The 288,358-nt window shown below is 39.9% G+C and overlaps 4 protein-coding genes across 5 annotated transcripts; 1 reads left to right on the plus strand and 3 right to left on the minus strand.

The window, feature by feature from the left end:
* The first annotated feature begins 16,843 nt into the window (after positions 1-16,843).
* Positions 16,844-59,631, plus strand: LOC124595712 (mitochondrial chaperone BCS1). Its single transcript, XM_047134577.1, has 6 exons — positions 16,844-17,285; positions 17,641-17,780; positions 26,762-26,956; positions 40,852-41,085; positions 59,019-59,136; positions 59,282-59,631. The coding sequence occupies exons 1-6, from the start codon at positions 16,963-16,965 to the stop codon at positions 59,541-59,543; spliced, it is 1,272 nt and encodes a 423-aa protein (XP_046990533.1). The 5' UTR covers positions 16,844-16,962; the 3' UTR covers positions 59,544-59,631.
* Positions 59,632-64,070: 4,439 nt separating this feature from the next.
* Positions 64,071-218,435, minus strand: LOC124595317 (dynein regulatory complex protein 9). Of its 2 annotated transcripts, none has more exons than XM_047134018.1 (6): positions 218,050-218,435; positions 83,894-83,998; positions 75,099-75,339; positions 74,797-75,003; positions 73,399-73,530; positions 64,071-65,194 (listed from the first exon to the last, which is right to left on the minus strand). In XM_047134018.1, exons 2-6 carry the CDS (start codon positions 83,920-83,922, stop codon positions 64,982-64,984), a joined length of 822 nt encoding a protein of 273 aa, XP_046989974.1. In that variant the 5' UTR covers positions 83,923-83,998; positions 218,050-218,435; the 3' UTR covers positions 64,071-64,981. The 2 variants fall into 2 exon arrangements, with proteins under 2 accessions (XP_046989974.1, XP_046989973.1); XM_047134017.1 differs by lacking the exon at positions 218,050-218,435 and adding an exon at positions 89,464-89,614.
* On the minus strand, positions 211,612-212,184 carry LOC124594100 (protein mono-ADP-ribosyltransferase TIPARP-like). The gene has a single exon (XM_047132451.1). The coding sequence runs from the start codon at positions 212,182-212,184 to the stop codon at positions 211,612-211,614; it is 573 nt and encodes a 190-aa protein (XP_046988407.1).
* A 17,768-nt stretch (positions 218,436-236,203) lies between the features above and the next one.
* Positions 236,204-236,761, minus strand: LOC124594101 (protein mono-ADP-ribosyltransferase PARP12-like). The gene has a single exon (XM_047132452.1). It carries the CDS (start codon positions 236,759-236,761, stop codon positions 236,204-236,206), a length of 558 nt encoding a protein of 185 aa, XP_046988408.1.
* Positions 236,762-288,358: the final 51,597 nt, after the last annotated feature.

A 288,358-nucleotide genomic window follows, 5' to 3' on the forward strand; every position in this document is an offset into this window, starting at 1 on the left:
ATCCCTTCTTCTAGTCAAGTTGTGCCACAAACTTCTCTTCTCCCCAATCCTATTCAATACCTCCTCATTAGTTATGTGATCTACCCATCTAATCTTCAGCATGTTATTGTCCATGTTTCACTTCCATACATGGCTACACTCCATACAAATACTTTCAGAAACGACTTCCTCACACTTAAATCTATACTCGATGTTAACAAATTTCTCTTCTTCAGAAACGCTTTCCTTGCCATTGCCAGTCTACATTTTATATCCTCTCTACTTCGACCATCATCAGTTATTTTACTCCCTAAATAGCAAAACTCCTTTACTACTTTAAGTGTCTCATTTCCTAATCTAATTCCCTCAGCATCACCCGATTTAATTTGACTACATTCCATTATCCTCGTTTTGCTTTTGTTGATGTTCATCTTATATCCTCCTTTCAAGATACTGTCCATTCCGTTCAACTGCTCTTCCAAGTCCTTTGCTGTGTCTGACAGAATTACAATGTCATCGGCGAACCTCAAAGTTTTTACTTCTTCTCCATGAATTTTAATACCTACGCCGAATTTTTCTTTTGTTTCCTTTACTGCTTGCTCAATATACAGATTGAATAACATCGGGGAGAGGCTACAACCCTGTCTCACTCCTTTCCCAACCACTGCTTCCCTTTCATGTCCCTCGACTCTTATAACTGCCATCTGGTTTCTGTACAAATTGTAAATAGCCTTTCGCTCCCTGTATTTTACCCCTGCCACCTTTAGAATGTGAAAGAGAGTATTCCAGTCAATATTGTCAAAAGCTTTCTCTAAGTCTACAAATGCTAGAAACGTAGGTTTGCCTTTTCTTAATCTTTCTTCTAAGATAAGTCGTAAGGTTAGTATTGCCTCACGTGTTCCAACATTTCTACAGAATCCAAACTGATCTTCCCCGAAGTCCGCTTCTACCAGTTTTTCCATTCGTCTGTAAAGAATTCGCGTTAGTATTTTGCAACTGTGACTTATTAAACTGATAGTTCGGTAATTTTCACATCTGTCAACACCTGCTTTCTTTGGGATTGGAATTATTATATTCTTCTTGAAGTCTGAGGGTATTTCGCCTGTCTCATACATCTTGCTCACCAGATGGTAGAGTTTTGTCAGGACTGGCTCTCCCAAGGCCGTCAGTAGTTCTAATGGAATGTTGTCTACTCCCGGGGCCTTGTTTAGACTCAGGTCTTTCAGTGCTCTGTCAAACTCTTCACGCAGTATGGTATCTTCCATTTCATCTTCATCTACATCCTCTTCCATTTCCATAATATTGTCCTCGAGTACATCGCCCTTGTATAAACCCTCTATATACTCCTTCCACCTTTCTGCCTTCCCTTCTTTGCTTAGAACTGGGTTGCCATCTGAGCTCTTGATATTCATACAAGTGGTTCTCTTCTCTCCAAAGGTCTCTTTAGTTTTCCTGTAGGCAGTATCTATCTTACCCCTAGTGAGACAAGCCTCTACATCCTTACATTTGTCCTCTAGCCATCCCTACTTAGCCATTTTGCACTTCCTGTCGATCTCATTTTTGAGACGTTTGTATTCCTTTTTGCCTGCTTCATTTACTGCATTTTTATATTTTCTCCTTTCATCAATTAAATTCAATATTTCTTCTGTTACCCAAGGATTTCTATTAGCCCTCATCTTTTTACCTACTTGATCGTCTGCTGCTTTCACTACTTCATCCCTCAGAGCTACCCATTCTTCTTCTACTGTATTTCTTTCCCCCATTCCTGTCAATTGTTCCCTTATGCTCTCCCTGAAACTCTCTACAACCTCTCGTTCTTTCAGTTTATCCAGGTCCCATCTCCTTAAATTCCTACCTTTTTGCAGTTTCTTCAACATCAATCTGCAGTTCATAACCAAGAGATTGTGGTCAGAATCCATATCTGCCCCTGGAAATGTCTTACAATTTAAAACCTGGTTCCTAAATCTCTGTCTTACCATTATATAATCTATCTGATACCTTTTAGTATCTCCAGGATTCTTCCAGGTATACAACCTTCTTTTATGATTCTTGAACCAAGTGTTAGCTATGATTAAGTTATGCTCTGTGCAAAATTCTACAAGGCGGCTTCCTCATTCGTTTCTTCCCCCCCAATCCATATTCACCTACTATGTTTCCTTCTCTCCCTTTTCCTACTGACGAATTCCAGTCACCCATGACTATTAAATTTTCGTCTCCCTTCACTACCTGAATAATTTCTTTTATCTCGTCATACATTTCATCAATTTCTTCATCATCTGCAGAGCTAGTTGGCATATAAACTTGTACTACTGTAGTAGGCATGGGCTTTGTGTCTATCTTGGCCACAATAATGCGTTCACTATGCTGTTTGTAGTAGCTAACCCGCACTCCTATTTTTTTATTCATTATTAAACCTACCCCTGCATTACCTCTATTTGATTTTGTATTTATAACCCTGTAATCACCTGACCAAAAGTCTTGTTCCTCCTGCCACCGAACTTCACTAATTCCCACTATATCTAACTTTAACCTATCCATTTCCCTTTTTAAATTTTCTAACCTACCTGCCCGATTAAGGGATCTGACATTCCACGCTCCAATCCATAGAACGCCAGTTTTCTTTCTCCTGATAACGACGTCGTCTTGAGTAGTCCCCGCCTGGAGATCTGAATGGGGGACTATTTTACCTCCGGAATATTTTACCCAAGAGGACGCCATCATCATTTAATCATACAGTAAAGCTGCATGTCCTCGGGAAAAATTACGGCTGTAGTTTCCCCTTGCTTTCAGCCGTTCACAGTACCAGCACAGCAAGGCCATTTTGGTTAATGTTACAAGGCCAGATCAGTCAATCATCCAGACTGTTGCCCCTGCAACTACTAAAAAGGCTGCTGCCCCTCTTCAGGAACCACATGTTTGTCTGGCCTCTCAACAGTCTTTGTTATGATAACAGAATCTTTTAATTACCTCTCTTTGACATTGGCAGATGAACATGGCTATCCCTTATGGTGCTGTCTAGAGCAGAACCACTGCGTTTTTCAGTTTGAGAATATTGCGTGAACAGTTAGTATATCCATAAAGCGTTTCACCATTCATTCAGAGTTGAGTCCCCCATGAGGATACGTCAATATGAAAAGAACGGGTTCAGCAATATCAGCAGTCATAAGGCCCACTGCAAGTTCTTCATAAAACCCAAACTCACCACCTTGCCCACTTTGCTGTGTTGTCTGAAAGTAGTTACCTAAGAGTTAGTTCACAGCAGTGATACAAGAGACAACAGTAGACTGATCTTCAAGTTTCACCTGTAGAACACTGATGTCCGATCCCTAGTCAATCAAATAAATTCGTGCACCACAGGTGTCTTGGACATACAATCGGGGTGGTGTACGAAAACAGTGAAGAATGGAATGTCAGTGAGACATGGCTGGTAATACAAGGGAGAAACTCACCATCTTAGACTCAGGTGTACAAAGCTGATGTCAGCCCATGTGAAGCAGAAATTCTTGTACGGGTGTTGTGTAGGCACTTTACATCAGAGCAATCACCTATACCTATTCCCAGCCACTGTTCTTGTTTGGTAGTTACACAGAGTATGCATTTTCTAGCCATTTGTCCAAATCAGGCTTGACACCAAGACTGTCTGCGGCACTTGCTGACGTCACGGAGAGTGCTGCGTCGTTTGGCAGACCGAAGACTGCTGGGAGCCGCTGGAGCTTGGCGCAATTGCCATTGGACAGCACTAAAGTATAGCATGCTAACTATTTCTGCTGGCAGAAGCTGCTCCTCTACAACAGTGTCGCCTGTAATTGTACTCATGACACCATGTCCAGTTTGTAGGACCCTACTTCCGATATTGTATTACAAAAATTATATAGTTGATCAGCAACGAGTAACTTTGAGTATAAATTTGAGGTGTTGCTGGCAACCACAATGCTTTTGCCCGCAAAAGGCAACCGATTGCCTCTGGAAACTAGTGGTCAGAGATGACGCCAGAATGCAGAATGCGATTTGCTACCAATAAACTTATTTTGAAAGACTTGTTGGATGCGATAATCTGTTGTCTTGTGCACTCGATGAAGCACATTGTCCTTAAGGTGTGTGTATCTGCACGCCTGCGCCATGTTATGCACTATGTTGGGCAATAACAACATGGTCTGAGAGTCTAATGTTCCTAGTGTCAGAACGAATTGCAGGGTGTCATCAGTGATGCCGTAGCTGGTAAATGAAAGTTGTAGAAGCCGGAACCATAGACCTCGTTGTTACAATATGTACATCGGAACAATGAATTTTCCACATGGCACGGCAGACACGATGCACCATATTGGCGAAATGTTTGCGAACTGCATGTCATGAGAAGTGTCCAGCACTTGTCCGAAATTTATCGCCGCTTCTGGAACGGTAATCATTCTCTCAGAGGCACGTAACTATCCTGTGAGAGAGCGCATCCAGAGTGGCTGGCAGAATATCCTCACTTTTGATGTGAGTGTCACCTGTTATGGTGCTCGTCGGACACACCACTTGTCGTAACGTCGATCCACAGTTAAGTGCGATGAGTATGAGCAGTACACACTTTATTAACTTACCAAAAACACATATGCGACACACAATGGAGGATAAACGTTGTGCAACATGAACACAAAGAGAAAGGTGGCAAAAGAAAGCAACTCAAAGAGCTGGTCAGTCAATAACTAAACAAAGATATTCCACGCTTTCTGTCTTGATCTTATTGTTTGATCATTTGAGTCACCACGTATATCAAAAACACGTATTTTGTGAGTTAACTGAAAGGGACAAAAAATTCTCGTGACTCTTGGGCAGTCGAGAATTTGACCACATGTTGTTGTTGTGGTCTTCAGTCCTGAGACTGGTTTGATGCAGCTCTCCATGCTACTCTATCCTGTGCAAGCTTCTTCATCTCCCAGTACCTACTGCAACCTACATCCTTCCGAATCTGCTTAGTGTATTCATCTCTTGGTCTCCCCCTATGATTTTTACCTTCCACGCTGCCCTCCAATACTAAATTGGTGATCCCTTGATGCCTCAGAACATGTCCTACCAACCGATCCCTTCTTCTGGTCAAGTTGTGCCACAAACTTCTCTTCTCCACAATCCTATTCAATACTTCCTCATTAGTTATGTGATCTACCCATCTAATCTTCAGCATTCTTCTGTAGCACCACATTTCAAAAGCTTCTATTCTCTTCTTGTCCAAACTATTTACCGTCCATGTTTCACTTCCATACATGGCTATACTCCATACAAATACTTTCAGAAATAACTTCCTGACACTTAAATCTATACTCGATGTTAACAAATTTCTCTTCTTCAGAAACGCTTTCCTTGCCATTGCCAGTCTACATTTTATATCCTCTCTACTTCGTCCATCATCAGTTATTTTGCTCCCCAAATAGCAAAACTCCTTTACTACTTTAAGTGTCTCATTTCCTAATCTAATACCCTCAGCATCACCCGACTTAACTCGACTACATTCCATTATCCTCGTTTTGCTTTTGTTGATGTTCATCTTATATCCTCCCTTCAAGACACCATCCATTCCGTTCAACTGCTCTTCCAAGTCCTTTGCTGTCTCTGACAGATTTACAATGTCATCGGCGAACCTCAAAGTTTTTATTTCTTCTCCATGGATTTTAATACCTACTCCAAATTTTTCTTTTGTTTCCTTTACTGCTTGCTCAATATACGTAGAAAATTAACAAGGATGTACAGGATGAGAAGTGGGACAGGGCTTAAACAAAAAATGGGTAGAGTTCGGCACAGAATAGGACTGGAAAGTTCGAAGTTCATCCAGTATGACTCCACCCTTTAGGGCAGGTTGAAGAATCCACATCCATGTTCATTACAGAACCAACAAAGTCTTTGAACCAGATCCTCTACTCGGCTCCAGACCAGAGGATCCTGGTCAGCTGGAAATAGACAGTTATGCTTCCGAATGAGGCTCCCACAAGTTTTTGGAAAAATTTAAGATTGGTCTCAGATCCCTGGTGACAGATGTAGTTGGCGCAGACATGAGCAGTGGATGGTATCTTCCACCCAGTATGATACTATTTTTGTAAGAGGAACCATCACTCACTTAACATTCGAGTGACCTCCAACTAACAGACCCTTCTTTTACCTCTGTAGTTTTCCAGGTGTTGACAAAGGAGAGACTGCAGCTTGAGCAAGAGAGACAAGACTATCAGGACCATTTCTGTTATTAGTGAGAAACAATACCTTAAGTCTATTCATTAGCAGTATCAGGTTAGCTTTTTAGCCATTTGCCACATACAGCCTTCCCTGTGAAACAGCTACAAATCTGAACATGCGCCACACACCACTTGACGGTTATTTCTTAGTGATGGATTCAAGTTCTCTGCAGACCATGTTTGCAATAGAAATAACTGCTAAGTTTTGCGGTGCATTCATAGGAACAGGAAACTGCCCTGTTAAAGCCAATTCACACTTGTCTGATGACAAATCAGGTCACGTTATGTCAAAACATTTCAAAATTTATTTCAAGTGGCGACATTCACGCAGACCATCAACGGACTAACATGTTACTTCACGTCATGTTACGTCGCCATCAAGTTTATCGGGAAGAATGTAGACGAGATGTGGCTCAAATTCAAAGATATAGTAGCAACAGCAATTGAGAGATTCATACCTCATAAATTGGTAAGAGATGGAACTGATCCCCCATGGTACACAAAACAGGTCCGAACGCTGTTGCAGAGGCAACGGAAAAAGCATGCGAAGTTCAGAAGAACGCGAAATCCCGAAGATTGGCTAAAATTTACAGACGCGCGAAATTTGGCACGGACTTCAATGCGAGATGCCTTTAATAGGTTCCACAACGAAACATTGTCTCGAAATTTGGTAGAAAATCTGAAGAAATTCTGGTCGTATGTAAAGCACACAAGCGGCAAGACGCAGTCAATACCTTCGTTGCACAGTGTCGATGGTACTGTTACCGACGACTGTGCCGCTAAAGCGGAGTTACTGAACGCAGTTTTCCGAAATTCCTTCACCAGGGAAGACGAATGGAATATTCCAGAATTTGAAACACTAACAGCTGCTAGCATGAGTTTCTTAGAAGTAGATACCTTAGGGGTTGCGAAGCAACTCAAATCACTTGATACAAGCAAGCCTTCAGGTCCAGATTATATACCGATTAGGTTCCTGTCAGATTACGCTGATACAATAGCTCCCTACTTAGCAATCATATACAACCGCTCGCTCACCGATAGATCTGTACCTACAGATTGGAAATTTGCGCAAGTCGCACCAGTGTTTAAGAAGGGTAGTAGGAGTAATCCATCGAACTACAGATCTATGTCATTGACGTCGGTTTGCAGTAGGGTTTTGGAGCATATACTGTATTCAAACATTATGAATCACCTCGAAGGGAACGATCTATTGATACATAATCAGTATGGTTTCAGAAAAAAATCGTTCTTGTGCAACGCAGCTAGCTCTTTATTTGCACAAAGTAATGGCCACTATCGACAGGGGATCTCAAGTTGATTCCGTATTTCTGGATTTCCGGAAAGCTTTTGACACCGTTCCTCACAAGCGACTTCTAATCAAGCTGCGGGCCTATGGGGTATCGTCTCAGTTGTACGACTGGATTCGTGATTTCCTGTCAGGAAGGTCGCAGTTCGTATTAATAGACGGCAAATCATCGAGTAAAACTGAAGTGATATCAGGTGTTCATCAGGGAAGCGTCCTGGGACCTCTGCTGTTCCTGATCTATATAAATGACGTGGGTGACAATCTGAGCAGTTCTCTTAGGTTGTTACCATCTAGTAAGGTCATCCGAAGACCAGTATCAGCTGCAAAGCCCTTTAGATAAGATTGCTGTATGGTGTGGCAGGTGGCAGTTGACACTAAATAACGAAAAGTGTGAGATGATCCATATGAGTTCCAAAAGAAATCCGTTGGAATTCGATTACTCGATATATAGTACAATACTCAAGGCTGTCAATTCAACTAAGTACCTGGGTGTAAAAATTACGAACAACTTCAGTTTGAAAGACCACACAGATAATATTGTGGGGCAGGCGAGCCAAAGGTTGCGTTTCGTTGGCAGGACACTTACAAGATGCAACAAGTCCACTAAAGAGACAGCTTACACAATACTCGTTCGTCCTTTGTTAGAATATTGCTGTGCAGTGTGGGATCCTTACCAGGTGGGATTGACAGAGGACATCGAAACGGCGGAAAAAAGGGCAGCTCGTTTTGTATTATCACGTAATAGGGGAGAGGGTGTGACAGATATGATACGCCAGCTGGGATGGAAGTCATTAAAACAAAGACGTTTTTCGTCGTGGCGAGATCTATTTACGAAATTTCATCAACAACTTTCTCTTTCGAATGCGAAAATATTTTGTTGAGCCCAACCTACATAGGTAGGAATATCATCAAAATAAAATAAGGGAAATCAGAGCTCGAACAGAAAGGTTTAGGTGTTCGTTTTTCCCGCACGCTGTTCATGAGTGGAATGGTAGGGAGATAGTATGATTGTGGTTCGATGAACCCTCTGCCAAGCACTTAAATGTGAATTGCAGAGTAATCATGTAGATGTAGATGAAGATGTAGAAGAAAGTTTTGATGGGGCTGTCGTCTGCTAACATATAAAGTTAATCTATTCTCGCCACACACATTCAACTTATAGTAGTAGATAGAGTGGTTTTGTGCCTTCTTAATCTTTATTGTACCATTTGTCTTGTTTTCGTGGCCAATTTCAAATGTTCCATGATGACTTCGATATTTTTTCCATTGAGTGTTCTTCCATAAGCGAGATCAGATATCTACAAGCGAAAAATGATTTAGCTGTTAGAGTAACAGAATAGAGCTGATGCCTACTCTGTGTCTACATAATAACTAAGTTGATGAAGCAGTTATCATTAAATACAGGGAGCAAAAGGCTATTTACAATTTGTACAGAAACCAGATGGCAGTTATAAGAGTTGAGGGACATGAAAGGGAAGCAGTGGTTGGGAAGGGAGTGAGACAGGGTTGTAGCCTCCCCCCAGTGTTATTCAATCTGTATACTGAGCAAGCAGTAAAGGAAACAAAAGAAAAGTTCGGAGTAGGTATTAAAATCCAGGGAGAAGAAATAAAAACTTTGAGGTTCGCCGATGACATTGTAATTCTGTCAGAGACAGCAAAGGACTTGCAAGAGCAGTTGAACGGAATGGACAGTGTCTTGAAAGGAGGATATAAGATGAACATCAACAAAAGCAAAACGAGGATAATGGAATGTAGTCAAATTAAGTCGGGTGATGCTGAGGGAATTAGATCAGGAAATGAGACACTTAAAGTAGTAAAGGAGTTTTGCTATTTGGGAAGCAAAATAACTGATGGCCGAAGTAGAGAGGATATAAAATGTAGACGGCAATGGCTAGGAAAGCGTTTCTGAAGAAGAGAAATTTGTTAACATCGAGTATAGATTTAAGTGTGAGGAAGTCGTTTCTGAAAGTATTTGTATGGAGTGTAGCCATGTATGGAAGTGAAACATGGACAATAAATAGTTTGGACAAGAAGAGAATAGAAGCTTTTGAAATGTGGTGCTACAGAAGAATGTTGAAGATTAGGTGGGTAGATCACGTAACTAATGAGGAGGTATTGAATAGGATTGGGGAGAAGAGGAGTTTGTGGCACAACTTGACTAGAAGAGGGGATCGGTTGGTAGGACATGTCCTGAGGCATCAAGGGATCACAAATTTAGCATTGGAGGGCAGTGTGGAGGGTAAAAATCGTAGAGGGAGACAAAGAGACGAATACACTAAGCAGATTCAGGATGATGTAGGTTGCAGTAGGTACTGGGAGATGAAGGAGCTTGCACAGGATAGGTTAGCATGGAGAGCTGCATCAAACCAGTCTCAGGACTGAAGGCCACAACAACAACAACAACAACAACATTTTTAAGTGAAAAACTCAGTTTTAATGGAGGAGAAAAATACGTTTGTTCAATTTGGTATTCGTTATATAAGGAAAAAACCCAATACATCAGGTAAACACGCTCTATTTATTCTGTTATAAATATTGTTTGGTGTGTTTGTATGTATATATTTCCGCTGTCTGATAAATTTCGAAGTTTTCAAATGTTATTCCAGTTCTTAACACTTTACCACTCAAAATTGATCATGAACATACGTTACGAAATTTGCTTTTGGCATTAATAAATTTTATCATTTCTAGTTCCTCATTTCTGACACTATAATCGGATTTATTGTGCAATGGATTATATGTTGTAACTTCTCTTTGACCATTCAGTACTGGGTTTAAGCAAATTGATGTGAAATGATGTGACATCAAGTGTGAATACACCCTGACATGATGCTCACATGATGGTAAGGTGACATGACATGATGTGGTGGTACATTGATGCCTAACATGAATCGATCTTTACTCCACCACTGGCTCAATTCTCAATGGCCATATGAAGTTGGTCGATGGTTATCAACATACCTTTTAGTAATCTGTGAACAGCATGAAACACTTCAATCAAGACCCTGCAATCAACCCATTCTTGAGCCATAACTACTCATGAAAGCTACATGTGAACATATTGCTAGCAACGATAATAACAAACAAAAAATTAAAGCATAAAATTCAAGTAAAAACAAATTGTTGCTTCCTTCCAAACAAAAGTATATAAAAACTAAGGTGTGTGAAATGCACAGAGCTTGTGCTGCAACTGAAGCTGCTGGTAAATAATCACGATTCCCTGGGATGTGCAGAACTCAAACGTTTGTTAATTTAATCTCTTCTACAAGAGATCTTTGCAATATAGACAAAGGATTGAGAGACATCAAGGAATGTGTGAGCATCAAGGAATGTGAGATGAGAACCAAGTTCTAGCATTGATGGTTTCTGGGGAAACTCAACCATTCTCCTCCAATTAGCATGAAAATCAGTCTTGATGCCTCATCACAAACTAAGAGAGTGCCAAACCGAAAAGAAAAAGAGCTGAAATACTGTGAAGAAGGTGTATATTTCTTATTATTCTTATTTTTCGTCATCTTACCATTTTATCTCTGCTACTATTACTCATGGTGTTGTTACTCCATTTCTGCAATCTGACTGGTGTTGTTAGTCTCCCAAATCATGAGCAGATGTCTTGATTAAACGCAAGATGACTTAGCTTCAGATGTCTGCAACCATTTATCTACAAAGTTTGCAGATTCGCAGTACTTACAATTTCCTTCGGCTGTCATAGACGTCACAGAAAAAGCGGTGAGTGATGTGTGTCAACATCAGAGCATGATCACTTGTTATCTTTCAGGTCACACAGTCACGATAAAGCAGTAAGCTCTCTACCTGAGTCATAGATGACTTAAGTGGATTAGGTCGATCAACTATTTACAAATGCATCCAAACAAAGGACATATATGTATCTGTTGAATCTCATATCCCTAGGCCAAACCCTACTTTTATTTTACGATTTTCGAAACATGACTTACTTAGATTTATATACATTTGAGTAAATGAATTTCACATAATACTTCGCTTTGCAATAAATAGGAAGCTCAGATTCAATTCGGCTTTAATTTCAGATACTTTCACACATTTAAATGTTCTGTTATTCATCAGTTTAAGTTATTGATCACCATTACAGTATTAATCCTGTTAAAAGCAAGCGACAGAACAAATTGTTAAGAAAGAGTTTCAAAGAATTATTAAGTGGTTCTTTCAGAATGGACTCTCTCTTAATTAGAAAAACACCATATTCAGCTCTGTGCAACAAATATTGTACACCAACAATTAATGTAGCACATGAACAGGTGTCAGTAAGTAAGGTAGAACGTTAAAAATTTTGCATGTACATACTGATGATGAAACCTTCAGCTGGAAGAAACATATTACTAAGATGCTCAATCAACTAGGTTCAGAAAGTTTCGCTCTTCATTAAGTCACTACTTTTGGAAACAAGCAAACTAATATCCACTTATTAATGCATTATGGTATACTTTTATGCATATCCTATCATTTCAAAAGACAATATTAATTGAACACAAGTGAGCAGTAAGAATAGTATGTTATGTTCACTTACAATTATCATGGAGATGCTTTTTCAGGGAGATAGACATTTTAATTGCTCATACATAATATGTACATTTCTTGATGAAATTCACTGTACATAATTCGTAAGTACTTGAGGAGAGTAGTGGTGTACATAGCTACATGACCAGAATGAAAAATTATCATTATTACACTATTCGTTATTAAAGCTGACAGTGACTCGGAAAAGGATCCAATATGTGGCCACAAAAATCATTTGTCAGTTTATAAATAAAATAAAATATCTAACAGGTACAAAAAGGGATTTCAAATCTAGACTAAAATAATATATTTCTAGTAATTGCTATTCCATATTATAATTTCATGTACAGAGTGATCAGAAACAGCCCGAAAAATTTGTGAGGGTGTTCTTGGGGGGCTGTGCTGAGGAATAATTGTTAAGAACAAAAGTCGATATGTTGCACCATTTCAGTGTTATTTAGAATTGAAGGTAGCCAATCAGGGCACCCTCAAATTCAGGCACCTGCATGCTTTAAAATTCAATAATGTACAGACATCTGTGGATCTGTCAGTTACCACTTGGTCAAATGCTCATTACCAGTTAAAATGTGCATTTTAGTGGTAAATTTAAGCTAGATGAGCAAAGCTGTATTTGTTCAGTTTGAAAAAACCAAATGAAGAACAAATTTGGCAACACTTTCTCTGGAATTTGTGTGCACTACAACCTGATTGGCTAATTTCGATGCTAAATAACTCAGTTATGGCGAAACATATCTAATTTTTTCCTCAACATTTATTTCTCAATACAATCTCCCCTACAACAATCTTACAAGCTTTTCAGACTGTTTCTAACCACCCTGTAGTTAGAGGTTGGACCATTTTAATCCCTAATAGAGGATAATTTGGGATATAGATGAGATACAGGAAAATGTTTTAGATAAAAGTTGTGGGTGGCAAAGAGGGTCACATATTGCTATTAATGGCCCTGACTTCTAACATTATTTTCAAGGTGATGTGGGGGTTAAAGTAATTTTCTTGAATAGGAACCCTAATATTTGATTTAAGATTTGAAACTAGCAATAAATTTTATGTAAAAACTCATACATTATTCAAGGCCATTGCAAGGTCAAATAAGCAAATATGTTTTTAGTTCTAGTAGGGATTAACTCAGAATAGAGGAGAGATACAGCAAGATACAGTGTTAGATACAAACTGGAAGGGGCATAAGGGGTCACATATCATTACCAATAACTATGATCTCAGAGACAATTAGTGAAGATCATTCAAAAGTTTTGTTTCATGGGAACCCCTATTTGTCGTGTCAGACTGGGAAAGAGCAAAGACAGATCTGAATTTTAAGTTTAATTAAAATGTCTGTTGGCAAAAAAGACTACACCGCAATTTATAAATGTTATTTTGACACTTGTGAGACAGAACAAACATTAATATAACGCAGATCATTGACTTAAAAGTCGTAAAGTGGGTCCACTTTGCTCTCATTCCTCGAGATGCCTCCTTCGAATTTGTATCTAACACAGTATTTTGCTGTACCCCTCCTCTATTCCGAGTTAATCCCTACTAGGACTAAAAACATATCTTCTTATTTGACCTTTACTGAACCTTGCCATGGTCTTGATTAATGTATCATTTTATATGTCAAATTTATTGCTCTTTTCAAATCTGAAATCAGATATTAGAGTTACCATTTTAAAAAATCAGAAATGGCTCTGAGCACTATGGGACTTAACTACTGAGGTCATCAGTCCCCTAGAACTTAGAACTACTTAAACCTAACTAACCTAAGGACATCACACACATCCATGCCCGAGGCAGGACTCGAACCTGCGACCGTAGCGGTCACGCGGTTCCAAACTGACGCGCTTAGAACCGCACGGCCACACCGGCCGGCTAAAAAATCACTTTAACCTCCACATGATCTTGAAACTTACGTTCCAGGTCGCAGCCATTAGTAACAGTGCATGATTCTCTATGCCACCCACAAATTTTATCTAAACCAATTTGCTGTATCTCATCTTTATCCCAAGTTATCCCCTTTTATATATATTGCAAGTTATCCCCCATAATGGATATATATATATATATATATATATATATATATATATATATATATATATATATATGCAGTATTGTAATTATATGAGAAAGGAGAAAGTGTCATGCTGGATGTGTCAGCGAAGTTTTTAATGGTGATTTAGTCTGTATGTGTCTAGATTAAAAGCTGCAAAGGTTAATAAATAAATCAATGATTAGTTGGACTCCAGGGTACAAGATAACTCACTTAGTTAAGTATTCTACAGATCATTTGTGTGACATTTATCGATATATATATATATATATATATATATATATATATATATATATATTTATATTTATATTTATATTTATATATATACGATTAATATCAAACAAATTATTTATGAAATGTTTAACTAAGTGATTAACAGGGTATAATTATTGATTTATTTGTTAACCTTCACTGCTTTTAATCAAGACATATACAAATTAAATCACCATTAAAAACTTCACTCACTCATCCAATGTGACACTTTATAGTATAATTACAATACTGCATAAAATGAATAGTAATGGTCCCATCACACTTCACTGGGGCATATGAGCTACTGCCATGTAGTTGTAGTTGGCTTCATTATACATTCTGCATTCTGCCATCAAGAAATTTTCAACTCAATCACAATCATCGTTAGATGTTCCTTACTGGGTACTTGTGATGTATTAAATTAAAAGCTCACCAAAGCCTAGGGAGACTACATTTACCTAGTTACCTATATCAATGTTGCTGAAGATATCATCTGCAAGAAATGTGACTTGGGTTCACATAATTAATTCTTACATAATCCATTTTTGGTTGCCATGTGACAAGTTAGTTTATTCCAGATACTTAGCATGAAACTCAGAACGGAGATGAGCAATACTGGGTAGTAATTAGATAGATCTGCCACATTTTCTTTCCAGTCAGAAGAAATAAATTTCTCCTCAAGTGACATTTGATAAACTACACTCAAGAAAGGAATTTAATGACTAACAAATTACGTATAGAACCTGACAAGGATCATGTAGGGCACTGGGGACGAGTTGAGCTTTCATAATTTCAGCTGTTTTTCAACACCATTAGTACTGAAATGAAATGATTTTATGGCATTGTTGGCTGGGAGGCCCCAAGCGGAGGATTTCGGCCGCTGTACTGCAAATCCTCTTTAGTTGACGCCACTTTGGCGACTTGCGGGTCAATGATGATGAAGGACACACGACACCCAGTCTCGTGGTGGGAATCTAACCCAGGCCCCTTGCGTAGTAGGCGGAAACGCTACGGCTACGCTACAGAGGCGGACATCATTAGTACTGAATACTATGCTGTTCATCTCAGCAACGCTATAAGAATTTAATAAAGGAGCACTTCTTGATTTCAAACAAGGAATTCAGTATGTCGTGTTATTTTCTGCAAGTATTTATATCGATCAGTCATTCCTCAACAAAAGTCCGGGCATTAATTTTTGTACCAGGTTAGGCGATGAAACTGTTACAGCTCTGCACTTGCAAAAGGCAATCCAAATGCCCGTTGCACCAACCAGATTAAGTTTTTTTGTGGTTTTCCTAAATCTATAAAGGTGATTGCAAAGCTGTACGTTTGTCTAGGATGAATTTCACGTGTACACGTGATTGCTTTCCTTCTCTGTCCTTGTCCAGTTCGAGGCAATTTTGTGCCTCTGATGACCTAGTCGACGTTAAACCGTCATTTGCTTTACTTCCATTTCTAGGCTATCAATTTTTCCTCCACTGGCAGATCTCACGTACAACCAATACCTCTTACGTGTTTTGAAAAGACCCCGCGACGTTTACTGCTTTATTATTTATTGAAGACTTCACACATTGTCCTTTCAGCAATGAAGAGTGTTTCAAATAACGTCCGTGGATGTGTGCTTTGTTGTGTACCAATTGTGCAGTGAGCGTTGTTCATTAAGAAACTCCTGATACTGTTTTTGTACCAACAGCTTCTCTGCCATCTTTAATTATTGTATTAGAATATATTTTGCTAGAGCATCATCAACTGTTCCCTTCAATATGACACATAGTTCCTCTATACGATCTTTGGCCAAATTAAATGACTTCTCCATTTAACTGGGAGTATGTTTTAGTTTTTTGGTTGTTTTGTAGCTCTTTACTTATTGGTGACACCAAGTGAGCTAGCCTGTCACTGCAGAAGACGACGTTACAAATAACCAGTATACCCAGCCAGGCTTACGTTTTCCGTGGGTTTCCTAAATTGCTTGAGGCAAAGGCGGGATGGTTCCACTGAAAAGGGCACGCATAGTTGACTTACTTCCCCGCTTCGAGTTCCACCCAAATGATCTCATCGTCGACAGAACGTCAAATTTTCCTTTTATCTTGGCGATCATTGTTGCTGCAACTACATTATAGTCACTGGCCTAAATTTCTAAGAGAACATCCACAATGTGATCAGTTCTTTTTCTGTCTGTTTCCACGATGGGTAGCTCTCCGAAACATCAGTTGTAGATAATTTTTAGAGAAATGTTTTATTACACTTTGTATCGTCCGTGACTTATGAATTTGTATTTTCCCGTTCTGTGATGTTTAAAATCTGCGCTCAGTTTCTACTTGCATGTAATAGTCTCAATGTTGTCTTCAGTCGAGCATATAGTACAAGCAATATATTAAGCCATGATTTATGGTACCAATAGTGAACAGATATAAATTTTGATACTTTTTAACAAAGGGAGTTGTGAAAAATATCAGGAACTCCAGTGGACCGGTAAGGTTTCTAGTGATCGACAATCGACATCGATAGCCGATGCTTGTTTCTAGTGATGAGTGAGGTATAGGTTAAGATTTTGATGCGTGGTGTTTTACTTGTTGAGAACGTGTTTTTGTGAAATATTTGAATCTGAAGAAGTTCTGATCATGACTTTAACAGAGTTGTTGTCAGGGTTATCCGATAATCCATATTTTGGGGCTGGTTTCGGTTTGTTTGGGGTGGGAGCAAGTGCCGCGGTACTAAGGAAGGTGCTTCAGGGAGGTATGATTTTATTTCGGCGTCATTATATGATAACGTTGGAAGTTCCGTGTCGTGATAAAAGTTACCAGTGGCTGCTCCAGTGGATAACAGAAAAAGGCGCTAGACAAACCCAGCATTTAAGTGTGGAAACTAGTTTCGAACAAAAAGATACAGGTCAGGTTAGAACCAAGTACGATTTTATACCCAGTGTTGGAACACACTTATTCAGGTGAGTTCAGAAGCTTGCACCCTAAACTGACTCGTTTAACATCATTAGATGATCAATGGAACATGTAAGTAACTAAATATATCGTCCAAGATCTGCCAGTGGATAGGCAAGTTCAGTAAAGAAACAGGTTAACTTCAGATTCTTACTTTGTATATACCTAATAAATCACCAACAACAGAGGCACTTCCTATGCAGAAATCAGAGCACTGAGATTTTTTTTCATTTGTTGGCAATACCATTACTTATTATTTACATAATGCGAGTTTATTAGGCGTACTTTGATTTTTGTTTTGTTTCGCTGATCTGATGGATACACACAATTCATTGCTTTATTTCCTTGCCTTGTTTCTGTTAGATACCAAGGAAACTGGATCAGAGTAGAAAGAACAAGAGAGCAACAAACTCTTGACCTGCATATGGGCATACCTTGGGAAACAGTTACACTCACAGCATTTGGAAAAAATAAAGGCATGTTCTTCAGTATTCTGGAAGACGGTGAGTCTTAAGGATCCAGTAACAGCTTTTATGTTGAAATTAGTCATATGCTTCAGGTAATACATAGAATCTTTATGTACAGATATATACCTGCTCATGCCTTCATACACTAAATTCATGTATCAAAGTTGTAAGTAAAATAAGGAAACAGATAATTTTTACAATTGTATTAAAGTAAATATTAACTTTTAAATAATAAATTTCAGCTATCAATCGTCCTTTGGAATATTTATTGGCAGATCTAGATTTCGGCTAGCAACTAGCCATTCTCAATGCACTATCCTTTTTATTTTTTTGGTCAATGCATGTAATGCCTGTTGGTTGGCTTTGTACACAGTTAATGGAATCACAGTTGAGTATTCCATGAACTGTGTTCAAAGCCAGACAGGCATTACATGCATTGACCAAAAAAATAAAAAGGATAGTGCATTGAGAATGGCTAGTTGCTAGCCGAAATTTAGATCTGCCAATAAAGATTCCAAAGGACGACTGATAGCTGAAATCTATTATTTACAAATCAAAATAACGGTCACTGCATGCAACAGCCTCTGAATGGAGGGTAACCTGATGAATATTAACTGCATAAGTTTCATTATATTGACATAGGCCTATGCAATACATTTTCCAACTCATCAGTAAAAATGCATGTTTTCTTTCTTGATCCATTTCTGTGTTAAAATTAGAAAAAAACCTTGTAATTGTTATATTGTTTATAGCTCTGGTGATATTCTTTCTGTGGTTCCCTAATCCTAGTATTAGAGCAAAAGCATTCACTGGTGTATCACCTAATGTAGGAACCCATATTAGTTTAACCTATCATATTGCGTATATAAAGTTAGGTTCTTAATTTTAAAAAATATGCAATTTGTTTTGCAGTAGTGAATTGTAATAATTACAGTACTAAAATCCTCTATGATTAGTTTCTGCTTGATAGTACATCTCTCTCCAGCCCCACTATAGTTTCACACCGCATTGCCTGTAGCGTTTGTCCTTAGTTGTTGTTCATGTCTTATTTCGAACAATGGAAAATCCGGGATGGAGCGTAACAATATTTTGAAAATGAAAATGGTCGACAGAAGTGTCCGATACCACGCGTCAGCTTTGACCCGTGACGTAAGGGTGTTGTGGTGTGTGATGTCATGACGGCGCGGAGTTTGGTTTGTGAGTGTGGCGTGTTTGTAGATGTCATCGTGTTGTGGTTTGTTGTTCCCTCTGGTGGTATGTTCAGGGTTTTCGTTTCTATGGTGTAATGGGCTCAGTTTGCTGTTGCTCATTATCCAGTATTGTTAGAGTGTGTTTGTAGTGGAATTCGTTTCAGTGAGTTAACGATTTTGTGGTTTTGTGTGAAGGTTAATTTAGTGTTGTTCGCTGTACGTTGTGTGGTATTTTTATTAAATTTAATCAGTTTGCAGCTTTTCGGTTTAATTGCCGAGGTTGTCAAATGCTGTATTTGTGGCGAAGAAATGAAGTTGGCTAAAGTTCCGGCCTCTCAGACCAGGGACTGTTATATGTGACGCTGTTGGAAAGACGACATTTGGCGTTCCATACGGCGCGGTACTTGGTTCGAGAAGTCTAGGTTGGGCATGTGGTCTAGGTTGGGCATGTGCGAGAGTGTACTAGTGACTTATTACTTTTGTTATAGATCCCCACACTGTTTTTGTGTGCATGAGACTGGTGTGAGTGAGAGGAGTGTGCTTGATTGGTTTTCTTTTTGCCGTGAAGTGTGTTCAGAGTTCATTAAGTACAGGGGTAAGCTGTGGGGGGGGGGGGGCATGGGGTTGTTGTGGAGGTGGATGAGTCACAGTTTGGGAAAAGGAAGTATGGGAGGGGTAAGTCTGTGGTTGGTCTCTGAGTGTGGGGGGGCTGTTGTTCCGGGGGGTGGGTGTTCTGATTGTGTTTTTAGGGTTGTGGAAGGGAGGTCTAAGGCCGAATTAGTGGGGTTAATTGAGGAGTACATAGAACCGGGGTCTACAGTAGTTTCAGATGCATTTTCTTCGTATAGGGGGTTGGGTGAGAGGGGATTCCATCATTTAGTAGTTAACCATATCTTAGAGTTCAAAAATTAAGAGACGGGGGCTTGCACCAATACAATAGAAGGGATGTGGGGGGCTGTTAAGTCAGTTCTTGGGAGGGGGACGAGGCGCTCTTCCAGCCTTGAATCTCATTTAGATGAGTACTGTTGGCAGAAGAGTGTCCCTGAGGGCTATTGTGTTTTTTGGGTTTTCTTAACGGCTGTCAGTAAAACGTATAGGCCGAAAGTGATTGGTTAGGGTGGTCTGGGTAGGTGGGTGGGTGGCTGCGGCTCAGGGTGGGGTGGGTGGTTTATTTCGTGTTAAGTGTTTGTGAAGGGGAGTGTGTTGGTTTGTGTTTAGTTGTGGACGATATATTTTTTTGAAGTTTTTGTTGAGTTGTAGAGTGTGATTGAGATATTTTTATGTTGCATTTGGTTTTTGTTTGTGGGTTTTTTATTTTGGGGGGAGGTTGGGTTGATTGGGGGAGGGGGGTTGAGGTGTGGGTGGGTCGGGTCTTTCTTTTGGTTGAGTATTTTGTGTCTAAATTTGTTTATATTTATATAATAGAGGGAAATATTCCACGCGGGAAAATTATATCTAAAAACAAAGATGATGTAACTTACCAAACGAAAGCGTTGGTATGTTGATAGAGACACAAACACACACACAAAATTCAAGCTTTCGCAACCCACAGTTGCTTCATCAGGAAAGAGGGAAGGAGAGGGAAAGACGAAAGGATGTGGGTTTTAAGGGAGAGGGTAAGGAGTCATTCCAATCCCGGGAGCGGAAAGCATGTCTGCTTGTGTCTGTATATGTGCGGATGGATATGTGTGTGTGTGCGCGCGAGTGTATACCTGTCCTTTTTTTCCCCCTAAGGTTAGTCTTTCCGCTGCCGGGATTGGAATGACTCCTTACCCTTAAAACCCACATCCTTTCGTCTTTCCCTCTCCTTCCCTCTTTCCTGATGAAGCAACTATGGGTTGCAAAAGCTTGAATTTTGTGTGTGTGTTTGTGTTTGTTTGTGTCTCTATCAACATACCAATGCTTTCGTTTGGTAATTTATATTATCTTTGTTTTTAGATTTATTTGTTTATATTTAGTTTGTCCCCACGCAACCCTCCCCCCCCCCCCCCCCCCATTTCCCACGCTTGTCCCGTTAGTGTCATTAGGCTTTTTGTGGAAAGTGTGTGTGTGTGTGTGTGTGTGTGTGTGTGTGTGTGTTTGTTTGTTTTTCGATGTATTTTTGTCCTCTTAGTGTGTACGTAATGACTTTATTTGCACCATATTGGAATCGTGGTTTATGGTCGTTTCCACCATATTTGTGACATCATGGGTCAAAGCAGACGAGCGGGATCGGATGCTTCCGTATTTCCATGAAAATTGCCACTCACCATATAGTGGAGATGCTGAGTCGCAGATAGGCACAACAAAAAGGCTGTCACAAATATAGCAGTCTCAGACCTCAGTTGCTTCAGACTGCAGTCGCGCGCGCGTGTGTGTGTGTGTGTGTGTGTGTGTGTGTGTGTGTGTGTGTGTGTGTGTGTTTTTGGCGAAGACATTTCTGGCCGAAAGCTATATCTGTGACAGTCTTTTTGTTGTGCCTTCTGCGACTCGGCATCTTCGCTATATGGTAAGTAACAACTTTCCTTTTCACAATAGTGTTACACGCCATATTTCACTTCACATATTCATTTTAGGTGTGTATAGCAAAATGTGTTCTCAGTAGTCATCAACCACAAAAACAATAATATCCTAAACATGGAAACCTATTATGACATATGATTGGTATCATTATTTGCACTTGGTCTATACGTAGAAGAATAATTTCACAATAGCAGCCAAACATGAATCAGCAACATTCAAAACATAGCAAGTGAATTGAGACATAAGACTGATATCATTATATTTGCTTACTCTATGTGTTTGAAATACATGCCGCAGTACCCACCAGCTATTGGAAGGGAAACTAGGGTCATTGGAAGCATTCAATTCCACCTGTCTGCTTTGACCTGTGATGTAATGGTGTTGTAGTGTGAGATGTCACTGTGGCACTTCTTGAATTTGTTCGTGTTTGTGGATCTCATGCTGTTGTATTTGATGGCGCCCTCTGGTGGTAGATGTTGATGTGGTCTTGGGTTCATTTGAATCTTGGTTATCACTATGGTAACATGGGTTTATTGTGTGTGTTGGCCAACCTAGGTGATTTTGTTGCAGGCTTTTGTTGGTAAGTAATTTTGGTTTTGATTTTATTCTATAGTAATTTAGTAATTGTGATGCTTTGTCTGTTTTATGTTTATGATATTTGTTTTTTGTTTTGATTGATCTCAAGAATATGGGGGTTTTGGATTTTGGAGCTGTTTTGTGAGTTACGTAGGTTTGTGACGTTTGTAGTTTTTTTTTTTTTTTTTTTTTTGCTAGTAGGTTTTGATCTATAGAAGTCACTGATTCTACTTTCTGGAGTTACAAATGGTGGTTTTTTGGTATCCTGGGCTGTAGTATGAATATTGTTTTGGGATGGTGCAGTGTTTTGTATAGTTTAGTTTGTCCCTGCCATAAACCCCATTTCCTGCAGTTGTCCTCTGAGTTTCATTTTATTGTTAGGGTGAGGCATTCTTGTGTCATTTTTATTTTTGTTCATGTTTGGTGGCATGTGTATGTAGTGCTACATCATTGCCATTTTGTATATGCTGAAAGTAGGCACTTCCGCCATGTGGATGACATCGTGGGTCAAAGCAGATGGGTGGAAGCAGACACTTCCATAATGCCAGAAACAATATTCTCAAAGAAACCAAATAACGTGCCAATATGATTATATCTTTAACTTCAGTTTACCTATTTAAATGAAGTTAAATCCATTACATTCACTAAACATACATCAATATATTTATAACAAAAATCCAAAAACACATCCTCACAGGATACTTTTCTGTAAATAAAAATGTAGTGCAAAAAATCTAGACTATTGGGAAAGACAGTTAATAAAAACACTATTCAGTATACAAAGTAAACAATAGCAAAAATGAATACAACGAAAAAATATACCTAACCATGACTTTCTCTCAAACAGCAACCCTTACTAACCCTGTTGCCCCCCACCACCACCACGACCATTCAGACCTGCATCCCGCCATCCTGATTTAGATTTTCCATGATTTCCTTAAATTGCTTCCGACAAATGCCGGTATGGTTCCTTTGAAAGATCATGGCCAACTTCCTTCCCCATCCTTCCATAATCTGATTGTACCGATAACCTCGCTGTTTGATCTCCTCCCCTGAACCAACCAACCTACCACCACTAGAACCACCGTCACCACCACTGCTGCCGCAGCCAAATAATAGCCCTTCCAACAACCATACCTACCTTCCTACAACAGAAGAAACTAAAATTATGTTAAGAGAATAAAAAATACTCATTTCAAAATAAACACTAAAAAAAAGGAAACAGGTAAAAATATAGCACTTCCCTTCTCACCATCCCAACCAGTCGATAACTGGATCATCACCAACACCTGTTTTGTGGGTACAAAACCACATGAATGAGAAATATCAAAAATAACAAGCTAAATAAACATTATCGTCGATCGTCAGCCTACACATTTTGGCCAGGTTCACAAATTTTCTTTATAATAGCACTACATAAAAACTTTGCTGCTATGAAAAGGAGCTATTTTATTAATTTTGATAGGTTTTCCTCATCATTTGCTTCCAATATGTCCCACCAACACAGTCTAACACTGAAGTGAAGTTATGGTACTCAGCATGTCATCTCCTCCATCGACATATGGCTGTTAACTACAATGTCAGGTCCATCAAACAAACAACATACACAACAACCTTTTACAGATAACGCCACATCCAACAACTTTTTCTGATATCAAAATTTACAAGAGTGTGCTCCAAAATATCCTCTTCTCACATGTCGACTTTCAGGTACTTGTCACACACCAATACGTCTTTATGTTAGTGGTAAAAACCACTATATAACAAACACTTAAGTTCACCCAAATACACATAAATGCTACAATTTCCAGTGGACTCTATGAGAACAGGTAGCCTGGCAAGGAGATACCATATCTCCAAAGTTTTTATCAGAGAAAATTTCCAGGTTCTGAAACTGTGCAACCAAAAGGATACATCTTAATGCAACATCGCTGAACAACATGCAATACGCTCATGGCAGTGTATTTGCTTGTAGTGCAGATAAATTTCACAGGAACTTAATAGAACAAATTTGAAAGTAGGCTTGAAAGTCAGTTAGGAAAAGATAAAAATAGTGTACTATGATCAAACAAAAAATAGTACAAATTAATAAAAAACATGTTTAACCAGTTACTGAGTTATTTCATTGAGACCAATAATTTGGATGTCAAAAGAAATAAAGCCTAGAGTTGTTTTGGTAAATTTAACAGAGGATTTAAAACTATGCTTCTGAGCTGAAATTAAAGCTTGTAATCAGTGCATATTACCAGTTTTGACCTACTGCAGTGAGATGTTGGGTATTAATGCACAAATCATTTTAAAGTGAGGACTTCTCACTGAGCTTTAGAAGGATTTCTGTTATGTCAAGGGAGACAGGAAAACAGTCAAATTTATCAGGGAGCAGACTGGATTGGAAGATACAGTTAAGACTAACAGAATTAATATTTGTTTAAGTGGAACACTTATCCAGGTGAATAAGTTGAAGGTGGACCAAGGAAGTTAGTTGACAGATTCTTAGAATTTAGAAAAGGTGAAAATGATGTTCTTACGGAAGCTGGATTGACAGCATGCATGGGCAGCATGGCATGTATGTAATGGCATGGAGAAATGAAGAGGGGCACATCATTCAGCAGTTTATTTCAATATCATGTTGATGATTGTGTCATATTTTTGTTACTAACCCTCCTCAAAATTTGATTGTTGTTATATTTTTACTTACAACAGAATACATATCATCCTTTTTTACATAAGGATGTACATCAAAAGTAAAGACACGTATGCATTAATGCCACTTTTGGTGCAGTATATTGTCACTGTACAGTAGAGTCAATGAGAAAAGACCTTTGACAGTTCCATTGCAGTGGGTTTGGTGTGGCCACTTCCCTTGATTTTGATAGACAATCATGAAAAGTGGTTTTGTAGGTCTCTCTACGACCATATCTCAGTGTCATCACAGTTCTGTAGATGACAACTGTTTTCCCCAGCAGCAGTTTATGCTTCACAATTGAAAGCTGACACCAGTATTGCTAGCTGGCCAGGGATCTACTCTCATCCAATGTACTATAGCCATAATGCTCATGTTAAATTTTTACTTTGTACCGAAAACATGCTTTCCATCAAACTTCAGAACGTAAACTTTCTGTTTGTGAGTTAGATGGCATGTTATTCTTAGACTGCAAAACTTTGTAAAATGAAGAAATGGTTCTCAATCCTGTCCCCAAAGGTCACTAAATATGGAGAGCAGGTGCACCAGGACATTCTTTTTCTGTAAACAAGTGTTTTATCTGCTAGTGGCTTTTGATGGATGTATAGACACTCCTATCTTCAAAATAATTTCTTTCATGTTTGGATGGATTTGCCTTAGGAGTGAAAAACCTGTTGCATTGGATTTAAAGTAATTCCCAAATGCTAAAAATCATAGTCTAAGGCCACTTCGAAATTGTGAAAATTATTGAATAAGAATGGTGTCATTTAAATTATGTGGCTGACAGTGATAGATTTCCATGGTTTTTTAAATTATTGATGGAGGGAGAGGGGGGGGGGGGGTCAGTGACATACATGCACAGGCAGAAAGAGAACACTGACAATATATATATATATATATATATATATATATATATATTTTTTTTTTTTTTTTTTTTTTTTTTTTTTTTTTTTTTTTTTTTTTAATGTCTATATTAGATTTTGGAACAGACCAGTTGTTTGTGGTGACTGACTAATCTGTAACGTAGCCTGAGGTCCAAGTTAGGTTGGAAGGTTGCAGTTTGATTGTGAGTTATTGAAGAGTAATGAAATTCTGTAGTGATTCTCAGATGATACCCTGCCATTACTCCCAATAGTCATACATTTTTAAAATTACAAGTATTGATTAGATTATGTGCTGAACTCACATGCCTTTATCAGAAATGTTGCCATGTGGCAGTTGTTGAAAATATTTACAACCCATCAGATTTGCCCTGTAATTGTATCAAGTCACCTAATCAATTATAAAACTAATACAGTTACTGGGACATTGTACAGTCATCCTTATTTTAGCAGAGTATCATGACTTCCGTGGAAATATTGGAACACGAGGTTTTGGGCGAAGACGATCTTGTCATCACTTTCAAAAATATTAATACTGTCAAATTATTGAGACCACATAACACAGAGGGGAGGTGTGGCATTATTAGTGGGTGCATAGCCTGTGTTTTGTACATTACGTAGTTGTGTTTATGTACCCAATAATCACCCCCCCCCCCCCCCCCCCCCCCCGACACACACACACACACACACACACACACACACACACACACACACACACACACACTCTCTCTCTCTCTCTCTCTCTCTCTCTCTCTCTCTCTCTCTCTCTCTCTCTTTTCCCGTAGTGTGTCTAAGAATTTCATATGTATGTGCCATAAATCACTCTATCACCACAAGTTTAATTTTAAAAAGTTAACCAAAGGAGAATGACAGCATTTAAGACTTAAGTTCGACGGTTTCAGTGTAACCAAATTCAGTCATTCTTAAAACTTTTGAGTGGCTATTATAAATATACACCCTTTATTAAAAAGCAAAAGGCAGGAGGAAGGCTGATATTAATAAGCTTATTGATAGCTGATAAATTAGATATTACAGTAAATATACTGTACAGCCAGCATTATTCAGTCTCTGAAAAAGTTTGTATACTATAGTCTGTTGTGTATCCACATCATGGAGTACGTATTTCTTGGTGAGATAACAAATGTTTCATTAATGTGCAATTTCCTTAATCCAGTTTTTGTCCAGCTAGGCAGATGGCTCTCAGACAGCATGAAGGGAAAACTATTATGTACACTGCTATGGGAGCTGAGTGGCGGCAGTTTGGGCATCCACGGAAAAAAAGACCGCTGAGTTCTGTAGTTCTAGATACTGGAATAGCAGAAAGAATACTCAACGATGTGAAAGATTTCATTGGAAATCCATCATGGTATGGAAGCCGAGGTGAGAAGTTGACTGGCATAACCTGTGTATGTGGTTAATTGTTTATAACTTACAGACTTTGCACATGTTCTTTTTGTTTGGTAACTGAGATTTTTGTTCTTAATTATATTTACCACACCAGCAATACCAGAAAAGCAGCATTCTGCAGCCCTCCCCCCAAATATCTATGTCTCTCCCTCTCCCCCTCCCTCAGATCCTCCCCCCTCTCTCACCCCCTCTTTCTCCCGCCACCCCCGTGGCTCTCCCCCTCCCCCCCCCCCCCCCCCTCCACTGACCTCACCCCCTCAGCTTTTTTTAGAATTACAGAATTTAGTTGTGCGCGTATATGCTTAAGTAATTAGTATGTAATTTTACTTTCTCGTATTTTTCTTCTTCATGCTATCCTATTTTCAATGTTCCACATGTGATGATTAGAAATCGAGCAGTTTTTTCTTCTAACAGATGCCCTTCGTGTTACCGTTTCTATACTGTCACTGTAACCATTTACAGATAACGTATGACACCTTGTCAGAATGTATGACACCTTGTCTAATCCAAATTAGCAGTGTAGACACTTCTTTACAGTACAGTGATCGGCCACGTGCATTCCAGTTGTTCAGGCTGTGTGCTAAAGACTGTTTCATGCGTCAGTCCTCAGCATAAGCAGCCAAGGATGGTAAAAGCTGCTGCCTTGTTGCGTTCAGAGGCCCAAAGAGCTGATGTTTTTTAAGCTTGAAAAATTGCAAATATTGAAATCAAGATAACGTTTTTAAAAGTTTCTCTTTACTTTTAAGAATTTACTAAGATTTTATGGTCACATAATATGAATAGGTCATAGCAGGGGAATGCACTCAGCTGTTCAGCAGTTATTCCTCATAGGGTTTTAACAGTTCACCTTCAGGAATAGTTAACAAATTATGATCCAGAAATATACAGAGTCCAGAAGGCACTGGAGTAGGAATGAAATCATCACAGCAGAAAGTTTCTAATCTGCTCTGACTCAGTGCCGTACAACAAATCTTCCCAGTAGAGAAAATGTTATTCAAACCATCCATACAATCCTACATGAGATGCAAAATGAAGGCAAAGAGATGGGGATACTGGGTACTGGGACACCTGGGGATACAGGGAAATGATGCAACAAACGAAGTGGCCAAATAAGGATGTAGAAGTGGTGTAATTCAGTGTGCAGTCCCCCAGCACACTATCACCTCATTGTCTGATAGAAGACACACACATTAGTGGGAGAATAAATGGTTCAAAGTGGTAAACAAACAGTGGTCAATCAGATTAAAACTGTGTGCCGGACCGAGACTCGAACTCGGGACCTTTGCCTTTCACGGGCAAGTGCTCTACAGTCTGAGCTACCCAAGCATGACTCTCGCCCCGTCCTCACAGCCCTGCTTCTGCCAGTACCTCGTCTCCTACCTTCCAAACTTTACAGAAGCTCTCTTGCTAACCTTGCAGAACTAGCACTCCTGGAAGAGAGGATATTGCGGAGACATGGCTTAGCCACAGCCTCGGGGGATGTTTCCAGAATGAGATTTTCACTCTGCAGCGGAGTGTGCACTGATACGAAACTTCCTGGCAGATTAAAACTGTGTGCCGGACCGTCGTGCTTGGGTAGCTCAAATGGTAGAGCACTTACGTGCGAAAGGCAAAGGTCCCAAGTTCGAGTCTCGGTCGAGCACACAGTCTTAATCTGCCAGGAAGTTTCATATCAGCGCACACTCCGCTGCAGAGTGAAAATCTCATTCAGTGGTCAATCAAATTGACCCCCCAGGCATGGCAGACCTAATGCAAACCAGACTGATGGAAGTGATGCTCACCATGTGCAAATAATGGGGACACTGTCCATTGATATAGTTCCCTCCTTCAGCAGGAAGATCTGTCATTGTGTGGTGCTTGTAGTATACCACTTTTGATGCAGTATGTTTTAACTAAATGTGTGTATATGTGGACGTAAGGGCGACCTCGGTTTGGCTGGAGCTCTGTCCCCCATCCACACTGATGAGGACCGTGTAAAAAATTTCAGGATACTATTAAATGTTGGGGAAGAGTAAATCAATGAGCTGTGAGTGGAAAGCTTCACTAGCAGTTTAGCATTTTTATTAATTTTAAGTGTTGTAATTTAGTGCATCATAAATTAAATTCCTACTACTGATAGGTGGATTTTGATATACTTGTATTACAAGTAATTTAGATTCTGAGGACGAGCATTGGCCGCCCCCCCCCCCCCCCCCACACACACACACACACACACACCTTCTCCCTCCCTCACAGTAATCCATCAAGCCCCAGAGCTTTGTTCAGTTTTAACAATTTCAACTGTCTCTCAGCACCACTGACACTAACTCTTTTTCACTCATCATTTTAGTGGTACAGTAATTCTAAGGCAGATTTGAAAACAGAGTTAAGCATTTCAGCTTTTGCTTTGCTACCATATATTTCAATTCCTGTCTCAGTAACTTTGGTGCCACTAACATCCTTTATGTACAACCAGAATTTCTTTGGATTTTGTGAAATATCATTTGACAGTATTGTGCTATGTAGTCATTCAAGGTTTCACTCACTGCTCCCTTGACACCCAAATGTGTTTCATTCTGTCTAGAGTTCTATGGTTTATTTTTCATCTATTATGCAGTAGGCTCTCTTTCTTTACAGTGACTGTCTACCATATAAGGTCCCTTCCATTATGAACTGTTCTTTTATACTTGAGCCACAGTTCCTCTACATGCCTCTGTCTTCTGCTGAAAGTTTTAAGTTCCTCGTTGAGATATGACACTAATGACTTTTTATCTAGTTTACTGAACATATATATCTTTTTGCTTGTTTTATTTACCTATGCACTTCTGTAATCATTGCTGCCACATCACATCAGGGTCGCTGATACCAGTTTCTATGTGAACATCCTCAAAGAGGTCAGGTCTATTTGTTGCCATTAGATCAAATATATTTACATCATGATTGGGGTTCCAAACTGCATGTTCTAGGTAGTTTTCATTGAAGTCATTTAGTTTATGTTTCACAGGATACTTTATCACACCCACCACTAATGAAACAGTAATTTTCCCAGTTCATTGGTGGATGATTAAAATCTCCACACTGATAACCTTGAATTTAATCTCCAAAGTCTCCACCTATGATAACTGTATGATTGGGAACTTCCATACAAGTAAACTGAGGTTTTCTCTAAAGTTTTCAGTAACATCAGGAGATGAGTCTGGTGAGTGATTGGAGGATCCAGTTACCATTTTATGCCCGTCCCTGACACTGAGTCTTGCCCAGTCAAACTCGCATGCAGCTTCAATTTCTATCTCATGTGTAATTGAGTGCCAGATTATGTTTCTGTTCTTAAGTCGAGGCCTGGTGCCCAACCTAGGTGGAATCTTTCTAAATTTTTACCCAACTACTGCACCGCAGGCAACATGCATGCTTATAACATCCCCAGTCATACGTGAAGCCAGCGCTCAGTAGCAGTGACAGTTTCTCTTTCAGATTCCTTAGAACAAAGTGACCCTTTGTATTAACACATTTTCTGGTGACAGGCCTTTCCAGTTGGCTGTTTGTATGACTACTACTTGTAACTCCAATACTGCCTTCCAGCAGTTCCTTTTGGTGTGGCCGCTCTAATAATTATTGATTTCTTACCTGAAGAGCTTCCATTTGTGGTGCTGGACAGTTGTGTATGGTGACGTCCCCTGTCTCGGTCGCTTTCTATAGCCCCATCATTCTGCCAGTGTAAACTCAGTTTATTAGGCAGCATATGCTATCATTGCAGGACAGTTATTTTACTTTGAATTCCCTTTCAATAATGAAATGATAATCTCAATCATCACGTAAGAGAATGTTGTTTGTTTTATATGTAAGAGTGACTAGTACTTTTTGCAACTGGATTAAAATGAACCCTGTTTCACCTAAATATTCATTACATACAGTATTCACTGTACAGATAGGTTTACAAATTGTGTGTGTGTGTGTGTGTTTTTTTTTTTATGAGACAGAGTTGAAAAACCAGGCCCAAATTAGCCTAAATGGGTGTTGGAAACTGCCTTAAAACTGCACCCAGACTGGCCAGTGTATTAAGATAAAGATGTTAATCTGACATTTGAATTGGTTTAATATGGGAATAGTCACACTTGTGTCAAAACCTACTGTGTGTGTGTGTGTGTGTGTGTGTGTGTGTGTGTGTGTGTGTGTGTGTGTGTGTGTGTCCGTCCGTCCGTCCCATTCATAGTTAGTTAACATCAGTTGAAACCCATATGTTAAATTTCAGCCACCAACATGAACTATTGAAACTGCTTGATGTACAACCCTGAATTGTACCACTGTGTGAAGTGGCCCTCTTTTGTCACAGCCTCCATTTGCTTGTCGGCAAACACTGAATTACCGATAGAAAGAAATCATAGAATAATTAAATATTCATAGAGAAATACAACCTACATTTTCTCCATAATGTTTCTTCCACAGTTGTATGGAAAATACACAGATAAGTACAAGGTTTCCAAAATGTCACTCTTAATTTTATTTCTTGTAACTATTGGAAAAAAACTGAAATATTGATGTAATGATCCAAACATATATTTCTGTGTGCCATGAACATACAATTAAGAACATTTGACAGGCCTATGAATTGCAAGCAGACTTAAATGTTTGCATAAAAAATTGGGCCAGAGTTAGGAATGAATCAGGTCTGATATTGATATGTTGTGAGGAATTCCATACACATTTAGTCAGATCGGAAAACAAAGGATAGGTAAACCAATAGTGCATGTGATTGCTACTTGAGAATTGTCTCACAGTGGTAGACTGGGAACCTCAGTAATTTTCCCATTGTAATGTTTTCCCTGTTGATATTATGTAAAATACCTTCCACTGATGGAATAATTTTCTAACAGTTGAAGTTCACTCATCGTTACCTGTGAACTCTGAAGTCTCTCTTCTATAAACGTAAGCTCAAAATTCTACTGATACTAATTCAGAATTTTAATGACCACACCAAGAACCCGGAGAGACTAGATTTGTTTACACAAAATGGAAGAAGATTGAAACACACAAAAAATGTCTTCCTTTCCCATTTATCCAATTTACCACAGGTGTGGATCATGGTTTCCACACTGTAGAAGCCGGTGACATTTACCAGTAAAATTCATGGTGCACAGCTCTCTTAAAATTTTACTGACAGTATCTCCTTTCCTTTTCAATATCTGCTAGTCATCATCATCATACACATTTGTTGTTCTTTCGGTCCATTTTGTGCGTAGCATCTTGTGCCCGCACAAAAGCTCAAACGCATCAATGGGCTGTTTGTCTCTGGCCTTGAGTGTCCATGTTTCGCAACCATAAAAGAAGACAGAAAACACAAGTGTTGCAACTAGCCGGATCTTTGTGCTATTTGTTATTGCTCTGCTCTTCCAGATCTTGATGAATTGCTTCATAACCACTCGCCCTAGTGTGATCCGTCTTCTTATCTCGTCTTCACAACTTCCGGTGCTGCAGGTGGTTGACCCAAGACAGATGAAGGAATGCACGACTCCCAATTCCTTTAATCGACCTGTGAGCTGGATCTGTTCTTCTCAATCAATTATCATGAGTTTGGACTTGCTGAGTTTGATGTCTGATCCATGTGCTGGACTAATGTCCTTTTATTCTTGTTAGTAGCTCAGCAAGTTCATCTTCGCTTTTTGCTAAAAGCTAATATGTAACATCAAAAGCTAACCCCAAGTATGATCTAATAACATAGCATATATAGCTCCTAATGTCATGTTTTCTGACACTTTATTGCATCAAACCTTACTAAAAATGACACTTGTGGAAAGATATTTAACACAGTGTATATTCGCGCAGGCTTAATGTTTTTCATGTTTTTGCATCCGAACTTGAGACTTTCAGTGCTTTATTTATGTGTTTAGTTTGCAGCTTTAACGAGTTTCCACAACTGAACACTGATGTTTAGTGATGTCACAGATCATATGCTGTGATCATTTGACACAAGTGAACCAAGCAGCCCCCATGCTAATTCAAGAATTTGCAGAGCTAACATGCAATATATGTTGTTTTTATATTTATGCTTGTGTATTATGAAAACATGCAGATTAAGCAATACACTGCATTAAAGTTCTCTCCAAAGACGTCATTCTTAGTATAGTGTGTTGTGCTAAAGTCTCAAGAAATGTGATATCGTTTGCTAAATATTGCTACGCAGAAATTATGTATATAACCTTGTCTGGATTTGCACTGTTTTTGTTTGTGATTAATGTTTAGACTGGGTCTGGGCACACACAGTTCCTCACTTTCACCGTAATCTCATATTCCATGTTTTTGCCTAATAAATGTTGTACTGTTTTCAGACTCACTGTGTGCTACAGTTGTTCATATGAAGACTCACTAGAAATCGGACACAATACACTCACAATAAGGACACAATACACTCACAATAAGGAAGTTCTTAATAACAAACTTTATTACCCAAATGTTGCAGCAAGCAAGTAAATTCTTTGCAACTAATAAAATTAAGTGGGCATGTTTTCCACACTTATGTCCTCCAATCATTCGTGAAACTCTTACCAGGCGGCGCCACTTACGTTGCCATGTCTTAGTGCCACTTACGTTACCATGTCTTAGTGCACTCTAGCAAGAATTTACAAACTTAGCATGCACTTCCTACTATGGATAGACTTGCCAATGCCTTAAACAGTTTTCTTCGACTATCAAAACGTTAATAGTAAATTAATGATGCACAACTGCTGAATAGAGATATACAGACTGGGTTCTGCTAGGAAAGATTTAGACCCTCTGTTCATTCCATTTCATTGTAAGCAGTGGAATGAGAAAATCATGAGACTGTTGGTAGGACATCTTTAGGCTGAATGAACACAGCTTTCAGGAGGCCCAAAACAGCTGTACTTCACAGAAACAATTCCCCCAGACCTCTGCTACACAGAGCTACAAGGCATTTGAAGGCACAGTGTTAAGCCTAGCTTCTGCCTGTTCGAAAAACATCACTCAGTATGAACACCTCCAAAAATACTGACCATCAGTGTAAAAATTCTTGTGGGAAGTTTTTGAAATGTGTTCTGATAAATATCAATTTCTATTTGATCAGTAATAAGTACATTGCAATATAGGACCATTCAGTGCCAAGTGGTGTAATTTTGGAAAAAGTTCCTGCATGAACACCATGGATTTTGCTGAAATTTTGTGTGACTGTTCACTAATGTTCCCAACAAACATTGGTATTGTTTTACTTTCGCAGATTTAATACTTGCATAGGTATAGTCATTTGTTTGATTCCATAGCGCAGCTCTCAACAGTGCTCCTGTGTGTTTTCGGTCGCTTAGAGATATAAGATCTCCAGCAATATTTTCTGTAAAGAAATAAAAGTAGGTCATCTTATAAACTTTTATGCTCTCTTAAACAAAATAATGAAGAAGACTTTCTGAACAATTTTTGTATGAATAATTTGAAACAACATCAGACAAAAAAATAGATGCCGGGAATAAATGTGACATTTAACTTTTTATATCTTCGGAAGTAATCCTGGGATAAACCTGAAACATTGCACGTTATAACTTAATAATACAAGGTCTTGGAATACCAAATTTGGTTCTCCTACTGCTTTTTTCCAGTAGTTTACAAACTAAGGGCAAAATTGACAGTTTTTCTAAAAGTGCCAAAAATAGCTATTTTTTGTCCACTTTTACAGAAAAGAGTCTTCTGCAAACTCTTTTAACACTTTGAGGACTGAGCGTGAGTGTGGACGCTCAACCGCCTGGTACTGAGCGATTTCACAGTTTTTCTGAATTTTCTACAGCAGATTCTATACCACAGAAAATAGATTGCCCTTTTGCATTTAAAAACTACGTCCATTCCCTTCAGAGTACTGCAAAGAAATAAACATTTACGTTAGTGACAAGGGTTGTATATTAATTTGAGAGTATGTTGTTTTCACAGTGAAAAATTTTTTTTTTCTTTTAGGACCTCTAAGGGACATAGGATTGAAGTTGTTAGTTTTCAATGAATAACTGTTGAAATATGAACATTTATTTTATTAATAATCACACAGTTACATTGGCTTTCGTATGAAATATTTCGAAACATTTTGGAAAACAAAGCCCTACGTCACAGGTTTCACAATAATATCGCGTGTCTTTCCTTGAAACTTTACCATATCTGGCCTTGTTTGTTTCTGCGCATAATTTGCACCTTCTCTGAGGCCACTTAGACGATTTTGTGGGTGGAATTAATTTTGGAAAATGTCTTCTGCTTAGTTTGTTGATGGGTGAACTATTCTGAGAAGTGCATGAGTCTAAGAGGCCACCTTTGTGAACCAACTTCCCTCTGTAATGTATTCAATCAGATGTTTGCTTGTATTTCGTGACATTTTGTACAAAATGTCTGAATTTACTGTCATGAGCATGAAAATGTGAAAGAAAAGATTTTCCACCACTTTATTTGTTTTCGTTCAAAAAGATAGTACGCCATTAGCTGGTCGCTATGATCCACACCAGCTTTTTTACTATTGTAGTCCAAAACACAGGCTGGCTTCATTTTTTTCACCATTCCAGTTTTAGTTTTTACACAGACATTTGTTGCCGTCATTTTATGCTTTATTGTCAAAAGAAAAATGTCTCTGTTGTCCTTCCATTTTACAAACAGTAAGTGATCTCGCCTTCGAAACGAAAGTTTGTTTTTTCAATTTCTGGCCAACAAGATCCCTTGGTAGTCCTTTTCTATTTTTCTGCACAGTACCAACTGCCTTAGTTCTTTTCCCCCACAAATAATCCAGTAAATCAAGGCTGGTGTAAAATAGGTCCATGTATAATGTGTGACCTTTATTATGAAACAAATGACACAGTCTGTCTACAATGTGTAAAATGCTGTTATCTGCATTAGACTGTTTCCCAGAATAAATTTCACAGTTCAGAACGTACCCACTTTCACATAGCATAAAAAATTTTACGCCATATGTATTAGGCTTATTTTTCATATACACTCTAAAACTCAGTCTACCACGAAAAGGGCAAATTCCTTCATCTATAGTAATATTTTCACCTGGCTTGTAAGCCTTTCCACTTTGGGTCACGCATCTGTCGAATATAGGTCTTACCTTATGAATAGCATCGTGACCTACCTGGTTTTTAGGAATATATGTTGCGTTATCTAGGAGATGCAACATTCGTAGAATTGACAAAAATATATCTCTTGGCAGACACTTTGCCGCAAATGAGGACTGCAACACGGGATTTGTTGACCAGTAGTCAGATAGTTTTGGTCTCTTGACTAGGCACATATGCAAAATAATACAAAAAAATTTATACAGTTCACCGAGTTTCGCTGTTGTCCACTTACACCACACTGACTGAGGCTTCAGTTTTCCTGTAGCACTTAGTGTCTCTATTGTCATTCTAGCATAGCGATTTGTCTCTCGTTTGATCAGTGTCCCCAGTTCTTCATTGAAAAAGTACGTGAAACAATCAAACACTGAAGAATGTTGGTCAATCCCATCTTGAATTCCACAGGATTCAGAAAAAAACAGGAAGCTGGGGAGTGATTGTATCGTCATCTGTCCACTGGCCAGAAGAATATGGCAAATTGGAATGACCAGTTGTGTTTGTTGTGACAACGATGTCAACAGCCTCATCTTCAGGTCTTCCTGATGGTTCACCGTCCAAGCGATCGTTTTCATCTATAAGAAAATTCGTAAAAATTATCTTTTTTCCAACCAGGAATCAAACCACAGAATTACAGAAAATTCGGACAAAAAATAGCTTACCATCACTAATGTCAAAATCTGCAATTTCTCCATCTAATTCTGAAGGACTGTTGTTCAATAAAAACTCTATTTCTTCATCTCGCAAGGCCATGACGAAAATAAAGCGCAAAGCTATCAGCCGACAACAATCTAAAGTTTCGAACTGCCGCGCGCCTGTTGTAAGTCGAGCGTGAGCGTGGCGAAGCAAATGACTCAAAATATACTCCTGTACCACCTCCAACAGTGACATATGCTGCCATCTATAATTTTTTCTTGGTACTAGGATAACCAGAGTGTACTTTTAAACCTACAGAATATGAAAGTCATGTGCTGGGAGTCGTTAACATCGCTGATAATCGGCCGACGTAGTAGCTATGTTGATCGTCTTTTTAGGGTACTGTCAGACCGACGTAGGAGCTACGTCGCTCGTCTCGAAAGTGTTAAACTGTTTTCACTACAAATATGTTCTAAACCACCCAAAGAATATATTTGATTTTGCAATGAGAGCGCATAAGTCCCTTAAAAATTTTGCTGGTACTCATATCTAACATATTTTATTATGTTCTACAATTGTTTAGTACTCTCTGTGGAAGATAGTATCAAAAGTCCTGCTGACTAGGAAATGAGCTTGAGTCAGAAAAACTGCTCTCTCTCTCTCTCTCTCTCTCTCTCTCTCTCTCTCTCCATCTCCATCCCCATCCCGTCCCCCTCCCCTCCCCCCCCCCAATAATTTGAGGCAATTATATTTGTAAATTGTAATTTTTTTTGGTTCTGTCTCATCAAAATTTAATTCTAGATGATCCCATCAGTGATGTCATCTGGCTGCCAGTATAGTTTACCTCATGTCATTCTACAGCAAATTAATGAAACCTGTAGCTTGAAGTAAACATAAGCTTAGGATACTAAAAGAGACCTCTTGTAGCTTGGCTTCTAATGCATACAGAACTGCATCATTAAGCTTGGGATTCTATGTACTGAAAGACTTATCAGGCTTGGGAACTAGGGGTTAAGAATCTCACCCATGGCTGCTCTTCCATAGCTATCAGGCATGGCCCCTGTGGCAGTGGGAATGCTGATTATCTCACCCAGTCATCAAAACTTTTGATATTACCTCCCCAGAGAGTACTTAACAATTGTAGAACATAGTAAAAGATCTCAGATTTGGGTACCAGAGGAATATGGATGCATTTTCAATTCACCTACACCATGTCATTTTTAGAGCTTTATATGCTCGCATTACAAAACCACAACAAGTCCTTTCTAATGAAAATGATTGAAAAGAATTTGCAGAACTCATTTTTTTTATTTTTTATTTTTTATTTTTTTTTTTTTTTTTTTATGCGGCCAAAAATAACCATTTTCGACATTTTCAGAAAAATTGCCAGCTTCACCCTCAATTTCTAAACTATTTGAAAGCAGTAGGAGAACGAAAATTTATATTCTAAGACCTTAGGTGCCAAGTTCCAGGCTTATCCTGTGATTTACTTCTAGAGATATAAAAAAAGGTTGTTTTTTTAGGATGACGTTATTTCTTATTACCTATAAGAAAATGGCCCAGAAAATCTTTTTTGTCATTGTTTTGCTTAAGAGAGCCTAAAACATTGTACCAGATGGTCTAGTTTTGTTTCTTTCAAGAAAATATCACCGGAGATATTCTGTCTCAAAGCTGCTGAAAATTCACAGGTTGCGCTATGGGGTCAAACTAATTACTAAATCTCTGGAAGTATTCAATTTGTGGTCGTGAAGCTGTACCAATGTCTATTGGGAATGTGAGTGAATGTTCATCAAAATCCATGATGGCCAAGCAAGAACTTCTAGACCACTTGGCATGGAATTGATCCTCTGCCTTCAGGTGGCCCTACCTCATACAAAAAATAGATGTGTGGAATAACTACAACCTGTTCATTGTGTACCATAAGAGTGTCTGTGTAAAGCATTGATCTTTTCATACTTGCTCCAGAATTCCCAGTTGATTCCTGAAAACATACATATAGCATAGGTAACAATAGACTATCCATACTGATTACGGGGTCTGTTGTGTGTGAATGTGTGGGTGCAGGCACGAATTAAAGTGGTTGCCTCTATTTTCCCCCCTTTGAGTGAAAGCATCCTTTCAACACACAGTTCTTTTTAAAAATTGGACTGCTCTGCATTGTAAGTGCAAGCTTCACTAAAATTAACAAACTTATGCTTTGTGTTTACAGTATAATTTTAGTTCCTGGCATTTATTTCAGGATAATTAATAACTGAATGTGGCAATGTCACTCAAAGATTCTTCATACGTATAGTTTTTGTCAGTGTATTCTCGCCGGTGAATTCGCAATATCAAGCTTTTCAGTTGTTTGATATAAGATGGTTGTACTATTTAAATGTTAGTCTAACAGTGTATCCAACATTCCATACATCACGTAATCTTTGCCCATATTTTTCAAATGATTGTTTCAGTTGGCGGCATCTGTTTAATCTCCGTAGCAATCGGTAAAACATTCACACAGAGTTCCGTGTTACCTATGAGGTGAAACTAAATGTACAGAATATTTTTGAAATTCGAACTAGTGTTGGAAAGATCTGTAAACACTTTGCAGGGAAAAAAAAAGAGAGAGAGAGCTCCAAAAAATGAATATTAGCTTCCCATTTCAACAAAACTGTGATGTGGTATTCTTCAGTGAACACCGTGGCGATAACACTTATCTCAATCATGTGCATAATAATTGCTGTAACTCCAGCTATTGATATTCAGGGGTAGTTGGAAGTACCAAGCAAGAAACTATCCTTTTAGTGATAGTGCAGCCATTTGACAAGAAACAACTGAAAATTGATAGTGTGAATTCACCGATGCAGAATACACTGACAAAAATTATACACATGAGGAATCTTTGAGTGACATTGCCATACTCAGTTATTAATTATCCTGAGATACATGCCGGGAACTAAAATTATATTATAAACACAAAGTATAAAGTCATTATTTTAGACAAGTACTAGAGAAGACTGAGCACAAGTTGTGATTGGAACTGCAACACTCTTTTCGATGGAGCCTGCCAGTAGATCTTCCTCTGTGATGCTCAGCACATCTTACATTCTCTCCCATCTTTACATATATTCACTTTGTGCCTTTTTCTTTTCTGTGGAAAACAGTCTATAAATATATGCCATTGGTTGATGAAATGTACATCATATGAAAGATTCAGTTGGTGCCATTGTTTTATTATTACTACATTCAGAACAGAAGCACTTGCAGATTACCATTCAGCACCTATTGTAGCAGTGTGTGTTATGAGAGAAAGTGAATACATTTGTCAATTTAGGATATAGTTGCATTAGGTTACACAACCTGGAGGGTCTCCAAGTATACTGATCCAATATTGACCCATATACACACAGTACTCATGAAAATATATGCTGACACCATGTTTTGAAATATCACATTGTAAAGCAACTGACATTGAGTGACAATAGAAAGTCTTCCTTACACACCTATCTATGCAGGTGTACTCACACGTTTCTTATTATTGTTGAAGGCTGATGTCAGCAACTTACTGGTAGACCGATACCACAATACCAAAACAATTATTATTAAGTACATATAAGTGAGGGTACCAGTTACTTGCATTGGCCACAAATGGGGCAATTAAAACAGGGCAGGCACAAATTGGGGAAAACATTGAGTTTCTTTAGCAAAAGAAGAGAAAACTAGAATTGGTTTAAGAAAAAAGTAGCTATATCTGAGAGGAACTATGAGTTCCTGAAGTTTGGTGATTCATCTCAACTGCTTCAGCTGTTCCACTTGTGGCAGTGCTCAAGTAGGTGCTTTGCTTTTGTTAAAGTTCCCTTTAAGTAAATTACTACTGCCGGTTTTCCTACATTCTAGGATTTTCAAACTTTCTAGCTTTATAATTAAATACATTATGAAACAAAACTACTACCAAGTTATAACTTTCAGGTGACAGAATGTGTAGTACTGCCAATCGATACATACAACAGCAAAAGTGACACACTTCCTATTTTAGGAACTAATTGTTCTTCTGTTGGGGATGGAGAGATGGATAGGTTGGAAAGTTTAAAAAGGAAAGAGGAGAGAGACTCACCTGCTATATAAACAGTAAGTTTGTCACACCCTATAATTTGTGATAAAGATTGTGATTCAAATTATATTTTTTAGGAATTCCTTACCGTAGAGGATACCTTCTTTATGGCCCACCCGGCTGTGGGAAATCCTCATTCATTACAGCACTTGCTGGTGAGTTGGAGCACAGCATCTGTGTACTTAACCTAAGTGATAGAGGACTCACTGATGACAGACTCAACCATTTATTGAGCCTTGCTCCTCAGCAGAGTATAATATTACTGGAGGATGTGGATGCAGCATTTGTCAGCCGTGAAGAATCTTCACAAGGTGAGTTATTTTGTGAAATAACTTTTGTGTTCATCCTTTATCACCTGTATAATTCAGTATTCAACCAATTGTGTTGTCTGTTGTTGTAATAATACAGCTTTAACCCTTTTGCACTAGACAAGTTCTCATACAATAAATTTTGGATAACCAACATAGTAGGATAGTCTGCTACAACCTGACATTAACTAGTTTATTACAAAGTCCAGCACAAAAGAAACAAGACTTACATTAAAAATTCATATATTTACCAAATGTGTTTCTATTAGTGATGTTCACCTTCAGCGTAAGATCCACATAACACAGGCCTTATGGTACAATACCTAAAAGTGTGAGTAGCAAATTGCTCATACACTGCCCACTAAGTTAACTGATCCTGATGAAACTCATCATATCATAATGAAATATTTCAAGACCAAAATACAGTTTCTTTTTTAGTCAAGTGGTGTGCAATTAAGAAGTGATTTACTCCAGAGAGAGAGAGAGAGAGAGAGAGAGAGAGAGAGAGAGAGAGAGAGAGAGACTGACTGACTTTGGAGTGTCACTAATGTTCTTTGTATATGTGTTGCAAATAATTTGTGCTTCGTGCTCAGTTCCTTGGCCCAATGCGCTTTCCCATGCACACACCACTTTGGCCCTCTTGTAGAAGGTTACTGGTGCTCTTGTCCTGCCAACATGGCAGTGGGTAGATTTACTTCTGAGGATGGTGGCAGGCACATCTGTGGAAAGCTTGAGAATTTCATTTGAAATTACACTCCATTGAATGCCAAGAAAATTTTTCTTCGGGAAAGCTGCCATGAAAGGTTCAAATAAACACAAAATTCTCAACATTATAGGAATCCATATTGTGATTTTTGATAATGTTACTAGTAATTGTATGGTTCAGAAGCCACCTATGTAGTTTTTTGTTGTGGTCTTCAGTCTAAAGACTGGTTTGATGCAGCTTTCAGTGCTACTCTATCCTGTGCAAACCACCTCCTCTCCGAGTAATTAGTGCAACCTATTCCCTCTGAATCTGTTTAGTGTATTCATCTCTTGGCCGCCCTCTACAATTTTTACCCTCCACTCTTCCCTCCAATACTAAATTGGTTATCCCTTGATGCCTCAGAATGTGTCCTAACAGCTGATTCCTTCTTCTAGTCCAGATGTGCCACAAATTCCTCTTCTCCCCAATTCTGTTCAGTACCTCCTCATTAGTTATGTGATCTACCCATCTATTTTTCAGCATTCTTCTGTAGCACCACATTTTAAAAGCTTCTATTCTCTTCTTGTCTAAATTGTTTATCGTTCACATTTCACCTCCGTACATAGCTACACTCAATACAAATACTTTCAGAAAAGACTTCCTGACACTTTAATCTATACTGGATATTAACAAATTTCTCTTCTTCGGAAACACTTTCCTTGCCATTGCCAGTCTACATTTTATATTCTCCCTACTTCGACCATCATCGGTTATTTTGCTGCACAAATAGCAAAACTCATCTACTACTTTCTCATTTCCTATCTAACTCCCTCAGCATCACCAGATTTAATTCAACTACATTCCATTGTTCTCGTTTTGCTTTTGTTCATGTTAATCTTATATCCTCCCTTCAAGTTACCGTCCATTCTGTTCAACTGTTCCCAAGTGCTTTCCTGTCTCTAATAGAATTGCAGTGTCATCGGCAAACCTCAATGCTTTTATTTCTTCTCCCTGGATTTTAATTCTTATTCCAAATTTTTCTTTGGTTTCCGTTACTGCTTGTTCAGTATCCAGAATGAATAACATCAGGGATAGGCTACAGGCCTCTCTCACTCCTTTCGCAACCACTGCTTCTCTTTCGTGCCCCTGGAATCTTATAACTGACATCTGGTTTCTGTACAAATTGTAAATAGCCTTTCGGTCCCTCTATTTTATCCCTGCCACCTTCAGACTTTGAAAGAGAATATTCCAGTCAACATTGTCAAAAGCTTTCTCTAAGTCAACAAATGCTATAAACAGAGGTTTGTCTTTCCTTAACTTACCTTGAAGACAAGTCGTATGGTCAGTATTGCCTCATGTGTTCCTGCATTTCTACAGAATCCAAACTTATCTTCCCCAAGGTTGGCTTCTACCAGTTTCTCCATTCTACCATAAAGGATTTGTGTTAGTATTTGCAGCCGTAACTTGCTAAACTGATAGATCAGTAATTTTCACACCTGTCAGCACCTGCTTTCTTTGGAATTGAAATTATTATATTCTTCTTGAAGTCTGAGAGTATTTCGCCTGTCTCACACATCTTCTCACCAGATGGAAGAGTTTTGTCAGGACTGGCTCTCCCAAGGCTATCAACAATTCTAACAGAACATTGTCTGCTCCGGAGGCCTTGTTTTGACTTACGTCTTTCAGTGCTCTGTCGAATTCTTCTTGCAGTATCTTATCTCCCATCTCATCTTCATCCACGTCCTCTTCCATTTCCATAATTTGCCCTCAAGTACATCACCCTTGTATAGACCCTCTATATACTCCTTCCACCTTTCTGCTCTTTTCCTTCTTTGCTTAGAACTAGTTTTCCACCAGCTCTTGATATTGATACAAGTGGTTCTCTTTTTTCCAGTGGTCTCTCTAATTTTCCTGTAGCCAGTATCTATCTCACCCCTAGTGATATATGTCTGTACATCCTTACATTTGCTCTCTAGCCATGCCTGCTTAGCCATTTTGCACTTCCTGTTGATCTCATTTTTGAGACGTTCGTATTTCTTTTCGCCTGCATCATTTCCTGCATTTATAATTTCTCCTTTCATCAGCTAAATTCAATAACTCTTGCGTTACCCAAGGATTTCTACCAGCTCTCGTCTTTTTACCTATTTGATCCTCTGCTGCCTTCACTGTTTCATGTCTCAAAGTTACCCACTCTCCTTCTACTGTATGCCTTTCCACTGTCCTTGCCAAATGTACCCTACTGCTCTCTCTGAAACTCTCTACAACTTTTCATTCTTTCAGTTTATCCAGGTCCCATCTCCTTAAATTCTTACCTTTTTGCAGTTTCTTCAGTTTTAATCTACAGTTCATAACCAATAAATTGTGACCAGAGTCCACATCTGCCCCTGGAAATGTCTTACAATTTAAAACCTGATTCTTAAATCTCTGTCTTGCCAATATATAATCTATCTGAAATATATAATCTATTTTCCAGTGTCTCCAGGCCTCTTCCACGTATACAACCTTCTTTCATGATTCTGGAACCAAGTGTTAGTGACAAGTGAGTTATGCTCTGTGCAAAATTCTATGAGACAGCTTCCTCTTGCATTCCTTACTCCCAGTCCAGATTCACCTACTAATTTTCCTTCTCTTCTTTTTCCTACCTATGGTTTGGCTATTGGTATCACTGAGGCACGCAAACCTCCCCACCAATGGCAAGGTCCATGGGTCACAGTTAATTTTGTTAAAGTTTGAAGGAAGTCAGTAAGAGAGAGTTGAATGGTACTTTTTATGGCATGTCTAGTTGGACTAGAAAGTATGTGCATACAGGTGTCAAAGGAGGAATGGTAAATATTCAGCGATACAAAGGAACAATAATTCACACACAAAAAAGTCTAGCCAACATGGACTCTAAACTGCGTACCTTGAGAGCTGTGGGCACTTTTTCAGTAGAAGAGAAGTTTCACAGTAGCAAAGATGTAGTGCTCATAGCTCTTAATTAAGCATTTTAGAGCCCAAGTTTACTAGACTTTTTTGCTTCAAATGATCATACCTGTCATATCCCCGAATACTGACCGTTCCTTCTGGGACACCCTCTAGGAAGAAGTGTAAGGCTTGAATATAGTGCAATTGTTATTGCACAATGTCAGAAGCACTTAATAGCACTAAGATTGTCTTATGCCAAATGTGAGCTTCATGCAAGCATAATATTTCTGTATGTTCAGAAGCAGAGTGAAACAGTTTCCATCATCAGTTGTGTCACGTATGTAGACCAGACACTAGAACAGTCAACGAAGGAAAATAAGGGGAAAAACTTCATCTAGTCGCAAATTTTTGTACAATGGTAAGAGGAAATGTCAGGAACAACATACTAATAATCCTGACCGGTGGACAGTGAGCATTGGGGGGAGAGGTCCCTTTTTGTGATTTTATTGAATAACTCAAACTGCAGCTTCTAGCTAAAATGTTTGCCAGTACAAAATTAAACTATGTTACATTTCTTACAAAAAAAGGTCATATTAATTTTTTTCTCTAGGAATAATAGTTTCTGTGTTAGGCGATGTACAAAAATAACAATATTCGTGATATTCTATCAGCATGAGGGTGATCCGCAATAGTGTGGATTCTGAGGAAACTTTCAAACACCAAGATCACTAGTAAAGCGGGTCAGGGGGTTAGAATAGGCCCGAGGTATTCCTGCCTGTCGTAGGAAGCGACTCAAAGGAGTTTCACACGTTTCGGCCTTTTTGTGATGGTCCCCTGTAGGGTTTGACCTCCATTATTCAAAATTTTCCCAACAAGTGAGCCAATTAGGGAAGGGCGCCTTACAAGGTGCATCGTGTCCATCGTGCATTGAGATCTTTAGCCCCCTTTCTCATCATTGCAGTCCTGCCCATTCTCCATCTCTTGGGCAAGAACACTTTCCTAGGTGCATTTTCCACCATGCACTATGCAGTGTCGATTTCTGCCTCGACGATGACCATGGACTTCTTTGCACCTGATATCCAGTGTGGTAGCCAGTCTGTTGTGGTGAGGCCGCCGTGTACCCTGTTGGCTGTAGCCCCCTGACCACATAGGGATCGTTTTGCCGATGCCTGCACCGTTAACTTGCCACGTATGTCAAGGGATACATGCCCATCCCCCTGGGGCATTGGGACTCCCGGCAGTGGCCTTTGCTGCGACTGGGTGGCGCCCGTGGGGAGGACCCCTGATCGGAGTGGGTGGCATCAGGGCGGATGACACGTGATGAAGCGTAGTCCATCATCTCTTGCTGGTGATGAAACACCAGCAGTCTCTAAGTGATCACGAGCTCAATTCAACGCACAGAAGTACAACCCCCAAATCGTTCCCCTCCCTGGCCACACCATGGGAGAAACATCAGGCTAGGGATGGCAGCGGATCTTATTCGCCCCAGTACCTTGTATGTTTAAGAAGTGATGGGGAATCTTTCATGACAATGAAGCCTCATTTTTTTGTTGAGCATTTAGAGGACACGTTCGGGGAGGTGGAAGGCTTGTCCAAAATCAGATCTGGGTCAGTCTTGATCAAACCAGCATCCTCTGCCCAGGCACGGAAGTTACTCAATTGTGACAGGCTGGGGGATGTTTCTGTAACCATCACGCCCCATAAGAGCTTAAGTATGGTCCAGGGTATCATATTTCACAGAGACCTTCTTTTGCAGTCTGACAATGAGCTGTGCACCAATTTTGAGCGATGAGGTGTACATTTCATTTGGCATGTCCACCGGGGTCTGAAGGATGATCAGGTTGCCACTGGTGCCTTCATCTTGGCCTTTGAGGGTGATAAATTGCCCGAGAAGGTCAAGGTGATAGTCTACCTGTGTGATGTAAAGCCCTATATCCCTCCCCCGATGCGGTGCTTTAAGTGCTGGAAGTTCGGCCATTTGTCTTCCCGGTGTACTTACAGCGTCACATGCCGAGATTGCAGACACTTATATCATCCCAGTACTCCATGTGCCCCGCCTCCCATCTGTGTAAACTGCAGAGAGCACCATTCGTCTTGCTCACCTGACTGCAGGGTTCTCCAGAAAGAAGGGAAAATCATGGAGTACAAGATCCTGGACCGACTGACCTACACTGAGGTTAAGAGAAAATTTGAACGCCTGCATCCTGGGCGTATGACATCGTCTTACGCCACTGCTACAACAGTTCTGGCACCATCAGCTCTGCCAACCCAGTTCACCCCTTGATGGGAGGGGGGTGGCGCATTTCCCTCCCTGTTGCTCCTGCACACCCACCCCCTCCCAACCATTGGGGACGTCCACCCCCACTTCTAAGCTGGACAAGCGTAAGTCTTCTTCGGCTTCTCTTGCTAGGAAGGGGTCCCTTGCATCACTCCCTTCCCAGGTTTCTTCTACATCTACATCTACATTTATACTCCGCAAGCCACCCAACGGTGTGTGGCGGAGGGCACTTTACGTGCCACTGTCATTACCTCCCTTTCCTGTTCCAGTCGCTTATGGTTCGTGGGAAGAAAGACTGTCTGAAAGCCTCCGTGCACGCTCTAATCTCTCTAATTTTACATTCGTGATCTCCTCGGGAGGTATAAGTAGGGGGAAGCAATATATTCGATACCTCATCCAGAAACGCACCCTCTCGAAACCTGGCGAGCAAGCTACACCGCGATGCAGAGCGCCTCTCTTGCAGAGTCTGCCACTTGAGTTTGTTAAACATCTCCGTAACGCTATCACGGTTACCAAATAACCCTGTGACAAAACGCGCCGCTCTTCTTCGGATCTTCTCTATCTCCTCCGTCAACCCGATCTGGTACGGATCCCACACTGATGAGCAATACTCAAGTATAGGTCGAACGAGTGTTTTGTAAGCCACCTCCTTTGTTGATGGACTACATTTTCTAAGGACTCTCCCAATGAATCTCAACCTGGTACCCGCCTTACCAACAGTTAATTTTATATGATCATTCCACTTCAAATCGTTCCGCACACATACTCCCAGATATTTTACAGAAGTAACTGCTACCAGTGTTTGTTCCGCTATCATATAATCATACAATAAAGGATCCTTCTTTCTATGTATTCGCAATACATTACATTTGTCTATGTTAAGGGTCAGTTTCCACTCCCTGCACCAAGTGCCTATCCGCTGCAGATCTTCCTACATTTCGCTACAATTTTCTAATGCTGCAACTTCTCTGTATACTACAGCATCATCCATGAAAAGCCGCATGGAACTTCCAACACTATCTACTAGGTCATTTATATATATTGTGAAAAGCAATGGTCCCATAACACTCCCCTGTGGCACGCCAGAGGTTACTTTAATGTCTGTAGACGTCTCTCCATTGATAACAACATGCTGTGTTCTATTTGCTAAAAACTCTTCAATCCAGCCACACAGCTGGTCTGATATTCTGTAGGCTCTTACTTTGTTTATCAAGCGACAGTGCGGAACTGTATCAATCGCCTTCCGGAAGTCAATAAAAATAGCATCTACCTGGGATCCTGTATCTAATATTTTCTGGGTCTCATGAACAAATAGAGCGAGTTGGGTCTCACACGATCGCTGTTTCCGAAATCCATGTTGATTCCTACATAGTGGGAAAGATGACACCCTCCAGTTGCTGAAGAGCCCAAAAGCAGCTGGTCGTAGGGCTTCACACTCATCCTCAGTCCCAGAGACTGAGCCAGTGAAGTCCTCCCAGCCAGGGAAACCCAAGGAGCGGTGAGAGAAATCCAAAAAGAAAACCAAGTAATTGCGGTGGTACCCACACCATCGCTACCTAAAAGCTCTGAGGCTGGGGATGGGGTGGAAATTTTGGTGTCCGCTGAGGACGTAGATCTCGCCAGACCCTCAGAAACAATGGATATAGATGCTCAGGCAATAAATCGGTGGCAGCAGGTGACTCTGAGGTGTAAACTGCCTCATTGAATGTTCCATGCCTTCCCAGTCTCACGATGTCATCCTCCAGTGGATTTGCGGCAGTTTTTCCACCACCTGGTTGAGCTATGGCAACTGTTTAGCTTTACATCTGCTATCTGCATTTCCGCGGCTATAGGGGATATTACAGGAACCCGTAGCAACTATAATTGAGTGTCAGGTGGAGTTTGCGTTAATGTCCTAAACTCGGTCTGTAGTGAACATGTGCCCCTTCAAACCCCTCTTGAAGCTGTGGATGTCAGAATAAGGACAACACAGCTAAATAACTGTCTGCAATGTATATCTTCCTCCAGATGGTGCAGTACCCCTGAATGTATTAGTTTACGACCTTCCACTAAGGAAGGGATTCTATTTGTGTTTATCTGCTCTGCATAGTAACTAACAGTTCTTGATAAAACTTTACGTAGTTTTCGTGTTAGATTTCTTAGTGTTTTCTTGATCGTTTAGAACAGAAAGCGCCCTAAAACCGTCTTTTGTTTGTTTCGCGGCCGTTAGCCACTAGTCACTTGAATCAGCAGTTGTCTTGTGACAGCCAGAGCGAGAGCACCAGCAGCAGCGAGTACTGTTTGTATAAAGCGTTTATTTTGCATTTTGTTTACGACCATCCACTAAGGAAGGGATTCTATTTGTGTTTATCTGCTCTGCATAGTAACTAACAGTTCTTGATAAAACTTTACGTAGTTTTCGTGTTAGATTTCTTAGTGTTTTCTTGATCGTTTAGAACAGAAAGCGCCCTAAAACCGTCTTTTGTTTGTTTCGCGACCGTTAGCCACTAGTCACTTGAATCAGCAGTTGTCTTGTGACAGCCAGAGCAGAGCGAGAGCACCAGCAGCAGCGAGTACTGTTTGTATAAAGCGTTTTTGTACTTATTTGCTGCGCTTAGCTTTTAAATAGTTTTTCTGGGAAAACCTAGCGTAGTTTTCGCGTCTCGTATTTCAGTGAGTGTTTCTTGATTATCAGAGTAGCTCATCAGAAGATTATCTTGGGAATTTGTCACTGTATAGAGTAGGGTAAACATAGTCATGTGTAGGGACTGTGGTTGTTGTGAGCGGACGCAAGGAGAATTGGCCACTCTTCGGGGGCAGGTGGAGGCTTTGTCTGTTAGGCTCATCGAGCTCGAGGCGCAGGCGTCGGCTCGTAGTGGCGTTGGGGCAACTGTGGTGAGACCTATGCCTACTTCGGTGGCCTTGGAATCACATGGAACCCCTGATGTCGCTGCGTCTTCCGGCAGTGAGCATCTTACCGGTCAGCCATCACTCCAGGGTGAATGGCAGACAGTGGTGGGCTCGCGCGTGCCTGGCCGAAAGGCAAAGGTGGGATCTGGCCGCGTGGCAGCTGCCTTACCCCTTTCCAACAGGTACGGGGTGCTTCCTAGTGGTGATGACATCATTTCCGAGCCACCACAGGATGCCTCGCCTGTTGGGCCAGTGGCCGATTCTCCGGCAAGGTCCCGACAGTCACAGAGGGCGGGCCTATTAGTTATAGGGAGCTCCAACGTTAGGCGGGTTATGGAGCCCCTCAGGAAAATAGCGGGTAGGTCGGGGAAGAATGCCAGTGTGCACTCGGTGTGCTTGCTGGGGGGTCTCGTCCGTAATGTGGAGGAGGCCCTTCTGGCAGCTATTGAACGCACTGGGTGTGACCGGCTGCAGATAGTAGCACATGTCGGAACGAATGACGCCTGCCGCTTGGGTTCTGAGGCCATCCTTGGTTCCTTCCGGCGGCTGGCTGATTTGGTGAAGACAACCAGCATCGCACGCGGAGTGCAAGCTGAGCTTAATATCTGCAGCATAGTGCCCAGAGTCGATCGCGGTCCTCTGGTTTGGAGCCGTGTGGAGGGTCTAAACCAGAGGCTCAGACGACTCTGCAACTATAATGGTTGCAAATTCATCGACCTCCGTTATTGGGTGGAGAACTGTAGGGCCCCCCTAGACAGGTCAGGCGTGCACTACACACCGGAAGCAGCTACTAGGGTAGCAGAGTACGTGTGGCGTGCACACGGGGGTTTTTTAGGTTAGAGGGACCCCCCCCTTGGGCGAAACGATAAAATACCTGACGGCTTACCAGAGAGGACATTATCATCGTTGATAAAGAACGTCCGTCCTCAGAGACCAAAAACAGGAAAAGTTAACGTAGTATTGGTAAACTGCAGGAGTATCCAGGGCAAGGTTCCTGAATTAGTATCTCTTATTGAAGGAAATAGTGCGCATATAGTATTAGGAACGGAAAGTTGGTTAAAACCGGAAGTGAACAGTAACGAAATCCTAGACACAGAATGGAATATATACCGCAAGGATAGGATAAACGCCAATGGTGGAGGAGTATTTATAGCAGTAAAGAATTCAATAATATCCAGTGAAGTTATTAGCGAATGCGAATGTGAAATAATCTGGGTTAAGTTAAGTATCAAAGGTGGGTCAGATATGATAGTCGGATGCTTCTATAGACCACCTGCATCAGCAACCGTAGTAGTTGAGCGCCTCAGAGAGAACCTGCAGAACGTCGTGAAGAAGTTTCGTGATCATACTATTGTAATAGGGGGAGACTTCAATCTACCAGGTATAGAATGGGATAGTCACACAATCAGAACTGGAGCCAGGGACAGAGACTCTTGTGACATTATCCTGACTGCCTTGTCCGAGAATTACTTCGAGCAGATAGTTAGAGAACCAACTCGTGAAGCTAACGTTTTAGACCTCATAGCAACAAATAGACCGGAACTTTTCGACTCCGTGAATGTAGAAGAGGGTATCAGTGATCATAAGTCAGTGGTTGCATCAATGACTACAAGTGTAATAAGAAATGCCAAGAAAGGAAGGAAAATATATTTGCTTAACAAGAGTGATAGGGCACAAATCGCAGAATATCGGAGTGACCACCATCAAACGTTCATTTCTGAGGAAGAGGATGTGGAACAAAAATGGAAAAAATTCAGAAACATCGTCCAGTACGCCTTAGATAAGTTCGTACCGACTAAGGTCCAAAGCGAGGGGAAAGATCCACCGTGGTATCACAATCATGTACGAAAGGTACTACGGAAACAAAGAAAGCTTCATCATAGGTTTAAGAGTAGTCGAATCATAGCTGATAAGGAAAAGCTGAACGAAGCGAAAAAGAGCGTAAAGAGAGCAATGAGAGAAGCATTCAACGAATTCGAACATAAAACATTGGCAAACAATCTAAACAATAACCCTAAAAAGTTTTGGTCATATGTAAAATCGGTAAGCGGATCCAAATCCCCTATTCAGTCACTCGTTGACCACGATGGCACCGAAACGGAGGACGACCGAAGAAAGGCAGAAATACTGAATTCAGTGTTCCGAAACTGTTTCACTGCGGAAAATCGTAACACGGTCCCTGACTTCAGCCGTCGCACGGACGCCAAAATGGAAAATATTGAAATAAACAATATCGGAATTGAAAAACAACTGCTATCACTTAGTAGCGGAAAAGTATCCGGACCAGACGAGATACCCTTAAGATTCTACAGTGATTATGCTAAAGAACTTGCCCCCTTTCTATCAGCAATTTATCGTAGATCGCTGGAAGAACGTAAAGTACCTAGCGACTGGAAGAAAGCGCAGGTCGTTCCCATTTTCAAGAAGGGTCATAAATCAGATGCGAATAATTATAGGCCTATTTCGCTTACGTCAATCTGTTGTAGAATAATGGAACATGTTTTGTGTTCTCGTATTATGACGTTCTTAGATAATACAAATCTCCTTCATCATAACCAACATGGATTCCGCAAACAGAGATCATGTGAAACTCAGCTCGCCCTATTTGCCCAAGAAATTCACAGTGCCGTAGACACTGGCGAGCAGATTGATGCCATATTCCTGGACTTCAGGAAGGCATTTGATACGGTTCCGCACTTACGTTTAGTGAAAAAAATACGAGCTTACGGAACATCGGGCCAGGTTTGTGATTGGATTCAGGATTTCCTAGAAGAAAGAACACAACATGTCATTCTTAACGGTTCCAAATCTGCAGATGTAGAGGTAATTTCGGGAGTACCGCAGGGAAGCGTGATAGGACCTTTATTGTTTACAATATACATAAATGACTTAGTTGACAACATCGGTAGCTCCGTGAGGCTATTTGCAGATGACACGGTTGTCTACAAGAAAGTAGCAACATCAGAAGACTCGTACGTACTCCAGGAGGACCTGCAGAGGATTAATGCATGGTGCGACAGCTGGCAGCTTTCCCTAAACGTAGATAAATGTAATATAATGCGCATACATAGGGGCAGAAATCCATTCCAGTACGATTATGCCATAGGTGGTAAATCATTGGAAGCGGTAACGACCGTAAAATACTTAGGAGTTACTATCCGGAGCGATCTGAAGTGGAATGATCACATAAAACAAATAGTGGGAAAAGCAGGCGCCAGGTTGAGATTCATAGGAAGAATTCTAAGAAAATGTGACTCATCGACGAAAGAAGTAGCTTACAAAACGCTTGTTCATCCGATTCTTGAGTATTGCTCATCAGTATGGGACCCTTACCAGGTTGGATTAATAGAAGAGATAGACATGATCCAGCGAAAAGCAGCGCGATTCGTCATGGGGACATTTAGTCAGCGCGAGAGCGTTACGGAGATGCTGAACAAGCTCCAGTGGCGGACACTTCAAGAAAGGCGTTACGCAATAGGGAGAGGTTTATTATCGAAATTACGAGAGAGCACATTCCGGGAAGAGATGGGCAACATATTACTACCGCCCACATATATCTCGCGTAATGATCACAACGAAAAGATCCGAGAAATTAGAGCAAATACGGAGACTTACAAGCAGTCGTTCTTCCCACGCACAATTCGTGAATGGAACAGGGAAGGGGGGATCAGATAGTGGTACAATAAGTACCCTCCGCCACACACCGTAAGGTGGCTCGCGGAGTATAGATGTAGATGTAGATGCACTGCTTGATCAACTCCCTAAACCTTTCCTACTTCTGGGAGATTTTAATGCCCATAACCCCTTGTGGGGTGGTACCATGCTTACTGGCTGAGGCAGAGATGTCAAAACTTTACTGTCGCCAGAGATGTCGAAACTTTACTGTCACAATTCGACCTCTGCCTCTTAAATACTGAGGCCGCCACACATTTCAATGTGGCTCATAGTAGTTACTCGGCCATTGATTTATCAGTTTGCAGCCCAGGACTTCTCCCATCTATCCACTGGAGAGTACATGATGACCTGTGTGGTAGTGACCACTTCCCCATCTTTGTGTCACTACCCCAGCGTCAGGCACATGGAAGCCTGCCCAGATTGGCTTTGAACCAAGGCAGACTGGGGAACTTTCACCTTTGCTGTCACCGCTGAATCTCCCTCACACAGTAACATCAATGTGATGGTTGAGCAGGTGGTCAGAGACATAAGGCAGTCCCTTGGTCGTCGCTGGAAGTCGCTGAAGCAATTAAGGAGCGTCGGTGAGCTCTACAGTGGCACCCTTCCCTGGAGCACCTCATAGCCTTTGAACAGCTCTGTGCCTGTGTTCGCTACCTTATCAAACAACAGAAGAAGGAGTGTTGGGAGAGATATGTTTTCACCATTGGGTGCCACACGTCACCTTCCCAAGTCTGGACAAAGATCAAACGTCTTTTCGTGTACCAGGCCCCAACAGCTGTCCTCCGTGTTACCATAAATAGTGAGTTACGTACTGACGCAAACGTGATTGCCAAGTAACGTGCTCGAGCCTCTGCACGGAGAATTACCCCACAGCCTTTCGCACACACAAACAGCGGCTGGAAGGGAACACCCTCTCATTCACTACACACTACAGTGAATCCTATAATGCCCCATTTACAGAGTGGGAGCTCCTCAGTGCCCTTGCACATTGCTCCCACAAAGCTCCTGGGCCTGATTGCATCCACAGCCAGATGATTAAACATCTCTCATCTGACTACAAGTGACATCTTCTCGTCATCTTCAACCGTCTGGTGGGATGACGTCTTCCCATCGCAATGGCGGGAGAGCACCATCATTCCGGTGCTCAAACCCAGTAAAAACCCACTTGATGTGGATAGCTATTGGCCCATCAGCCTCACCAACATTCTTTGTAAGCTGCTTGAACGCATGGTATGTTGGCGGTTGGGTTGGGTCCTGGGGTCACGTGCCTTGCTTGCTCCATGTCAGGGCAGCTTCCGCCAGGGTCGCTCTACCACTGATAATCTTGTGTCCATCGCTCTACCACTGATAATCTTGTGTCCATCGAGTCTGCCACCCGAACAGCCTTTTTCAGATGGCAACACCTGATTGCCGTCTTTTTTTACTTGCGTAAAGCATACAACACGACTTGGCGGCATCATAGCCTTGCCACATTGTATGAGTGGTGTCTCCGGGGACCACTCTCGATTTTTATCCAAAACTTCCTGTCGCTCCGTACTTTCCATGTCCAAGTTGGTGACTCCCATAGTTCCATCCATATCCAGGAGAATGGAGTCCCGCAGGGCTCTGTACTGAGTGTCTCTATTTTTAGTGGCCATTAACGGTCTAGCAGCATCTATTGGGCCCTCCGTCTCACCTTCTCTGTATGCATTTCGTAGTGCTGCTCCAGTACTGTTGTTGCCGAACGGCGCCTCCAGGGAGCCATCCACAAGGCGCAGTCATGGACTCTAGACCACGGCTTCCAGTTTTCAGCCGCTGAGTCGTGTGTCATGCACTTATGTTGGTGTCGTACCGTTCATCTGGAACCTGCGCTTTACTTTAATGACGATCCACTCACTGTAGTTGAGACATATCAATTCCTAGGACTGGTTTTTGATGCTCGATTGACTTGGCTCCCTCATCTTCATCGCTTAAGCAGAAGTGCTGGGAGCACCTCAATGCCCTCCGTTGCTTGAGCAACACTAATTGGGGTGCAGATCGCTGTACGCTGCTGCAGCTCTTCAGAGCCCTTGTCTAATCCCGAATTGACTATGAGAGTGTGGTTTATGGTTCGGCAGCGCCTTCAGCATTGCATTTACTTGACCCTCTGCACCACTGTGGGGTTCGATTAGTGACAGGAGCTTTTAGGACGAATCCAGTGACCAGCGTACTGCTGGAGGCTGGTGTCCCTCCACTGCAGATCAGACGTGCGCAACTGCTCGCCAGTTATGCAGCACACATTCATAGTTCCCCTGAGCATCCAAATTATGGTCTCCTTTTCCCGGCAGTTGCATCTCCCGCATCGGAGGCCCAGATCGGGGCTAACAATTGTGGTTCGCGTGCGGTCCCTTCTCTCCAAACTGGAGTCCTGCCCTTTACCACCTCTGCTTGCGGTCCGTTCATGTGCACCTCCTTGGTATACGCCTCGGCCGCAGCTTCGTCTGGATCTTTTGCGTAGCCCTAAGGACTCCGTTAACCCCACCGCTCTCCACTGTCACTTCCTCTCGATTCTTGACATGTTCCGGGGCTCTGAAGCAGTTTGGCTCAATGACTGATGGTCATGTAGGCTTCTCATATGTTCATGGGGGACATATTGAACAGCATTCTTGCCAGGTGGCTGCAGTGTCTTCATTGTAGAGCTGGCAGCCATATCTCGTGCTCTTGAGTACATCCGCTCCTGCCCTGGCGAATCACTTCTCCTGTGTTCTGACTCATTGAGCATCCTACAAGCTATCGACCAGTGCTACCCTTACCACCCTCTTGTAGCATCCATTCAGGAGTCCATCTATGGCCTGGAACAGTCCCGCTGTTCCGTGGTGTTTGTGTGGACCTCATGACACGTCGGAATCCCCAGCAATGGACTTCCCAACAGGCTGGCCAAACAGGCATCTCTGAAGCTGACCTGCGTCTTGTCTTACACCGCGGGGTTTTCCGGCATTGGGAGACAGAATGGCATAACAGCATGCACAACAAACTGCATGTCATTAAGGAGACTATGAATGTGTGGAAGTCTTCTATGCATGCAGGCCTTTCGCAGGGAATCAGTTGTCCTCTGCCGGCTCCACATTGGCCATACGTGGCTAACATGCGGTTACCCACTCTGTCATGAGGACCCACCTCAGTGTCGCTGTGGCTCCCAAATGACAGTCGTCCACCTCTTGCTGGACTTCGACTGCCCCACTTTTAGCTGTTCTGTGGCAGACTTTTAACTTTTCCAGCACCTTGCCTTCGGTGTTGGGCGACAAAGCCTCCACAGCAGCTTTAGTTTTACATTTTATCTGTGAGAGTGGGTTTTATATTTCTATGTTGGTTTTAGTGCATGTCCTTTATCCCTCTGTGTCCTCCACCCTAGTGCTTTTAGGGCGGAGGTTTTAATTTGTTGCAGAGTGGCTGGCTTTCCCTTTGTATTCTCGTGGTTGGCCAGCCACTGTAATCTGCTTTCATGTTTTACTCTCTTCTGTTTCTAGTGCCTCTCTTGTTTTCTTGTCCTCTTTTGTCCCTTTTAGTGTTCGTTGCCTTCCCTTTGTTCTTGTGGCTTTTCTTTCCGTTTTGTGTTATGTTTTGTCCGTTTTATTTTCGCACTTGTGGCATTGTTTTATTAGGAACAAGGGAACAATGACCTCGTAGTTTGGGCCCTTCTCCCGCCTGTAAACCAACCGTTAGGTTCATATAACTGGTTTCCGCAAGACTATGTTGCCACCTTTGAATCTGCAGTAAGGTAGAACCGAAGTTGACAGGAAAAACAGTTAACTAGCATGATATAGCACTGTACACAAGTATTTCCAGTTACCACAATATGTGGAACAACAACATACCTTGTGCCTTATAACATTAGCTCATCTCTTTCATCTGTACTGTAAATGGCACTACATCACATATACATGTGTCAGTGTTATGAAATTCTCTGGAAATCAGCATGTCAAACAGAAAAGAAATACTATGTGCAAGCATGATACTAATGCACTGACTAAGAGTGCCCACATAGCTGACAACCGACTGAGAATCAGGGTAAACATTCTGTTACGTAAGCCCACCAGATGCCACTGTGGTGGTGTGACTCAATAATATCGTCTTCCATTGGACAAAAGCATATTACAGATAACTGTTTTACATTAAACAAAATCCAGTGTTATTACAACCTATATAAGCCATTGCAAGCCACTGGCATTTGAAGCTGACTGCAGAACTTTTCTACTGTCGCCAACATACATTCCGCATAAGGACCACGAAGATGAAAGAAGGGGGGGCCTCACATACGGAGGCATACAGATAGTCATTTTTCCTTTGCTTTTTTTGTGGGTGGAACAAGAAAGAAAATAATTAGTAGGGGTACAGGGTACCTTCTGGTACACTCCGTACAGTGATTGGTGGAGCATGTATGTAGACATCTTATAAAGATTTAGTATGAAATTCTACTTCTACTGCATATGCTTCCAGATGCTCGTCTGAGCAAAATTTAATAACATTACTGGTCTGAAACATATTGCAGTTTTTGATGACTATGGTGATTCCTCATTTGTTCATGTCAGAAAGTAAGAATGTAACTTAAATCACAGCTGATGAGGAATTTTAACACCTGGTCATATTTCAACTGATCTATAACTCTCATAATCACATAGAGTTCAACTTAAAATACATTGAACTCACTGGGGATAGAGATTCTGAAACGTGATTAGGGAAAATGATAGAACAAGCAGTTATACTACTTTCAGGTCCAGTGTCATGGCATTCATAAAAATTTTTTTTTAAAATATCTTGGAAACGTAGCCTGTTCATTGCAGTCTACTGAGTCTAAAATTAATTATCCTGGGTATCTCCCTCTGCATGTTAATTTGAGGCACACGCACATTCATTAAATACTGCTTTACTTGTACACCAAACTTGTAAAGCCATTCCAAGGCTGCACAGACATTGTTACAGAAGAGGCCAGTTCTGCTGGAAACAACTGGAGCTTGAATGCTTGTTTGGCCACAAGGGCCATTCATCAGTCATCAGCTCGCCTGTCACTGGGTGAAAGCAGTGTGTAGAGTGGCTATTCTGATACCACATGGTGTAATGAGTCCAGTATTTTTAATATGTTGATCCTGCTCAGTCAGTGAGCATTCAATCATAATGTATACAAAAGAGCATGAAACTTTTATAAAATAGCAGGAAACAAGTTATGCCTGTTTTTAGCATACTACAATCATGCTATTAAGTTAGAATTGAAAAAAGTATTCATTCACTAACACACCAAAGTATGGTTTCTTTGCTCGCTATAAACGGTACTGCTCAGACAACTTTAACCACTGGTAAATTAACAACCATGTTTGCATTTGCTAAGTCCAGCTGTACTTAGTTTCTCACACACACACACACACACACACACACACACACACACACACTTTATCAATGAAACAAATAAAAATTCAAAGGCTACATTGTACACTACTGAAGGATCATAATTTTAAAAGAATAATAGATGTTTCTTTCCTGGTATCTTTGCAGTAAAAACAGCATTTGAAGGCCTAAATCGTGTAACATTTAGTGGGCTTCTTAACTGCTTGGATGGGGTTGCTTCAACAGAAGCTCGCATTCTTTTCATGACGACAAATTATCTGGAAAGGTAAGGCATGCTGTCACGGCCTTTTTTGTTCTGTTATGATCAGTTACAAAATAGCAAACTCTTGTCAATATTTGAGCATGTGTAAGTATTCAGCTGATTTTTGTGTACCTTCTTACAACCAGGATTCAACCCTGCTTCTTCACAGGTTAGATCCTGCACTAATTCGACCTGGGCGTGTGGACCTTAAGGAATACATTGGATACTGCAGTTATCAGCAGGTTGAACAAATGTTTAGGAGATTCTATTCTGATCAGGCTGTTGGTGAAAGAGCTGCACAGTTTGCAGATGCAGTGATGAAGACCAAGAAACCAGTGAGCCCTGCACAGATACAGGGATATTTCATGTTTTATAAACAGAGTCCCGAAGATGCTATGAAAAATGTTGAACAGATCTGGACTTTAGGCTAGCAGTGTCCATGTAGAATGAATTCTGTAATATAGTATCCCATTTTGTTAAGTCAACTGTATTGTAAATAATATAAAGTTTTATTTTTCACTGATCTTTTATTTCTGTCAATATTTACCATTTGTGGCATTTGCTACTGTGGTATCTTTAATTATCAGCAAGGCAGAGTTTATAAAACAATTATACAGTTAAGTTGCACTAATTATTAAGGAATTTCTATTAGCAGAATAAGTAGAAAATAGTGATCACTACTTGCCAAATAGAAGAGTGCTGCAGAAGTCGTCCTTCAGTGCAAACATATGTACACGCACACAGCCACTGTTCTCCCCCCCCCCCCCCCCCCCCTCTCTCTCTCTCTCTCTCTCTCTCTCTATCTATCTATCTATCTATCTATCTATCTATCTATCTAACACTGCCAGCTCATCTAGGGTGAATAGTGATCTTCACTGTGGTGGAAACAGAGAAGTGGTCTGAGGGGAGGAGCAGTAAGTGAAACATTTAAGAGATATTGTGCCAATGTGGAACATGCTGAGTACAGGAAGAATGACTGTCATCTGCATAGGATGCTCGATAGGAGGTTGCCAAGAGAATGTGTGAGAAAATTTGAGGGATGAGGATAAGGAAAGACAGTAGGAAGGATATTCCTCATTTTAGGGTTAAATGGAAGGTAATGGAGAATGTGTTCCAGTAGTGGACACTATTTGTCTAATGGGGTGAGTGCTTCTTTGTAGCTTATCATTAGGTGTTGAGATAACACAAGAAAACTGTTCCTTAAAGAGATTGAGTGTTAAGTCAGTCTTCACAGGGTACAAAGTTCCTCTCATCACTGTGCAATATTAATAACTCCCAGTTCACATCCTTCTGGCGTGGATTCACTGAGGAATTCTTTTAGAAATGTAGTGAGATGATTTTAATTGTTTTATTTCAAAAATCTTGTTTCTACGAGAGTGAAGTCATCCAGCTTACTTTAACAGGAGAAACATAAAACTGATACATATATTTTGGATTCTAAGAGCGCATTATTGTCACTAATTGTATGTGACTTCTTTTGGATCACATTTGGTGATAAAACATAATGCCTGTTTTAGATATGTAACTTATAACAAGAAATAAAATAGACAGATCCGGTTCGTACATTATAATCTTATCACAGTTACTGTTATTCTTGATATACACTGTAAATCAAACACAGTATAGAAGCATATGTTCACCATGAATGTTTCCAGGATTTCCTGTATTGTTAGAAAGTTCCAATTTTTTAAAGTGGTATTTGAAACTAGATTCCTCATTTGTTTTGATGCCATTAAAGCTAAATTAAATATGTGATGCAAGGCACGTGATAACTACAGACACACTATTAGGAACTGCAGTATAGAAGAAAGATTGGAGGGATGCTATAGTATTGTGATAGTTTGTGTATTTGTGGGACCACACAAATCCACATTTAATTTGATCATACTGTTGTATCTGTATTACCATTACCGTATTGAAATATGTTCCAAGTCGCTGCAGTTTATAATCTACTGCCAATGGCAATACAATTGAAAAGGAGTGAGCAATTGATGAATGTCTAAATTTTATTGTGTACTGTTTTAACTTCCGTTTTCATTTTGATGGCCGACTTCTCTGCATCTCTTACTGTTGGCTTCTGCTGAATATTTTCAATGGGGGAAGTCTACAGTCTTGTTAGTGTGTCAAGTGACTACCATCTTCTGATAGTTGATTTTGTTCTGTGGCACACGCTTTGACCATGAGAGATGCAAACATGCAATTAGAGCATGGATTTCCATTGTAATGGAAATTTCTGAGAAAGGATTATAAAACTCTTCTTGCATAATGGTAATTTACATCTTTGCTTAAATGTTTTTAGATCCAGTGTCCATTTAATCTTGCAAAAATGAAACTTTTTGAGTATATGCAATGTCCAGTTCAGAGCTTTTTTTAAAAAAAAACCTTAGTTAAGATTATACTTTAACATACCCTGTTTCTGTTCTTCCAATCCACTGGAAAGTCGTAGAGAAAGTAGCTGCGAACCAGATCCAAAATTTTATTGTAAAAAATATTAGTATAAGTAATCAGTTTGCATTGCAACATGGAACAAACACTCTGGATGCAGTGAATAACTTTATTGAAGACATATGCAAAGCATTGGATCAGAGGAGTAAAGTTGCAGGTATCTTGTGTGATCTTACAAAAGCCTTTGAGTCTATAAACCATGCCTTGTTTATCTACATATTAGATTACTACGGAATAAAGTGCAATGCTCTGAAATAGCTTAAATTGTATTTTCAGAACAGAAAGCAAAGGTAACTATCACCTCAAATGCAGTGAATTATTATTCTAAATGTAGTCTAGTATTACAAGGTGTGCCTCAAGGTTCCATTTTAGGGCCAATCCTATTCCTATTCTACATAAATGACTTATCTGTGAATATAAATTCCCCATTAGCTCTGGTTGTAGGTGATACTGTTTTAATTGAAAATGGTGACACAGAAAAAATTCTGAGCTCTATTGTGAGCCCACATGGTACTCTAGAAAACTGGTTTCAGTTAAATTGGTTGAAACTGAATACTGCAAAAGTCCATGTGATACATTTCTAAACCAAATGCATGAAACTTAAAATACCAAATAACAATCAACTTGTGGAATACACTTCCTCATTTTCTACCAAATAAACTAAGCATTTTTGCATTTTCAATGCATACTAGTAAATTCTGACATTAGTACATGAAATATAGCATATTGTAGTTATTTTGAATGTGTCATTAGGTACGGTATAATTTTCTGGCGAAGTTCAAATAGTGTATTTTGTATACTGAATCTGCAGAGGAAAATTATCTGATACATGTGTACTGCACAGCAAGAAGAATAATGTCACCCATTATTTTGGAAACTGCAAATCCTAACTGCCCCCTCTATATAAATTTACAAAATTACAATGTTCCTACACAGCAGACAAAATTTGAGGAGAATAATTTTAACCATATATACAACGCAAGAAATAAAAAGCATATTCTACTCTCATACCAGCTGACGTTATGCACAGACTCCAAAGTATATGGAAATGACAATGTATAACAAATTAATGGGCAATAACATATTTAACATGTAGCCAGAGATTCTAAAAATAAGGCTATGGCAAAATCATGTGGGACAGATTCTACTATTTGGTAAAGGAATTCATAGAGGATGAAATTATAATTTGAGCAAGGGGCAGTTTATTGCTAGATTTTTTAATATATGATATATAACAGATTATTATTATTATTATTACAAGATGCTGTTATTAACAGCTGTTCTATGTGTACGATGAAATATTACCACAATTTTGATGTGTCACCTGTACCTGAATCAAATGATTTACATTATGTTTGTTATGAGACTAATAAACCACATTTCACAAAGCTTCTCAAATGAAAAGTCTTTCTGAAGATAACTTTCACAGATATAATTATTTCAAAAGTAAGATTTCCAAGCCAAAGGAAAACACTAGCTGTCAACACATGACACAACATAAGGCAAGCATGAAATCAAATTCCAGTGACACAAACAACTTTCTGGGGATGGTGACCGCAGCTCTGAAACCTTATAAATAACAATAACCATTCAAATTATCATAAGAATTATACCAATCAAAAAGTCAAGAATGATGAGATGTTTCCATAAGCTGCATAGCTGTGTGAAGGTGCTTTATTCATAACTAATGGTTTCACATCAGTATAGGCACATATTCAGGTTTATAATGGTTATATTTCCATAATGTAGATGGCCAACTATGGAGTCTCAGCTTTTGGGAAGAACTCTGTATCACAGTGTTGCTACTGTGAACAGTGAATCATTCAGTTTACAAAAATCTACCATCAAGAATCAATGAACAATGGCAAAAATAAGAAAGAAGCAACAGAGCCAAATGTGACAAAAGTGGGCACTAGTAACGGCACAGTGGTCTTCCACCTTCCAGTGTATTGCTGGTCTCCACGGGCTACTTACACCACATCAGTCTGCTAACAATACAGTGGAAATATGCACATTATATGGGATTTTAAGTTTCACTTCACTGGTTTTCATACAGCCCGTGTCCATCGGATGTTATAATAAATCCTATGGGGTGTTATGCAGCCTGGTTCATTCACCATTCATGCTTCATAGATTTTGACAAGCATCTATGTGTGTACTCAATTTTATTAAGATGACCCATGGTTGAGGTTTGACTCTTAACGTGGGTAACTTTCTGAAAACTGGGACTCTGTAATTGCCCATCTGCTTTATGAAAACATAACAATACGAGAGAAGGAAAGTTGCTACTCACCATATAGCGGAGATGCTGAGTCACGATATACACAATAAAAAGACTCACAATCATAGCTTTCGGCCATTAAGGCTTTGTCAGCAGTAGACACACAGTGTGTGTATGTGTGTCTACTGCTGACAAAGGCCTTAATGGCCGAAAGCTATGATTGTGTGAATCATTTTATTGTGTCTATTGCGACTCAGCATCTCCGCTATATGGTGAGTAGCAACTTTCCTTCTCTCGTATTGTTACATTCCATCCTGGATTTTCCATTGTTTGATTTATGAAAACATAATCATTATAAAACTGAAGATGCATCTATACTGACATGAAACCAGTAGTTGCGAATAAATCACCTTCATAGCCATGCAGCTTTTGGAAACACCTCATCATTCTTGACTTTTTAATTGTTATAATTTTTATGAATATTTGAACAGTTGCCGACTGTTGTTACTGAAATAATTCATGTTCAACTTAAATACGTTCTAAGTGGTTCGCAACAGATGCTTAATGCTTTTTTAATCAATTTGTTGACTGGATGATTCAATGGAAAAGTCAGCGGAAGGATAGGCCATACCATGCCCAGTATAGCACTGTTGTGTTCAAACCGACCTTTGAGTTGAGTGTATCATAATCTTTAGATTCCTTCAGTCAGATATAAGTATAGTTATCCATTTTTATTTGATTATTGTTAAAGTTTTGTTGAAAGATAATTTTTCCTGTTCAATAATATGATTACGCAGTTACTGTGTGTGATCCAAACAAAAAAAGAATCTAGCACTACCATTTGTTATAGGACTCTTCACTATCATTTCAGTTTGCAAAAAATTGTTATCATTATAAATGTGTATTCTTAAAAACTATACAAATGTTTTGTAGTCTTGACACAACGGTTGGCACTGGTTATTTTCCGAAAATTCAAAGGAAAGAACAGGGTTAATTTTGCATGTAATTTTCAAAACAGCATAGCATCTTATTTTGGCATCTCCCTCTCTGTACTGACAGTTTCATTCTCTGTATTACTGAAATAGAAGCGGAAACATATCTATAACTACACTGAGTGGAATCTGAATAATCACATTTATAAACTTGTAGAGATTTTTACTATGTAAGTCATTTGTGAGGCTTCTGACTAGTGAGGCACAATTATTACTTTTTCCCCTTCTTTCCTTTAGCATCCTTCTCCTTTCCTTTGCTCTTTTTCTTTCTATATGGACCTAGACCCCTGCGAACCATTGTGCCCCTCCACCAGGCTTGTATTCTTGTAGCTGTCATATTTATAAAAATTTCTTCAGCTGCCTTTCGTTCTCTTTCAGCTACAAATTCTAGGTAGTCTCTTATTTCTTCTTGGTGTTTCTGATACTGAAATGACAGAAAAATTATTTTAAATACAAAGCTCAGAATTACAGTGCATAATTTTAAAACTGCTGTTACATGTGCACACTATCCATAGTTGCACAGTTTTTCATCAACAAATACAGTACATACTTAATAAAAAGAAAAGATTTTGAAGAAAATATAGTTGCTATTTCCTTCTCATTTTTGTGAACAAAATGCAAGGAGGTTGATAACATTTGGTGAACTAGACATCAAATGTTAAGGTCAATTTACGTAGGAGACCATTCTTAGAATAATGGACAAGAGACTGGCATGTATAGTGCAATTAATGTGGTCTGTTGACAGATACTTTAACTAGTAGTGCTGTAAGAATTTTTTGTAAGTATACAAGGACAAAACTTTTTGTCATCTGAACAAAGAAGTAGAAACGAAGAACTGATTTGCATGTAAACTTTGCACAAGTGTCCAGCAAGGTTGTCTTTTTTGCCATATGACTTGTCAATTAAAAAAAAATGGTTTGAATCCATCAGAGGTACACAGAACATCTAAATCATATCTATACTTTATCAGAATTGACCAAAATGCTTAAGGAAGCATTTCATTCATAAGCAAGAGGAAAATCTCTAGTAAAAAGGAGTCGTATCACTGCTGGTATTGGAACATTGCTCAGTTTTTACAGTGTTACGGCTATTACAAAAAAACTTATTTAAAATTATGAGATATCTGTTTATGCACATTCAGTAATACTTGATAATGGAAAATTCTTTGAGCTGCGCCGGCCGAAGTGGCCGTGCGGTTAAAGGCGCTGCAGTCTGGAACCGCAAGACCGCTACGGTCGCAGGTTCGAATCCTGCCTCGGGCATGGATGTTTGTGATGTCCTTAGGTTAGTTAGGTTTAACTAGTTCTAAGTTCTAGGGGACTAATGACCTCAGCAGTTGAGTCCCATAGTGCTCAGAGCCATTTTCTTTGAGCTGCAGCACAATGACAATTTGCATATCACACAAGTCAGTAGGATACACACTCGGGTACCATTCACAAGTGTTGTCAGAGCCCAATGTTTGAAGATAATATTTGCCATTCCTACCCCACTTATTTCATATTTTCTTAATTAATCCTAAACACCATCTTTACAATGACTTGTATCAAACTAATTCCTCATTTATCTACTATTGTTTCGATGCTACATTCATTTTTGTTATCTCCATTTATGCTTTTTTTCACAACTGCTTATATGTCACACTATATGTTATAATTAACAAGAAAGAAAGGATGAAGATACTAACTATGCTGCAAGTTGCAGCTGATGGAAACAGTTAAATATGTTTTTTATGCTATTCTGGATTAGTTCATTCTAATGACTCCATGAAAAACTGGTTCGTATGTTTATAGTTTATGAAGAGGAAGTTAGTACGTTCAATATTGCATTTTCTTGTTAGAAAATTTATGAGGACAGATTGCATACTGAAATTAATATTTGTCAAAAGTGACATCCTTACGTTATTCATGAAAATTCCTATTATTGCAGAACAAAAAGTTGAGAGAGTGACCTTGATTCCTGCTACTTCAAATTGGTCAATTAGTGAAACTGCAGGTGACACACTGACAGAATGAAAGTTGTGCAACAGTCATTCCAAAGAGATATTTTGTTGACTAGCAAAGAGAGAGTCTGCCAATGATAATATGACCAAGGAAAATGTGTACCTATAAGGTGAGGACAGGGGGGTGTGCATTTTGGACCTACTTGAAATACTCTATTCCCGAACGACATTGTTCCCTATTCTCTTTTATTTCTTCTACAGTGAGGAGAATAACATGGAGCAAAGTTATGTTTTTTGTTTGCCCAGAATATTGGAACAGCTCCATCTCTTCCTCCAAAAGCATAACACATTTTGACTGAGCAGACTACAGGTTGCATGTGGCAAAACAAATACTTCCCAAGGGCCACCTCCTTTACTATACAAAATATAATAAAGTGCAACAGAATTGTTTTGATATATAATTCTTATATTTTCTTCCTACACCAGTAACAGCCAAATGGAAAAAAAAATTACAGCTTACTCACCGTAGTAGAAGGTATTATTAGTTTAATTTTACATTCACAGTTGCTACAGGAGCAGAAGGTATAGAAGTTGAAGAATGTTCGAAGATTCCATTCTGAAAATTATTTAGTTAGATTGTCTGAGTCGATTTTCTGCATATTTAACAGTTCAACAACATGGGAAGGACAGTTTATTACCTCAGAATGGAGTGATGTGGAACAGATTTTCAATAAATTTCCCCATAATTTTACTTCCATGCTTCATGAAACTTTATATAGAGAATCATTCAACAATGTGTTATAATGTCTTTGAACTCATATTTTAAGTATATTTTGTTAAGACCAGTTCTGTGAGTTTAAAAACATTTATTTGTGCTTTAATCTCCCTGTAGTGCACTACGAAGGTGAAGTAAGATGGAGATTTTGCTCTCCCCCCCCCCCACCCCCACCCCCCCTGTGCCTGGCCCCGGAGGGAAATAACGCTACAGACAACAGTAAGTAGAGAACTGTCTGTTTAAGGCTATCACATACAAAGTTTTACTGGTTTATGTTAACAACAGGACAATTTCTGAAAAGAAGTCAATTTTAATGCACTCTAACACGGGGAAAAAAAAAAAAAAATACCACGCAAACATCTGCTTATCAAACTTCCATTATATCAACATGCTTGAACAATGCCAGGAAGAGAGCTCTTCCTCTCCTGACATCTTTACAGACATTAGTTCTCCATACAATATCATTGTACACATCATCTTGGTTGTCAGAAGCTTTAGGAAAATGGAACATAATTTTTTCCCTTCCTTTTGTCTTAGAAAATTTACTGCAATCATCTTATCCTTTGCTGTGGCAATTATCCGTCTTACATTAAGTTTTGTCTGAGTCGCAGATAGGCACAACAAAAGGACTGTCACAAATAAAGCTTTTGGCCCGTAAGGCTTTTGTCAAAAATAAACACACACACACACACACACACACACACACTGGGGGGGGAGGGGGGGGCAGCACACGTGCGCATCATCTATTTTAGACGAAGGCCTTACTGGCCAAAAGCTTTGTTTGTGGCAGTCTTTTTGCTGTGCCTATCTGCAACAGCATCTCCACTGTATGGTGAGTAGCAACTTTTCTTCTCATAATATTGCAATATTGTTACATTCCAGCCTGGATTTTCCATTGTTTGATAAAGTTTTGTCTTGTGGTCTTCATCTGTGAGGAACTTCACCATAATGAAGTCCGTAGCTTATTCCCTAGTTCTAAGTGGAAATTGACATTTTATTTCACAACTGCTGTTCTCATCTGCAGGAGCCTGTATTTTTTCTTCAGTGCCTCCTCCCTCATCAATCAATGTTCAGCCGATCAGACATTAGTGGATGACTGATGTTCAGATATACTGGTGTGAGTGTGAGAAGTTGTAGCAACACAGCCAAAATTGGCTGGAGAAATGTTCATACCTGGTTGAACAGTCAGCTTTCTGCCTCTACTTCTTGGTGAACCACTAGATCTAGCTATGACAAGCTCTTGAAATAGAACATCAGCCCATATATTCTCCGACCCTTAGTGCTGAACTTTCCTTGGCAATTTCTACAGCATTTTTTCATGTTCTAATGGTATTATACCACATGTGCTAGAGCCAGAGGTGACATTCCTCAGCATTCTTTCAACTTTCTCCAATGCTTCATTCAGTTTTCTTGGAAACTGGACATTTGGCAGGTAGCCCTTGTACAATTTTTCCAGTTCATCAGAACAGCCTGCCTTGTTGCTTTAAATGAGTGTGAATACTGCAACGTCCAAGGGCTGAGTAAGATATGTAGAATTTGGAGGCAGCATTATAAAAGCAATACAGTGATCATGACACAGCTTCACCAGTTCCTGGGAGAGATGGTTTGGAAGATTGTCCCCCATAACAGCTTTTCTTCCATCAAATCATCCCAAGTATGGAAGACCTCTTTTCACAAACTATTCGTTGAATAATGGCATATCAAAGCAGCCAATTTGCTTACTGTGTAGTGTGAGCCCTCAACACCACCTTCTGGCCAAGTTGAGTCGAGACTTGTGACCCCACCCTAACAGACAACTAAAGTTGGAAACACCTCTCCACTTCCAGATACAGCAAATATTTACTGCTTGGTTGTTTGCTGAGATCAATAACTCTTTCTCTACATCAAAACCCTCTTCTCACAATGATCTTGAAAGACCCTGGATCACCTGTCAAATTTGTCTCATCATAATTTAGTATCCTCTCTGGAGGAATACCTTTAAATTAGCTTCCAGATCTTTAAAGCAGGCAATTAGATTTCTTCATCTGCAGCAGCCCTTGATTTCTTCACATTTTCAGATAAATGAAATTGTGAAACTGGGATGTTGATGGAAGAGATTCTCAATCCCATCTCTCGCAGGTCTTTTTAAGCCTTGACCTTGTTCACATGATGTCCACACTAATCCAGAAAATTTTTACCATATCACTAAAATCACCATTTTGGGGAGGGGGGGGCACCCCAAGTGCGCAAAGATTTAAATATCTTCTACTATTAATTTTTCACATTCTTCACTTAAAATTTGCTGACCTCCAGGTTTCCTCCTAAATTTTTCATTTACCTTATTTCCCAGTGTTGTTTTTGGAACACCATATTCCCCAGCCATTTTCCTTAAGGTTCTGCACTCTGCAACAGCCTTTTTCTGTGCATTTTCATTATATTTAAAGAGTGCAGAACTCCCAGGAATCTTTTTACACTTTCTGACCATGTCCCACTTCACCCCTGAAAACAGGAATTATTTCAACAAATAAGCTTCATTGATAAATTAATGGCAATAATATTATGAAAATTCGTGTACAACATAACCTGTATGCTAGGTCTGGGATTATTTGTTAGTTTGAGAACTGTATTAATGTCCTTCAAAGCTATGAAAGAGGTTTGTGAAGATTTGGCATAGTTTTCATTTTCCTAACTGAAAGAAAAAATATTCTGTGAATCACTTACTGACAAAATTAGCTTAAAATACAATGTATCAGCTTTATTAAACCTCGACAGATAAAACTAAGAGCGAAGACTAACTTGAGAAAGAGTCTCTAAACGTCAACACCAACAAAACAGCAAAGGTAATATGACGACTCACTTCACCCTACATGTTCTGTTTCACCCCACTCTATGGTATTCTCCATGTTGTTGCTATTCCATCTTGTACTTTCCATTGTTTTATTTAACAGGTCAGTTTTTTCAACATTTCTGTGAAACTTTCTTGTTACCATTCAGGTTGTTTTTTCTTTTAAAAACTTAACATCCCCTTGTTACAAATAAATATGGATACCACATATTTGATCAGTATTTCAGTATGGGCACAAAAGTATTTTGTAAGCACACACCATGTGTTAATCATGTTTCTTGAAAAATGTAACTATTACAAAAGAAAAATTAAACCATAAGAATCTTTGAATCTATCATAATGAATCTGAGCACAGCTACTGTAGATGACAAATCAATACGTCAAATTTTAGTGCAAAAGCTGGTAGAATCAGTGAGGTGTGCAATAGCTAACATATGAGATAAAAAGCCTAACCAGTATAACTTTGATACAGCCACAACACAGGTAACTGTGCAGCACAGGTGGACAATACTGAAGTCATTCTTAAGGTTAATTCACATGCAACAATCTTTCTGTGAACATCACATCTGTACTGATAGATTGTAGTATGTTGACCGGTGAGTTGTGCAGGTAGGACATGCTCACAAACCTGGAAGTTGGAGCAGGAGGCTTGAGAAAAATTGCTCAAATCTGTGGACACACATCATCTATGCAGACAAATCACAGTATGTGGATAGAAAATCACCACAAAGCTGGTACATGAAACAGTTTTAGTCAGCTGTTTGTTAAGTCTAGTGTTTCTCATCTTTGCATACACAGTGAACTCTAGTATAGTTTATATGCGTCAGTTCTTTACGGAATTCATTGCTGAATTAACTGAAATATATAGGAGTCACACATGTTTGTGGAAAGTTGAGACCCAAAAAATTGTACAAAATTACCACTTCTGCCTGCTATATGATTAGAAACCATTCTTACTTTGACCAGAATAAGGGCAGTAGACTTTTTCTAGGTATTATCCTATGCCGTAATACTATTCTATACCACGATCTTTTGTGGCAGTGTAGCTAAAATAAAATATTTATTTGACAGAAGAGTGGAATCAGAATGTTGTGTTACATTGATAAAGGTGTGGTGTCACCTCCAGACACCACACTTGCTAGGTGGTAGCCTTTAAATCGGCGCGGTCCGTTAGTATACGTCGGACCCGTGTCGCCACTATCAGTGATTGCAGACCGAGCGCCGCCACACAGCAGGTCTAGAGAGACTTCCTAGCACTCGCCCCAGTTGTACAGCCGACTTTGCTAGCGATGGTTCACTGACAAAATACGCTCTCATTTGCCAAGACGATAGTTAGCATAGCCTTCAGCTACGTCATTTGCTACGACCTAGCAAGGCGCCATTACCAGTTACTATTGATGCTGTAAAACATGTACCGTCAAGAGCGATGTTCATCATTTATGGATTAAAGTTAAGTATTCCACAGCTACGTCCTTTTTTGCTAGTCTCATTTCCTTGACCTGTTCCAGACCTCACGCCAGCCTGCGTGAGCTAAAATGCGTGCCTTTCGGCTTCCTCTCATAGTGGGTTGGCTCTCTTGCCAATCCACAACAAAAGGAATGTTTTGCAACAGTGTCTTCAGTGACATAGGAATACATATACTTCTGTGTAAATACATTTACTCACAAATGGAATACATGGTTCGTAACAAGAGTGAATTAAAGGTAAACTGTCAGTTCACTACTACAACATTAAAAATGAAAGTTCTCATATAAACTATGAATCCCTACTTACAGTTCAGAATTCTGGTGAAAAGGTGAACAGGTTGTTGATAAGACTTTAGGCAGCACATTAAAAATATCCGTATGCTTAGAACCAAAGTCAAAGATGGTGTGGCCATTCCTGCAATTTGTTAGAACACATGGAGTACAAAACACATGTCCCTGTAACTTGTCACAAATCAAAATTTTACATAATTGAGATATTTTGCTTTTCTTAATGAAATCTTTCTTCACGGCAATTACATAGGTTGCATGTATCATGTACCGTTTCACTCAATGTTTTCTTGGACATTGATGTCAAAAATTTTAAATCTTTGTAATTTCTTCCTGTTGCCAGGAATCATAGTGTTGTGCTATCAGCCATTCATGTGACAAATTTACTCTCCACATAAAAATATTTTGTTGTGTTGTATGCCTCCATGCTCATTTGCAAACAATTTGTCAATCATTGGGTTTGCAAAGTAACTCACAAAATAAAACTGTGAAAACTGCTGTACCTTAAGGAGCCACTACCTTGACTGGTTAGATCATTATTTCTGCCACTGAATCTTTATTAACAATCTTTAAGGCTAGTTGCAAACACAGATCTCACCAGAATTTCCTGTGCCCTGAATTGAAATATTCTTCAAAAGAGGGTGAGTGCTTGCTACTGAAAGTTCTTTCCTAGACTAATAGATAGTGGTCAGCAGCATATTGGAGTTATGTCTGTAAACTGAAGGCAACTTATTGCATGCACATACATTCATGCAGACAGATTGTTGCATGTGCACTGGCCTTCACGTCAGTGAAGTAGTAGGATGAAGTACAAAATTAGTTGTTTCATGCTAATTTTTATCTTGAATGTAGTACAAACACCAGCACCATGAAACTTGTTTATTTTGGACCACTGATTCTCTATACGACGTTTTAACTGGGCAAGGCTGGATCCATTGACACACTGGCAGCTGATGATGGTTCATATGGTAAACTGGAGACCATTTACACCCATTCATTTTGTTTTCATACCCCCAGAAAGGTGATTTTTAGCCAGGATAACCACTTTACTGTACAGTAAAGTACACCTAGAACTGGAGTAATGGACATTCTAGAGAAAGCAACACTGGCCAAGCCATGCATTAAAAAAATGAACATAATAAAACATTTATAACTTAGGATGGAGATGATATACACACTGTACCTCAGTTGGGAGCTACAGAGTCATGGCTCAACATTCATTCATAACTCTCTCATTCACCTGCTGACTGAATGGTACACAAAGATACTGAAGTGTGTTCAGCAATTAGAAGTTCTGCCTTGGTCTTGGGTGTTTTTAATTTTTTTTAAATCTTACCAGAACCGCAAGGTCCTCCAGTTCCTGGAAGTGCTGCTCACGCTGTTCTGTCAGTTTTGAGATATGGAGCTGCCTCTCTTCAAGTTCAGTGATGTATCTATGGTGCCAATCGTCTATTTCTTGCAGAAGTTTCTGAAACATAAACAGAAAAAAAAGCCCTGCTTAATTTATCAAATAGCTGAATGCATACAATTGTTTAGTTTTATGTTTTTTTCTTACAAATTATGCTTCATTATGCAACCAGTTTAGTATGCCTCTAGCTAATCCTTGAATCCTTTCTCTTGTATAATTTGACTATTATAATTACCTGTCTCAGTGCAACTGCTTCTAGCCTGTCTGTGAGATATTGACATTGACATAATGAAATTTTTATAATACAAGGTGCAAAAGACAAGTCCACTGTACTTCACCTGCTGACTGAATGGCAAACAAAGACAGTAAGAGAAAATTCCTGAAATGTGCCTACTGTCATTATTTTGTAAATGTATGACTATATTTATGAATTCAGCTAATGTAAGTGGATGTCTCCTTCCATCTGAATTTTTTTAAGCAAATTGAAAGGAGAAACATTAAATAAAACAGGAAGAAGTAGATTTTAGCACTTGTGATTAGTTTTATAGTGCAAAGCATTTTGTGACACAGGATGCAGGCTGTAACCTCATGAATATACACCCTTCTTTAGCTGCGTAATATTGAAAACAGGTGCACCATTAGCAACACTAAACAAGTGCACTTGAGAACACTAAATGACAAAATATCATGAATCTGCACACACTGAACAGAACATTGTTTTGTTTCCTGATGACTTAGTTTGGAGCCAGACAACTAAAACATTTACATATGGAAAGGGTGTGTAACCAAAGAACTTGATTTTTGTCTTTGAGCTATCATGATATTGTGGACTGCTGGTGTCGGTTGAAATCAGCATAAGTAGTCTCACAAAAATTCATATGACTCAGAATACTTCTGAGATTTTCCAATATCTTATTCTGGAAATTGTTCCCTTTTAAAGCATGAAAATGCACATCTCATGAGCTTCAGTTTTTAGCACTTCCTATTACTTTTCTTCTGATTTCCCTTTGCCTTTCTCCACCTCCACCCATCCCCCTCCCCAATGAGAAAAAGAAGAAAAATCTGGTAGATTATAACACAACAATATCATTACCATTCTTTCTATATCACATTAGGAGCATAACCAGTGGCCATTTCATACTCCATTTTTCATCTATGATTACTGTGTTACACTATGTTTATTATTTTTCAGTGCATTCTGTCACTTAAATAAGGCTACAGAACATTTTTCCATGTGTATGGCACATTACGTTTTAATGCTTACAATCTGTTCTTTGTATAGTGTTTTATTTTACAGAAATGAAATAATGTTCAAAATTTACTTACATTTTGTGATTCATTTATGTATCGTTCAACAGCCTCACCAACTTTGACCTCAGTACTGCTTTGTCCCTCAAGTTCCTCAATAGCTTCAGTAAGATGTCTCTCTTGTAGATTATATTTGAGAAGATTCTGACTTTGCCTTGCCCTTTCCCAGTGATCGACATATCTGAGCTGCATTTCGCTGTCAAACATCACATCTTGCATTTGATCCTAATCAAATTTAAACATCTGCATGAGAATGATGTTCAAATAAATCACAAAGAAAGTGCTTTGTTATTCAGATTATGTGTGAACTTTATGAAAACCTTTAGTTTTGCAATAATTTCATCCCTCTGATAAAGCTTGTCATGAATTTCTTTTGCTTCTTCAACAATCTTTGCCTGCAGATATTTTACTTCCTCTGAATTTCGCTCTTCTTGTTCTATAAGGTCTTTCTCTTCCATTTGGACCAATATCTCTTGGAGAACAGTTCTGCTTAACACGTGGAATGATCCAGTGGCCTTTATTTCTTCCACTGTTGCCTGCAATGTCTTTTCTAAAAATGCACTGAAGTAATAAAAAACTAAATTAGAATTTAAACTTTGACAAATAAACAGATTTAAACCAACATTTTTTCCCTTTGAGAACAACTGATTTCTTTATTGTATTTAGCACTGAAATTGAAAGAACTGACTACATGAAATCAACATTAAAGTTTCACATGTTATATTGCATATAGATCACACCAGTTAGATCTTTGTAACTAATTTAGTAAAGGAACTGAATTTTTATATTATATCTAGCTGAATTCATTGCTAGCTCGTAATTTAGAGAGACAGAAAATCAAAAATTATCTGGAAAGAAAGCAACAAGTAAGGGTGGTTGTGCTGTAGGATAGTGTTTAAAATGCCAGACATCACACTGAGGTGACAAAAAGCATGGGATAGTGATAAGCACATACACAGATAGTAGTAGTATAACATACACAAGGCATAAAAGGGCAGTGCATTGGCAGAGCTGTCATTTGTTCGCAGGTGATTCAAGTGAAAAGGTTTCCAACCTGACTATGGCTGCATGACAGGAATTAACAGACTTTGAACGAGGAATGGTAGTTGGAGCTAGACACATGGAACATTCCATTTTGGAACTGGTAAGAAAATTCATTATTCCAAGGTTGACAGTGTCAAGAGTGTGTTAAGAATACCAAATTTCAGGCATTACCTGTCACCACAGAGCTGCAGCATTTACGTAGAGTTGTTAGTTCAAACAGACAAGCAACACTGGATGAAATAACCACATATATCAATGCGGGATGTACAACAAATGTATCAATTAGGACAGTGCAAAAAAAATTGGCTTTAATGGGCTATGGCAGCAGATGGCCAACTCTAGTGCCTTTGTCAACAGCATGATGTCACCTGTAGTGCCTCTCCTGGAATTGTGACCATATCAGTTGGACCCTAGATGACTGGAAAACCGTGGCCTGGTCAGAAGAGTCCTGATTTCAGTTGGTAAGAACTGATGGTATCGATGTAGACTCTATAAAGCCATGGAACCAAGCTGTCAACAAGCAGCAGCACTCTGTCTTCAGGCCACAAGTGGCCCATCGGGACCATCCAACCACCGTGTCATCCTCAGCTGAGGATGCAGATAGTAGGGGCGCGTGGTCAGCACACCGCTGTCCCGGTCATTATGATGGTTTTCTGTGACCCGAGCCGCTAATATTCGGTCAAGTTGCTCCTCAATTGGCATCACCACTGAGTGCACCCCGAAAAATGGCAACAGCATATGGCGGCCCGGATGGCCACCCATCCGAGTGCCGGCCACGCCTGACAGCGCTTAACTTCGGTGATCTGACAGGAACTGGTGTATCCACTGTGGCAGGGCTGTTGCCCCTAAGCTGTCAACAAGGCACTGTGCAAACTGATGGTGGTTCCATAATGACGTGGGCTGTGTTTGATGGAATGGACTGGGTCCTCTGGTCCAATTGAACTGATCATTAACTGGTAATGGTTATGTCTGGCTACTTGCAGACCATTTGCACCTATTCATGGACATCAGGTTCTCAAGAAATCATGTTCCCTCAATTGTTCGCCATTGGTTTGAAGAACATTCTGCACAACTTCAGCGAATGATTTGACCACCCAGATCACCCAACTCAAATCCCATTGAACATTAATGGGGCATAATTAAGAGGCCAAATCCTGTAGTGGCAACACTTTGGCAATTATGACAGGCTAAGGAGGCAGCATGGCTCAATATTTCTGCAGGGACTTCCAACAACTAGTTGAGTCCATGCAACATTGAGATGCTGCACTACACTGGGCAAAAAGAGGTCTGACATTATATTAGGAGGTAATCATGATTTTTGTCACCTCAGTGTATATTGCAATAATTAGATAAAGCACTGAAAGACCTAAGTCAAAATAAGGCCCCTGGAGTAGATGAAATTCCCACAGAATTATTAAGATGCTCTGTTATTCAAGACATGTGAGACAAGCAAAATACCCTCAGACTTCAAGGAGAGTAGATTAATTCCAGTTCCAGAGAAGGCAGACACTGACAGTTGTTAATATTATTGAATCACCAGTTTAATAAGTTATGTTTGCATACTGCTGACACAAATTATTTAGAAAAAAATAGAGAATGTGGTGGAAGCGAACATCTGGGAAGATCAGAGTTTGGGTTCTGGAGAAATGTAGGAAAACGTGAGGCAATAATGACCCTTAGAAGATAGTTTGAAGACTCCTCTAAATTGTGAAGGTAGTGGGGATGAAATACAGTTGGCAAAAAGTTATCAACAGTTATACAGAAACCAGACTGCAGTTATAAGAATCAAAATACATGAAAGGAAAGCAGTAGTTGGGAAGATAATAAGACAGAGTTGTAGTGTATGTCCAATTTTATTTAGTCCATACGTTGAGAAAAAAGTAAAGGAAACCAAGTAAAAATTTGGAAGGATATTGAAGTTCAAGGAGAAGAAATAAAACTTTTGAAGTTTGCTGATAAGACTGTCATTGTGACAGAGATAGCAAAGGACTTGAAAGAGCAGTTCAACAGAAGGCACAGTGGATTAAAAAGAAGTTATAAGATGAACAGCAACAACAAAAGTAAAACAAGGGTAATGGAGTGTAGCTGAATTAAAACATTTGATGCTGCAGGAATTAAATTAGTAAATAAGACACTAAAAACTGTAGATGAGTTTTGTTACGTGGACAGTGGCAAAAGTGATGTTAGCTGAAATAGAGAGGTATAAACGCAAACTGGCATTTCTGAAAAAGAGAGATTTGTTAACATCTAATACTGTATAAACTTAAATGTTTGGTAGTCTTTTCTGAAAGTACTACGAGGGTAAGCCAATTATTATCTGCAAAGTCATTATAAAATTTTATTGTACTCAAATAGGAAACTTACAAGAACATCATTTTTCGACATAGTCTCCTTGCATTTCAATGCACTTGGTCCATTGTTGTACAAGCTTCCTGATGCCCTAATAAAAGAAGGTTCTCAGTTGAGCTGCGAGCCAGGAATGCACCGCTTCTTTCACTGCTTCATCCGAGGCAAATGCACTGCCCCTTAATGCCTGTTTGAGTGGACCAAACAAGTGATAGTCAGAAGGGGCAAGATCGGGACTATGTGGACGATGATCCAGTACTTCAAATTTGAGTTTCGGAGTGTTTCAGTAGTGTGCGCAGCAGTATGTGGATGGGCATTGTTGTGCAACAACACAACACCTTTTGACAGCAATCCTTGGTGTTTGCTTTGAATTGCAGGCTTTAGCCTGGCAGTAATCATCTCACTGTAATATATGCTGTTTATTGTTGTAGCCCTATCCCCATAATGTTTCATTACTGGACCCTGTGCATCCCAAAAAACCATAAGCATCAGTTTTCCTGCAGACAGAACTTTTTCTTGCACAGCGAATTTGAATGTTTCCATTCCATACTCTGCCATTTACTCTCCAGCTCATAATGATGGATCCATGTTTCATCACCAGTAATGATCCTGTCTAATAAGTTGTCCCCTCTGTTATCATAATGATCCAAATGCTTTTTGCAGATGTCCAAGTGCATTTGCTTATGCAACCGTGTGAGTTGTTTTGGGACACATCTTACACAAACTTTATGAAACCCACGTCTGTTGGGGATGATTTCGTAGGCAGAGCCGTGACTAAATTGCAGACGATGTGGCACTTCATGTCTGTCTAAGATAATCATTTCACATGAACGCTCAATGGTTTCTTCATTTGTGGTAGTAAACAGACGTCTGGCTCCTTCATCGTGCATAACACTTGTGCGGCGACTATTTCGGAGTTTTTTAATCCATTCATAGACAACCCATTGTGGCAAAACACAGTTTCTGCACTGTACCAAAAGTCTTTGATGAATTTTGGTCCCTGATATGCCTTCTGACCACAAAAACAGATCACTGAATGTTGCTCTTCTTTGGTGCAAATAGACACTGGAGCAGACATTATTAACAGCACAGCAGTGACAACGAAACTAACCTAGCAGCTTGAAAATTGCAAAGATATAACAACAAATAAACAAAGCATGCATTATCAACGTAAAACGACACTACTACCAAAATAAACAAAAATATAGCTAAATTGCAGATAATAATTGACTTACCCTCGTATCTGAGTATCCAGTATTGCTCGGGTATGTGTTTATTCCAGTTCTATTAGTCCACCTTCTTCTTCCCCATCTCTGTCCATCTCCTCTGCACTCCTCTCTGGTCATCTCCTACACCCCTTCTCTCCATCCACCCCTCCACTTTCTGTCCATCTCCTTCTGCCCCTCTCTGTCAATCTGCTCTCTCCCACTCTCTCTGTCCATTTGCTCTTTCTCCTCGGTCTTCTCCTCCCCTCAGTATCTATCTTCTCTTGCACCCCTATTTCCCCCTCACCCACTCTATATCCTCCTCGACCCCTCTCTCTATCCTCCTCCTCCTCTCTCTGCCACTGCTCCCCCCTCTCTATGTCCATCTCCTCCTCTCTCTGACCATCTCCTCTTCTTCCATTTCTCTGTCCATTTCTCCCTCCCCTCTCCTTATCCATCTACTCCTCCCATATAACTGTGTCCATGTCCTCCTTTCCCCTCTCTGTCTGTCCACCTCTTCCTCCTCACTTCTCTCTCTCCATTATCACCCACACCCCAGCAGGAGGCTGCTGGTTCTTACCTCCATGGCATTTCTTACAAGACCTTAAGTAATACTTAAGTAATATGTGTACCAAGTTTGCTTGAAATCAATCATGGCACTTAGGAGGAAACTTTTAACCATGGTTTTGGCTACATGAGCACATGTCACATATATTTAATATATTGTGCACATATTTCACCTATATTTCTAGTGAATTTCACCCTGCAGGTTCATTTTCATGCAGCTCAATGTCTATGACACCATGTCTCCTAAACTTTGAGTCATACAACAACATAATTTTGTAGGTATGTTCCAAGTGGCATATGTGAATACTGTCAGCGAAATAAATTGCAAATAGAGTAAATAGTAAAGAAGTAATAAATTAAAACATGATGCCTGATGTGGCAGTTTTATTGCAAGAACAAAAAAAAATGTAAGTAAATGATAATTGTTTTTTTCCTTTTGCTTTTATTCTTTCATCATTTTGCGGTGGTTGTCAGCAAAAAAAAGTTTCTTAAACATTTAAAATTATATGTAAAGTTTGTTGTAAGTCACTAAATGCTCTCATTCTCAAAAACTGGATGAATAAAGTCTGCGTATTCGTGCATTGTGGGTTACACTACTTTTTCAGCTCCATCCCTTCGATGGGTTGGTGATTCTTACCCCAAAATGATTATTTCTAGACAGTAAGTGATATGTGTAACTAATGAGGAGGTACTCACCTGAATACAGAGATTTATGGGATTACTTGACTAAAAGAAGGGATTAATTGATAGGACACATCCTGTGGCATCCAAAAATTATCAGTTTGATAATGGAAGGGAGAGTGGAGGGTAAAGACTGTAGAGTAAAACCAAGGCTCATCTACAGTAAGAAGGTTCCAATGAATGCACGAGGTGGAATCCAAAATTTTCAGAACTGGTGCTGTCATCTGGAAAGTAGGAGTCAGTGTGCACAGTAGCATTCAGCTGGGAGGACTTGTTGCGTGTTCACAGTGATTTCTATAATACTCTGTGTTTGGTCTGTGGTGATTTTACAATGGATCTGTGAACAGAACAGCACGTATGTATCAAATTCTGTGTGAATCTCGGGAAAAGTGCTATGGAGACCCTTGCAATGATTCAACAAGTGTTGGGGGACACAGCATGAGCCATATGCGTGTGTTTGAGTGGCATACTTGGTTCAGGGCCGGCCATACAGATGTCGATGAAGATGCTCACTCTGGAAAGCCCATTAGCTGCACAACGCCATTCATTGTTGCCAAACTTCAACAATTGGTTCGTGCGGATCGACATTGAACCATTCAATACCTTGCAGATGAAGTGTGTATTGGTTACGGGACATGTCAATGAATGTTGACTGATGAATTGGGCAAGCATCGTGTCGCCACAAAATTTGTGCCAAGGGTCTTGACTGCTGATCAGAAGGCACAGCGTGCTGAAGTAAGCACGGACCTTCGTCAGACCACATCTGATGATCCAACCTTCTTGTCACGGGTTATCATCAGTGATGAGAGCTGGATTTATGGTTATGACCCAGAGACAAAGCAACAATCGTCCCAGTGGAAGAGCCTGGGCTCTCCAAGACCCAAAAAAGCGAGACAGGTGAAGAGCAAAGTCAAGAGCATGATCATCATTTTCTTTGATACCAAGGGAATTGTGCACAAAGAATTCGTCCCACCCAACCAAACAGTAAATTCCACGTATTACTGTAACGTTTAGCGACAGCTCCGTGAAAACGTGCACTGACGACGGCCCGAACTTAGGCGTCAAGGGAACTGGCTGCTGCATCACGACAATGTGCCCTGTCTCACATCCTTTCTCACCAGAACCTTTTTGGCAAAAAACAACATGGTAGTTGTACACCACCCACCATACTCGCCAGATTTGGCACCTTGCGACGTCGCACTATTCCCAAAACTGAAACTCAAGTTGAAAGGCCATCGGTTTGACACTCTAGAGAGGATTCAAGAAGCATCACTGGCGGTGACAAACACCCTCAAAGAACAGGGATGGCACCTCGTAGGTTGTGGTAAGCAGAGATGAGGAGGCTTGCATGACAATAGACAACCAATGAGAGCTGCAGAAAACCAGTGTTCAGAATGAAGACCACAACAAGCACAACATACCAGGGAGACAGAATGGCTGACCTTCAGGACACACACATGTGAAAGTGGAAAAGCTCTATATGTATTATCAATATCAATAGATGGCATTAACCAGGTTCTCAGAGAATTTGCGAATCCTTCTGGGCGGATGAAGAGGTCTGGTGTTCCTTCAATAGTCAGTTGTTGCTTGGTACGTGTGTCAAATAAAAACTGAACATCAGAGGTATATCACAGCCCTGATGGTGCCTAACACAATACTAGGTGAAACATCAGGATGATATCTTCTGCTAGACCACAGTCCATCAGCTCATTAAGCTTTTTGTACTGTGTATCTCCTATGAGTCATCAGCCACATATTTTCCAGTGTTTTGGAAGAGATTTGCAATTTTGATTTTGAAATGTGTAGACAGAGTCAGCCAAAAATTCTTCTTGTCACATTTCATGTGACAATCAGTGTCAGTGGAAAATACTGGTTTGGTTCTTGCAAAAATAAATAAATGAGTAGAATTTTGTGTGTCCATTTGAGAGGGTGACCCAAACTTAAGTCTAGTGATATACAACATTATGCCTTTACAGTGCTTCAACAGCAACTGAGCATTACTGTGTCATGATAGTAGCTGGCACACAAGTCAGACCAAAAATGGAAAGGAAGCCATGGTGAATAAATGTCTACACAGGTCATGTGTTCTAGAGGACATTGAAGCCCATTGTTTGTTTCTAATCCCAAAGCACAGTAAAATACATCAAATATTATTGTGTTAGTGTTAAGTAAAATAACGCACCAGGCTGTTCCGCTAAAATGTCTTAAAAATGATACTGTCCAGGTCCTGAGCTGTGCACCACTATGGCTACATAGCTTGTTCTCAATCTGTCTCTTATGCACTCAGTAAGACCAAAGATATAAAAACATTAGTAAACTGTTGTTCACCATGTCTTCTGTGCTCCACTTGTCCAGTCTCATATGCTGGCCTCTGCCACACCGTTAGTCTGCTACCATCATAAAGCACCATTACTAGAGTACTGGTTATTTTTCATGTTTTGTTATCCCAGCTAATACATTTTGTTATACCAAATATTGTGCTAGATTAATTTGGAATTAAGATTGAATGACCACATAAAATTCCACTTCAAAAAATATTTTGTTTGGAACAAGAAACAAACAAGCATTTGTCTGCAACATTGGTGGCATTTGTCTCCAACATTGGTTTTGCATTAAGCATGTGATCAGCAATATTTGCTTCGAGTGATTACACATTCCAAGAATAAAATTTCAAATATCTGCCAAAACTCTAGAGCAAATGTTCCTGACAACTCTCAAGAGAGGTTTGTGGTTCAACAAAAATAATGTTTACAACACAACAGTTGATGTAGGACTTGTTCTGTCACTTATTTCTATTTTCAGATCTGGCAATGATTTGATAATGTGAAAATAGAAATAAGTGACAGAACAAGTCCTACATCAACTGTTGTGTTGTAAACAGTTGTAAACATTTGATGTAGGACTTGTTCTGTCACTTATTTCTATTTTCAAATCTGGCAATGATTTGATTATGTGAAAAATGTCAAATAGTACCATGTTTTGGATTCATTGTTAAACTGTAGGTCTCCCTGTAAAGTGGATGAGTTAGTCAATTCAAATGTCAAGGAAGGCAAGGGCATCCTACCTCCAATAAAACTATGCCCAGTACAACAACAAAGAGCTCAAACTGACCTTCAAGTTGAGAATGGAGCATTTTGCTTAACACGCCAACATAATATTTATTACACATCAAATTCCATCTGTTGTGGGTAAACCACCCATAGCACTTCTCAGTTTTGTAGGACTAACCATTATACAGATACCAATTACATCCCCATGAAGCACTTACATACCGATCCCTTTGCAATTTCTTCAGTTTCATTGAGGCTATAGCCACTTCTCTTAACAGATCAGTTTCTACATCAATGACTCTGTCCTTCTCATCGGGTACACCAAGCCTGTAATGAAATTGTTTCATTGTAAGCAAAAAACAGAAGTGTATATCATATTTGTGTATTAACTTTTAAAGATCAGATGCTTCATTTTTCTCTTGTTTTTACAGTCAATGATGATCAGAAAGAATTTTCTATGAACTGTTCTTAAGGAAAAATTAGTGTTAAGAATGAAGTTACTCCTTTTGCTTAAAATACTATTTAGAAAATATTCCAAAAATTAAGACACATTTTTGTGAACAAGACTAAATGCAAAACTTGTCTAGTACACGAGGTGGAATCCATGGTAAGTAATAAATTTGTTACAATACTGAGAAATGAAAATATTAACATTCGAGGACTGTCTCTTTGAAGGAGATCAACAGGATAGCCAAATGTATACATTCCATTTCACTTCTTTCATATTTCTGTAGTGGAGTCTAATTACAGCAGCAATAACATGGACACTATTAAATGTCTGAATCTCTGGTCCAACAGCTTTGAGGATTTAGAGGGTTATACTTCCTCTCTGTGCAACCTAAATTGCAATGTTGGGGCTTGCTGCAAAAATTAAACAAATATTCCTGTTAGAAGGTATGAAATCATGTAGTACATACCTATGTATATAATATCTAGTGTGTTTTATTTACCAGTCTGTATTGTTGAATTTTACCAAAAAGCAACTCTACAGGAAAACTCGTTAACTGCCTCTCATTTCAGATTATTATGTAATTGGATAGATAAAAAAAATCTACTTATCAAACAGTGATAGGAGAACACGCATATAAAGATATTGAAAATTGTAAGGTTTTGGAGCCAGTGGCCCCTTCCTCTGGCACAAGAGTTGAAGGGGAAGGAAGAGAGTGGAGGAAAAGGACTGGTGTGGTTTAGGAAATGGGGAGAGTTTGAAAAAGTCACTCAGAAGAGTCTTGTCCTTCTCATTCCACCTGGTAAATCCCTTGACCCAGGGTTCTGACAAGGGAACCTCCCTATCGCACCCCCCTCAGATTTAGTTATAAGTTGGCAGAGTGGATAGGCCTTGAAAAACTGAACACAGATCAATCAAGAAAACAGGAAGAAGTTGTGTAGAACTATGAAAAAAATAAGCAAAATATACAAACTGAGTAGTCCATGTGCAAGATAGGCAACATCAAGGAGAGTGTGAGCTCAAGAGCGCCGTGGTCCCGTAGTTAGCATGAGCAGCTGCGGAACGAGAGGTCCTTGGTTCAAGTATTCCTTCGTGCGATAAGTTTACTTTCTTTATTTTCACAAAGTTATGATCTGTCCATTCGTTCATTGACATCTCTGTTCACTGTAATAAGTTTAGTGTCTGTGTTTTGCGACAGCAAAGCAAAACCGTGCGATTAGTAGACAAAAGGACGTGCCTATCCAATGGGAACCGAAAACATTTGATCGCAAGATGATAGGTCAACCGATTCCTCCACAGGAAAATATGTCTGATATATTCTATACGACACTGGTGACGGCATGTGCGTCACATGACAGAAATATGTTGTCGACCCACCTAACTTGTACACTTGGCGAATGGGTAAAAAGGTTCTTCTACCTCGCCCGATTTAGGTTTTCTTGTGGATGTGATAATCACTCGCATCGGACGGACTGATAATAATTGTCTGAAAATAAAAAATTAAACCTTCCTCTCGAGAGAAGACTTGAACCAAGGACCTTTCGTTTTGCAGCTGCCCACCCTAATCACGGGACCACGGCGCTCCTGAGCTCACATTCTCCTTGATGTTGCCTATCTTGCGCATGGACTACTCAGTTTGTATATTTTGCTTATTTTTTTCATAGTTCCTCACAACTTCTTCCTGTTTTCTCGAGTGGTCTGTGTTCAGTTTTTCAAGGCCTATCCACTGTGCCAACTTATATCTAAATCTGAGGGGGGTGCGATGGGGAGGTTCCCTTGTGAGAAACTATTCCAAACTCTCCCCATTTCCTAACCTCACTGGTCCTTTTCCTTCACCTCTCTTCCTTCACTTTCAACGCTACTGCCAGAAGGAGCCACTGCCTCCAAAAGCTTATGGGAATTTCAATGTCTTTATATGTGTGTTCTCCTGTTGACATTCAGTGAGTAGATTTTTTATCTACCCAATTACATTATACTTTCAAAAATTTATTATTTTTGTTGATAAATAATCAGTGTTGACGGAGAAGGGTGCATGTATCACATTGAAATAGAGATCCTGGTTTAGAAATGCTAAAGGCAAAAATGAGAAGACGTCCAAGACAACATATTTTTGTGAGTGATAATTTTATTAACCTGCATAACTTAACAAGGTGCTACATTCAGAACAATTGTACCAAGTGGCATACCATACTCCTACACAAGACAAGATTCAGTTGTACCCCTTCAAGTAACTACACCATTGTTCATACAGAATCACAGGCAGTGAGACTTCTAGTCACAAGATAATCTTCAGTCCCAACACAGGTGCCTCATGCACAAGACTTTTCACATGGTTCAACCAGGAGAAATCAAGTGAGGTAGATCAAGCAAATGAGTGGGCCATGAAGCAAGGCCCCCTATCCAACTTTCAGGCAACATTTATCACAGATGTCACGAGCAAGATGTGCCAAAGAGAGTTGCAATTCATCATGTTAAACCACATATGCCCATGAAGAAAAGGGGAAAACCTTCTGACAATATGGGACTGTCTCTGAAACACAATATAACAGGTGCATTTATTTAAGCAGCAAGCAGATGCTGGTTTATTAACCAGTTACTGATTATACCTGCCCACAAGTTCTCTGTAACTCTATATTGATGGCTGTTCACAATGTTGCGCGGAAGTTCTAAATGACCAACACTTGACTACTACACTACTGAGTATTCTGTATCTTGTGAATCATGTTTAATCTGAGGAAAATACACACACAGGAAAACGAGAACTAACATAAAGCTCCAAAGTACCTACTAACTAAACACAACATACAGTCTGCGGAAAGTATCAACTGACTCAAAATAACCCTAGGTAAAGTCTGCATCTTCGGATAGAGGTGGAGGTGTTGTTGCTGTTCATGTATCACTTTCCAGACAGTACTGAATGCGACACCCATTTCACACGCTAAGGATCAAGGGCTGTCTGAAGGTCCTTCATCCATGAAAGCAAGCACTTCTTCTTTCAATTTGGTAGTCCCTATAGTTTGTTATTCTCCTTGGACACTTTATTGATGTGCCCTGTTTTTTGTTTTTTTTTGTCTTAAAAACATGGTATGCATCAGATGTCTCTTATGTGGGTATTTGCCCAGCACAACCCATCAGCTTTCCTTCATTTTCAGTTTGCTTGTCAACAGTGTCTCAGTGGTTAAGTGCTGGACTACAGACCCACAGGTTTGGTTCCTGGTCATTCTTAGGATTGGTTGGGTACAATCTACAGTGGACACCACAAGGTCCTGAAGAAGATCCCAGCACAGGGGTCAAAACACTGATTATTTGAAGAAAATATGACACAGCCTAACAACCCAGAAGATTTTAATTTTAGTGACAATGGCCACGAAAGCCTGCAGACTTACATGTATAGCTGATTCCTGCTATATGCAAAATAACAAATGTACTTTATACTCTGTGGCTGCATGAGTCAATAATTCACCATACTGTATGTAGAGACTTACTGCTAATTACTCACTTTTTTCATATTAGCTAAGGGCTGAGTATTATAAACACCATTTTCCCAACTTTAGATGGGACAGTAAAAACTGAATAATATTTCTCCAGATCTTCAAACAAGAGCTGATATGTGTTTACAATATGCATATTGGCATATATGAAATACCTGTGAACAAACCTTTTGATACAATAGTTTTAACTGGCTAAAAGAGTAGTAAAATGGTGTTTACAATTTTATTAGAGAACTATGGAATTAATAGCAATATGTGCTTAAGATATTCTGGAGTTTATGACATTTTATGATATCCATGGAGATTATTATCTAGTGCAAAAATATTTTAAATGTCAATTTAATTCAACCATCCAATTAATAATAACAACATTATTAAACCTCGCAATAGTGACTCTGCAGTGAAACAAAAGTACTTAAATACAACTAAAGAACACAAATGTTTGTTACATCTAGCTATAATAATATTACTGCTCTGAACCAAGGAACAATATAATTGGTATGTTAAGTTATAATACAGAGTTGTATTTTTTCTCCTTTCTCCTACACACATGATAATGACAAAGAATTACAAAACAAAACCTTTCTCACCAATATAATAATTAAAAACAATTCAATATACCAAGTAAAACGTATAAGAATTATATTATTTTAACCCTAGAAACGAAATTTATACCTTATCCTGCATTTCTGAAACATCGTCCTCCTCATCTGTTTCTTGTAGAGTAACTTTACTTCACTCTAATATATTTAAAACGTCCAAAAATAAATTCACTTGACTGACCATTTACATAACTGTATTTCACAAAACAATGATTTAGAGATTGTTTGTTCATTGAGGATGGGGCAATCTTTGAAATACACAAAAATGTCCGTGAACGTTCAAATTTCTTCCTTCGCTTGGGCAATAACTTGCCTTTCACTGTTTGAACTGCAGCAGTTTATTCATTAACAGATGTAGCTTCTTCTACAGGAAGAGGTACTGGGTTGATTGGTGTGCCTTTAGATTCTGCTTCAGATGAAGCCCTGTCATCAAGATCAGTGTAAAAGAGGCAGCTGGCCTTATATGGTCTAGGTTCAAGTCTTTTGTGAGAGAGAGAGAGAGAGAGAGAGAGAGAGAGAGAGAGAGAGTGAGTGAGAGAGGATGGGGGGGGGGGCATTATTTACCATTGAGAAGATGCATAAATCATCTACTTAGAGTTAAATCGATCAATTGTAGAGTGAATTAAATCTGCAAGAATATGTATGCTGAACAATGGCATAATTTAGAGTCATTTATTTTATGTCTTGACTTTCACGTCATACATTTGGGGCATCTTTAAGCATAAGACATGTTGACTCAGATTGTTAGGCAATCGGAAGAATGGGCAAATTTAGATTTGGTGGAAATACAGTAACAGGTTTGCCACCTCAACTCGGACGGCAGTGCGCTTACAGTGCGTTTGGTGCATTTGTAGTGGATACGATGCAATAGTCCTGTCGATTGCCATATTCTGCGCCACCCTGAAGATGCATACGACATTTTTATTGGGCAGTTACGATTCTTATCCGACATAATGGTGGATACGATAGTATGAGTTCAAACCAGTAGTAATGGAAAAAATCAAGGTCTAAGCTAATGGAACACTTAACTATCGACGCGCAGCCCCATACTGAGTTTCACACAAAAATTTCACTTGTGACGCCTTGCCTATCCGCGGACGAATTAATGTTTTATATTACTTGGCAATGTAGACAACAAGAAACGAAGGTATTCGTGTATATTCGATGATAATGGCTGTTGACTCATGTATGTACTGGTATACTTTTTCTTTCTTCTTTCAAGGTTTAAAACGATTCTACGGAACAGATTACCTCTCTTCCAGCGTTTTGTAGTCCATATTCGGTTCAATGGGTGGCTTGTCGTTGGTGTAACTCAGTATATTAATTTGATCAATACATGTTTCTAGAACAGATATAATTCCAATCGCTTCAAGTGGAGAAAGTACAATGTGAGTTGTGCTGACAGTTGTCTCTTCTGAAATAGAAATGCTCTCCGTGGACTGCTGTGGTGAGCTCGAATCGGACTGATCTTTGAGCTCCTCACTTTCGGGGCTAGCTGTTCCGGAATCAACACGCGAGGTTTCCGAAACTGGTAAACTATTTTGTTCGCTCTGGATACTCATATTGTTCCGAAGCTTCAGCACAATAAATGGTATTTATACACCTTTTAATGTTCACATAGTAGCTGAATATGTGTCAGCGCAACTACAAAATTAGACCTGATAAACTTCGAGTTGCTAGGCAATGATGTAAATAAAGCCAGACGCCTGTTGTCATGTGCTACCTTCGGTGTAAATTTGTTTATTGTGGTACTGTAATTTACATAAATATGGCCATACATGTACAGCATGCTTGACAAGTACATGTATGCAAGACTGTGTGACCAAACATACATGATGTAGTGTACGATAAATCTGCGCTAGCATCAGGTGTGTACAAGGAGCTTGCTTCATCGAATTTCGATTACACATGCGTATGCAAGCATTCAGGCATGAGCGTGTGTACTAAGAATACGGAGGCTTGAGTAAAGGCCTGTCCGCACGCAACGATCTGTCTGCGCAAATGTCTGCGCACATCACATCTGCGCAGACAGATCGATTTGCACCAATCTGAGGTGTGTGCAAACCTGGAAGTTGGAAGTTTGAGCGAAACCTCTCAAATCTGTGAGTTCAAACCACATCTGCGCAGACAAGTTGGAGCGTGTGGACGGGAGATCGCCGCAAATCTGGCGCGAAACAGCTGTTTGTTCAGTTTAGTGTTTGTATTTGTGCGCACAGGGCATTAAAATGGCTGATACTCGTCAGTGTTCTCGAGAGTTTGTAAGTGAATTAATTGAAATATATAGAAACCACCCATGTTTGTGGAAGATTAAAGTAAAGAATATAGTGACGGAGACAAAAAGACAGTAGCATACAATGCTCTAATTGAAAAATTGGGGTCTAGTGCAGCAGGGGATACAACCCGTCGGCTTTGAACAATGACGTCATTCCTTAGTCATAGATCTTAATGTCTTCACTTCGAGGCATAGATAATAAAGCAGTTCTGTGTTCTAATAAGCTTTTGCTGTATGTTTCAATTTCGTTTTTTTACTGATTGCTTAATAAAGTAGGATCAGTTTATTCTATCTCGTGAGTTTTTTTTTTAAAAGCCAAAAAACACTTATTAGCTACTGAAGGGAGCTACAACACTAAGAAGAATCGCTTCTCGGTTTTTGACAAGATATTGCTTAATAAAGTAGGATCAGTTTATTCTACCTCGTGAGATTTTTTTTTTAAAAGCCAAAAAAACACTATTGCTTAATAAAGTAGGATCAGTTTATTCTATTTCGTGAGATTTTTTTTAAAAAGCCAAAAAAACACTATTACTTAATAAAGTAGGATCAGTTTATTCTATCTCGTGAGATTTTTTTTTTTTTGTAAGCCAAAAAACACTTATTAGGTACTGAAGGGAGCTGCTTAATAAAGTAGAATCAGTTTATTCTATCTCCTGAGATTTTTTTTTTTTTAAAGTCAAAAAACACTTATTACGTACTGAAGGGAGCTAGAACATTAAGAACAATCGCTTCTCGGCTTTTGACAAGATATTGCTTAATAAAGTAGGATCAGTTTATTCTATCTCGTGAGATTTTTTTTTTTAAAAGTCAAAAAACAATTATGCTTTTGACAAGATCAATGTTTATCTCTCTCGCATTCCTTTGTTTCTCAACATTCTCCTCAGCTCTTTCATCTGTGTAATACATGCTCTCTGGCGACTTGTGACATCATTGTTCAAAGCCGACGGGTTGTATCCCCTGCTGCACTAGTCCCAAAAATTGCGGGTATTATTTCACTCAACTCTTGTTTCGATATTGCAGTTGAAAATTCCAAATGCTTGTAGCTCCTTCCTGTTGCTAGGAATCTTAATGTTACCGCCAGCCGTTCATGAGGAGAAATTTCCCTTCTCTATACAAGTATTTTTTCTCATAATATGAGGGGTTACAAGCTTTAAGAGATAATTATAAGTTTCAACATCCATCCGCAAATAATTTCGCCAGTCGTTAGGTTCGACCTGCAACTCTCGCAGTAAATTTACGTGAGAAAACTGCTTTCGCTTTTGCAGCCACTGTCTATACCATTTTGACCGCTTTCTCTGTTTCCTGCGGCTGATCTGAATGTTTTTTGCAACACAAGTTGCGAACACAGACCACAACACAACTTCCTCCATTTCTATATTTCAAAATAACTGAATTAAATTTTTGACGTTTACGGGGAGCGCAGTCGCTTGCTACTGATTTCTTTTCTACGCCGACAGATGGCGGGCGAGTAGTAGATTGGGGTTTCTGTCGTGTGAACACACCACATTTGCAGCGATTTTTTGCATGTACAGACGTCTGCGCCGATGTCTGCGCAGACAGATCGTTGCGTGTGGACCGGGCTTAAGCATTCGTCAGTGAGTTAATGTTTATTTGGTCCTGCTAAATTACGTTCTGTACAGAGTTTGCACTCAAATGTAGGATAAGGCAAAGAATACGCTATTACAAGGAGAACGAAAAGAAAAATAACAATAATGTGAGACAGTTCCCATAGCGTATCTACCGCCAATAGTAAATATGGGATTTATAGTTTCGTTTCTGTGAACACTCTTTACTCCACGTGTCCTCTTTCGAGTTTTTTCGTAATACAAACAAAGAGGGCGCTAAAGCCAGCGCAAGGATGTCTGGGATTTAATTTGCTGGTGAACAAACATTCTCGTACAAGCGTGCTTCAGTTGTGTGTATGTGCGAAGAATGTGTGTGTCTTGTGCAAATATATTTGCTCGTCAATCATGCAGTTACGTGTGTGAACACCATAAAAGATAACATACACGACGAGAAATTTTCCATGAGAGGTAAATGCTTTCTGCAACATGGGATGGAAATAAGAACTCAACAAACGTTGGTCAAACAATTGAACCTTGAACGAATAGTATTCTTAGAAAGAAGAAAGCTGTTAAATATGTGTTAGACAGCCTATTGAGGCAACCTATGTTAGAAAACAGGAGGTACTAAATATCTTAAAACAAATAATGAACCCAAGCCTTTAGCAAGCATGGGCCATGATATGAAAAAGAAAGACATCTTAAGCACTTCCAATTTTGCAGTAATTCCCGTATGTGACGTGAAATTGGCCAAAATAACGATTTACGATTCATGTGCTTACCCTATATCTCTCTGCATGATGTGACTACTTTCGAAAGGTGATCAAATATTTGTTTTCTATTATTTATCAAATTTCAGTAATCGCACTGCTCCTAGTGAGCTCACTATTGTAGAAGAGTTTTGTGTTGATAGTTGATGGAATTCATGTTCAGTACAGCTTAACCAAGGTCGCCTCTATTAAGCCCCCTTTACACCTAAGCGATCACTGGCGAACATGAGCGAAAGCGCATTTGTGTGGGCAATGCACAAGGATTCGCCAGCGTGTACCATCCACACTTGTACCTACGAATAGACATTTACACTGGAGTGAATGGAAGAGGACAACAACATAACGAAACAGCCGATTTCAGTGTTCGCATAGCTAACACACCATATTTGGTGGTTTTCGTATTCACATTTGCTTACTATGAAAACACCGTACGCAATTTTTGTGATACCTTACTCTCCGAAATACCCGATTTTTAGTACGATTTGTTCTGTTAAAGTATCGGGAAATGCACATAAACGTGTGGAGGTAGTGCACATAACATTGAATTGCAGCTCCAGTTTTTCTTATCACTAGCCCAATGCCTTGCACATGTGTAGGTTGGTTGTAGCACTATTTACCGACAATCAACATAACCTGAAGAAAGGCTAGCATTAACACTCTGGTTATCGACAACTGGGGATCTTTCCATAACTAGCAGCGATTGTTTCGCATTTCAGTAGCTTTCAAGACATCAGGCAGTTTCTGATGTCTGCGGTGACATATGTGTAAACGATTTTATTAAAGTACATTTAAGGAAGGTAATGTCAATAAGATACTATTACTGAAATGTGAAATATAGGCCATATATGACTTGTCACATAGGCTACTTGATAAAATACGCTATATAATTTGTTAGAGGGCAAATAGCATAATCTCAGATAAACCATATTTAGTTATCATCAAAAGTCACTAACAGTGATACATCATTACAGATACTACGAATGTAAGCAAAAAAAGATTAGGTCTTTCGCATATTTTTAATTTTTATCAACATAATAGATACAGTTTCGCTCTTATTTACTTTTTCAGAAGTTTATTGTGCATTTCCTTTTTTATAAAAGTATTTATGAAGCTTATGCTTATTCAGTCCGTTTCCGCATGATACTAGAATGTAATGAATTTATCGTCTTTCTCACGTCCCCAATTGGACCTTAGAGTGGTTCAGCAATTATCTATTAATCGTACTTCTTTGCCTTTGGCATTTGCACTGTTATATACAAAAACAACAGAATACTAATGAAAGACAAGGAATAAATGCATGTCAGAGATTATATGATATGGAGTATACATTTTGCGTTTGGCTCACACTTGTCTTACCTTGCATAATCGCTTCAGCGCAGTGGCATCTTGAAGTCTGTATATTACTGAGAGAAATTAGCTTTTTGAAGTTTCTGTATTATTTGTTGGAACCACATCTTAAAAAAGAAACTGATTACAAATTTAGAGTAGCTGTTACACTGTCTGCACTCAGCAAAATGTTAAGTGTTATCTCAGCCTAGCTGGCACACTGGTGTCACAAGCTAACACGTGGTGTATGTGATGAATCTGGACTCTCAAGCTCTCTACAAAGCCCACACGAAAGTGATCATTAGCGAATGTGCAACAGTGAACGAGAATCTCTCTGATGTAAACAGTAGGCAACCATGCACAAATGGCATTTGGCTGTGAGTGGGTCGCATTCACAGGTGTTTGTTTGTGACCCAGTGGTTGTTGGTTTTAGAAGGAACAATCAAAGCATGTTCATGTCCTCTCCACTTCAGCACTAGCAATACAGAAAGCTTTTGTTTGCTATCTTGTCTACTTTTGTTGTTATTGACATGAGTTGCATGAGCTCAGAATTCTGCATCAAAATCTGCAATTCATGAGTAATAAAAGAAACTAGAAGTAGAAGTACTGGCAAATGAAATATGCCCAGACATACTGTGTATAAGCGAACATGACTTAAAAGAAAATGAAATTTGCAGTCTTACTATAAAAAATTATGTTCTTGTAAACTATTTCTGCAGATCAGAATATAGAGGTGAAGGAGTAGCAGTATTTGTCCAAACAGCAGAGAATTATGTTAGTAGTATGAATGATACATACAAAACCTTACCAAAATGCAAATAAAAAGATTTTGAAATTACAGGTATGGTCTACAGTGAGTTAAGAGTATTTTGTGTGTACCAATCATCAAGTGGAAAAATACATCCTTTCTTCAAAAAAATGTCCATTCTACTAGAAAAAAATGATAGTAAAGATTGTGTAATATGTGGTGATTTTAACATTGATATGGGAAGAGAGACACAGAGAAAGCAAAAAATTTGAGGAGCTGCTACAACAATACAACATGAAGACAACTGTTATGGAACGAGCAAGAGTGACTTTGGAAACTGAGTCAATTATTGACAATATTATCACTAATTTAGATAGCAAAGCATATACAACAAAGGTTCTACAAACAGGAATTTCCGATCATTTTTGACAGCTTTGTGAAGTATGTGGAAATCTGAACTCACAAAAGGAAGACAAAAGTGTAGAAAGAGATGTTAGGCTTACCAGCCAACAAAATATCAACATCTTCAAAGTGATGTTAAGAAAAGAACAGTGGACAGACACATTTCAAGCCCAGGGAACAGATGGAAAACACAATGATTTCTAAGACACCATAACACATTACTTCAATTTAGCATTTCCAAAAACCAAGAGGAAAAGAAAAATCTCGAAAATAAGCAGTGGATCGCGAAGGAAATATTAGAACAGAGACCTACCTTAAGAGAAATGAAACAGAGAGAAAATATTGAAACCTACAGACAGCAGCAGAAGAAATATGGGCAGTTGATAAGACAAGAAAAAGTAAAATCAATTAATGAGACTATGTCAAAATCAACAAATAAAATGAGAGCATCTTGGAATATAATTAACTCTGAGAGGGGCAAGAAAAAATACTCACAGAAAACAAGAAGGTACAACAAAATCATCACAGATAAAACAAAAATTGCCAACATCCTGAATAATAACTACACAGATGCAATAGAAAAACTAAATCATGGATATAATAGCCAAGGAACTTACCAAACTATTGTGACAGATAAGCCAAGCCACTCAATGTTCCTGAAACCAGTGTCTGAAAAGGAACTGACAAATGTTATGAAAAAGCTAAAAGCAAAAACGTTTGCTGGACATGATGAAGTGTCAAACTACCTAATCAAGCAGGTGGTAGCAGAAATAATTACGCCACTACTGGATTTTTCCAACTGCTCTTTCCAAGATGGAGTATTTCCAGATAAACTCAAATTGCTTAAAGTAGTACCTGTGTACAATAAGGGAAAGCATGACGACCCTAACAACTACAGGCCAGTATCTTTAGTATCAGGCTTCTCCAAAATATTAGAAATTCTCATGCTAAACAGACTAACCACTTATTTGGAAAAACATAATGTAATAACTCCAGCACAGGACGGATATCAGAAAGGGAAATCAACGGGAACAGCAATTGAATCATTAACCGAATCAATCGTACAGGCCTTGGACAACAAGATGGTAGCGTCTGGAGTTATTCTTGACCTATCCAAGGTGTTTGACACAGTTGATCATACAGTCCTAGTGAAGAAACTAGAGAATACTGGTATTTGTGGACATACAGCAAACTGGATAACATTGTATCTAAGTAACAGTAGGCAATATGTAGCCATTAATAACTTATACAGATCAGAAGTATTAAGTATGGTGTACCTCAAGCATCTGTAATGGGACCTGTTCTCTTCAATTTATTTGCGAATAATAAACAAACATGTGAAAATGAAATCAAAATACTTTATACAGATGATATGACTGTGTTAGATGTTTCCGACAATTTGGAGGCACTTGAGCAAAATACATTCATATCAGTCAGTAGCAGAGCACAATGGCTCTCTGAAAATGAGTTAATTATTAATCTGAAAAAAAATCTGTGTACATGGTCTTCAAAAATAAAAGAAGAAGAATGTATGGGTGTTTTCTTAGATGAAAAAGGACTGGAAGAAGTAGCTTCAGTTAAGTTTTTGGGCATTACAATAGACAGTGGGCTAAATTGGAAACAGCAGATAAATACTGTTTCCAGTAAGCTAAGCTCAGTGATATTTATAATGAAACAACTGGCTCAGTATACTCACTGTGATCTCTTGTGCACTGTCTATCATGGACTTTTTGAACCTCACATTCAATATGCATTCACAGTATGGGGGAACTCAACTATCACAGGAATGAAGAGAATATTCACGTTACAGATGCAAGCCATTTGAATTATATTGGCAAAGAAGCAAAAAGAATCGCACAAAAGTTGTTTCAATGAACTAAACATTCTAATATTTCCATCATTGTATATATTCAAAACTGGAGACTGCTGAAACAAAACAACAAAAACAGAAAACAACTGTGGTGCGTTCCAAATAGACTTAAAAGTTTTGAGAAAGGACCCAAATACTCTGGCATCAAGTTAATAAAAGCAGTTCCAAGGGAATTACAAGACCTCAAAACTGAGAAAACGTTCTCCACAACTCTAAAAAAGTTTCTCATACAAGGAGAATTTTATATTAGCTGTTTTATATACTTTTATATTTCATATTATCTAGATTGTAAGCCTAATGACCTGTCCTGTGTTACAAGTACATATCTGTACAAAAGGTAATTTATGGGACCAATAAAAATCACAATCACAAGCTGAAGAGAATCTATTGCTGCTGACAGATGAACACAGATAATAATATGACTGAATTATGTCATATTATTATGTCAAGTTATAGTTACCATGTTTAATGTTGTGAATAAAGTAAATCTGTTTAAATGGCTGCTTGGGTCGGGTGCTGAGTCACATATTGGTTTGGTTCCTGTTGATTCTCTCAGTAGGTGGGATTATACTAAACATGGCCTACACCTCAACAGGAAAGGAAAGGGTAAACTGGCTGGGCTAATAGCAGGAAATCTAAGGGGGGAGGCACTGCCATGAGTGGTAATATACCAGTGGTCATAGGTGTTGGAGTAGCACTTTTTTTAGGATAGGTAGGACAGAACGAAGTCAAGTTCTGAGAGAAGTAAAGATTGAAACAAACCTTCCATTTGATAAAGAAATCAAACAGCATAATCCTGACACATTGGATCAGCTGTTGGTTAAAAATTTACAGCAATGAGCAGAAATTTTATTTCCACCCAATTTCATCTCGATAAATGTGAAATGTCAACTACCTTTAGTGCATCAAAATATTCGAGGGCTTGGAAGTAAAATTAATGAACTACTTATGTGCATTGATGAATTAGAGTCATTGAACCCAGTTGATATAATCTGCCTCTCTGAACATCATGTGACCACTGGTATAGATATGTTAAACCTTACTGATTTTAAGTTAGCCTCCTACTTCTGTAGACAAAAGATGGAGAAAGGAGGAGTTGCCACATTTGTTAAAAACAGTTTTAAATTTAAGAATATTGACATTAATAAATTTTGCTTAGAGCAGCACTTAGATGCATGTGTAACAGAGATATAATTTCATAATAGGTCCTTTATAATAGTAGCCATATATAGAACAACTTCCGGAAATTTTAATCTGTTTATAAACGGTCTTGAGGATTTACTATCTCATCTAAAATTAAAAAACAAAGAACTAGTGGTCGCTGGTGATTTTAATATAGATGTCCTGAAAAACACTGTCAGTGAACAGTTACTGAAATCAGTTACATCGTCATTCAATTTAATTTCTACTGTAAATTTCCCAACTAGTATATGCAAATGTTCTAAGACTGCCATTAATAATATATTTACAGACAATTCTTGGCAACTAAGCCACATTACAAAACCAGTAGTAAATGGGCTATCTGACCATGACATGCAACACTTAACATTAAATTTTGAAAATTGTCAGTGAAAATCATCTATCAGAACTCAGAACAGAAGGCCAATAAAACAGTCAAAAACTGAAAAAATTTAGGAGATTGCTCAAAGAATTTAATTGGATGCATGTTTACAACATCGAAGACACAAATGGAAAATACAAGACATTCATTAATAAAGTTAGCACCTTATTTGAAAATTGTTTTCCCCTGAAGGTAACTCAAATTAAGCAGAAGTCTAATAAGAAACCATGGAGCACACAAGGGATAGAGATATCATGTGAGACAAAAATGAAACTCTATCTGATACCTAGGGATCCCTTAGATACAAACATTATAGCTCATTACAAAAACTACTGCAAATTATTGAAGAAGGTTATCCAGAAATCTAAACACCTGCATTATGAGAAGAAGATAAATACATCCAGCAATAAAATAAAAACAATATTGGATATAGTTAAGTCAGAGACAGGTAGGACCAGAAATTAGTATTATGAGAAGAAGATAAATACATCCAGCAATAAAATAAAAACAATATTGGATATAGTTAAGTCAGAGACAGGTAGGACCAGAAATTAGTGGGAACAAATAGCACTAAAAATAAATGAAACCATGGTAACAAATGCATGTTGTGTTGCAAACCATATAAACAAGTATCTTGTCTCTGTTACTGATAGCATGGGGTTGCCAGCTTCAGTAAATAATGCAATGGGATATCTGAGACCAGTGCACACAAGCAAGCTCAGTAAAATGGAATTGACATTTACTTCACCGAAAGAAACAGAACCCATCATAAAGTCCTTGAAATCAAAGCATTCTAGTGGTTATGATAACATATCAACAAAGTTTATAAAAGAGTGTTCATGTGAGCTTAGTTATATCTTAAGTTATTTGTCACAGGAACATTTCCAGACTGGCTTAAATGTGCTGAAGTTATACCTTTCCACAAGAAAGGGGACAAAGAAATACCGTCAAATTACTGACCGATCTCACTTTTGCCAGCTTTTTCAAAAATCTTTCAAAAGGTTATTTTCAAGCATCTAGTTAAGCACCTTAGTGAAAATAACATACTGTCAAAGTCACAGTTTGGGTTTCTTAAGGGTTCTGATATTGAGAATGCTATTTACACTTACTGCGAGAATGTCCTTAATTCATTCGAAAACAAATGAGAAGCAACTGGCATATTCTGTGACTTGTCAAAGGCGTTTGACTGTGTGAATCACAGCATTCTTTTAAGTAAATTAAAATATTATGGCGTCACTGGTTGTGTTACAAAGTGGTTTCAGTTGTATCTTACTGATAGAAAACAAAGATTGTCATTATGTAACACTTCAGCAGTAGGCAATCAGACATCATCTGACGGGTGGTGGTGTTCCGCAAGGTTGCATACTAGGTCCACTACTGTTTCTTGTGTATATTAATGACCTGACATCTGTTACATTACCAGATGCCAAGTTTGTCTTACTTGCAGATGACACAAACATTGCAATAAATAGTAAATCAAATGTAAATTTAGAAAGGGCAGACAATCAAATTTTTACTGACATTAATAAGTGGATCATAGCCAATTCACTGTCATTAAACTTTGAAAAGACCCACTATATGCAGTTCAGAATTTCCAAGAGATTTCCTTCTGGTGTGTGTATAAAATATGATGACATGGAAATGGAAGAAGTTGAGAGCGTAAAATTCTTGGGATTACAACTTGATAATAAATTCAGTAGGGAGCAACACACTAACGAACTGCTAAAGCACCTAAACAAGTCTGTGTTTGCAATGGAAATTATGTCAGACATCAGAGATATAAATATAAAAAACTGGCATATTTTTCTTATTTTCACTCCATTATGTCATATGATATCATATTTTGGGGTAACTCCACAAACAGAGAAAAATTTTTTAGAGTACAGAAGCGTATAATAAGAGTAATGAGTAGTGTAAATCCAAGAACATCATGTCGAAACCTATTCAAAGAATTGGGCATACTAACCACGGCTCCTCAGTATATTTATTCCTCAATGAAGTTTGTTGTAAATAATACATCTCTTTTTCCAGCAAACTGCTTAGTACACAGTATCAATACTAGGAATAAGAACAATATACATAAAGATTTAAAATCACTTACTCTTGCTGAGAAAGGAGTCCAGTATTCAGCAACGCATATTTTCAATAAGTTACCAGCAACCATTAAGAGTTTAGTTTCAGACAAGGCACAATTTAAACATAATTTAAAAGAATTTTTGGTGGCCAACTCCTTCTATTCCATCAATAAGTTTCTCAACAAGTGCAGTAGACCATTTTAATGAAAATTTATTATACTTTAATTTTTGACAATACTTGGTTGTAACAGCCAAGTAACTACCTACTGTGTGAATGATGGATGTATGGAAAGCAGATGTAAGTCTTAAGTCTGTAAATAGTGGAAGTTTAATTTGAAATCTTATAGATGATCTGACTGTTCTTAACTGAGGATCACTGAAATGAATAATTTACTTTAATTTTTGACAATACTTGGTTGTAATAGCCAAGAAACTAGCAAATGTCTGAATTATGGATTTAATGAAAGCAGATGTAAGTATTAAACCTGTAAATATTAGAAGTTTAAATTTAATTCATGTACATAATTTTACTGTTTATTGACTGAGGATCATTAAGATAAATGAAACTCAAATTTTTCTAATTACATTTTTGTAATGTGTTTATCTGATATGTTCCACACCCAGGAGGATTCCCTCTTTTATGGCTCTATGGAATGAATAATTAATCTAATCTAAACCTGCAACATTCTGGCGACCATTATATGATATGTGTCATTAGCCAATGCCTCATACCATACCTTGTCACACTCTAAGTATACAACATCCACCTCAAAGTGCCATGCATCTTCTGCATATTTCCCCCATAACTAACAATACGAGACCCATCATCGACTGCAGACCTGCCTCCAGCCACCGGAATCAAGTTATGGTTAAGCTGCCACCATCCTGGCAACAGAATTCACTTTTATGGTTTGAACAACTGGAGAGTTAGTTCACGCTTGCTCATGTAACTAGTGATGACACAAAGTACAGCTACATTGTCACTGCATTAAATGAGGACATGGTTACAGAGGTGCAGGACATTATAGCATCAACACTCAGCGCGGTTCGACACACAATTTCAAGAATGCTTTGTTCACCCACCTGTCGCAGTCTGGGACAAAAAGGTAGCGATATTACTCCATACTGAGGAGCTATGTAATCTCATTCCTTTACAATTACTGCACTGCATATGGATGTGGGCGCTTATGCTGCCACCTCACTGCTTGCTGGTCACCATCATGGGCCGGCAATGATGAATCAAATCCAATGTGTCCCACCAGTTCATTTCACCTGCACCATCGCTGCTCGCCCTGCTGCTCGATACAATCCTCACTGGGCGATGATATCAAGCTGTTTGTTTCACGCTGTGTTTATTGTTGTATATCCTAAAACTTGAGCTATGATTTATTGCTTCAAGGTCACTCCAGCAGTGCCGTGTGTGACGCTTCTAATACTCTGTGCGAAATGTGAACAGCTGCAGGGTAATCACTCCTGGTGGGCTACAGAGTAAATACAACAATGCTACTGGCTACCAGTGATGTGCCATGTGCCAGCTGCAAGGTATCAGCAGCGAGGAAGCAGCGTAAACATAACCCTAACTTCATTAAGGTGGACATATTATGCATTATCTGGTTGTTGCACTTTCCACCTGATACACAGAGGATACTGACGATATGTGCTGTCGATCTCGACACGCTTGCACAATCTGCAGATCGCATTGCAGAAATGTACCCATTCACATGTGTTGCAGCTGTTTGTTCACATTCTCAAGAAGATAATTTGCTGCATTGCAAGCACAGATAGGCAAACTTACTCTAGAAGTCGTAGCTTTACAGGCACAGCGCTCATGTCAGCACTTAGCTCATCAAGGAAGGGGAGCCACTCATCTTTCAATGCAGGAGTATGTTGTTCCTGCAGAATGTTCAGTCCAGAGGCATTGAAATGCAGTCCCCAGTGTGAGGTGGGAGATGCATCCGGGAGTCAGTGATGATGGAGACTGGTTCCCCATATGACAGCTATCAACTGACCATTACTGAACAGAACACTATATGAAGCTGCAGTTCTTAGTGGGCTGATGTGTCAGTATACCCATCTGCCTGGCTACCTCACTGCAGAAGTGATGAGTACTGTTTTTTCGCTGCCATCGGTTTTACCACTCTGACGTTTGGTTGTGTCACATTAGTATTGAATCTAGGTCTCCATCGTAAGTTCGAGTGGCAATTTATCGTGGCAGATGTGGAACACCCTATTACCAGGGCAGACATTCTGTGGTGCCCTCTGTCATAGTCACCTTCTTGACATTACTACCAACTTAGTTACGGATGTGTACACTGTGTAGATGATACCACAGTGTGGATGATTGCAGATGATTCATAGCTTATAGAACTATTGAAGTAGTACCAAAACGTCACTCAGCAATCCTACACTAGCACCGATTTAGCATTCGATGGTACATCATATATTGACCAAACAAGGACCGCCAGTTCACGTTTGAACTCGTCATTTAATACCAGAGAAGTTGAAAGTAGCAAAGTAGGAGTTCTTTACCCTCACACAAGGAATCTGTCATCTGTCGAGCAGTAGTTGTGTATCTCCACTCCATGTAATCTCAAAGAAAAATAACAGATGGAACCCATGCGGGGATTATAGACAGTTCAACGCTAGGACTATTCCTAATCGTTATCCAGTACTGCAAATCAAAGACTTTGCGTTCAGCATTCATGGCAAATGCATCTTCTTCACACTGTTGCTCCAGACGATATAGCTAAGACTGTTGTCTGCACCCTTGGACTCCTTGAATGTACCATAATGCCTTTCAGACTATACAACACTGCACACACCTTTCAATGCTTCATGGACAAAGTCTTGCACAACCTTGATTTTTGCGTTGGTAATGTCTTGGTAATGTAATGTTCAGAGATGGAACTCCAAAGTTTTTACTCACCTCAATTCACATGGATCACTTATCAATCCATCACAGTGCATATCTGGAGCAGCAGAGGTTCAGTTCCTGGGTTACACCATCAACGCTCAACGAATATGGCCACCACAGGAAAAACTAAAGGCCAAAACCAACTTTCCACAGGCTTTGGCTGTTCGAAAATTGCCACGATTTCTCGGTACAACCAACTTGTATCGCCATTTTGGGTTCACTGTGCTCTCTTAACCACTCTACTGACTGCTACAACGTTCATCAAAACCTAATGATAAACTGCAATGGACTAGCTAGGCCGACTTGGCATTTACCAAAGTGAAGACTACCATCACAGAGGCCACTCTGGTAGCACACCCAGTTCTGCCGGCGCCTTTCGCTCTAATGGTCGATGTGTCTGCCACTGGGATTGGTGCCATACTGCAACAACAAGGAGATGAGCACTGGCAGTTCTTGTCGTTTTTCAGACAGAAGTTATCGCCACCACAATAGAGCTGGACAACCTATGATCATGAATTGTATGCACCATACGCCACTATCAAGCAGTTCCACCACATTCTTGAGCGATAGCAGTCATGGACAATAAACCACTGATGTATGCTTTCTGTCAGCGACCAAACAAAACATGAACACCCCAACTGCGCCACCTTGACTTCATAGGACAGATCATACAGATCATGTCCCGCTTTGTACTCTCTCTTGGATAGAAGTGATCATAGTCAGGATAGATTTTGAAGCACTCGCTTTGGCTCAGCAGTCTGATGCCAAGCTGCAAGATTTGCTGACACAGCCATCAGGTCTGCAGCTCCATGGTGTCCAAGTACTGCCATCAAGTGCATCACCAGCAAATGATGTTGGTATGGCGAAACCATCACTGTTTGTGACCAGTGACTTTCATCAACAGACAACAACATCATTACACAATTTCTGTCATCTCGGGATACATTGTGTGATGAACCTAGTGAAACGAGCTATTGTGTGACCAATCATGGACAAAGACTGCAAGAGATTCTTGGGACAGTGTGTGTTGCACTGTAATGGAATAAAATCTGCCACTATGTCAATTCATGCATTGCCACATGTGTCCTACCAAACTGATGCATCAACCATGTACATCTGGACATCGTCAGCCCTCTCCCACCTTCTGAAGGAGATACATACTGCCTAACAGTCACTGATGGTTTCACCCACTGGCCTGAAATGTTCCCCATGGCCGAAATTACAGCTGAAACAGTTACAACCACATTATTCCATTGATGGATTGCCTATTTTGGAGTACCATTATGTATTATAGCCAACCAGGAGAGACAATTAAAGTCATACCTATTCAAAGCATTCGCTGTCCTATTGAGCTTGAAAAGTATTAGGACTAGAGCATACCCTCCAGCAGCCAATGGATTAGTTGAATACATACACTGACAATTAAAAGTATCCCTTTGATGTCATAACTCTTAACAATGGATAGACTCACTCCCAGTCGTCCTCCTGGGCCTCTACACGTCTGTCAAGGAAGATCTAAAAGCCATGGCTGCAGAACTGGTCTATAGTAACCGATCTAGCTGCCCAATGAGTTCCTCACTAACATGCTGAACGACCTTGTTGAGGCATCAGACTTCGTCCATAAGCTGCATCAACAAATTTGGCAGCTATGTCCAATTGCCCTAAGAGATTTCCATACTCACTGACCTTTTTTTTTCAATGGGATGTGGAATTGTAATCAAGTTTTTGTTTGACATGTTGGGGAATGCAAGCCATTGCAGCCGCCATATGATGGACTATATCCAATTATCAGCAGGGAGTAGAAGATGTCTGAGGTGGATGTTATGGGAAAGCAAACCACCATCTCTGTTGACTGACTCAAACCCACCTTCAGTACCTCCTACACTGGTACCAATGCATTATTGATAGACCAGCCACAACAGATGTTGGATGCTCACATTCACAATTCTATGGCAGCCTGCACAGGGCTTCTCATTAGGTGATCTCAATTTAATGTCTGTTTTAAGAAAAGATACCATTAGTAGTAAGGGGGGGGGGATTGGTGATCGTGTAATGTAGTGACAAAAGTGAGCCGAACATGAAGTGTGTACTTCATATCATATAATTATTGTATGTAAATAAATACATTTATTTTTTACTCTTCATTAGTATTTTGTTGTTGTTCATATCCATTTGCTTGGACTAAAAAATGTCAAGTTTCCATTGTGATGTTTAATGTCATAAATAAAATCAATCTGTTTAAACCCACAAAAAACATTGTATTCTTGTTCCTTTGCAATGGTTGCAAACTTTTGTAATAAAGTTTTTAGTAACTCTTAGCTCCTTCATAACAGCATATTATGATATTTATAATCGGGAATTTACCATTATAAGTCAGGAATCACACAGTCTTGTTAGATGCCTATGTACAATATTTTCCACACTTGCAATTATTTCAATCTACTGCTGTTTGAAATGTATAACTACTTTCATTCGTATATAAATTGCATTAAGGGGAGTTAGAACGGAATTTTTTTTTCACATTTTCGGATTTTTACCTCGTTGTAAAGTTCACAATTTTCTGAGTAAAATAATACATATATCACCCACAAACTCACATGGGAAGTATTTTCTTTTATTTTTTTAAAATATAATCTACACCAGCTGAAAAATGTTAAAATTTTTACGTGCTTTACTTCAAGATGTAATAAAATCAGTAATTTTTATATAGAAGGCTTTGGATTGCTATGTTATAAAGGTTAAATTACGTGTTTGTAGCACTGTCAAAAACCGTATCGTATTGTTTCACAGTATAAACACGCGTTGTATATCGAAGTGCTAACGTTTTTCCGAGGAAAAGTGACGAATAGATTGAAAAATTTCTCAATAAGTAAAATATGACGCCAAAGAGAAGTGTTTTTAGGAAACGTAGGTTTCATAGTAATAGATTTTCGAATAAAGGGAAACACTGTTTTCAGCATGTGGCATATGAAGTTACACAAAATGAAGTACAGGCAAACTTGTCAGTATCTAGAGAAACACTCATTAGTACTTCGAAGATTAAAATAAAACGTTATGACACACAGCTTCCTCAAAACGAAAGTGATGTAAATGGTAGGTTAGGTTACATTTTGATAGATTTACACATCCTAAGAAGGCTATTAGGCGAATTTGTGTGTTGTAAAATACGTGGAGGGCCAGTTAGTTTACATAAAGATAGTAAGTTATCAAATGGACTAGCCAGGAGATGTTTCATTAATTGTGCCAGTTGTAAAATATATACTCATTCATTTTGGAACTATGATAAGTGTAAAGACAACTATTTTGAAGTAAATGTTATGTGGTTTTATGGATTGAGAGCTATTGGCAAAGGACACACTGCAGCAGAAACAGTGTGTGCCATGGTGAACATGCCATTCCCACCTTATAAAATCGACAGGTATGCAGGATTTATTGGAGCTGCTGTGGACTCTGTTGCATGTGAGTTAATGAAGGACGCTGCAAACGAATCTGTTGAAATAAATGATGGTATGACTGACATACCAGTAGCTTTTGATGGCACTTGGCAGAAGCATGGCTACAGTTCTAAGAATTCTGTTGCAATGGTGACCAATGTGGATATTGGAAAGGTAATAGATTTCCTGATCTGAATCAAACATCGTTATAAGTTTAAATTATGTCATATCTGTGAGAGAAATTATGAAGAAACAAGTGGTGGTATTGAGGCCTCTGCAGCTATTGAAATTTTTAGTCGATCTGTAAACGAAAGGGGAGTGTTACACTAGGTTCTTAGGTGATGGAGACTCAAAAGCATAAAGCAATGCAGTAGCCACTCAGCTTTATGGTGAGAAGATTATCACAGAACTGGAATGTGTTGGTCATGTCCAGAAGAGGATGGGCGCCAGGTTGAGGAAATTGAAACACAGTTTGAGAGACAACAAACGTTCTGACAATAAAACCACAAGAGGCAGGCTGACAGACAAGATGATTGATGAACTACAGTAGTATTATGGGATGGCCATTAGAAATAATACTGAGGATTTTTTGAAAATGAAGCAGGCAGTATGGGCTACCTTTTTCCACAGACTATCAACTGATGAAGAACCAGTACACCACTTTTGCCCTCCTGGACCTGATTTGTGGTGCAATTACCACAATGACCAGTACTCAAACAGTTCATACAGCCAGAAACATTCCATGCCAGCAGCAGTTATGGATATCATAAAACCTATTTACAGAGACCTGACAAATCCTGAATTACAAATGTTTTTGTTGGAATGAAGACAGCAAAGTAGGGGATCAGTGATGCTGTTATTGCTTTTAATGTTGGCAATGTTGGTGGGTTGAAAGTGCTACAGTATATGGGAATTAATCCTAGAGCAACCTGCATCATAGAACTTAAATGGACAGACAAGGTTCGCATTGATAAAGCAGAGTATGCAGCATAGTCGGCCACTATGGAGTCCAGAAAGAAGAAAAAACTTGGAAGAAGATTAAGGGGATGAGTGACTAAAAATAAAAAGATTAAGCATATATTAAGTGAGTTACAGTCTTTTGAAACTTTAGAAGTCGTTCCTGAAAATTTACATTTTCTGTTGCACTTTTCCCTAAATCTCAGAAACCACTCTGAGTAGAGTATTCAAATTTTCAAGGAGTAATAAGATACATATCCTGAGTCTGTTGAACTAAAAGTAGAACATAATGTTATGTATAATTAAAATTATTTAGGATAACGCATAAAAAATTACACAAAATTTAATTGTGTAATTAAAAAAATGTATTTGCGAAAGCAGTGGCTGAAATGCAATTATTGTAGTTCAGTAGACTCAGAACATACAGTTTAATGTCTTGTAAAGTTTCATATCGATGGCTACAGTGGTTCCTGAAATACAGGGAAGCCAAGTCACTAAATTTAACGTTGTCAGGATAGGGCGTTCCAGCTCCCCTTAAACTAGCATTATAGTCTCCGGGAACCGCAACATTATATTTCTGCAACTTTGTACATGACTGTTCCTCAATATATTGAATTTGATTTTTTTCATCACAAATCATACATATCCGTTTAAATTCTTTTATGCAGCTTTCTGAGATAGATTGATCTGGAGACTTTGGTGTGAGATTTGTATGAGAAGCATGACTAATCTATTATTTTTTAAACTGAAATTTACCCATATTTTATAGATCTCAGAGTTGTCATCTCTAACTTTTATTTATCATAACATGAATGGTTTAGATGACAGATACAAAAAGAAAGTCTCGTCATGGTCTCCAGCAACACAAAAGGCCTACATGAAGATGACACAAATTGTTTTTTTTATACTGTGGTCACTATATAGAAACATTGATTTTACTGTATAAAACAATATCAAACTGTAGAACATGTTGCAAGCACTCCAAAGATTTGTCTGTGGAATATTGTGGAACTAATTACCTTTGACATCTGAGACATAATTAGGAATACTGCTTCGTTGTTGTCGTTGTGTTCTTCAGTCCTGAGACTGATTTGATGCAGCTCTCCATGCTACTCTATCCTGTGCATCTCCCAGTACCTACTGCAACCTACATCCTTCTGAATCTGTTTAGTGTACTCATCCCTTGGACTCCCTCTACGATTTTTACCCTCCATGATGCCCTCCAATACTAAATTGGTGATCCCTTGATACCTCAGAATACGCCCTACCAACCGATCCTTTCTTCTAGTCAAGTTGTGCAACAAATCTCTCTTCTCTCAAGTTCTGTTCAATACCTCCTCATTAGTTATGTGATCTACCCATCTAATCTTCAGCATTCTTCTGTAGCACCACATTTCGAAAGCTTCTATTCTCTTCTTGTCTAAACTATTTATCGTCCATGTTTCACTTCCATACACACTCCATACAAATACTTTCAGAAACGACTTCCTGACATTTAAATCTATACACGATGTTAACAAATTTCTCTTTTTCAGAAACGCTTTCCTTGCCGTTGCCAGTCTACATTTTATATCCTCTCTACTTCGACCATCATCAGTTATTTTGCTCTCCAAATAGCAAAACTCCTTCACTACTTTAAGTGTCTCATTTCCTAATCTAATTCCGGCAGCAACACTCGATTTAATTCGACTACATTCCATTATCCTCGTTTTGCTTTTGTTGATGTTCATCTTATATCCTCCTTTCAAGACACTGTCCATTCTGTTCAACTGCTCTTGCAGATCCTTTGCTGTCTCTGACAGAATTACAATGTCATCGGCGAACCTCAAAGTTTTTATTCCTTCTCCATGGATTTTAATACCTACACCGAATTTTCCTTTTGTTTCCTTTACTGCTTGCTCAATATACAGATTGAATAACATTGGGGATAGGCTACAACCCTGTGTCACTCCCTTCCCAATCACTGCTTCCCTTTCATGTCCTTCGACTCTTATAACTGCCATCTGGTTTCTGTACAAATTGTAAATACCCTTTCGCTCCCTGTATTTTACCCCTGCCACCTTCAGAATTTGAAAGAGAGTATTCCAGTCAACATTGTCAAAAGCTTTCTCTAAGTTTACAAATGCTAGAAACGTAGGTTTGCCTTTCCTTAATCGTTCTTCAAAGATAAGTCGTAGGGTCAGTACTGCCTCACATGTTCCAACATTTCTACGGAATCCAAACTGATCTTCCCCGAGGTCGGCTTCTACCAGTTTTTCCATTCGTCTGTAAAGAATTCATGTTAGTATTTTGCAGCCGTGGCTTATTAAACTGATAGTTTGGTAATTTTCACGTCTGTCAACACCTGATTTCTTTGGGATTGGAATTATTATATTCTTCTTGAAGTCTGAGGGTATTTCGCCTTTCTCATACATCTTGCACACTAAATGGTAGAGTTTTGTTAGGCCTTGCTCTACCAAGGCTATCAGTAGTTCTAACAGAAAGTTATCTACTCCCGGGGCCGTGTTTCATCTCAGGTCTTTCACTGCTCTGTCAAACTCTTTACGCAGTATCGTATCTCCTATTTCATCTTCATCTACATCCTCTTCCATTTCCATAATATTGTCCTCAAGTACATCGCCCTTGTATAGACCCACTATATACTTCTTCCACCTTTCTGCTTTCCCTTCTTTGCTTAGTACTGGGTTTCCATCTGAGCTCTTGATATTCATACAAGTGGTTCTCTTTTCTCCAAAGGTCTCTTTAATTTTCCTGTAGGCAGTATCTATCTTACCCTAAGTGATATGTGCCTCTACATCCTTACATTTGTCCTCTAGCCATCCCTGCTTAGCCATTTTTCACTTCCTGTCGATCTGATTTTTGAGACGTTTGTATTCCTTTTTACCTGCTTCATTTACTGCATTTTTGTATTTTCTCCTTTCATCTATTACATTCAATATCTCTTCTGTTACCCAAGGATTTCTATTAGCCCTCGTCTTTTTACCTACTTGATCCTCTGCTACCTTCACTATTTCATCTCTCAAAGCTACCCATTCTTCTTCCACTGTATTTCTTTCCCCCATTCTTGTCAGTCGTTCCCTAATGCTCTCCCAGAAGCTCTCTACAACCTCTGGTTCTTTCAGTTTATCCACGTCCCATCTCCCCAATTTCACGCCATTTTGCAATTTCTTCATTTTTATTCTACAGTTCATAACCAATAGATTGTGGTCAGAGTCCACATCAGCCCCTGGAAATGTCTTACAATTTAAAACCTGGTTTCTAAATCTCTGTATTGCCAATATATAATCTATCTTCCAGTGTCTCCAGGCCTCTTCCAGGTATACAACCTTCGTTCATGATTCTGGAACGAAGTGTCAGCGACGAGTGAGTTATGCTCTGCGCAAAATTCTATGAGGCAGCTTCCTCTTTCATTCCTTACTCCCAGTCCATATTCACCTACTATTTATCCTTCTCTTCATTTACCTACCACTGAATTCCAGTCGCCATGACTATTAAATTTTCCTCTACTTTAACTGTCTGAATAGTTTCTTTTATCTCATCATACATTTCATCAATCTCTTCGTCATCTGCGGAGCTAGTTGGCATATAAGCTTGTACAATTGTGGTAGGTGTGGGCTTCGTATCTGCCTTGGCCACGATAATGTGTTCACTGTGGTGTCTGTAGTAGCTTATCCGCATTCCTATTTTCCTATTCATTATTACACGTACTTCAGCATTATCCCTATTTGATTTTGTATTTATAACCCTGTATTCACCTGACCAGAAGTCTTACTCCTCCTTCCACCAAACTTCACTAATTCTCACAATATCTAAATTTAACCTATCCATTTCCCTTTTTAAATTTTCTAACCTAGCTGCCCAATTATGGGATCTGACATTCCATGCTCTGATCTGTAGAACGCCAGTTTTCTTTCTCCTGATAACGAAAGAGATCCGACTGTGGGACTATTTTACCTCCAGAATATTTTACCCAAGAGGACGCCATCATTATTTAACCATACAGTAAAGCTGCATGCCCTCGAGAAAAATTACTGCTGTAGTTTCCCCTTGGTTTCAGCCGTTCGCAGTACCAGCACAGCAAGGCCATTTTGATTAGTGGTACAAGGCCAGATTAGTCAATCATCCAGACCGTTGCCCCTGCAACTACTGAAAAGGCTGCTGCCCCTCTTCAGGAATCACAACTATCTGTATCGCTGAGACACGCAAGCCTCCCCACCAACAGCAAGGTCCATGGTTCATGGGGGGGAGGGAATACTGCTTCAATGAAATCGATTTATCAACTGAGTTAGATGTCCTTTTGCCTTAAAAAAGTTGAAACAATAACAGACCAAAACCATATTTCATTCCTTTTTATGTATGCAGCATGATCATATGGATGTTCAAACAGTGCACAGCAAATGTAAGCCACCTGTTCTGTGTTGTGGGCATTCAGGTCTCAGTGGACTAAGTTTGATATTCCAGCACAAAACTGCATTTTGTACTAGCATATTTCTGCTAATCTTCGCTATAGAAAGAAGAGACTATATACAGAGTGGGACAGTTAAAATCTCTTGTGGAAATATCTGGGACACCGAATGAAAAAAGGGTTGTAATAAAAGTTCTTCGTCTCGAAAGGGGACTTCCAATGACACTAAACTCGAACCCCCTGCGCCATCCTGAGGGAATGGGAGGAAGGTCAACTTTTAAACCTTCAGTAGAAGCTCCTTATTTTTATTACAGATTCGGATACTCTGAAAAAAGTAACTTTTACATGGAACAACTTTATCGTTGCGTGATGGATGGCGCTGTAATCGACACAAATCAAAATATGTTACAAACCGTTCAAAAGTTATAGGGGAGTTCGATATGTTAACCATTGTCTGTGATATATTTTGTAACATTCAAATAACTCTCTGTGGTGCACGGATGGTGAACATGCGTTGCAGTCCGTGTTGACACTTTCCCTGTAGCTGCATCACCTCCAGGTGCAAGGATGTAGTTCCATTGTGTCCAACACGACTGTGACTGCACTGCAAACAATGGACAAGGAAACAGCGCCACAAAGCGGTCGCGATTCACTTTACTGCAAACATTCGAGCCACAATCATCTCTTCCTACATGTGCAACGATGTTGACGAGTGCAGAAAGGGTAGATATCATTGCTTCATACTTTGCATCAAAGGGGCACGCAGGAGAAGCTCGTCGACGGTTTGTGAACCTGTTCGTCGAGAGGAATGTTCCTTCTGCAAAGACGTTTCTTAGTATTATCCAACTGTTTACTGCAGCTGGTAGGGTTGAACCCACATAAAGAATCCGAGCACGGTCTGTGACGAACGAAAATGCCTCAGTGGATATTTTAGGTGTAACTGCTGCATATCCTGACATTAGTTTGCTGTAGATCGAGCAAGATGCAGGAATTTTGTGATGAAGTGTTCTGCACATACTGCCTGAACGCAAATACCACCCATACCACTTGTCATTACGTCAAACCCTGTACGGGGGCGACTTTTATAGCGGCTTGAACTTATGCACTTGACTACACTAACAACTAGCAGTCATTTATGATTTTCATTCACAGGTACTTTTCTGTGATAACGTAACGTTTATGAATCGTGGTCATGTTAATCGTCATAATTGCATTATAGGACGTTGGAGAATCCCTGATGGTTAAGATAAGTCGAGCTTCAGTGCCACTGGAGAGTCAATGTTTGGTATGGTGTGTTAGATGCCCAGATAATTGGCCCATACTTCATAGACGATAATGTGAACGCTCGAATGTATACTGATTTTTTTAGATAATATTTTGGCAATACTACTGGAAGATGTCCCACTTCAAACAAGAATGGATATGTGGTTTCAACACAATAGCTATCTAGCGCATTATTCATGGATATCTCGAGAAGTTTTGAATCGACACTATCCTGTTCGATGAATTGGATGAGGAGGTCCTGATGAGTGGCTTGTGCATACACCCCATTTGCTGCCTCCCAATTTTTTACTGTGTGGAACGCTAAAAGATAAACGTTACATGGAGGTACCAACAATCCCAGCAAATATGCGGCAGCGAATTATCACTGAATGTGCAAACATTAGTGAAGAGTCACTTAGTGATGTAGGAATGTCTTTCAGAAATAGAGTTGCAATGTATACTGTAGCAAATGGGCACCATTTAGAACATTTGTGTCAGTAAAACATGAAGATTTGTGAGACGCAAGGAGACACAGTTAAGGCAAGCACCCTGATGGTGAGAGGCAAGGGACTCACCTAAAACAAGCACCCCAATGGTGAGAGGCATTGGGGGTTCACCTAAAACAAGCACCCTAATTGTGAGAGGAGGGGGAATCGTCTAAAACAAGCACCCCAATGGTGAGAGGCAAGGGAACTCACAATAAAAGGCAGCCTAATAGGAACAAAACACTACTAGGTCCACATCATTGTTCCTAGATAACGATAAATGTATTTGTTAATGCACTGATAAACAAACCAATGACCTGTTCCAACTACTTTCCGTTTTGGCGCCATCTGTGAAGATAATTACACCAACAATGTGGACACTGTAATGTGTTATGGTCTGGAGAATCAATTTGGTTTGCTATAAAACTCTGGTTTCATATTACAGAATTTAGAAATATCATCCTTCTCTCCTCCTGGGATCCTAATCTGTTGTGTCATAATGACAAAATCGTATGATACAAAAGTTACGTGGTTTTTCCTGCAAAATTCGAATCCTCAATAAAAATGTGGGGTTCCTATTAAAGAGTTCAAAGTTGACTCCCATCCCACCTCCTGGGAGTGGGGTAGGGAGATCGAGTGTAGTCTCACTGGATGTCTCCCTTTGAGATGAACAACTGTTATTGCAGTTCTCTTTTTAATACAATGTGTTGTTTCCTATATATTTCCCAAAACAGTTATAACTGCCCCACACTGTGTATACACACACTGCTGCAATAATGGTGTTACCATAATTTTCGTATCTCATGACACTGAACAAAGTTAAAAGGAGAGTTTTGTGACATAAGTAAGGAGAAATACGAACACACTCCTCTAATAATGGATTAATACTGAAGCAAACACTTATTTGGTGACAATACATTTGAAATGAGTTTGTTGTTGATTCGAATATTCACTTTGATCTGAGATACATCTTCAGAAAAAATTACAATATAACAGAATTATCACTGAATGTGCAAACATTAGTGAAGAGTCACTTAGTGATGTAGGAATGTCTTTCAGAAATAGAGTTGCAATGTATACTGTAGCAAATGGGCACCATTTAGAACATTTGTGTCAGTAAAACATGAAGATTTGTGAGACGCAAGGAGACACACTTAAGGCAAGCACCCTGATGGTGAGAGGCAAGGGACTCACCTACACTTACACTAGTGTTTCATATTTGACTGTAGTCACGAGTATCGTTACAATTTCATCAGAGTACAGCATACCAAAATGACATTATATAGTGGGATTAAACAGAAGATGCAAAAGTACACAAACAAATTCTTCAATTCACTGCAACTACCATGCGATAGGTTTTTATGTAACGTTTTCACATTTCAGCCCTCTGGCCTCCAATACAAACAGCTGTGGTTTAACACGCAGCTTGTAACGCGAAGAAGTGAGTCTGATCCTGTTGGAATCCATGTGGTGGATAACAGACTCTTTGCACCTGAACAGCCTAATGGCCGATTCACCCTTGATGGAACGAAACATCATCTCACGTCACCGTTGAGGTTTCTCAGTAAAAAAGTTTTGACATTGACGTAGGAGGGGGCAATTGTGTCATCGTCCGATAACATCGGAAGTTATTTAATTTCGCTGTACTCACTCATGCTAGAGTAGTTGATTTTGCGCTTTTGTTTCTTATCTTTATTTTATTATTTTGCTTTGTCTTCGTGACAAATTTCAAATGTTACACCATATCCTGGATATTTTTTCCATTGTTTGTTCTTCTACAAGCAAAGCTAGATATCTGAAACCAAAAAATGATTTAGGTTTTCCAATAACAGAACAGAGCTGATACCTGGGCTATAAATACACAGTCCAGTCACTTTTATGTGACCCTCCCCCCCCCCCTCCCCCCATGGTCAACGTCAACGTGCAATAGTTACTCACAGACGATATGCGGCAGCATTAAAAATGAACGTTGATGTCGAATATAGGTGGTGTTCACATTAATGTGACTGTACCCTATATGACAACTTGTGTCCTGTGAACATATGCCATTTTAAAGCACCAGCACATTGAATATCTCTCGAAAATGTGTCATTGTTGCTATGATTTGTTGTAATAAAATTACAGGAACGCCATATCGGTAGTCAAAGAATTTTCGAATTGTTACTTGTGTGATCTGAAAGTATCAGCACACTAAAGAGCCATCAAAAGCATGTTCTTCTTGGTATGACTTGTAAATTAATAACACAATGACGATTAAAGCATTCAGGAGTTGGTAGGAGACAAGAATGGTCACATGTTATGGAAGTTCAGTGTAGTGTAATGAATAGAGATGCCGAAGTATGAGGCAGTATATACAGTGTGTAGCTGGTTCATGTCTCGCTAAAGCAAAAAAAAAAAAATTATTCCCTTTCACATTTTCTAGAAAGTTCTGGAACTTCCTTATTAATTTAAAGTACTGGAAGAAATTTAAGACCACTGAATAAAAACAATTTTTTTCATTTCACAATGACTCTGTTATTTATCATATGTTAAAAAGTGTTGAATACTAAATCAACATTTTTAGAGCTTTGTGGGTCTATCTTGGGCCTTGTACCAAGCCGAAGTCCTGTCAGATGTAGACTGAGTCAATTTCCGCTCTTTTCCTTAGAAACTTCATCCCACAGCCTATGAATCGCAATCTCAATTTGTTCAAGTTCTTGGGTTTGCATTTTACAAGATGGTAACCCATGGGACTCTACAAGTTTCCAATTAAATTGTGGTCAAGCCTATATGGTGCTCATGGAAGCAGCTAATTGTCTTGCTTCCAAAATCATTCCTTTGCCACTAGAGATCTGTCACATGGTGCTCTGTCTTGCTGCACAATGAAATTTTCACCTAGTAAACGCTCAGCAGAGGGCACCATAACCTCCTCCACGAATTCACAATATGTGTCACTGTTCATTGCATCATCTACCTACCTGCAACGACCTAGCACTTCAGATGTTTTACGCTCCCCGAACGTGACGGCTCCACCACGCTGCCACACAGCAGGAACAACACAAGATGGAGGAAATAACTCTGTTATCATCCTTCTAACTCGAACCTTGCATCGAGAAAAGATTTCAAAGCAGGATTCATCAGAAAACATGAGTCTTTCCTATGGTTCTGCAGTTCATCCAACCATGTTTTCTTGTTAATATCATTCACTGATGGCTTACATACTGCACAAAAGGATTTTAGACCAGTTTCTTTTAACATGTTCCCAACATTTTGAACAACACCACAGGATGGTTTAAATTCTCCCGATATGTTAGTAGCACTAACATTTCTGTCACATTTACCACTTTGAAGCAATTTACGATCCTGTCTGGGTGTTGTCTTCCTCGGGCAGCCTGAACGAATCTTGTAAGATATGGATGTGAACTCATTGTATGATTGTACTGTTTAATGGACACAAGTTTTTGACATTCCCAATCTCATAGTGATCTCTCTCTGTTTTCTTTGCCTTCACAAGCCTGATAATTTACCACTTTAACTCCTCTTAAACTCATATTTTTTAGTTTTCATTGAAATAACATAAAATCATCGCCTCAAAAAATTCCAGTTCAAAGCAGGAAACTCATGAATAATACAGTAGTGTGCAAAACGTAAGGACCAAAGGACCTTTCACATGATGTGTCACTACCAAGTAGCAGAGCATTATGAAACTTGGACCATACATAGAAAGAACTGCTACAGTATTGTACAGAAGCAACCAAAAGAAATATTTAGTGACAAGAACAGAAGCTACATTTTTATTCAAAGAAAATAATTACACTGAAGTCACCACGATTTATCCTGGACATTTCGGAAAGCAAGACATCATTCTTAACAGGGTATGTGTTCATCATGGGTGGCAGTGCATTTGTGCACTGTCATAATGTGCACGTATGCTGGCACAAGGTTGGTGAGAAGTTCTGGTGGTAGAGAACTCCATTCCTCCACCAGCGTGGTTGACAACTAATAGATGACCGTTGATGCTTGTGGACACTCTGCAATACGTCTCCCCTGCACAACCCACATGTCCTCAATGGGATTTATCTCAGGGGATTGGACATGCTGATTCATTCGCCAAATATCTTTTATTCCAAGAGCTCCTCCACCTACACAGTTCAATGTGGTCACGGATTGTCACCCATAAAAAGAAGTTATTTCCAAATATACCCCTGAAAAGATGCACATGGATAAGAGGTACAGTCTCACAACAATGATGAATGGCAACTGTACTGTGTTCAAAGATTTGAAGGTCATAGCGCCCATCCACTTGTATCACCAAACTGATCAGGTTCGACAGTGTTTCTGGGTACATTAAATGCTCCCACGCCTCGCCATATAAGAACACTTAATACCTGTAACACCTGATACATATCCAAGGTTGGTTCTTGCCATCAACCCCACTTTTAACGAGCCATAGATGGTTAAGATTAAATAATAATGAAAAACATATAAAACACTTTAATATAATCATAATAATAGTAATAACAATGATAGTAATTTTTAATGTTAATGCTTAGTGTCTTGCTTCAGCATAACAACCAAGAAATCGATATTTAGAAAAACGCGTGAGTTATAAAGCATTCATCCAAAACTTTGCAAAGTACTAGTGTTATGCTCTGATTTAAGAATTATACTAGCAAAAAAGTTTATCAGTTTTGACAACTTCATAGTTCTCACGGTATAAAGTAGAAGTGCACACTCATCATAATAATGTTCCATTTAGCAACAAGATTGTGAACTCTGTTCTGCAGACTACAGCGATGTGAACATGTAAATGGGGAGAATGTTGTTTCTTTCAGTGGTTCCAGCTATGTTCGAGAAGTATTTTTGTCATTTTTTCCTCTGTGTTACCTTACTCAACTTTTTGAAGTCTGCTGGTGTTGGCAGCAGATACCGTCAGCGAATAGGCGCCTCTCCCCTAGCTGTAGTGTTTTCTACAGCTAGTCAGGTCGCAAGTGAGTCCTCATGTGACAATCCTCAGGAAAGCATCTGAGAAGTATCCTGTGTTAACCAAAGCTCATGATTTTTTTTTTAGAATTTCTTGCCATTTTCGAGATTCTTTGTTTTAATGCTGCTTCATTCTCCAAAAGTTACCTGGAAAATTTTGATATTAATATGTGCCCTATATATAAAATTAAAAGCTTGTGGTTAAATGTTATTTGGGGAGGTCATGACACCAACCTCCCTCTTTTCCTCTACTCCCTTGGCTCCATTATTGAGTAGCACCACAAGCTAATAAATACAGCCACGACAATCACTGGTTGCGAAAGTTGTTACTGTTTGACAGCAGGAGCGACACTAGCTCTTCAAACGGTGAGAAAGCAGACATTCACATGCGTCTTAAATTAATTTTTTGTTTTTAGTTATTTTCTATTTATTAAACGAAATAGTTGTTATATTTTTGTGTTCCATCTGTTAGTAAGTTATCAAGAAAATGAAGTACCATTTAATGGTCGTGGAAACAGCTGAACAACACTGATTGAGTGACATAAGCTACAGCTTATTTACAAAGAAATTCTTTTGAATATGTGTATTCGCAGCTTACTCTACTGAAAGCAAGAAAAGGTAAACACCCATTTCATGCATGAGAAGCATGAATTTCTGTTGTTACTATCATAGGCACTTTCCATGGCATTCGCCCTTTCTTATACCTCACTCCACTTTCAAATTCACGAATGGTTTTAGAAAAGTAATTACTTTCGCTTCAAAAGCGAATGTATCGAAGATTCTTGCTGTTCGTGGCTCAGATTTAAGAACAACTGTTGAATTGTATGAATGCAGAGTCTCGCGGCGATAACATTGAATAAAATGTTCTCGGGTTTCCAACCGCGTCAATTGGTTAAAACTACACGAGCTTTCGGCCAAGCACTCCTTGGCCATTGTCAAGTGTTATCACTGCCAGTGGGTTGTTGGTGCGCCCTTATATACGCTAACTGCCGGCTGTGACGTCACTGGTGCCCGTGACATTGCCATAGATGGGTATGTTTTGAGTTAGCGTTCGATGTGCCCTCTTCAACTGCGCGATTGCTGGATCCCATGCAGCACTGAGCTGTAAGCCACCGTCTCTATTCAGGGTGTTTGTGGTAATTTTTATTTCAATAGCTTCCTTTATTAAACTGTCCCAGAAGCCGTTAGTGGGAGCCACGACATAGGTATCGCCAAATTTTATGTGGTGACCGTTTTCTAACGCATGCTCAGCTAACGCAGATTTCTCTGGATAGCGTAGGCGATAATACCTCTCATATTCTTTCCTGCATTGTTCCACAGTACGCACTGTGTGTCCGATGTACTTCTGGCCACACTCACAAGATATTTCGTAGACTCCAGGTGTTCTGAGACCTACAGCGTCTTTAACAGGTCTCAGTAATTGACGGATTTTCTTTGGAGGTCTGAAGATTGATTTGATCTTGTATCTTTTCAACAGGCGGCTTATCTTGCCCGACACAGAGCCACAGAATGGCAGCAAAGCAAGTTTCTTTTCCTGCTCATCGTCGCTGGTCTTATTCTGATATTTCCCAGAAATCACTTCTTTCACTTGATGGGTGCTGTAGCCATTATTCCTGAAAAACTTGCGTAGGTGGCTCAGTTCGTGGGGCAGGTTGTCGTCGTCTGATATTACTCTTGCACGATGCACCAATGTTTGAAATACTGTGCGCTTCTGTGCTGGATGATGATGGCTGGTGGCGTGCAGGTACAGGTCTGTGTGGGTGGGTTTTCTGTAGACGCTGTGGCCAAGGCACCCATTTCGTTTACGGTGGACAAGGACGTCGAGGAAGTTCAATGCATTGTCTTTTTCCACCTCCATGGTGAACTGGATATTACTGTTGATGCCATTGAGGTGTTCCAAAAACTCGTCTAATTTCTCGCGTCCGTGTGGCCAAATGACGAACGTGTCGTCAACGTATCGAAAGAAACACTTCGGCTTCAATGCCGCAGTATATATGGCAATATCCTCAAAATTCTCCATGAAGAGGTTTGCAACAGCTGGAGCCAACGGGCTACCCATTGCTACGCCGTCTGTCTGATCGTAATACTGGCCGTTGTACACGAAGTAGGAGGCCGCAAGAGTGTGCCTAAATAGCTCGACCACGTCACTTACAAAGTACTGGGAAATTAGATCCAAAGAATTTTTGATAGGCACATTCGTAAACAGCGCCACTACATCAAAACTGACCATAATATCGCCCTCACTAAGGCGTTGACGGTTGATTCTGCTGATAAATTCTGCTGAGTTATGTTGTTCGCAGTGTCCCACATTTGGAGCGAGGTGCTTGGCCAAGTACTTCGCCAGCTTGTATGTTGGAGAACCTATTGTGGACAGGATAAGGCGAAATGGCGTCCCGTCCTTGTGTATCTTCGATAAACCATAAGCAGTAGGTGGTCTAGGCGCCTGTGGGAGAAGATTCTTAGCCACACTGTCTTCCACTGAAGATCGCTTAAGAAGTTCTGATGTTTTTCTTACTATTCTTGATGCCGGGTCGCGTGGGAGCTTCCGATAAGTATCTTCGTTCAGTAGCGCACAGATCTTCGTATCATAGTCCTCGAACTCCATAATTACGGCGGCATTGCCCTTGTCAGCGGGAAGTACCACAATGCTTTCATCATTACGTAGTGCTCGAAGGCCGTTGCGCTCAGCCCTGGTCATGTTGGATGCTGGTAACTTCGCTTTTGTCACTATACGGCTGGTTTCTCGCCGTATTTCGCCCGCTGTTTCATGTGGGAGCTTGTGGACTGCCTGTTCAAAACCGCTTATTATTTCACAGACAGGAATTTCCCGCGGTGAAGGTACGAAATTAAGTCCTTTCTTAAGTGCCGACATTGCACCCGCGTTTATATCTCTCGCTGTCAAGTTGATGACGGAGCGTTCTTAAGATCTGTGGTCCGCACCATGTTGTTGTTGCGAACCACAGATCTTCAGAACGCACCGTCATCAAAGTACTGGTGTGCGTAAAGGGTTCTTACCTGATAGGAAAGACAGAGAACATCGAAAAAGTTTAAAAAAGGGCAGCTCGTTTTGTGTTGTAGCGAAATAAGGGAGAAAGTGTCACAGATATGATATGCGAATTGAATTGGCAATCATTAAAACAAAGGTGATTTTCGTTATGGCGAGAACTTTTCAGAAAATTTCGATCTCCAGCTTTCTCCTCCGACTACGAAAATACTTTGTTGATGCCCATCTACATTGGGATAAATGATAATCTTAGAAATCAGAGCTCGCACGAAAGATTTAAGCGTTAATTTTTCCCGTTCGCTATTCATGAGTGGAACGGTAGAGAAGTAGTCTGAAGGTGGTTCGATAGATCCTCTGCCAGGCACTTAAGTGTGAATTGCAAAGTATTCATGTAGATGTAGATTAGTTGCTCTTATTTCCTAAGAATTGCAGAGTACTGATGTAGATGTAGATTAGTTGCTCTTATTTCCTAACTTTCGTGCACCGATTGGTATAATAGACTGTAAATAAGAATAGAACTATTGCATTATTATGCTTATGTAGTTTGAGAGGATATGTTGGCGTATTTATGGAACTGTATTAGTTTAATTAATCATTAATTGAAAGAAACTTGCTTTGCACTTTCATGATCGTAGCCAGTAAAATACGAGTGGAAAGTTTCACCATTTGTGAATGGTTTCATCGTCCCTAATGTCCATGGCAATCACAATCTTTAGAAAAAGCTAAATTTTTTACTTATTTTGCTGTCACTTCGACTGTGCTTAGTTACGTCAAAATTATATAATTTGACTGAAAGTTTGAAATGCTATATACAATAAAGACCGAGGAGAAATCAAGATCACTATAATGTTTTTATGGCCAATTTTGATGCAGTCTGCGTTGTAGATTTCCCTCTTACACTTCACATTGCTAATAAATTCCTGGTAACAAAAAACAGCCATTTAAAACTGACAGGAAATTAAAACTTTGGCTGGAAAATCGGAGAGAATAGGTAAAGTCAAACATGCCTTACTGTTCTGTTTGAGGATCAGACCCTCGCGCACGGCTTCCAACTGTCGTAAATCGTGAATCTAGAAGGTGTGTTGTCACGACGAGAGAACGACAGTGAAAAGATCGGGGCGGGGGAAGGGGTGAGTTGTTCAATACAATATTTCAAAACAAACTAAACCAGATTACAGACCAGACAAGGCGGCGCTGAACAAGATTGTTGCCTTTAATAAGACTACTGCCACGGAAGTGACTGCTGAACTTACGTGTGCCAATGAGAACAGTACAACAGATACTATAAATGGATAACAGCAACACGTAAGATCCACTATTTCCGAACGTCCAATAAAACAAGCGAGTGGCCTTAGAGGTGTAAGGAGGACAAAAACACAACTACTGAACAATGGCAGCAGGTAATGCAGTCTGACCAATCGACAATCACGTTCCCAACACCAAGGAACGTATGTCTACAAAAACACTAGGAGAAGTGTCCCACCATACAGTCTCCTTCCAATTGTGAAGCACAGTGGTAGTTCCGTACTGAATCGGGATATCATATCAATCATATCATACTTGTCAGTTATCCAGTTCGTAACAACGAAAGGAAAGGTAATTAGGAAGGTGTATTTTAGGTGACTTTGTTATAGCGTCCCCAGTGCCAAATTTTTATCATGTAGCCGTAAAATAATAATTTCTCTGTGTAGGTTTAGATTGCAAAGAAATAATTTATGATAGAATGATCTAAAGAGACGACAAGATACGCTCTTTTGTTAATTTTTTTTAGTCGACTTCACTTCTTCTCTTGTCTTTATTGTGTACGTACAACATCTTGCGAGTGCTGGCAAATGTAAGCATATTTGTGTGAGTTAAGCATATAATATACCGATTTAATATTATTGTGCACTTTTAATTTGTAAGAGGTGATCCCGATTTCATGTCCGCCTTCCCTGAATTAACCTGCATTCAAGTAATTTACAGTTCAACAATCGCAGCGGCCGATGCAGCCAACGACGCCATTACGTGGCGATATTAACTTATGAAAAATTAGCGGAAGCGGAAAACTCGCCCGCTATTAGAATAATATTAATTTTTCTCCACAGCCGCACGAAGTTGCAGAAATACTTAGCTTTAAGATTCTTATTTTCAGTACCATAGCCGAGACCCAGAGCCAGGACTCTGACTACAATACAATGGTTAACGGAGGTAAGAAAAATACTCTCGCGCGTGTGTGGGCCGCAATTGTAATTAATAACTAAAGATCTTTTGCATTAACGTGAACTGACTAGCCGAGGAAATTAATATGAAAAGTTTATTACATTGTTCAACTTAAATATCATTTTTATTAAGGCCCACCACGTAAGTCGGCAACAATCAAAAAATAATAATAACAATAATAATATATATATTAAATTACGCGAGATTGGCGCCGCAACTTTGGGGCCCGATTAATATGATTCTATTGTATTGAATGCAATTATGTATGTGTCTAATTGTTGTAAAATATTAATGCTTATATGAATTCTTTTACATGTACAACAACAAAACCACACCCTGAGGAGATCTGGAGAGGAAAAAGTGTAGAAAAGAAAAAGGATTGCGAGAAAGAAAAATAAGTAAGGTAAGGCCTATTGTGCAAGCATCCTGTGTAGCTCTGTGCGGAATATCGAACCCATTTGCACATGAGATACCTTCGGTGTTTAGTGTATTTATGTCTTTATTTTTGGAGGGGATAATTATTCGTTTTGTGTATTTATGTGTTTATTTTTGGAGGGGATAATTATTCGTGCGTGTATCAGTGTTAAAGATTTGTCAGTGGCTTAAAGTGAATTTATTATGGGTAAGATAGGACAAGCTAAAGCACCCGTACCAGACGAACAAAATTTTGTTAATATGGAAAGTGAGGGTCATTTGCAAAACGCAAACGAATCCCAAGCCACCGCCTCGGATGACACAATTTGAGCGGGGGGCGAGGATCTGTGGACGGTGAATGACTCTCCACAGCAGAATGGGAATAGAGTAACAACTCCACTGCCTGGGCAGGGGGGCCAATCGAGTGCTAGATTAAGCGGGGCACCAGTATGCTCACCGATTGCAGACCCATTTGCAGAATTTCTGCGCAGGTTAGAAGAAAGAGATAGGGAAAAAGAAAGAATGTTAGAACAGAGGGAAAAAGAAAGAGACGGGAAACTGGCTCAGATGCTACGTGAGCAAGAGCAGCGCAATGAAGCGAAACTAGACAGTATCCGAAGCGAACTTGCCGAGATGCGGGACGTGTGCAAAGAAATACCCGATCTTGTGCAAAGCTTAGCCGGCGAAATGCAAAAATTACAGATATCGCAGGCTAGGCTTGAAGATAATGTCCAGACTTTAACCAACCGCGTGGATAATGTGGAGATAGATGCACGGAAAAGTATTGACGCATATTTGGAAGTGCAAGCTCAAAAAGTAGAAAAAGAATTAAATGAATGGCTAGAAGTAAAGGATCGCGAGATATCTGCAAAGATTGCAAGCGACGTAAAAACAGCTGTAAAACAAGCGACTGCGGCCGCGAGTGTAAATATTGACGCTGCCGCACTACATGCCGAATTAACACAGATTAAGTCCCGTGTGACTGCGGAGTTGCCAAATTGGCAACAGGAGGTCGCGCGGAGACTGTCTGCGTTGGAAATCAATGTAAACAGTGGCGGACAGATAATGAATCCGACTCCGCGTACTGATTACTATAATAACGCTGACCGTGGGCAGGGTGCGAGTGCGCAACCGCAACCTAATGCGAATTATGAGCACGAACAACATGCGATACCGTGCAGCGCACATCACGAAGTAATGAATGTCACAGAATGTGGCAGTCAGATGTGCAAAAAAGAGGACAATGTAATAAAACACAGGACATTCCAACCCTTCAATAGCGATAAACGAAATATCCACCCTGTTGTATTTATTAAGAGCTTCAGGAATGTGTTTCCCAGGACATGGACGGAAAGACAAAGAATACAGTTCGTGGTCTCCTTTATTCAAGGTGACGCGGCACTGTGGGCCACCGACGTGTCCGAAAAATGTCTAACGATGCAACAGTTTGAAGGTGCCTTCTTGCAAAAATTCTGGTCCGATAGCGTCCAAGAAAGACTACGAAAGGAGTTGTACAGTCCAGAAATGTACAATCCTAAGATGGGAACGTTACGCAAATATTTCGAAAAGTATATAAACAAAACCAGGTACCGGGATGAGCCAATGTCCGATCGTGACATAATCAGATTAATAAAAATGAAGTTGCCCAGTGAAATTAAAAGATATTTCATCCATGTGCCGGAATACGATATAGAACAATTCATGGAAATAGTGGATTCTGTTGACTTATTGATCGAATATATGAAAACCGAAAACAAGTGGAACCATGCAGGCTGTAATCAACAAAAAGCCGATTACAATAGCAGTCACAGTAACGGTAGTAACAACGGGAATAGGCAAGAGCACCGGCAACAGAATCGAGGCACAAACAATGGCAATGGTTATAACGGCAACGGCTATAATCGTCAAAATCGAAAGAGACATCATGATGGACGCACGAGTAATGGATATAATGGTAACGGCAATCCGCAATGACGGAACAACCGAAACCAGTGCCGTGGTCGTAACGAACCGACACCACAGTGGCAACAAAACACAGCGCCACAATGGAACGCCAACCCAGGTCCGTCACAGAATATGCAGGGAGTTACAACCAACCACAGCAAAACCAGAGCCATACACAATATCAAAATACACCATCGGGGAGGCAGGGCGGCCAACCCAACAGTAGCAACAACAACAACCAAAACCACAATGTGAGGTTAGTGGAAGTGACAGACAACTGTCAACCCACTAATGCTCATCCGTTAAACTAAAGACAGCCACAATACGCTCTCCGTTGTTGGCTGCAGGATGGTGTAGTGAGGGCACATTCACGGATGACAGCCATAAACTTTGTATGCTGAGATACAATGAAGGAACAAAAATAGAAAAGGAACTTGTAGACATACCGCAGAAGTGTAACCGAACCGACAAAAGTGTTGTGCAGGCTATATTGCAAGCAGATATGTACGGAGCACCAATACAGATAACAGTCGATACCGGTGCGTCAACCAATGTCATGAGTGCAAATTTTTACAAGTACTTGAGTCAAAATAATAGAATGCCAGTATTGCCAGTGAAGAATTGTCGTGTAACAGGTGCAATAGGTGCACAATCTCATATCATAAAGCACCAGGTGCAAGTCGAGTTTACGGTAGGAAATGAAGCAATGAAAAGCTCGTTCCTAGTAGTTAAGGGATTAGGTGTTGCTTGCATCCTGGGGATGGAATTTTTACGCCAGAGGGACGCAAAAATCGACCTCTTGTGCGGGGAAGTAAGCCTTATGAATGAGGATAGACGTGTAATTTTGCCATTGTTGAGGACACGGGAAGTGCACGGTAAATATTGCCGGAACTTTCAGTCGAGATTCGGAGGAATACAGGTAATGAAGTTATGTTCTGACTTAAGTACAAGACAAGCATATTATAAAGAATTCATTACTGAAGATAAAGAGGAAAAAAGGAAACTGATAGCCATGAAAGTCCGAACATTTGACTGAAGCACAACAAAACGAATTGACTCAGCTACTTACAGATTATGAGAATGTGTTTTCGGAAAAACCCGGTGTTATCGAGGACTACACCTATAACATCGAAGTGGTACCTCACGATACTTTCTGTCACGCAAACTACACCATCCCGTGGTCAAAGAAGGAGGCAGTTACGAAGGAAATAAGAAAAATGCTTGATTGGGGGATAATTGAACCATCTCTATCCCCGTACAGCAGTCCGCTCGTGGCCGTAGCGAAAGCGGACGGCAGTATACGTCTCGTGCTTGATGCGCGCGATATTAACAAAATAATTGTACCTGTCAGAACGCGACCAGAAAACCTGGATGAACAGATACAGAAGTTTTATGGAGTTAAATATCTGACCTCTGTCGATATGCGTTCGTCGTATTGGCAAATCCCACTAACTGAATCATCAAGAAAGTACACTGCCTTTGTGTTTGCCGGCAGAAGTTACCACTTTAAAGTTTTACCATTTGGATTAAATGTTAGTGCAGGTGTCTTCATTGCAGCGCTCGATAAAGTATTAGGACCAGATTTGTTGGACCGAGTAACGTTGTATGTCGATGACTTATTAATAGCTACTCCCGATTGGGAAAGCCACATGGACACGCTGAGATGCGTACTAAAAAGATTTTCTGAGGTAGGCGTAACAGCAAACCTCGCAAAATCCAAATTTGGCAGCGAGAGAATAAAATTTCTTGGTCATGTAATATCACCTACAGGTATTGTGCCCGATCCGAAGAAAATGGCAGCAATTGAGAACTTCCCTCCTCCTAGAACCAAGAAACAGTTAAAGGCATTTCTGGGTCTAGTGTCATTTTTCAGACGATTCGTACCTGACCAGCTTTTAAATGATAATACCCTGTTAAACTTGTTGAGAAAGAATACACCCTGGATATGGAATGAACTGTGCCAGCAGTCATTTGAGCAAATACGACAAGCCCTTCTAAATGCTAATCTACTGTCACATCCTAACATGTCAAAGGAATTTTGCCTTGCTACAGACGCCTCCACTGTCGGACTAGGCGCTTGTTTATTTCAAATCGATGAGGATGGTGGAAACAAGAACGTAAGAATAATCGGTTTCGCAAGCCGAGTGTTGTCAAGTTGTGAACGATCATATACAGTCACCGAACTCGAAACACTAGCAGTAGTATGGGCCATGAAGAAGTTCAGATACTATGTGTACGGAAAAAATGTAAAAATTTTCTGTGATCATCAGGCCTTAAGTTTTTTGCTGACATGCAAGTTAATGCACGACAGGTTGACTAGGTGGGTGCTTGCTCTGCAGGAATATCAATTTCAAATAATGTATATAAAAGGTTGTGACAACGTAGTACCTGATGCTTTGTCACGGTTGCCGCAAGGTCTGCCTGAGTTAACAACAATACTAGAACAGGCAACAGAGTACAAAATTTTAGTTATGAAAGACCCTACTTGTCGAAAAAAGTTCCTGCAGACGTGCAAGCAACTGCCTAGTTTACAGGACGAAGATCCCGCTTGGGGAAAAGTCAAACAAGAACTCCTATCTTCGGCTGGAAATCAGATAGGTAGCCATTATTCTGTGCAAAATGGGGTATTATATTACCGGAAGGATGTTAACAAGGACTTGTGGTGTATCTGTGTACCGGAAGTATGTATCAGTGATTTAATCTGGCACGTGCACCTTTCGTGGGGACACGTGGGTATTGAAAAATGTAGAGCACTTCTCGCAAGACAATGTCATTTTAAGAATATGAAAAGAATAATTCAGAATGTTGTAAGGACATGTGTAGTTTGTCAAAGGACGAAACCTACAAATCTGCCCACTGTAAGTGAATTGCATCCTGTTGTTCCTAACAAACCATTACGACTAGTTTCTGTTGACATTCTAGGGCCACTACTCACTGGCAGAGGTGGTGTGAAATATGTATTTGCTGTATATGATGCCTTTTCCAAATTTCTAAAATTGTATCCTGTAAAAGCTTCAACGGCCACACCCCTCATTCAGAAATTACGAACAGATTATTTTGTTAATGTTGGCAAACCACAGATCATATTATCTGATAATGCCACCTATTTTACTGGTCTCAAATGGAAAACGTTTCTACAAGAGCAAGGTATTAAACACATTTTTGTAGCCCGATTTCACCCGGAGAGCAGTCTTGTAGAGCGTACCTTTAAAGAGTTGAACAGGTTCATGAGAACGCACATTCCGAATCGCCACACCAAGTGGGCAGAATACGTTTCGACTTTTGAGGAACTCCACAATAGATTGCCACATTCAGCCACCGGTTATACTCCACTAGAAGTCATGTTTGGAAAGAATGAAACCGACAGCTGGCTGTCACCATTACCAACTGTACCACGACAAGTTGTACCTCACGAACAAATTATAGCTGAGACTCTAAATAACTTAACGAGGTGCGCGGAGCGCCGAAAGGAGAAGCATGACAAGAAAATAAAGAAGGTAACAGTGTATCAACCAGGTGACTTGGTGCTAATAAGGACTCATCCCAAGTCATCTCTGTTAGCGAAAAAGAATAAAAAATGGCAACCGGTGTATGCCGGGCCCTACCAAATCATAGACATACCACATGGATGTAGCTATTTGTTGGGTGACGTAGAATCGGAAGAGATTAAAGGACTCTATCCATATAAAGACTTAAAGATGTTCGCTCAGTAGAGCAACTTTTACATATGTGAATAATAGGTTAAGTTTATAGTGTATTTTTTTTTGTGAGTAAATGTTCAGATTTTAGTGTAACATTTAAAGACAATGAGGCACACAAGATTAGTGCGATTCAATTTTGTAGATGTTAAGGAATAATAGTATTTTTAAACAATTGCATTTTGAAAAAAAATGAACGTAGATTTAAGAATATTTTAAAAATTTCATGTTGAAAAATGCTAAAAAAATATTTTAAAAAAATTTCAATAGCATGTAATGATGACAGAATTTTTCATTAGAGTGTCATGAATATTTTTGAACTGTAGTAGTAATGAAACTTATGAAAATTTAATATTATAATGTATATGTTGTTCCATGTATTTATGTCTATACCGATCTTGAAATATGCTCAAGCATAATTTAGTTAACAATATGAGTGCAGGGTGTACATCACCCAAGGTACCTCATGTGTTGTGGACAAGGTACAAAGGAAATCAGTAAACGCGACTACCGCTTAGCAGTGTTAAAATATATTGCCATCTGCTAAGGCAGAGGTTTACACGAATTTATCGTGTAAACAAAAGTCACAAATCAAACACTAATCTAGGAACTTGCACGCTAGGCCTAGATTATAAAATGTGTACGATAATGCGAGAGGCAAAGTTTTGTAAAGTCGAGCCTGGCTCTGGAGGGCAAATACGCAATGAGTGGGCAGACATGACATGGGGACTTACCTCAGATGAGGCGGAAATACAATTGTATAGTCAAAAAATCTGAAGGCAAGTACGACTCTAAGTGGAAAATGAAAAGAGATAATTAGTGCGAGAGACTGGTAAAATCCAGCACGAGCCAAAATCCAGTTCAGACTGAATGAAATACATTAGTTTTTGTGAACTAATCGAAACAGTTACTTTAAACAGTGTGAAAAACTGTGAAGGTGAAACTGTGATATGGACAGTGAAGTGCTAGTATTGAACGTTCAACAGCGGTGAGGACGCCAAACGCCAATATTACGCACGAAAAACTGTGAATTTGCTTATAAATGTGAACTGTTAACGTGAAGTGAACCCACAGTCAATATTTTTGGAACAGACTGTAGTTTCAGTGAGCACAATAATGCGAGATTGGAATGCGATGCGTGGGCTGTTGCAAAACAGCGACCGCAGAAACGGCGAATGTTTGTGCTAAGCTCGTATTGGGACACTCACCAGTGCCTGCGAGTGCGGCGAAAACATAAATAATTTTATCAAGACAAAAACTGACGTGTAATGGAAACAGTGGCGCATCAAAACTTCATTCACGGGAGAAGATCCATGTCATGTATTCTGCGAGACAGTGCTAGCTTGACACTCGGAAACTGGCGAAAACTTAACAACAACTGCCGCACTAATAAATGCTCCTTTCCCACTAGCGTAACCATCTGCAGCGGGAAACAAATATTACGTTGGTTGTGTGTATGTTTCATGTACTACGTCGGAGATGCGTAGCAGAGCTGACTCCTGCCAACAAGCGCGGGAGGCGGATATCATCCCACTCCGCCACGCCTGGCCGAGACAGAAGCGCATCGCCAACCGTGCAGCCGATCAGCTGATTCTGACGTTCCGCGATGGCGAGATACACGCTGGCGTCGGGCGGGCGTTGACCTCTCCGCAGCCGCCGCGAACGCCGAGCACCGAACACACCAACCGACGACGTCGCGAGCTAAACGTCGCGGCGTAGATCATCAACGACACTGCAATCAATTGTTATAATGACCTCATTTTTTGCATAGTGCAACAAAAATATTTGTATGCACATCCTGTACTCCAATGACATTCCAGAAACAATTAAGTGAAAGTGACCAAAGCAGTTAGTCTGTCGCTCCGCCGAGGTTTTCCACAGGTTTCCCTATGGCCGCGCCAAATGGGGAGCGAACAGTTGACACCCCTGGGACTTCAAGTTAATGGACTAACTCGTGATTGTATACATTTGAACACTGCAAAAGTTGCAACCCTAAGAAGAAGCAGCCAAAATAAAACTAGTTGTATTCTATGTCCTTTTGTACATGACTGCATACGTAACCAATTGTATATTATATTGTTATGTAGATAACTTCATCTGTATTACACTTTGTGCGCAACACACCTCAGTAATTTAACGATTTAAATATACGATGTGACATATATAGACTGTGAAAGAAAAATCTGCGTGTGGACACTGTGGACATGAAAGTGGAAATATTTATGTCAAAAAACACGAACATTTTTTATGACATAAACATTTCGGGGGGCAATATAGCGTCCCCAGTGCCAAATTTTTATCATGTAGCCGTAAAATAATAATTTCTCTGTGTAGGTTTAGATTGCAAAGAAATAATTTATGACAGAATGATCTAAAGAGACGACAAGATACGCTCTTTTGTTAATTTTTTTTAGTCGACTTCACTTCTTCTCTTGTCTTTATTGTGTACGTACAACATCTTGCGAGTGCTGGCAAATGTAAGCATATTTGTGTGAGTTAAGCATATAATATACCGATTTAATATTATTGTGCACTTTTAATTTGTAAGAGGTGATCCCGATTTCATGTCCGCCTTCCCTGAATTAACCTGCATTCAAGTAATTTACAGTTCAACAATCGCAGCGGCCGATGCAGCCAACGACGCCATTACGTGGCGATATTAACTTATGAAAAATTAGCGGAAGCGGAAAACTCGCCCGCTATTAGCATAATATTAATTTTTCTCCACAGCCGCACGAAGTTGCAGAAATACTTAGCTTTAAGATTCTTATTTTCAGTACCATAGCCGAGACCCAGAGCCAGGATTCTGACAACAATACAATGGTTAACGGAGGTAAGAAAAATACTCTCGCGCGTGTGTGGGCCGCAATTGTAATTAATAACTAAAGATCTTTTGCTTTAATGTGAACTGGCTAGCCGAGGAAATTAATATGAAAAGTTTATTACATTGTTCAACTTAAATATCATTTTTATTAAGGCCCACCACGTAAGTCGGCAACAATCAAAAAATAATAATAACAATAATAATATATATATTAAATTACGACGGCCGACGGACGCGCGACAATTACGTTCCCAACACCAAGGAACGTATGTCTACAAAAACACTAGGAGAAGTGTCCCACCATACAGTCTCCTTCCAATTGTGAAGCACAGTGGTAGTTCCGTACTGAATCGGGATATCATATCAATCATATCATACTTGTCAGTTATCCAGTTCGTAACAACGAAAGGAAAGGTAATTAGGAAGGTGTATTTCAGTCTGACCAATCGATAATTACGTTCCCAACACCAAGGAACGTATGTCTACAAAAACACTAGGAGAAGTGTCCCACCATACAGTCTCCTTCCAATTGTGAAGCACAGTGGTAGTTCCGTACTGAATCGGGATATCATATCAATCATATCATACTTCTCAGTGATCCAGTTCGTAACAACGAAAGGAAAGGTAATTAGGAAGGTGTATTTTAGGTGACTTTGTTCATCCAGTGGCGCAGATGGGGATTCATCTTCCAAGATGACACAACCGCCACACACACGGCTGGAAATATCCAAGATCGGTGTGGTGAGCTGGAGGATAAAACAATACGTTTTCCATGGCGTCCAAATTCTGAATCCACTGTGGTGTGTACTGCATAAATAGTTAAGGACCAGTTTCCCTCTCTCAGCACATCACAAGAAATCGGAACACTTTCTGTGTGTAGAGTAGTATAAAATCCTATTGCTAACAATGCGAATGTTCTATGTGGCATTATAATTTATTAGGTGGGTATTCATATTATTATTTCCAACACCTGAGAAGTGGGATGACAGATTTGAGCTATAGAGCTTAGCTTAGTAACTTGCTTTTTGTATTGCAATCAAATGCAATGTTTAAGTGTTATAAAATTTCCTAAACCTTTCCTAAAAATTATTTCATTAAGTTTGTGTTGTAAGTAACTGGTGTCAGCAGGACAAATTTCCATTTTTACTTTAATCCTACTGTGGATACACTGGGTCCAATGGACCCAGACAGTTTTTTAAATTTTAATTGTTGCAATGAAAGACTTAAATTTGAGCCCCACTCCTCCGATATGCTGTCTTCCAATAACAAATTAAAGATACTGTACTATTACAAATGTGTATCATTAGTTTTAAGTGACACTTATATTCTCTTCTTTGTACCACATATTTACATAACATGTGTCAGATGATCCCTTTGGTTTATGTTGTAGTGTTATTAAATTTGATTGATTTGTAATCAGGTACATTTTATTGGACTTCATAGAATACATAATTGGCACACTTATGCACTGTTGTGATTGCAGAAAACACATTGTTACACCTTGCAGTTGTGTTCAGCTGTCAGATAGCGTACTCCTGTGTTGTGTAACAGAGAGAAATATCGCAGTAGATGGTTCTTCTTCTCAAAGATTGTCGGAATCTAAGTCTAAACAAGGAACAGGAAAGAAGATAGCAGACTGTTTTCAAGCCCAAATTTTGAATCAGTCGTTACTCAATGGGTAGCTGACAAACTGGTGGTGTTGGTGGTGGTGATGATTATGAGGATGAAGGTAATAATGTTGACTGGAGTATTCTCTTTAAAATTCTGAAGGTGGCAGGAGTAAAACACAGGGAGCAAAAGGCTAATTACGATTTGTACAGAAACCAATTGGCAGTTATAAGAATTGAGGGTCATGAAAGTGAAGCAGTGGTTGAGAAGGGAATAAGACAGGGTTGTAGCCTATACCTCATGCTGTTCAATCTGTATATTGAGGAAGCAGTAAAGGAAACAAAAGAAAAGTTCGGAGTAGGTATTAAAATCCATGGAGAAGAAATAAAAACTTTGAGGTTCGCCGATGACATTGTAAATCTGTCAGAGACTGCAAAGGACCTAGACGAGCAGTTGAACTGAATGGACAATGTCCCTAATGGAGTATATAAGATGAACATCAACAAAAGCAAAGCGAGGATAATGCAATGTAGCCGAATTAAATCAGGTGATGCTGAGGGAATTAGATTACGAAATGAGACACTTAAAGTAGTAGATGAGTTTTGCTATTTGGGAGCAAAATAATTGATGATGGTCGAAGTAGAGAGGATATAAAGTGGAGACTAGCTATGGCAAGGCAAGTGTTTCTGAAGAAGAGATATTTGTTAAGGAAAGCTGGAATGATCCATCTCCTCCATGTTAATTTTAGCAAATAAAAGGAACATTTTTTCTAAAACCATTAAACATATTGCTCTGAAATTTGGACGCTATGTTAAGAAATATTTATTTGTTTTTGCTTTACAATTTTTTTAAACAGATGATTATTTCTTTTTCTCTAAAATTTTGCACTTTTTCTTCTATAACTCATGAACTATACAATATTCTTTTACAATTTGTTATAAAAATGAAGGAAAAGAAGTAAATGATATTGTGTATAAATTTCACTGATATACTGTAAGCAGTTTTTGAGAAAATGTTTCCCAAAGATGAAAATTTGAAGTTACTGGAAATGGCTTCCAAAGTTTTTTAATACATTCCTGCCCAATATGATGAATGATGGATTATCAGCATCCTCTTCTTTTTACAAAGTTAGTTTCCTTTTCACTGGTCTTTTCTTCCCTCTTGCTGCATGTTGTACGCTTTTGTCTCTTCTTTCTGCACCTCTTAGTCTTTCTTCATTAGTTAGGGGCAGAGTGGAAATGGTGTTGTGTCCTGGTTGGAAGCCTAAACGTTTCAGCACATCAAATGTGATAATGTTTCCTTCATTGTATGTTGCCACTGCATCATACACTCCAAAATGCAATGTTTTTATCTGTACAAACACTCTTTTGAGAATCCTAATCCAAATTAAATTATTTACACTTTCATTTGGATTTTGTGTTTTCCTATGTAAACACTTTTCCAATAAACTTGGCTGTGATAAATTTCTGAATATGAGCTTAATTACATCAATTACAGCATTTGGAAAACTGTTTTATGGGCATTTTCCTTTATGATTGGTACTTACACCATGAGTCATTACCTGTGGGGCACAGTGCATGTTGTGGGTGCTCATTTGTTGACGCAGTATGAAAAAATAATCCCCATACTGCTCTCCTCATATGCTCAATGCTTCTTATATTTTGCCTGATTGCACACCCATAATACCTTTGCAATCTGTCAATTGCTTCATCTGTCAATCTTCCTCTTCCTCCAAGGGTCTTACTATCACTAAGCTTCTGGGATCCTAATGTCTGCTTTAGTTTGCGAAAGCAAGCCCCCATGCACTTCTGCACATGTCCAATGCACTCCTGTTTTTTAATGTGTATTTCACTGCCATAAGGTTTGATTTCTTCTACAGCTTTAGAATCGCCATCTCCTAAATAGTGTATCATACATTATACCACTCCTGTGATCTGTAAAAAATTGCTTTCACCCCCTCTACTTCCATTGCTCCACTCATGCCGAGAAAATTTGCTTCAAAACGTTCACTACGTTCGTCTTTGGTATTTCCCTTATATCTACAATGTTTTGAAAGAATAGCAACATCAATTACTTTGCAACTGTCTTCACTGGTAGCTGTCACAACTCTATTTAGAGATTTATGACCTCTACATTGCTATGATCCATCTAAAGCAAGTTAAATCTCTACAATTCCCATTATCTGTAACAGCTTCTTCAACAGCTTTCTTCATTATTGCTTGAGCAATATCTTCAGCAGAAGATCCCACCAATTCATTATAAAATCCAAACTTGGTTGGTGGTTTTGGCAAGTTCATAATTCCACATAATATTGTCAATGAAGCATTGCCCTTGCCAGTGCAACGCAAGCCATACACTAGCCTAACATTTGTATCATACACCTTCTTTCCACTATTACCACTGAGGAATACTTTTGGAATTAGAAAGCGAAACTTCTGCAGCACATTTGTTACATTTCAGTAACATTTTACATGCCAAACCAATGTGTGAAGTTATTTTCAATTCCAGTCCTCTTTATTTGCAAACTTGGCATAATACAATATGTTTCAAAATATTAGAGAGCAAGAAATTTAATTATTTCATTCACATTACTGTCACTTTCATAGTTTTCAAATTTTTCTTTGGTGTCACAAAGTTTCTTGCTGGAAGAAGTTCTATAACATTCATCTGGAGTAGTCGGGAAAGCAGCCTGAGCAGCATCTCCCTTCGAAAGAACAAAAGATTTGTTGTTACACTCATTGTGCCTTTTCTTAAACACTCGATTGCTGAAACGGGGCATACTGATATCCACAAACCAAATATGTAAAGCAGGTATGAGCAAAATTCTTCAAATATGCAAAATTGAACAGCTAAACAACGCAAAGCAAACTCCACAAGTCAACACACATGGTATAGCGTTTATGTTTACCGATATGAACAGTCACTTGTCACAGAGATAAAGCCATACAACATTGGAAAACAAAACACTGTCTAGTTACGCAAAGATACCCTGCTTGCAGCCGGTGAGCGGCGCCATCAGAGGTGACACGCCAAGTGGCTACAACCGTTTACACGGCACGTCAAATTTGCAGTGATAAAAAAACACACTTAGAATTGACTTAGAAGGGTGAAACTTGAATCAGCTTGAGGCAATAACAAGAGTTATTAGATCTGATGACAAAAGGCCAAGAGAGGCTAGGTTACAAGCTGATGATCTTGCTGCTGTATCTTACATATGGAAAATATTTTTAGGACAGTCCAGGAAGGTAATGATGACTAAAATTAATGTTACCATGGAGGGACAACTAGTTCCATTTACGGGCCCTTATAAATTTGTGCCATACATGCCAAAAACCTGGAAAGTCTGGAATGAAAATATTCAGGATGTATGAAGCAGAATGTGGTTATGCCTTTAATGGAATTATGTATATAAGAAGAGAACAAGGTGAGTCATCCCAGGAAAATTTGGGCCTTACCACAGTGAATACCGCTGCAAGCAATATTGCTGGCACAGCCAGTAATGTTACTGTAGATTATTATTTCCCAAATGTACTAGTGGCAGAACATCTCTTGAGTAAAAACTATTGCAGAAACAATGAGGATGAATAAAAGAGAAATTACATGATCCGTTTTTTGGCAAGGAGAAACAAGTGTGTAATCCTACAGAGTACAGTGAATCACGATAATTCTAGATAAACAACATCCCAACATGACTGTAGATGAACATCCAAAACGGAAGCCTAAGACTGTAAAATTTTATAACCGAAAGAAGGGTTTATAGTGTAAATTATTCTTAGCAAATTATTCAGGATTAAAAATACATTCTTTATAACTTAATAAAACTTTTAAAAATGATTTGACCTGACTTCTATCATACTGTTAAACCTTAAAACAAAATACTCATGCATGAAAATATCTACAAAATACTTGTTTTCACTTAAAATCTCATATTACACATAACGGGTTCAACAGATCCAGGGTACATAAATGTACAAAAGGTGTAGGTCATGCACAGAATGATTAATATGTCAATTTTTATCCTTTCTTCACTCCTCGCCTATTCTTAAGACGACGTAATGCATTCAGGGTTTCCATTAACAGTTGCCTCGATAATGACTGAAAGGTACATCACTGGCTCGTCGCACCGCTGTTTGGAGTGTACTTTAAGCTGATGATCAATATCTGAGTGAACTAGTAGCCACATCGGAAGCAAGCAACAACGTATGACTCCCAGCAATAAATACCTGCTAAAAGAAGTCCATGAATCGCCATTTCTGCTATTGCTACATACATCTCACTGTTTAGCGTTGCGAGGTAAAGCGAATGAAACGTCAAACATAGGTAGTAAATATTCGTATGCTTAAACGTCGTCATACAAGTTAGATCGGGATGTTGTGTAATTGGAGAGCTATGGAAATTGTATGTATGACAAGAGAAATGTACGGAGGTATTTCATAAAGTAGGCGAAAATAGAAGGTACACGGAGCTCAGCCAACTCCACTGAGAGAGACTACAGGAGAGACATTCTGTATCGCTGTGTGGTTCAATTAAAATTCCGAGAGCGCACGTTCCTAAAGAGCAAATCATCTATTGCTCCCTCCTACGTATACCTCACGAAAAGACCACGAAGTAAAATCAGAGACATTCGAACTCTCACGGAGGGTTGCCAACAGTCATTCTTCTCGTGGACCATTCGTGACTGCTACAGGAATGGGTGAAATGACAGTGGTACACAAAGAACCCTCGGCCACACAGATGTAGATGCAGACTTTCGAAGAGAAAAAGACATTGCTTACAATCTTGTGCGACCCATTCTAGAACATGGCTAAGTGAATAGCGCCTGTTCCAGATAGGACTGCCAGTGGATATTGAACGAACAGTCACAAGTTCGTTTGACTCACAGACATACTGAAAACCTGAAATGCTAGACGCTTGAAAATAGACGTCAACCATAAAGCTGAAGCCTAACCGCCAAGTTTCACGTACCAGTACAAAGTAAGTACTGCAGGATTGTACTACAACGCAGGTCTTAATTTCGGATGGAACGGCGTTCCGGCACCGCCTAGGAACTTTTTTTTTTTTAACACACTGGAACAAGTCAGCACCGGAGATTCAAAATAGTACAAAGTAAGCTTGATGAGTAAGTTCGTAGCGTTTTCCTTTTGCATTTTGGTATTCTGGTTGCCGTGGATTTATTTACCGATTGTCATTTTTTTTTATTTGTAGTTCACTGTTGCTATTTCAGTTTACATATTCTTATTTTGTTATTTGGAGATCTGTGGATGCTAGAAAGCGGAGTGCCAAATGGAGGAATCGGAGAATTTCCGGCATATTCTTCTGTTTGAGATCAATAGAGGTGTGACAGCAGCGGAGGCAGTCAGAAACATTTGCGCCGTGTGTGGTGATAATGGCATTGGACAGAGCACTCCAAGAAAATGGTTTTCACGTTTTAAGGAGGATCGTTTTGACACTAGTCACTCTCCGTGTTCAGGAAGACCTTCGGCGTTTGATGAACATCGTTTACACATTAATCCACAATGATCTACGTCAGTGTACTCGAGAACTGACAAACATGGTGGACTGTCATCATACCACCATCGTACGACATTTGCATGCAGTGGGAAAAGTTCAAAACTCGGTTGTGTGAGTACCGCATACTCTAAGCCAAAATCACAAAAATCATTGGGTGGCCATATGTACATCTCTCTGCTTGCTCTTCATCAATTAGCTCGTGAACACCGACCATTCCTGTCCTTCATCGTGGTTAGTGACGAGAAATTGTGTCTATATGCTAATAAAAGAAAAAGAAAGGAATGGTTGAGCTCAAACAAAGCAGCATCCGTACAAAGACCTGCATGCATCCACAAAAAATGAAGGCTATGCATCTGGTGGAACAGTGATGGCGTTGCCGTACCTAGCTGGGACCTCTTGAGATGCGGGTGTAGAAATGAAGTAAAAGATTTAATTAATATAATTCCATTTTATTTAGACCACAATTATGTGGAACTTGCGAGAGAAGTAGTTGGTGCCCATATTTTTCGGAAGATTTCATCTTTTTCAGCAAGTATTTTTTCTATTTTACGTATTTATTTAACGCCATGCAACTCAGCTTGTAGTTAAACTGGCACTGTGAGATTGATTCCATAATCCCTGGCAGCAGTCAATTTCTTTTATCAGTCCATTGGGCAGACATCAGTGGAAATACTCTTTCCGCAGTGACGTACTGTGCAGGAATAGAAAACAAATACTTGCATAATAGGATTTTCGGTTTCCTTACGAAAGCAAATCCAATTTTCTTCCAGGGAGTGTTAAGGCTTCCATTCTTCCGAGTCACGCTTAAATTGTAAAAGGCTCTTCAGATTCATATATGCCTAAAAACAATGGTCGCCTGAAATCTTCACACCATTTTTAGTTAGATATATAATAGAGTTTTCAGTCATCTCCCAGTCTGGGGTTTCAGATTGCGTCACCCTATCAAATACTCGATATTTATTAAAATAAATTCTCCAAGCAATCAAATGCTATTGTATAGAAAGCCTGCTCTCTTCCTCAAACTTCGAAAACAAATTATATATTTGTTGGTTAGGGTTTTCATTCTTTAATTCGTTCAAATGCATCTCGGTTTGCATGCCAATAAAATTGGTGGCCTTCCTTTCATTCAGATATCCCTGAGTGTCCCTTGATATATTTCTTATTTCAATTATCGAGACTTTTTCTTCTACACGCATTTACATATTTTTTCACTGATGGGACTACTGAAAAGATAGATGACTGATGAGATAGATGACTGACATCAACTTATAAGCACAACTTTTTCAGCTTCTCTGTCCTTATCGTGTGTATTGAAAAATCATTAAATATTTTCCCAACAATTATTTCAGTGTCGACAGCAACGCTTGATGTAGTGTAGTAGTGTGTAGAATATGGGCAGGGCATCCAATTCCTTCTACATTTTTTTCTATGTCCTTTTTAATTTGGTGAAACACTTTCCGCTGGTTGCGTCGATGAATCCCTCCGTTTTTGGTATTGGTACTGTCTCCATAAAAAGCGAATAATTTATCTAGTGGAGTTTGCAGTTGTCTTAACGTGTCTAGATAAAAGTTACCATTGTCTCCGATGTTTCGTTGTTCAGCAAATCAAACTTCAACAGCTTCTGTTGGATTCCGTCAGTTTCAGTGAGGTATTGAACAACTAAAGGAACCATTTTTTCAGCGTTGTGATTCTATGCGTCGGTGCATATGCCGTAAAATGAAATTTCTTGCAGTTGTTTTATGCATGCGGACACGGAGTGCAGAGCAGGTGTATTTTTAACAATCGCTGTAGCTTTGGTCCTGGCAGTAGACTGCTTTGCAGCAATTTGGAGTCAAGATAAATTGCAGCATTCAGTTTTACGGCACAGTCAAGAGAACTGAAGGATTGATAATACTTGACAACTTTATAAGCTGTTTTAGTTCTGCAACAACGACGAGCATTTCTTCCTAGGTGTGTTATTTAATCATGAATGTAGAAATAGGCTTTGATGTCAATGACACCGCGAATCTATTTGTATGATTCTTCGTAGAAATGTAATGCCTCACATTTGTCTTGCCTCTGTGACTGGCTGAGATGAAACAGCCACAAATCTTACACAACGCTTCCTGGTTCATACGTTCTTTCTTGGCAAGAGACGACTCTTTTGTGGAATCATCCGAAAAGTAACACTTTCTATTTCCATCCTTAGGCATTTTCGTAAGCGTTAACACGATAAGTTTATTAGACGGTAAATAGCCTACAATAACACTTCAGTCATCGAAGTACAAGTCACTATGCACTTCACGCCCTGTGTACCCGCAGTAAACACTTCAAACATTACTGACTTGCACTTGTTCGTATTCCGTTTAGAAAGACTCGTGTTATAAGCAGAAGTGGCTCGTGAGTATACATTCTGAGTATTCAAAGGTTTTTAGATTCAAATAAATATGACAATGTGAAATTAATATCATCTGCCATATAACACTTATGCTTATCAACATACCTAAACAACTATAATAATAATAATAATAATAATAATAAGAGAAATAATGATGATAATAATAATAATATGCATAGCTTGTCTGAAAAAGGAAAGAATTGTTTATGTGAAATTTTGTTGTTTTGTACATAATTAAGAACAGTTTCCGGCAGGAACGAAATAATGTTTAAGCTTTCGTTACTCTCCGTTTCGCATTTTTGTGTAAATGGGAGTTTTCGTGCTTTTTTAGTTTTTCGGACACATACACAAAAACCCTGTCACTTGTATTACTTAACGAATTAAACTTCCGGGCTGAAAACCAGACATTTTTACGTTGCACACACGCAACAACTTACACTTATTAGACGCTTCTCTGTTAAATGCTCGCCTGTATTCACGCTTATTTGATACCGTCATTTTCTCAGTCAACGAATCTGGTGTGGGAGGCCCTTGTTCCTTTGCAGCTAACTTTACCTGGTAATTTTCTTTTCTGTTAGCATTTAAAACAGATTCCACAGAGTTCGTGTTGACACTACACACGAAAGTCAGTTCCTGCACTGTAAACAGCCAACTCCAAACGCAAACTGCCGTTTGTGGGAATGATTAAATTCAAATAGTACTGTCTGTCAGTATCATGGTCATTTGACCAGAATACAAACGTGGCGCTGAGGGCCATAAGGGCCTGGAGCACATCGTCGTCGATCCTACATTTAAGTGAACATCAGAGAAACCAGTGAGACAGCTTTTCGTGAATGTTCATATATACAGTGTGGGCCTACAGCGCAGACAGACTTGGTCCACCATAAGAACAACAGATGTCAGAAGCAGGAATAAATGCTGCAGTCTCACGTCTCAGCCTTGTGGTTCTCAGCGCCTCAAATGGATTACTGTGTGATTCAACCCAAAACTTAATATACAGCATCTCATTCAAAATCCCACAAAACAGATTTTCCTATCAGTATAACTACAACAAATACCTATCCGATCTAATTTTACTATACATTGTTTGAACTGGCATATCTGATGAGTGTGCTGCCAAGCGAACGGAGATAAAAGTCTGCTGCAGTGTGCTACCACCTGGTGGCACTGACGTAAACTTGCTGAGTGGTAAGTGTGCACGTCCTGAACCGTACACGTTGTTTACAGTTGGTTGGGTGGGGGAAGGAGACCAAACAGCGAGGTCATCGGTCTCATCAGATTAGGCAAGGATAGGGAAGGAAGTCGGCCGTGCCCTCTCAAAAGAACCATCCCGGCATCTAGGAAAATCACTTAAAACCTAAATCAGGATGGCCGGCCGCGCATTTGGACCTTTGTCCTCCCGAATGCGAGTCCAACGGGCGTTTAAGAAATCCGTGTGTATTTGGCCTGTAAGGCAATAATGTAACGCCAGTTGCGCATGCGCAGAAGCTCCTTTTACGTGCACAACTGAAGGTGTGATCGCGACCCTGATGCCAAGTTTAACAGAGTCTAGAGGAGAAGCAATGTAGCATATCGCGGTAGATTTAGTGCCGCGTCTTTCAGATTACCACAACTACATTTACGTTCAACAGCATCCAAAGAAAAATAACCAATAAATCCGCAAATGTTAAAAGTTTTAGGGTGTTCACGTGCTCTTCTGCTCTTACACAACAGCCGCCACTACGTATAAGACAACTATTCAAATATGAACTGCCGATTCTTCAGCGTGGCGCTACTGAAATAGTTCCAACCCCGTACTGCTGGAGAAGTCATATTTTCGCGAATGATGGCGCTAGATCTAGAAGGTGCTTACATCGTTGATACAGGATGTGCAACATGCAAAGCCATCTGTGAGAAGACCTTGCCAACATAAACTTGTTGACATAAATAAAACTAACTGAGGCTGCATTTACGCTTTGCCTTAACAGGTGGCATTACTTCGGTACTTGAGCCAAGCTCGTAACAGTATTTTTCAAAATCGGGACAAAATTGGGTCTTGTCAGATGTCGGGAAGAGAAGGTCCATAATGGTGAGTGTTCAGATATATCTGGACAGATGGCACCCCTAGGTGTACTCGAATTACTTCCCCGAGGTGTAACCATCACTGCTGATATTTATTCTTAGCAGCTGAGACGTTTTGCTGACGCAATTCGAGAACAACGACCAGGAAGACTGCGTTAAGTGATGTTACTCCACCACGATAACTCCCGATCGTATTCTGCTAGACTGCAAAAAACACTATACACCAGTTTTATTTGGAAGTCATTCATATTATTGATGACTAAAATCACTGTTATGTGTATCTGGTATGTTTAGACACACACACACACACACACACACACACACACATGCACAGACCTATGGAAAAACGCTACGAACTTAAGCACCAACCGAATATAATTCGCCTCTACGCCGGCCCCAATGAACTTGACGATGGGCGAACCACATTATGCTCCTGTTGTTTATATTATATCTCGTGGTCTTGTTGTTCTGATTTTAAGAAATTATGTTTTAAAAACCTGAATTTCAGAAAACCATTTTTTAAGAAATGATTTTTCGTTTGTACGTTTTATCGTAAGTTTTCAAGAATCGAAACTTGTGATTTTTGTGGCTGAGGGGGGGGGGGGGGTTTAGTGAAGAGATGAGTTATAACTCCTGTAGAGAGACTAAACTAATTACAACACGAGTGAATGACACAATACCAAGCGAACTGACCTTCTTTGAACTCCATTATTACTTCGATGTAGGCATGTGTCTTAAGTGGAGAACCCGCCATCGATTTACCCCTTAACTCACGAGGTGTTGTCTCCCAAACCGGGCGAAAGTTTTCGTTCTCCCTCTGCAAGTTCATTTCTAGCGGAATGCTTCTATACCTCCCCTACCCTCCTTAAATCACCAATCCTGTAATGTTTTGCTGTCTGTTGCATTATCGCGTTCTTTGTCGTTGATTCGTGTTATTAACAAATGGTTCAAATGGCTCTGAGCACTATGGGACTCAACTGCTGTGGTCATAAGTCCCCTAGAACTTAGAACTACTTAAACCTAACTAACCTAAGGACATCACACACATCCATGCTCGAGGCAGGATTCGAACCTGCGACCGTAGCGGTCGTGCGGTTCCAGACTGTAGCGCCTTTAACCGCTCGGGCACTCCGGCCGGCTGTTATTAACACCTCGTGAGCTACGTACTTGGTTTCTTTAGTGAAGTACAAAATGCGTTGACAGTAACACGTCAGTTTTAACAATCCTAAGATTGATGAAATGTTATTCGGTGGATGGAAAGAGATGTCAGTAGATCAATAAACAGACGAAAAAGGCTACGATTTTGCAATAGCCAGTGATCATAGTTCTCCTAGAGAAAAAGACGTTCTTCAATAAAGTAGTTAAAGTTTTAATTAAAACCAAATGTGTCCCGAGTGGCGATAAAGAAAAATGTAGATTACAGCACATTTTCAATGCTTTTAATCCATTGATTATGTAAGAAAGTCCTTATCATCACCAGCAGTACCCTGAAAGCAAAAATGTTGTGGCTATCTGGCCTGGTGGACGTTACCTCTTGTCTGCACTATATATACGACTGATGTAGTCGTTTCGTCTGATAATCGCTCCTTGTACTCTAAATACCTTACTATTTGGATGGAGTCAATTCAGTGAGAACATTTTAGACCTTTGTTCGCAATACGTGAGGAAGACGACCGTATCAGCAGTTCAAATACAGCGCATAAAAGTGGAGTAGTCTGGTTGGACACATGGAGATATGTCTTGCATCAACGACGCCAGTAAAACTTCAGATTTTGCATTGCCACAATGGTCGACTACGCCGCTGGTTTTTAATGAGCGAGGTTCGCAGTGAGAAGATACTGAACACAAAGAGTGTCTGTGGGAAAGCGTCCTGTATTAAGCTATCTTTCATCATCCAGCTGAGAACTAATTACATATGGTGTTCCACAATGTTCCACCTTAGAGTCTTTACTTTCTTCTTATGTATATTAAACATATTAATGCAGTTACAACAGTAACAGTAAAAGATGCCGTTTTTTTGTTTTTTTATTTTATTTTATTTTAGTTTTTTTATTGCAGACGATACAAATATTGCAATGACCAGCAAATCAAGCATGATTTTTCAAAGAATTGTTAACAAAATGTCCCTGGACATTAGTAAATGCGTCCCAGCTAATTCTTCGTCACCAAGTTTTGAAAATTCACACTAATGCGGTTCAGAACTTCCTCCCAGAACATATCTAAATTATGATGATAAGTACACAGAAAAGGCTGACGGTGTCAAATTATTTATTTATTTATGCATTTATTTTACCTGGCAAGATTAGGGCCTTCAGGCCCTCTCTTACACCTAACCAGGCATACTCAGATTCAACAAATTTCAGTTTCTACAGAACATTAAGGACATATAACATGTTATACAGTATCAATGTTAAAGAAAAAAAATAGAGATTATAAAAGTAGTACAATGATAATTATAACAATCAAAAAATAATTATAACAATCAAGAATAATAATAATAATAATAATAATAATAATAATAATAATAATGACTATGTATATGAAAGTAAACATATTTTTCTTTTATGAATGTCAGTCCTATTGCTAGTTGGGAATTTTCTCGTTATATTCTTGCAGCTTGTGATTTATTCTCATCAAGCAGAGACATAAGACGATGGAATGGAGTGAAAGAGATATAGAAGAGGTAGATAGGTTAGAGGAAGAGAAATAGAATGGTAAAATTCGAAGCTATGATGGAGAGGAGAAAGAAAAAGATGAGAGGGGCACAACAATGGTGGTTATACCGTCCCTAATATGTAAGTCTTGAGTTCCCTCTTGAATGCTGAGTGGTTTTGGATAAGACGCAGATCACAGGGGAGCGCGTTCCATAGTCGTATGGCTGAGATGGAGAATGACACGGAGAAAGATTTTGTGTTATGTAAAGGTACAGCCAAGATGCTAGACGTATCCGATCTGGTATTGCGGTTGTGGAATGATGAGAGGTGTTTAATGTGAGAAGATAAGTATTGGGGGCACCAGTGGCTAAGAAATCGATGAAGTAAGCACATCGTGTGGAGATCGCGTGCCTTATGTGGGCGTATCCAACCTAGCTGGGAGTATGAAGGACTGATATGATCATACAACCGTATATTGCATACGTATCTAACGCAAGCATCCATCACTAGCTCGAGGCATCTCGAATTTTCGCTATTTGTGCCGTGTTGAACTACATCACAGTAGTAAAGATTAGGCAAGACTAGTGTTTGGACTAATTTTTGTTTAACATGGGTTGGAAATATTTTTCTAAATTTTTGAATTGCATGTAGGGAGGAGAGCGATTTCCGGCAAGCTGTGACTGTTTGTTCTTCCCAGTTTAGGTGTTCATCTAAGATTATTCCAAGGTCTTTTACTGTTTTTTGGTGTGGTAGTTGGGTACCATTGAGGAGTATTTGAGGGACTGTTTCGCGAAAGTACCGACTGATTAACTTTGGATGAGATATAAGTATGACCTGGGATTTCTTGGGGTTTAGTTTCAGACCTAGGTTCTGTGCCCATCGAGAAACAGAGCAAAGATCTGCGTTCATACTCGCTGCTGCGTCAGCAATGTTCTTGGGGCTTGCACTTATGTACAGTTGGATGTCGTCGGCATACAGATGGTAGTTGCAGGAGTGAATCACTGAAGAAATATCATTAATGTACGGTGAGAAGAGTAATGGGCCAAGGACAGAGCCTTGGGGAACTCCAGAGCGCACGTTTTTCCATGATGACTTCTCCGACCCACAAATGACTTGTTGACTTCTGTTTTTGAGGTAGCTGTCGAACCAGTGTATTGCGCTGTTTGAGAAATTCAGCTGCTTCATTTTAATTAGTAATATATCAAAGTCAACTGTATCAAAAGCCTTGCTAAAGTCAAGCAGTGTTAGGATGGTAGCTTCACGTCTGTCCATAGCATGTTTAATGTCATCAGTTACTTTGATTAATGCAGTTGCTGTATTATGGTGCTTTCGAAAGCCTGACTGATATTTGTCGTGGATGTTATGAGTTTTGAGGTAATCCGTCAGCTGTTCATGGACGATGTATTCTAGGGCTTTAGATATTGCAGGAAGTATGCTGATCGGCCTGTAGTCACCTGGCGACTTAGGGTTGTCAGTCTTGGGTATAGGTTGAATTAAACTTTGCTTCCACTCAGTAGGATATGTACTACTGACAAGAGACAGGTTGAAGATGTCTGTGATAACTGGAGTAATAGTGTTTACGACGTTCTTAATCATGCCAATGCTCACTCCATCATTTCCTACTGCTTCGGAAGAGATTCTCATAATTGCCTTGTGTACTCTGCCGGTAGTGACATGTTTTAGGAAAAACTTGTCTCTCGAGAGATTGATATCTTGGGGCTGGTAATTTGTCGCTGCGGGGCAGTTTACAGCTGTTGAGAAGACATCGTTTAATTCTTCTGCAGACGCTTGATAAACAGCGTCAGATCTTCGCTTCCCTATACCGAAACTGCGCAGCTTTTTCCACAGTGCAGCAGGTTTTGATATGCCGCATACGACAGAGCGGGCATGTCTGATTTTGGCATTCCTCAAGCTTTGCTTGGCTCTATTTCGGAGTTTCCTATAAGCTTCGTACGCCTCGGGAGTTGGGTTACGCTTGAAGGCCCTATGTGCAGCATCACGTTTATTCATTAACTGGCGTAATGCATTACGACTTGATACTAAATAAAACAGGTTCAAATGGCTCTGAGCTCTATAGGACTCAACATCTGAGGTCATTAGTCCCCTAGAACTTAGAACTACTTAAACCTAACTAGCCTAAGGACATCACACACATCCATGCCCGAGGCAGGATTGTAACCTGCGACCGTAGCGGTCGCACGGTTGCAGACTGAAGCGCCTAGAACCGCTCGGCCACAACGGCCGGCAATAAAATAGGGAGGAGCTTACTGCAGAACTGCTGAAGCTTGAAAGCAAATCATTATTTGCAGTGCGGACGCTTTCACCATTGGTGATATAAAAATTTAAAAAAAACTAACATACCTCGTTTACTTGCTTTCCATAATGTCAACTGGGATCATTTTTTTGGGTAACTGGTCAAGCCAAACTGAAGTTTTCCGAGTCCAAAGTGTGCAATACGAATTATTTATGGTGCGAACTCAAGGACTGCGTGCAAAGGCCTTCTCAACGAACTGATTGTACTAACTACTGCTTCCCAATACAAGGTTCGATCAAAAAGTAATGGGAATATTTGTTTCTCTTAATGAATCTTTATTTATCCATTAACAACTTTGTTCCCTTCAGAGGAATCCCCGTCACATAAAATACACTTGTGACAGCGCTGTTTCCGACCTTGAAAGCACTTCTGGAACTCGCTTTTCGTTATGGTGTTCAGTTATTTCAACGATTGTGTTTTTATGTCGTCGGTGGTGACAAAACGGCGTCCTTTCATGGTTCCTTTCAGCACCGGGAATTGAGAGAAGTCGTGGGGGCCATGTCAGGTGAATACGGTGCATGAGGCAACGTATCGGTTTGTTTCTATTTTTTGCCAAAAACACAGGCATTGAGGTGTGAGCGGGAGCATTATCGTAATGCTATTTCCACTCGTGATGTTATCAGAATTCCAGTCGTTTTCTTCGGATTGGTTAACGCAAATAGCGCATAACTTCCAGGTAGTATTCCATATTGACCGTACGACCATAAGGCAGGAACTTATGATGCAATATTTTATTGTAAACGAAGAAAACAGTGAGAAGAAACTCCACATGCGATTGAACTTGTCGCATATGAAAGGTCTTGGCGCTTCAGGCCGTTTCCATCGGGACGACTCGGCTTTGGTTGGGACGCATACCCGTATACCCATGTTTCGTCACGCGATATAACCTTCTTCAGAAGCTCTGGATCGTTGTTCACTTCATTCAGCAATTTCTGAGCGATGTGTACGCGACGTCGTCTTTGGCCCAAACTCAGTACTTTCGGGAAAAACTTGCTGCTGCAACTGTCATGCGCGAAACATCCAGAGAAGTAGCATGCCATGAGCCAAAGGATTCTTTACTCCCTCCACATCGCCGTCGGTAATAGATGTGCTAGAGCGTCTAGAACGGCTGTCGTCTTCAGCGTCTTCTCGGCCCACTTTGCAACGTGTAAATCACTCGTAAACTGCTGTCTTAATCATAGTGGATTCGCCAAAAACCATAGTCAACATTTCGAATGCGGTGCTGCATTTTATTCCACTTCTCAAACAAAATTTGATGCAAATTCTTGGACCCTTGTTTTTTGAAAGTAAAAATTAGTCGAGCACTCTATAACACGTATAACCTTTTCGACTGTCAACAACAAACTAAATACTGAAAACAGTTGAAAATGCAAGCGTACGTCAGGAATATATCAACAAGATAAAAAAATTGAAAATCGGATATATTAAGCCCGCGACAAAAAACTCCCATTATTTTTTAATCACACCTGGTTTATTTATTCCTCAATGGATGTTCTTAAGTAATACGCCTGTTTTTCACAGAACTATCCACTTAAAGAATTAAGGTGACTTACTTTGGTCGAGAAAGATTCATTATATTATTCAGAAACACACATGTCCAATAACTTGCGAGGAGCCATAAAAAGTGTAGCTACTAATAATGTTTAGTTTTAGAGCAGCCTAAAGTATTTATCAGGTATTTGCGGTTTCTTTTTTGTAATGTGTTGCTGGGGGCTTACCAAAAAAAAAAAAAAATACTACTCATCCTGTCTTACATGCGTGGCCTAGTGTCAACGGAAAGTGTTTGTTTATTTCCCATTACAAACAAAATGATTTTAAAACGAAATTTTGCGTGACCATTCGATAAAGCGGCCCCACATTATTGAAGTGCGATATTCCTTTTATCGATATTAACAGCGACTGTAAAACACAAATAATATCCAGTACTCCAAGAACAGTCCTTGCCACACTTGCTCCTTATTGCCTTGCGCGTCGCCCTGTTCCACTCTATCAAATGAGTGCGCAAAATTCCGCTTTAACAGTCAGTTTGTTTATGACGGAAAACAAATCGAAGTTTTTGGTTGACAATGGGTGCAGTGTGAAACATATGATTAGCAGTATTTGTTTGGTTCCCTTCCGTCTACACACTGCAAAAATGAAATTGCAATTATCTGCCGAAACATCAGCGGAAACGCACCTGACGACTCATACAATGGACACTACATATCAACGCGAGACTTAGTTAAAAATCTGACTTCGGTACACCTTCAGTGCAGTAACGTGATGAATGTACGTAAGTAGGTGTCGCAAACTCCTTGCTGTTAGATAATGCGTGGCTAAAATAACGTAAGAATTACTTTTGGCACCCCGGTGTATTTACATTTACTTGTCTGTGACAAGTCTAGTTATTACAGGTAAATGAAAATTATTCTTCAAATTTTTTACTTACTCCACGTCCATGAGGAGCATGTCACTTACTATCTGTGTAAAGGACAGTAGCAGCTCCAGAATTGTGTCAACACGTTTTATGTATTCTTGTTTCAGGACATAATCTACATTCTTTATGATTTCCTCACTACGGATCAACTACACGACACGTACATCTAATCTAATCTAACGTATTCGTGTTCAGGAGGACGGCTGTTCAGATACCCTATCAATTATCCGTATTAAGCTTTTCATGATTTCCGTAAAGCTCTTGAGACGAACACAGGGATGGTTCCTTTCAAAGAATACGGCCGATTTCCTTCCCTATCCTTTCCCATTTCCGAGCTTGTGCTCTGTCTTCAATGACTTTGTCGTCGAAGGGACGTTAAGCCCTAATCTTTCTTCCTCGCATTCCTTCCACTGCTGTCGTCTGAAGTCATGGCGGCCCGTTAAGAGCCACGCAAGCTGATAGTGCATATCGCGTGCTCCCAACGCAGCGACGCAGCATTCCGAGAACGGGATCGACACTTGACACTGCTGACGAGCAAGTTATCACGTTCCTTGTGCACGGCCTCGCCGGGGAAGTAGGCCTATCGCTCAACGAGGCAACTTCTGAGCCGACAGGTTTTCGCCAAACACTCGTGAAAAGTGCCAACATTTTTCACTCTCTTCGTTGCGCATTTCCGTCTCTGTTCATCGGCATCATGACGTGCAGTATCCTCGGCGGAAAACTCCACACACACTTAACCCTAACTAACGAGGTGACTATTCTGTAACATATACCGGGTGATCAAAAAGTCAGTATAAATTTGAAAAATAATAAACCACGGAATAATGTAGATAGAGAGGTAAAAATTGACACACATGCTTGGAATGACAGAAAAAAGGAACAATCCAAAGAATTTTAGACCAGTTTCATTACTCTGTCAGCTATTCAAACTGCTGGAAAAATGATTTTAAATCGCCTCCTACCTGTAGTTGACCTCTTTCTAATACCTCAACAAGCTGGATTTCGTCCTGGCAAAAGCTGCACTCGACAACTGCTGAATCTTACGCAGGTCATAGAAGATGGGTTTGAAACTCGTAAGGTGACAAGGGTGGTATTTGTCGACTTATCACCGGCCTATGACGCTGTCAGCCAACAGATACTACTACTCACGGTAACAATATGACCAAGGATTTCAGCCTAACTAGGTTCATCGAAGCAATTCTGCAAAACCACAGGTTCTTTGTTTAGTTTCAAGGCCAGCGCAGTCGATGAGGATACAGAAAAACAGTCTTCCACAAGGAAGCGTGTTGACTCCAGTCCTACTCAACACCTTTATACGAGTATAAACGACCAACCTATAGCCCTCAACACCAGGAGCTTCTTGTATGCTAATGACCTTGTTCTCCCCACTCAGAGCTCAGACTTTGAATCAGTGGAGAATACCTCACGAATGCCCTCGAAAATCTGTCAAGATATTACTGCACAAATCAGCTTAAACCATACCCCTCACAGACAAAAGTGTATTTTCATTTGAGAAATAGGGAACCTCCTCGCAAGTTGATGATACTATGGTCAGGAGTCGAGTTACAACGTTGCTACACTTCAAAATACCAAATACCTTGGAATGACACTGGACAGATCCCTTACTTTCGAGAGACATTAGTCTATTCTGCAACACAGTACACTTGTCATGTTTGGTGTAATTCATCACATGCCAAAGAGGTAGACAAAAACAAATGTTACGAATTTGTGGCAAGTTTCTATGGGACCAAACTGCTGAGGTCATCGGTTCCTACACTTATACACTATTTAATGTAACTTAAACTAACTTACGCTAAGGACAACACACACACCCATGCCCGAGGGAGGACTCGAACCCCCGACGGCGGGAGCCACGCGAACCGTTCCAAGGCGCCTAAGACCACGCGGCTATACCCCGCGGCCAAACAGGTAGACGTAGCTCTCAACGACACCTGCAGAATTATAACAGGTTGTTTAAATATACTCCTGTCGAATGGATTTACCACCTTGCAGGAATAGCACCACCTCCCATTCGAAGAGAAATAGCGCCGAATGAGGAGCGAAAGAAAGTGGAACAAGAACAAATCCATCGCTTGTATGGAGAGAATCCGCTTCAATTGAAATCAAGGAAGAGTTTCCTTAGAACATCAAAGGTATTTACTACCACTGCTGAAAGTGCCAGGTTGCAACTTTGGAGGGATAAGACTTCCCTTCCCTCTGGTTGGTAAAGAATTTCTGAAGCCCTGCCTCCAAGACATGACGAGAAATGGATGACCTGGAAATATTTGAATGGGCTCAGATCAGGAGTGGGTAGATCAAGGTTTAATCTGGAAAGATGGGGCTACAGTGCAGAAATCAATATTAAGTGTGACGGAGGAGAAGTCCTGACTGTCCAGCACATGCGTCAGTGTCGACTGTGTCCAGCCTCATGTATTGCAGAAGACCTCCACCAAGTGACAGAAAATGGAGTGGAAGTGGCCTAATTTTGTCCAAAAACTATATCACATACTAACTGTGCACCTGTGAATGTTTCTGGCACGAGAATAAATAAAATTACAGAATACTGGTGCATGCAAGGTTTTGTTCATCTTAACTTGTTTGCAGGAGTCCCTCACTGAAATAATCCAGGCAGGCATTAAAAAGTCATTTTTCAGCCATTGTTTGGCTTATTTTTATGAATGGTACACTGGTTCTAATTATATTACGTAAAAATATTCCGTGAAGTAAAGCGATTGGGAAAGACGGGTGAAATCAGTCTGATCACTACTTGCCGTGGTTGTCATATGGCGCGCGAAGACAACTCAATCAACTTAAACCCACGTCTGTGCGTCAGTGCAACTGTACCTCGACATAGAGGTTCCTCAGTTTGAATGATAACAAAGCGCACATAGAAGAAAATGTCAGGTTGAAAAACTGCGCACTCGGATACAGTAGCTATAGAGCCGTTTAATCTGAAACATGAGATAGAGATGAATATGCAAATATCATTTAAATAAATGTATGTAACACAGCTATTCCTAACCTCTGGGTGGTGATATCGCGACAACCTGAACAAGATTTATAAAACGACTGTTCTCAATAGAAGAGCTGTATCACATAATTAAACCCGAAGGACTGTTATAAGCACATAATGTCATGAGACACAATGAGTAAATTTCATTCAGGCATTGCGCCTTGTTAGATGTGCGATTTAAAGAATACTCGGAGTGTGACTGAACAAAATACATTATAATATAAATATACACATCTCGTAACATTCAGGCAGAAGACGCGACATCAACGGCCACAGAAGGTCACATTCGACCGCTGGTTCCACATTGCCAGAATGCTGTAGATAATTAGATGGAATGACGGCTTAATAGCAGCATACTGCAGTCCAAAATTTACGCATACAGCCGTTCACGTTACGACTGTAAATTCTACCAAAGCTTTCGTATTTCGTCCTAACGTCGTCCTTGTTAGCATCTCAGTGAAACCGCCTTTTGTCGAGGAAAAAAACCCTTGACTTTCGTATGTTTAATTCACGGAGGAGAACCTTCCATTCATTTTATTACCTTTTTCTCCTTTTTCTTTTTTCTTCTCTTTCTTCGCCGACCCTCTTGCGCTTATCTTTTGCCCTTCTTAATTTCTTTTTCGATCAGCAATCGCAAAACTGCACTCCTGAGCAGACGGCGCACACCGGCAGGCATTTTTCAGAACATCCATGAAAATGGGCGCTAACATTTTGCATCGAAATAATGGTAATGCTGGCTGGCATAAAGGAACATTTTTTGGTAAGAAATTGCTTCTCCACTAAACTGATATATTGAAATAATTTTCCTGTGAGCATTGAGATGTCTATGTTAACAGATGTCCTTTTTGATGGCACATTACTACTCAGCTCACAATGACCGGTTTTCGCTTTCCCCATCTTCACCAGAACTGTTACAAAATGGAAAACACTTTGGTAAGCAGACAATTGAACCTATTTTGCCAACGGCTGTTTTTTTTCCTATTTTATAACGGATCTAATGAGGACAGTAAACCGAAAACGGGAACTCTGCAATGAGTAGTAATGTGTGATCAGGACAGACAATCATGTATAAAGTGCCAAACATGATTGCGGACTCGTTTTAGACTTTTTATCTTCAACTGATAAGCAGAGCTTTCTACACTCGCAAACTGATAACAGCTGAAACAATCACTTCTACACTGAAACGCCAAAGAAACTGATATCGGCATGCGTATTCAAATACACAGATACGTAAACAGGCAGAATACGTTGCTGCGGTAGGATACGCCTGTATACGAGCGATGAGACACAGCTTCTCCGAGGTAGCGATGAAGTAAGGATTTTCCCTTACGGCCATTTGACGAGCGTCCCATAAAACATCAAATTTCCGACATCGCTGCTGCCGGAAAAAGATCCTGCAAGAACGGGACCAATGACTCCTGAAGAGAATTGTTCAACGAGGCAGAAGTGCAACTCTTCCGTAAATTGTTGCAGATTTCAATGCTGGGCCATCAGCAAGCGTCATCATGCGAATAATTCAACGAAACATCATTTATATAAGCTTCTGGGACGAAAGCCCACTCGTGTACTCTTGATGACTGCACGACTCAAATCTTTACACCTCGCCTGGGCCCGTCAACACTGACATTAGATTGTTCATGGCTGGAAATATGTTGCCTGGTAGGACGGGTCTCGTTTCATTCAAACTGTGTCGAGCGGATGGATGTGTGCTGGTGTGGAACAACCTCATGAATCCATGGGCCCAGCATGTCAGCAGGAAACTGTTGAAGCTGGTGGAGGCCCTGTAATGGTGTGGGGCGTGTGCAGCTGGAGTGATATTGGGTCCCTGAAACGTCTAGATACGAGTCTGACAGGTGGCACATACAAATCATACTGTCTGATCACTGCATCTGTTCATGTCCATGTGCATTCCGATGGACTTGGGCAATTCCAGCAGGACACTGCGACACCCCGCACGTCCAGAATTGTTACAGTGTCGCTCCAGGAACACTCTTCTAGAGTTAAACACTTCCATCAAACGCCCCACACATGAACGTTATTGAGCGTATATGGGGTGCCTTGCGACGTGCTGTTCAGAAGAGATCTCCACCCCCTCGTAGTCTTACGAATTTGTGAACAGGATTTATGATGTCAGTTTCCTCCAGCACTACTTCAGACATTAGCACTTCTGCGTGCTCGCGGGGGCCCTACACGATGTTAGGCAAGTGCACCAGTTTCTTTGTCTCTTCAGTATAACTGACGATAGCTGAAACAATCACTTCTATAAGTGTAGGTGCTCGGTGAGGAGTTGAATTGTAAATACTCACTGTCGCATATTCTACCTAAAAAATTTAAAATTGAAATATGTGCAGTCAGCAGAATGTATGTGATCTACATCTACATGTATACACCGCAATCAAAAAAAATGGGTCAAATGGCTCTGAGTACTATGGGACTTAACATCTATTGTCATCAGTCCCCTAGAACTTAGAACTACTTAAACCTAACTAACCTAAGGACAGCACACAACACCCAGCCATCACGAGGCAGAGAAAATCCCTGACCCCGCCGGGAATCGAACCCGGGAACCCGGGCGTGGTAAGCGAGAACGCTACCGCACGACCACGAGATGCGGGCACACCACAATCCACCTAATGGCATATGGCGGAGAATAACTTGGTGTACACTGTCACTTCCGCTTTCCTGTTCCAACTGCGAATAACGCGAAAGCAGCAGGACTGTTGGTAAATCTCCGTGTGAGCTCTAATCTCTATAATTTCTCCTTGCAGGTCTTTTCGAAATGCACGCATTGGACAAAACAATAAGTTGGTTATCTCTTCTACGGACATACGTTCTCGGAATTTTAACAGTAAATCATGAAGTGATGCCCAAGTTCTATTTGTATTGCTTGTCATATTATACGAGCTATACTTTTTTTCGTACGTAAAAGTTAAAGATTCAACTCTTTGCGAAACTGAATTTCTACAAATCGAGCATGTGACCCATTACAGAGTATAGTTGTAATTATTGTCATTGATACTTTATTGTTTTTCAGCCTCTTTCGCCATACAACCGTCTTCCTTGTACGCATTTACATAAAATACACACTAAGAATATCAATATTGAGTAAAGTGCTGAATTGATCGTATAATAACAATGATTGTGTAGATTCAAGTTTTACAATAGTACTAGAAAAATTACTTCTAATACAAACATCAAAAAGTTTTGTATTACCCCGCTTCCCAGAACTCCTGAAGATAGACGTTGACTGTGGATAATGCATCACAGACACAGTCACTTTGACTGTTCAGAGATGTCACTAAACCCGTCCAAAGATGTAAACAACCATGCATGAGCAGCGTCTATAAGACGGAGGGGGTCCGACAGGCGATCAGTTCCAGTCATTCCACCACGAAGTAGGTACACGGCTCGTGTTGTCTGTAGTTCAACCATGCCTAGACGGTCAGTACAGCTGTTCGATCACGTCCACATTGTTACTTTGTACCAGGAAGGGCTCTCAATAAGGGAAGTGTTCAGGCGTCTCGGAGTGAACCAAAGAGATGCTGTTCGGTCATGGAGGAGATACAGAGAGACAGGAACTGTCGATAACATGCCTCGCTCAGGCCGCCCAAGGGCTACAACTGCAGTGGATGACCGCTACCTGCGGATTATGGTTCGGAGGAACCCTGACAGCAACGCCACCATGTTGAATAATGCTTTTTGTGTAGCCATAGGACGTCATGTTACGACTCAAACTGTGCACAATAGGCTGCATGATGCGCAACTTCACTCCCGACGTCCATGGCGAGGTCCATCTTGGCAACCACGACACCATGCAGCGCGGTACAGATGGGCCCAATAACACGCCGAATGGACCGCTCAGGATTGGCATCACGTTCTCTTCACCGATGAGTCTCGCATATGCCTTCAACCAGAGAATCACCGGAGACGTGTTTGGAGGCAACCCGGTCAGACGGAACGCCTTAGACACACTGTCCAGCGAGTGCAACAAGGTGGAAGTTCCTTGCTGTTTTGGGGTGGCATTATGTGGGACCGACGCATGCCACTGGTGGTTCATGAAAGGCTTCGTAAAGCTGTACGATACGTGAATGCCATCCTCCGACCGATAGTGTAACCACATCGGCAGCATATTTGGGAGGCATTCGTCTTCATGGACGACAATTCAGGCCCCCATCGTGCAAACATTCCAGACGGGGTCAGGGATTTTCCCTGCCTCGAGATGAGTAGGTGGTGTTGTGTTGTCTTCATCTTCATCATTCATCCCCATTACGGTCGGAGGAAGGCAATGGCAAACCACCTCCGCTACGACCTTACCTGGTCGGCGGTGTGTGTCTCCCGCATCGTTCCCTACACTCCTCGGAGTATGGGACCTCAGCATCATCACCATCGTCCACATCTTGTGAATGACTTCCTTCAGGATAACGACATCGCTCAACTAGAGCGGCCAGCATGATCTCCAGACAGGAAACCTATCGCACAAGCCTGGGATAGACTGAAAAGATTGTTATGGACGACGTGACCCACCAACCACTCTGAGGTATCTACACCGAATCGCCGTTGAGAAGTGGGACAATATTGACCAACAATGCCTTGATGAACTTGTGGATAGTATGCCACGACGAATACAGGCATACATCAATGCAAGAGGACGTGCTACTGGGTATCAGAGGTACCGGTGTGTACAGCAATCTGGACCACCACCTATGAAGGTCTCGCTGTATGGTGGTACAACATGTAATGTGTGGTTTTCATGAGCAATAAAAAGGGCGGAAATGATGTTTATGTTGATCTATATTCCAATTTTCTGTAAAGGTCCCGGTACTCTCGGAACCGAAGTGAAACAAAACTTTTTTTGATGTGTGTATGTCATTAACACTGTGATTAAATTTTTCTTTCATTGATGTTACATTTTTTCTCTGAATGATATTCTTTCCTCATTGTGAACATGCACTATGTATATAAATTACTTTTGTTTCGGTATTTCATCACTGCATCGTAGATGACAACTAGTCCTGATTCCAAGGAAGGGTTAGTGAACACGTGGAGAGGAAAATTTTGCGTAACAGATTAGATCGTCTTGGTGAATTCTTAATAGGAGGTGGTACACATCAGTAACTGCTTTACTTCCGGACCCTCAGTAAGGTGTCTCACGTAGGCTGAGGCGGTACAAACGGCTTGGCAATTTTTCGTGGTTTAGCCTCACCCTCATTAAATCGGAGATGCTTCTTCTGCTGTAGTTAGTTTTGTGAAACCAGGGTTTCGAAGGGATCTTGTCTTGAAATGCTGCTTAATAGTTACACTTTAGTTGCCTTGATGAATTCCAGTCCTCTTGCCAAAGGGAATTAATTTTGGACTTGAAAATGTTATAAAATTCTGTATGTGGTAATTTTGTACTTAAATGTATGCATATTCTTATTGAGTAGCTAAAATTATGTCGCCTGTTAGGAACTAATTCTTGCTGTTGCTATCTGAGGAGCTATTCCTCAAGTGCTTTCATGGGTTATACTGCCAGGAAAATAAATTTCCGTTTTGCGTTATGTGTATATACACTCCTGGAAATGGAAAAAAGAACACATTGACACCGGTGTGTCAGGCCCACCATACTTGCTCCGGACACTGCGAGAGGGCTGTACAAGCAATGATCACACGCACGGCACAGCGGACACACCAGGAACCGCGGTGTTGGCCGTCGAATGGCGCTAGCTGCGCAGCATTTGTGCACCGCCGCCATCAGTGTCAGCCAGTTTGCCGTGGCATACGGAGCTCCATTGCAGTCTTTAACACTGGTAGCATGCCGCGACAGCGTGGACGTGAACCGTATGTGCAGTTGACGGACTTTGAGCGAGGGCGTATAGTGGGCATGCGGGAGGCCGGGTGGACGTACCGCCGAATTGCCCAACACGTGGGGCGTGAGGTCTCCACAGTACATCGATGTTGTCGCCAGTGGTCGGCGGAAGGTGCACGTGCCCGTCGACCTGGGACCGGACCGCAGCGACGCACGGATGCACGCCAAGACCGTAGGATCCTACGCAGTGCCGTAGGGGACCGCACCGCCACTTCCCAGCAAATTAGGGACACTGTTGCTCCTGGGGTATCGGCGAGGACCATTCGCAACCGTCTCCATGAAGCTGGGCTACGGTCCCGCACACCGTTAGGCCGTCTTCCGCTCACGCCCCAACATCGTGCAGCCCGCCTCCAGTGGTGTCGCGACAGGCGTGAATGGAGGGACGAATGGAGACGTGTCGTCTTCAGCGATGAGAGTCGCTTCTGCCTTGGTGCCAATGATGGTCGTATGCGTGTTTGGCGCCGTGCAGGTGAGCGCCACAATCAGGACTGCATACGACCGAGGCACACAGGGCCAACACCCGGCATCATGGTGTGGGGAGCGATCTCCTACGCTGGCCGTACACCACTGGTGATCGTCGAGGGGACACTGAATAGTGCACGGTACATCCAAACCGTCATCGAACCCATCGTTCTACCATTCCTAGACCGGCAAGGGAACTTGCTGTTCCAACAGGACAATGCACGTCCGCATGTATCCCGTGCCACCCAACGTGCTCTAGAAGGTGTAAGTCAACTACCCTGGCCAGCAAGATCTCCGGATCTGTCCCCCATTGAGCATGTTTGGGACTGGATGAAGCGTCGTCTCACGCGGTGTGCACGTCCAGCACGAACGCTGGTCCAACTGAGGCGCCAGGTGGAAATGGCATGGCAAGCCGTTCCACAGGACTACATCCAGCATCTCTACGGTCGTCTCCATGGGAGAATAGCAGCCTGCATTGCTGCGAAAGGTGGATATACACTGTACTAGTGCCGACATTGTGCATGCTCTGTTGCCTGTGTCTATGTGCCTGTGGTTCTGTCAGTGTGATCATGTGATGTATCTGACCCCAGGAATGTGTCAATAAAGTTTCCCCTTCCTGGGACAATGAATTCACGGTGTTCTTATTTCAATTTCCAGGAGTGTATGTAACCTACAATTCAAGACTTGATGCCTCATGTTTCTGCTATTCCTCTAATATTATACATTTTTGTCACATTTTCTCAATCAATAAAACTTTAAATATACGGCATGTATTCAAAGGTCATAGAGTATGAATTTTGCAGTGCTAGATAAAACAACAAGTTATTCTAAAACTAATAAACGGTAATCGGCTAGTGAGACAAGCGGCCATCATGTAACAAGTACACAAAACCATGAAGTGTAAAGAAGCAAGGCTCAGCTGTAGGAGATCAGCAGGCAACAGCTGTGAATGTTGTAAACGTAAAGAGTTACGAAGAGTAGATACCGCATTTTTGTACCTGTTCTTCAGTCAGCAAGCAAACAACATAGCTAAAGACATTGAAACTTCCTGGCACATTAAAACTGTGTGCTGGACCGAAACTTGAACTCGGGTCTTTGTCTTTTGTGGGCAAGTGCTTTGCCGACTGAGCTACCCAAGCACGACTCATGACCCTTCCTCACAACTTTACTTGAGCCAGTACCTCGTCTTCTACCTTCCATACTTCACAGAAGCTTCTCTACGAAATTTCCAGTACTGCCACTCCTGGAAGACAGGATATAGTGGAGACATGGCTTGGCCACATCCTGGGGGATGTTTCCAGAATGAAATTTTCATTCTGCAGCAGAGTTTGCGCTGATATGAAATTTCCTAGCAAATTAAAACTGTGTGCCGGATCGAGACTCGTACTGCGATAACTAAAGGCCTTGGTCAGAATATGTTAGCGCTCTAATTAGACATACTTACCGTGAGTTTGTTGGGGATGAACGTATTTATGGTGCTCTCACAGATCCACCTTCAATTATAAACGTGAAATGTTAACATGGTTGCTTATATGACAACAGTAAATGAATAATTTTTTTTACAGGTAGTTTAGTCTAGAAACAGGGACAATTATTCGATGTCCTGAAAAATAGGAAATTGTGCTTCCACAATGATGTTAGATGTTTGTAGCGTCAAACTCCCTGCTTCAGTCGAAACATTCTTCAGATATGTAACTGAGTCTGATCTAATAAGTGTTACATCATTTCGTCGGACGAACGAGATGTATGGCGTGCTGAAGATGCGTTTCGAATGCGTTCCGCTGGAGCGCAAAATTTCGCGCAAACACAGTAAGCGGTAAAGTGTGACGGAAACTTAACATATGACAAACAAATATGGACTTAACACTGTTTATTGACCTTGCAAATATTCGTAATGGAACAATACTTCTGTCGTTTTATGCTAAGCGAATTTAACTCAAACAATGATATGTCCCGTTTGCCAAGAGCGTAGTTTTCTCAGTAATCCGATATGCCGTGACGCTTACCCAAGCATCTTATCTGTTTCCTGTAAGTCCCTGTATGTGAACGGATGGACTGTTGATAAGAGCATAAACTTATCGTCGTCAGGTGCCAAAGCCAAGAGATAAAGAAACTGAAGGCTACTATGCTTCTATTGATAGGAGACACGAGGAGTTGACTTCAAAAATACATAGATCTATGTGTTAAAAATGAATATGACAATAACAAGGGGATGATTTATCACCTTTACTGCTTAACTACATTCTCGAAAAAATTGTAGGGATCTGGAATTTGGAACTAAAAAATCAAAAAGCTGAACCAATTAATCTAGGAAGGAAAACAAATGGAACTACGGTAAACTGCCTGCAATACTTTCCGAAAATCTGACGGACGTTTCCAGAATGAGATTTTCACTCTGCAGCGGAGTGTGCACTGATATGAAAGTTCCTGGATGATTAAAACTGTGTGCCGGACCGAGACTCGAATTCGGGACCTTTGCCTTTCGCAGGCAAGTGCTCTACCAGCTGAGCTATCCAAGCACGACTCACGTGCCGTCCTCACAGCTTTACTTCCGCCAGTACCTCGTCTCCTTCTAAACCTTAGAGAAGCTCTCCTGCGAACCATGCAGGACTAGCATTCCTGGATATTGCAGAGACATTGTTTAGCCACAGCCTAGGGGATGTTTCCAGAATGAGATTTCACTCTGCCGCGAAGTGTCCGCTGACATGTTCATATGTTTCATATCAGTGCACACTACGCTGCAGAGTGAAAACCTCATTTTGGAAACATCCCCTAGGCTGTGGCTAAGCCATGTCTCCGCAATATCCTTTCTTTCAGGAATGCTAGTCCTGCATGGTTCGCAGAGAGCTTCTGTAAGGTTTGGAAGGTAGGAGACGAGGTACTGGCGGAAGTAAAGCTGTGAGGACAGGGCGTGAGTCGTGCTTGGATAGCTCAGCTGGTAGAGCACTTGCCCGCGAAAGGCAAAGGTCCCGAGTTCGAGTCTCGATCTGGCACACAGTTTTAATCTGACAGATGTTGTTATAAAAATAAATCTTCAGGAGACAAAAAATATAAATGGTCTCAGAATTTCAGATGGAAAAACGAAACTGATGACAAATATAAGAAAGTCATTAAAATGTATAGAAACACAAGTAGCTAAACTAGAGCCAGTAAGTAAATTTAAACATCTTGGAGACACTGTACAACGGAATGGATTAGAAAAATTTGCAATAGATGTAAGAGTCGACGAAATAATGAGAGCAAAGGGTTAGACAAAGAAAATTTACAACAAGAAATGCATACCTAGAAAAACAAAACTAAAAAACGATACCACAGTGGTACGACCAAAATATTTATATGGATGTGAATGCGTAACGACCAACTACATGCGGGACGGAATAGAGGTACTTGAAATACTGATTGTTAGAAAAATAATGGGTGCTATACAGCCTACGGATGGTTGGAAAGTGAGAAGTAATGAGGAGATCTAGGAAAATATAGAGAAAATATGAGAAGGAATGGCTAAAAGACTAACTCTTTTTGAACACCTCTACCGAATGAATGAGAACAGGCTCACGAAACAAAATTCCCGTACGTCTGGAAGAAGTCGACAATAGCATGGATTACAGAAGCAGAAACAAACAACATAAAAGAATCGTAAATAACAGACAGAAACCTTTTTAAGAATAAAGGACTAAATTTAGAAGCCTTTCAATGCATAAGAAATAAGAAATCGCGATCAACACGGACAGAAAAAGGAAAAGACAACTAGGGGGAAAGAGTAAGCAGTATGGGAAAAATATGAAAAAACAAGAAAAGTTGAGGAATGGGAGTTGTTACGTGATCCTAGTTGGCAAAAAGAAAAAAAAAAAGATGAATATTTTTCTCAAGTAAATAGGTGCTTACGATGCTGAAGCGAAATAAAGTCACTAAATTGGAAGTAAAAAGAAGAAGATTAAACAAACATAAAAGTTACCTACTTACTATGGGGGGAATCTCAGTATAATATATAAAGTAGAAGAAAAAGTGAACAATTAGTTTCTTTAAATATATGCCCTGTGGCCGTTTCATACGCACATCAAAAAAAGGTTTGTATCACTCCAGTTCCCAGAATTCCTGAAGATAACCTTAGCTGTTTAGTCCCCCTTAAACATCCCAACAACCACCACCACCATCCTGAAGATAAACGTTGACTGTGGATACTGTACCACAGACACAGTCACTTTGACTGTTCAGAGATGTCACTAAACCAGCCCAAAGATGTAAACAACCATGCATGAGCAGCACATATTAACGAAGGGGATCCGACAGGTGATCAGTTCCATCATTCCACCAGGAAGGAGGTACACGGTTCGTGTTATCTGTAGTTCAACCATGCCTAGAAGGTCAATACCGAGGTTCGATCGCGTCCACATTGTTACATTGTGCCAGGAAAGGCTCTCAACAAAGGAAGTGTCCAGGCGTCTCTGAGTGAACCAAAGAGATGTTGTTCGGACATGGAGGAGATACAGAGCGGCAGGAACTGTCGATGACATGCCTCGCTCAGGCCGCCCAAGGGCTACAACTGCAGTGGATGACCGCTACCTGCGGATTATGGTTCGGAGGAACCCTGACAGCAACGCCACCATGTTGAATAATGCTTTTTGTGTAGCCATAGGACGTCGTGTTACGACTCAAACTGTGCACAATAGGCTGCATGATGCGCAACTTCACTCCCGACGTCCATGGCGAGGTCCATTTTTGCAACCACGACACCATAAGCGTGGTACAGATGGGCCCAACAACACGCCGAATGGACCGCTCAGGATTGGCATCACATTCTCTTCACCGATGAGTGTCGCATATGCCTTCAACCAGACAATCATCGGACACGTGTTTGGAGGCAACACGGTCAGGCTGAACGCCTTAGACACATTGTCCAGCGAGTGCAGCAAGGTGGAGGTTCATGGTGTTTTGGGGTGGCATTATGTGGGGCCGACGTACGCCGCTGGTGGTCACGGAAGGTGCCGTAACGGCTGTGCGATATGTAAATGCCATCTTCCGACCGATAGATCAAGCATATCGGCAGCATATTGGCTAGGCATTCGTCTTCATGGACGACAATTCGCGCCACCATCGTGCACATCTTGAGAATGACTTCCTTCAGGATAACGACATCGCTCAACTAGAGTGGCCAGCATGTTCTCCAGGCATGAACCCTATCGTACATACCTGGGATCGATTGAAAAGGGCTGTTTATGGACGACGTGACCCATCAATCACTCTGAGGGATCTACGGCGAATCGCTGTTGAGGAGTAGGACAATCTGGACCAACAGTGCCTTGATCAACTTGTGGATAGTACGCCACGGCGAATACAGACATGCATCAATGCAAGAGGACGTGCTAATGGGTATTAGAGGTACCGGTGTGTACAGCAGTCTGGACCACCACCTCTGAAGTTCTCGCTTTATGGTGGTACAACATGCAACGTGTGCTTTTCATGAGCAATAAAAATGGCAGAAATTATGCTTATGTTGATCTCTATTCCAATTTTCTGTACAGGTTCCGCAACTCTCAGACCGAGGTGGTGCAAAACTTTTTTTTGCAGTGTGTATGAACGTGAAAATATCTGATCCGTCCAGATAGCCTAATGTGCTAAGTCGGGGATTCGGGGACGAGCCAGATGTGGAATGAATCCGCCTCGCGGACTGACGACGAGAACTCGTGCGCTAGCCAACCTGGTTGCGGTTTTTAGGTAGTTTTCCAAATCCAGTTAAGTGAATACCACGCGACACACGCATCCTGTCTCAGATACAAGCATTTAGAAAACTTCCTCGCACTTGAACAAGAGATTTACTGTAGACACAGACAGATAGAGTTCACCTATTCCGCGTCTGGGATGCGGTGGACGGGGGGGGGGGGGGGGGGGGGGGGACAGTGGTGGCTACAGAAAGGGCATCCAGCAAGTCGTTGTTACTAACACTGCAAAAACTCACATAATATCGCCGACCTCGTAAAGAAACGAGAAAAGCTAATGAAGAAGAGAAGAGAGTGAAAATGCGTCCTAAGCACAGACAAGTAAACTTGATGAAGATACGCGATTGCGTCGAATTCCTTTTTATTTAGAATCTGGCGTTGTAATAACTAAGGCGGTTCACAACTAGAAGAATTTTGCAGAATTATGAGTGGTCTGCAATTGATAATTAAGCCCCGTTGCCGTAGCGTAATGCGTAGACTCCTAGCTGGCTGGATGCACTTTCATCCCCACCCTCAGAGACCGCCACCCACGAACACGGAAGCAGCTACATTTGGTGCAGTACGTAAATCATTGCTTTTCGCGGGCAGTGACCTTACTGACAGAGGTGCCCAGGCACGTTTCACGCCCTGGATTCACAGCGTAAATGTCAAGGTACCTGCACAATTGAAGCTATGAGGTCGTGCTGTGAATCGCGCCTGGATTCCTCTTTCGCTAGGAGCATTGTCTGAGCCGGCCGTGGTGGCCGAGCGGTTCTAGGCGCTTCAGTCTGGAACCGCACCACCGCTACGGTCGCAGGTTCGAATCCTGCCTCGGACATGGGTGTGTGTGATGTCCTTAGGTTAGTTAGGTTTAAGTAGTCCTAAGTTCTAGGGGACTGACCACCTCAGCTGTTAAGTCCCATAGTGCTCAGAACCATTTGAACCATTTTTTAGCATTGTCTGAGGTCGCCAACTGACCCAAATTTTCAACTTACCGCACACTGCAATGTAGCGTCCCTCGTCCACGTAGCCCCTACTCGTCAATTATTGATTCCTGTTGGAATTCGAACCATATTAGTCTATCCACACTGTCAAATGCCATGGAGCCGTCACGCTTTCGCTGACCGCATATATGTACATTATCCTGTATTTGGTGAGCAACGATCCATAGGAATCATTCTTAATTTTTTCCGGTTTTTATAATTATCCGCCGTAACATCCCATAATATCGGCAATAATTTCTACATTTCGTTGCACGCTAGTATTAATTATCTTTCTTCTGGCTTTCAAATCATTTTAGTACAGAAACACAACGGGGATCTCGAAGAAGCCAAGAGACAGTACTTCAACGAAGCATGTATGCAAATGGCAACGATATTGTCAATACTGCACACAGACGGACAATTTTTCTCTGGAAGCGCAGAACTTTTCAAAAGTTTCCCGTCTTTCCAATAATATTGCACAGCCTTTCAACGCAATCCACACACAGTGAGTATTATAGTACAGTCTGAAATATACAGCGAAAATATCGATCATCTTATGACAGCGATGGACTCAATATAATTTACCGTTGTTTTTCATTTGCTTGCAAATATCAGTTTATTTCGTGCACTTCCTTGTTCAGGCCATTTTACTGTAATACTTAAATTTTATTTGTAATACTTAAATTTCATTCACATAACTGTGGTATAAACTAAGACTATACGAGGTACTTTTGTTTGCCATTCCCTTGCAAGAATCTGTGTTACAAAAGTGATAGTGAGGTGAAGGCTGAAACTGGAAACATTTTTGACATGAAGATCAGATACTTTCAGAGTTACAAAGAGTTCAGGAGGATGATTCAGATGGTGGTGACCTTTTGTCTAGCAACTCAAAAGCAGAGTTTATACAACAGAAAACTAGAGAAGATAAATCATCTAATATTAATGATACTAATTCTTCAGATATTGAAAATGGAAACACAGAGTCTAGTAAGAATATTATTATTATTATTGCCGCTAATTTATTGTAGTTGTATCCTTACATAAAAACAATTTACAATACTTAATTTAGAATTTGTAATTGCTTTCCTACACTTCGCGGTTTTTTCGTTGCTTTAAGTATTATTGTGTTTTGTAGATAGAGAAGATTCATAGAACAGGAGAGATGATTCTGTTCCTCGGAGTGTAGAACAAGCGACTGCTTCTTCATTGTCTGATGTAATACTTGAAGAACTTGCTCCTGATGGCACAGTCTGGGTAGAAGCAGTGCCTAATTCACAAGGCGAACGTCTATACTCACAATATTGTGAGACAATCTTCTGGAACTACAACACATGAAAAAAGAAACGTAGGTGATGAACACGTATCAAGCGCTTGGCACTTGTTCATAGACAACTACATAAACAAACATATTTTGAAATGTACTGTAACAGAGGAACATAGGTTACTATGAAAAGATAGCTTGACAACGACCATGAAAGGAATAAAAGCATTACTTGCCTTTATTTATATTCGCCTATCACAAGACTCATGACGCATACCGTTTTGTGTGGAAATCACGGTTAGAAAAAAATTCATTTCAATTATGGGATTCTTGAGGTTCGACAAGAAGTCTACACGCTCTATACGTTTGCGCACTGATAAATTTGCATTGGTTTCTGATGTCTGGAACATTCTCATAGAAAACTGCACCATGTGTTACAAACACGGATTTGATATAATGATAGAAGGGCAACTCTTCCTGAGTAAAACTAGATGGCCGTTCACACAAATCATGGTTTCGCAGCCTGAAAGAAGTGCTGTTTAGCTGTAGATGTTTGACAGCAAGCGTATTCTTAATGGTTTCCTTTATCTTAGTAATGATATGGCACGGTCCCGAGATGAAAAGTTTTCAGATTATGAAGTCATGCATCTTAAGGAAAAATTCCTGTATAAAGGCAGAAATGTCAATACAGATAATTACTTCATTTCCCTCAAACTTTCCAAGAAATTGGAAAAAAGTGAGTTTCCATCGTAGGACCAGTAAACAGAGCAAGAAGAGAAGGTCTTTGAAGGGCCCTCTGTAGTCGAGAAAAATTTTACAACATGTTATATTTCCTTGACTGTGTCTCAAGGAAAGAAAGTAGAAAATATGCTAGTGATGACTTTCCTTCATCCCAGTCTATTTTAGGTTAGAGGACCTCAGGGAACCACAGAAGGGGCGTCCGTCTAAAAGTGGGCAGGTAAAACACAGTAAGGTAGTTGTAGAAACGATTGGTTCAAAATGGCTCTGAGCACTATGCGACTTAACTTCTGAGGTCATCAGTCGCCTAGAACTTAGAACTAATTAAACCTAACTAACCTAAGGACATCACACACATCCATGCCCGAGGCAGGATTCGAACCTGCGACCGTAGCGGAAACGATTGGTATTGGAGTTGTAAATTGTCGTAGCTGTGTTGGGAAAGAACAAGCACTCCAAGCCGTAATAGAAAGTACTGAAGCTCAAATAGTTGTAGATACAGAGAGCTGGCTGAGGCCGGAAATAAGTGCAGCCGAAATTTTTTCAAACGGTCTAACAGTGTTCAGAAAGGATAGATTAAATACCGTTGGTCGTGGAGTATTTATTGCTCTCAGAGGTAGTTTGCCTTGTAGCGAAAATGAAGTAAATAGTTCGTGTGAAATAGTTGGATAGAGGTTATACCTGACAATCGGACTAAACTATTAATTGGATCGTTTTACCGACCTCCCGACTAAGGAGATATAGTTGCTGAACAGTTCAAAGAAAATTTGAGTCTCATTTCAAATAAGTACCTCACACATACAATTATAGTCGGTGGTGGCTTCAATCTACCCTCGATATGCTGGAAAAATTATACGTTTAAAGCCGGCGGCAGGTATAAAACGTCATCCGAAATTGTACTGAACGCTTTCTCAGAAAATTATTTTGAACAATTAGTTCATGAGCCCACCCGAAGCGTAAATGGTTGCGAAAGCATACTTGACCTTTTAGCAACAAATAATCCTGGACAAATAGTGAGTATTGTGACGAATACAGGGATTAGCGACCACAAGGCAGTTGCTGCTAGGCCGAATACCGTAACACCTACAGCCATAAAAAAGAAACGCAAAGTATATCTATTTAAAAAAGCTGATAAAAATACTCTTAACGCCTTTTTAAAATACAGTCTTCATTCCTTCCGATCTGTTCATGTAAGTGTAGAAAAGTTGTGGAATGTTTTCAAAGAGATAGTATCGACAGCAATTGAGAGATATATACAACATAAATTAATAAGTGATGGTACTGATCCCTCATGGTACACAAGACGGGTCAGATCGTTGTTTCAGAAGCAACGAAAAAAGCTTGCCAAATTAAGGCAAAATCCCCAAGACTGGCAAAGTTTTACAGAAGTTCGAAATATAGCGCGTATTTCAATGCGAGACGCTTTTAATAATTTCCACAACGAAATTCTGTCTCGAAATCTGGCAGAAAACCCAAAGAGATTCTGCTAATACATAAAGCACGCCAGTGGCAAGACGCAATCAATACCTTCACTGCGCGATAACAACGGTGAAGTCACTGATGACAGTGCCACTAAAGCAGAGTTATTAAACACGGTTTTCCGAATCTCCTTCATCAAAGAAAACGAAGTAAATATTCCTGAATTCCAATCAAGAACAACTACCAAGATGAGAAACATAGAAGTAGATTTCCTCGGTGTAACAGAGCAGCTTAAATCACTTAATAAAGGTAAGGCCTCCGGTCCAGATTTCATACCAGTCAGATTCCTCTCAGCGTATGCTGATAAAATAGCTCCATATTTAGCAATTATATACAACCACTCGCTCACAGAAAGATCCGTACCTAAAGACTGGAAAATTGCTCAAGGCACACCAATACCCAAAAAGGGAAGTAGGAGTAATCCGCTGAATTACAGGTCTATATCACTAACGTCGATTTGCGGTAGGGTTTTGGAACATATACATTATACTGTATTCGAACATTATTAAGTACCTCGAAGAAAACGATTCATTGACACATAGTTAAGCACGGATTCAGAAAATATCGTTCTTGTGAAACACAACTAACTCTTTATACTCATGAAGTGCTATCGACAGGTGATGTCAAATTTATTCCATAGTTTTCAGATTTCCAGAAGGCTTTCGACACCGTTTCTCACAAGCGTCTTCTGACCAAACTGCGTGCCTACGGAGTACCGCCTCAGTTGTGCGACTGGATTCGTGATTTCCTGTCAGAAAGGTCACAGTTCGTAGTAACAGAAGTAATATCCGGCGTCCTCCAAGGAATTGTTATAGCCCTTCTATTGTTCCTAATCTATATTAACGACATAGGAGATAATGTCAGTAGCCGTCTTAGATTGTTTGCGGATGATGCTGTCATTTACCGTCTTGTAAAGTCATCAGATGATCAAAACGACTTGCAAAATGATTTAGATAAGGTATCTGTATGGTGCGAGAAGTGACAATTGACCCTTAATAAAGAAAAGTGTGAAATTATTCACATGGGTACTAAAAGAAATCAGCTAAACGTCGATTACGCGATAAGTCACACGAATCTGAAGGCTGTAAATTCAGCTAATTATTTAGGGATTACAGTTACAAATAACCTAAATTGGAACGATCACATAGATAATATTTTGGGTAGAGCAAACCAAAGACTGCGATTCATTGGCAGAACACTTAGAAGGTGCAACAGGTCTATTAAAGAGACTGCTTCCACCACGCTTGTCCGCCTTATTCTGGAGTATTGCTGTGCCGTGTGGGATCCGCATGAGGTGGGGCTGACGGATATCGAAAAAGTACAAAGAAGGGCAGCTCGTTTTGTATTATCGCGAAATAGGGGAGATGGTGTCACAGACATAATACATGAATTAGAGTGGCAGTCATTAATGCAATGGCGTTTTTCGTTGCGACGGGATCTTCTCATAAAATTTCAATCACCAGTTTTCTCCACCGATTGCGAAAACATTCTGTTGGCACCCACCTACATAGGAAGAAATGATCATCACGATAAAATAAGAGAAATCAGGGCTCGCACAGAAAAATTTAAGTGCTCGTTTTTCCCGGCGTGCCGTTCGAGAGTGGAACGGTAGAGAAACGGCTTGAAGGTGGTTCATTGAACCCTCTGCCAGGCACTTTATTGTGAATAGCAGAGTAATCACGTAGATGTAGATGTAGATGTGGGGTTGACATAGTACACAAAATGGTCACGCAGTATTCAGTCAAACAGAGGAACTACGTTCTGAATTCGTGAAGAATCGCTCATTTCATAGGGCCACAGACGATTATGAAATTAATCGAAATGATAATGAAGACGAAATAGCACGGAAACTACTTACAAGTGCACTGTTTGTATGAAGGTTTGCGGAAAATGGACAAAGAGAAAACTGAATACAAAAGGGTCATGTGTAGAAGTATGAACTAGCTAAAACTGCTGTTGATTAGTTTTTTTATGCATTTAAATCTAAGTAAACCCCCTCACTTCCTTGCGCTTGTTTGGGTTTCACGAGTTACAGTGAAATTATTTTATTTTTTAATAACTGATTTTTTCTGTGTTGTGTTGCATTTCATTCACAATTCTGTATTTTAGGTGGAATGTAATTCGTGTAAAAGCATTAAAATATAATATAGTGTTATATAGTAGGGGTCAAAATGACCCCTCTGGGCATTAGAAAGGGCTGGGAAAGCCTGGGCGCCCTGGTGTTAAAGCCGTCTAAGCTACTCTAGTCGAGTTACATTGCAGTCGCTTCGGGGAATATGTCGCGCTCATGTTCCCGACCGGAAAAACACTCGGTTCTTCCCCGAATTCGCTCGTCAAGTGAAGCACAAATCTGCCAGCCGTATTACGCGGCACGCTATTGGCTCGAGTACTTAACGACACGAGGGGAATACCTGGGTTCACTGCCTACCAAACTCCCGGCGTTCTATTCATGGATCCGCTCGGAAAAGACTGGCTGAGTCATAGGCTGACGTTTGTACTCACAAGCGATGCGCAAGGCGTGACGCAGTCCGTGCCACAAGCGCGCTCGAACTTTACGCGGAAGAAAAACATAAGCCGAGTGTAACAGGTGGCATGCGAAACGATGGCAAGGATTTGACAAATAAATACATTATGTTGCTAAACGAGACGGAATAGCTCGCAGTTCAATAAAATAGTTTCTGGTTCTTCCTTCAACAAAAGTAGATGTTACACAAATACTTTAACTGAAAGCAAGTAATGTGATCTCTCTTTTGGCGTCATTTTGTTCGTGCGTTAGCACGTAGGACAACTACAAATATTATAAAAACTTCCCGAACAATTAAACTGTGTAGTGAACCAGAGCTTCGTGATATCCTTCCTTCCAGGAGCACTGATCCAATAAAAGATTTTCTGCGAAGTTCGGAAAGAAAGAGAAGACCTACGGGTAGAGTTCAAGCTGTGGCGAGTCGCATCAGGTCGGCTCCGTCAGTAAGAGCAATGTCTGGGTTCAAGTCCTGGTGCAGCACACAGATTTAATCAGCCTGGAAGTCCACAAAATGACACGCTCAGCTGCAGACTGAAACATTCCCATCCTAGATTTGAAACTCATTGTGGTATATCTAAATATAGCAATAAAAAAGTAAAATAGGTAAGGCAGTGGATTGGCAGCAGTCAAAAGCCAGTTTTAACAGCACATTTCTTCAGTTTCATGAAAAAAAAGTTCGAGTCTAACGTCTCTTCGGCTACTAGATAATTAGAATTAATTTAAGTTGGACTTTGATGGGGAAGTAATACCAGAGGCTCAGCATTTACCCGAAATGATTTAAGGAAAGCATATGAAACCTAATCTAGAACATGGATTTGAACAACACGCCTTCCGAATCTTTTAAAGGGCCATGACGATCTGATTTACTTAAAAAGTTGCGCCTTGTCACATATACCAGTAGCCATCTTTTTATTTGTTGTTGTTTCATGAAGATAACCACAGAAGTGGCACCATGCCACACTCCGTTATGTTCCAGATTACTGTCAGTAGTTTATTAGTTGCAGAAGAAAATGTTTAACACAACATGGCTTTATGATACACTGAACTGAAATGAAATGAAATCAAAGGCAATTGCTATAAACGCACCAACTATGGAAAGGAAACTACACTGAAGTGCCAAAGAAGCTGGTATAGGCATGCGTATTCAAATGCAGAGATACAGTGTGTAAACAGGCAGAATACGGCGCTGCGGTCGGATAAGCCTATACAACACGGCAAATGTCTGGCGCTGTTGTTAGACCGACTGCTGCTGCTACAATGGCAGGTTATCAAGATTTAAGTGAGTTTGAACGTGGTGTTATAGTCGGCGCACGCGCGATGGGACACAGCATCTGCGGGGTAGCGATGAAGTGGGGATTTTCCCTTACTATTATTTCATGAGCGTACCGTGAATGTCAGGAATCCGGAAAACATCAAATCTCCGTTAGCGCTGTGGCAGGAAAAAGGTCCTGCAAGAACGGGACCAACGGCGACTGAAGAGAATCGTTCAACGTGACGGAAGTGCAACCCTTCCGTAAATTGCTGCACATTTCAATGCTAGGCCATCAACAAGTGTCAGCATGCGAATCATTCGGAGCCGAAGGCCCACTCGTGTGCCCATGATGACTGCACGACACAAAGCTTTCGCCTCGTCGCCAACGCTGACATTGGACTCTTGATGACTGGAAACATGTTGCCTGATCATACGAGTCTCTTTTTCAAATTGTATTGAGTGGATGGACGTGTACGGGTATGGAGACAACCTTATCAATCCATGCATCCTGCTTGTGAGCAGGAGACTGTTGAAGCTGGTGGAGGTCCTGTAATGGTGTGGGGCGTGTGCAGCTGAAGTGATATTGGGCCCCTGATACGTCTAGATACGACTCTCTCAAATGGCTCTGAGCACTATGGGACTTAACATCTGAGGTCATTAGTCCCCTAGAACTTAGAACTATTTAAACGTAACTAACATAAGGACATCATACACATACATGCCCGAGGCAGTACTCGACCGTAGCAGTCGCGCGGTTCCGGACAAGTGCCTAGAACCGTTTGGCCATATCGCCTGGCTAGATACGACCCTGACAAGTGACACATACGTAAGCATATTGTCTGATCACTGCATCTGTTCATGTCCATGTGCATTCCGATGGGCTTGGGAAATTCCAGCAGGACAATGCGACACCCCACACGTCCAGAATTGCTACAGAGTGGCTCCAGGAACACAGTTCTGGGTTTAAACACTTCCGCTGGCCACCAAACGTCCCAGACATGAACATTATTGACCATATCTGGGATGTCTTGCGACGTGGTGTCCAGAAGAGATGTCCAACCCCCCAGAAGAGATGTCCAACCCCTCGTACTCTTACGGATTTATGGACAGCGCTGCAAGATTCATGGTGTCAGTTCCCTCCAGCATTACTTCAGACTTAGTCGAGTCCATGCCACGTCGTGTTGCGGCACTTCTGCTTCCTCACGGGGAACCTGTCGATATTAGGCAGGTGTACCAGCTTCTTTGGCTCATCAGTGTAAATCCTGCTGAAGTAATACAACTGTATTTATATTCTAAACATATCCAAGGTTTTATGACTGCCTCGGGAAAACGTTGAGTCTTGTCAGCATCTCGTTGTGTGCTATATCCTGCACTGTAGTTTACTCAATGCCTCTCCGGCTGTTACATGTACAGCTACGGTAAACAGGCTCAAAAATAGAAAAGCAGGAATCGGCGCTATCTTTAGCGAGTCATTTTGCCCTAAAATCCAGACTGCCAAATTGAAATAGAAATGGAATCAGTTAGGATTTTCAGTTGTTTATTAATAATGAATCACAGTCAACGCTTGAAGATAAAGAGCAGTATCCGGCCAGTGTGGCCGAGCTGTTCTAGGCGCTTCAGCCTGGAACCGCGAGACCGCTACGGTCGCAGGTTCGAACCCTGCCTCGGGCATGGATGTGTGTGATGTCCTTAGGTTAGTTGGGTTTAAGTAGTTCTAAGTTCTAGGGGACTGATGACCTCAGATGTTAAGTCCCACAGTGCTCAGAGCCATTTGACCCATTTTTTTAAAAAGAACAGTAAACAGCCTTATAATTTGGTAATTATGGTAGCAACTAAGTTCTCGGTCTTCTTAATTGTTCGGTCTTTTTCCTAACTCTCGTTCACACTTGCGTGTCTCAACACGGGGAAAAGTGACGTGCTAGCGAGGCGGACAGTGCGGGTTGTCATCGGCTGCTCAGTACATTCTACTTTGCCGCCAGCACGGTAACTCAGCGTGTTCGGTCAAGGCCACCTCCTGTAATAAAAAACACTGTGTGAAGTTGTCATCAGAGAATTTGAAAGAGTTCATGCGACGTTAACAAAGATCCAGTAAAGACATAACGACAAAGAAACGAATCGAAAGAAAAGAAGAAGAAAAAGAAAAAGGAAAACTTGCCTCATTTACTCTATGCGTAGCGTGCTTATGACATGATGTGTTCGGCTCATTTGGTGTTTAAACATAAGAGCATAGGACACAGACACGGGAATAGCATTAGTTAGTATATTTATACAGAGTCCAGTAACATTAATGTGACCCCCTGTCAAATGCCTGAATAACCACTTGTTGCGGTGCAGGTCTCTGCGAAACGTTGAGAGAGAGAGAGAGAGAGAGTCAGCGAGGCTCTGGAAGGTACCGACAGGGACGTGCTGGTCCCAGTGCCTTGGCAAGCTGTGCCAGGTTTCTCTGTCGAGGCCCCATGACGCTAATAGCCCGATCGAGGTCGTCCCACAGGTACTCAACTGGGCTTAAATCCGGGGTTTTTACTGGCCAGGGGAGATCGGTAAACATTCTGGTGCTCTTTGAACCACGCACGTATACTGCGAGCTGTGGGGCACATTGCATTGGGTAGATGCCATCATGACAAGGAAAAACAAACTGCATGCAGGGGTGGACATGGTTCCCAAGGATAGATGCATAGTTCTGTTGATCCATTGTGCCTTCCAGAATGACTACATCATCCAGAGAATGCCACGAAAATATTCCCCAGACCAAAACATTCCCTCCTCCAGCTTGGACCCTTCTGATGATTGCTGCAGGGTTTTTGCTTTCAGGCGTTTCACGCTGTACACGCCAGTGGCCATCAGTCATCAGAAAAGGCTACCTGTCGCTACTCAGTGGACGTCCAGTTGCGATACTGGCGTACGGCCTTCGTCGCCGATCAACAGCAATCATATTGGGTGGATGAACCAGGTGTCTCCTGCGGAGGCCCATATGCAACAATGTTCGCTGAACGGCCATTGAGGAGACACTGTTGGTAGCCCCTTAGTTCATCTGGGCAGTCAGTTGCTCAATGGTTGCTCATCTATTTGCCCGAATGGGCACATCCTCCACAGCCGGGGAGGATGTGAGATACAATTTATCTACATTCACAATGGTATTCGCAAAGTAGAGGACAGGTGGTTAGCGATGATAAAGAAACTGGGAAGCATGCTGCCCAGTCATTGGTCGGCGTTGAAATTACCGAAAAAAACTGGTAAAATCGCTAAAATTGATCGCACTAGCAACTTTGATGCTTGTTACAGTACATCGAAAGTGTCTTTTCCATCCAATCCATCCACTGACATTCTGCTGATTATCATGCTAGCTGGCAGCATACAGATGGTTGTTGTTGTTGTGGTCTTCAGTCCTGAGACTGGTTTGATGCAGCTCTCCATGCTACTCTATCCTGTGCAACCTTCTTCATCTCCCAGTACCTAATGCAGCCTACATCCTTCTGAATCTGTTTACTGTATTCATCTCTTGGTCTCCCTCTACGATTTTTACCCTCCACGCTGCCCTCCAGTACTAAATTTGTGATCCCTTGATACCTCAGAATATGCCCTACCAACCGATCCCTTCTTCTAGTCAAGTTGTGCCACAAACTCCTCTTCTCCCCAATCCTATTCAGTACCTCCTCATTAGTTATGTGATCTACCCATCTAATTTGCAGCATTCTTCTGTAGCACCACATTTCGAAAGCTTCTATTCTCTTCTTATCCAAACTATTTATCGTCCATGTTTCACTTCCATACATGGCTACACTCCATACAAATACTTTCAGAAATGACTTCCTGACACTTAAATCGATACTCGATGTTAACAAATTTCTCTTCTTCAGAAACGCTTTCCTTGCCATTGCCAGTCTGCATTTTATATCCTCTCTGCTTCGACCATCATCAGTTATTTTGCTCTCCAAATAGCAAAACTCATTTACTACTTTAAGTGTCTCATTTCCTAATCTAATTCCCTCAACATCACCCGACTTAATTCGACTACATTCCATTATCCTCGCTTTGCTATTGTTGATGATCATCTTATACCCTCCTTTCAAGACACTGTCCATTCTGTTCAACTGCTCTTCCAAGTCCTTTGCTGTCTCTGACAGAATTACAATGTCATCGGCGAACCTCAAAGTTTTTATTTCTTCTCCATGGATTTTAATACCTACTCCGAGCTGTTCTTTTGTTTCCTTTACTGCTTGCTCAATATACAGATTGAATAGCATCGGGGAGAGGCTACAACCCTGTCTCAATCCTTTCCCAACCACTGCTTCCCTTTCATGCCCCTCGACTCTTATAACTGCCATCTGCCATCTGTACAAATTGTAAATAGCCTTTCGATCCCTGTATTTTACCCCTGCCAGCTTCAGAATTTGAAAGAGAGTATTCACTCAACATTGTCAAAAGCTTTCTCTATGTCTACAAATGCTAGGATCGTAGGTTTGCCTTTCCTTAATGTTTCTTCTAAGATAAGTCGTAGGGCCAGTATTGCCTCACGTGTTCCAACATTTCTACGGAATCCAAACTGATCTTCCCCGAGGTCGGCTTCTACCAGTTTTTCCATTCGTCTCTAAAGAATTCGGGTTAGTATTTTGCAGCTGTGACTTATTAAACTGATAGTTCGGTAATTTTCACATCTGTCAACACCTGCTTTCTTTGGGATTGGAATTATTATATTCTTCTTGAAATCTGAGGGAATTTCGCCTGTCTCATACATCTTGCTCACCAGATGGTAGAGTTTTGCAGGACTGGATTTCCCTGGACTGCCAGTAGTTCTAATGGAATGTTGTCTACTCCCGGGGCCTTGTTTCGACTTAAGTCTTTCAGTGCTCTGGAAAACTCTTCACGCACTATCATATCTCCCATTTCATCTTCATCTATGTCCTCTTCCATTTCCATAATATTGTCCTCAAGAAGAACATCGCCCCTGTATAGACCCTCGATATACTTCTTCAACCTTTCTGCTTTCCCTTCTTTGCTTAGAACTGGGCTTTCATCTGAGCTCTTGATATTCATGCAAGTGGTTCTCTTTTCTCCAAAGGTCTCTTTAATTTTCCTGTAGGCTATATATACATATATATATATGGGGTGTTAAAAAAGTCTCTCCGCAGCGCCGTATGATTGTTCGCCTGCCTGGGTTACTTCCCTTCAAGTGGACTCTCCCAACATTCCACTGTTTCGTTTATCTCAGCCAGTGTCAGCAGTATCGTTGGTGTGTGTCGTTACGTGTTGACATGAACGTTTAAGTTTAGTTCCTTTATCGTTTGTTTCGTTTTTGTCACTGTTAAAATGCTAACCATTGAAGACCGTGTGTTTTTAGTCGAACAAGAGTTCAAAGCTGGCGGTAAATACACACTTTCAGCTCGTCAAACATTTAATTCAGTTTTCACGGAGACAACATTCCCACATCGCGATACTGTGCGAGATTTGATTAATAAATTTCGAAGTACGGGTTCAGCGTTTGAAAACATGATTACACGAATTGAATTGTGTATTCAACAACAGGGGGGACACTTTCAACATTTAATGTGAAAATTTGTAAGTAAAAATGAATATTCATAAATTAATAACTTGTGTTTCACTGAGTTTCATTTCGGTGTATTCACTGCGGCATACGGCACGCGCGGGTAACAATCATACGGCACTGCAGAGACTTTTTGAACCCCTGTGTGTGTGTGTGTGTGTGTGTGTGTGTGTGTGTGTGTGTGTGTGTATGTGTGTGTCAGAAGACAGGGACGCGGTCAGATCTTATTGACATCTCTATCGGATGATGTTAGCAGAGTTTTTATAATTTACAATTTTTTTCGCTGTTGGATGCTACAAAATAACGATGACAGTGAGAATGTTTGGGTGACAGACGTGAATGCACCCTGAGGGATGCGATCTCCTTCGGACTGCAGTGCCTGTATGTAGTTTGGAGACGCATTGCAATGCAGTAGCAAAATCCTCGTCCTTCTTCCAGTTCGCATAACTGCATATACTGTCTGTTCTACTACCTTGCGTTGCAGGAGAAAGCTTCGTTTGGCGAAGGCCTTACACATCGTACACAGTTGGCAGAGCTACGACAACAATGTCCACCGAGTGGTCAGAAAAGACGGTCCTGCCACAATAACTCAGCTCACCCTTTGTCTCCACGGGTTGCAGATAGTCTTAGATATAGCGCTCTCCGACTTCTGCCCAGTTCTGACTTAAATTTGGATGATCACATGGACAAAGCTGCAGGCATGGCGGGGCAGAGACTGAGAAACTGTTACATGATACACATGGGTTGTCTAAACTACACTGCAGCTTTACTGTAGCAGATAAATTTGAAAGGGTGACTCGTTTCGAGATATGAGAGTACCACGAATATGATTAAACAGTGGCTATAATCATTAAAAGACATCTCCATAGGATCCAAAGCAGGTATGTGATTGAATGGAAAGACTTGATTCCAAATCACAGACAGCATTTCTACCAGAAAGCATAACACTATAGATCTGAAAAGCCAGTGTATTGGCCACTGGTTTTTGTACGTTTCTTACGACCTCGATCTAGCGTTGCATTTTTTAAGTGATCCGTGACATAGCACACCATCTACTGTACGTCATCATTCTCAATCAACCACCACCTCCCTCACTTATAATCTAGTGGATATATTGCAGAACCTGTGACATGGCATCAGGATAGAATGTGTTACAAAATCTGTTTGTTAGCATGAGAAATAGTTAGCTGCCGCATGAGGGAGTTGCAAATACCGGCTTACTATCACACTCCTTAGCCGAATCACTTTCTAAATTCGATGATTTCATTACGAACTTACGCCGCTGGCGACGAGTACCTGCGCTTTCGGTTATCATCTATATTCATGTCATGGTCCTTGGGTGGAAGGCCACGTCGTTCGGAAGTAATACCATACCTCGATTTATAAAGCTTGTACAGTTATTAACATGGATATCATCAGTGGTATTTACGTGCGACTGTAGAACAAAGAACGCTTTTTATGCAGGTCGGCAGTAACATGCCCGTTGCGATCTTGTTTTTAACATCTGGCGGATTGTAAGACGATTATGTCTCTCTTCCTAAGACACAAGGGTACCACTCGCAAGAAAAACAAATGAGGAATATCCATCCAACGCGGAATTTCGCTCAATGTTGTTTGGTATCGCCAGCATTCAGGCATTGGGGAAATATTATAAAATGGCTCTGAGCAATATGGGACTTGACATCTGAGGTCATCAGTCCCCTAGACTTAGAACTACTTAAACCTAACTAACCTAAGGACATCACACACATCCATGCCCGAGGCACGATTCGAACCTGCGACCGTAGCAGCAGCGCGGTTCCGGACTGAAGCGCCTAGAACCACTCGGGCACAGCGAACGGCCGGGAAATATTATACTTTGTAGGGAATGTACAATAGGTTCGCTGCGATCAGTGACGTGTGGCCAGAACGGTTGACATTTCCGGCTTCCGGCGGGAGCCATCTGAACTAGACAGGTCGGAGTACAAGAATGCACCTGACCTGACCTTTCGTCCTCTAGGTGGGTGAACAGTGAACTAATACTCAGTATGTGTTGGGCAGCCTTCGTTATCGCGTGTGTTCTCCATGGAAATTTGAGAAGGTTCAGTATGGTTGTGTGTTTGTGCTGGGCAGTTATTCCCTACCATGTAGACTGACCAGTTGACTGCTTGTATACATTTCCTGTCTTTATTTGGTTGAGAGAACATCGATTGTCATGTGTGTTGTGTGCATCTGGACAGTGAAAAACGGCTGCAAGAGACGTTTGTTGGTTCTTCGGACAAGAGAAACACTTTAGTTGACTTTGTGAAGCGCAAGAATGATTAGGAATGTGTTTTATCATTGTCGTAGGTATTCTTAAAAAATACGAGTGGAACTACCAGTTTCTTCAATTTTTTCGAGTTTTCACGTAAAGATCTTTGCAGACGAGATAAGTTTCTAGTTACTTGGGGGTTTGCAGCACGTTTCGTCTCGCTGCGCCTCACTAAAGTTTCGGATTTGCTGCCATGCTTTCTACAGCCATCTTCAGACTCTGAAATATCAGCCACATAGCAGTATGATACCAAGAATAAGATTATATCTGGAGATATAATCTTATCTTTGGTAACATATTGCTACGTGGCTGATGTATAAAACTATCGCGTAAATGGTATGATGTTCTGGCAAACCATGTGACAATACATATGTTCTTGTAATCTCAGAGTTTGGAGATGGCTTTAGAAAGCATGGCAGCATGCAAGCAAGCAAACAGGTCAGGGGTGGAAACAGTAATGCCTTTGTGCCAGGGGGGAACCAGCCCAGCCTTTGTACACCAGTTCGGAGGGTGATTGCAGTCTGGTGACAGTGCTCTGATCATGTATTTAACAAACGTGTGCAGGGGCAGTTGACTTGTTACCTTAGGCTACGGTGGATGACCGACTGACATCGAGGGAAATATCTAGTGCTGTGAGGACTATATATGATGCATGTGCTATTGTTTCTTGAGATCTGTCTGTCTTTGCAGTATATGTATATGTGGTCAATAGTTACATGCAGGATGCAGAAGTGATGATGTTGTATGGTACAGGATACGAATTGTTTTTACTACATCGATATGGTATGTGGTGATATAGTCTGGTTGGAGATCAGTTTCACACTGAAAAATTCAAGCTTTCCCCAACAGAAGCAGAGCAGTGTAATTGATGAACTGTTTTTGGTGGTAGTTTCTATATTTCATAATCTGTAGACCACTTTTGCAGGGTTTAACTGTCAGTGGAATGTGGATGCTGTATGTTTTTCTTTTCGATCTGTACATCTGTACTAAATAGTTTTGTGACTCAAAGTCTCATAATTAGTCCGTCTGCAGAAAATGGTGGACAGTGCTCCTACACTGGCAGCAGCAGCGGTTTGGCGAGTAAATTCAGTAAGAACCAATCAGAATGTTCCATTCACAAGAAGTTCCGTGACGTCAGAGAGTCAGAAAACATCCTTCGTGCGAAGCATAGGAGCTACAGACTGGTTCGAACAAGACGGGGGCCAAGTACGTACGGAAAGTTCTGCAACACCTGAAAGTCGCGTGACATCTTCTTTGTTCGACTGTTCAGAGACAAGTCCACGCAGACTATCCTTCTCTGGTTCGGATAGGCGGGATGCTGTCCCTCACCCGCCATTGTGGCTTTAGAGGATCTCCAGATCAACAGCTGTAGGACATCGAAAATTCTCCGAAAATTCCAGTAATTTTTCTCGGCTGTAGGACAGTGCTTCGAATTCTGTTTGTGCTTGGACAGCAGTGTGTGCTTCGGGTAGTAAAGAAAATAACGTCCCCGACTCCAGCTTAAAATATAAACTAAGCCTCAGCAGCTGTAGGACTCAGAATTTTCTCTCTCTCTCTCTCTCTCTCTGTCTGTCTCTCTCTCTCTCTCTCTCTCTCTCTCTGTGTCTGTCTCTCTCTCTCTCTCTCTCTCTCTCTCTCTCTCTCTGCCAGTGCTTTCAGACCATCAGATAAAACACGAAAAGTGGCGAGCGTCCTGTTTAGAGTTTCAGAGACATTTATTTCAACTTCCAAATATCGTCGTTTTGGCGTGTGAAATCAGATATTGCGGTTGATATCGGTTTCGGGATCTGTTTCCCACAAAAGCGTAGGAAGTGTCTCAGGAAGGTTTCACAAGTATACCGCAATCTTTTTAGAGTCAAGTGTGGCGGTATACAGCGCAAAATTGAGCTACCTTTCATAAAGTGTATTTATAGACTTATTCAATTAGATTTAGGAACTCCTGAAGCAGCTCATGCTCAAAGATAAGGCTATTTCCCACAAACGCGCACAAAGTGTCTCAGGGGTGGTTTCACAAGTGTGTTGCGATCTCTTCCTCGGGATAAAACGTGTAATTACATTGCAAATTGTTTAAATACTCTTCCATCATCTGCAAAGCTCTCTCACTCTCTTTATGCAGTGTTAGTTTCTGTGACATCCTCAAAAAATGCAAATGTGTGTGAAATCTTATGGGACTTAACTGCTAAGGTCATCAGTCCCTAAGATTACACACTACTTAACCTAAATGATCCTAAGGACAAACACACACACCCATGCCCGAGGGAGGACTCGAACCTCCGCCGGGACCAGCCTCACAGTCCATGACTGCAGCGCCTTAGACCGCTCGGCTAATCATGCGCGGCGACATCCTCAAGTTATGTGTGTGACAATATTCCGCACGTTGCTTAAACCCCACATGTAACAACTCCTGAAGCAGTTCGTGTTCAATGACAAAGGGTATCCATATGCTGTGTATGGGAAGAAGGAACGCTGAGGGTATTTCCAACGCAACAGGACGCGCGCAGCCGCCCCTGCGGCTACCAGCGGTGCTGTGAGCCCAGCAAGTGGTCTCTGGGGCAGGGAGCACATGCGCACCAGAGTGAAGATCTTGCCTCTTGCACTTCAGAAGATTGACTAGGCTTTTATTGAATGATTTACAGTTACAGCAAATATATTTATCAGTATGTGTTGCTAAGTGTCTCATCTATTGAACACATAGTACAGACAGAAAACAATTACATCTGTCCTCTCAGTCCAGCAGTTAGACACAGACTGAGTGCTTTTCCCGCCATTTTTTCTCAGACTGCCATTTTGGACTACATCATAGGATAGGAGAGGGGGAGCGCCGACGGCGTCCTGTGGTGGTGGTGTTGTGAACTAGGTCAGTTGGATTCCATATCTCAAGGTGAGCACGCTGAACAGAGCGACTGTCTATAACAACTCAATTGTTTAAATAAGCAATATACTGCAATGCATACAAAATAAAGACTTACATCCATCCTATCCAGCAGCTGAGGACAGACTGAGTCCTTTTCCCACCAATTTCCACATGGGAGAGGGAAGTGGAGGGGACGGGGAGGGGAAGTGGGGTGGAGTTAGGTCAGTGGAGGTAGCCCAACTGACCTGTTTTCCCACCAAAATTTGAGCTTCTCGCTATGACATCAGTATGACATTGTCACATCTATGGTCGCCATCATGGATCCATGATCTTTAATAAATTTGAAACAATGCAGAGTTGGGCCATACCCCCTTTGTCCCACTACTAACATGACTGATGCACCACTTCGCTGAACCCCTAGGAATGCACGCCTGAGACCACCGCTTCCACATTTCCGTATGATGATCATCAGGTGTCAAACAATTACCTAAGACAATGATCCACGTTCCATTCCAGATGTTGCCTTGTCCATCTTTCTTGTGTGCTGCGGTGATTGGGGGAGGTTTCTGCTGTTGTTCATAACAGACAACTGAAGGACAGATTGATGGCGTGGAGACCGTTGCATACTATCTGGGGAGCACACTCCTACCATGTACATCCAAAAAGACAGCAAGCAGTTCTGCTTCCTTGGAGTATTTGCCCTGTCAGTCCATAAAGTTTCGAAACTAGATTAATAAACCAAGATAAAAAATTCTGTATGGCTGTGCTTCAGCAACTGTGCTTGCAAGAATTTCAAAGGATTGGAAATAACAGCTAACCATTTGCAAAATACAGGTTTGTTAAGCCTTCACCATTGTCTAGACAGTTTTAAAGTTATTTTCTTTAGACAGCATTTGACGTAGAATAACATATCCATATCCAATGTAAGAGTCGTTGACTTCGTCTAGTACCTATGTGTCATCCACTTACTCACCATTTAAAATACATGATTTAAAAATAGTAACTTTCTACTGTAGAACTTAGTCTTAAAACTTCTTACAATACCCCACAGTTGACAATGATTCCAAAAATGTGTAGGGTGCCACTTGAAAGGTTTGTATATATATGACAGTGAAATATAAAATGTGGCATCGAATCCTGCAGAGCGTAAGTATGCCATGTATAGAGCTAGTGACACCCACTGACTCGATGCAACACAACGTGCAGTGTGCCGCTTGAAAGATTTGTATATACATGACACTTAAAAAGGAAAAGTGGTATCCGATCCCACAGACCTCTACGAGGCTGGTCATCAATGTTTTGTGTCTCACGATAGGGGTAAAACGTTGGAACTTGTGTACGCCAATTAGACAGGCATATTCTTGTGCTGGCAACCCTTGAAGGTGCGAAGTGACAACGCGTGCACTGCCGCGGCAGGGCCGTATTTACGAACTACAGCCCCTACGCTGAACTTGGGCTCTGGGTCCTACCAGGGAAAAAATGGAGGCGGCCAGCCAATAATGGACATCTCAGTTGTGCAGCCCTACAGGTTCAGCAAGGTAGTGGACGAGTCATATTTTATGCAGTATCATGTTCGTATGTTGGACAAGTCTCATTGTTATCGAATATAATTGTCAGGCTGTGAAGTATCAAGACAAGATCCTCCAACCTTTTAGCCTGTCCTACAGTCAACATTTCGGCTACGCGTTCATTGTTCAGTATAAAAGTGTGTCATTACACCACGCCTACCTCTTGAAAACCTTCTTCCAAGAGGTAATACCCAGCCGAAAGTAATGGCCTCCTGCACCTGGTAGTTAGAAATTAATTAGATAGTTAGTTACATGTTCCGTAGGTCATTTGAGCAACACTTTTATAGAAATTATGTGGTACGAGCCAGTTTACAGGATACGTATAGATGGCTGGTGTTAACAATAATGAACACATTACTTTTTATTCCTATTCATGCCACTAAACTTAAAAACTACGCTTTTATCTTTTTTTGTGCAGGCTATCAGTTTTTAAAAAGAAATTTATTCGTGGAGTCGAAGGAGTGGTCCAGGAGAAATGATTTTAGGTCATATTTGAAACTTGCTTTGCTACCTGTCAGACATTTTATGGTATTGGGCAAATGATGAAAACTTTTTGTTGCTGCATATTGAACTCCTTTCCAGGCCATTGACAGCTTTAATAACGGGTAAAAGACATAATTTTTTTCACTAGTGTTGTAGGTATAGACATCATAGTTCCTCTCAATTTGTGATGGATTATTTATCTTGAAATTCATTAGCGAGTATATGTATTGTGATGGTGCAGTTAAAACGCCTAACTCCTTGAAGAGGTCCCTAAATGACGAGAGTGGGTGAACTCAGCATTTTATTCTTACTGCTCGCTTTTGTGCAATCAACACTCTCTTTATAAGTGGTGAGACACCAGAAAATTCTTGCATGAGTATTACTAAATAGAAATATGTAAAATAAGTCAGTAGGTTAATTAGTTTCCAAGACTAGCAATTATACCAAGGACAAAAGTAGTTGAGCTTAATTGGTTTAAAAGCTGAGTAGTATGGTTCTTCCAGTTTAAGTTTTCATCAATATGTACACCCAAAAATTTACAGCTAACTAATCTATTTACTGACTCTTAATCAAGTGCTGCGTCAACTGCTGGTATGACACTATCTGTTGTACTGAACGGAACATTGTGTTTCTTCTCTAATTTAGGTAGAGTCCATTACCTGACAACCACTTAATAATTATTTATATAATGTCATTCAAAATCTCTTGATTCCTCTGTAATGGCATTTATTATAACACTAGTATCATCCGCAAAAAGTACGAATTATGGTCGTTGAATGTTAAGTGAAAGGTGACACACATATACAAGGAATAGGGGTGGACCCAAAATTGAATCGTGTGACACTTTTCTTTGTGATTTTTCTGCAATCACTAAACTTTTCTACCTTTCCTACACTACTGGAACTATTCAGCACAACTTTCCGCATACTGTTGGTTAAGTATTATTCAAACTAGTTGTGTTTAAAGTCAACAATTCCATAACTTAAGTTTTTCTATGACAGTAACATGATCTCCACAATCAGACGCTTTGAAAACATCACAAAAACAGCTGCTAGCGATGTTTTATTTTCTAAGGCTTGGAATATTTGGTGGCATGCTAGCATGAACTTAATGGAGCACACTTGAGACCAATTGACACTTGTAGTGCGTCATCACAGGAGCCCCCTTCACACTCTGGATGACACCATAGCGTCGCCGTCGAAGAACAGGACATCCTTGAACAGCAGCTAATAGATTTTTACATCAATTTTCGAATTAAAAGCTTATAATAGAGCCTTTAATGCCTGTTATTATTAAAGTTTATACAATTGTACTACTTCATTTATGATTTAATAAACTGCTGAGATTAACAAAGTAAAGGAATTGAAACTGTTAAGTTAGCTGCCACCCCCATGAATCATGGACTTTGCCGTTGTTGGGGAGGCTTGCGTGCCTCAACGAAACAGATAGCCGTACCGTAGGTGCAACCACAACAGAGGGGCATCTGTTGAGAGGCCAGGCAAACTTGTGGTTCCTGAAGAGGGGCAGCAGCCTTTGCAGTAGTTGCAGAGGCAACAGTCTGAATGGTTGACTAATTTGGCCTTGTAACACTAACCAATGCGGCCTTGCTGTGCTGGTATGGCGAATGGCTGAAACCAAGGGGAAACTACAGCTGTAATTTTTCCCGGGGCATGCGGCTTTACTGTAGGGTTAAATAATGATGGCGTCCTCTTGAGTAAAATATTCCAGAGGTAAAATAGTCCCCCATTCGGATCTCCGGGCGGGGACTACTCAGGAGGACGTTGTTATCAGGAGAAAGAAAACTGGCATTCTACGGATCGGAGCGTGGAATGTCAGACCCCTTAATTGGGCAGGTAGGTCAGAAAGTTTACAAAGGGTAATGGATAGGTTAAAGTTAGATATAGTGGGAATTAGTGAAGTTCGGTAGCAGGAGGAAGAAGACTTCTGGTCAAGTGAATACAGGGTTATAAATAGAAAATCTAATAGGGGGAATGCTGGAGTAGGTTTAATAATGAATAAAAAAATAAGAGTGCTGGTAAGCTACTACAAACACCATACTGAACGCATTATTGTGGCCAAGATAGACACAAAGCCCACACCTATCACAGTAGTACAAGTTTATATGCAAACTAGCTCCGCAGATGTTGAAGAGATTGATGAAATGTATGATGAGATAAAAGAAATAGTGAAAGGAGACGAAAATTTAATAGTCATGGGTGACACAGCTCCAATTCTGCTAGTATCTCATCTCCTACCTTCCAAACTTCACAGAAGCTCTCCTGCACAGGAGTCATGCTTGGGTAGCTCAAATGGTAGAGCACTTTTCTGCGAAAGGCAAATGTCCCAAGTTTGAGTCTTGGTCTGCTACACAGTTTTTATCTGCCAGGAAGTTTCAAATTAGTATCTGTCGGTCACTGTCCATGATCTTTTGCTCTGCATCCAGCACAAAAAAGAAATGTGGGTGTTGGGTGGCAATATCTGTTGCAATAGGTAGTAACTTTTATGTGAAGAACTACATGTTTGCTATCAGATGTACAGATTTATTCTTTATTTTCATACATATTATGACTCTGAGTGCTTTGAATTTAATCAATGAAGAGTTGAATTGCATATCCAGCTAATGTACAGCTTTTTTGGGAATTCTTCCAGTCTTCCTTTCATCAACTTTACAACTTATTTGTTTTACCCTGTGTGCTCATTGTTTCTTTGTTTTTGTTGATGTAGGCTTCCTGTGAAGATATTCGCAGTTCTTCAAATTCCTCAAAGCTGTATTGAGGCACCTCATTAAACTGGTTGTAATAAAATGTAATACATGTAAGTACTTTCCATATAGGGGGTATAACATAAGTACCTACAAGAGAGGGAAAGATAACTTAATTATAGTAGGTCTATACAGACCTCTCTGTGGTAGCATAGATATTCTCCTTGTAATTCTTAATGACCTGTTTGTCGACATTGTTGTTGTTGTTGTTGTTGTGGTCTTCAGTCCTGAGACTGGTTTGATGCAGCTCTCCATGCTACTCTATCCTGTGCAAGCTTTTTCATCTCCCAGTACCTACTGCAACCTACATCCTTCTGAATCTGCTTAGTGTATTCATCTCTTGGTCTCCCTCTACGATTTTTACCCTCCACGCTGCCCTCCAATACTAAATTGGTGATCCCTTGATGCCTCAGAACATGTCCTACCAACCGATCCCTTCTTCTGGTCAAGTTGTGCCACAAACTTCTCTTCTCCCCAATCCTATTCAATACTTCCTCATTAGTTATGTGATCTACCCATCTAATCTTCAGCATTCTTCTGTAGCACCACATTTCGAAAGCTTCTATTCTCTTCTTGTCCAAACTATTTATCGTCCATGTTTCACTTCCATACATGGCTACACTCCATACGAATACTTTCAGAAATGACTTCCTGACACTTAAATCAATACTGGATGTTAACAAATTTCTCTTCTTCAGAAACGCTTTCCTTGCCATTGCCAGCCTACATTTTATATCCTCTCTACTTCGACCATCATCAGTTATTTTGCTCCCCAAATAGCAAAACTCCTTTACTACTTTAAGTGCCTCATTTCCTAATCTAATTCCCTCAGCATCACCCGACTTCATTAGACTACATTCCATTATCCTTGTTTTGCTTTTGTTGATGTTCATCTTATATCCTCCTTTCAAGACACTGTCCATTCCATTCAACTGCTCTTCCAAGTCCTTTGCTGTCTCTGACAGAATTACAATGTCATCGGCGAACCTCAAAGTTTTTATTTCTTCTCCATGAATTTTAATACCTACTCCGAATTTTTCTTTTGTTTCCTTTACTGCTTGCTCAATATACAGATTGAACAACATCGGGGAGAGGCTACAACCCTGTCTTACTCCCTTCCCAACCACTGCTTCCCTTTCATGTCCCTCGACTCTTATAACTGCCATCTGGTTACTGTACAAATTGTAAATAGCCTTTCGCTCCCTGTATTTTACCCCTGCCACCTTTAGAATTTGAAAGAGAGTATTCCAGTCAACATTGTCAAAAGCTTTCTCTAAGTCTACAAATGCCTTAATCTTTCTTCTAAGATAAGTCGTAAGGTCAGTATTGCCTCACGTGTTCCAGTGTTTCTACGGAATCCAAACTGATCTTCCCCGAGGTTGGCTTCTACTAGTTTTTCCATTCGTCTGTAAAGAATTCGTGTTAGTATTTTGCAGCTGTGACTTATTAAGCTGATAGTTCGGTAATTTTCACATCTGTCAACACCTGCTTTCTTTGGGATTGGAATTATTATATTCTTCTTGAAGTCTGAGGGTATTTCGCCTGTTTCATACATCTTGCTCACCAGATGGTAGAGTTTTGTCAGGACTGGCTCTCCCACGGCCGTCAGTGGTTCCAATGGAATATTGTCTACTACGGGGGCCTTGTTTCGACTCAGGTCTTTCAGTGCTCTGTCAAACTCTTCACGCAGTATCATATCTCCCATTTCATCTTCATCTACATCCTCTTCCATTTCCATAATATTGTCCTCAAGTACATCGCCCTTGTATAGACCCTCTATATACTCCTTCCACCTTTCTGCTTTCCCTTCTTTGCTTAGAACTGGGTTTCCATCTGAGCTCTTGATATTCAACAAGTCGTTCTCTTATCTCCAAAGGTCTCTTTAATTTTCCTGTAGGCGGTATCTATCTTACCCCTAGTGAGATAGGCCTCTACATCCTTACATTTGTCCTCTAGCCATCCCTGCTTAGCCATTTTGCACTTCCTGTCGATCTCATTTTTGAGACGTTTGTATTCCTTTTTGCCTGTTTCACTTACTGCATTTTTATATTTCCTCCTTTCATCAATTAAATTCAATATTTCTTCTGTTACCCAAGGATTTCTCCTAGCCCTCGTCTTTTTACCTACTTGATCCTCTGCTGCCTTCACTACTTCATCCCTCAAAGCTACCCATTCTTCTTCTACTGTATTTATTTCCCCCATTCCTGTCAATTGCTCCCTTATGCTCTCCCTGAATCTCTGTACAACCTCTGGTTCTTTTAGTTCATCCAGGTCCCATCTCCTTAAATTCCCACCTTTTTGCAGTTTCTTCAGTTTTAATCTACAGGTCATAACCAATAGATTGTGGTCAGAGTCCACATCTGCCCCTGGAAATGTCTTACAATTTAAAACCTGGTTCCTAAATCTCTGTCTTACCATTATATAATCTATCTGATACCTTTTAGTATCTCCAGGGTTCATCCATGTATACAACCTTCTTTCATGATTCTTAAACCAAGTGTTAGTTATGATTATGTTGTGCTCTGTGCAAAATTCGACCAGGCGGCTTCCTCTTTCATTTCTGTCCCCCAATCCATATTCACCTACTATGTTTCCTTCTCTCCCTTTTCCTACACTCGAATTCCAGTCACCCATGACTATTAAATTTTCGTCTCCCTTCACAATCTGAATAATTTCTTTTATTTCATCATACATTTCTTCAATTTCTTCGTCATCTGCAGAGCTAGTTGGCATATAAACTTGTACTACTGCAGTAGGCGTGGGCTTCGTATCTATCTTGGCCACAATAATGCGTTCACTATGCTGTTTGTAGTATCTTACCCGCATTCCTATTTTCCTATTCATTATTAAACCTACTCCTGCATTACCCCTATTTGATTTTGTGTTTATAACCCTGTAGTCACCTGACCAGAAGTCTTGTTCCTCCTGCCACCGAACTTCACTAATTCCCACTATATCTAACTTCAACCTATCCATTTCCCTTTTTAAATTTTCTAACCTACCTGCCCGATTAAGGGATCTGACATTCCACGCTCCGATCCGTAGAACGCCAGTTTTCTTTCTCCTGATAACGACATCCTCTTGAGTAGTCCCCGCCCGGAGATCCGAATGGGGGACTATTTTACCTCCGGAATATTTTACCCAAGAGGACGCCATCATCATGTAATCATACAGTAAAGCTGCATGCCCTCGGGAAAAATTACGGCTGTAGTTTCCCCTTGCTTTCAGCCGTTCACAGTACCAGCACAGCAAGGCCGTTTTGGTTATTGTTACAAGGCCAGATCAGTCAATCATCCAGACTGTTGCCCTTGCAACTACTGAAAAGGCTGCTGCCCCTCTTCAGGAACCACACGTTTGTCTGGCCTCTCAACAGATACCCCTCCGTTGTGGTTGCACCTACGGTACGGCTATCTGTATCGCTGAGGCACGCAAGCCTCCCCACCAACGGCAAGGTCTATGGTTCATGGGGGGGGGGGGGGGGGGTTTGTCGACATATAGATGCAATAAAAATGACTGTGTTAACATAATACTAACTGGAGATATGAACATTAATTTGCTGTCTATTGATGCAGCTAAAAAAAAAAAGGTAATGATAATACTAGGTCACTGTTAACTTTCCTAATAAATGAGCCCACTAGGGAGAGCAACAGCAGCAAATCATGATTTTGCAGCATTATACACAAACAGCGTTTCAAACCAGATGCCATTACGAATATTCAAAAAGGTAACAATACGTTCGTAATGCACTTGAACATAAATGGGTAAGTTCAAATTACACAAATGACAGAGAAACAAAACTTAACGACTTGCAAATCCTTTGATCAGAAATACCAAATATCAAGACTGTATGCTTGAGTGAACACTGGCTTACAAAGGATAGTATCAAAATCTTAAATAACCTTGACAATTTTTATGTTGCAAGCAGCTTTTGTAGAAGCAATTTAACTCGAGGAGAATCGTACATACTAGTTGAAATATCAATGGAATATAGAGCAAGACTCTATTTAGATTCCCAAAATGAACAATCTATATTTGAAAGCTAGTACGTAGAGTTAGGGCAAAATATTATAATTTTATCTGTGTACAGAATTCCGTGAGCAGCAATAACTAAACATTTTTGTCGAAATTCCAGTGTCTATTGCAAAAACGCCAAAAAGAAACCAAGAAAAGAGTCATAATAACCGCTGATTTCAACATAGATCCGGCCAGTGAAGCCAATAACTCAACAATATTCATTGATATGATTCAAACATCGGGTTTCAGCGCAAATTTCACTATTTCACTCGAGTAAACGAAGTGTCTGCAACATGTGTAGATAATATTTTAACCAGCTACACTTATAATGAGGCAAATAAGTTTTGTTTAGATTTAGGTCTTTCTGATCAATGCACTCTGTTTATGGAGTTACCAAAAACAATAGAACCATGCTCGAAAAAAGTACACCAAATGCCGGTTCAGCAAAGAAAATATAAACTTATTCTATCATAGATTAAATAAGGTGGAGTGGTCTATAGATCATAGTATTTCATGCTCTGAAAATTTTGCTACTTTCTTGGAAAAATTCCTGCACGTTTTTGATGAAACTTTACTCCCTTACTGTACATAATAAAAAAGTAGGAAATAAAGTAAAGTGGATTACTGAAGGAATAAAAATCTCGAGTGCAAGAAAAAGACGGCTACAGAGGGAACTAAAACATAACAAATGTTCTGATTTTGTTACCTATGTAAAAGATTACAAAAATATTTTTTTAAAAAGGTGTAAAGGCAGCCAAAGAACTGGCAAATAATAGATTTATATTGGATAGTGAAAATAAATCAAAGGCATTATGATCAGTGATCAAAGCTGAAAAAGGGGCCACAGGTAGAGGCCACAATATTTCTGAAATCAAGGTAGAGGATAAAACTATTGTAAATCGTGCTCAAATTTCTGAATTGCTTAATGAATTCCTTATAAATGTAAACAGATCTAATGTCAATGTAGCAGAGTATCCAGAAACGGTAAATTTCTTCAGCAGTGAGCAACTTGACAGAGAATTTTCCAGTACATTTACAAAAACCACTGTAAAAAGATATAGAAAATGTGATACTGTCACTAAAAAGTAAAACATCAGCAGGATGCGATGATATACCTACAAAAGTGTTATAAACAGTCTCTAAAATAATTGCGCAGCCACTACCTACAATAGTTAACCATTCCCTCCAAGAAGGTTGTTTTGCAGGCACACTGAAGTATGCAGCAGTTAAGCCACTATTCAAAAAAGTCACAAAAGAACACATAGGAAACTATCGTCCAGTCTCTCTTCTTCAATCACTGTCAAAAATATTTGAGAAGGTAGTCACCATACAAATTCAAAATTTCATAGAAAAAATTAAAATAATCTAAAAAAATCAGTATGAATTACAGAAAGGCAAAACCACAATATTTGTTATAAATAATTTTGTTGATAAAATTAGCTCATCTCTAGACAATTCACTGCATGCCACAGGAATTTTTTGTGACCTATCAAAGGCTTTTGATAGTGTGAATCACTCCTTGCTACTCTGAAAACTGGAAAAGTATGGAATTAGTGGCATAGTATTAGAATGTTTTAAATCCTATCCAACCAACCGAAGACAAAGAGTGGTTATAATATCAGAGAGAGGAACTTATACTACAAAATGGAAAACCATTTCACATGGAGTACCGCAAGGTTCTGTCTTAGATCTCATTCTGTTTTTGTTTTACATAAATGATCTGCCACTTAATATTGAGTAACACTCAGTTTTATTTGCAGATGACACATCATTAATCATTGAAAGTAACATTACAGATCGAATTCCACAAACTGTATTAAATATGTGACGACAGTCGACCGCCAGTAACTTCACCAGCAAAGTGCAGAGTAAATGGTCTTTGGAGAGTCGAGATTCTTTGGAGGTTCCGTCTACTACTTGATTGAGGGATACTCGTGTCATGAATTTCTGCATTGTTTTTCTTGTGTTTTCTGTAATTATACGAACCTTAATAAAAGTGTCTTATCATAATAAGTTGGAGTTTTCTGTGCGAGGTCCGTCACTATAGCCAACAAAACCCACACTGGTGATCCCGAGTCGCGAAAATACGTTGCATTCGCTCGCTGTGTATCACCGGTTTCGCGCCAATAGACAGTGTCACAGCCTCCAGTTTTCCTGGCATTGCAGGACGCTGCGACCACAGAATGGACATTCGACTGTGAAGCGCAGTGCTTTACCCTGTTTGCTACTAATACACCAGGAATGTTCATATCTCCGGTGTTTGCCTCGCCTGGCCGGCTGACTCTAACCTCTGCCGGCATACCACATGAGGCACTGTACACATCATCGTGGACACCTTCTATGGCACTCTATGCTCGACAGAATGCTCCTCCAGCACAAGATCCCAGAAACCCCTTGCCCGCGTTTCTACCGCACAACATGGACCACGCGGCCGTCCAGTTTCGGGGTCCACCCGCATGGCTGCCCCCTCCCCTCCTCAGAGTGGCCCGCCATTTAACGTGTTCCCCTCCACGCCAGTCGAAGGGACACTCGGGCCAACCACGCCGGGCCATTTATACACCTATCCATCCCGCCGCCCCGTGCACACCTTGGGCGACACACCTGCCATGGTTCCACCCTGTCACTTGGCGCTTAATCGCGATCTCGCGCCTCTGCTCGAGATTTCGGCTGCATCGGCAGTTGATCCTTCCACGCCTGCCGTGCTGTGCTCGTCGTGTGGCCGTTCAGATTCTATGCCTACAAGGACTGGATACCACGTCTCACCTACACAGCTAACCGACGTTCAACGCAACACATCGCCCATCACCGTTCGTACCAGTGAACACCATGCAGAATCCCTGTACGTTTCGTGCCTTTCCTACAGCCCCGCAAGCACTGGCCACCGGTCGTTTTCCGAAGCTGCTGCCATTACAAACGGACAAACCAGTGATGTGGTGTACCTTGGTGGACAACATGTTGGACATACATGGCACTGCGGACGACGGCACTTGTTTTGTGTGTTAGGTGAACCACCTGCACGACCACCCTGATCTCACCAGTGACTTGTTGCTGAACCCACCCAAGAGCAACAAATATGCCTCTGCTCGTGCATTACTCATCGAACGCCTCTCTCGTCCACCAGCCGATATGATTCACAACATAATTTACGATAAGACTTTAGGCGACAGAATACCCTCACAGCTGTGGCGACGCTTGCGAGCGCAGGTCAGCACCGAGATCTTGCCGAACTTAGCGTTCTGGGCATTGTGGTTGGTGAAGCTGCCGCAAGAACTACAGTTACATTTGCTTAGACATACCGCAGTGTCACTCGAGGATAAACTAGAGCTGGCAGACCAGGCATACGCCATTATTCGACACAGCCACCTCCCTCCACGCAGCACAGTGCCTAATACTGCTGAGGTTGGTAATCCTGTGATTATACTTCCACCATCGGGTGGCAGAGGCCGGGCACATGCGTATCGTGGACAGCACATGGAACAGCAGTCATCTAGCAGCCAAGACCTGGAACCGCCAGGGGTCGGCAACAGCCTCTCCCCACCCCAACCGGGCTAGTGCCTGCCCGCCCCGCCTTCCCCTTGCATGATGCTTCAACTGGCGGGACAAGTACAGTTGACTCAGGCATATGCTGGTTCCACTCCAGTTTCAGGGATGCCACTCGCAACTGCCGTCCGCCTTCCGCGTTCCCAAACACCGCACATGGGCCGCAGTAGGCGCCACGGCCCGCCGATACATGCACGGGCGCCCACAGGCGTTGCATTCTGTCAGATCCCCCACCTCACGAGGAAGTCTGTATGCCTTGGATTTAGGTTCGCGCCGGTATTTTCTCGTCGATACCAGAGCAGACGTTAGTGTCATACATCCCACATTTTCTGTAAAGGACACGACACCAACCAAACTGTCCCTTCAAGCAGCAAATAAGTCGCCACTTCGAGTCAATGGTTTGGCCAAGTTACCTATTGAACTCATACCTGGCAGACAGTTCACTTGGTGCTTCTACGTGGCTGACATCGAAGATCCAGTATTTGGCATTGACTTCTTTTTCCACTTCAGACTGTCTCCAGATTTTCAGTTGGCCACATTATTGCACCACGCCTCGTCCGCTCACATTGCATGTTCAGTCACCTCTTCAGCCCCCCTCAGTTTCCCGACGACTTCGACACAGCTCCCATCGAGTGCTCTTCACTGGCGGACAGCGTCACAACTCCCATTGCCCAGCTCCAGCCCGAATGCCCTGCAGTTGACGATCTCTGTGCTCACAACGCCGAACTGAACCATGCCATATCGTCGGCTATGCAAGCCCTCACCGAGGCACAATGCCTCGTACAATGCCTGCCAACACCACCACCATCTGACACCAGAGATGCACCTCATGGAACCGATGCAGACAGTTTCCCGGCACAACAGGTCAGTGACTCTTGTGTGCTACCGATTCCTGTTCACGATGGCCCCCAAGTGCGTTTGCCAGCCAAGCTGAATGCTATCACAAATGGCACAACACACAAAATTGTCACGACAGATGGGCCACCAGTGCATCATAAAGTATGCCGACTGCCACCACATAAACTACGCCTTGCTAAAGCTGCAGTGGAAGAACTTCTACAGGCAGGTATTGTTCGCCCATCGGACAGTAACTGGTCCTCGCCCATACATCTAGTCCCCAAAAAGGACGGCACAGTGCAGCTCTACGACATCTATCGTCACCTCAATGCGCTGACTGTATTAGACAATTAGGCGAGACCTCACATACAAGACTCTGCAAGTACTAGTGGAGCACGCATCTTCAGTGTTTGGACTGCTACAAGGCATATTTACAGATACCAATGGAACAGAGTGACATACCAAAGACAGCAGTGATCACACCTTTGGCCTGTAAGAAATTTGTTACATGCCTTATGATCTCAAAAACGCGACCCAAACTCGGCAGCGTTTTATAGATTCACTTCTGTTTAACTGCACATATTGCTATGCATACCTCGACGACAAACTAATTTTTTACCCGTCCAACAGGGCACATGAATTCCACTGGCCATGATACAGGACTTATTGACATGTAACGGAGTCGAGATCAATAATGACAAGTCACAACTCCGCTGCAGTGCTGTCACTTTTCTGGGGTACACCGTCTCCTCGGATGGTATATGTATCCTGCAGGAGTGGGTTGACTGCATTCGTGATCTACCTCTCCCAGTATCGTTTCATGAATTACGCCACATTTTAAGAACTGTCAATTTCTACCATCATAACCTGCCGATGGTGGCAGCCATTCAAGCCCCTTTGACTGATGCATTGGCCAGGAAACAAACCTCGGGCAGTCACTGAGTACAGTGGTCTGACACCATGGTGAGAGCTTTTGAAGACCTTAAATCAGCGTTAGCGTGTGGTGTCACTCTCGCCCACCCTTTGCCAGATGCCTACATCTCTATTACAGTGGATGCAAGTGAGTTTGCAATCGGTGCAGTCCTCCAATAGCATGTCAATCACATGACACAACCACTCCGGTTTTTTTCCAAAAAACTATCCACAGCTCAACGTAAATGGTCAGCATTTGACAGAGAATTGCTTGCAGTTTATGAAGCTCTAAAATATTTCTGCACAGACATCGAAGGAAGGAATATAACAATTTTCACAGAACATCGGCCCCTCGCAGAGGCTATCCATAACCTCACTGATGACCTTCCCCCATGTAGGTTTCGGCAAATGGACTTAATTTGCCAATACACAACAGACATCTGTTACATTCGAGGTTCAGAAAATGTGGTGGCTGACTACCTATCACGTATCACTGCAATTTCGTCCCCCATTAATTTCAACGAACTGGCCCACTTACAGGACAGTGACATCGAATTGCACAACCTCTCACGGGACCCAGATACTTCCCTTCAGATTGTTTTGTGCAACCTACAGGGCTCGGCCAGGCCACTGTAGTGTGATACATCCATGGGCACCGCCCGGCCTATTGTTCCCCCTGCGCTGCATCACCAAGTGTTCACTACATTACATAACCTGGCACGTACTGATGCTAAGGCTACTACGCACCTGGTTACAGGATGCTTTGTGAGGCCAGGTGTGAAGAGGGATTGTCGTACTTGTTTACAGTGCCAGCGCAACAAGGTCGGCAGGCACACACAACCCAGTTTAGGTAAATTCGACATCCCGAAAGGCTGCTTCTGACATGTACATGTGGAGCTCGTAGGACCGTTACCCGTGTCTGATGGTTTCAGGTATATCCTGTCCATCATTGACTGCGTTACATATTGGGTGGAGGCAATACCCCTGCAGGACATCACAGTGGATTCCGTAGCACACACATTCGTATCCTCCTGGATAGCTCGATTTGGCTATGCTACATCCATCACCACCGACCAGGGAAGACAGTTTGAATCCTTGCTGTTTAACAAACTCTGCATCCTCTGTGGGGCAGATAGATTTCGCACTATGGCTTACCACCCTCAGAGCAATGGACTGGTTGATCGGTGGCACAGGACTCTGAAAGCGGCATTCATGTGCCACGGTGGTGAGTGGTGCGACGCCCTCCCCTGGGTTATGCTAGGAATATGCACGGCTTACAAGACAGACCTCCAGGTTTCACTCGCAGAGCTCCTGTCTGGCGAGACCCTAGTTCTCCCCGCAGAGTTCGTCAATGATGAAGCAATCACCGACCTATCTAATCACTCCACGCTAGTTGAGCATGTCCAGACACACATAGCCACGATCCGCACGCCTCCTTCACGACCACATACCCGTCCTCGGGTATTCCTGTATTCAACACTGGACTCTTGCAAGTTCATTATGTTACGGGATGACACAGTCAAACTGGCATGACAGCCACCTTACTCTGGCCTGCATCGAGTAGTCGCTTGCACGGACAATACTATGGACATTCTCGTCAGTGGCCACTGGCAGACAGTTTCCCTCCAACGCGTGAAACCAGCCTGGACAATCGAGGAATGAGGAATCTGTAGCACCCCCCCCCCCCCCCCCCCCCCCGGGTCGAGTGCTCTTCCGTCAGGTGACGACCCCGATCTCACACAGACTGCCCACTCCCCTGCGCTCCACCATGATCGTACGTGCATCAAGCCTACACCTGTGGGCAACTCAGTGGTTGTGTATAACGATACTCTACCCTCGTTTCACACAGGCACTGTGTGTGACAATCCACAACCTCAGGCTCAACCACATGTTGCGTGTGACACTACCCCATCCCAAGTGTTGGCACCCAATACCCCCGCAGAGTGTTTCTCCTGAACTACGTTACTTTTCCCCCCCACCCTCTCTAGTGCCCCTACATCCACTGTTGACGAAATTTGCAACTCAATCAATGCTTCTGAATGCCCACGCGATGAGCTTTCCTTGCAGCGCCATGAGGGATCCATCTTCGTCCTCTGCATAGGGGACACTTCACGTGGGTCCACACCGACGTCACATATCACCATCCTGTGCACAGTCCCTATCCCAAATGGCATGGATACGGCTGCCATAGCTGCAACGTTCAGCACTGACGGGATGCTCAAGATTCGCATCCCCCTCTCCACCTGTACTGCAACGACGACATCTTCTGTGACAGTTCAGTTCACACGTGCAGGTTGACCAGTCCGCCCCCCGCCCCCATTGGATGGCGGACTATACGAGCACTCGTCCACTCTGCACAGACAGTATGGACTCTTAGCACATGGTGCTATCAACCAGCGAGCATACCTCAACGCAACTACGCAGGAAGACACCCACGTCCTACCCCCCAGTGCTCCGCACTGCCGGGAGGGGGGGGGGGGGGGGCCTCTGTGGCAACAGTCGACCGCCAGTAACTTCACCGGCGAAGTGCAGAGTAAATGGTCTTTGGAGACTTGAGATTCTTTGGAGGTTCCATCTACTACGTGACTGAGGGATACGTGTGTCGTGAATTTCTGCATTGTTTTTATTGTGTTTTCTGTAATTATATGAACTTTAATAAAAGTGTCTTATCATAATAAGTTGGAGTTTTCTGTGCGTGGTCTGTCGCTATAGCCAAGAAACCCACAAATACTTCAGAAAACTTAGATAACTGGTTTGATTTAAATGGATTAAAATTAAACATGGAAAAGACTCAGTTAATGCAATTTAAAACAAAACAAGCAAAATTAACTGATATTCAGGTCAGTCACAGAAACCAGGATTTGCAGGAAGCTAGCTGTATGAAATTCCTAGGAATGCAACTAGATAAAAATATATAATGGGGGGGTCACACATACAGTACCTTGCAAATAAATTAAATAGTCTACCATATGCAATGAGAATATTGTACAATGCTACCAGTATGGGCATAAGAAAATTAGTATATCACAGCTACTTTGAGTCAGTAATAAGGTATGGAATTGTATTTTGGGGTAACTCAAACTATATGTGTCAAATACTAAAACTTCAGAAAACTATCACTAGAAATATGCACAATGCAGGGCGAAGAAAATCATGTCGCCCACTGCTAAAAAATCTGAATATACTAAGTGTTCCCTCACTATACACATATGAGCTGATTATCTTTGTACACAGTAACCCAGATTTATTTGTGGCAAATCATTTTCAACATGATTGCAACACCAGGAAACAAAATAATTTTATGCTGCCCACCCACTGTTTAAAACTTTATAATCAAACTCCACATTATATGGGTATGAAAATTTATAACAAAGTGAAAGGAAGAGAATTGCTCAGCATAAATTTAGAAACACTGAAAAAATCCTTATATGAGAAACTAGTGCAGAAATATTACTATTCAGTAGAAGAATTCATAAATGAAAACCTGAAAAATTGAGCAGGAGAGAGCAAATACTTAGGACTGTTAATCTTAGAAGTTTGTTACTTTTGAAGAAAAATTATTAATTGCTTAATTAAGTAATTATCCAGAACTGTATATTATATTACTTGTATTGTAAGGAAAATTGTAAACAAGTTTTTGTGTTTTGAAGAATCTCTTGCAATTTTAAGTCAATGGCTTGAAATTGTATGTTATGAGACTCTATTCTATTCTGTAACTAACATGCCTCACTTTACATACAATGCATCAGTTCTGTACCTTTCCATTCCTTACTGCCTTGCTGTTTAGGTACTGGTAGAAACAGAAAATCATTATGCAAAAGAGAGAGAGAGGGAGAGAGAACTGTGCATCCAATGGTATGAAAAGAACTGCATTACTTTCAGTGAATTTTCATCAGACCTTTCTTATTACTTCAACATCTCATGCCCAGAAATAACACTGCCAGTAAACAAGTATGAAAAATAAAAATAAATAACTAGATAAATCCAGAGGTGAATAGAGGTAGAATTTAACAACTACCAGTATCATTATTATTAAAAAGATCAACTACTATAAACTAGAAGTGAATACGTAGTCACAATGTTAAGAAACTTGAGTAACAGTGGCATAGCTGTTTGGAAAGTTATAAATACCAGTACCTTTAGGAATTGCAAGGACAAATTAGTCAGTTATCTTACCAGCTACTATAAAGTATCATCAACTGCCAATATCAGATCAAAATATGATTCTCTCTCTCTTTCCTTTCCTTTTCTCAGTACATTTCTTCTGTAGGAAAATCCATCCATGACTACTTCAACCATCTCCAGTACAGATATAAAGGAATTTCAGTTAAACAAAGCATATACTAGTCATCAACTAACAGCAAGGATGGAAAATACATAGTAAAGTCAACAAAAAAATTGAAAATCTGCAGGCTATGATAGGTTGGCTACCAGCACTTTAAAAAGATGCATAGATAACATGTCTGATGTCATGGCCACAGTTGTAAATGATTTAACTGCATCAGCTAGCTTCCCAAACAGTCCAAAAATACAAGAAGTAATGCCAGCTTACCAGAAAGGTGATGAATCTAAAACTGAAAGCTATTGACCCATCTCAATCTTACTAGCATTTTCTATGAGAACTCAGAAAGATATTTACACTAACGATATTCCTGCAGAAACACAACCTAATATTTGAAAATCAGATTGGCTTTATGAAAAAACATGTCAACTTCAGTATCGACAGCACAGTTAATAGATGAAATAATAACTGCCATAGAGAACAAAGCACATATTACTGGAGTGTTTGCTAATCTTGAAAACAGTTTTGGCTGTGTCAACATCACCATATTACTTGACAAGCTGTAGAACCTGGGTATTAGAGAAACTGCAGATGAATTAATAAAACTGTATATGAGCAATAGGACACAACTTGGGTTGCTTAAACAGTGGGTCATTCAAATACAAAATTACTGATATCAAATACGGAGTGCCTCAAAGTTCCATGTTGGGACTCCTTCTATTCTTAATTTATGTTAATGATATAAAGTATGGTTCTAACTCTAAAAAAATATTGTATACAGACAATACATCAATTATTTGCAAACAAAAAGCCTACAACTGTGTGGCAGTGCTGTGCAACAATGTTATCAATGAAATGGTCCAGTACAAATGTAAGTGCTTTAAGACTGTGGTAATGGAATGCAGCATCAGGGACCAGATAGCATTTGATATGAAATTATCAACACTTTAAGAAAGGAGAAACAGACAAAATTCTTGGGATTCACAATCCAAGACATCCTAAACTGGGACATGCAAATGGATTCCTTAGCTTGTAAGCTGTCTAAAAACATATCTGCCATAAAAATTATTATCAAATATTGGAAAGATATATTTGTGCTAGAAACTACATATTACTTATTGTTCTCATCAAATTTCAGCTATGTGGCTGAAATATGGAGTGCAACAACACAAACCAATCTAGAAACATTGCTAACACAACAGGGAAAAGCAGTCAGAAATATTTATGGTGCTAAAACCAGAACCATGTCAGAACCTGTTTCCAAAAATTACAAGAATGTGTAATAAATGTAATATTGCTTGTGAAAACAAAAAATCAAAACTTAAACTGTGACCTGCACTACCATACCATAAGACAAAAATTAAGATACCACTTAAATAGCCATAGAACAATGTTACACACATCCCTTCCTATTAGCAAATTAAAAGACCAACTAAATGAATTTTAATTGAAAATCTATTTCATTCCCCAAATTAGTTCTTTGCCTTTATGAAACACACTTTGTAAGTACATCAGGCTTATAGTTTTACGTTATTCACAAGCAATGAAATGATAATACAAAATTCTGTAATGCTGTTTCTTACACTGGGTGAGTCAGTGTTACCTCCTTTTTGTTTGGGAAGGAAATGTTTTGCTGAAGTAATGAGAGAGATGTTGGAGGAAGAACCTGAGATTATGATTTTAATGTCAGATGATGCTTATTTTTCCTAAACGGCTGTTTTAATTAACACCTCACCAACTGCACCAGCACTGTGACAGAGTTACAGTGTGTGCTGGATTACAGGAATCTGGTTTCATGGCACCTTATTTCCTTGGAGAAAATGGGAGAGCTGTCATCGTGAGCTCCAAACATTATTTGACCATGTTGTGCAATTTTCTTGTCTCAGAACTTTGCCACTAAGGCGTAAATCATTGAAATATTTGGTTTAAGCAAGTTGACTGGCTGCCTTGCTCTTCTGATCTTAGTCCATGTGACTCCTTCTTGTGGGGTTTTCTTGAGAAAACCATATGCTGTTTTTCAATTAAATGATGCCCTGACCGAGAAATTCATGCTGTACCCCATAACATGTTGGAGAGAGTGATGACAAACTTCATGCAGATGGTTGACAAGTGCACCAAAAAAGATGGTCAAGTGCTTAAAGGACTTTATATTATCATAAATGATTAATTTCTGTCAAAATTAACATATAAGATGTAAAATGCTATTCACTATGTATTTTATGAAATACAGTAAGTCACTAAATCTTAAAATGTTGCTGTGTACTATAAATTCAATAATCATCAGATAACACTGACTTGCCCAACATATTGATAAATGTAAAATTTATTAAAATTAAAAATTTAGTGTTACATACAAAACTTTAGTTTATCATTTGCACACTGGTGTATAAGAAGAATAATGTGTAGGATGTCCTGAAACAGTATACTTTCTAGTGATTTTATCTGTTTATTTGATGTCGAATAAATATTATTACTATTATTATATCAACTCAAACATGGACTGGCATGAGGTACATTATAAGAAAAGCACTGCTCAGCATTACAGTAAGCAAATCTCATCCATTAGTGCAGAGCAACAAATAAACAATATGTACAAAATGACTCGTATGCACCTGTACAACCAAAAATCCCATTAAAACTGTACTTCAGAAATCTGCAGAGAACGAAAGACCAGTCCCTCAAGCATCTGCCACATCATCAGTCAGAAATTCAAGTTCCAGATACAAAAAAATGTGATAATACGTACTGGTGATAAGCAAGTAGTAGTACATGGAGAGATGATTTCCATTTAGGAAACGCGAATGGGGAAAAAAAAAAAAAAAAAAAAATTTCAAGTTGCAGCAACTTTCAAGAACAGACATTACAAGCTTAGAGTGTAAACAACAGTTTCAAGATTGGTGAATACATCTATAGGACACGCTAATGGACACTACTACATGGCTGAAGAATACTGTAATAAGGCATTTTCTTATTGCAGGTATCAACCAATTCTACAATAAAATGGAGTCTGAAATTAAAAATAAGGGCCAAATATTATTATATAGAAAGAAAGTTAGTGTAGACAGTAATATCCCTTAAGTTACAGCAACTATCATACAGTGATTATCCCTGCAGTAGCTAAACATGGTACAACAGTCTGCATGAATGTATTTTTTCCTTTCCTTTTCGCACGTTTGGACCTAGAAATCACATAACCCGAGTACCTTCCAGTTATTAGCAGTACTGTGTTACTCCTTTATTCTAGACATCTAGACATGTGACGGTTGTGTGCTGTCTACAATTCTGCAAGACACACTGATTGCCCATAGTAATACCTCATTCTCTACTGCATGCTGCAGGTATCAACCTATAGTAACTCGTGCTGCTATAAACCCAGACAAGTGCACTAGACAAAGATATTTTCTGCACCTGTTGTCTCATCAGCTTGTTTCAGAACATGTGGAAGTCTCAGTTGCCATTAAAATTTAAACATAGTTAATTATATATTTACAATAAGTTCTTGGTTTTTATTTATAAATCTAGGTTTATCTCCATTTGGACTGACAGTCTGGAGCAACTACTAATGATAGGAATCATGGCATGACTACTGCAGGGTTAAGAACTAATGTGGACCTTTTATACTTGTTTGTACAAGTAAAATCAGATGTTTTATGTATCTGCGAGCACTTGTTGACTCAACATGGTGACTAATACAGATCTGTTGAATATTCGGATATGCCAAATGCAAAGTATCGGATAACAACAACCCACAGTGATATGTCTGTGCATGGCAAAATCAGTCTTGCTGTACAGGAAATTGAATTAAAAAAACTTTTGTACAGAATAGGATACTATACTGCTTGCATTGGTGTTAACAAATATTGATCTCATAGTTACCTCTGTGTACCATTCACCAGAAGGTACCTTTGAAAAATATTGCACAGATAGAGAACTGCTTATCTTAGTTTATATGTCTTAAGTCCTTAAGTTAAAAATTGCATTATGTGGTGAGTTCAACATACATATAGGTGGTGGGAGTAGTAAAGAGAGGGCACAAGAATTATTAAAGAAGGATTGAAATCAAACACTGGAAACTTCAGGTTGGAATAATAACAATATAAGAAATAGATATGGTCGCTACTCGTCATAAAGATGACTCATTGAGTCGCAGACAGTCACAATGAGAATACTGATACATACGAAGCTATTGGCCAAGCCTTCCTCAGCACCTTAACATGTGCAAACACATCACACACTTGGCTTCCACCACTGGCAGCTGTTATCAGAGTTGCTGATGGCGTTGGCTGAGTGTGCATGAGGTGTGCTTGCATGTGTGAAGGTATGTATGTTTTCTTTGCTGAGGAAGGCTTTGGCTTATAGCTGCAGATGTATGTCTTTTCATTGTGCCTGCCTCCAACTCAATGGTTCATCTTCACGGAGAGTAACAATCTTTCCTATTCCTTTGATTATTGTTAAAGAAGAGTTGAGATTGTTAATTTCCTACACAATTGTTTTTCCACTTATATACAGATTTGCACCTGAATATACAGCTGTAAGGCTATGAAAATGGTAGTACCTAGGAAGAAAAGAATTTTAAGCCGAAGCAGTTTTATTTCTCAATGTAATCTATTGTGGCTTTGGTTGTCCAGACCATAAAAGATTTTTCATAAAGGAGACTAAATGACCTGAAAGCAGCATTGTCTGGTGTAACTTGGCAGTAAAAAATTGCAGAAATGAGGGCCAACAGTCACTTAAAAGTCAAGAACTAAATTTTGTGACATATTCCCAATACTCCCCAAGAAGAATCCCACAGGCAAATCACAAGGCATAGAAAAACCTATTAAATGGAAGATATGCCTAGTAGATAAATTAAAATGTATTGTCATAATGTTCAGAGACCATATGAAGGGATATACACCAACTTATACCGATGTACTAATTCAGGAAAGCTGTCACTGAAAGCGTCAACAATAAGCCAGGAAAGGACTGAAAGTAAATCACCAACCAACACCACACACACACACACACACACACACACACACACACACACACACACAGGTGGGAAAAAGGAAATTACATAAATCATGCAAACATCAGGAAATCAAGCACACTAATTTTAAAGAAGTAAAAACCTTACCTCTTCCTACATCTACATCAAAATTCTTCAAACCGATGAGATATGCATGGCAGAGGGTACCTGCCATTGTACTAGTTATTAGTGTGTCTTCTCGTCCCATTCACGTATGGAGTGCAGGAAGAATGATTGTTTGGTTGTCTCTTTGCATGCTGTAAATATTCTAATCTTATTTTCATGATACCTATGTGAGTGATATGTAGGGGGTTGTAGTGTATTCCTAAAGTCAACATTTGAAGCTGGTTCCAGAAACTTTGCTAATTGACTTTCTCAGAATAGTTTATTTCTACCTTCAAGAGTCTGCCAGTTCAGTTCTTTCAGCATCTCTTTAACACTCTCCTACAGGTCAAACAAACTTGTGACCATTCATGTTGCACTCAGCTGTATATGTTCAGTATCCCCCTTTAGTCCTATTTGGTAAGGGTCCCATACACTTGAGCAATATTCTAGAACTGGTCACATAGGTGATTTGCAAGAAATCTCTTTTGTAGACTGATTGCACTTCCCCGGTCTTCTACCAATAAACTGAAGTCTACCACCCAGCTTACCCATAACTGAGCCAAGGTGATCATTCCATTTCATATCCCTACAAAATGTTACAACCAGGCATTTGTATGAGTTGGCCAATTCCAACTGTGACTCACTGATATTATGGTCATACGTCACTACGCTTTTTCGTTTTGTGAACTGTACAATTTTACATTTTTGAACATTTAAAGCACGCTGCCAATCTTTGCACCACTTTTAAATCTTACCAAGATCTGACTGAATATTCATGCAGCTCCCTGACAGTACTTCCTACGAGACAACTGTATCATCTGCATGAAGTCTAAAGTTACTATTAATATTGTCCATAAGGCCATTAATATACAACATGACCAGTAAAGGTCCCAACACACTTCCCTGGGGCACACCTTAAGTTACTTCTACATCTGACAATGAATTTCCATCCAAGATAAAATGCTGTGACCTCCCTACCAAAAAGTCCTCAATCCAGCCACAAATTTCTCTTGATACCCCACACGTTTTGTACTTTTGATAATAAGTGTAGGTGTAGTACTGAGTCAAATGCTTTTCGGAAGTTATGAAATACTGCATCTACCTGACTTCCAAACAAAGCTTTCAGTATGTAATGTGAGAAAAGTGCACGTCGGGTTTCGCACGATAGATATTTTTGGAGTCCATGCTGGTTAGCGTGTAGGAGGTCATTCAGTTCCTTGTTGCAATAATGAAAATGCTAGGATAGAAACAACAAAGGAACACAAGGAAATGTAACCACATGTCCGTAACTGGTTGATGTGCGGTACACAGATGTATGAACAGAAAATATATATCGTTAGCTTTTGATCTACCTCATTTTCTAAATTGCTCAAAAGAAGTTTTGCACCATCCTCATGATGTACACAGTTTGTTATTTTTTGACTGGAAATCTTTCAATCAACGAGTATTTCTTTGATCACAGATCTCCAATGGGAGTGCTCAAACTGTTACCTGCTGTAAATCCATAGTGATGAGAGTTTTCCCTCCCACATTCAGTACTTAGAGAGACTTCATTATAACATGAATCCTACAACCCATTGTTCATCTATTACAGCAATGTACATAAAGTGATCAAATAAGACAACTTAGAAGGAAGAAAGCAAAAGTTTGCAGGCTGCACTTTGTAGACAGTACCTTTAAAACTGAATAAATCAGGTACTTCTTGTACACAAACTCAAACTTCAAAATGTGTAAGAATAGTTTTATTTATTTTTAAGATATATGACACATTTTCCATAGATTTTTTTCAATATGTAAATAGGGTAAAAATATACTGGCACTAAACTTGAGATAGAAAAAAAAATTGTAAATCCCAGAATTATATTCCACAAAACACATACAAACATGGAAGAATCACTGCCAATTAAAATCTATCATTCAGTATAGCTCTGAATCATCATTATAATATATTACATATTCTGGATAAAACTCGTTATCAGAATACTTGACATAAACTTTGTCCTTGTTCCCAACAGTTGTATCACAACCTTTGGTGGGTATCTTAGTAGAGTATGAACCCTGGCATTTATTTGATACCAGTACACTTGCAACTATCATAGCTCTCGCACATCCAGCATTGCTATTACAATGTCTATTAGCGTACTTAGGATCTGGACTGAAGCTAACACCTCTGCCAAATTTTGTTCGTACAGAAAGCCTCCAATCAAAGTTCTCACTAATGATGGATTGTACATTGTCTTCTGCTGTTGCATGGTACAATGTTACTTCTGACACGTGGCCATATCGTTTCCTGTACTCTGCCTTTTTTAGCTGGTAGCAGCTCCACAAATAAGGATTCTTAACTTTCACAACAGATGTGATATCCAAATCATATGGCATCATATCTATTATGTCTAAATCTTCATAATCACTGAGTTCCTCTTCTACAACTTCAGCAGACTGCCGCAGTCTCCAGTATTTAGGAATATGTCTCCTTGCCAATTCTTTCATCGTTAACAATTCTGCAAACTAAACAAATCAGTGTAAGCTCTCAAATCAAAAAGTAAGCACAGTTCAAATTAGAACAGACAAAATTTTAGATAGTTTATGACATGAACTATAACTTTCTTGTAACAGCATTCAGTTTGCATGAGTCAACCCACACACAGGACCCACAGAGTAATTATCACACAGTGTTGAGCTTGGTTTTAAGTTTCAAACTACTGAGTTTTTACAACTTCTAACGATGTCTCCAGCACTGGGCATGAAATATTAGGCACAGAAAGATGCCTTGGACCACGTGTAATGTTCACAAGACAAAAATTGCCAAAGAGTAATTTCAGATCCAGAAATTACAAGTGACACAGTAGTCAAATGTAACAAAACTTCCTGGCAGATTAGAAGTTCGTTGGATTAGGAGTTGAACCTGGTCATTTCCCTTTTGTGCAAACTGGTTCACCAATTGAGGCACATGAGCACATTTCACACCCCAGAGCAAAGAACCCTCCTGCACATTCCAAAACCATCAACTAAGCTTTAGGAAAAATAATTCGAGTAATAAATTTTTTTACACTGTCTTTGATGTTATCTAGAAACAAATGTGCTTACTAATGACAACAAACCTATAAAAACAAAAAGTGAGGTAATATTTTCATTTTGTGTAATAACTGGCTGCTCATCTTAAAATGTTGACAAATGGTAATAATACACACAGACAATAGGAAAAAAATTTGGTGCCTGATGGTATATCTATGGACTATGTCACAGAGATTAGGTGTAATATTATAAGCCAATGTGAAACAGAATTACACGTGAAACCAAATGTAGAGAGGGTGAATATAAAAATGGTTTGTTGATGGAAAGTGTGGTACATGTGTAAAGAGACTTTCACACAAACTATTCTTGAATATGACTGAAAAACTTTGGAATCTTCATCAATAAAAGGATATGTAATGTTAAGATTGTAAACAATCAATTTGCTCCACATGGAAGTACTGTGAGGATATTCACAGAAGTTAACTGATAACAGCTGAATGAAATGCATAGTTCTCAAAAAAATTTATGTTTTATTTTTTATTTATTGTTTGTGGGGGAAGAGTCAGGTTAAATTATAGCAACCACGAACCAAATACTGACTGATGATTTTAAAGTTTGGAAAAAAGATATCATTTGACTAAGGAATTTAAAGAACAGATAATGATAGTCAAGGCAGAACTCAATATGAAGAAACCACTGGGCAATAATAACAAATGGAGATGACCTACACAACTACTTTTAAAATATTCTGCCAAAGAGAAGCGAGTGTGAACACCCTCATGAAAAAGTATCTGTCATTATGTTTCTGAAACATACCTCAAGAGCACTGCATATTCTGGAAGAAAATGAGGTAAAGTAAATAATATAGTACTCTGAAGGGAACGATAGGATAAGAAGGTAGTAGTAATCAAAATACATGAATCAAGTATTTCCATTTACAATCAAATTAATAAATATTATAATAAACCACAGTCATAGCAATTATGATATAAACATACCGAAACAAACAAAAAATTGTAGTGACAATGACAGTTTCTGAATCTGATTGTAATAGCGAGACACATATCCCCTATGTCACTTTATATGGTCTAACCATGGAATATTTATGCAACCACTGTTTCTTTGATTGTGGAAGTTGAAATTATATGCACTTCTCCTCACCTGAATCATACATTCTGTTAATAAGCCATTTGTATGAAACTGGAATGAGTATTGTGCAGGCTACAATGCATCTGTTTTTAAAACAGCTCACATCTGCCACATACCAGATATAGTGCATTGCTGGATGGTTGCTCCTACATTTGTATAAACTAGCCACTGTGAATGAAAGCACTTAGAAATTAATTTTCAGTTTTTACCTAATATAAAGCTCTCAGTTTGTCTGAAAAGGGAAGTTTACTACCATGTGTATTACCAGTCTAAATTTATAATTATGGACCACAACTTTTAATGTGAAAAATATATATACTGATACTTGCTTGGAGAACTAATAGCAAGAAGAATGTTGGGAATTACTTGCAGAGATAGGAAAGCATGCAAATGGATCAAGCAACACACTGAAACAGAGGACCTATGGCTGTAATTAAAATGAAATAAGAGGTGGGCAGTACATGTATGCAAGTGTACAGATGCACAGCAGTTTAAATTCTATGCTGGAGTACAACAGAGAAGAACTTAATGGAAAGTGAGTAGATGGCATTAAAAAACATGCAAGAGAGATGTCAATGTACACAGCCAAAGACTGTAATGCACGGAAAATTCTGAGGGCACCTTTATCCAGCAGTCGATATCAAATAACTAAGCTGCTACTGATGAGGACTTCTGGGCCAGTTCTCAAATACAAAACTGTAGATCAACATCAATGTGGTTGTTCTTACTCTAGAGGCAACTTATTCAAATCCTGTTGATAGATAAAATGTTTCACTGTTTTACTAAATTATATACCAATATCCTGGGCAAATCACCAACCTCTTCAAACTGTTTTCTCTAGCAAGACCATGAGACATGTTGATGATGATCCATCTATTAGATACAAACATCAAGCTTGGTCACACACTTGTGCTATTTAAGATGAGCAACCACCTCATTAATTTAAATAGCAAATACCCTACAGACATGTATGAAAATGTGTCGTAGCATTCAATTCTGACCTAATGAGTGAGCAAATAGCCATATTTCCATGGAAACACAATGCATGCAAACTGCTGGTCATTCCAGCACTTAATAAAATTGACCCCTTCCACATCACTGAGAGTCCTCTTCTATCACAAAACTCTATGAGATACAGTGGTTGGATGGATGAATGAACAACTTACAGTGGTTGGATGGATGAACGAACAACTTACAATCAGATTGCTGCTCAAAATTTTGTAACAGACAGATGTTTTTAAAACTGTATCATGCATTTTTTATATTTATTTATTTATTTGTCCATATATAGGCCTATCTCTTTTTCAGTACATATATAGTACACAGGATATTGGACACATAATCTTTTTAGCTATTGGTTTTTCAAATGTCAAACATACATTATTTAAATTTCTATGACAAATTGGAACTATACAGTTAATAATTACAAATTTCTGAAATACTGTATATTTATAACTTATTTCTACAATTAACGATACAAATTAGATTTTTTCTTGCATAAGATACTGTGAGATTGAATAGTAGCAGTTTTTCAGAAGGTAGGATGACACAGACTTTTTAAAGCTTTGTAGTTCAAGAAGAGATTTTATATGTCTTGGTAATCTGTTGCAAATTTTTGTTCCTGCATGATATGCACCTTTTTGGCATAATGTGGTGCTACAATGAAGAAGAGATTTTATATGTCTTGGTAATCTGTTGCAAAGTTTTGTTCCTGCATGATATACACCTTTTTGGCATAATGTGGTGGTACAATGATTAACACGTATGTCACTGTCTGACCTGTTACTGTAATCATGGGCACTTTTGTTTTGACGAAAAAGGTTTTCTTTTCTCAGTATGCTTTTTATTTTTTTTATTTTTATTTTTTTTACATGTGTGACTACTTCCAGTGTATAAATGCAGGGAAGGGGTAGGATCTTTAGATCGTTAAAGGAAGGTTTGCATGGTTTTCTGCTGCTCACTTGTTTCATTATTCTTATAATTGCCTTTTGTTTCCTGAAAACTGTTATGGCCTGGTGTACATTTCCCCAGAAAATAATACCATAGTTCAGAATAGAATGTACATGAGCAAAGTATACAGCCCTAACTGTTTCTGCACTAGTATTGTTGCAGAGAATTGTTACTAGCCTACATAGCTTATTTTTGCTAGTTTTGAATTTAGGTTCAAATGGCTCTGAGCACTATGGGACTTAACTTCTAAGGTCATCAGTCCCCTAGAACTTAGAACTAATTAAACCTAACGAACCTAAGGACATCACACACATCCATGCCTGAGGCAGGATTCAAACCTGCGACCGTAGTGGTCGCGCAGTTCCAGACTGTAGCGCCTACAACCGCTCGGCCACCCTGGCCGGCTTTTGAATTTAGGGCTGTGATGTGAGTGCTCCATTTAAGATTTTCCTGGATATGAATCCCAAGAAATTTAGTTTCACTGACAGCACTAATGTTTTGGTTATCTATACATATTACAGGTTGTGCCGGATTTTTATTTTGATCAGTGTGGAAATTCATGAGTACCGTTTTTTGGGGATTAATATTAGCCTGTTTCTGGTAAACTATTCAGACACTCCTTTTGTAATATCTTTTGGAGATGCAGTAAGATTTTCTTCTTTATTCCCATCAATAAACTGGTGTCATCTGCAAACAGTACTGGTTCAGAATCCTTAGCATGTGATGGGAAATCATTAACGCAGACCAAAAAAAAAAAGAAAGGGACCTAAAATGGAGCCCTGTGGAACACCATGATTTGTGATATGGTGTACTACAAAAAACTCCATTTTTTAGTTGAAATATAGGCTACAGTAGTTGTGCCTCTGATACAAAATCTTCAAGAAACTTACTCGAAATAACAGATACATTAAATCTGTCAATGAAAAAAGAGATTTTATGAAATATGGACAGCACAGTAATGGCATTCTGTGTGACTTAACACTACAGGATATCAAGAGAACCACCAATAATGTGGCAGGCAATGGAAATGAAGCTGACACAGAGACAGATGAAGTGCAAGTGTGGGGGACGTATCAGTAGTTGTCAAATTAGACACTGGAAGCAAAGCAGTGCAAGTGGAGGCTCCATATCAACCAGTGTAACTAGACATGGAAGGCAAAACAGCACAAGAGTAAGCACGACGAATAAAAATTAAGCCCACTCGTTCCAGACATCCACCAGCTTTAGGACTCTTCATGGTGTTAGGTCAAAACATTAGCCCCACATTTTTCTTAAAAATAAGCGACAAATAAGACAAAAAACGAGCAAGTAAGTAAATCAGAATACTCAATTAAACTGGCAACACGGGAATTTGCAATCTGGAAATAAACCAGAAGTGACAACAACGTCCTAGACAAAGCAAAAAACTCCTCGTGGAAGCAAAACATGAAACGCCAGACATTAGTGTAAGGTACAAAAAATGTATTACTCTGCTTCTTTTACACGCGTATGTGCGGCAAGAATGGATAAGAACATAAAGATCTCGTTTCGTGTGTTACTGAACACCCCGTACTCCTCTTGCATTCTATAGACTGTACTGTGTGCCAATTGCAGAGTTGAGTTGCCATTACTCAGAAACAAACACCCACAGATACCTCTCAGTATTGTTATCTACAAGTGCAGCAAATCAGATGAAGTCCGAAGCAAAAGAACCACATCAGTTAGATTCTCAACTTCCAACATTAACACAGTGTTACCATTCTGGTCATTCCGCTTGACTTAGTTCCCTGTATATCTATCATCGCAAGACATGATTGTGGATATTCATGACAATGGTATATGACACTGGAACAAGTTTTAATTACATAATAATGTACATTACTTAAAAGATGACACTCATATGTAAAGCACTGCTTTCTTGTTACCGGTATATTAGCGACTTGTAGAATTCGAAGTTCGGCGGAAGCAGCAGCTCACTATCAAACTTGTCAACCTTGTCCCACAACAACTAAACAACAATTAAAATGCATGCCGGTGCTACAAAAAAGGAGATGGCACAACTAAATACAAGGACCCATAGCGCCGCTACCCTTGAGTTTTCCAGTGGTAATAACATTCAAGTCTTATAGATTACGGATCACAGAAAAAGCTTTCGCTCAAGAGATAATTTAAACATCCACTCACAAGGGAAGCAAAGCGAAAATTGCTTTCCAACATAAGCAACATTCAGTAAATATTAAATGAAGGTAGTAAAAAACTTACCACTTCTCTCCAACACTTCCTTCGTTCTTGTAAAAGAACAGCCTACGTATGCTATAACATCGACGATTGAAAACTGCAGTACATCACCGAACAGGTATGCCAACATAGTTTCATAAGTAAAAGGAAAGCCACATCATGCGTAAGCAGATAACCAACGCAAGAAATACTTGGGTGTTATAAACGATAAATATGTCTTCACTGTATCGTAAGACTTATGGAAACAGAGATTTAAACGTATGATGTTCAGTTTAATATTACCTAAGTGTAAATATTCAAGAATTGTATTCTACATAGATTATTTTACAGTGATATTGGCTTCATCATACAGGATGTAGTATTACGTACATAATAATAAAATAAACTAATGTCACTACATTATTGTATATATTTTAAGCATGTTAGTGTACCAAATTACACCAGGGTAGTTTCTGAAATTCATGGAAGTTATCCGAATCAAAAGAAGCGAGACAAGTGCGTGACATCCTGTTATCAAATCATCATAATCCAGCGATACCCGTGTCCAGAATTATAGTTTATTCGAACAAATGCATGGCGATGGCGGGTGAAATGGTCTGTACTGAAATATTCAGTACATTTTTCGCAATTTTGTGTTGATAAATATCCGAAGTTCCATAACATCTATATATATCAATTAATATTTACTGAATGTTACTTATGCTGGAAAACGTTTTATGCTTTGCTCTTCTTGTAGATGAATGTTTAAATTATTTCTTGAGTGAAAGCTTTTACTCTGATCCGTAATCAGCGACTTAATTTTTTTTACCACTGGAAAACACAACGGTAGCGGGGCTTTGGCGCCTGGTATTTGGTTGTGACGTCTCCTTTTTGTAGCACCGGCATGCATATTAATTGTTGTGGGACAGGGTTCACTATGTGTGTGTGCGTGTGTGTGTGTGTGTGTGTGTGTGTGTGTTAATTAGCAACCTGTAGCTGCCAGTCAAACGTGGACAAAATTACACTTGTCCACGTTTGACTGGCAGCTACAGGTTGCTAATTAAAAAAAAACACACACACACACACACACACACACACACACACACACACACACACACACAGAGAGCTGTCGGATTTGAAGAAAAACATGGTTCTTTTATCGCTACGGCGTACAATATTGTTCCGCAAGGACTTATGGTTCGCAATGAGCGTGGCGTAAACATTCCGTAGCTACCCGACGTCAGTCGATGACAAAAAAAAAAAAGAGCCACGTTAAAGTTTGCCGTTGGAGACGTATTCGCACAAAAAACAAAAGTCGACAGTCGGCGCGGTGGCTGATGGGAGCGACTAACGGGAAATGCCTGGTCGCTCGCTTCCATTTACCTTTAGCCACAGCCACCGAGCCGCGTGTCAACTTTGTATGCGAGTGTATTACCAGTATCACGTTGTGATTTTGGCCTCCAGAAGCTGTCAAATTTCTTTTCTACATTTTAGACCTATAAGAATAAATCATTAACACTGCATTGTGTGTTTCTTGCATCATTTCACGAGTTAATGCATGATATATTACTATGTGACAGTAGCAATTTATAGTTACACGGTTTTCTACAGCATCCGCAATGAATAAAGTGAATCGTTCTTGATGTTTGAATTTTTTAAATATCAGTACATTTGTATTACATGATCACAGATGACTGTGATTATGCGAAAAGAATCGCAGCTACGTGTCCTGTGGTTCAGTCTCACGGAAGCGAGAACACCATGCAAAGTAACCAACTGTTTCCGAAGCAAACATACCATATTTGTTGATACCTGCGGATTATGTTAATGGGTATTTTCGCTAATATACCATAGTGCCGGGCATTGAATACATCACCAAAACGATTCATTTTCCTTGCGGTTTGCGGTGCTAAATCGTCGGAAAAAGTGACATCGGTGGCTGATCATTTTACCAAAACAGTCGTTAAAACTATACTTATGCCAATTAAAGTGTACAAAACAACTGAGGTGCCTACTACATACTGTATGTCAAATGTTGAAATGTTTGCTGCTGCTAAACATTCTGGTCAGAAATGTGAAATCCGCAATCCTACATACAGTGCTATTTTTTCACCAACTCTTCCATTTTAAGATGGGCAAACAATAATTCCTTTTTCTTAATTTTAAATGTCGTTGATTTCAATCAGGCCTACTGTCTTACAACTGCAAAATCACTCTCTTCATATTTGAATTTGTAATTTTGTACTAGTAGCCCATTCAGATTTTACTTGGCAGATTATATTAATGCCATTCTTTTGCTATATTTATTATGAAGTCAGTACTTCCCCATTTGAAACCATTCAATATTTTTGAGATATATCAAGCCATATGGGGTGTAGTTTGAATGTGGCTAAAAGGAATGTTTACAGTATAGCATACTATTGCCAACAAAAATTCTTGGAGGCAGAATGTGTAAGTAAAGCTTTACATTGGCAATTTTATCATTAACAGTTTAACTCTGTTTACAGAATTCTGCTTAATCATTACGTAGCCTACACTGCATCTCCCTGCAGTTAATTTCTGCTTTAAACATAGCTGCACTACTTTATTAAGTTTTTCCATGTTGAGAACTGTGCATCTTTAGCAGACTCTTATACGGTTGTAGGAGCATTTTCTGTTCAATTCAACTGTGCTATGGCATTTACTTATTGACAAATGAAAGTGTCTTCGAAATGAAAGTACAATCCATTAATCACAATAACAACTTCTTCTGCAAAATATGTGATATGCAAGTTTAGTTTTGTTCATGATCATTTTTTGCATCACTTACATGAGATAAGAATTGTAATAATACCATGTAGGGTATGCACAGCACTGTTCTACATAGTAAAATAATAAATATAAAATAAAATTTTTAAAATTCAGAAAATTGATACAATGAACTAATGCACTGGTCTTACTTACACTCTGTTGACAAGTAAATAATGAGTTGACATACATGCAGTATAATTTGAATAAAACATTTATCACACCAATTAGAATTACAAGAGCATACAAACAAACTAGGTCTATGACATTCACAATGTGAACAGCACGATTCAAGTGACAATGAAGAAATGCATCTGTACGTAAACTTCTCAAGTGGGCTCATGTATACGTACACTTTCGAATATGTACAAAGACGGTACTGTAAGTATTTTAACTGCATGAATGAGGGCCTGTAGTGTGTTTGTGGAGAGCTGTGTCTGATAATTCTAATGGTCCTTTCCTGTCATTTAAAAAAGTCTTTCAAGGGAGATTTTGGTACACCCCAGAACATTATTCCATAAGACACAATAGAATGAATGGAAATAAGCAATATACATGTCATTTTTATAAATCAAGAATAATAAGGGGCCAAGAACTCTACCCTGTGGGACACCTGCTTCCACTTTATTAGCATCTGATACTCATTTTCTTTTTTGCCTATTATGAGATGAGTTCCACAAACTGAGTTCTAGCTTGGAGACAGGATTCAAATAATTTCCTCCCAATTCTCCTGATGCGTATTGCCTCCAGTTTGTCAGGGATAATTTGATTTACTGTATCAAAGGCCTTGGAAAGATCTAGGTTGATTTCCACTACACTTTTGTTGTTTAAATTTCTAATCATCTCTTTCTTATGGGCTGTTTCTGTGCTGTGATCTGTATGAAAATCATGCATGTTACAATTCAGGAGATTAAAAGTGTCAAGGTAGATCATGAGTCTGATTTTCATCTGTTTTATGAAGCTTTTTGGAGAAGTTAAAGGAGGGATACAGGTCTGCAGTTTCCTACCTTACAGGTATCTCCATTTTAATAGCAGTCTAGCTTGACAAATTTGCAGTATGTGTGGGAAGACACGCTTACTGAATGATAAATTGGCAATATGTACCAGTGGTTTTATAATCATTAGTGGGATTTATTCTCATATTGCTGACTGCTTTTGGTGCTGTTTTCTCTGGTAAAGTTCTTGCTCAATTTTTCAGGCACAGAAAATAGTTATTAATGTAACTGGGCACGTTTTCCTTCTTTATTTTAATGTTATCACTGGATATGAGTACAGTATCCTGTTCCTTACAGATTTTTCCTATTTCCCTGTTAACGATTTCCCATGTAGTTCATGCTGTATTGTCAGACTTCCTTATTAACCTATCATTACTTAATACTTTTACCAGAGATTAATCCTTCTATAAACTTTTTTTTGGAGTTTCTTACTTTTTTTAAGGGTCTGTACAAGTTTTCAGAGTTGAGTCTTCATAGTCTTGAAACAATTTTTATATCACTTGTGATCCATGCATTTGTGTTTGACTAATCTGTTTGGGAAGCACATTTCAAAATTTCTGATGAAAAAAGAAGACAGAAGATTTTATGCAGCACTTGCATTTGTTTGTGACAATATTTCTGCCCAAGATGGGTTAGTCAGTGTGATAGAAAAATGGATGTAGTTTTCAAGGGAGAATTTGTTTTATACATTTGATGTACTGTTTTTGTATTTATTGGTACTGTTAAAACTTTAATGGTGAGTGAAATGTTATCAGATATTCCTAGATCTATATTCGTAGCTTTGGTATCTGTGGTTTCTATATTTTAAAATATGTTGTGTATGAGTCTAATTGATGTGTGTGTTACCCTTGCAGGGCTATTTATATTAGCATATAATTTGCAACTCTGTAGAAATATTGAGGAATTGAATTTTAATTGAACATTCTGCATTTTTACATTAATGACCCCTTGTATAATTGATGATTTTTCATCATCTAAGATGCTCAGCAGTGCCTCAGTCTTATTTATAAAAAAATCTGGGTCATCATACGACGATCAGTAAACTGACATGACTAGTATTTTTCTAATTTCTACTTTCAGCTGCACTGCTGTAGCTTCAAAATGTTTTTCTGTACTCAGGAATTCAGCTTCAGATCTATTTTTTACTTTAACACCTGATTTTACATAAATTCATCTGCTTCCTTCCTAGGGCAATGACTAACCCAGTTATATGGGGAAGTACTAATGTTTTCTGGTTGATGACTTTTGCACCAGTGCTCTTTAATACGAAAGCAGTCAAAACAAACATCAGAGCTTTCAATTTTAAGTTACAGAGCTCTTGTTTTTAAGACACTGTATATTAAGAATAAATATTTTTAAGTTGTTACAACTAGCATATTTTTATTGTCTCATGTCACCGGCTTCTTTGTATTGAGACTGGGTACCAAAAATATTTTAGACACACAGGTTTGCTATATCTTGCCTTTCTTCCTTTTTGTTGTGCTGCAAACTCTTGATGCTGGAATTTCTGTTGAATCTGATGACTTGGTGGCTTCTAGCACAATCAGTCTGTTTTTTTTTTGTTAAAGTTGCAGTGTGTAGTATGTAGTTGCATCTGGTACTGGTGAAGCAATTATGGAGGCCTCTACCCTCGATGAATCAATTACTTCAACTGCTTTTGTGGTGAATGATGATTCTAGTGCTGGACCTGTTGTCAGTGATTGTTTCATTTTCTAGTTGAAAATTTTCAGTTGCTGTGTTTCGTGGCAGAACTGATGGTTAGTCCATTCTTGACTTTAACTGCTATCATTGCATTAATGATTTTGTGGCTAATAAATGCTTTTAAAAATTCATTTCTGTGTAGCTTGTGCTTGATAAAACATCATCTTTCTGTAGATGGTATGTTCACATATGTGGCATTTAGGAGTGACAAATTTTCTGTTGGTAACTGTGATTTCTTTGTTGACACAGAAGTTTTCTATAAGACATCCTGGGTTATAATACTGTGGTCTAAGGCATTTCACTTTAAAACCCTATGTTTCGAAGCCATCTGCAGAGGACATTTTCAAGGAAGATTGTAGCTTTGTTGAATGTCGGATTAACACTCTGGCTCGCTACAGGGTTAAATAGGACATTCAACACCTCGAAAATATCCTCCACAGATGGGGACAAAATGTCAGGTTTGAAAGTGAAATCCCTTCGACGTAGTAGCCTGGAATATTTTATTACTTGTGAAAATTCCGGCCTTGAAAATTTACATTTTACAAGTTTTCTATGAGACCATGTTGTCTCTGCAAATAGTAGCAGTTAAGAAGTTAACATTTGTAATTTTCTGTAATGTGCTCTTATGGCAAGTGTATCCTCATTCCAATTAACATCAGTAGCACTTCCTATTATTACACAATGTTGCCAGGATTAAGACAATTTTCACAGTGTTTCAGAACTTCACATAAGAGGGCACCTGCTTTCATTATTTCACTAATTTTTTGAACATAGTTTGCATTTTACACATAATGTTAGCTAAGCCCTTTCCAAGATTGTCTGAAAGTATGTAAATGTCTTATTTGTTCTTCTTACCGGTAATTGTCATGTTTGCATGATGTTTATTGTTTCCTGCAAGCAGGAAAGAAAGATATAAGCAGGCTAGATTTTGTAAACAATGGAATTTTGTGACACAAGAGAGCAAAGGGTCAAGTGATAAAGGAGTATTCGAGGCTAATTGAAAATCTGCTATGCACCCTCACACCCTCTGCTTATGAACATCATTGTTTTTTGTCAGTTTAGGGTATGGCTGTACCTGTTACCACCTGTTAAGTAAAAGCTTCCTGGCAATGCTTTTATTCATGCATACAGCATGTGTTGTATATCAAATTATCAAACATAGCTTTGAGTCCACATAAAAATTAACTTGTGTCTGCTAAAAACTGCTTCTGTATAAAGCATACTGTAAGAAGTAATAACAATAAGCAATACACAATGAGAATAATGTCAAGTTTAGAATGAATTTTTACTTGCTGAACTGCCAAAAGAGTTTTTGACATTGAATATATAGATTATGTGATCTGCTGAAATTGTGTTAAAACTGATTTTTTATTTCTTTTCTGTTACATACATGAGTGAAATTTCCAACTTGCAAATGCAGTGACACACTATCTTCGTAGCCAGTTTTAAGTGAGTTGACAGAACAAGATTTTCGTCTGTGGAGTTTTGTGGAAAAGGTGAGAACAGGAAGAGGATGAAATGAGGTGGTATAGAATTTATGATTACCAAACCTTGCATCAATGTCATGGGAGACATCCCACATATTTATAATCAAAAGGGAGGAAGAGTAGGGTTTAATGTCCCATCAGTGACACTGGAAACAAAGCACAAATCCAGATTTGGGAGGTAAATTGGCCATTTCCTTTCCAAAGGAAACATTCCGATGTCTTCCTTTAGCAGTTGAGGATGACCTAAATCAGGATGGTTGGACTGGGATTTGAGCCTCGATCATCTTGAATGTAAGTCCAGTGTTTTTTGTTGCATCCCACCTTGCTCGGTCTATTGATGATAAATTAATCCCACGGAAATGTTAAGCTCAATGGTGCCATCACTATTTGAAAGAAGCAGGCTGTATGCCAGGATTAGGTCTTGCCCTTCACTTCATTGCCATCAGCTACTAAAGAAGGCAATATGTGACAGCTGCCTACACTAAAATGGACACTTATTACACCTAACATGTAACTTACTAAAGGATAAGCATTTTTGGCGTAATAACGTGTTACTTTTATATTATAAAAATGATAGTTAGGCATATTTTTTAAATATAGGTCTAATAAATAAGTTTGACCTTTTCGGTTGTCAGTTACTAATTTTGTGCGGAATACGTTCAACAAACAGGAAATAATTATTCTCTCTATGGATGTCGAACTTAGATAGTCGAGTATGATTTCTGTAGTATCTCATATCTCAAAAAGTATTGCATAATTTCAATGGATAGCAGTAAATCCTTGTCCATATCTGGTATGAGGATGCTTAAACTTTGTAGATGTTTCAGTAGACTAAAAAGTTCAATTATAATAACAGAAATCACACAAATATGGTGCATGAAAAACATGAAATAATAATAATGACGATGATTGTGTTATGAACATTGAAAATTGAATAAAAGTTTTTTTGCTCTTCTGTTGGGGATGTGCGAGGAAACCAAATAAACTAGCTGCAAGAAAGTGAAAAGCTTATGGAACCATTTTGTGTCTATGGATGTCTGAATTTGAAATGTAGTTTCATGCATAGAAATGGATGAATCTTTATATAACATACATTTCAAACAGAATGAATTAGGAAAGATTGCTGCTCATCACATACAGTATGTCTTGAATGGCAGTTAAGCACATTTGAAAGTAACTAAGCTATTGAACACAGCCCTCCTTCAGCTTTAGAAAAACATATACACTCATTCATACATCTATATGGCCACTGTCATGTCTGTGAGCGGAAGCTCAGGTTGTGGTGAGCATTGTTCGTAATTCATGTTGTTGTTGCTGCATTGTGGATTTTCCATTGTGTGGTTCTTTTCAAACAGGTATCCAACATAACTGTAAATAATGTAACAAAATTTGGAATTTGCAATCCAGATTTTTAATTTATCATGTGACGTGTCATTCTCGTTAATACTTCATAACAATATTTTTTTATTAAGATAAACTGCTGCAAAAATGTGCAGTAGTATCTAATTTAACATTTTGTCATTTCAAATGAAGAAATGACTGAATCTGCAATGAGCCCAAAAGAAAGTTACTCACAATTTTGTCAAGTGTAAAACACAGTTGACAAACACACTTTCTATGTCATATCTGTACATGCTGCCCATCCTGTGACAACCCCCAGGAAGTAATAGCGAAAGAGCACACCGACGTCACTCGGTATCGAACCAGACTGGAATGAGTTAACCGTATCTTTCACGAAGTCTTCAGTTACTTATCACTGTGTCCTGAAAAATGAGGAACACCTTACGCACAATCTTTCTTATCCCTACCGTTCGCCTGGTGCAGGTCTTTCGATTTCCAAAGTGATATACTGCCAACCACCCAGTCTACATATCCTGAATGTTCCAGTGCTGCCTGTTAGGGTGCAGGCACCCCTCAGTACACCTGCGCTTGCTTCCCGCTCATGTGCGAGCCATTTTGCCACTCCTGTGTGTGTGTGTGTGGGGGGGGGGGGGCATGCACTCGCTCGCTCTTGGCCAGTGCAATACAGTTGCCCAGAAGAATCCTTTTTTTGTTATGCTTTGTCCAGCAATCCTTCTAGCCAATTTCGTACTGATGCTACTGAAAACATCATAAGTCTTGTTCCTAGAAAAATATTTAATAATAATTACATCCTGAACACACATCTAGAATATCATCCCTTTATATTGCATGGAGATTCCGATAAATGCAAAGTTGTGTGTTCACACAAGCAATAATATCTTAGATTTTTTTATTTTAGTAAACCTCATACATTCTTTAAGTATATTTTTTATTAGTCAGCCTTTAAAGTGCCTGCTTCACCAGGAGAACTCCTCATCAGTTTTAATTTTGGTGCCTTCTAGAGTATATGTACAGCGAGTACGCAATCCTAATCCAGGAATTTGAGAAGAAACTGTTTTCATGAATGTTTAGGTGGCCTCTTAATAATAATTACAAACTGTTTTTGTTGTGAAAGCATACGAGTGATAAATTTACACAGTAAGGTTTCCCATAGAAGAATTAAGGATACATATTGCAATGTGGAAGCATTAGGCCATAATACATTGTTCTCACTGTGATGTGGAAGTATTAGAACATAATACATTGTTCTCAACCTTTTTAACAAAGTTTACTCTGTAGCATATGCAAGAAGTCTATAAGCTTATTTCCACAAACAAAGGCAAATGCATGTATTTCATTACAATAATGTACACATCTTCTCAGGTTCACATTTTTAAATGTGTTCACTTGCCAGAAAAAAGGCCCGCCTCGTCTAACTTATTGACTAATTGTATCTATTTCCTAAGTATTATTAGCTTCTGGAACTATTTATATTATTGTGTTTTCCAGCTTTGATCCCTCTTTTACCAACTTTTTTTCTCTGACCAGATCCACCATAAACTTGATCATCCTATGGCCACCAGCTCTGAAAACAATTCTTTGATGCAGCCAAAATCCTGTTTCACATACTCCTCCCGATATCCTGCCTCACTTGTCTGTCATAGTTCCTACACTCTGCTTTTCTGACCTACTCCATCTCTCACATTACCATTAACTACCTATACACCCACTGCCACACATACCCCCACCCCTCACTTAAAAAAAAATAAATAAATATAATTTTTGAAGAAGTCTCTTTCAGAACTATCGATGTTGGCATCAACCTAGCTTCTAAAAGTAGATGCATAAGAAGTCTCAGTTCTCTAAAAAGTGATAATTTTCTGTCCAAAACTCAGGATTAACCATGCTTGTCCCGGACAAGCTTATTTTGTGAACTTTAAAATTTTCCCGGCGAATTGACTGTTCAAACAAATTTCGGGCTTACAGCTGGTCGTCGTTCAATACTTCGCACGATTTTTCAACTGCGCACCTGCCAGTCATCTTCAGGTGAGCTGTCGCAGACTGACGAAAACGTCCTCCGTTCCGCAATATATAGCGTACTGTAACTATTCTGCGCATGCGTCCAAAACTTGATAGTTGAACCACACTGCCCGCCGGCAGTGCCCTCACTGGTGGAATATGTATATTCTTGATTAAACATAAAATAAGTTGAGGAATATGCGTGCCTGAACAAAGCAGTGATATCAACAGGAAAATGGTTACCAATCAGTGTCAAAGAATCTACAAGAGGAACTTTTGTAAAAAGTGAGACCACATCAAAACTTACTAGAAGGTCTACACTGCTAAGACGATGAGCCCCCAGTCTATTAATCAAGAATATTTTGAACAGACTGACAGTGTCGCCATGGGTAGCCCCCTGTCTCCTTTGGTGGCCAACCTTTTTATGGAGGATTTTGAAGAGAGAGCGCTTGAATCAGCTGCCCTGAAGCCAACAGTTTTTTGGTGGTATGTGGATGACACTTTCATAGTGTGGCCTCATGGAGAAGATAAATTAATGGAGTTTCTACATCACCTCAACTCCATTCATAGCAACATCCTGTTCACCATGGAAATAGAGAAAGATGGTTGTTTGCCTTTCTTGGATGTCCTGGTTTGAAGGAAGAATGATGGTTCTCTAGGGCATTCAGTTTACCGGAAACCCACTGAAACTGATTTGTACCTGCAAGCATTGAGTTGCCATCACCCATCGCAAACCATGAGTTTGCTTAAAACACTTGTTCATAGAGCTCATACTGTCTCAGATCTAGATAGCTTACCTCAAGAACTCGCCCATCTAAAGGCAGTATTCAGCGAAAATGGGTATTCCATCCGGCAGATTAACAGGGCACTAACAGTTAAAACTAAGAAGCAGGCAGTGAATAAAGAGGAGAACATGCCGGAACAATCTTTAGCTTTTCTTCGTTTCGTTGGCACCACTTCGTTTAAAATAGCAAGAATCCTCCGAAAATTTCAGGTAAAAGTGGTTTTCCGCCCACCATCGAAGATTGCGGACCTTGTGGGGTCAGTTAAGGACAATCTGTTACTACGAAAGGCCGGAATTTACAAGATACCATGCCAATGTGGTATGGCTTACATAGGTCAAACCACACGCACCGTGAAAGAACGCTGCACTGAACATCAACGTTACACCCGCCTTTTGCAGCCAAGCAAGTCCGCTATTGCTGAACATTGTATTTCTACTGGACATTCAATGGAGTACAAGAAAACAATGATTTTGTCCACAGCAACGTCTTTCTGGGACTCCATTATTAAAGAATCTGTAGAAATACGACTGGCGGAAAATCTGTTAAACCGTGACAGCGGCTACAAGCTGGACAGTGCATGGAATCCCATCATCTCCACGATTTGCTCAAATCGAAGACGACAGAATGCGTCAACGGCCGCGGCAAACAGCAACGCAGAGGGCAACTGAGTTCCGCTATTCCACCAGTGAGGGCGCTGCCGGCGGGCAGTGTGGTTCAACTATCAAGTTTTCGACACATGCACAGAATAGTTACAGTACGCTATATATTGCGGAATGGAGGACGTTTTCGCCAGTCTGCGACGGCTAACCTGAAGATGACTGGCAGGTGCCCAGTTGAAATATCGTGCGAAGTACTGAACGACGACCGGCTGCGAGCCCGAAATTTGTTTGAACAAGCTTATTTTGTACTCCATGTCAGTGGAAGTATTTCTTGTCATCCACACTGCTGATCACAGCCAGCCCAAAACTACACAATGGACCTTGTGTCAAACAGTTCCAATTTGAATCCACTCCATTCCATTCTTCCCAGCTGTCACCCCGTAGCCTTACCGTATTTGTTCACCCCCACCATCTTGACTTCATCTTTCTCTCCCAGATTGCTTCCAGTGTGTCTAGCACATAGCTATAGACATAAAAGTTATACATAAACTTAAAATTGATCCTCTACCTTAATACAGTCCTAGTCACAGGACTTTCCTATCCAATCAAAGTTAAGGCCACCTGTGAAATGAGCTTCACCATATACCATACCCACTGTCTACCCATGTGAATGGGCACTGAAAACTATGACTAACTGCAAACTTGACCAACCAATTATTGAATATGCTGCACACAGCAATGTAAATTACTTTAAAAATGGCATCAAAACCCATGTCATATTTGAATCACCGCTATCCATTAACACCTGCTCCTCTGTAAGGTGCAAGTGGGAACTGTCCCTCGCGCACGCTGCCTGTTCTCAAAAACCTCTGGCATAACGCTTTGCTAGTCCTCTCTTAGCTGTCCTTCCTAATCCAATCCTATCTTCCATTCTGCCCAGTGCCTCCCTTGTCCTGATATTACAATCAAGTTTTCCCTACATTTTTCCTTCACTCTTATGCTTCATCTACTCAGTTTTGTGATTGTTCCACAGTTAATGTTTATTACAACAGCAGTTTCCTCAAAAGACTGCAAATTTATGCACTGTAATTTTTGAGCCACTGCATATCAATCAGCTGCAGCAGAAAAATTGCCATTCCTCCTTTTCATTTGTTGTTTTCATCCTGGAATTTTCGTTCATCACATGATGTCATTATCTTGCATGTGGTATCTATGTGACCTCAGGTCAGAATTATGTATAATAATATTTCTTCAAGTTTTTACAAAAACAATGAAAGAGGAGCATTGTATCGTACACATAGTTTTATTGTTTCTCAAAATATTAACCTCTCAAAATACTTACACACTGTTGTGTGGAGTAGAATCCATTCCGAAATGTTTTTCTACATTGATGTTGGTACCCCTTGGTCGACAAAATTTTTATTTGCCATACAGAACAAAAATAAGTTGAAAGGCGATGAAACAGGAGAATTAATTTCATGTTTTTTGTTGTTAAATAATGGGTTGTTTGAGGTGCTGGCATTGTCATGATGAAGAATGCTCAATGATTTGTGACAAACAAGTTGTTGCACATCATTCAGCATTAACTGTTCTTACATCCTCAATTTTTAGATGTCTATATGTCCTTTTATCTGCTTCATTTTTATGTTTTTTCCTTTCATCAATTAAATTCAATATCTCCCGTGATATCCAAAGATTTCTATTACACCTTCTGTTTTTACGTAATTGATCCTCCACTTCCTTCAATCTTCATCTCTCAAAGCTCTCCATTTGCCCTTCTGTATTCCTTCCTCCTGTTTCAGTGAATCATTACTTAATGCTCCCTCTGAAGCTTTCAGCAACCTCTGGTTCTTTCCACTTATCCATATCCCATCTCCTTAATTTCTTACCTTTCTGCAGTTTCTTCAGTTTTAATCTATAATTCATAACCAATAAATTGTGGTCAGAGTCCACATCTGTGCCTGTACAGGCCTTACCGTTTGAAGTCTAGTTCCAGAATACCTGATTTACCACTATATAAACAATTTGAAACTGTCTGGTGTTTCCAGTTCTCTTTCACATATACAATGGTTCATTTGTGCACTGAACAAAATCTATTAGGCACCTCTCTCTTTCATTCTGTTCCCCCAGTCCATATCCTTGTCCTATTTTTCCTTCTCTTCTTACTATTAAATTTTAGTCACTCATCACAATTAAATCTTTGGCTCCCTTAACTACCTAAATAATTTATTTTATCTCACTGTATATTTCTTCAATCTCTTCATCATCTACAGAGCTAGTAGGCCTATAAACTTGTACTACTGCAGTGACTGCTGGCTTCTCGTTTATCTGTGCTATGGTAATGCACGCACTAAGCTGTTCACACTAGCTTACCGTATTTTGTTATTCATTATTAGACCTGTTCCTGCATTAACTCTATTTGAGTTTGTGTTGATAGCCCTGACTCAACTGACCAGAAGTCCTGTTCCTCTTGCCAGTGAACTTCCCACAATATCTAACTACACTCACATATAGCTTTCGGCCACAGCCTTCATCAGTAAGAGAGACACACACACACATACACACACACACACACACACACACACACACACAAAAGAAAGCAAGCACACCTCATGCTCATACGACTGCCGACTCCAGCTTCTCGATCGTGTGTGTGTGTTACTGATGATGAAAGCTATATGATATGAGAGTGTCTTGTAACTGTGCCTGTCTGCAACTTGATGTATCGTCTTTACAGTAAGTAGTAATATGTCTTTTCCTACATTGTTAACTCTCAGTATCCATTTCTCTTTCTAAGTTTTTTAACCTACCTGCTCAATTAAGGAATCTAACATTCCATGCTCCAACCCGTAGAATGCAAGTTTTGTTTTTCCTGGTGAGTAGTCTCAGCACAAGATCCGAATGGGGAACAATTTTACCTCAGGAATATTTTATTATCCAAGAGGGTGATGTCTTCATTTAACCACACAGTAGAACTGCAGGCCCTCAGGAAAAAAATAACGGCTATAGATTTCCCTTGCTTTTAGCCATTGAAGGACCAGCACAGCAAGACCATGTTGGCTGATGTTATGAGGCCAGATCAGTCAATCAACCAGACTGTTGAACCTGCGACTACCAAAAAGGCTGCTTCCACTCTTCTTGATTGATTATATTTACCTTTCTAGGATGCCTAATTTCTGTGCATTGTTTAATACACATTACGTAAGATTGAATATCATTACAAAATGTTTCATATAGTTACAACTTCTACATCAAGTATGATTAATTAACACAATGAGATAGGTTAAGTCTTATAAATATTTTTATAAAATTTACAAATCTGTTTTGTACAAATACCATTCTTCATATACAGGGAGTTCCAGTTATCTGATGACTGCCTGTGCGGCGCAGTAGATTCCGGGCAGTGAGCGCTCCATTGCTCAGTGATCAGATGCTGTGTCGCCAGTCTACTGCTGTGGTACGACGTGACTACATGTAAAATATAAGCACATAAATTTTGTACTCACCCATGTCATGCACTGGAACAGGCTGCCATTATTTTCCAAGTATTTCTAACATCTACTCAAAAAATTATTAATGAAACGATGTAACTCTCTCTGAGACATTGAATTAACTGATTCATGGATATTATCCTTGAGTTCCTCTATCATGTGAGGATTTGCTGTGCACACTTTGTCCTTCAGTGCACCCCGCAAATAAAAATTGCACGGAGTTAAATCAGGACGTCTAGTGGGCCAGATGTTGTTACTAATCACTATTTCATCAAACACATCGTGAATTGTGTGCAAAGGAACATTGGCCTTGCCGAATCCTGTTGAAAAAAAGCAAAATGTTTTGCATCTATCTTTCACGTGTAACTGTGCCATTAAAAAAAAAATTTCTGTCACCACTAAATGCGCCCCACACCCCTATTCTCTCATCATGACGGGGTTCCTCATGAAACACAACAGGTCTATCTGCACTCCCATGTCAACAGTTTTGGGAATTAACATACCCATGTAAATGGAAACAAGCCTCGTCTGGAAACAGAATGAGGCAAGGATCTATTTCACCGTCATGCACTTGTTTTTAAACCCATTTGCAAAATTTCACCCTGTGCACAGGGTCACCAGGTCGAAGTTCTTGTACTACTGATACACTATAGGGCCTTAGCCCAAGCAGCTTAGCACCTTTTATACACAGAGATGCTGTAAAAGATGTCTAAGAGGCTTTATAGGGGAATTTTCCAGGCAGTATGCAATGTCCTCTAGAAGAGCTTCTGTGAGTGCTGTATGTTGTTGTTTACTGTTCTTCTCTTGAACACTTCCGATTTCTTTGCCCGGGGACTGGGTGTTTGTGTTTTCCTCATCATTTCATCATCATTCACGACAGTGGCTAGATTGGATAGGGTAAAAAAATTGGACTGTGAAAATATTGAGACTTTGCACTGGTGCTGATGACCACCCCACAAACATTAAAAAAAAAACCTTCCCATTTCACAAAATTTATTCGCTAATTTGTGAGCTGCGTCACGACTTGGAAGTCTAACACCTGGAAACTTCTGTTCAAACATTTCTGATCAGTACATGCGGATTCCGTATGCATGTACGAATTGTAAATAAACACTTGTGGAATTGAAGAATTTGCACTTGCCATAGCTGCATTCGCAAACTTCCTACTAGACTCTTGATACCTGTTCCACAGCTCAAATGACACTGGCTGACAAGGCGCATATGTCTGTACAGCCTCCAGGCTAAAATTCACCTAAAAAAAGGGAGGGGGGCATAGAGCAGTTCCGTGGGATCCATTAAACCGGCAGATGTGGCTTCTGTGACTGGGCTGCAATACCCCGGCAGGCGGTCATCAGATAAACGGCACACAGCGTGTAATTAATAATTTCTTGAGTAGATGTCAAAAATGCATGGAAAATAATGGCCGGCTGTTCCAGCATCTCCTTGCGTGACATGGGTGGGTACAGAATTTATTTGCTTATATTTTAAATGTAGTATTGTCGTACCGCAGCAGTAGACAGGTGATACAGCATCTGATCGCTGGGCAAGGAGCACTCGCTGCCCGGCATCTACTGCACTGCACAGGCCCTGTATTTTAGCAAAACAATTTTTATACTGGCCTGTAGTATTCTATTTCTCATACGCTCTGTTGTGTAAAGAAACCTGGTTTAAGTTCTGAAGAATCTGTAAAACACTGTCTCCATTGCAGCATTTAATATGTTTATTAAGGACTCAATGGAATGCTGCTGCAATCTTTATGGAACCTGAAGTAACACCATTTAGGTCAAATATTTGATTTTCAGTAGCTCTGTTACTTTTTAAACTCCTGATAACTGTTTGATTCAATTTATACTAGGAATGGTGTGGCTTTTTCTTTGTTTCATTTTGAGCAATCATTTTAATCTACTGCAGTAACTAAGTGTAGAAGGAATGTACTACATATTTGTGTCTGGGGTACACATCTTTCTCCTTTTGCTTGTTTACCGGCAGACAATTGTTGTATGAATGGCCATGAGTCTTGATATTAATTCTGTGATGTATGTTAGTTTAACTTACAACATAGTCGGTCAGGTAGCCTGCAATCATTATATGAATACTGAGGCATCCTTAATCATCTTTTTTTCTTGTCACTAATAACAGGAGTCCACTTGCTGAAACTTTTATATTTGTGTGTTTCAGACATCATGAGAATATTAAAAGGAGCGGGGGGAGGGACACACAATACATGATATTGTGTCTCGGTGGTTCCTATTGTAACACTGGTGGTCAGTTGAGACAATACTCTATACTAAGTCTGCTACAGTATTCAAACAATGGCCATGCTTCAAATACGTACATAAAAATGTTTTAACAAGTGACCTCCTATTATTAGTGAACAAAAAATTGTGTTACGGATGAGCTCCGTATTTTGTAAAGTATGTATCACAGCCCTGTTAAAACAAACCTTTATCCCTCCGATGAGCTAAAAGTATATTTCCTTTTTGTTTTGTTTGTACTATTATCTGTATCCTTTTCCCCTTTCCCCGCGAAAGATCTTGCACATATTTTAATATTTCTCTGACAGAGAATGGTCATTACCTTAGACACTCCTTTAGTGCCTTCAGTGTTGTGTGATCCTGTGATAATTACTGCTTTTTCGCATGTGCTTTGGAGTGTCTTACTGGGTAACTAATGAGGCACCACAGAGTCTGTCAGGCACACCCTTTAAAATATTTCTGGCAGTACATTCCAATGAGGTAGCACCTAAACATCCATTGTGACAAGACAGCAGATATTACTTTGCTCCTAGCTAACTTGTTGCCAACAGGATATATACAGCATGTGAAGAAAAGACTTACATCTCAGATGTTTCATAGCAATTTTTTGTTGTTGTTGTAGGAAAATAATTTCCTTTTTATTAGAAAACAGAATTCATAAAAAAATTAAATAAAAACACTTATTACAAAAATATATGCACTTTCATCAAGAAAGGAAGTAGAAAAGAAACTGCAGAGCTCAGATTGTATAGTAAATGACATGTTCTGGGTAAAATTCATTGTCACAATACTTAACATAAACCTGCCCACGATTTCCAACAGTTGTATCAATACCTTTTGGGGGCAATATTGTTGAACTACCACCTAGTGAAGTAGTGTGAACTAGTACCTTTACAGCAATCATTGCTCTATAAATACCACTGCTCCTGTTACAATATTTATTGGCATAACTGGGTGATGGACTGAAACTAACACCTTGGCCAAATTTGATTCGCCATGAGCGTCTCCAATCCAAGTTGCTCTTAATTATAGAGTCAACGTTACTTTCACTTGTAGCATGATACAGAGTTATTTCCCTAACACTGCCATATCGGTTCATATATTCTGCTTTTTTCAGCTGATAACAGCACCATAAATATGGATTCATAACCTTCACAACAGATCTGACATGCAAGTTATGTGGCATAGAACAGGTTAGAAGTGATCTTTCAAATGTACCAATCTCTTCCTCTTCAACTTCATCAAAAGATGTCAATGTCCAACATGGATGTAGATGCTTCAGTGCTAGTTCTGTCATTGCTGAGTCACCTGCGACAGAAATTGATTAAGAAATCAGGTGAGGCAACAAACACAGAAACATAAGATTACTGTTGTGAAGCACAGCAGCTACACATAGTTTTTACACACATTTTTCATGTTTGCATTTTTGGAAAAGAAAAAATATTTTCAGCTTGTAACACTATTGTTGTCATAATGCCACAGGGCACACTGTACCCTATGACATACAAACTGAAAAAGAGACACCATTTTGGGACAATGGTAAGATAATCTGATTCAACATTTACCTATAATTTTTCATGTTATCTAGTATAAACTATATCCCAAATATTGTAGTAAACAAATGTAAATTAGTGATACACCTAATGTGCTTCCAAGGGTATGGGTGTTAATGTATTGTGCAGCGTGTTACAGTTATGTAATGTGACATTTGACTTATTTTGACAGGAATAATGTTTATACAATTAGAAAACAAATAGGAAATTCTTCAAGTGCAAATAATGCTACATATTTCCGTGAATAGTGAAATATCTTGTTAAAGACAAGGCTGTTACAGGAACAAAGAAATCAACTACTTAATTCCATTAATGCTCTCACTTTAAATGTGAAATTGTCTACTAACAATTTGAAGCTGTAAAACACATATTTAAGATGTCTATCAACAAATACAAATGTAATCTGTCATTACTGCTAGAAACAAATGTGTTATTGAGTACAAAATTTTTCACTCTCAGTGTGGATTTGACGTGTCCTGCTTCAGCTACTGATCGCTTGTGTTTATTTGGTCCTTGAGCATAGGATGCTGGAAATGGAAGCTTGTGATTGGCTCATAGCACATTGGCTGCTGAGACAAGTCCCGTCTCCTTCTCCCAGAGCAGCCAGCTTGTACCATATAAAAGAAACGAACTTCACTGTATTAATGCATCACAGAAGTGACACAAAAGTTAATAGTGAGTCCCTCATTTTTGTAACAACAACGCACACAGATCAAAACTGTATTTACAACAGCTACTTACTGTCATGTTGGCAATATGAGTGTAAACATGCCTTAATGGCATAAAGTCAGCCAGTTCCAGCAATCTCAGAATGACCAAGTAAAAGTGCGCTAGCAGTAGTTGTGTAACTGTACTACAGCCTTAGCAATGAAAGATGGCAATTCACACGGGTTGCAGCGTGGATGGGAACTGCATTGTTGTCACTTCCAAGTGACAGTTGCAGCACATGCTTTGCACTAGCAGAAAGCATGTATCCTGCAAATTATGTCTCTTGCTTGCTTATGTAGAATCTGCTGCTTACCATCACCATTGGCAATGACTGCTCACAACAAATGGAATGAAAAGTCACTAAATAACTCGCAGTGATCACGTTTAATGCTTGCACTGGCATGGCATTCACAATAGAGTGCTCAGAGCACTACTGAATGCTCCTTGGCTGTTGAAGAAAGCGTCACACAGATGCATAAACTCTACTGCCATCATTCGTGACTCCAACAGTAGGTCACAATGACCATCAGGGACTTAAGAACCCTGCAGCAGAACACACAAAGTGTCTTAGTAATATGCACCTGTATGAACAGCTAAACTGTTAAGTTCCCTTTCCCTATAGACAAAGCATAAAAATAAAAGTTCTGGCTGAAAGGAAAAACAGAGTGACATTGAGCTTGTATATATGTCAACCATTCAGGGAACTGGAGCAGTATCTTACATCAGAAAAATAACATGTCCGAGAATACTTCTTGAAAAACATATTATGCTGGAAGGACCCTCCCCCCCCCCCCCTCCTCCCCCTAGAAGTTCTTCCACACATCATTTAGCAGTATAATTAGAATTAGTATTTCCTGTCACAGGGGCTAATGTCACCTATCCTGATAATTGCATGTGACATAGTGGTAAAACCCGTCAGTTGTCATAGAATGCATCTTCTCAAATAACCGTACTGTCTACATGTTAACGTGTCCATTTGAATGCCTTCAAACACGGTGGTTGTGTATATCTTAAGTCTTTGTTGGATGTCGTGCAGATTTGCAACTGTAAAAAGTTGCTTATATATTGGGGCATTATGCGTTCGATACATTTAAACCATTTTTGTTCTAAAAATGAAATGATGACGCTGATGGTATTCCTTGGATAGTGGAAGTGCCATTATATTTTTTTATGGTATAGATGCGAGTTAAATAGATTTTCTGCAGTAATCTATTAATTTGTATGCCGTTGCCCTTTCATGAGTTGATTACAACCTTAATTCATTCCTTAAACAAACAACATCCCACAAATTGTGAGAAAATTATAATAAAAACAATTAATAAAAAAAAACGAATCTAACAACTAAATACATTAACTCTGCATCACATGAAAACAGAGATACTCCACCTGATAGTGATATTTCCAAACAACAGCCACCTGCAGATTCGTGAAAAGAACATTTGGCACTGGCACTAACAGAATACAAATAGGTGTTACCAATGGGAAGATACTGAATTTGAGAACACTGAACTAGACAGTATGCACTCATGATTAAAATTTATTTGAAAAATTAAATTAATTACATATCAGTATTAGCGTATAAGGTGCATACTTTTAACCAGAAGAAATGTGACTGTTAAATTAGCTTGCCTGAAATTTCATGAGAAGTGAAATGTTACGAACTTCCAACTTCAAAGAAGAAGGCAGTCGTCCTGCTGTCTCGCCAAAGTAACTTTTCAAGAATATCATAAAAATTTGGCAGTAAAGTGGTGAGGGTACATATATAAGGAATCTCACTTAACAATTATTCACTGTTGTGCAGTAATCATTCCATGCTGTGTAATAATCAATCAAATAATACATTCACAAACACAAACAAATCTGTGTAGGTTGATATGGAATTCTGCACTTCCAACATTTTGTACCTCCAGATCTACTAAGGAGAAATGATACTGATCAATCTGTTCATTGCTTCTATAATAAAACTATTTAGTCACTAACTGTAGATAATAAGTGTTTTCAATTTGGAGAAAAGTATTTCCATCACTTGAACTAGGCCTAGAATATAGAAAGGACCTGTTTCACACATTTTTTAAGTAATACTATCTCTTTAACAAGTTCCACACTTTAATGAAAATATTTGTATGTTGCATTTCATTCATGTCAGTTTACAGAAATTTAACTCTGGGTGTGATTGCTAATTGAAAAGTTTTGTGCTGTTAAGTGTATCTTTAATTTCTCATCACAGGAGGGAGCATTTGCAGTAGCCATAGTGGTTTATGCATTGGAAGGTAGATCAATGGCCGACCATCCTCTTCATCAGTGAATTCTGGTTTTATTAACATATTGATAGGAAATATATTTTTATTTGATGAAAAAATGAACAAACACTTCTAAAATGTCTTTCGACAAGGAATGCCATCCATATCTACGGAGATGCTTCCCAAAATTATCTGTATCTTTATGCCAGTGCAACAAATATTGAATCTGTCACTACACAAAGCTCATTCAATAGATCAATATTTTCAATGAAAAATATGTGAACACATAAGCAGTCAGCTTTTTTAAATCTAAGCCTGACTATCTGAAAAATTCCCCACGATAGTCTCTGGAAAACGTCTATGAGTAGCACTGCATGTACTGAGCCTTCAACTGTACCAAGAACAGCTTGTTGTGAAGAATAAAGTTCACTTGCATGGAACTCTTGAACACCAAAATTAACAGCATCACTCATTGCTATACAGCTACTGGGGGTAATCATACTCTAAATCAACACTTATGTTATACCACCAGACAAACTCTCATTTTTTACATTTTGTAAATAATCCAAGATTCTTTGTTTGGAACTGTGATACACATGTATTGTGTGTAATGTAGATTTTATTATAAGGGAGAACACTAATCAGTGTAAAAAAAGTCCAAACCAATAGGCCTACATTGACGAACTGAAATAGGTGCTATATAATGTAGCTTGGTAGTTTGCAATGTGAATGCTAGGAGCATATCTAAGGGTTTCTGCCTATTCTCTGCTCCCAAAATCATCTGTGAGGATGGTTAATTTAATTTCTTCCTTTGGCTTCATCACTAAACATTTGTTTACTGTTAGCATTAAATTCCCGCATACCTGCTTTACCATAGGAAAGTCATCAGTCGTCAAATGGAGATTCTCTTTTGTATGTGATTAAAGGAACTGTGTGTCTTTCATATAATGAGTCCAGACTATTACATTCATAAGTCTCTGAATTAAAATTCACCACTAACGTTGGCAATACATTAAGCAACAACAAAAATACTTGAATATATGGCTGTGATTAAAAGACTAAAATTGTTATAGTTCAAGAACAATAATGAATACAGTACAAGTAGCTCAATACTTTTCTGCATATTTTTACAGCTAATAGTGAATGTATTTGAAAAATAAAATGGGAACATGGAAATTATGGTATTCAGTAACCACACAGTCGCAGAAGATGGATCGTGCAACACGGTGAATCAATTATTATGGCAGATGAGAGCGAAAAAATACTAAACTGCATTACTAGTACAGCAACTGGTGTGATGTGGAAGAGTTTGTTCATGACAGTCAGGGGCTGTTTCAATAACTGTTAATCTCTTGGCAAAATGCTTCATTATCAATCAGTAAAGGAGTGTTTGGGTATTCCACATAAATCTAAATAAGTGAATACCCCCAGTACTACACAGTGTTAAACATGGTTTTCAAGCAGGTGAAGTACAGTATCAATAATAATGGATTACACTGCAAAAATACTAGTAATCAGAAAATTAAATAAGTGCAGCACATGTGTCTCTAAGCTTAACAAGTGGGTCCTACTGTTAATAAAAAATAGTATTTTACATAAATTGAGAGTACTAGAAATTAAAGACATGACATAAAGTTGAAATCACATTTACAAAACAGGACACAGGTGGGGGGGGGGGGGGGGGGGGAGATACAATTAGAATTAATGGCAGACGCAAACAGCCCTGAAGCAGGAGCGCCACAAAGCTGTGTTATAGGGCCTTTGCTGTTCCTCCTATAACATGGGATACAGAGAAATGTAGTAAGTGCTATTCCAATACAATTGCCTGTGTAGGGCACCTTAAATATTAACTTCATTGTGAATCATCTGGAACGTATATGTGTCTGGCACTATATCATGTTTTCAGTCTCCAACGAGTCCACCACAGTTTATACTTTTACCATTATTTCAGTATATACAATCTCCGACTTACAGGGATAATATCAGTAAACACTCGATTGTTTAAAAAACCGAACTCCCGTTAACAAAACAGCATCAAGTTTCTGATCACCTTGCTTTGAATGGGTTAAATACTTGACATTAAGCACGTAAGATAGAAATTAGTTTAGAAAAGATTTTAAATTGTTTGACGTTTGTTTTCATTATCAAACACTGGGTGAGTGTATACTGTGTAATTTACGTGAAAGTTAAGTTTTCACGCATCTCACTGTATATATAGTCATATCTTTTGAACTATGTGTCGTACAATAACATAATATTGCTGGTATATGAAGCGCTTTACGTGAACACTATCTGCAACATGCAGTCAGTAAGCTGATGCGCATGCTTGCTCATACAAAATGTAGTAAGCGATTAACTCAACCTTTCATCATTTTTAAGGGTGTCAACGAGAACGCATTTCGCTAAGGTCTGAAACGGTGTGCGAAGTTCGTTGCAAGTCAGTAAATGCTTTCATTCTCTGAAGCTGTCAGACGTTTTAAAACCGTACCCATAAAACTTCTCCACTACGGACACAACAATAAGCACTACACAATCCACACCGCACATACCGGTAACGCACTGATCCTAATAAGATAAACGTACGTGTCACTAATAAATTATAATTTTTGAAATTCACCACGGTAATAAGAATGAGAGTGGTAACTTACGAAGTTGGAATTTTCGGTAAGCCCTTGACAGAGATGACAACCAGATGCCCCACAGCCGCTTACTTCCCCAATCACCTTACTGACATCAGACCTATATAGTAGCGCTGCCTCGCCTCGCCTATTCCGGATGAAAGAAAATCCCTAAACAGTAGTGCCAACATAGTAGTGCCAACATTATACGTTGTCGCCCTGTACTACGCTGCACGTAATGCACCGGTTGACGACAGCTTCGATAGCGGTATAAAGTGAAGATCCCAGCTGCCTGCAGCCTGCAGTGATGAATTCAGGGGATGGCCTGGGGGGAGGGGGGAAGTCCCGCCTCCGCAAACTGGAAATCCCCCCCCCCCCCCCGAGAAATTATCTCTAGTCGTGGTGAAACGTAAAAATTATCACCTGGTCTGTTAACGTGTAACGTTGTGACAAAATTTAAACTACGCCAGCTACTGCTGCTAACGAAGTTTGGAGTCAACTATGGAGAAGTCGTGGTGACATGCAGTTTTTACAAGCAAAATGAATGTGTAACACAATAGGTGGGGGCTGGGTCCCTATAGTTCGGTTTCGTTAATTATCGGTTCGGTTTGGAACATAGCGTCGATTGTTCTGTTTTTATTATTATCATTATTATTATTATTATTATTGCCAACACCAACAAATTAGCAGTTGCTGTATAATAAGTGTGCGGTAAAGCTAAGCGTTGCAAGGTGTGTTGGCAACGCCGATTGTGGAATAAGTCAGCCTTTCCTCTCTCATGTTTTCCCCACCGCACCTCCAATCGGCCTAACGTGTAAGCTAATCCCTTAGCCACAGTCTAACATAACAGTCGCGACACTTCGCCTCGATTTTGTTGCCTTCAGCGCCAGCAGCGCTCCAAGCGGCCGGTAGGTTGAACTGTGAGTTCGGCGCGACTAGTGGTTGTTTATTTTGATTTATACAATGGTTTTTACCATCGGGAGCGTTTGTAGCGCAATAAATTGCAGCAGCAATAGGAAGAAGACACCACAGCTATCTTTTTTAGGTTTTCTAAGGATCCTGAGAGGTATATAACATGATGTTACTAAACTGTATCGTCAGGATTCATTTGCAAATGTATGTGTATAAATCATGAATGTTTCATTTTAGGAGGAAAAAAATGGCTAGTTAATAGCAGACGAGAAGACCTTATGAAGAAAGACCCGGTTTACCTGTATAATAACATTAGGTTTTGTTCGCTACATTTCGAACAAAACCAGGTCATGAACGCAGACAATAACAAACTCGTGTGGAATGCAGTATCCACACTGTTTGACATTCCAAATAAGCCACCTCAACTGACGATGAGGAAGAGACTGCCACAAAGATACCACAGTCAATCTAAAGCTGTAAAACAGTCCTATGACACGGAAGCAGCTAGTTCAACTATCCATTTATTAGTGCCAGATTCGTGAGAATCATCAACACAAGACCTGCTTTGACGATGAAGTGGTTAGATTAAGTGCAGCTGCTCATGTCTTACAAAAGCGTGTGAAGTGTCAGAATGTCCAGATTGCTAGACTTCGAGCGAAACTATTATGGGACAAGGAAAGTGCCTACAGACAGATTGTTTGAAAATTATTCAAGTATTTGGTTTTTCGTGAAATGTAATGTAACCAGCTCATTATGTTTTCAGCATATTTCTCCCACTATTTGTCAGTTGCTTGTCCCACTTAGAATAATATAAAGATGAAGGTCGTGGAAACAAGTGACAATGACAAACACAGTAGGCCTACAGAACGATAAACGAGCTGTCCATCGCTTTTGCATGTAGAGGTACATGTCTGTGCTTCTTACATGTGAATCTGCGTGTTTATATTCTTTTGATATCAACGTGGTAAGCTGCAATTCTGTCCAATGTCACAAGTGTTTCTTCACGAATGTGTTGTAGCTTGCCACTCTATTCATGGTTTTTGTCCATACTTGCGCTTATTTTAGAATCATTTTTAGAAACATATATGCCTTTTGATACTACACAAACTCTTGGAGGCAATAAACTAACCCGAATAATTCGGAAATTACGTAGGAAATGGATGCAAACAAACATTATGCTTACGACGCGTCTGACGTTCACCTTACCTGCCGCTCTGAGCGCTAGTGTCGCTCCATCTGTCAAACGGCAACAACTTTTACCGCAGTGAGTGTCGCGACTGTTATGTTAGACTGTGCCTTAGCTGTGCAGCCCACCCTCGCTGCCAACTTTATTCTCATCCGCCACTCGTATCTATACTTTATTTGCCCTTAGAATAAACCTGATGTCGCAAAATACGTCCCCAGGTATTGCTACGGAATTGGAAGTAGCATCTGACATTATAAAAGATTGTTTTAATTTTTTTATTGCATTACTGGGAATATTTGCAAGATTTAATAGCAATATAGATTTTTCCTAATCGATGAGTACAAACTTTAAACAAAATATTTGTGTACACTTGACAATGATTTTCGCAGTGTCAATGGTGATACACAATTTTTTTCCTAAAGAAGCGGTACATTCCACAATGAGTGGGACGTTTGGCAACGCTGCTCTACGAATATAATCTAAGCTTTCATTGTTGTATAAAAACTCAATCCATTGTTGAAACTATTGTAAGGTTTTAACAGTCAGTCGATAGGTTACTATGGAAGTGTGATGTGATTATGTAGCGTACTACATGCAGTCTTCGTCAGTTTATAACATAAAAGGAAGTGTTTGTGCCGATATACAATGTCGAAACAACAAACATTAATTTCTTTCTTTTCTAATAAAAGACAGTGTATTGCAAAAGACAACTGTGATTCTACTAAAAGAAGTGCTAGTGATTGTGACGATGAAATGCGTAGGTCTACCAAGTCTTCAGTTTCCCTTCCACAGTTTTCAAACGATAAATGTGCTATTTCTGTCCCATTCGTAAATTGCAATTCTAAACAAAGTATTGAACGCGAGATTAAGTATCAGCAAAAATGGGAGTGTAAGTACTTGGTTGTACTTTGATCGCGAGTGGGGTGGGGATTTCGGCAAACTGTGTGAAATGCATTTAAAAAACGATATCGAAGGTCTACAGACAACAGGAAGAGTGTTCATTTCTGTACCTTTCACTAAATTAAGAAAAGCTACCGGAAGCACGGGGAAACTTGAAAAGCACGCCAACTCAGAAAAACATGCAAGAGCCGCTGCACTTGAAAATTGTAGATTACAGGGATTAAACGCTCCAATTCATACACAGATAGTTAAACAAGATGAAAATGAAAAAGCTTTAAACCGCTAAGCATTGTCGTCGTTAATTCGAAGTCTGTATTTCGTTAGCAAGGAAGAAATACCCCACACAACAAAATATGAACCTCTAATTCGTAAGGTAGTACTGAAAAGCGACATTAATCTTGAAAAGTGGTTAAAATTTCAGAGCGAAAGGTCCACATATCTTAGTAAGTGTACTGCGTCAGAATTGTTGACTTGTTTGGGAGAGTCTTTTAGACTTTCAAGATGAAACATTTCTCCATGACAAATACTTTTCATTAACGGCAGACGAATCTACAAATGTTTCCAACCCAAGTGAACTGTCTTTAGTAGTTCAATAAGTTGTACTGGCTCCATCGTTTGAAGTGAAGGAAAGGTTTATATGTCTCGTTGAGTTGAAAAGCACTTCAGCTGAATCCATATTTACAGCAATTGATGCTGAACTAAAGAAAAGAAAACTTTCTTACGACAGATTATTATCTTGTTCTTTCGACGGTGCTGCTAATTTTAGTGGTTCTATCTCTGGAGTTCGCGATCAGTTGTCAGAGAGAAAGGGCCATAAGCAGCCATACATTCACTGTAGAGCACATGTTTTGTCAAATGCTGCCACCAACTCTAGGAATAAACACCCCTTTATAAAACGCACATTACATGTTGTTAAAGACATTTACAAACTTTTTCATGGCTCTTCCAAACGAGAAAATGTTTTGCATGAAATTCAGTGTGCTTTAGAGCAACCTGTTTTAAGTATTTATCGCACAGTTCATGCTATTTTCCTAACCTACAAGTCCATTATAATGGCATGTGAACAGATACACAAAGATAGCGTGGATTTAACAAGTTTAGCTGGAGGAATGTTGTTTGAAATGATGAATTCCAATTTCATTGTAGGTTTAGTGATTTTAGACGATATGTTAAATGCAGTCTCAAACTTACGTAAAGTTTTGCAGAGACAATCACTTAAAATATCGCAAATCCCTCTACTTGTTTCTGGAACTCTGGAACATTTAAGACACATTGACAGTCTTTGTGACTGCAATGGACATAGTGCAGAAATTGAAACTCTAAATAAAATTAAAAAACTGCAGGAAGACACAACAGAATTTAAAGGTGTGCTATTCACGAACGTAGAGGACCAGATTAAAGCTATGAAAAGTGCAAGGAAATTTGTTAAAAGTATGACTGATGAAATTGAGCAACGGTTTGATGAGAAGGCAATAAAAGTGATAGAACTAAGTGCATATTTTAAAATTTTAAAAAATGTCTAGAGTTTAGTGATAATGATTGTTAAGAACTATGCTTAATTTTGGGACTTACAAATGTCGACGCTGTTATTGCAGACTTGCATTCTTTTAGGTACGTTGTTAGTAATAAATTAGATGATGCGTCTTCTGATGTTGCTTCTTTCATTCCGAGAGCCGACATCGGCTATGAAGCACTACGGACACTCGCTGAACGTGTACTGTGCATTCCCGTTTCGACGTGCACTGTGGAAAGGTTATTAAGTACAATGAACAGAATGATGGCAAAAATAAGGAATAGGATAGGTCAGGAAACGCTCCAAGCTTGTGTGAAGATTTCAACTGAAGGGGACGAGGAGCCAAAAGAAAGTTTTATTGATGACGTCATCAAGAGATATGCTGTAAAATAGCCACAACGTATTAGTTTGATGTAAATGTGAGTTTTTTTTGCATGCAATAAAATTATTTTATTATTTAATATAATTAACTTAGGCTTAGTCTAACAACTTAGTACTTAACCTACATATTATTTAATTATATTTTAGCTATTCATGAAAAATTTTAAATATTAATAGCGCTGCTACGTCTTTAGAACGCTATCACTTAAATTTTAAGCCTATAACTTTGTCTTCTCCTCCCTCTCCCCCTCTCCTCCCCCCCCCCCCCCCCCCCGTCAAGCTATATATCCCCCCCAGGGGAAAGTGGCTGTATTCATCACTGGCCGTCTGGCAACGAGAAATAGGTTTACTTCAACCCAGTTGGGAAGGTCTTTTCATTTCGAACAGGAAAAAGAAAACTGGCAGTCATGCAAACTGCAGCGCCATCACTGGATTACATGTGAAGCGCTAGGACATCCTTGATTAGCAAAGAGCGCGAAATTTTAGCAGATGTGGATCAGTACTGTACAGCTCCGTTTCCAGATAAGCTTTTGTGTACTGAATAGTGCATACCACAACTCCATCATACAGATCTATCTGCTCAGCGACGAACGTAAGACTTAAACATACCTTGCCTCTCCCAGCCCTAGTAGAGAAAAGTGGAAATGTTCTTACAAGGAACAGTGCAACATCGACAACCAAGGGATGACCAGATGAGTAGTGGCTGACGGGAAGCAAACTTCGCCTTCCTCACGCCAAGTCTGGAGCCGAGCGACCGCTACGGTCGCAGGTTCGAATCCTGCCTCGGGCATGGATGTGTGGGGTATCCTTAGGTTAGTTAGGTTTAATTAGTTCTGAGTTCTAGGCGACTGATGACCTCAGAAGTTAAGTCGCATAGTGCTCAGAGCCATTTGAACCTCACGCCAATACACAATGTGTATGACCCCCCTTTCGAAGCATAAGAAACAAAACAGATCAAAGTTGTCAGCCATAGAGTTGCCAGGTCCAAAAACAGAAACGTCGGACTCGGCGATATTTTGCTCTGAAAGACAGACTATCTATTTTAAATACAAATATACTCATTTGGATATTTTCAATAGTTATTAATTATCAATCATAATTTAACAATTACAATACACAACAACTAAATGCTGAGTCCTGTTAATTGCTCAGTCTTTGTCCTACTATAATCTTATGTCAAAACAGCTTTTAATTAAATAATAAAAACGTAGGACACACACATAAGAACAGCATGGTTGGTACGTTGATATAGCCTCATGGCATTTCTCCGTAATCTTTCTCGTATTATTCCTTGCCCTTATATTGTTAGATTGGAACGGGTCATAGTTGTACTATACTGCTAGAAACCCGGCAAAAGCCTAACTTGTATATATTTGGATGGACACGATTGTAAAATGCCAGACATGTCAGGCAGAAGCTGGATACATGGTAAACATAGTCAGGAACCAAGAAGTAGTATTTTTTATGTAGTTTAGGTTACTAGTGAGGGTTTGACTATTGACGACAGTAGGTTGCAGTTTCTGGCGATGAAATTTTTTATATTTGCCTTGGAAATACAGTCTTTTCTTTGTTGCAACCGCATGCAATTACCTCCTTATTTACCAACCACATTTCAACTAGTTTTGAAGACGAATCTCTGCGTTAACAAGAACTTAAGTAACAAGAACTTAAGCCATAGATGGTAGACACTGCAACGTATTTGTTTTATGTAAAAGTACATTCTATCAAATACAACTTTAAGCAGTTGTCCCATTTTATATGCACAAATATTTAAATAGTTAAGGTTCACTTTTCTGCTTTTATTCGCAGTTTCTGTCGGGCTAACATTCACTAAAAGTATCTGTAAACTTAAAAAAGAAAACATTTTCTAGCGTGAAAGCAACTTGGCATTAAGAATTATATCTAGTGTCAGTCCTAGATCATCATGCAGAGACCTCTTTAAGAAACTTGGTATTCTAACTACTACTTCTCAGTACATATACTCGTTGATGTCCTTTGTCATTTCCAATATGTCTCTTTTTCACAAAATAGTGCAAAACATGATTATAATACCAGAACCAAAATCTGTTTAAGGACTATAAATGCTTAACATTAGAACAAGAATGAGTCAAACACATGGGCACTCATACAATCAATAACTTACCAGAGCATAAAAAGGTCTTGTAAAATGTTTTATGAGACGCACTAAAATGACCTCGTCTCGGGACAATACTCTCACAACAAGACACTTCCAGGACTCTCTTTCTATTCCTCCGAATACCCAAATATGATTGATTTAACTTTTTAAAGGTCCTCTCTGGTTCTTCCGTCTAGCTATATGAAATTCGTCTACTTCTACAACTTTATTTGCTCCACCAATTGGTACACTATCATTTGTCACTACCACGTAACAGACTTCTCGGCAGAACCCGAAATAGTCACACACGGTATTTGCAAATAACTGTTTCTGATGCTGTTGCTTGCAACGTGTAGTATCGAATCCAGCACGATAGAAGAATTACGCTCGTCTAAATGGATAACTTAGAAGAGTCGAACCACGTATTTTTCCTGATACTCGTTCGTTTTCTGCATTGTCTGCAATGAAATTGCATCGTTATTTCAGCATCGACACTCCTCTTACGAAGTTTTACAGACTTTGCAGCACCACAGTCAACACAGTCCCTCCTTTCATTGTCCGGAAGAACTCCATATTTGCAGCAAAAGTCCAACAATTCTCTAGGCTGGATATGCCTGGAATTAGAGTTTTCCATGTCAGAGAATCCGCCGAAGAAACGTCAAGAGCACCTGACATCACACTCGCTATCGACAGAAACCACCTGGGTTTCCCAATCAAGTCACAAATAAATCGCGAGGAAATGTAATGTAGAGGAACTAAAGGAATGACGGAATACAGATAAAAATGACGATCACAAATAATTGATCATAACGCCCGCCACGAAACTCGATGATCGATTTACTACCGCACTTTCGATATGTATAGTTTGTACCCCACAACTTCGAGAGGCAATTATTCTTGGAAATTACCAAGGTCGGTTTCAGTGTGAATTAAAGAATTTCCTGTTGGCCAACACCTTCTACTCCATTGATGAATGTCTTCACAAGGATTGTAGCTCATAACTCTGTCTGCATTAGAACTGTACAATATCCATGTATCTGAGTAAAAAACAACAAAAAACCATCCCAGAGACTCCTCTCCAAGAGATCCACGGAAAACGATACATGTAATGCAATAGTACAGATGAATTTCTAAGCAAAAATTCATAATATCTCCTCAGTATTCTTAGATCTACTTTTGTGGCCTTTCTGGCCTTAATCATCATTCTTTGTCTATCTACAGTATAATTTAAAAATTGAAATGTATGTGTATCTGTATGTATAACTGCATATTCATTCAGAAGTCAAGTATCATAACTCATACATAAAGTTATGTGTTAGCTAATCTGTTCCTGTTATTTGTATGATAAGAACAATGTACTCATGCACTAAACAATAATTTGTAAAAATTTCACTTGCTCTATATCCAGAGATATATTCTCATATGAATCTGCAGAACTCGAAATAAATAAATAAATAAATAATAAATTAAGCTTGTGTGAGACTGAATTACTGCGATGATATCATCAAACCATGAAGCCTGAAAATTCGGAATCGTGACTTGTATTTACTTAAACAGATTCAGAAAACTCAAAACAAAAATATAAAGTTTACATTGTGATATGAAGCGCCATCACAAACTACGAGTAATTTCATAATTTGTTTTGCATTAGCACTATGTGGAAGCATTTATTTATTGATTCTGCCAGTTTCAGTGTCTGCATTTTCAATATTTTACCAGGTTCCCAAATAGCTTCATTATAACACTTTTATTTGCAATATGATGGCTTTTAATGCAGGAATCTAATGACATTTTACAAATTTTCAACGACACGTAAATTAGGAGACTGGAGTGTCTTGAGCTGTCCTGCAGGATTGTATAGGAACTGCATTGTAATGCTTGTGTCAGTACCACTATTCTTTGTACAGTACCAAAGTGCTGTTGGAGGATATATGTTGTTATCTACATCCACATTTCGAATACCACCATACGGTAGTTGGCTGTGGTGGAGTGTCTATACAGGTGCAGATCCGAGTGGGGCAAAAGGGGGGGGGGGTGATCATGAAGCCCCCAAACTCCAAATTCCTCAGCCAGAGCGAAAACTAAAACCATGTCTCGAAAATGGCAGGAAGCTATATTGAACACAGGATATTTTGCTTTTCCCTGCTACGTGCTGGGCCCTGCAGAGAATGTTCCAACAGGAAGGGTGCACACTCACAGACGGATCCTACCCGCCATCGTCAACAAATCGACACCGTTTGATAACATATGGGCAGGACTGGCAAACTTGTGCAGGAACAGTAGCACAAGGAAGATGGAAAATACTGACTGAATGACAGCGTTCTGTACATATACACACTCACATAACAGTAATGTACTGACCTGGCGCTCACAGTTGTTACGTTCAGTGTAATACTGACGATGGAGACCACACACTTCAGTTTCATCTCGTGAAAATTTTCATGCTGTCAATGTTGCTAGAGTTTTTTGATATTATAGTTCTTTTAACAATTACATGACACATGTTCTTGTAATAGTTTTAACTGCAGTATTCTTCCAAGATCCAATTTCCTGGTTGTACTTAGTACTGATATAAACAAATTATTGTAATTAATACTGGTATACTAAAAATTTTACATACCTCATTGTTAGAATAATAATAATAATTATTATTATTATTATTATTTCTCTTTCCTGTCCCAGACGTTATGTCTGGTTAAAAATGGAAAGTGACACAGACCTTCATCAAGTGTGACTTCCTTTTAACTCTACGGTATACGTTACATTGCATTTAGGAACTTTTGGGTAATTGAACATGTATCAATAATTACAGATTTCTGTAGGTTTATATATACGTTTGGATGTAGCTGTATTGCGTTGATGTACTGGTGGATATTGTGTGTTATGACTCTTGTAGTTGATAGTGTAATTGGTATGATGTCAACTGTATCCTGATGCCACATGTCTTTGACTTCCTAAGCCAGTTGGATGTATTTTTCAATTTCTTCTCCTGTTTTCTTTTGTATATTTGTTGTATTGGGTATGGATATTTCGATTAGTTGTGTAAATTTCTTCTTTTTATTGGTGAGTATGAAGTCAGGTTTGTTATGTGGTGTTGTTTTATCTGTTATAATGGTTCTGTTCCAGTATAATTTGTATTCATCATTCTCCAGTACATTTTGTGGTGCATACTTGTATGTGTGAACGTGTTGTTTTATTAGTTTATGTTGTATGGCAAGTTGTTGATGTATTATTTTTGCTACATTGTCATGTCTTCTGGGGTATTCTGTATTTGGTAGTATTGTACATCCGCTTGTGATGTGATCTACTGTTTCTATTTGTTGTTTCAAAGTCTGCATTTATCTGTTGTGTTATTGGGATCTTTAATAATATGCTTGCTGTAATATCTGGTGTTTATTGTTTGATCCTGTATTGCAATCATGAATCCTTCCGTCTCACTGTATATATTGCCTTTTCTTAGCCATGTGTTGGATGCATCTTGATCGATGTGTGGCTGTGTTAGATGACACGGGTGCTTGCCATGTATTGTTTTCTTTTTCCAATTTACTTTCTTCATATCTGTTGATGTTATGTGATCAAAAGGGTTGTAGAAGTGGTTATGAAATTGCAATGGTGTAGCCGATGTATTTATATGAGTGATTGCTTTGTGTATTTTGCTAGTTTCTGCTCGTTCTATAAAGAATTTTCTTAAATTGTCTACCTGTCCATAATGTAGGTTTTTTATGTCGATAAATCCCCTTCCTCCTTCCTTTCTGCTTAATGTGAATCTTTCTGTTGCTGAATGTATGTGATGTATTCTATATTTGTGGCATTGTGATCATGTAAGTGTATTGAGTGCTTCTAGGTCTGTGTTACTTCATTTCACTACTCCGAATGAGTAGGTCAATATTGGTATAGCATAAGTATTTATAGCTTCTGTCTTGTTTCTTGCTGTCAATTCTGTTTTCAGTATTTTTGTTAGTCTTTGTCTATATTTTTCTTTTAGTTCTTCTTTAATATTTATGTTATCTATTCATATTTTTTGTCTGTATCCTAGATATTTATAGGCATCTGTTTTTTCCATTGCTTCTAATCAGTCGCTGTGGTTATCCAATATGTAATCTTCTTGTTTAGTGTGTTTTCCCTTGACTACACTATTTTTCTTACATTTGTCTGTTCCAAAAGCCATATTTATATCATTGCTGAATACTTCTGTTACCTTTAGTAATTGGTTGAGTTGTTGATTTGTTGCTGCCAGTAGTTTTAGATCATCCATGTATAGCAAATGTGTGATTTTGTGTGGGTATGTTCCAGTAATATTGTATCCATAATTTGTATTATTTAGCATGTTGGATAGTGGGTTCAGAGCAAGGCAGAACCAGAAAGGACTTAATGAGTCTCCTTGGTATATTCCACGCTTAATCTGTATTGGCTGTGATGTGATATTATTTGAATTTGTTTGGATATTAAGTGTGGTTTTCCAATTTTTCATTACTATGTTTAGGAACTGTATCAATTTAGGATCTACTTTGTATATTTCCAATATTTGTAGTAACCATGAGTGGGGTACACTATCAAAAGCTTTTTGGCAATCAATGTATGCGCAGTGTAGCGACCTTTGTTTAGTTTTAGCTTGATATGTCACCTCTGCATCTATTATCAGTTTCTCTTCACATCCTCGTGCTCCTTTGCAACAGCCATTTTGTTCTTCATTAATAATTTTGTTCTGTGTTGTATGTGTCATTAATTTCTGTGTAATGACTGAAGTTAATATTTTGTATATTGTTGGTAGGCATGTTATGGGGCGATATTTTGCTGGGTTTGCTGTGTCTGCTTGATCTTTAGGTTTCAGATAAGTTATTCCATGTGTAAGTGTATCAGGGAATGTGTATGGGTCTGCAATGTAACTGTTAAATAATTTAGTTAGATGTGAATGTGTTGAGGTGAACTTCTTTAGCCAGAAATTTGCTATTGTATCTTTTCCAGGGGCTTTCCAATTGTGAGTAGAATTAATTGCTTGGGTGACTTCATGTTGCAAAATTATCACTTCAGGCATTTGTGGTATCATCTTGTATGTGTCTGTTTCTGCTTGTATCCACCGTGCATGCCTGTTATGTTGTACCGGGTTTGACCATATGTTGCTCCAGAAGTGTTCCTTGTCTGTTATGTTTGGTGGATTGTCTATTTTAATGTGTGTGTTATCTATTGTCTGATAAGATTTCTTTTGGTTTGTGTTGAATGTTTGGTTTTGTTTCCTTCTATTTTCACTTTTTTGTCTCTTCTATGTCGTTTGGCCAATGCTTGTAATTTCTGCTTTGTTTCATCTAACTGCTCTATCGCTTCTTGTTGTGGGATTTTACCTAACCTTTTTCGTTTGTTGTCTGATATTTCATTTCTCATAAATTGTGTTAGCTGTCCAATGTCTTTTCTCAGTTTTTCTATTCTGATCTGTAGCCTGTGTTACCATGGTGGTTTTGTGGGTTTTTTCTGTGTGTTGGTTTGCTCTGATCTCTGCCTAATGTGTATATTTAGTGTAATGAGTGCTCCTATATAAACCAGTAGTTGTAACACTTCCATAGTTGTATTTTCATTGATTTTGTTGTGTATGATTGTGTTGATAGTTGTTATTGTTGTTTCGACTTGTGGGTTATTTGGTGGTCTATGCAAGAATGGTCTGATGTCTGTATTTGTGTCTTTGTATTATATATATGTTAGCTGAAATTTTTCTTCTATATCTAACTTGTGTGTCACTTCATGTTCTATTTGTGCTTGTTCTGGTGGCTGTCTTAAGATTTTGTTTTCCTCTGATTGTTTAATTGATGCGTGGTGTTCTTTGTTAGTTTGCTCTGGGATGTTTGAGTCCATTACTGTGTTTCCTTCTTCTTCTGATTGCACATTATTTTGTTCCGTATTTGTTGTACTTGTTGTTTGATGTTTACTAATTCTGACTGGAGTATCCTGTTATTTTTTATTATTACACAGATCCGATCAGCTAGTCGTTCTTCTGTTAAAATTTTTAATTCTGGGTATCTGGTAATACATTTTATGTATACTTGTGATCTGTATCTAGTTGTGTTGGTTCCTAAGTTTGTATCTTGGTAATAACAGAACATGAGGTGTCGGTTAACTTCATCTGACCATCTCATCCTCTGCCTTTGTTTTCCTTCTAGAGTGGTTGCAGGAAGCATATCCTACAAAACACCTGGATTTAAATCATTTTCCGTGTGGTTAGCAGTGTCGTTACCATTGTGAACAGGCATAGGGTTCAAGCGTCGTCCCCGACCATGACAACACTTGTCCAAGGCTTCATTAGTTCTGTCCTGAACCAACTAATCACACTAAAGGAGGGGTTAGCCCTATTAGTGGTTTGTTCTTTTCGTCGCCTTTTACGACTGGCAGAACATACCGGAGGCCTACTCTTTTCCCGGGCCTCCACGGGATTATTATTATTATTATTATATTTTCCTTTCTCAGGCGTTATTATTATTATTATTACTAAGTGTCTGTGGCACGTTAAATCTGGGGTTGGCCAGTTAAATTTAGTGGTCTGGGTAGTCTGTAACGATCTGTGACCTCCATCCCTCCCCAGCCTTAACCTTGGATCTGTGCCCATTACCTTCTATACCACTGATTCTAAAACAAACCTAGTATTTTTCACTTATACACATTTGTCTTCAGTACATAAATACAATGTGTTGCCCATTATTCCTTCAATAAATGATTCCAGGTCATATGGGAGGAACCCATATCAAATAGGAATAACAGAAGATATTTAATGGGTACAACAACGGACAGCACAAATGATCACAGGTTTCTTTTACCCATGGGACAGAATCATGGAGATGCTGAAAGAACTGAACTGGCAGACACTTGAAGATAGATGTAAATTATCCCATGAACATCTGCTTCAGAAATTTCGAGACCCAACTTTAATTGATGAATCTGTAGTTTAGTCAGCATACATTGTGATCCCTGACAGTTGCAGTGGGCTGGGCGTGGCAGTTTTGTGGGCCAACCTCAACCTATAACGTAATGTGATTTTGTAAATGTCTCTATGGCAATGCGTCAGTGTCGCCACAGTTCTGTAGATGTCTGCTGCAACTGTCAGCGTTTCACAGTTGAAAGCTGACAACAGCACTTTGAGCTGTCAGGAATCTTCATAGGCCATCTTGGCTATAGGAATATATTACAACCCCCTACACATTGCTCACATAGAGATTGTAAAGACAGTATTAGACTAATTACTGTGCACACAGAGATACTTAAGCAATGATTTTTTTCACGCCATATGTGAGTGGAACGGAAAAAATTCCTAATAACTGGTAGAGTAGGACATATCCGCAATCATCCACTTCACAGTGGTTTGCAAAGTATACGAGCCGTGGCTAGTTAGTTAGTTACTTTCATGTACCATGGCTCATTTTGCACGATAAATCGTCATGATGTGGAACGAGTCATTTTACATTCATATTGCAAATTAATTTGTACATATATTTGTATTCTAAACATCACCGTATGTTGTTGTTGTTGTGGTCTTCAGCCCAGAGACTGGTTTGATGCAGCTCTCCATGCTACTCTATCCTGTGCAAGCTTCTTCATCTCCCAGTACCTACTGCAACCTACATCCTTCTGAATTTGCTTAGTGTATTCATCTCCTGACCCCCTCTACGATTTTTACCCTCCACACTACCCTCCAATACTAAATTGGTGATCCGTTGATGCCTCAGAATACTCCTCACCAACCTATCCCTTCTTCTAGTCAAATTGTGCCATAAATTTCTCTTCTCTCCAATTCTATTCAATACCTCCCCATTAGTTACGTGATCTACCCATCTAATCTTCAGCATTCTTCTGTAGCACCACATTTCGAAAGCTTCTATTCCGTTCTTGTCTAAACTATTTATCGTCCACGTTTCACTTCCATACATGGCTACACTCCATACAAATACTTTCAGAAAAGACTTCCTGACACTTAAATCTATACTCAATGTTAACAAATTCCTCTTCTTCAGAAACGATTTCCTTGCCATTGCCAGTCTACATTTTACATCCTCTCTACTTCGACCATCATCAGTTATTTTGCTCCCCAAATATCAAAACTCATTTACTACTTTAAGTGCCTCATGTCCTAATCTAATTCCCACAGCATCACTCGATTTAATTCGACTACATTCCATTATCCTCGTTTTACTTTTGTCGATGTTCATCTTATATCCTCGTTACAAGACACTGTCCATTCCGTTAAGCTGCTCTTCCAGGTCCTTTGCTGTCTCTGACAGAATTACAATGTCATCGGCGAACCTCAAAGTTTTTATTTCTTCCCTGTGGATTTTAATTCCTACTATGAATTTTTCTTTTGTTTCCTTTACTTCTTGCTTAATATACAGATTAAATAACATTGGGGATAGGCTACAACTCTGTCTCACTCCCTTCCCAATCGCAGCTTCCCTTTCATGCTCCGTGACTCTTATAACTGCCATCTGGTTTCTGTAAAAATTGTAAATAGCCTTTCACTTCCTGTATTTTACCCCTACCACCTTCAGAATTTGAAAGAGAATATTCCAGTCAACATTGTCAAAAGTTTTCTCTAAGTCTACAAATACTAGATACGTAGGTTTGCCTTTCCTTAATCCATTTTCTAAGCTAAGTCGTAGGGTCGGTGCTGCCCCACATGTTCCAACATTTCTATAGAATTCAAATTGATCATCCCCGAGGTCGGCTTCTACCAGTTTATCCATTCGTCTGTAAAGAATTCGCGTTAGTAATATGCAGCTGTTACTTATTAAACTGATAGTTCGGTAATTTTCACATCTGTCAACACCTGCTTTCTTGTGGATTCGGATTATTATATTCTTCTTGAAGTCTAAGGGTATTTCGCCTGTCTCATACATCTTGCTCGATAGATGGTGGAGTTTTGTTAGGCCTGGCCCTCCCAAGGCTATCAATAGTTCTAATGGAATGTTGTCTACTCCTGGGGCCTTGTTTCGACTTAGGTCTTTCACTGCTCTGTCAAACTCTTCACACAGTATCATATCTCCTGTTTCATCTTTGTCTACATTCTCCTCCATTTCCATAATATTGACCTCAAGTACATTGCCCTTGTCTAGACCCTCTATATACCCCTTCCACCTTTCTCCTTTCCCTTTGCTTAGAACTGGGTTTCCATCTGAGCTCTTGATATTCATGCAAGTGGTTCTCTTTTCTCCAAAGGTCTCTTTAATTTTTCTATAGGCAATATCTATCTTACCCCTAGTGATATGCGCCTCTACATCCTTACATTTGTCCTCTAGCCGTCCCTGCTTAGCCATTTTGCACTTCCTGTCGATCTCATTTTTGAGACGTTTGTATTCCTTTTTGCCTGCTTCATTTACTGCATTTTTGTATTTTCTCCTTTCATCAATTAAATTCAATATCTCTTCTGTTACCCAAGGATTTCTATTAGCCCTCGTCTTTTTACCTACTTGATCCTCTGCTACCTTCACTATTTCATCTCTCAAAGCTACCCATTCTTTCTCTACTGTATTTCTTTCCCCCATTCTTGTCAATCGTTCCCTAATGCTCTCCCTGAAGCTCTCTACAACCTCTGGTTCTTTCAGTTTATCCAGGTCCCATCTCCTCAAATTCCCACCTTTTTGCAGTTCCTTAAGCTTTAATCTACAGTTCATGACAAATAGATTGTGGTCAGAGTCCACAACTGCCCCTGGGAATGTCTTACAGTTTAAAACCTGATTCCTAAATCTCTGTCTTACCATTATATAATCTATCTGATACATTTTAGTATCTCCAGGCTTCTTCCATTTATACAACCTTCTTTTATGATTCTTGAACCAAGAGTTAGCTATGATTAAGTAATGCTCTGTGCAAAATTCTACCAGGCGGCTTTCTCTTTCATTCTTTACTCCCAATTCATATTTACCTACTACGTTTCCTTCTTTCCTTTTCCTACTAACGAGTTCCAGTCACCAATGACTTTTGTCTCCCTTCACTATCTGCATAATTTCTTTTATCTCATCACACAGTTTGTAACCTCCCCCCTCACTTATCGACCTTAATGACAGTGAGAAATTAAACCGCGTGTACCTAATGGAAATTTGGGAAAAGCAATCGTCACCGAAGTTAATCTATCGGTAAAGAGGGAGGAAAGGGTTACATCTCAATGAAAGGAAAAATGCAAGTGAAACTGGTGGAAATTAATTTTGAAATAGGGATAAAGTTAATAAAGAAAGTAAATGTGCGGCCGTTACGTTAACAATTAACTAGCGGTAATCAGATATTTGAGATTTGGGGGAAATCACGGTCGCCAGTCCTAAGGACAATTACTATAGTAACTGAAAAAGAAAGGTTATTACACATATAATTAACACTAGAAGCGTGGCAACTAAAGGTTGACACGTGTAGTGTGAAAACTGAAAGTTTGTCAGAAGTAATAAATTTCGCTACACTCTGACTTAATTTAGCAAAAGAATTATTAAACCGGAAAATCGAAAGTTAATTTAGTGACTGAAGTTAATAGTGAGCTTTCTTTCTGAAGCACATCGAAATACAGTTAGTCTTGGACTACCTCAACAATCATTTCTGAAGCTACTTGAATCTACGCAATTTAGAAAGAAGAGATTTAACTTTGAACTTGAATTAAACGATTCTGAACAATTAACAATAGTAAAATTTAGTACGTACCAAGCTGAGCTGCAGTCACAGGTAACTAAAATACGGTAACAAAACTCGCACTCTTAATTCGTGCTTGTGTAACTAAATATTGTAGCCAGCTACTGAACTTTGAAATTAAAGCAGTGAAATCTAATCATATTATTTTAATGCTGGCGTTTGAATTTCAACGACACTCGGGTTCATTTCGGAAAAGGAAGGGACCCTGCTTGGCAATGCAATTGGGACAATGAGCAACAAAGATTCATGCTAAGTTGCTGTAATTTTGCGAGGCAAATGGAACAATTTGAAAAGCTGAGGTCTGCCATACAGTTCTGAAACTTTACGTGCTTTTAGTCTTCCTTGTTGGTTGATTGAAGGTTTGAAGCCGTCGATCGAGGAGGTGGCGACAGTCACTCATTGTCGGCCGTCGCTGTTGCAGAAGCTGGATGTTGGCGCGCCTTCTTCTCGACACGGTCACCAGGCGAAACGGGCTCTTGATGTGCGCCAGCTAATGCTTCCCGTCCGCGACACCATGTCAGAAACTATCATCGCGAGTCGAGCGCAATTACATGCTGCCAAACCCCGAAAGCGCGGCAACTCGCGGGAGCGTCACACGACACCTGCTCCACTCGCTACTCCCGCCAGACTCCCACTGTCCTGCCCGCGCTCCACGCGGCAGAGTTAACACTACCAAAGATCCTACACACTTTGATTCGTCACACGACCTATCGACGTAATCGTTCGATAGCAGTTTTCCCTAGGCAAGACCCAGCGTAAAAATACAAATAATATTTACGAAACAAACCAATTATACATCGACATGAGTGCATAAATATATATATACAAACAGTAAAACAATTACAATATATAAAGAGACAGAAATGTCATATCTTGAGGTAACAAAACAAGGAAAAAAAATAATAGTACAATAGATGGAAATAGGAGTATATGCATTTCCGGCGTTACACGTGCCCCACATTGTGTGAGGATGTTCGTGTAACGTAAACAGACTCAGAAAATGTCCCAAAAAAGAAACAGCGGAAATGCATATGCTCAAAACATCAACAAAATTTAGCATTCGTCTAATTAATCATAAATCAATTTTTAGACCATAATAATTGAGTGGGGACACTCCTAATCTTATTCCACTCTGTCATCTTGCACAAAATAAAACAGGTTGACAACATATTAAAATTCATAGAAGATATAGAAAATGGTTTAGCTATTCCAAAATCATTAAAATTCGTAACACTATGAGAAATGGACTACTATTTGCAAAATTAATCAGAGTACATGGTCATAAAAACAGGTAGATCAAAATACGCAAATTAATAATTAATTACATAGAATACACATTTTTACATAACCTTTTCATAATTAATATCTCGTCATGAGATTCCACTTAACGCTAAACAAGAAAATAATATTCAGTAGATCGAAAAAAACATAAATATTGACAGCAGAATTCTTTCACATCAGCTGTCCGGGAAGAAAAACTATTCCGCCTTTCGTACTCGCTAGTACAAAGAATGCCGACAGCGGCACAAGAGCCAACAGCGGCACAAGAGCCGACAGCGGCTCGCCTCGCCAGTATTGTTGCGCCCGCGTGTGCGGCACGCTTGATCTCACTCGCCCTTGTGACGGCGTTTCCAGAACGTCCGTTTCACTGAATTCTTTAGGAAAAACTCACTCCCGAGTAATCTCAAGGAGTCCCTTAATACTATCACAGTGGATAACTCAACACTGTCCATCATCACACGCATGTACTAGCCTGAAACTTAAAACAGCGTCTAAGTACATCGGCAATGACTAGTAAATCACATATTTATGAAATCTTACAGCTATTTACAAAATCATATTTACATTCCTTAATCTACTGTGACTCGGCTGAAAACTTAAACTAGCAGCTTGGATTTTTCAGTTGATTAGATCATGATTAAATTGATTAAAATTAAATTGATTAATCAAAACGCGCTTTAGCGTCAGTACGACGTATGCCAGCATCGGCTTTTAGCTTCATTACTTCTCGCAAACGATCCTTTTTTCACACCAACACTAATGTCAATCCGTGGAGGGAATTTGATTATCGCTTCCAATTCACTTTCTACACTTTTGTCAATGCCGAGATTCCTCACGTTACGGCAGTTCAAACTCATTCCTACGTCAATGTCATCCGGCCAGTTAACAATGTGTACAGGCTGGTATTGCCTATGCACACCGCCTCCTGCCTCGTCAAAACCAACTACCATTGTTTTATCTAGTGACATACATGTCAAAGTTTTGCTTTCGCAGTTAATCACTGCACGGTACTTTAATAGCCAATCTAACCCGATAATTACTTCCGTAGTTAAGTCTGGCACGACGACAAACTCTTGTTCAAATCGTGCCCCACATATCTCGAAGTTGACAAAAATCTGTTTTGTGACCGGTTTACTGGCCTTCCCAGTAGCACCGATAATTTTCACTCCTGTTACTGGCATAACTACGATACCAGGTCTGTCTTTCAGTAATTCAAATATTTTCCCAGATACAGCACTCAATTCTGCACCGGTGTCAATCAACACGTTTAGTTGTAGGTCGTGCATATTAACAGACACTACTATATGTCTACACTTGTCCTCGACGGTTTCTTTATTTTCCCACAGTAAATCCTCGTCTATATCCAGGTCATTCCAGAAAAAACCATCCGGCTTTGATCCCAAATCCGGTTTATCTGGCGGCTTCTTCAGCCTCTGTTCACATACAGTTTTAATTTCAACACGTCTGTCCTGAGGCTTAGCCTGTAGCTTCGCCTCCAATACCGAAACCTTTTCCTGTAACTCGTCAACTAGTGAGTGTTGCTTTGCTATCGATTCGCTAATTGTCACCTTCGTTGATTCCTCTTTGGTCAGATCGATCTCATCTGCCAATCTACCTGGAGGAATGTGCCCAGTCGCATCTGAAATTACTTCCTCTGGATCTGCGCAACCCACACTGCTACCGTCTGACCGCATAACGTCAGCTCTAACCTCATACACGCTGAAATCTATGTGCTTTTCTACCAATTGGGTCCGGCTATCACTAAAATTTTCGTAATCTTTCCCCTTAATACTCTCGCAATGTTTAAACTGGAGGTTTGCGTCGGATGGGTCGGCTACTTCTACCACTATAACTTTCGGTAAAGTCTGCCGGTTAGGGCCAGAACTTTCCGTTACTCCTTCAACATCTAACTCCTGCGGGACGAAACACGACGAATCTTGCTCGTGCTCCCCATTAACATCAACTATTTCTGGTAAAGTCTGCCGGTTAGGGCCAGAACTTTTAATCACTTCACAAATACTATCTTCCTGTGGGACGAGACGCGGCAAATACTGCACGCGCTCCCCATAAACACTTCTCCCATACAGACCCCTATAATCTCTTAGTTCGTCGTATAAGCGACCGAACTGCCTTAACCAGACCTCATCCCTCTCTGCATCCCCTCGCTCGATGACGGACGTTTTATCCGACATCTGATCTTCTCTCAACAATTGCGAATCATTCTTAAACTCAATCTCCAGTTCCGCTGTGGGTATTACAGCTGGCACCTTATAATCGATTTCCGGAACACTACTTAAATTGTTCTCACTGACAGTGAATGTACCTTCTACTGCCGTGTATACAGCTGATCTACTACTTGTGGGCGCACTCCTTTCTCTTAACACTGGCACACTCTCCCGCCGTTGATTATTCCACACGGAATTTTCATACCGACGACACCTGGGTTTTCTCCTGCTATTGGGCCGCCAAAATTTCTCCACGCCCGGTCGGCCCCTCACCGGCGCGGCTAATGGTTTCCCTGTCTCGTCCCAGCAGATACGCTCCCCGGATACTGCTGAGGCGGCTGGTCACACCCTCTGGCGTTATTACTATTCTGCGCAGCCCGTATCACGCTAGTATGATACTGGTTTCCGTCATTCCGGTTATTATTTGCTTTGTACCGATTGTTATTACGGTCCGAACCATTATTGTTATTGCTGCCATGGATGCGGTATGCATTATTCCCGTGGTTATCGTTGTAGTGGTTGCTGTGGTACCCGTTGTTGTTACCACGGCCTCTGCCACTGTCGCGATTATTGCGCCAATTGTCCTCGTCCTCCACTCTTTCCAGGAAATCATTGATTGTCCTGTAATTGCTTCCTACGTATCGTTTTGTATCATCTGGAAGCTTCTTGTAGAGTTCCCAGACTATTTCGGATTCCGAGCGGCGGTCACGCAAATATTCCAACTTGCGGATCCAGCCCTCACAAAACTCCTTCATCGAACCGCGCGAATTCGCATCGAAAGGCCTCGATACGACAAATTCGCGCCAGACACTTTGCTGTTTTTGCTCTGACCAGTATTCAGCCAGAAACAAATTTTTAAATTCGTCAAAAGTCAGGTTCGTAATGTTGAGGTTTAAGCCCCAACGCTTGGCATCACCAGCCAACACATCAATAATCGCATTAATTTTTCTCTCATTAGTCCATGATCTGGGTAAAACTCTTTCACAATTTTTAATGAAATCCGTCGCGTGTATACCGCCTTTTTTCAAGGGGTCGAACCGCTCCTCTTTCGTCAACAATTCCGAACTATGTGCACAGATTGGCACATAGCTCTGTTTTTCGTCAAGTTTCTTTTCTAATTCCGACACTCTCGTAATTACTTGGCAAGTGGTTGTCGCAAGCGTTTCCACTTCCCTCTTTTTCTCTTCGCAGGTATTAGCCTGCTCCCTCACTTTAGTGTCTACTTCGGACACTAAAGCCTTTAAAGTTTCCACCTTCTGTTGATCCTCTTTTTTCACTAATTGAATTTGTTCCGTCACCTTATTCTCGATGATCGGAGCAACTGCTTCTCCTACACTTTTCTCGATTCTGCTAATTTCGGAATCAAAACGAGTATTTATGCTCGCAATTTCCGCCTGAACGCCTATCATTTCCTGTTTAAGATTACCGATTTCGGTATTAATTACAACAATATCTTCTTTGATTTTATCAACTTTTGTATTAACAACTCCAACATTGTTGTTAACAACATTAATAGCTTTGTTCTGATTGTCTAGCTTTCGTTCAATTTTTTCAGACTGAGCTTCTTGCTTGGCAGACAGAGCTATAATTTCTGCCGATTGACTCTTGATTTCATTAATCAAAACATTCAATAAATCAGTTAAATTCCCGGAGACTACCGGTTTTACTTCCGTAGCTGGTTCCTCTATACATGTTCCCCCGTATTCATCATCAAGGGGTACAGATTTGATTTTCGCTTCCGATTCCGAAACATTTTCTAAAGTTTGGAATTCCATTTCTGCTCTTTGTTGCGTTTCGGCGGTCGCGTCTTTCATGCTAGCCGCCTGCCCCTGAACAATGGGAACCGCCGTGCGCGTTTCCCACTGTTCGACCGATTGTTCCGTATCCAAGTCTACCAAATTTTGGTAATTGTTGCCTTCACTCATTTTAATAATTTTCAATATAACTGCCAAATCTCAACTCTAATTAGGATTCCTCACACGAATATTCTCGCTGACGTATCGACCATTTCGTAACCAGTACTTTGTTACGAGATTTGCACAATGCAAAATTCGTGTCCAGAACAACCTCAAATTCGAAGATTGTCCTGTCACCAGGTCGCCACGTGTAACCTCCCCCCTCACTTATCGACCTTAATGACAGTGAGAAATTAAACCGCGTGTACCTAATGGAAATTTGGGAAAAGCAATCGTCACCGAAGTTAATCTATCGGTAAAGAGGGAGGAAAGGGTTACATCTCAATGAAAGGAAAAATGCAAGTGAAACTGGTGGAAATTAATTTTGAAATAGGGATAAAGTTAATAAAGAAAGTAAATGTGCGGCCGTTACGTTAACAATTAACTAGCGGTAATCAGATATTTGAGATTTGGGGGAAATCACGGTCGCCAGTCCTAAGGACAATTACTATAGTAACTGAAAAAGAAAGGTTATTACACATATAATTAACACTAGAAGCGTGGCAACTAAAGGTTGACACGTGTAGTGTGAAAACTGAAAGTTTGTCAGAAGTAATAAATTTCGCTACACTCTGACTTAATTTAGCAAAAGAATTATTAAACCGGAAAATCGAAAGTTAATTTAGTGACTGAAGTTAATAGTGAGCTTTCTTTCTGAAGCACATCGAAATACAGTTAGTCTTGGACTACCTCAACAATCATTTCTAAAGCTACTTGAATCTACGCAATTTAGAAAGAAGAGATTTAACTTTGAACTTGAATTAAACGATTCTGAACAATTAACAATAGTAAAATTTAGTACGTACCAAGCTGAGCTGCAGTCACAGGTAACTAAAATACGGTAACAAAACTCGCACTCTTAATTCGTGCTTGTGTAACTAAATATTGTAGCCAGCTACTGAACTTTGAAATTAAAGCAGTGAAATCTAATCATATTATTTTAATGCTGGCGTTTGAATTTCAACGACACTCGGGTTCATTTCGGAAAAGGAAGGGACCCTGCTTGGCAATGCAATTGGGACAATGAGCAACAAAGATTCATGCTAAGTTGCTGTAATTTTGCGAGGCAAATGGAACAATTTGAAAAGCTGAGGTCTGCCATACAGTTCTGAAACTTTACGTGCTTTTAGTCTTCCTTGTTGGTTGATTGAAGGTTTGAAGCCGTCGATCGAGGAGGTGGCGACAGTCACTCATTGTCGGCCGTCGCTGTTGCAGAAGCTGGATGTTGGCGCGCCTTCTTCTCGACACGGTCACCAGGCGAAACGGGCTCTTGATGTGCGCCAGCTAATGCTTCCCGTCCGCGACACCATGTCAGAAACTATCATCGCGAGTCGAGCGCAATTACATGCTGCCAAACCCCGAAAGCGCGGCAACTCGCGGGAGCGTCACACGACACCTGCTCCACTCGCTACTCCCGCCAGACTCCCACTGTCCTGCCCGCGCTCCACGCGGCAGAGTTAACACTACCAAAGATCCTACACACTTTGATTCGTCACACGACCTATCGACGTAATCGTTCGATAGCAGTTTTCCCTAGGCAAGACCCAGCGTAAAAATACAAATAATATTTACGAAACAAACCAATTATACATCGACATGAGTGCATAAATATATATATACAAACAGTAAAACAATTACAATATATAAAGAGACAGAAATGTCATATCTTGAGGTAACAAAACAAGGAAAAAAAATAATAGTACAATAGATGGAAATAGGAGTATATGCATTTCCGGCGTTACAAGTTCATCAATCTCTTCGTCAGCTGTGGAGCTAGTTATCATATAAACTTGTACTACTGTGGTAGGCGTGGGCTTGGTGTCTATCTTGGCCACAATAAAGCGTTAACTATCCTGTTCGTAGTAGCTTACCTGCATTCATATTTTCCTATTTATTATTAAACCTACCCCTGCATTACCCCTATTTGATTTTCTATTTATAACCCTGTATTCACCTGACCAGAAGTCTTGTTCCTCCTGCCACTGAACTTCACTAATTCCCACTATATCTAACTTTAACCTATCCATTTCCCTTTTTAAATTTTCTAACCTACCTGCCCGATTAAGAGATCTGACATTCCCTGCTCCGATCCGTAGAACGCCAGTTTTCTTTCACCTGATAACTATGCCCTCCTGAGTAGTCCCCGCCTGGAGATCTGAATGGGGACTATTTTACCTCCAGAATATTTTACCCAAGAGGACGCCATCTTCATTTAACAATACAGTAAAGCTGCATGCCATCGGGAAAAATTATGGCTGTAGTTTCCCCTTGCTTTCAGCCATTCGCAGTACCAGCACAGCAAGGCCGTTTTGGTTAGTGTTATCACATCACATCACCATATAATAATTATTTTTTTAATTAAGTGATGCTGTCACAGAGTAAGTACACCAAAGATGAAGTACGAACAGCTATGTAGCATGAAGCCTTCTCAGTCCAATGTGAAATCTATGGTGTCTGTTGACAAATCAGTGTGCCTGTTCCCTTCGTTTGTGTAGGAGCTATTATTTTGTTTTGCCAGAAAAATGGTAAGTCTAATAAGAGAGTAATGAATTGTAATGAAGGTTCACATGGAACGTAGAAAAACTGCAACTGGAGCCAACCTTTTCATAAAAGAAGTGCAGGACAAAGACTGTTTATCACATACGCAAGCTTTTGAGTGGTTCGAGCGTTTCCAAGGTGTCCGAAATGTCGTTGAAGATGATTTACGCCTGGGACCCCCTTCAGTGTCACAAACGGACGAAAATATCGAAATAGTAGGTAATCTGATTATATCTGGCTATCGGTTGGGTATTCGATCGATTGCTGAACTAAAGCAATTGACAAGCAATGCGGAAGGTGAATTTTACATAAGCAATTTAACTTGAAAAAGGTATATGCTAAACTGGTGCCGAAAAATCTCATCGTCAAACAAAATGAAGCTTGTGAAAATGTTTGTACTGACTCTTTGAATACTATTGAAAATGAACGCAGTTTCTTTGAATGATAACACGTGACGAATCTTGATTTTTCACTTCTTATCTGGAAACTAAGCTCCTGTTCATGCCTCGCTAGGGCCAGACATCAGCTAGAGCAAAAGAACTCGAATGAGCAAATCAAGATTCAAAGTGGTAATGATTGTTTCTTTTTATATTCATGAAATTGCGTATCTTTACTGGATTCCAGAATATCAAAATACAAAAAAAAAAAACAAAAAAAACACCCGAACTATGGAAGAAAAAGTCATGGGTTCTGCATCAGGGCAACACACCGGCTCACACTGCATTATCTGTTAATAGATTTCTAGCCAAATACAGCATCCCAGTGTTAGACCACACGCCTTATTCGTTTCACCTAGCATCATATGACTTTTTTCTATTCCCTAACGTCAATTCTGCGCTAAAAGGAATTTCGGTCCGTCGAAGCAGAGAAATAAAAAGCAGCATGCATCGTCAAAGAAGCTACCGAGGAGGACTTCCATCAATGGAAAATTTTCATGGAGCGTTGTAGTGATAGAGGAGGTAATAACGAAATATGTGTGCTTTTGAAACAAAATGTTGCACAGCAATAGCCCCTTTATTCTATAGCGACATGTCATTGATATAGAACTTACTGTGCACCCCAGACCAAAACTGGTTTAGCTCTACGAGGTCTATTCAAAAAATTCTGGAACTTTGTCCAAAAAATTTTTCTGCGCTTACCTTTTATTTATTGCGGATAGTCTCCTTCGGAATACTCTTCTCCACAACTGATGCACCGCTTCCAACGCCGTTTCCACTCTCAGAAGCAAACTTGATACGCGTTTTGCTGGATCGCGCGAAGCGCCGTCTGCCAATTTTCTTTTATCTCCTCTGTCGCTGCGAATCGTCGTCGTTTCAACAGGATTTTCAATATTAGAAATAAAAAAAGGTCCGCAGGGGCCAGGTCTGGAGAGTACGGAGGATGAGGGAGCACAGTGATTTCGTTTTTTGTGGAGTAGTCACGCACCAACAGGGATGAATGTGCGGGCGCGTCATCGTGATGCAAGAGCCATGAATCGTCTCGCCACATTTCAGGCAGTTTCCTTCTCACATTTTCTCACAGGCGACGCAACACGTCCCGATGGTACCATCGATTAACAATGAGTACCTGTGACACGAATTCATGATGAACTAATCCTTCAAAGTCAGAGAAAACTATCAGCATGGCTTTGACATTTGACCCGACCTGACGAGGAATCTTTCCCGAGAATTTAATGACATGATCAACTGAAATGTTACATTTTTCTGCAATCTCTCGGACAGTCAGTCTTCGATTGGCACGCATAGTTACGTTGACATTCCTGACGTGAGTGTAGTCGGTAGACGTCGAAGGGCGTCCTAAACGAAGGTCAGCCTTAACTTCCGTCCGGCCATTTTTAAACTGTGTGAACCATTCGTTAACTCTGCCATCTCGAATTTCGCAAACCGTGCGACACAACGTTGTACTCAATACAGCACTGGTCAGTAACTGACATACAACAATGAAATTTCAGGCAGTTACACATAAAACCAGGCGTGTGCAGCGATTCCGACCGCATTTCGCTCCAACAGACCATGTGCGCGAAATTACGAATGTTCCAGAGGTTTTTGAACAGACCTCGTATGCTTTATAGTGCATATATTTGAGCTATAACTATGTATCTGCTAGTTGTAAAGTTAAAAAAAATAAAGACACTCAGCAAAGGATATTATATCTTTAATAAAGATAGAATTATATTCATTTCATTAAAGACTGAATAAATTACGTTCATATTTCATTTGGTCTTACTGAACATACAGCAAAGACTGTTCTGTTCATCTTTGTTTTTCTTTTGTTTTACTTTGCATTTATGATTTTGGATATGAACCTTATAACAATGACAATAGGTAATTCTGTGTACAAGCAAACACAACTTTATTCCGTGGAAAACAATAAAATGCATCTTCTTCTGAATGTCATACAATGGGTTTAATTTTATAAAAGCTCTTTCTGGAAAAATCTGTTGTTTCTATAATATCCTAGAGCAGATGCTCTGGCCATGGTCTCTTACAGACTGGCCGGAATGGTTTCAGTGCACCAGCACTGTCCTGTTGGCCTGCTTGAAGCATACGATGGCTTACTTGTTGTGTGCTACTGCCCGTTCCTTATGTTGATACTCTGTTAGTGAAGAAGTGAGATCTTACCTTTCATGCAACATATCTTACTGATGACGTATTTTTTCTGTAAGCTTGAGAGTTGTCACAACCCTTTAATAATGAAGAACTGTAAATTCTTATTGAAATGAACCAGTATTTGAGTTAGCCGAATGATGTGTTTAGCAGTCAACATGTATTAGCAAAACATTTTTATTTCACATACTTGTGGTTTTGATGAAAGACATAGGTCTACGATTATCAGGTTGCACTTTGGTACTACTTTGAAAGTTTTGTTTGCAGATGGATCCAAAATGTGTTCCAGGATGTCTCAGCAACTACGAGAGCACCATTAAAGAAACAGGTTATGTAACTGTATTCCACAGTAAGATTGTTTGTAGAAGACCCAGTATCGGTGGAGGTCATAAAATTGTAATTGGATCCTTCTGTCAACCACCAGATTCACCTCCTGATGTAGCGAGAACTTCAGAGAAAACCTCGGTTCGAATGTATGTAAGTAATCATATAGTGAACATCGGTGGGGATTTTAACCGCCCAACAATCAGTTGGGAAAATTATAGTTTTGTTAGTGACACATTACTAAGCGCCTTCTCTGCAAACTACCCAGAGCAGATGGTTTGAAACCTCACTCATGATGTAAATATTTAAGATCTAATGGCAAAAAATAGACTTGACCCCTTTGAGGATGCCTGCATCAAAACTCATATCAGTGACCATAACACAGTTCTGGGAACAATGATTACCAAAATACAAAGGGAAATTAAACAAGATGGAAGATATATGTTCACTAAACTAGATAAAAGAAGCGGTACCGGTAGTGTCATGTGTGACTGAGGAATTTGAAACTTTTAGCACAGGACAGGAGCATGTTGATTGCTTATGGCTCCAATTTAAAAGAATATTTGACTATACACGGGATAGAAATGTACCCAGTAGAATTCCTCATAATGGGAGGAGCTCTGCGGTATACAGTCACTCTAGAAAATTTTCTAAAGAAACAGAGACAACTGCATAATACGCGCAGAACAAAGCATGGCTCTATAGACCGAGAGATGCAGTTGGATGGCCAGACAGCAATGCGTGAAAACTTGTCACTGCCATAACAGATTATGTCACATGATTCTTTCGCAAAACCCAAAGAAATTCAGGTCGTATGGTTAAGGCTGTTAGTAGCACCAGTGTTAGTGCCCAGATAATAAGGTAGCAAAGGAAAAGCAGAAATGCTTAACTGCATTACGAAATTCTCCTTTACTAAGGAAGACCTAGGAAAGATGCCCCAGGTTAATTATCGTACTTCTGAAGAGATGAGTGAAACAGCATTGGTGTCAGTGGCGAAGAGAACAGCTGAGTTCATTAGAGCTGGACGAAGCTCCATAGCCCAATGGAAGCTTCATCAGATTCTGTACTGAATTTGCACCTAAGTTGGCCCCTTTTTTAATTATACAGTATCATAGGTCCCTCAAACAGAAGACCATGCTAAACAGTTTGAAGAAAGCATAAGCTACACCTGTTACACAAATGATACACAAATCTACCATCGCATATTCTTGACATCGATTTGTTGCTGAATATTATAACATATTCTGAACTCAAATAGAATGACTTGAACAGATTCCGGAAACATCGATCATGTGAAACCCAAATCACACTTTTATCACATGACACCCTAAAAGCTTTGTATCGAGACAGTCAGGTAAATACAGTATTCCTTGATTTCTGCAAAGCATTTGACTCAGTGCCATGTCTTATTTCTAAAGTACGATCGTTTGAGGTATTAAGCGACATTGGTGACTGGATAGAGGATTTCTCGCAAGGCCGTTAGTTATCCAGGATAGAGATTCATTGACAGGGTAGAAGTAACTTCATGTGTGTCCCTGTGAAGTGTATTGTTGGAACCACTGCTGTTCACACTGTATATTAATGACTTTGCAGACAATATTAATGGTAAACTCAGATGATGCAGTTATCTGTAATGAAGTACTGTGGGAAAGAAGGTGCACAAATATTCAGTCAGATCTTGACAAGATTTCGAAGTGCTGCAAAGATAGGCACTTTATTTTAAACTTTCAGAAATTAAAATTGTCCCCTTTGGGAATCAAAAAAATGTAGCAACCTATGACTACAGCATAGATGAATCAGTGTTGGAATCTGTCAACTCATACAAATACCTGGGTGTAACACTTTGTAGGGATGTGAAATGGAATGCTCTCATAGACTCAGTCATGAATACATCAGGTAGACTTTACTTTGTTGTTAGAATACTAGGGAAATGCAATCAGTCTACAAAGGAGTTTGCTTACAAATTAATGCTATGTACTTCATAGAGCCCCCCCCCCCCCATGAACCATGGACATTGCCGTTGGTGGGGAGGCTTGCGTGCCTCAGCGATACAGATAGCTGTACCGTAGGTGCAACCTCAACGGAGGGGTATCTGTTGAGAGGCCAGACAAACGTGTGGTTCCTGAAGAGGGGCAGCAGCCTTTTCAGTAGTTGCAAGGGCAACAGTCTGGATGATTGACTGATCTGGCCTTGTAACAATAACCAAAACGGCCTTGCTGTGCTGGTACTGCGAACGGCTGAAAGCAAGGGGAAACTACAGCCGTAATTTTTCCCGAGGGCATGCAGCTTTACTGTATGATTACATGATGATAGCGTCCTCTTGGGAAAAATATTCCGGAGGTAAAATAGTCCCCCATTTGGATCTCCGGGCGGGGACTACTCAAGAGGATGTCGTTATCAGGAGAAAGAAAACTGGCGTTCTACGGATCGGAGCATGGAATGTCAGATCCCTTAATCGGACAGGTAGGTTAGAAAATTTAAAAAGGGAAATGGATAGGTTGAAGTTAGATATAGTGGGAATTAGAGAAGTTCGGTGGCAGGAGGAACAAGACTGCTGGTCAGGTGACTACAAGGTTATAAACACAAAATCAAATAGGGGTAATGCAGGAGTAGGTTTAATAATGAATAGGAAAATAGGAATGCGAGTAAGCTACTACAAACAGCATAGTGAACGCATTATTGTGGCCAAGATAGATACGAAGCCCACACCTACTACAGTAGTACAAGCTTGTATGCCAACTAGCTCTGCAGATGACGAAGAAATTGAAGAAATGTATGATGAAATAAAAGAAATTATTCGGATTGTGAAGGGAGACGAAAATTTAATAGTCATGGGTGACTGGAATTCGAGTGTAGGAAAAGGGAGAGAAGGAAACATAGTAGGTGAATATGGATTGGGGCTAAGAAATGAAAGAGGAAGCCGCCTGGTAGAATTTTGCACAGAGCACAACATAATCATAACTAACACTTGGCTTAAGAATCATGAAAGAAGGTTGTATACATGGAAGAACCCTGGAGATACTAAAAGGTATCAGATAGATTATATAATGGTAAGACAGAGATTTAGGAACCAGGTTTTAAATTGTAAGACATTTCCAGGGGCAGATGTGGAGTCTGACCACAATCTATTGGTTATGACCTGTAGATTAAAACTGAAGAAACTGCAAAAAGGTGGGAATTTAAGGAGATGGGACCTGGATAAACTAAAAGAACCAGAGGCTGTACAGAGATTCAGGGAGAGCATAAGGAAGCAATTGACAGGAATGGGGGAAATAAATACAGTAGAAGAAGAATTTGTAGCTTTGAGGGATGAAGTAGTGAAGGCAGCAGAGGATCAAGTAGGTAAAAAGACGAGGGCTAGTAGAAATCCTTGGGTAACAAAAGAAATATTGAATTTAATTGATGAAGGGAGAAAATATAAAAATGTAGTAAGTGAAACAGGCAAAAAGGAATACAAACGTCTCAAAAATGAGATCGACAGGAAGTGCAAAATGGCTAAGCAGGGATGGTTAGAGGACAAATGTAAGGATGTAGAGGCCTATCTCACTAGGGGTAAGATAGATACCGCCTACAGGAAAATTAAAGAGACCTTTGGAGATAAGAGAACGACCTGTATGAATATCAAGAGCTCAGATGGAAACCCAGTTCTAAGCAAAGAAGGGAAAGCAGAAAGGTGGAAGGAGTATATAGAGGGTCTATACAAGGGCGATGTACTTGAGGACAATATTATGGAAATGGAAGAGGATGTAGATGAAGATGAAATGGGAGATATGATACTGCGTGAAGAGTTTGACAGAGCACTGAAAGACCTGAGTCGAAACAACGCCCCCGGAGTAGACAATGTTCCATTGGAACTACTGACGGCCTTGGGAGAGCCAGTCCTGACAAAACTCTACCATCTGCTGAGCAAGATTTATGAAACAGGCGAAATATCCTCAGACCTCAAGAAGAATATAATAATTCCAATCCCAAAGAAAGCAGGTGTTGACAGATGTGAAAATTACCGAACTATCAGTTTAATAAGTCACAGCTGCAAAATACTAACACGAATTCTTTACAGACGAATGGAAAAACTAGTAGAAGGCAACCTCGGGGAAGATCAGTTTGGATTCCGTAGAAACACTGGAACACGTGAGGCAATACTGACCTTACGACTTATCTTAGAAGAAAGATTAAGGAAAGGCAAACCTACGTTTCTAGCATTTGTAGACTTAGAGAAAGCTTTTGACAATGTTGACTGGAATACTCTCTTTCAAATTCTAAAGGTGGCAGGGGTAAAATACAGGGAGCGAAAGGCTATTTACAATTTGTACAGAAACCAGATGGCAGTTATAAGAGTCGAGGGACATGAAAGGGAAGCAGTGGTTGGGAAGGGAGTAAGACAGGGTTGTAGCCTCTCCCCGATGTTGTTCAATCTGTATATTGAGCAAGCAGTAAAGAAAACAAAAGAAAAATTCGGAGTAGGTATTAAAATTCATGGAGAAGAAATAAAAACTTTGAGGTTCGCCGATGACATTGTAATTCTGTCAGAGACAGCAAAGGACTTGGAAGAGCAGTTGAATGGAATGGACAGTGTCTTGAAAGGAAGATATAAGATGAACATCAACAAAAGCAAAACAAGGATAATGGAATGTAGTCTAATTAAGTCGGGTGATGCTGAGGAAATTAGATTAGGAAATGAGGCACTTAAAGTAGTAAAGGAGTTTTGCTATTTGGGGAGCAAAATAACTGATGATGGTCGAAGTAGATAGGATATAAAATGTAGACTGGCAGTGGCAAGGAAAGCGTTTCTGAAGAAGAGAAATTTGTTAACATCCAGTATTGATTTAAGTGTCAGGAAGTCATTTCTGAAAGTATTCGTATGGAGTGTAGCCATGTATGGAAGTGAAACATGGACGATAAATAGTTTGGACAAGAAGTGAATAGAAGCTTTCGAAATGTGGTGCTACAGAAGAATGCTGAAGATTAGATGGGTAGATCACATAACTAATGAGGAAGTACTGAATAGGATTGGGGAGAAGAGAAGTTTGTGGCACAACTTGACCAGAAGAAGGGATCGGTTGGTAGGACATGTTCTGAGGCATCAAGGGATCACCAATTTAGTATTGGAGGGCAACGTGGAGGGTAAAAATCATAGAGGGAGACCAAGAGACGAATACACTAAGCAGATTCAGAAGGATGTAGGTTGCAGTAGGTACTCGGAGATGAAAAAGCTTGCACAGGATAGAGTAGCATGGAGAGCTGCATCAAACCAGTCTCAGGACTGAAGACCACAACAACAACAACAACTTCATAGAGGTTTGTATAGTATGGATGTGCATGTAGGTGAGGGCAAGGCAGTTGCGCAGAGTAGAACTGTTTCGCAAAAAGACTGGAACCTGCAAAATACAAAGGTAGCTCGGAAAGAAAGTTTCATAAACTGCACACGTTTAATGCCTAAATTTCTTAGGGAACAACACTGCTACGATCGCAGTTCCGCTCATGAGCAGTAGCATTTTTGGTAAAAAAAAAAAAAAAAGAAAAAAAAAGCAGAACCAAATGACGCCATTTCGAGCTCGCTATGTGTTGCATGTTGTTCGTAGTAATTGTTTAGAATGACATCACTAGTTTGGAGAAACTACAATAAGTGCGTCCTTCGATGGTGAGAAGATGGATCCGACAACTTGAACTTGAGGAAGGGCGTGATCAAGAGCATGACGAAGAGCAAAGTGCATATCTATCTGTGATTTCTGATGAACTGGCTAGTGCAGTTGAAGAAATGATTAAGAAAACCCTTTGGTTTACAATGAATGCTATTGCTCGTCAACTTCCACAAATTTTATGAACAGTAATTTATGAGATTGTTACTGAAAAACTGGGCTCTCGTAAACTTTGCGAACGTTAGGTGCCGAGAGCTACTGAACACAACAATAACGGACGGGCAGCGCACTTGATTTTTTGACATGTTACAATGACGATGGCGAGAAATTTTTATCCCAGGTAGTCATGAGGGATGAAACTTGGGTTGCTTATGACACCTCTGAAACGAAACTCAATAGATGGAATGGGGGCACACTTCGTCCCCAGGAAAGGTTAAACCCGAGCAACTCTTGAAACCCCAAAAAGTCATGTGCACTGTGTTGTGGGACAGACAAGACATTTTGCTGACTAATTTTTTACCATGAGCTGAAACAATCAATGACGTTTATTGCGAGACGCTTAAGAAATTGCACTGTGCAATACAGAACGAGCACAGAGGAATGCTCTCAAAAGGTGTGGTTTTCATTCACAACACTGACCACACACTGCGAATGCGATAAAACAACTACTTCAGAGCTTTGTCTGGGACGTTTTTGGCCATTTTCCATCAGTCCCGACCTCGCTCCTAACGATTTTCATCTCTTTTTGGCACCTGAAGTCATTCCTTCGCGGTAAGCGCTTCAACATCGATGAAAAAGTAAAACAACATGTTACATCATTGTTGACAACACACATTCTATGACGAAGGAATACATAAAGGAACACCAAACTATGAGATATGCCTGGAAAATTACGAGAGCTATGTTGAAAAGTAGTGTAAGCATTATAGATTTTGTGAAATAAATTGCTTGCTTTATCTGTACTCGACTGCTTTTTTTACTACCAAATGGAGCTTACTTTCCGAACTACCAGAAGGTGCAGTGCCAAGAATATTCTCAGGTCTCTGTAACGTTTTAATAATCATGTTGATCCTTCTGTGAGACGAGAGGTACAACTTAAGACATTGGAAGAAAAGCAGAACCAGTGGTTGGAAAGACTTCAACTGCTCACTTCAGGACTTCTTGAGTAAGATAGATGAGAAAAGTGACTACAGTACCAAGTGGAAACTGTGTGTAGAAGATACTTTTGTTTGCTTCTATGTTTTATAGTGTGAATATATATGTCTGGCTAAAATGGCTGTTATTGTTATGGTACAAGTGGATTTAAAACTCGTTTGTGTTAATAATAAAACAATCAGTGATCACAGTTGTGATGGTTGCAACTTGTTGGATAAGTATAATGACACACAAAATTTGATGCAATTACTTTAACATCTGAGTTACAATGGCATTTTCATACATGAAACTTTTGTCCACTGAGCAAACAGCAGAAGAGAGATTAACTTTGCCATATCCCAAACACACGTAAAACCCATCACAAAGACTGCTTGTCTCCTAATGTTGGAAGATGTAAACAGGAATTATTGGAACAGCTTGCAATAGGCAAAGTGACTAGGAGAAGGGTGTTGTTCAGATAGATGAAATTTATGCTCATGAGAAGCTTTCATTTTATAATGGCACTATAATGGGTTTTGTTGAAAATCGACCTCTTTGTAGTGTAGGAACTATGCTGGCTCCCATGACTTCATCTGCATTTGGCCATTTGAAAAAAAAAATGTCAGTTTATTTCCAGCAAGAAATCTGACAGGTTAAAAGTTATTGGAGCTTACTTTAAAGGTACTGACATTCATTTCAAAGTACACATAATCATTTTTGATAACAACTGGTTGAACATAAATATGATTGCTATGTTGAACAATGAACCATTAGTTATCTTTAATATACCTTTCAGCAAAGGTACTGACTTTCCAAAATGTCTGTGGATGCTTATAAATGGCGGAGTGTAGTATATGTTTTCTGTGGAGTCTCGATATTTTTTACAAAGATTACCTTTCATTTATAATCTTTTATAAACACTGCCTGTGTCATAAAGATCTGAGATGTGATAAAGTAAAATATATCAGTACTTCAAGCGTATGTTGAGACTGCCCTAGCTCAGTCAGTGACACAGCTGGCTTAAAAGCAACAGAAATGAGATCAAACTCAAGTTCAAATGTATTTGGACAAACCCACAAGCCCAGATGCATTAACATACACCATACAGATTTGCCTGCAAAAATAGAGATCCTGACACCCTAACATAAAATGCATAATCTATCATTGCCGGCCGGGGTGGCCGAGTGGTTCTAGATGCTACAGTCTGGAACCGCGCAACCGCTATGGTTGCAGGTTCGAATCCTGTCTCGTGCATGGATGTGTGTGATGTCCTTAGCTTAGTTAGGTTTAAGTAGTTCTAAGTTCTAGGGGACTGATGACCTCAGAAGTTAAGTCCCATAGTGCTCAGAGCCAGAGCCATAACCTATCATTAATTAATGTAACTTTCATTGCAGAAGGTAGAAATAGAAATTTAATGGAGTATGTTGTAAAATCCCACGTAATATAAACAAAGAGATCATTCATTTACTATACTGAAAGTATTAAACCAGAATTAGTAATACTGATAAATGTTATTAAAAATTAAACACATTACAGTGATTGACAATAAATATTCATTAGCATAGGCCTATAGTTCTATCCATTGTCTGATTGTTTTGTGCTTATAAAACCTTACTGTGTTCACCTTTATCTCTAGTGAAAATGGACCATGTGGCATACTTTTTGCAATGGAAGGTATTGATTATTTCAATGGTATCAATAGAGCACTTTGGATATTGTGGAAGCAGAATTCACTAACTCTGTCTTGGGTCATAGAATTTGAAAGGTGTCAGGCAAATCCAACACCTTCCATGAAAACCCTGACATGATAAGCAAATCCAGAAGTATGTCAAATAGCTCCAAATAAATCGTGACATTAAATCAACCAATGTAATACGAGTAACGAGTGAGCAAATGGAATACCACAGACTAACACAAGAATGCCTAAATGCATGTCATACCTTCCCACCGTGAGACAGACGCAGTTCCGAGGGGAGAAACGAGAACAGAAGCCGAGAGCAGAACCGTGTTAAGCTGAAGGCCCTACGATAAGGGACAAACACCCACGTCGCCAGCTAACCGCTAGGACCACCCCCCAGCCCATGTTAAAAGCTAGAGCCCTCCAGAAGAACAGTATAGATCTTACGATAACACAAAAAGGGCCACACCACCCGCAAGTATTAGCGTGAGACTTTTTCGCGTCTCTGTTACGACAGGACCACCCCCCAGCCCATGTTAAAAGATAGAGCCCTCCAAAACAACAGTATAGATGTTACAATAACGCTAAAAGGACCACACCAGCTGCAAGTTTAAGCGTGAGACTTTTTCGCATCTCTGTTACGTTGCAAACTTTAAAAACATTGCCCCATCACGAAAAGTATAACGTTTCTCATTGGATGGACAGAATTTTTGTAGGCGGAGCTTAAGGTTAACATTGAGACCCTGATTGGTCAGATGAAAACACAGCCAGATAGTTTTTTTAAACCGACTTTGGTAAATTGTAGTAAGGAGAAGTTAGGAGGAGTTGCTTCCGAGACAGCGAGGTGAGCGGAGCTGTGCTGCCCGCCACTCCTTGACGAACACCGACAAGGTAATGTACGCACGCGATACCGCATTTTTGAGCGCATAAGGCTTCACTCAGAACTGCAGAAGTCTCATCTGTTACACCCCCTTTTTGCGTAATACTAGTGTCGACCGTCAATTAAAGCTCATGGTGTTCACATTTGCCACTTGAAGTAAAAATCTGAAACGCGATGATTTTTCTGTTGTATAGTTATTGAGAAGCCACATCAGCCACTGTAATTTACGACAAGTTAGGTAAGTAATTAAAGATAATCGAGGGTCACTGTAGACCATTTTGATAGTTTTCTCTTTTGTGGAACTTAATTTAAACCTAGATTATAGATGTGATATGGCATAGGTCATCCTTCGATCCATTGTAGAACTTGGAAACCCATTCAGGGAATATTTGTTCACGTTTTTGTTGAATGTAGTTGGTTTTTACCATCCTGTATTAAAACATTTCCTTTTATTAATAGTGCAATTTATAAACAATGTTTTGTGAGTAGAATAAAATTTCCAATGGTAAACTTAACTGCTTTTTCGACGTTATTTTACCAGCTAACTAAAAATAGGAAAGCCTTGAACCCCTTCCACTAAATTTAGTTAGTATTAAGATTCTTAAACAGAGTGTGCAGTGGAGCTGACGCTGAAATCATTAAGTATTTGGTTATAACATCGCTAGTCTCACTGAACTCTTCTGAATTCTACATGTCATGTGTGGTCTGACGTCTCCTTACTAGCAACAGGTCCCAGGTTCAAACTAGTCAATTCCCTAAAAAAAACACGCTCAGAGCGTCGTTGCGCGAAAGTGGTAGGGAGACACGATATAGAACAAAGAGACACCACGCAGAATGTAAGAGAATGGCGACCCTGCCAGGATGGTAAAATACCATGATTGAAGGTCGACCACATGTCTAACTAGGTCAGAAAAATATCTTATTGAAAAATTTTTGTAAAAATAATTTTTTTTCCTAACGTTATACATAGTCGAAAACAGTAGCTGCTGCGATAGATAGTAAAAGTATTCAAGAGACAGTGAGACATTCTAGCAGAGAAAGTAGCATAATTAAGTTATGACTATAAAAAATTGTTAGAATTAAGTTTTCTACTCAATGCAAGCACACAGGTGGCGGATACATCGTTGACAAGTTGGTTCTGACCCAACAAGTGAATGGTTTGTCAAGTCGTGTGAACAAAAAGTTTATGAAACGCGTGAGATCGTATGAGCGCATGTTGACTCGAAGTAGGGCGCGTGAATTGCTTTTAAAACAGAAAATAAGGGATTCGGAAAGATTAGCAATGGCAGTTCGAGACCTTGACCGATTTGAGGTAGAGACCCAGCATGAAAATGGACAGAGAATAGAGGACAGAACAACAGACGATGCAGTATCGCGAGAAATAGGACATATAACGCACCATAACGAGGATAATGAAAGTCAAGGCATAGAAAACGTAAGTCAGCATACGACAGAGGAGCAGGAAAGTAGAGAGACAGTCGATGAGGATTCTAACTTGCGTCTTGAATACGTAGAACCCATAGTACAAGTAATCAGAGCTCCCTCACCACAGAGTACAAGGAATTCGAGCAGAAACGTGTCACCGCACAGTTCAATGCAATCGGTTGCAAACCAACACTTGGGCGAAAACACAGAGCGTAGGACGTCGGAAGAAAACGCAATAGGACCCACCAATCTGACAGAAGTATTACAATTAATGACGGAAACCATGACAAGACAAAATAAAGAAATTGCGAACCAAATTAAAATTCAAAATGCAGAAACGACGAAACAAACTGCAGAAACCACGAGACAAATGCGTGAGATTAAAGAACAAAACAAAAAAATTCAGTTACACCTAAGTCATATTGAAGACGAGGCAAAAGAATATCGAGACGTCATAGGAAACTTAATAACAGGTCACAATCAATTGAGAACAGACATTGACAAGGTACAAGCGGACGTAGAAACATTGCGTAATGACATTCAGGACGAGATCAAAACATTACGTAACAACACCCAGGGAGAAGTCAAGAAACTAGAGAAACAGATAAACGAAATTACTAGACAAGCAGCAGGTACAGCGCGTGAAATTGTTGAAAATAGTGTGTTACACAAACGTATCACAAAAGCAGCGCTGAAAAGATATGATAACCGCATAGTCAAAATAGAAGCGCAAACGAAGCGACAATTTCAGAAATTGCGAACAGAGTTGTTGCAAACCATTGAAGAGCGTAGTGAACAGGATCGAACAAGCACAGAGTCTGCAACCACATCCGTATCTGTAGCGGCACCGGAAAAACAAGCTATTAACGAAGATATTACACATTTGCGATTCCAATCACAGGCGGAAAGTAACATATGTGAAATCAGACAGCCTGCACAGCAACAAACACGTTTCGCAATTCTTGATGAACAAACGTCATCACAGACACATGCGGAACCACAAATGTATGTTTCAAGACAGTTTGGATCGTGCAATGAAGCAGCAAGGTTAGCCAGACAAGATACCGAACCAATACCTGACAATGGAAAGCCAGGTCGCGAAGAGTACAGTGCAATGCATTCAGCTACACGTTCACAACCGATGGAAGACAATTATTGCGTACCACTCCAAGGGTAGGCGAAAGTTACAGTGGACAATATCCAATGGATCTACCACAACCGGAAAGATCGACGGGTGAAATGATCGGAATCAAAAGTGGCGAAGAATCGCAAATTTCATATGGAACTATGACGAAGTACGATAACGATCATTTCCTCACAGTCAGAAAATTTCAACACTTTCGAGAAGGAAACTCATTACATCCACGAACTTTTATTGATCAATTCCGAGTAGGATTACCAGAACACTGGGCGCTAGCACACAAATTGGACTTTATATTTGCACACATGTCAGGAACAGTCGCAGAAACCATGCACAATGTTGCAGCGACATGCCGATCGTACGAAGATTTCAGAGAGAAGTTTCTCTCACGATATTGGTCCAGCGAAGCACAGAACAGAGTGAAGTACGAATTATTACAGAACCCATATTTTGAAAATTCAGGAGAGAAGAGTCCCGTGAAATTTTTCGAATTAATGGCAAAGAAAAATCAATGCTTAGATGTACCATACAGTGACGGAGTGTTGATTAAATTATGCGCGATGAAGTTACCATTGAAATACCAGCAATTATTAGTAGGTCGCGGAGGCAATGACGTCGAAGCATTTAAAGGTATTCTAAGGGAACTAGAGTTCATATTTTCGGAAGATGACGCAAGAAAAAGACGAAGCGCACGTGAAAACGAAAGCAAAAAGCATTGGAATCCACAAGACACAGTACGAAGAAACAATAATTACGAACCATGTGATAACTTCGCACCAAGAAACGACAATAGATTTCAACAAAGAACCGGTTATGGATTTAGAAGAGAATATAGCAATAACTATAATTCACCCAGGAACGGCAACAACTATTACAGAGGGAATAACGACAACCGGAACGGGTACTGGAGAACCAATAGACCGACAAATTATCAACAAAGAAACCACTATCAACAAGCTGAACAAGAAAAGAGAATACAGATAAAAGAGGTGAAGGTAAGACCACCAAACCCCGATAAACGTTCGAATTGACAGCTAAGCGTCCATGCCAAAGGGAATGACGCACCGACCCAGGACAATTGCAGCACCTTGAACAAAGAAGTAAATACCTTATCACGAGAAGAGAAGAAGGAAGAAACAAATCCGCAGGGACCAGATGAAAACGAAGACAAGAAAATAACAATATCGTGTTGGGACGAAATTAACTGGGAGAATACTGACGAGGAAGATGAATTACCAGAGGCATGCACAACGAATGTAGGAGGAAAGGACGAAGTAGTGAGTATTGCAGAGCTATTTGAGATGGAAACCAGGGAAAGCGAATTCAGTGAGGATAATGCGCAGTCGACAGAAGTTGAAAATAAGTTACGAGTGGGCACACAACCCAGCGTATATAATGAAGGAAGTTATGAAGCGATAATTAGAGCATTTAGATGTGATTATGTAGAAGTAGCGACGAAGAAGGAGAAGATAGACGAGGATGAGGAAAAAGTAGAGGATGTTGAAGAAAGCGTAAATGAAGGAAGAAATAGAGAAGAGGAAATAAAAGAGAGAGAAGTAGCAGTCGAAGCTTATCCTACAGGAAGTTCGAATTCACAAGGGAAATTCCTAAAAAGACTCATGTATGATTCAGTGGAGGATTCGTTGATGCAAGAAGAAGAAGAAGAAGAACAGAACCAACCATTTCAGATTCAACCAATTGTGAAGGCCATGGTAAAGCATATCCCAGTCAATATTGTAATGGATAGCGGAAGTGAACTGACTGCGATCTCAGAAAATTTATTCATGCAGTGTAATGCCAATGAGGAATTGCCAGTTCTGAAAACACGTAAGAGACAAACAAGGTTAACTCTTTCGTGTCAAGGTCAAAAGATCGAAGCCAACTTCGTGATTATACCTAAACTAACTGTAGATTTGATTATAGGTGCAGATTTTTTAAATGAGAGACGAGCGATAATAGATATGGGGAAAGGTAGCGTAACATTCAGGAATGTCACACTTCTCTTTGAGCAAAAGCTAAAATTAGAAGAAATACCAGTTATAAACAAACAATTAAGAATTACGCGAGATAAAGAGGATGAAGAATTAGAATGGTATGCACAAAAGGGGGAATCGCCTCAACTCATGTTATAAGTCCATAAAGAAATCGACGAAAAATTGCAAGAAGTTCCAGGTATTTCGGAACACAGTAAAAGAGAAGTAGAGGGTATTTTACGCGATAAAGCAGAGGTATTTCTACCTAAGACTGGCAGTATTAAACACTTTCAGTACAAGTTTGAAGAATAATTTTATTACTGGTAAATAATCAGCACGATATTTCAAGATTATGTTGCAGATAAGATCGTCAGGAGAAAGAAGAATGAAGAGAGAGGAAGGTGGGAAAAAGAAAGTAATTTCAATAAAAACAAAAACAAAAATAACACCAATAGTACCATAGATTAAGGTGAAGGGATAAAGCGTAGATAGTCTAACAGCATGAAATACTAAAATGCTATACACCACGACACTACATAAAAAATAAAAAAAACGAATTTGAGGATTTTTGTAGAGGTTAAGACTCAAAATATCTTAGAATTGTAACATGGAAAGGGCGCCGAAATTTGTAAAGCTTTTTAAGAAGGCGTAAAACAATGTAGGTACTAGACATATGTTAGACGATTATAAGTAAAACTTTTTGTAAGAACCATTGTAAAAACTCCAGCAAGGACGAGATGCAACGACCCACAAGTTGCAACGTGAGAAGTATCAAGAAAGAAAAGGACGTAATTAGCAAGACACGATTCCTACAAGGCAGAAGCGTCAGGAGAAGGGAAAGGACAGTGAGACCAACAAAAGGCACTTGTAAATCTCCTGCTGAAGGGACCGGTGCAGGGACTGACAAGCAGACACCGGACTTTCACCGCTCGTAAACCCCGTGACGCCCACTCAGCGGAGCGAGCAAAAAACGGCCCGACGTGAAACCGCTTGGGCAAGCCACCACTGGTAAAAAAAATATGTGTAAAAGTCACACTACTGCTACTAAACAGCACGCTGATGCACGAAACTGAAGAAAACGTTCACAAAGTAGAAATGACATGTCCAAACCATTTATCAAGCTGTTACTAAGAGGAGAACTTCAAAGCGACTAGTTATCAATAAATATTTCCATATCCTGCCCAGAAAAGAACCAAGAAGCAAGTAAGAAGCAGAGAAAAAGCAGGAAGAACAGAAGTTGAAGTTTCGCAAGATTGAGACCAAGAAAGAAGATGGGTGAAGAATAGACGACATACCTTCCCAAATCCCTACCCTATTGTAAACTAGTCGTCTGCAAAGTACAACAACGAAAAACGACCGCTTGCAGCGACACATAACGATGACTTTCATGCATACAAAGCCAGTAAACCACAAGATTCTGCACTCACAGCTCCATTCCATTATGGGACCTCCACAACAGCAACACACACTTGCAAAGCCAACAAGGAACGACGAACAAAGCTGTACATCAAATACTTGCCCACATCCATCTCGCTCAAGTCCATCACCTTCATGCAAAAAACATTCGCCAACCTCATGCTTAAACATTCATAGGATTGTGTGAATGTGTGAAATCAAATTATGTGATATAGGAATTGTGCAAAAGAAACGTGTGAAAAACTAAATATGTTAAGCACACCAGACAGCTAATAAACTACAAAATAACAGTCATTGACTATGGACTTAAGTAAAAAATAGACTATCGATAACAATAAGTCATTAGTTCTGAAATGGACAGTATGTAAAGAACAAAAGTAAGACATAATAAACACTAAAACTATATGCCACTTATTATCTCCCCATAAAAATAAAAGAATAACTATATTTTACTTATTTTCTTCTTATAAAAACAAAGAATAAAAAATTATCTTGTTGGATGTTTTCCCTTTTTTTAACATTTGTACCATTTGTTAGAATAATATCTCAAGACTTTTGTATGTATATTTCTTTGTCAAAGCAATTCTTGGAAATAATTCTTATTTGTTAGTGTAACAATGTTGAAATGAGTGTCTACAAACAAAAACATTTTACTTGTACATGATATTTAGAAAATGTGTTAGGAATAGATTTTACTTAATTACTACATTTATAAAAAAAACATATTTCTAAGAAAATCGATGTGAAAGACTCCTCACTTTAGGCCAGTCCACACGCAACGATCTGTCTGCGCAAATGTCTGCGCACATCACATCTGTGCAGACAGATCGTTGCGTGTGGACAGAAGATTTGCACCAACCTGAGGTGTGTGCAAACCTGGAAGTTGGAGTTGGAGGTTTGAGCGAAACCTCTCAAATCTGTGGGTTCAAACCACATCTGCGCAGACAAGTTGGAGCGTGTGGACAGGAGATCGCCGCAAATCTGGCGCGAAACAGCTGTTTGCTCAGTCTAGTGTTTGTATTTGTGCGCACAGGGCATCAAAATGGCTGATACTCGTCAGTGTTCGCGCGAATTTATCAGTGAGTTCATTGAATTATATAGACACCACACGTGTTTGTGGAAGATAAAAAGTAAGGAATATAGTGACAGAGACAAAAAGGCAGCAGCATACAATTCTCTAATTGTAAAATTGCGGGCAGTTGACGCCTCGGCAAACCGAGAAACAGTGATAAAAAAAATAAATTCGTTGCAAACTGTTTACCGGAAAGAGTTGTCGAAGGTGCAGAAATCTCGAAGATCTGGTGTAGGAGTGGATCAGGTGTGCCAGCCAACGCTGTGGTATTTTGATCTGCTTGGCTTTCTTAGTGATCAAGAAACGCCAAGACCAAGCAGGAGTACAATTGAAGATGAAATTGAAGTGTTAACGAGCGAGGAAATGGAACACGAGGTAATGTAAAACAATATATTTCACATACATTTATCAAAAGTTTATTCAAAAGAATATATTTGTGTGCAAACATAATAGAAAATTAACTGCTGTTATAAAAAGAAACATAAATATACTTGTGATTCTTGAGTTTCTCCCGGCGTATTTGATAATCAAAATATTCACGGGTATGCTGCCGGTCTATAGTGTCCAACGGGCACAATATTTCGGCGATCAAACAAGTCGCCATCATCAGGTGAACTGACGGACTGAGCTCCTGTGAACGTGCCGGCACGGAGATCCGTACGCTATGGCTGCTCAGAGGGAACTGGGTTCGGTCGCGGCGGCGGCCGATTTAAATACCCTCCGCCCGCGGCGCGCTCCCTCCGCCGTCCGCGCCCAGCGCCACGGTCGCGCGGTGGAACAGATTGCGACGGCGTCTGAGATGACGTCGGTGTGATGGCTCTGTCCGCCGTGGTCGT

This window comes from Schistocerca americana, chromosome 2, assembly GCF_021461395.2.
Source record: "Schistocerca americana isolate TAMUIC-IGC-003095 chromosome 2, iqSchAmer2.1, whole genome shotgun sequence".
In the NCBI taxonomy this organism is placed as follows: domain Eukaryota; kingdom Metazoa; phylum Arthropoda; class Insecta; order Orthoptera; family Acrididae; genus Schistocerca; species Schistocerca americana.

Coding starts and splice junctions, on each gene's coding strand:
- LOC124595712 (XM_047134577.1), top strand. CDS start 16,963: ATGACTTTAACAGAGTTGTTGTCAGGGTTATCCGATAATCCATATTTT. Junction 26,957..40,851: donor ATCATGGTATGGAAGCCGAG/GTGAGAAGTTGA, acceptor TATATTTTTTAG/GAATTCCTTACCGTAGAGGA. Junction 41,086..59,018: donor CCGTGAAGAATCTTCACAAG/GTGAGTTATTTT, acceptor GTATCTTTGCAG/TAAAAACAGCATTTGAAGGC.
- LOC124595317 (XM_047134017.1), bottom strand. CDS start 89,489: ATGGACTACAAAACGCTGGAAGAGAG. Junction 83,999..89,463: donor TACAAAACGCTGGAAGAGAG/GTAATCTGTTCC, acceptor ATTTCATTACAG/GCTTGGTGTACCCGATGAGA. Junction 75,340..83,893: donor AAGAAATTGCAAAGGGATCG/GTATGTAAGTGC, acceptor TTATTACTTCAG/TGCATTTTTAGAAAAGACAT.
- LOC124594100 (XM_047132451.1), bottom strand. CDS start 212,184: ATGAAAGAATTGGCAAGGAGACATATTCCTAAATACTGGAGACTGCGG.
- LOC124594101 (XM_047132452.1), bottom strand. CDS start 236,761: ATGACAGAACTAGCACTGAAGCATCTACATCCATGTTGGACATTGACA.